General features: G+C 33.6%; 4 protein-coding genes and 1 long non-coding RNA gene across 11 annotated transcripts in view; 2 read left to right on the top strand and 3 right to left on the bottom strand.

Moving 5' to 3' along the window:
- Nucleotides 1-7,408: 7,408 nt before the first annotated feature.
- Nucleotides 7,409-136,581, bottom strand: PMS1 (PMS1 homolog 1, mismatch repair system component). Its single transcript, XM_074302871.1, is given in 16 exon segments — nt 7,409-7,690; nt 9,017-9,177; nt 13,223-13,353; nt 15,566-16,060; nt 28,359-29,257; nt 30,175-30,201; nt 30,203-30,319; nt 30,702-30,716; nt 30,718-30,792; nt 30,794-30,826; nt 48,287-48,403; nt 78,241-78,404; nt 103,280-103,382; nt 114,714-114,896; nt 116,735-116,883; nt 136,445-136,581. Coding segments are annotated over 15 exon segments (2,817 nt in total). The 5' UTR covers nt 116,867-116,883; nt 136,445-136,581; the 3' UTR covers nt 7,409-7,525.
- A 199-nt stretch (nt 136,582-136,780) lies between these two features.
- Nucleotides 136,781-148,662, top strand: ORMDL1 (ORMDL sphingolipid biosynthesis regulator 1). The gene is made up of 4 exons (XM_074302874.1): nt 136,781-136,945; nt 138,403-138,583; nt 141,857-142,008; nt 147,144-148,662. The coding sequence occupies exons 2-4, from the start codon at nt 138,410-138,412 to the stop codon at nt 147,277-147,279; spliced, it is 462 nt and encodes a 153-aa protein (XP_074158975.1). The 5' UTR covers nt 136,781-136,945; nt 138,403-138,409; the 3' UTR covers nt 147,280-148,662.
- A 2,938-nt stretch (nt 148,663-151,600) lies between these two features.
- LOC141562767 (uncharacterized) lies at nt 151,601-163,505 on the bottom strand. Its single transcript, XR_012488242.1, has 3 exons — nt 163,491-163,505; nt 157,175-157,619; nt 151,601-153,881 (listed from the first exon to the last, which is right to left on the bottom strand). It is a non-coding gene; the product is annotated as an uncharacterized LOC141562767 (long non-coding RNA).
- Nucleotides 157,459-185,330, top strand: OSGEPL1 (O-sialoglycoprotein endopeptidase like 1). Of its 2 annotated transcripts, XM_074302872.1 has the most exons (8): nt 157,459-157,636; nt 174,951-175,190; nt 176,852-177,239; nt 180,136-180,340; nt 180,441-180,589; nt 181,126-181,256; nt 182,986-183,057; nt 185,126-185,330. In XM_074302872.1, the coding sequence occupies exons 2-8, from the start codon at nt 174,970-174,972 to the stop codon at nt 185,196-185,198; spliced, it is 1,239 nt and encodes a 412-aa protein (XP_074158973.1). In that variant the 5' UTR covers nt 157,459-157,636; nt 174,951-174,969; the 3' UTR covers nt 185,199-185,330. The 2 variants fall into 2 exon arrangements, with proteins under 2 accessions (XP_074158973.1, XP_074158974.1); XM_074302873.1 differs by lacking the exon at nt 157,459-157,636 and having other exon boundaries at nt 175,068-175,190; nt 176,857-177,239.
- Nucleotides 185,331-193,002: 7,672 nt separating this feature from the next.
- ANKAR (ankyrin and armadillo repeat containing) overlaps nt 193,003-288,358 on the bottom strand; it is a 111,998-nt gene continuing 16,642 nt past the window's right edge. For 2 of the 6 annotated variants that reach the window (XM_074302876.1, XM_074302877.1), the window contains 22 exons: nt 284,040-284,477; nt 277,834-277,997; nt 276,003-276,103; nt 274,412-274,592; nt 268,998-269,217; nt 266,847-266,888; nt 260,367-260,568; nt 243,465-243,673; nt 240,889-240,993; nt 226,991-227,235; nt 225,847-226,015; nt 223,088-223,329; nt 222,561-222,714; nt 221,480-221,641; nt 213,827-213,933; nt 210,592-210,714; nt 204,581-204,739; nt 203,673-203,790; nt 202,862-202,971; nt 201,707-201,903; nt 199,563-199,609; nt 193,003-193,423 (listed from right to left, as the gene is read on the bottom strand). In XM_074302876.1, coding sequence (XP_074158977.1) covers nt 193,158-193,423; nt 199,563-199,609; nt 201,707-201,903; nt 202,862-202,971; nt 203,673-203,790; nt 204,581-204,739; nt 210,592-210,714; nt 213,827-213,933; nt 221,480-221,641; nt 222,561-222,714; nt 223,088-223,329; nt 225,847-226,015; nt 226,991-227,235; nt 240,889-240,993; nt 243,465-243,673; nt 260,367-260,568; nt 266,847-266,888; nt 268,998-269,217; nt 274,412-274,592; nt 276,003-276,103; nt 277,834-277,997; nt 284,040-284,477 — 3,761 coding nt within the window. In that variant the 3' untranslated portion in view covers nt 193,003-193,157. The remainder of the gene's footprint in view (nt 193,424-199,562; nt 199,610-201,706; nt 201,904-202,861; nt 202,972-203,672; nt 203,791-204,580; nt 204,740-210,591; nt 210,715-213,826; nt 213,934-221,479; nt 221,642-222,560; nt 222,715-223,087; nt 223,330-225,846; nt 226,016-226,990; nt 227,236-240,888; nt 240,994-243,464; nt 243,674-260,366; nt 260,569-266,846; nt 266,889-268,997; nt 269,218-274,411; nt 274,593-276,002; nt 276,104-277,833; nt 277,998-284,039; nt 284,478-288,358) is intronic. The other 4 variants (XM_074302880.1, XM_074302878.1, XM_074302879.1 and 1 more) reach the window with 4 other exon arrangements.

Consider the following 288,358-nt stretch of genomic DNA (forward strand, 5'->3'; position numbering starts at 1 on the left):
GTGTGTGCATGTGTGTTTTACCTCCACATTTCTTGTATGTGTTCTCTACTATACACTTAAACTCTAGGTTAGGCCCTAATCATCCTAATCTATTGCAATAGATTCCCATTATCTCCTTGTCTCAAGTCTTTCCTGGACCTTAATTTATCCTCCCAAAGGGTAGGTCTGACCATTTAATCACTTCACTATTCAATAAATATTTAATAGTCACTTCACTATTCAAAAAACTCTGATGGTGCCCTACAATGGTGTGCTGGTAAATGTTTACCAATTGGCTCTCCAGAAGGGAAACCAAAAAGTATGTATGGCACTTCTAGTATGACACTTCTGATTTCTGAGGTGTAAATGTTCACAATGAAAATTTAATGTTAAGCTTTAAAGAGTTGGCATCCTTACTGCCTCCTTGTAAACTCTTCTGTTTGGAATTAAATTTCTTCACAATCTGGCTGAACTTCCTCCTCATCCCAGATTTGTTATTATTTCTGTCTTTTTACCTTTATCCCTTGGAATTTCTCCTTTCCTTTAAGGCTCAACTGAAGGACCAACTTGATCCTGAAGCTACTTCTTCTCATATTCCATATTAACAAGGTGCCCTTATTTAGTATACAGCTATATATTTACATATTATTACTGTTATTAGAATGTCAGGTCCCTTTCCTCAGTTGTTAAATGGTCAAAGATATAAACAGCAATTTTTAGAAGAACTCAGTCATATAAAAAATGCCCTTAATACTGATTAGAGAAGTACAGATTAAAACAATTCAAATACCACCTCATACCTAATAGGACAGAATCGTCTAATATGACACAAAAGAAATATGACAAATGATACAGGGGAAATGGAAAAATCAGGACGCTAGTGCACTCTCAGTGGATAGTGCAGCCATTCTAGAGAGCAATTTAGTACTACATCCAAAGTGCTATAAAACTTTGCCTTTTCTGTAACTCAATAATACCACTACTTGGTCTACATTTCAAAGAGATTAAAGAAAAGTAAAAAATGATCTTTTTTGCACAAAAATACTTATGGCAGTTATTTTTATAGCACTAAAGAATTGGAAATTGAGGGGCTGCCTATCAATTGGGGAATGGCTTAATAAATTGTAGTATATGATTGTGAGGGAATATCATTGTGCTACAAGGAATAATGAGCATAATAGTTTAAATAAAAAAACTAGGAAGATATATATGAACTGATGCAAAATGAAGTGAGCAGAATCAGAATATTATACACAGTAACAGCAATATTGTAAGGATGATTAATTCTGAAAGACTTACTGTAATCAAGAAAATCACCTGAGACAGTTTCAAAAAACCCATGATCAAAAATGTTATCCACATTCATAGAGAACTGAAGAACAGATGAATATACATTGAAGCATACTTTTAATTTTTTTATTAATTTTTATAATTATAACATTTTCTTTGACAGTACATATGTATAGGTAGTTTTTTGGTTTTTTTTTTTTTTTTTTACAACATTATCCCTTGTACTCCCTTCTGTTCTGAGTTTTTCCCCTCCTTCCCTCCACCCCCTCCCCTAGATGGCAGGCATTCCTATACATATTAAATATCTTATAGTATATCTTAGGTATAGTATATATGTGCAGAACCAAATTTTGTTGTTGTTGTTGCAAAGGAAGGATTGTATTCGCAAGGTAAAAATAATCTGGGAAGAGAAACAAAACAAAACAAAAAAACAAACAAAAAAAAAACCAACAATGCTCCCAGTTTATACTCATTTCCCAGTGTCCCTTTTCTGGGTGTAGCTGATTCTGTCCATCATTGGTCAATTGGAATTGGATTAGCTCTTCTCTATGTTGAATTTATTCACTTCCATCAGAATACATCCTCATACAGTATCATTGTTGAAGTGTATAATGATCCCCTAGTTCTACTCGTTTCACTCAGCATCAGTTGATGTAAGTCTCTCCAAGCCTCTCTGTATTCCTCCAGTTGGTCATTTCTTACAGAACAATAATATACCATAATTTACCCAACCATTCTCCAATTGATGGACATCCATTCATTTTCCAGTTTCTAGCCCCTACAAAAAGGGCTGCCACAAACATTTTGGCACATACAGGTCCCTTTCCCTTCTTTAGTATTTCCTTGGGGGTATAAGCCCAGTAGTAGCACTGCTGGAAATAGTTTTAATTAAATTAAAAAGTTTTTGCACAAACAAAACTAATGCAAACAAGATTAGAAGGGAAGTAACAAATTGGGAAAAAAAATTTTTACAGTTAAAGATTCTGATAAAGGCCTCATCTCCAAAATATACAGAGAATTGACTTTAATTTATAAGAAATCAAGCCATTCTCCAATTGATATGAACAGACAATTTTCAGATGATGAAATTAAAACTATTTCCACTCATATGAAAGTGTTCCAAATCACTATTGATCAGAGAAATGCAAATTAAGACAACTCTGAGATACCACTACACACCTGTCAGATTGGCTAAGATGACAGGAACTAATAATGATGAATGTTGAAGGGGCTGTGGGAAAACTGGGACACTGATGCATTGTTGGTGGAGTTGTGAAAGAATCCAACCATTCTGGAGAGCAATCTGGAATTATGCCCAAAAACTTATCAAATTGTGCATACCCTTTGACCCTGCTGTGCTACTACTGGGCTTATATCCCAAGGAAATACCAAAGAAGGGAAAGGGACATGTATGTGCCAAAATGTTTGTGGCAGCCCTTTTTGTAGTGGCTAGAAACTGGAAAATGAATGGATGTCCATCAATTGGTGAATGGTTGGGTAAATTATGGTATATGAATGTTATGGAATATTATTGTTCTGTAAGAAATGACCAGCAGGATGAATACAGAGAGGCTTGGAGAGACTTACATCAACTGATGCTGAGTGAAATGAGCAGAACTAGGAGATCATTATACACTTCAACAATGATACTGTATGAGGATGTATTCTGATGGAAGAGGATATCTTCAACGTAGAGAAGAGCTAATCCAATTCCAGTTGATTAATGATGGACAGAATCAGCTACACCCAGAAAAGGAACACTGGGAAATGAATATAAACTGTGAGCATTTTTTTTGTTTTTGTTTTTCTTCCCAGATTATTTTTACCTTCCGAATACAATTCTTCCTTTGCAACAACAACAACAAAATTCGATTCTGCACATATATATTGTACCTAGGATATACTATAAAATATTTAATATGTATGGGAATGCCTACCATCTAGGGGAGGGGGTGGAGGGAAGGAGGGGAAAAATTTGGAACAGAAGGGAGTACAAGGTATAATGTTGTAAAAAAAAAAAAATTACCTATGCATATGTACTGTCAAAAAAAATGTTATAATTATAAAATTAATTTAAAAAATGTTTTTCATGATTTCACATTTATAATTGATATCAAGTTGCTTGCCTTTTAAAGGAAGGAGAAGGAATAGTACTGAGAAAGATATTTTTGTCATCAAAATATTAAAAATAAATATTAAAATGTTTGATTTGTAATTTGGAAATATTTAATGAAATAAAATATATATTTTAAAAGGTTATAAGACCCTTGAGGAAGATATGTTTCATTTTTTCCTTTATTTTCCATAGCACAAAGCTAAAATCATAGTAGAGATTAATAAGTACTTGAATTATTGCATAACTCTCATCATGTTATTCATTCCCCTGCTCAAAAACACTGATGATTCCACATTGACTTCTAAGTATAACCCAAAATTCTTAATAGCATTTTGGAGCATTTTATAATCTGGTAGAGACATTTATATACTTCTTTTCTTCAGCTAAATTAGATCACTCATCATTATGGAAAATATTTTATATTTTCTTGCCTCCATGTCTTTACTCATGCTGTGTCATACCTCTAGAACATTATTTTGCTTTTTCCCTACTTGTGACCTGATTTACTCATTAAGGCCTAGTTTAAACATTCTTTGTCCTGGAATGCTTCTCCATTCTCCCTTTCTAGAGGAATGAATTTCCTGCTGGCACTTAAAAAAAACAAACAAAAAAACTCTCAATTAACCATACTTGTATACCATGTATCTGTATTCATATCATATCATATCATCTACTATGTCATAGAAGGCTTAAAAGATAGGAGATAAGTCTTAGTTACTTCAGCAAAGTAGATATTCAATAAATATTAATTGAATCAAAATATAACAATTTAAATACTCTGATGTAGGGGCCTCCAAAAGCTACAGCCATTCAAAACCGTAATTCAGGAACCCTTTACAATATGTTCACTTTTACTACTGAGTCAGAGAACACAGTTAAAATAATATTTAACAAAATAGCCATAGTGTATATAGATAATGAATGAGGGATACACATGTAGGGAACATGTATGATCATGGTACAAATGTGGAGGGGCAACTCATCCTTCAGATGATGTAAAACAGCTGCTATCCTCTGGCTAATATCATCATGTGCTATTGGTATTTGCAACCTATATTATTTTGAATGCCCAAGTGGAGTAATGAGAATCCTGTGACAAATTCTTTTACAAACATTCCCTACATTCTTTTGTAAAAGTAGATCTTCATGTATTGAAGTAGTTGCAATGTATACCTGCATAGTGTCACTTTTCCGGTAGGACAACCACATTTGTGTAAATTAATATGTTAACAGGATGGCTTTTCTGAAGCAGGATTCTCTATTTTATGAATTTTCTCAACATATTTCTAACACTCCCACTCCATCTGTTTCCCATTATTCACCTCTTTCCATTTGATTCCAACTTGTTCTCCTCTCAGAAATCTGATACAAAATGAACAGTATTTTTATTTAATATCATATGAATGAAAATCACATTTAAAATACATAAAATGCTCCAGTATCTGAGAGTCAACTTTCTGACTTATATGAAAAAATTATAAAACACTGAAAAAAAATTTAATTAACTTGGTGAATATTCATTGCTTAAATTCGAGCCCTGCCAATACAGCAAAAAAGAATATTACCTAAAGTTGTTTATAAGATTTTCATGCCTTACCAAACTACCAAGGGTTAACTTTACACAGAGTTAGATAAAAAATTCATTAAGTGAAACAGAAGATCAGAAAACTGATTCTGTGGATGAGAGTATATGAATTTTTTTATGTCCAAGTACATATTCAATTTTTGTAAAAATACCAAATCTAAGAACCATTCTTACTATTTTTTTCAATTTCTTGTTAGTTGACAAAGGTCATGGCTAATTTTTCTAAAACTCTATTTAGAACTTTAACTTCTTTGATATATTTTGCTATTTTTCTAATCTTAATATTATTTTGTTTTCTTCCTGTAGTTCAGTTTTTAAAATTTTTATACACTGTCATTTGATGCATATATAGCAGCAATATGATTTCTTTATTCATGGCACTTTTAAGTATATTCTAATTTCCTTGCTTCTCTATTTTTAAGTAACCTTATTTTTATTATTGCCTTGTCTGAGATCATAGCTACTATCCTTGCTTTTATTGCACTAATAAGGCATAATTGTTTCTATATCTCTTATCCTAACTTTATAATGCCTTGTTTGCCATTTCTTTGTAAAACACATTGTTGTATTCTTTCTAATCTATTCGGCCATTCTCTGTGTAATGGCTAAGTTTATTTGACTCAATTATAATTTTTAAATGTGTTGTCTCCTTACATTTCCTTTTAAATATTATTCTGACTGGGATCTTTTACTTCTTTCTTTCTTTCTGGCTGCAAGCAGTGTTTTTTCTTTATCTAATCAGAAAACTGGATTTCTCTGTGACACTTGTAGGTGGTGTGTTCAATTTGGTTTCTTTCAAGAAGAATCTTTTAATTTTTACCTTGCCACAGGTTCTAATATTTCTTGAATTTTTTTTATGATTTCTTGAAATATTGTAGTTCAGTTCTTTTTTTCCCCTTTTGGTTTAGCTATGATTTTTAGTTATGATTATAAGTGAATGTAATGATTCCTAAATTCTTGTCTGGTTTTCCGGGTCAATTATTTTATATGTGTGTGTGTGTGTGTATGTGTATATGTCTATACTTGCAGACATATAGATAGACATAAAATTACTTGTCCTAAGTTTTCATTTCATGATACTGTTTTATTTCTTGTTGCTTTGCTGAATTATTGAATTGTTTGCTTTGTTCTGTTATTCTCTAGGGTGTCAACTACTTGGAGAAAGTTTTATACTTTTTGCTTTTTTTCTTTCCAAGTGTTTAATTTCATTTTTATCTCCTTTGGCTCTTCCTTTGTTTCTTCCATCACCCACTGGAGTCCTTGTGGCCAATTTATTTTTTTAGGTTTTCCTCCAGTTCCCCATTTATGTTGACAGCTTTAGTTCATGGATTAAGGCTTTGTGTCATAGATAGAAACTGCTTTCTCTCTCTCACACACACTGCTGGATGGAGTGATTGAGATCAAATGGGGTCTTCCATTGTAATTTTGGTATGGGATAGTGCTGTACTTGAATTAAATCCTATCTTCACTACACTCTAGATTATGAACTGGACCACAAGGCATTGTAATCAAGACCATTATAGTCTGCTTCTAAATCTAAACTAGTTAACATTGGTTCTAGGACCCAAGTTGTATTGATATTACTCTTTTCCTACCCAGATGTCTGCAATTTCAGGCCCATAGAATACCCCCACAAGACCATGCTGAGTTTAGGTTGGTCTCCTAATGGATACTCAGATTCCTGCAAGTTGTTCTGACTTGGCCTTTTTCTCTTGTGCTACCCCCAGCAGGGGGCCTCAACCCCTGAATGGGATCAGGGAAAGGACCTTTATTTCAGGTCCTCTTTTTCTTTGTGTTATCAATGATGGGACAGAAAAGTCCAGTGGTATTTTTCTTTCATTCTGTTGTTTCCTATAGAGCTCTTCATCATTACTAAGTAATAAATATGCCTCAAGCAATAAAGTTGGAGTTTGTAAAAGATGTTTTTGGACCTCTAGGGATTAGAACTATATCTATGTCTAACAGATACTGATTGAAATAGTGTGCAACTGAACAATGTAGATCAGTATATTTATAAAAGCTGTTTTTTTTTTCAATATGAAGTCTCTTGTAATTATATTTAGCACAGAAGACAAATATTTTAAAAGTTATTTTCATTATTGCATTGCAAAACAAATATATTATTTTATATACATAGTAAGGGAATATTCCTTACAGAGTAAATTATATAGAGAGGCTAAGAAATATTTACTAAATTTGTTGAATGGATGAAAAATAAATGATATGTAGAATTTTTAAAATTCCAACTATATATATATATGTGTGTGTTTGTATATATATATATATATATATATATATATATATATATATATATATATATATATATATATATATATATGTAAAAAAACCTTTCAACTTAATTAGACTTTTTATACATATGTGTAATTTATTTCAATTTACAAAATGGTAAATCTTAATTAAAAAAAAATCATTTGTAACATAAGACAATACAAAAATGCTTAATACGTGATTACAAAGTTTTAAAGGAAGAAAAATTCCTTAACTGAAAGGAAAAAAACAAAATATATTGCACCTTACTGAATAATTTGTAAGCATCACATAGTTTTTGGAAGATGTGTTAAGTGATGAAAAAATGGGCGACCATGAACACATCCCTTAATTTCATTTCCAAGTTGTTGCTTCATCCTATAGATAGTATCTTGTACATCCTCTTTTGATAAATATAAAGGTAGCTGTCGAGAAAGACGCACTGCTTCTCCCTATGAAAAAAAAGCCACAAAGTATCATTAGTTTTTTTTAAAGATATTCATAATTTTAGCAGATTTAGTGAAAAAAAGTTGGATACATTATAAGTATTTTATTTTTAATTATATTAAGATAATATTTTAGATGAAAAACACACTTTCAAAAATATTTTTATTTATATTTAATATATTATATTTGTATTTACATATATTGAATAATATATTAACAAATATATATATAAATATTTAATACTGCAATTACAAATTACTGCAAAGTAATATTTTTATTTTCTTTTTTTTAACCTACTTTCAGAGCAGGAGACTGGTTTTATCCTAATCTCACAACTGCTTAAGAACTTTCTTCCAGCATATTATATAACAAATTAAATCATCAAATTTCCATTTATTAAATAATATGAATTTTTAAAAAGAGATAAATATTGGGGATTAGCAAGTACACTTCATCCTGCCTACGGAACAAGTATTTAGTATAAGATGGATACATCAATTACTGACTCCATTCTGAGGAGTATTATTTATCAAAATGCCCAAAACATTTTATTAGGTGCCTTATCTATAAGAATGTTCTCCATAGGATGCTCATCAATTTGGAAAAGACTGAACAAGTTGTGGTATGTGATTGTTGTTGGCATACTATTATGCTGTAAGAAATTATAAAGAGAATGGCTTCAGAAAAACCTGGAAAGACTTATATGAACTGACACAAAGTGAAGTGATCAGAACCAGGAGAATACTGCACATAATACAACAATATTGTTTTGACATCCACTATGCATGATTTGGTTACTCTGATCACTGAAGATCCATAACAATTCAAAAGGTCTCATAATGAAAAATGTTATCCTTCTCCCAAGAGAGAATTGAAAAACTACTAAGAATAGACTGAAGCATATATTTTTTCCATTTTATTTTTTCTTTTTTTACAATATGGCTACTATGGAAATTTTTTTCCTCATGTGTGATGGATATCACATTGCCTGCCTTCTTAATGGATGGGGAGGAATGAGAGAGAATTGGAAATTAAAAATTTTTAAAGTGAATGTTTAAAAAGACATCATAGTTCTAGCCTCCCTTTCCCAAAGAAGAAAAGCTAATAATAATGATAAAATCATAAAAAAAAATAAAGAAAAGATTGTTCTCCATAATGAACCCAAGAATACCATGATAGTAAGTGTAGATGAATTATAAAAATATTCTAAAATAATGATTTTCTGCAACGTTTTTACATTCAATTAATAGACAAATGGCTTAATTTTCTAATTCAGAACAAAAAGTCTTAAGCCCTCTTAAAGTCTGCTAACAAATAAAATACTAGCATACCTCTAAATAATTTATTACTTTACGAGGTCTACATTCATAAACTTCCTTTGCATTTTTATTTAGCACTGCATTAAGGATTTCTTTTAAGTCCAATATTCCATAGAATGGGATACAATTAGCCATTCCTTCTATTTCCAGATGGTTTTCAGTAACTGAAGTTCCTGGAATAAAGAAAAAATAAATAAAATAAAATCTTACATCAATTTTGAATTACATTCCAGAACATGTCCATTAAAAACAAAATCAATGTTAAAACATTTAGTGGACTTTGATTAGAATTCAATTCGGAAAAAATATTTCGTTTTTCCCTTACTTAAAGACCATATAATTTCCCACAGGGACTCCACATTAAGAGTTGGTGCCCACTGACACTCCACATGTGCCTCAAGTAATGTAATTTCATCTAAGTTATTGCTGTTTTGCTGATTCTATTTGCTTAGAACATTTCTTTCTTTGGAGAGAAAATGAAGTCCCATGATATTTATTAAAATAAAAGTGACTTTAAGCATTTTACCAACTGCTATTCAAGTTTCTAACCAAGATTCTTTATATTTTCCTTCTTCATTCTCTCCCTTTGCAAATTCATCAACTGACATAGGTTCAGTTATCATCTCTAAAAAGGCAATTCCCAAATCCAAAAATTTATCTTAAAATACTCAGATGAATCTGTGACCTCACCAGATTATAACTCATTCACAGAAATCATCCATGTATGCACATCTTGTGTGATTTTTGCCTATGTCCTCTCATATATACACTATACAAGAGACCCCAACATGAAAAAAGCTTTCTTTACTTTCTCCTGATATAATAAGTATACTAATGGAGCACTGTCATCCTTTACTATATGACTGATTCATCTTCTTTTTGAATTAATTTATTTTCCAGATAACAATCTTTATTCCTGTTCTCCTTTAAAGTCCTTCTTTTTTACATGCTGAAACTTGAATATACCCATCATGTCCTCTCTATTGTTCTCCAAATGATATTTATTATCAATGTTTCAAACTACTGTATTTCATGTCTCAAAAATATGCACCACCAAAAGAATATTAATTAGATGAGTCTTTGTTTTTAAAAGAAGCTTTGGATCATTAAAACAGTTTTATAATTTCAAGTTGGCAATCCATCTCACTCTTCTCCTACTTAATTCTGGGCTCATCTCATTATCCATATATGGTATAGTCATAGATGGACCAATTTATGAGATGTACAGATTGTTCCCCCAAATGAATGCTATAAACTGATTAATACATGTTCTTCACCCATCTGGTTTTTCCTGATTGTCAAGCCAAACTATTTTGAATGGTTCCAGATCCCTTAAAAAAGATTCCACAGTATCTCTAACATTGGATGCTGATAATCAGCAGAATATCCACAGAAACATCTGGAGCACTTTACCATTCATTGAAAATTCTTCTTCACTTTGGATTCTATATTGGATGTCCTCCATGGAGTTGTGGACACCTTTGAAGAGCATAAATCTTTTACTTTATGTCTTACCTGATGTTTATAGTCAGAGTATTTGAACAAAATAATTTTTGTCATTATCATTTAAGAAATTGTGAATGATCTTGATGTCTTAATATGAGATATCTTGTTGATATTTTTAAGGTAGCATTTTGCTCTACCAAATCAAAGGCTTATAGGTGTGTGTGTGTGTGTGCATGTATGTATGCATTTAAAAAGCAATATATATAGTAGGACCTTGTAATAACTTTTCAGTCAATTGTGTAATGATAAAGATATGGTCCACTGTTACATCTTCCTCATCCTCCCTTTTCAAGTGATTTCCAAGTTCTGTATCAAATCCTTTTTGATTCTAACTCCACATCATCTTCCATGTCTGTCTCCTTTTTATTCACCTCACCTTAGTTAAGAATCCCATTACCTCTTGTCTGCATGACAAATGAAACTGGTCCTTTTCTGTCTTTAGAATCTCCCCAGATATTTCTAACATGAAGATCCATATATGCTATCCCACCTAAAAATATCAAATAACCTCATGCTGTCACTCATCTTTCCAGTCTTGTTCAAATTATTTTCTGGTCTGCACTCTTCTACTCCTAACAATTCTGTCTACAACTTACTCTCTATATAATGACATTTCATCTTCTGACAACCACAGATAAGATGCCATCTTCTGTAACAGATCATTACTCATATCCCCAGTTTTTAGTGCTACTATCTCCTTGAAATTAATTTATATATACCATACATTTAATAATACTTTAAATGCTATGTTCCCACAATAAAATATAAGTTTCTTCAGGGCCTGAACTATTTTGATTTTGAATCTCTAGCACCTAACACAGTAACCGCACATAAGTGCTTAATATTAATTGAATTGAACTAAAAGTTGCAATGGGAGCTATAAAGATGAAATAGTTTCTGCCCATGAGGAATTTAAACAAATAGAAAAATTAAGACTAGTACCAGAATAATTGTAATTGATATAAGAAATGCAAACAGATGAGAAACACAAAGGGCTATGAGAACACAAGAAAAAGATTGCTTCCATCTTTAGAATAAGGCAAACATTCATGAAGGAGAATGACATTGGGCCATTAATAATAGTTAAATAGTGACAGAAGGAAATGAGGATGTACAAGGAATTCTCCAAAAGGAGCTAACAACAAGAATGATAAAGAACTCAGAGAATGGTAGCCAGACCATATCATTTAAAATACAGGGAAAAAAGGAGCATAGAGAGGAATATGGGAGATAATTTTCTTAAGTGTTAATTATGCCTATCATTTTATATATTATTTGGAGGCAGGACAGTATATTAGCATGAACAGTGCCTCTGGACTCAGAGGAACTGGATTCAAATTCTTTTTTTGATTCCTTGAATAGGTTGATGTCTTTGAAGTTTTTTTTTTTTTTTTTGTTTGAAAGTTCTGCATTTAAGCTCCTCTGACCCTAAAATCATCTATAACAATTGGACTCTAGAGAACTATTCCCTTGGAAAACTGAATGAAAAAAAAATCAAAGAAATTGGCAGAATTTCTAATTGCTTGATTGTTTCGGTGGTTTTGGACACCAGTTATCTTTTTTCTAGAACTAAGCACAGGGTTCAAGTAATCTCTTTGATGGAAAATAAAAACTTATTTGGCAGCTGAAAAGGAAAAAAAAAATCTAACTTTGATAATATAAGAAATAAAGAAATCTGTTTCTGGGTGTTCTGGAACAAACAAGTTCCAGAAAAAGATTGAATCCACCATCAAGATCACATCGCTACTGAGTCTAAAAAGAGATGTTAGTTTAGAATGAAAGATAAAGAATCTAGTTTCAACAAAGGCTAAGACCAGTTTGAACAAATCCCCACTGAATAATTTAAACAAACCATATAGGAGAGAAAAAATAGGTCAGGGAAAGGATAGAATTTTAAAGAGTTCTGAACCACAGAACTGAAGGAGCAAAGCAGAAAACTGTAGGATAACCTTGAGTTACTACAGGGAGTACTGAAGGTCAAGAGCAAAAGCTCATTAAAGTATTTTCCTCATCCAGAAGAGAAAGCCCTTCAACAATTGCAAAAAAAAAAAAATGGCTGGAAAGCAATATACAGTATAGTCCAGAATCAGAGATGAGCTAAAGGATTCAACCTGGAGATAAGATTAGGAAAAATCTCTTAGAAGGGCTAAATATTTCATTATTCCAGAAAGAAGTACCAACCTAAATCCATTTAAGAATAAAAACTTCTTCATTATCCCCAAATAGGACTATGAAAAAGGAAAAGAATAAGGGGCCAGACGCTCAATAAATTGTGTAAGCCAATTTCGTTTCTGTGTTTGTAATGGCCAAACTGGGGATCTTAATCTCTTCATAAAAAGAAAAAAAGAAAAGAAAAGAAAGTATGTTTTCTTCCCCCATCATTAAGCAAAACAAACAGGGCAGTGTAAATGTTAAAAGGATGATAAAGAATAATATGAAACTATCTCATTTATTAAAACAGCATGAATACAAGACAAATTGTTTCAAATCAATTTCATAAGTAGGAATCAATAGTTCATAAGGCATATGACAGCTTTTATAAAATGCGACTAAGAAAAGTTCTTACATAGGTACTATTTATATGTTGAAAAGAAAATATGTCAAAATTATAGAAAGTAATTTAAGGAAATTAATAATTCAAAAAGGAGCTTACAAAAGAAAGCATTTTAATTTATTTTTCAAATTTAATAAATATTAAACATGTCATCACACCTGGTATCAATTTTATCCTGAATCCATTTGCTGTAAGACGTGGATCAGAGAAATATATTGAACCACTGAAGTCTTGGTCATCTGTTGTCATTTTATTTAAGACCTCTAAATATTGGGATCCATTGAAAAGACTGAAAAAGAAATCATGGTCTTTTAATTTATCAAATTATATATGGCAAAATTAAGAAACTTAAAACAAAATTAAGAAAATTAAGAAACAATTCTCCCACAATTCCCTTAGAAGATTGCTCAAGGTCCATTTTTAAAATATTCTTATAATGAATCACATTGTTAAAAAAAAAATCTTAACATTTATTAGATAATTATAATATGTACAAGGTATGATTTGGTGAAGGGGAAATTAACAATATCTCTTATTTATATAAAGAAGCAGTATGCCATAGTGAAGAAGTAATAGTTTTAAGGCTGAGTTCTGCTATTAGCTGCTATTATTTCAGACATTTCACTTTTCTAAGACAAAAGTTTCCTTGTCTAAAAAATGATGCTAATATTTACAACAACCTCATAGGGAAACAATATGTAAGCTATAGAATAATCTTAATAATTACTACTCACATTTATATAAGGTTTACAAAATACAACTATTTTCACAACATTCTTAAGTTGTTAGTATTAGTCTTTTGATTTTACAGGTAATAAAACAGGACCATAGAAATTAGATGATTTGTCCATATTACAGAGATAAAAATGATTAAGTCAAGGTTTGAACTTTTGTTTCCTGATGCTAGATCTAAGTGTTTCTTTTACTCTACTATGCTGCTCCTTAAGTATACAAAGTTACTAGATGGGTGAATTTTGCTAGTATGGGGCCTTGGTTATAACAAGTACTCAAAAATACAGGCCAAATTGAATTTTTCAGTCAGTAACATTTATCAAGGATTCAAAACACTGAAAAATTTTCCATAGGCACTACAAAGAACTAAAAAGGAATAAAAGCAGCTTATATCTACTATGCTGAAATAAAATTTGGAAGAATGCACAAAATGCTTTTCAAATCTTAATAACTCACATATAATGCTTTTAATGTATAATATTATATGCCACATAATATCACATATTAATATTTTACAAATCTGACATTCTGGGTTTTTTTTTTTTTTTTTTTTTAAGGATTCAGCAATACATTAATTATCAAGACACTTAAGATATCATCTTGCTTAACTTCCAATTTCTGGGCAGAGCTTTTAAAATCATTAAAATGAGATAGTATTCTTCTTATTCTTAACAACTTCTAGGGAAATAGATTCCATAATTTTTCTTAGTAACTTGTTCTAATATCTAATAACTCTAATAGTCAGAGACAACTTCCTGCATAATTTAGCGTGGAGGTCAGCAGGCTGTGGCACTTGTGCCAAGGATGGTCACGAGCTGAATTTGAGTGGTGTGGCCTGGATTGGCCCTCTGCAAAATTGTGAAGTAGCCAAAATTCATCTTTGGCACATACCCAATTGATGCCAATCTTGCTAGACTATATCACACAAGAGCTTCTTGGGATGGGGGGTGGGGAGAAAGGGCTGCTGATTTCTGTGTGACTACCATCCTATTATTCTCAGAAAAGGGTGCTCTAATACCAGCCTCCATATCCCCCTCAACTGAAGGAATAAATGAAGACCAAACCAAGATATGATTTAAAGAAGAGACATCATAGCCTGAAAGAAATATTTGGCTGTGATCAGGAGATATGTGCTGACCTAACTTTACATTGGTCACACTGACTGTTTGACCTTTAGAACATCACTTCACTTCTTTATGCTTTTATTTTATCCACTCCAAAAATGGAAATATCAGTAGCTATGTAATATTTCAAGCATTACTTTCAAAAACACATAAATATATAAATGATAAAGTCATTCTAGCTCTCATAAAAGAAACATGCATTACATAACAGAGACCTGTACTAGTGCTAGAAGATATAGATCATAAATAAGTCTTTTGTGTCATAGTGAGGTTTTTTCCATAAAAATTCAGTGGGATATGTCAAGACATCAGCCATTAGTCAATTCATGCTTACAAGAAAGCAATTGTCATTCTTCCCTTAAGATGCCCAAATTACTTCTTAATGGTGCTTTGGGCCATTGTAGCTTACAGTAAATATTACCCTAGTAGAGTCTCTTAATAATTGAGATGAATGAACTGGACGAATAAGTGTACTTTATAGAATGTTGTACAAATCCATCTCTGTAGATTTTTTAATTATTATAAATAATTTTTTTAAAGTTTAGAATTCAAGCTATTCTTTAATTACATATAACTTAAGTTTTAAAAATTCTAAATAACTATTAAAGAAATAAAATCTAGCATATTTTTATTTCTCCAACATACCTCTCTGTTAATATCACTGGATTCTCCAATGGCTCTGCAGGAAGTTTATGATTCTCAATTAGTCTTTTAAAAAGTAAAGCTTCTTCCACTCTGTATGGATTTAACAACATAATTTCTGTTTTGGAACCAATTACCCATGCATCAGGAAAACTTAAATGGTGAATCAGGCAAAGTTGTTCTTTATGCAGAAAGTCACCCTTCATATATTTGTCATACTTAAATTTTAAGGTTTTCATAGAAAAAGGAACCTGTACAATTTTTGTATTTTGTGTCTTATTTTTCCTTTTCTCACTTTGCAATTGAAAAAGTTCATCAAGCTTTGGCTGATTAGAAAATGAAGTTTTTAGCTTCTGTTTCTGTGACAGATTCTCTGCTGCTGTTAGTTTCAATCTTTTCCCATCATTATCTTTTGGTGTTCTTTGTAACTCCTGTTCAGTAGCTTTCTTGATTTGCTTATTGTAACGTTCTAGATCTTTAGCAGCTTTTTCTTCATATCTTAAAAAAAAAAAGGGGGGGGGAGGAAAAATGCAGCCAATAACAATATAATCAGTTACATTCTTAATTGATGGACTACATAGAAAATATAAAGAAATGACAAATAAAATGCAACGGAAGTAATTAATATTAATGAATTTGTTTTTGTGTGCAAAAACTACAATGTACCCTACTAACATTTAAGTTCTCTATTAGTGTTTTTAATTCCATAGAGTTAATTAAACAAATCAGAACTCAATACGTCTAGCATTCCTTTAGTTATTTCCTTAACAACAATAAAAATTAGTAAATACATTTTTCTAATGATAGTACTGTGTTTTCACTTTTTCTTTTGGAATCACTGAAACTAAATATTAAATATTAACATGGTAAATTTAAACTTCAGAATTTTAGCAAAAGCAAAATTTAAAGATGAAAGCTTTTTGGGGGAGGTGAGGAGACTGGGAATAGGTACTGGGAAGTTAAGTGACTTGGCCAAAGTCACATAGCTAGCATTTGTAAGAGGCAGGAATGTAATTCATATCTCCATGACTTCAAAGATAGATCTCTATATCAATTAGTGAGAGGGCAGTAGTTTTAATATACATTGAATAGTATTTCCAAGAATTTCATTAGTTTCTGTAGCTGTGTTCAATGTTTTCACTTGCTTGCTGTTTGCTTCTTTTGAGATTGCAAGTAACAAAATTATTGACTAAAAAGCAAGAGTTTCTAATTCTATTTATTTTGAATGATCCATAATAGCTCCTATTTTGGAATTATATTTTTATTTTAATGCTCTTTTAAGAATTTGTTAATTCATGAAGAGTTATGCTAGAATAAGGTAATGGGTTTGAATATTCACCAGTGACTGATCTTAGAAAAATCACTTTAACTCTATGAGTTCTCATTTTTCTCATTGTCAAAACACATATAAAATAATTACTTTTATTTTGCAGAGCTACTGGGAAAATACTTAATAATTTTTAAATATGAATGTGAATTATCATCACCTGTATGGGTATTCCTTCCATTGACACAAAAAAGTAACCTCTTTATATACCTTCTTAATTTGTGAATTCTACTTCTTACTTTAACAATTTAAGAAACATTTAATAAAGCACCTAACATGTGCAAAATATTACACTATAGAGAATAGCAAAGTTCACAAAGTTAAAGAGCATTGTTTCACTATAAATACAATGAAAAATTGTTTTGGGTTTTGAGGCATCTACTTCACATTTGAAAATTTTTGAATTCCCTTCTTTTACTTAAACAAGATCTAAACAGCAAAATAAAATCCACTTAATTTTCAATATAAAACATTTTAGTAACAATAGAAATAAGTAGTTTTAGTTGTTGGAACATTAAAATTCAGGATTTTTCCTGCATAGTGGAAAATTAGTTTAACAAAAAGGTCACCATTTGTCATTAATTATAATGTTCAAACTTTCACATATGGTATCAATCTTAAGTTTACTCAAGTAGTCAATTTAATTAGTTTCTTGGGATGAACAGTATGCCATGTCCAAGAAAATATTAAGTAAATGTTGAGATAAAAAACAGCTGCTACCTATGTAGTTAATGTGGTTAAGGGATTTATTAACCTGAATGGGAAAAGTTAATTCTTAATACTATTGAGGTTTTGATCTCAACAATAAGCAATCTATTATTCAAAGAACGTTTCTGGAATAAAGAAAACATTTAATTATATGACTTTGACTTACTAAGGTTTAGTAGAATCTAGTGTCTAAAATACCATATTAATAATAGAAACGAGTTTCTGATATGACTCCTCCAACTGAATCTCTAAATTGCCATTCATCTGACTGAAATTCCCAGTGGCAGAGAGAAGGCATTACCATCAAAGAGAATCAGGCAAGGCTTCTTACATAAGGTGGGCTTTTGGCTGGAATTTGAAGGAAGCCAGAGATTGCAGAAAATGGAGATAGGGAGGGAGAGAATTTCAGGAATAAGGGACAATCTAGGAAAATACATGAAGTTGGAAAATAGAGTGCCTTTGTTTGAGGAACAGTAAGGAGGTCAGTGTCATTGGAATAGAGAATACTTGGAGAGGAATAATGTTTAAGACCAAAAAGTGGGAATCCAGGTTATGAAGAGCACCAAATGCCAAGCAGAGGATTTTATATCTGGTCACAGAGATAAACCATTGAAATTTATCAAAGGGGGAGAAGGGGAAAGGTATGTATGACATGATCAGATTCAGGTTTTAGAAATATGACAACTGAATGGAAGATGGGCAGGAATGGGAAGAGATTTGAAACTGAAAAACAAAACAAAAGAGGCTGGTGGGTATGAAAGAAAAGAAAGGGGCATCTACGAGAAATGTTATATTTGGGATAATTGGCAACTGATTTTACCCGAGTAGCAGAAGTACGTATAGTAGTATCCTACATAGGAATATAAAGTAGGTAAATGGGAGGATTTTGGGGGAAAGGGAATGAGTTCACTTTTGGACATGTTGAGATTAAGATGTCAATGAGAAACCCAGTTAGAGATATCTCTATAAGCAGTTGGGGATATAACATTAAAGACCACAGAAAGAGAGGAGAATCTGCATAGAAATGCTAATTGAATGCATGAAAGCTAAAGAAATCATTGAATGAAATATTATAGAGGGAGAAGAAACATCCCTGGATACAGCCTTGGAGGACACATCCAGGGATAGTTATTCAGCAAAGGAAACTGAAAAGGAATAATCAGGTGGAAGGAGAAATAGGAGTAGACCCAGAGAAAACTAGAAAGAAAAGTATCAAGGTTGCTTTTACAATGTCAAAGTATTACTTTGATATGTAAAGTACTTCATCACTAAAAAGGGCATAGAAACCACTTCTGTATAAAGAAAAAAATAAAATGTTGAATTAATTGGTATAAGATTTAAAACTGCCTCTTCCACAGATGAATAGTTTAGTATTTGGGAGGATTAGGAAAAAAAAAGCTTTGGTTTAATAAAAATTGCTAAAAAAGATGTGTGTAAAGAAAGTTTTCACATGAGATTTTAGAAGTTTGGAACAGAAAATTGTGACACAAATATAAAGACTTAAATCATCTTTGTAAGGCTGTAAGATGATCTCTCAATTTACATATATACAAACATGTACACATGTATATTTACATCATATATATACAATACAAATATGTATACATACATACACACATATATACATGCTGGATAGTTTAAAGAGGATAGAGAAAGAGATTTTACTTTAAAAATGTATAAGCATGAAGAAATCTTATAAAATATAAAAGATTAAGATGGAGAGCAATTTTGAGAATTTTAAGAGAAGCATGGCTCAATTCACTGAAAATAACTTTTTTTAAACTCAAATAACTATTTGGAAGCTGAGGGATGATTAAATATAGACTGTTGATTTTGTAGAAAAAATGTAGCCAACTAATACCTCCTAAGTGAAAGGCTCCAGAAAAACTGGAGAGGCTAAAATGGTGAAGGGAAAAGAATAAAAGATTTGTCAGAAGAGGAAAGACTCAACAGGGTACTAAAATACAATTTTGTGTGAGATGTATGAAAAAATCAACAGCAAGAGAAATCAATTGACAAGAAAGCAGCATTTTTTCCCCCAAGGCAATAGAGGTTAGGTGACTTACCCAAGGTCACACAACTGGTATGTATCAAATCTCTGAAGGTAGATTTGACCTCAGATCTTCCTGACTCCAGAGTCAGTGCTTTAACTACTGTGGCACCTAGCTTTTATCTGCTATATCTTTATTGATTGAATAAAATTTTAATACCAGTTATTGTCTTTCACTCTATTACCCAGAATTTGAGAGAAGAGAAGGAAGTGTTGCTCATTGCTTTCCCCTCTGGTTTAAGAGGGAAAAGTTTTTACATCTGCTTTGCTATATATAGGAAGAGCTGATGAGAGCTAATAGAATGACTCAGGATCCTCCTGGTAAGTGGAGAGTTGGTAAGGCTGGCTGACCTAACCCAGAGAGACAAGCTGAGCTGTTCTGAATTCTGTTGTGACTGGATAGATAATGCAGCATTCCCATAAGTTTAAGTAGCTAGCTAGTCTTATCTGTACTGCCCAGAGATAACTAGTGTGATGATCTTTGCAGTTTTCTGGCTTAGAGGGAACTGCTAGCCAATTGAGTAGTATAACATTTTCAAATGATCTTCTAATGGTGAATGTATGTTGAAAGAGTCTGTAAATGTTATACTAGAAATAGAGGGAAGGAATAATATAGAACCTACTATGAACCACACACACTATACTAAACATACACATAAAAGAGACAAATATTAATGGATTTGATCCTCATCACAACTTGTTAGGTGGGTGCTATTATAATTACCCTTATTTTACAGTCGAAGGGTTTGAGGAAAATAGAAGGTAAGCAATTTGCCCCAGAGCTAGTAAGTATCTGAGGCTAGAAATCAGGTTTAAGTGTAAAAGAGAAGAGTTGTCTACTGAAGACCAGTAGATGAGCAGTTAACAAAATGACTTTTGTGTGTGTGATGTAAATATTTTGAATGAACCAATAACACAAAATCCTATAGTCCAGGCTTAAAAGTCAGCTTAAACACATAGGTTTTCTTTCCTCTAGCAGTTTTCTGTTATTTTTCCCTAAGACTGTATGTGCATGGTTACCCATAAATACTGGGCATAGCAATTACAAAATCTTTTAACTTACATTCACCATTGTAAGAGAGTGAAATCTAGGTTTAGATGTGAATTGTGACATATTTGTTATTTCTGCATTTGTTTAATATGAGCAGTACCTATGATTTTTATTTCTTTTGCTTTGTGCTAAGTAAATGATTATGTTTAAGATACCAAAGTATCACCATTGTGAGTAGCTGTTCTCTGTTAATGGAAGTATACTAGTGAGGATCAAAAGCTAAAATTGATAGGAGGGAGAATACCCCCTAAACAGAGCTGCCTCAGGACCTTGATATAATCTCATATGTAACTTCATGGTACTGGTACATGGAATGTAGATCTGTTTGTTTGTTTGTTTTTTAATTTCAATAATATCTTATTTTTCCAATTCACATGTACAGATAGCTTTCAACATTCATTTTTGAGTTCCAGTTTGTTTTTTTTTCTCCTCCCTCTCTTATTGCCTCATTCCCCAAGACAGCAAGAAATCTGATATAGGTACAATTATATGTGTGTGTGTGTGTGTGTGTGTGTGTGTGTGTGTGTGTGTGTGTGTACAACCAATTTAAACACACTTTCGTGTTAGCCATGGTAGAAAAGAAAAATCAGAACAAAAAGGAAAAACCACAAGAAAGAAAAAAACAAAACAAAAAGATGAAAATAGGATGTTTTGATCTGCCTTTAGTTTCCACAGTCCTTTCTCTGGAAGTAGATGACATTTTCCACCTAAGTAACTTAAAAGAGGAGGTTGGAGGAAACCAGCCTGCCCAAAGAGGTGTCGACATGTTTGAGTATGAGAACCTAGTATGGGGATATAGATACCCCAAACACAGAACCTTTGCTTCTCTACAGTAGGAAAGGCATTTCTATTTTGTTTCAGTCTTCAGAATTCTTTCAGGATGCAGGTAGGTAGGAACCAGTATAACCTAGATAATTTTATGTAAACTGCAAGAAAATTGTAGCAAAAATTCTGGAATCATTACCCCCTACCTTCTTCAGATATCCATTTAAAAACTTTCCCCTTATTTTCTATAGTAAGGTCTTTAGTTCCAAGTTGTGAATCATTTCTTCATGTTTCTATACATATCCTCCAAAATAAATTTAATTTTAATATAAAAGATGAAAATCAAAGTTACTACCTAGAGATTTTTCCCCTATTATTGCATACTTAGATGGAATATGAATACTCCCTACTTTAATGCAGATTATAACCTATTTGTGTCTTTTTATTCTTTGAAATTATTGTTGATATCTTCCTTTCCACAGGTGGGTAATTCTAATAATAACCATTTTAAAAAGTCCTAATTCTAGAGCTGCAGAAGGTGATGAAGCATTTTCTGAATCAAAAGGGAAAAACTGAGAAAATATCTAAGTTTCCTTTTGAAACAGATGAAACATTTGTCATTGTGGAGTTAAATTGTAGGGTTAAAACTGGCAATTATGCTATTCACAGCAGAATTCTTATGGTAGATTTATCACTTTATGGTGCAGTGGAGAATGCACTGAAGTAAGAAAAATCTGAGTTTAAATCAAGCCTTAGATATTTAATAGCTTTATGACCTTGAGCAAATCATTTAGCCTTGATTTCTTTAATTATGAAATGGATATAGTAATAGCATCTATCTCAAAAGGTTGTTTTGAGGATCAAATGAGATAATATTTTAAAAGGATACCAATGGTATCTTATGTAACAGTACATTCAAACTAAGACTTATTAAGTGATTCTTATATCAAGGCACTCTGCTAGGGATTGTGGGAAATACAATGACAGCTAAGACATATTGTTTGTCTTCAATGTACACAGATGAGAATATTTTAAATGAGGTAAAAAATAATGAGATTTTTTTTTTTTGTAATAAAAATATAAGAGATTCTTTCTGATTGGGGAAGTCAAAGCTGGCTTAATAGAGGAAATGGTACTAACTAAATTGAGGATAAGAATTTCAACAAAGTTAAAGAAGTGCTTTTCAGCTTTTGGGAAAAGAATATGGTGTACAGGTGGGGAGGGAAAAGGGATTATTTCAGTTAAGCTAAGCTCAGTTTGGCTGGAACAGAAAGCATATGAGAGGAGATAAGGATGGAAAAATAGAGTAAAGACAGATTGTGGAGAACTAAAAAACAAAACAAAACAAAAAAGCCCTGGCTGGCTTTTATTTGATAAGTAGAGGAGAATCAGAGACAACTTTTTTTGAGGGGAAAAATGAAAATTAGCAGGATTACTGACAGAAATGTAGAGAATAAATTGGAGAGGGTAAGACTGAAGGGTGTGTGTGTGTGTGTAAATGATATTCTGAGAAGGCTACTGCAATAGTCTAGGGGGTGGCAGTAGATAATTAGGGCCTGAATTAAAGACCTGGCATTGGAATATAAAGAAGGCTGAGTGACATTTCTTGTATAGTTCCAATCAAGAGAATCTGGCAACTGATAGAAGTCCGTAAAGTGAGAAGATAATAGAGAAGGAAAGAAAGACATCTAAACTCATTTTCAGTTTTTTAAACTTATCGATCCCTGGTGCTATCAACAGAAATAGAGAACTAGAGACAGATAAAGGGCAGTTTTTATTGTATTATTTTTTAAATAATGAGTTGGGCTTTCTGATGACAAGTTTGAGGTACAATAAGATACTAAAGGAAGTGTTCAAAAGTTAACTGGAAATGAAGAGAAGGGAGTAAGGGCTAAACATATAGAGACTTAAAGAGTCAGAATATGATGTGGTAGTTGTAGCTGTGGAAGTGGATGAGGATCCAGGGAAATGAAAAAAGGAAGTTCAACTATGCCTAACAGACTATAAAACTGTGCCTATCCTTTGATCCAGCAGTCTCACTATTGGGTGTGTATTCCAAAGAGATTATAAAAGTGGGAAAAGGATCCACATGTGCAAAAATATTTGTAGCAGATTGTTTTGTAATGGCAAGGAATTGGAAACTGAGTGGGTGCCCACCAGTTAGAGAATGGCTGAATAAGTTATATGAATGTTATGGAATATTATTGTTCTATAAGAAACAATCAACAAGATGATTTCAGAGAGGCCTATAGAGACTTAGATGAACTTATGCTAAGAGAAGTGAGCAGAACCCAAGAGAACATTGTAAACAGCAACAAACATTATGTGATGATCAACTGTGATGGCCTTGGTTCTTTTCAACAATGAGGTGATTCAAAGAGATTCCAAGACTTATGATGGAAAGTGCCGTCTGCAATCAGAGAGAGAGAATTATGAAGACTGAATATGGATCAAAACATAGTATTTTCACTTTTTGCGGTTGTTTTTTGCTTCCCCCCCCCCCTTTCTCATGTTTTTTTTTTCCCTTTTGATTTTATTTTTCTTATAAAACATGACAAATATGGAAATATATTTAGAAGAAACGCACATGTCTAATTACCTATATCTGGTTACTTGCTGTCTTGAGGGAGGAAAAAAAAATTTGGAACACAAGGTTTTGCAAAGGTGAATATTGAAAATTATCTTTGCATGCATTAGAAAAATAAAATTTAATAAAGTAAAAGAAAATTCAAGAATAAAATCTCAGGGGAACACTTAATGGAGGGGAAAGAAATATTAAAAAGAGTGACTGCAGTAAGGTAATCTTTCTATTCCATTTTAATCTCAGGTCACAGAGGCTGTTCCATATGTTAACTCTTTTCAAAGTTTTCAACATCATCCTCTCTGCCACCTTCTTACTTGAGGCCCTTGTCTAATACTTTATCGAAAAAAAGTTATTTGCCAGAACTCTTCTCCTTTCCTCCACTTCTGACAACTACTTCTCCTTATCTCAGAGGCCTTAAGCTTCCCCCTCCCCCTTTCTTCCAAGCTTTGTTAAAGAAGTAGATTTCCTAACCAAGTCAAACCCTCTACATGTACTTTTGAACCCCTCCCTTCCCTTCTTTTTTCAGCAAACTGCCCCTATTATTATCCCTTCTTATCACTCTAATCTTCCACTTCTACTCGTTCCTTTTCTGCTACTTTACAAACAATTTCAAGTCTTCTCATACTTAAAAATTCTTTACCAGATCCCATCGCTATTGTACTATATTCTACTTTCCTTTCTCAGCCTAACTCTTGGGAAAAAAAAAAAAAAAAAAGCCTACAACTAATGCTTCCACTTCCTCTCCCCTCACTCTTTTCTAATCCTCTGTAATCTCTCCTTATCAAATTTCTCTCAGCAGTTATAGATGATTTTTTTTAACTGGCAAAACTAATGGACCTTTTCTCATTTCCTCATCAATCTAATGAATCTTTTCTTACTTTTCATCCTTCTTGATCTTTTTGAAGCATTTGGTACTGTTGACTACATTCTCCTAGATATTCTCTGGAGTCTGGGTTTCTTTACCATTTCTTTTTTTAGATGACTGTTTTTTCTTTGTTAGCTCATCACTCAAGATATATCTTGAATGGGTGTACAGTAAGACTCTGTCCTGGGCCCTCTTTTTTTCTTTTTACATTCTCTCTCTTAGTGATCTCATAAGCTCCTGACATATGGAAAAAACAGAATTCTAATCACTCTCTTAAGCCCCAGTCACCAACAGTATATATGATATTTCAAATTATTTTGAAGGCATTTCAAAAAAAAAATCTCATTATCTTTTACAATTTATCCAAAACTATACCTCTTCCAAATCTCCTTATCATTGTCAAAGACATCACCATTCTTCCAGTTAGACATCACCATTCTTCCAGTTACCCAGGTTTACAACTTCAATGTCATCCTCAACTCCTCATTCTCAATCACTCCACATATGCCAGCAGTTGCCATATCTTGTTACTTCTACTCAGCATCATACATAGTTACCGCCCTAGTTCAGGCTCTCATCACCTCTCACCTGGACTATTGAAATAGTCTCTTAATTGATTTTTCTGTTTTAAGTCTATCTAACATTCCAATTTATCATCCACATAGTTATTTTAAGGCAGAGGACAGCCTAATTAAGTTACTACCTTGCTCTACTTTGTCTCCAGCAACAAATAAAACTCTTCTTGTATATTTAAAGTTGTTTACAACCTGCTCCCTTTCTACTTTTCAAGTCTTCTGGCACATGTACCTGTGCACATTTACATGTGTACACACACTCTCTCTCCCCCTTTCCTAACTGAGTCGATTAATTCAATAGTCTCATTTATGTAGGGGGGGAAAAAATTTCCTAGAAAGTAAAGTAAATTATAGACTATAAAACTATAGAGGATCCAAGTGAGTTTTCATGTTCTTTCTCTTTCCTTTCTATTCACCACTAATGTTACATTTAGGTGGCCCAATTTATTTATTATTTTTCTCAAAGCTAAAATCTTTAACTAAAAGGTTAACTTATGTCTTCTTGCTTTCTACCCCGTCTCTGGGATTAGGCTCACCTTGAATTAAAACTTTCAAGTTGAAATAGTGTTGGAACTTTCACCCTAAAACCCTATCATTCTTACTGGTGAATGTTTTACAGGACAGGCTACATCACACCCAGCTCTGGCCATACTTTGCTTTGCTTTCTAACCCTCTCTTACCTGCCATGTTACTGTCTCATGTATCCTTTGATCAACTCCTCCTCTCCTCCCAGCACATCTCCCTCATCTGGTCATTGCTAATAATAAGTATGTCAGTTTACTCCTCTGACAATCCCTACAACTTTCTAAACTACAACAGACCCCATCATGAACACCACACTTCTTTACTTCTGCCACCTGCCCCAATTAAAATGTAATCTCCTTTAGGGCAGGATTTGTGTTGTTTCTACTTTTTTATCCCTAGTGATTAGTATAGAGCATGAAACATAATAAATGTTACTTTATTCCATTTACTCACTTAGGCCTTAAAGCTCCTATTAATTCTTTGAAGACTTACAAAAAATTCCACTTCTTTCCAGTAAAACTAAAAATTCTGTGTTAGTTCATTATTTTCTAACTTACAAATTTTTAACTCTACAAAGAAAAACTCACACAATTCCTAATGGTACATGTATATAGACAAGGAGCGATTACTGCTGAGTTTATAAATTAGGGATCTACATAGTTCCATGGAAGAATTACATTAGTTGCATAAGTGTCTTCTGGTTGTTCATAAGAAAGAAAATACCTTGAAGCAACAAATTAAAACCTATTATATACAGAACCTGGACTTGCTTTAAGTGACTTTATCCCCACAAAGAGAATGATTAAATTCTGAAATGTTAAAGCACTATATCATAGCCTCAAAGAGAAAAAAAAATAACAAAAACTTTAAATTTTTCTCCCTACCTGGCTATTAAGCAGGAATAAATGTAGAAGGAGGAAGATGGAATGGAAAAAGGTTAGGTTAAAATTTTTATTATATAAGCCAAAAATGGAAAAGATGCACAATGGCTTTACAGAAAAACTTTTTTCTCTCACTTTGGTACTCTGTCCTGATCAAAACTAATTTCTAAGAAAAGTCAGCTTTTACTTTAGGCCAAAAATCTTTTCCATTACTGAGATGTCTTGGGACACTTGAACAAATGGATATACAATGCCTACAATATACAAGGATGAATGGGAAAGAATAAAAACTTAATATTGGATATCAGTGACTGCTACACACACACACACACACACACAAAGTATAATATAACAGAGTTCTTGATTCTATAAAGAAAAGTTTTTTTTTAAAATACTGAAATATAGAAATATAGAATGAGTAAAATAGTAACTCTGTCTTCTAATTCTAGGTTTAGGTTTTTTTAAATGAGAATTTTATTCATATTAAAATTTTAGGATGTGCTATGTGTATGTTTATATAATTATTTGCACAAGTGTATGTAGCCATGCACACACATGCACACACATATATATGTGTATATGCATGTGTATATACACACATATATATACATATAAAAATTTGTATACACATGCACCTTAAGTCACCAGGTTAGGAAAAAAATATTTCAAACATTTTATCTTAAAATATTTGACTATTTGTAAACATCTTGATATCAAAAAGGCAAAACAGAAGTTCTTGGGGTCTATAAACTTTTTAAAAAATATTCTGCTAACTACATTTCATTATAATCAATTTCCTTTTTTATCATGCATTTTATTTATGCATTTAAAAACATTCTGAGTATATAGACTTCACCAGACTGCCATGACACAGAAAAAGATTAAGCATTTCTTCCTAAATCAGTTAAGAACACCATGCTATTTTATTTTCTCAATATTTACTCTGCTCATCTAATTTTAAAACAGTGACATCTAAGCTTAGTTATATTGGGTAGCTACTATTCAGAGACTGATAAACAGTACTGTTGATTTATAATTTTAAAAGTTTCTAATTTTATAACATAAAATATAATTAAGCTAGAATTATACTACAATATGCAATTACATAGAATATTCAGATATTAACTCGAGTTGTCTAGATTAATGTCACATTTTAGTCTTATTGAAATAACATATCATCTAAGCAAAATAAACAATAAAGAAAGTGATTTTTTAAATTGAAAAGCAGAATGGAAAATCTCTAAAATCATACTTAAATCAGAAAACAGTAAGGCCCTGTACTAAATAAAAAATGAAAATTAGAAACAAAGTAATGCCAGAAAGGGATTCTAGACATGCCAGAAAATAATTTTCCATTTTCTTCTTTCATAAGTAATTAATATTTATTTTATTTTTTTCACCTAATGAGTCATATAGAATGGAAACAACTAAGCATTCTGATCACATGTAAGATCTGGAAACTTACTTCATTCTTTCCTCTTCACTCAATGTCTTCCACAGTTCTTCAATTTGTGCTGTCATATCCTCTACACAGGTCTTTGAATTTTCACTGAGAAATTTTGAACGCTGATCTTGAATAAAAAGAGCTCTTGCTGAAATGGGTTTCTTAATTATTCGGTTGCTTATTAAATCATAGGCTGTAAGCTGCCCATATTTATCATCTATCACATTTGATTTCTTTTTACTGGGGCTTTTACTGGGACTCTTCTGTTCAACATTTTGTTGATTACAATTTATATTTACATCAGATGTTAAATCTTTTGCTGGTGGCACACAAATTTTCACAGGTTCAATATTTTTTCCAAATGGATTTTTAAGTGCACTTCCCTTACTCCAATCATCCGCACAGATTTCAAAAGACCTTTCAGATACTGATGCTTCCTCATTTTTTTCCATCTCATTAATAGGTCTGTCTCCACTACCATTTGTAGAGTGAACGTGCTTTAGAGCATCTAGACTAAACATTTCACTATGTGGGTCTTGGTTATTCTTACATGAAGAAAAATTATTTATAAAGGTATCCTGACATGTATTTTTATTTACTTTATCAGTACTGCAATTTTCACTGTCAAAATCATGAGGATTATCATGAGAAGTTATCTGATGCTTTAAGCAGACCTCGGTGTTATTTCCTGATTCACAATTCTGCATTTCATGTTGGAATGAAAAAGTTGAAATATCAACATTTGAATAACTATTTCCAGATGATTCCATTTCATTAACATCCACATCTGTTAGTATTGTTCTGTTAACAGCCATGTCAACTGAGGAAACATCTGCTTTATTATATTCACGAGAATTTGTACTAGGTAGTGGTCCATACCATGATGTCAACACATTTTCAACAGCAATTAAAACAGATTCCTAAAAACAAAAGTCATCAAATGTTAGAAGAAATCATTTATAAAATAATTTAATAGTTGTGTAGGAAACATGACAAAAATAAAAGAACACCCATCTCTATATAAACTTGCAGCTATAGAATGATTTTCTAAGCCCCAATTTGATATTTAAAACTCAAAGAGTTTTATAATGTCTTACCTTTTAATCTATAAATAAGATGCATTTAGGCATCAAAAATTATAAAGTCAATATGGCTAACTATACAAAAATAAATTAATAGGTCAGTTTCACAGGTCATGTAGCCTAGTACTATGTTTGTGAAAATGACACTAAAGGATATTTTGTGTAAGGGTATTATTGCTCATCATGAAATCAACAGAAAGGGTGAAGAATTTAGCTTAGCAGTCATTCCTGAGGTTCCCTAATAATCTGTTATGAATCAATAAATTTATATATGTCTTCTTGAATCTATTTACATTTTTCAATCTATAGCATTTGGTCTTTGGAATGAGTTCCATAAATTTAATACTTCCTTTCATTTATACTAAAATTATCACTTTCAAACTTCAAAGAATACCTTCTTCCTTGTGTTATTTCTTTTTCCTCACCTTCTTCCCTCCTTTATCTTTTCTTACTTTCTATTTTCCCTCTCCTGATACAGAGTACAGGAAGGATTATAAGCAGAGGAAAAGAAGAGTTAAAGAAAGCTCTGTGAAATTATATCAAGAAGGAGGTTAAACTTAACTTCAATTTCTCTAAGTTCCAGGATATGGTGGGATAAGTCACTTTAGTCATACCTTTCAGAAATTTATAAACTTCAATTAAATTCTTCTTCCAAAACTTAACAAAAAAAAAAAATATATATATATATATTTATAGTTATACATATATATATGTATATATATACATATATATATATACACATGAAATTATGTTACCTTATTTTGTAATAATACTTGACTTTTTATCAGGAGTCAAATTTACATCCACATCTGCTGTAGGCACAACAATTTTCATGAAGAAGACTGGATAAGAACGAGTTGGCTCTTTTAGGCATTTCTCATTGTAGTAGTGTCGAATTAACTACAAATATATGTAGCAAATTTAAATTAGAGTTAACTGTAAAATAGGGTGACACCAATTTAAAAATAATGAGTATAGGACCACATTTATCAAAGAAATGAAGTGATGACACATAAAAACATAAAATTGATAAAATATTTCTATCCTAAAGTTCCTTTACAGACAGACTTTTGAATTGCTTACGAAAATTTAAACAAACAATGATGATCAAAGTCCAAAGCCCCAAAGTAATTAGGCTTCATGAATCAAAGGAGGTTTAAAAAAAAAAAAAATTCTAGTCCCCATAAAAATAAAGATTTAATCTGTTTGTAAATGTAAATATATCTACTTTTGATTCTTGTACCAGATTTTAAAAAATTTTCCAAAATGTGGTTACTTTTACCTTTAAGATGTCTTTTTTGATGTACTGGTCGATTATTTATAAAAATAAAACTCCTTTCTGGAGTTGAAAGATTTGTCAAGGAATGGTCAGAAATCAAGCTTTGGAAGAAATCCACTCAAATGGATCTAAAAATTTTAAGAAAAAAGTTAAATATTACTTTTGAAATAATTCATATATAATTTTGTTAATAAATATGGACTCTGAAATAGGAGAAGGTTCAGATTATGAACTGGATCTGTGATTTCCTCAATATAGATAGCTCCCAAGTGAAGAAGTTCTCTCTACAATTACAAGATGGCACTTCCACCCAAATTTCTAGTATTATATCGGGGGTTCTTGACTTTTTTGTATCATGGATTTTTTTTTTTTTTGGTACTTTGGTAAAGCCTTTCAATCATTTCTCAGAATGTTTTTTAAATGCATAAAAACACAAAGGATTACAAAGGAAAGAAATTATACTGAAAATACAGCTATCAAAAAAACATTTTTGACTATAGGTTAATTAATGATTTGCTAAATTCACCAAAAAATATAAATGTATTTGAAATAAGTGGTCTCTTTCCTCAATTTTTATTGTGTAAATAAATGAAAAAATATGTGGGTAGTTAACAATACATAATTTTTATATATACAAAAAATTACATATTATAAAAACTAGTTAACTATACATAGTTATACACGTATATAGTTATGTATACATATAATTCTATATATAATTGCATAGTTTTATATAACTATATATATAGTTAATTAATTATATACACAGACACACACTATCTTCCCAAGAAAACCAAAATATAACAACTTCATTTATGGTCTTAATTTCAATATTTTCATGACTAAGGGAATCTGACATAATAATGACAGAGATCAATATTATTTAATTTTTATGGTTTTTTTTCCCCCCTAATACCATTTCTTTCCATTACCATTTCTGTTCTCTTTGCCCTTTTTTCTCTTCTACTATATCCTTTTTGTTTCTGTTTTTACTGACAGAGGGGAGGAAAAGGAATGCTTGTAGCAAAATATTAAACATTATGTTAATAAAAATAAATGAATGAAAAAGCAGTCATTAGACTTGAAATCTGAAGACATTCTTTTCTTTTGGGTTTTTAGCTTAGTGTCTCTCTGTCTCTCTCTCTCTCTCTCTCTCTCTCTCTCTCTTTTTAAAGAGCAACTGGGATTAAGCTACTTGCCTAAAATCATACAGGTAGTATCAGATGTCTGAAGCTGGATTTGAACTCAGGTCCTCCTGACTCCAGGACCAGTGCTCTATCCATTGCAACCACATACCTGTCCGAAATACACTTTTTTTCTAAGATCTTCTTGGTCACAAAAATTTATAAAGTTAAAATCTCAAATAAAAAACATTTTTTCAATTATCATTCTTAAACAAAAATCTTTTATCTTCTTCAAATGCTTCCTTGTCACTCTTCCATTTATACACAGAAATGTAGGAATGTTTAGAAAAACAAAAATGCAAAGTTCATTTCCACATATGTCATGTCTCATTTTGAATTTTGAGGACTTATTTGCAAAATAATATTGTTAATAATGTTAATAATGTTAATTATCTGAGGTCAAATTTGAACTCAGGTCCTCCTGACTTCAAGGCTGGTGCTCTATCCACTGTACCTTCTAGCTGTCCCTTTCTTGGCACTCTTAATAAAAATAACCACTTGTTAATAACTTTACTAATAAGCTAGACATTTCATTTATACAGCTCATATTCATGTTTGCATTTTTGTTTTTAATACTTCCAGAACAGATATAGATTTGAAGTAAGGAGAGACTTTAGGAAAGGATAATCACAGAGGAAGATGAGGAACAAGAGGCATGGAAAAAGCCCTTTTTCTATTCATTCAGTTCAATTTAGTCCTTGGGCTGGCGAGGCTCTGATTTTAGATCTTAACTATTTCTTCCAATATTATCTTGCTAATTCTTCCACTCTGGTTATCTCTGGCAGCCCAATGATAATCCTATTCTCACATCTGATCAAACCTGCCTCTATGCTCCCCAATTAAGTTCCTTGAAGGCAGGGAAGCTTTACATTTTTTTGTATTCCCAAAGTACTAAGTGCTGGGTGACTGACTAATGGTCTCCCTCACCCATATGTTCCAACTAAAAAAAAATTAGCCTTCTTATATCTTTGCTTCCATTGTGATGGCAACCAACCTAATAACTTAACATGCATTAATGAAAGAAGACTTGGACAGAGAATATCTCCTTTCTCCAGGAACTTTCCTCCTCTCCTGTAACAAGTGAATTTTAACTTTGGCTTTTCAAAAATAATTTTCCGGAAATTAATTGTAAAATTTCTGATTAAACAGAAAAGTGGGTTAGCAAAGAAGTTGTTTTTGGATAGGCAGAAGGACCTTGGGGCACCTTACAAGATACACTGTGTGGGCTGCCACCTAAGTATAAGGTTGTCTTTGAGTGCATTACCCATTACTTCTTTTAGACCACTAAGTGCATTATTGTTGCTGTGCCAAATTTTACCAATTAGTGAAAATAAATAAATCCACATCATCCATTACAAATGATACTACTTAATTCATTGTAAAATTTCACAGTACTTATAAATGGTAGTTTAATTTATAAGGTAACATGAGATATCTCTAGCACCTGCTGAGCAGTGGGGTGAGGCCACTGGATCTTTGAAAGATTTACATGGTTTATGAATTTCCAAAAAAGATTCTGCCCCAGAAAAGATAACAAGCAAAAAAAAAAATATATTCCTAATGTTTTCATTTTCTTGCATTTATCCAATTAATTGAAAAAATATAATTTAATTATAAGCATAGGACAAATTTATATGGGCAAGGCTAATCTTAACATTATAATATTTAATTCATAATACTGAAGTTATATAAAAGGTAAAACCCTGGAAAATATATTAAAGCAATATTTATCTATAGAAAGAAAATTTCAAGGAATATGTATTTCTAATTAAAAAAAAGAATTTAGCACAAATTAGCTTGACTTATATAGGTTTTTTGCTGTGAGCAGGCTAAAGTGATCTTGCTGAATATGTTGAAAATTTAAACCAGAAATAATTCTAGCAGTATGATGCACATCAGGCTTGCAAACTGTATCTGTTTGTAAAAAGAATAGGAAATGCAGCAACTTTCAATTACACATGGAGGTATCTAAACAATAAAATGAAAATCAGGCGAGGTCACAGAGTAGAAACATCAGGTGAGAACAAAGACATAAAACAAAAATAAGTTATAGTTTGCTAGAGCCATAAAAGACAATGTCATTTTATTACATAGTTAGCAGAGAATAAATCAAATCAAACATCTTTATTACTTGGTATTTGTATTAACCATCTATGATCAGAATAACTCCTATTGTGCCCAAATATAAAGATAAATAATTGGATACCATTTTAAAATATTCGAGGTATTCAAGTCATTAGAATTCATGATAGGCAACAAAATTTGTGTAAAGACTTGGTAAAAATTACAGGACTCAGGAATTATTTTTAAAGACTAACAAATTAGAGTTACTAGACAATTGGAAAAGTTTAAATGTTCTGCCCATATTTGAAAGATTAATAAAAAACTCTTCCAATAAAGTCCTGGTTTACTGTCTCACCATTGTAATGAACTGATCGCTTCAGATTCCTGTGCTATGCTAGCATGCACACATTCTGGCAAAGGTAACTGAAGAACCTGACACTAAGTTTATAGAGGATCAGCAATTGGTTGGGACAGTTTTGTGATTAGAAAATTCCTGAAGCCTAGTTATAGAGGGATTGCAGTCTGTGTGGATAGAGGGAGTGCCCATACTGATAAATTTACACATAATGCAATATAAGTAATCTGTAAATTGTAGAGTAGTCAATCAGTTTAACCTGAAAAGGTAACCTGGGGAAAAAAATGTTTATGATATTTAAACTTTCTGGCAAGAGATAATAATTCTAAACCAGGCCACTTTAAAACCACAAACCTGGCAAATGATTATCCAGTCCTTGGTTAAAGAACCCCTTGAAAGGGCTTTTCTTGATGTGAAAATGTAATAAAATTATGACTTGTTAAGAACAAAAGTCACTCAGACACTAAGAAAATTCCCTATGATTCAATTACTGAAAATCTTTCCTTTCCTAAATTGTAATCTTTAAAATCAGCAAAAAGGGAAGAACATTTAATCCAGACTTCTCATTCCCACTTGATTGTGAAAACTTCCATAAAAGTAGCTCCTTCTGGTCAATTTATCCTGCAGGCAAAATAGATTTTTAAAAATATGCATCCACTGTTGCTGCTCCTAGGCTACAAGCTCACCCTGGTCACTCAAAGGATGACTCAAAGCAGGGTAGGATTTTTCAGGTCCAAGATCACTTGAGTAACTGGGCTAGAATGAGAGGAAATCTATGGTAATGGATCCTTTCCCTCTCTCCTGAACAACAGACTTTCAGTCCAGGAAACAAAATAAGGATGAGGCATAAGGATGCTCTGAATTCCTCTACCCTTTTATATGAGTATCTTTTCTTTTCCTTGGCTGAGAAAACATAAACCCATTTGATGTGAACTCTTACTCAATTCTCTTCATCTCAAAAATCCCTTGATATCATCTTTCCCACTCTCTTCATTTCACTTAGGTTCTGACAAAGAAGTGAAGCTTGCTGAGGCCAGTCCCTATGTATACATTCATTTTATCCCATTCTGTCTTTGGACTGTATTCTCAATTATCCCCTGTACCCAAATGTTTCTTCTTTATTGCCTTTAAACATGTTCAAATTTTCCCTCACTTTAAAAGACCTTCTCTTTACCCTAATATTCCTTCAACGTATCATCCTCTAATCTTTCTTAGGACAACTTCTTGAAAAAAGCTATCTATATTCCATGACTTCATGTTCTCTATTATTACTCATTGTTTAATCCTTTGCAACCTGCTTTATCTTAGAAATATGATCTTTACTAGAGAAATTTGTTGCAAAATTTTTTCTTTAATTTCTTGCTTTTCTTCTATTTTTAATTGTAATGGTTTTGTTTGTGCAAAAACTTTTTAATTTTATATAATAAAAATTATCCATCTACCTTATGTCAGATTTCCTATCTTTTGTTTGTCCATTGATCTAGGAGGCAATTTCTTCTATACTTTAATTCATTTTTGGTATCACTTTTTATTGTTTAAATAATGTACCCATTTGGAGTTTTGTCGTAGTTAAAAGAGAGAGAGAGAGAGAGAGAGAGATGTTAATCTATACCTAGTTTCTGCCCAGACTATTTTTCAGTTTTCCCAACAGTTTTTGTCAGAGTAAGTTCTTGCTTCAAAAGCTGAGATCTTTGGGTACATCTACAGTATTTGAGCTTAGTAGGTATACTTTGCTTCTGTATACTGTATACCCAGTCTGTTCTTCTAATCAATCTTCTTATTTCTTATCTACTATCAATTTTTTTAAACAATTGTGGCTTTGTTATTATATTTGAAACCTAGTCCTGCCAGGCCCCCTTCCTCCCATTTCCCCCCCCCCCCCACCAATTACCTTGATATTCTTGATCTTTTGTTCTTTCCATTGAATTTTGTTATTATTTTTTTTTCTAGATCTTCAAAGTAAGCCTTTGGTAGTTTAGAGGTATGCTTGAGATAACAATATCAGTTTTATTATATTGGCCTGACTTAATGTGAAACAGTATTTCTCTAATTATTTAGATATCTTCATTTATATAAAGAGTATTTTGTAACTATGTTTGTAATAGTTCCTCTGTGTGTTATTGGCAGAAAAAACTCTCAGATAGATTACATTATCATTAATTATTTTAAATGGGATTTATCTATCTATCTTGCTAGTCATACACATATTTTATGTGGATTTATTTAATATTCTATAACTTTGCTTAAATTATTAATTATTACAATTAGTTTTCTAGTTCAAATTCTAGGGTCCTCTAAGTAAATTATTATGCAATCAGCAAAAGGTGATAGTTTTGTTTCCTCTTTCTCTAAGCTTATTTCTTTGATATCCTTTCAAGTCTTATTATTTTATTTATCTGGTATATATTGCAGAAAGCTTGCAATGATCTTCAAAAAGATAAAAGAACATAAGCTTATAACTAAGAATATATTCCCCAGAAAACTGAATATAATCCTACAGGAGGGAAAATAAATCTTTAATGAAATAAAAGGGCTTCCAAGCATTTTGCAAATAAAAGAGCTGAGGTGAGTAGGAAATCTGACATTTTATAAACACGGGACCTGAGGAGAATCATAGAAAAGTAAACATGGGCATACAGTCATAAGGTATCAAACACTGCTAAATTGCTTAAACTGTTATAAAGGGAGAGTGTATAGATAGCCCCTCAGAACTATGTCATTAGAAGATGTCATAGAAGGAATTTAATTTCACAGAGTGGAAGTGAATCTGTTATATTTTTGATGTACTTAAAAGAAAAAGAATGTAAGAGATTAGGAAGAATACACTGAGAAAGGAAGGAGGGAAGAAAAAAAGTATATCACATATGTGAAGAATGCAAGTAGAAGGAGGGAGGATTGGGGGGAAGTGGGTGACACCTGCACCTAACTCTCATCTGAACTAGTCAAAAGAAGGTAAAAATACACATAAACATACCCCCACATCCGAATATAAAAATATATTTAATTTAAAGGGAAACAAATGGGAAAGGGATAAGAAGAAATAAGAAGAGGAAGGAATAAGAGAAAATGTAGATTAAGAAAGGCATTAGACAGAAGCAAAATGATCTTCTAGAGAAGGAAAGAAGAAAAAGTAAAAGAGACTAAAACATGATCCAAAAAAGGATAGAATGGATTAGAAACCAAAATTCAAACCAGAATCAAAAATATATTGCTTATTAGAAACATATTTGAAACTGAAAAATACACATAGAGTTAAAATAAGATGCTGGAGCAGAATCTATTTTGCTTCAATTGAAGTAAAAAAAGGAAAGGGTCACAATCATAATCACCAACAAAGCAACAACAAAAAGAGATCTAACTAAAAGAGATAAAAAGGGATATGAAATTTTGCTAAAAGGTTCCACTGACATACTAAACATATATATTCCAAATGGTACAGCATCTAAATTCTTAAAGGAAAGGTTAAAAAAAAAGAAAGTCCTAAATAGAATGTTTAAAAGTAAGATATGATTGACCTCTGGAGAATACTGAATCATAATAGAAAAGGATATGTCCAGCACCAAATATGAGTATTCCCCAACCTTAGGTGCAGGGACCTCTCTTCTGTGTTTGAAATCATCTACTCCAAAAGATTCAATTACCTTCTCCACGCAGATGATTCTCCCATTTATTTATCCAATCCTAAACTCTCTCCTAATCTCCAGTCTTGTTTCCATATAGCTATTAAATCTCTAATTGTATTTCTACTGATATCTTAAACTTAATATGTCATCTTTCTACTCAAAACCTCCATGCCTCCTAAATTCTTTATTAATTTTTAGGTTATCATCATATACCCAGTATCCTTGGCTTGAAACCTCGGTGTCATCCATAACTCCTTACTGTTTCTCTGTTTCCCTTATCTAATATCTTGTATTTGGCCACTTCTCTTCTTTGAGTACTACCACCCTCTGCAGGCCTTTAATATCAGGACTATTTCAGTAACCTGTTAATGGGAATCCCTGGCTCAAGTCTCTTCCCATTCTAGTCCATCCTTTACTTATTTATCAAACTGATCTTCCTAAAGTATAGGTCTGACAAATTCTAGTGATTCCTTATTTCCTCCAGAATCCAACATAAAACCTAATTTGGCTTTTAAAGCTCTTTATAACCATGTCCTTCTTTTCTGTTCCTATACAAGTCTTTCAATAGTGTACATTTTCACTGGCTATCCCCATGCCTGGAATTCATTCCCATATTGTCTCTACTTCCTGGCTTCCTTCAAGTCTCAGCTAAAATTTCATCTTTTGCAAGAAGCTTTTCCTGGTTCTCCTTAAAATATTAAGGAGTAAATAAGTACTTTCTTTTTGTCTTGTGTGAACATTTTTTTTTTTAAACATGCTGTCCCCATTAGGTTCTGAGCTCTTTGCCTGTATCTTTGCTTGTATCATCAATGTTTATCATAGTGCCTGGCACATAACAGATGTTTAATAAGTGCAAGTTGATGTAACTTGTTGGACAAAATTAAGGCAAGACGTTGCTGAGATATGATGTCTGGCAATAGAGAGCCACTTCTGAAAGAGCCCTGATCTTAAGAGGGAATCACTAATTTTTTCCTTTCATCTTTACTACAGGGTAACATGGAATAAATTTATTCTCTTTCATGTGATCCTGGGCAAAAGAGAAAAGTCAGCTATGAAGTTTAGAGAAAATACAATGGGGTGCTGGGTTTCAAGATGTAGTAAAGAGGCCCCAAGACCCCAGATGAAAGAGGAGGCCAGCAGAGTGCTACTTCTAAAAGGGGAAATTAAATATAAAGCCATCTCGAGCAGAAAGAACATTCAGGCTCTACAATAGTAGTGATATGAAATGTTTTGGTTACATGAGTTCTCTACACATATAACTCACTTCCATTTCACTCTATGGGTGTACCCACTTTTCCAAATATCTGTTTGAATATACCCTGGATTGATGTTGAGGAATGTTTTATAAATACTACTCTTAAAATATTCTTAAAATTTCCTATCTGGACTTTTCCATCATAACTCTTGATCCAGGTATATCTTCATCCCTCATCCCCACTTTTTGGATTCTTTTCATGTATTGTCTTATCTAATTAGATTATATGCTCCTTGAAGATAGGATCTGCCATTCTTTTTTGTATTTGAATCTCTAGCATTTAACACAGTGCCCGGCACATAGGAGGTACTGAATAAATGTTTAATGATTGGCTGGTTTCATCTTAATAAATGACTTTTTTTTTCAGATATGTCTTGGGTTACTAAAAGTACATGCCAGTGCATAAACTATAATTTTAGAAGTATGCACCTAAATCATAATTCCTCTAAGATTGGATCTCTACCCATTATGCTGCCATACTACTTATCAATGGAAAAATATTCAATGTATGTGAATCATCTACATCATTATATATCTAAATTCTTAAGGGAAAAGCTAATCACAATCTATGGGGAGAATCAAAAAACAGTAACCACTGGGGTCTGTTATGTGAATAATCTTTTAAATCTAGACACACAAAAAAGAATTTAATATGTACAATTTAAAAATAGGTATGAAGGACTTTGATGACTACTGAGTAGGAATTGTAAAGAGTATAATTATTTTTCAGCTTTGAATGGCAACTTTTCAAAAACTGAATGTGGTCTAGGAGCTCATATAAGGAACTCAACTAAAAACTATAAAGCAGAAATATAGTAAAATACAGTAACAATTACAATCAACAGGGATATTTGAAGGAAGAATTCAGGCTTAAATAGAGACCAAATAATATAATTTTGATAACAAATAAATCAAAAAGTATATTACAAACACAATAACAATTTTGTGACACCAAATTATATTAAGAAAATAAAGACTGATGTGATACATCAAAAGTAATACTTAGAGGAAAATGTATATCTCAAAACATATTAACAAAATGAAGAAAGAGACCAAAGAATTAAAAATAGAGATTAAAAACCTTAAGGAAATTACCCCTAAAAAAGAACAAAAAAAATTCTGAAAATCAAAGAAAAATATCCAAATCAAACACCAAAACAACTGATATAATTTTAACATTTTTCAATTTTTTTCAAAAAGATAAATTAAATGGGTATGGTATTAGCTGATTTGTCAAAATTTTTTAAGGAAAGGAAAATCATGAGATAAGGAAAAAATTGCAATAAGAAATTCACAATAAAAACAAAGTAAAGGAAATTATCATAAATTTCTTTATTCAGTTTTGTGTCAACAAAATGGATGAATAATGTTTATAGAACAATAAAACACATAGATCAACAAGACAATGGAACCTAAATGCCCAATTGTCAGAAACTGAAAAACAGAGGAATTCTATATGTTTCTAAGAAAAAAACCAGACTTAAACAAAAAATTTGATCTACATCCACAAGACTGAAGAGAAACAGAAAAAGGTACACAGAACCCTTGAGAACTGTAACTTTGTTGTGGGTATATAAAAAATACTCAAGGATAATTTGATTTTACTGATATAAAAGAAAAAAAGGGGGGTGTGGTAAAGGGAAGGAGGTCGGTTCAGAAAAAGGGGAAGGAGTGATAAAAAGAGGGAAACTACATCCCAGGAAGAGACATAGAAAATACACCATATCTGAGGGAACTTAGTGAGGGGGAGAATCATTGTGTGAATCTTACTCTCATCAGAAGAGGCTCAAAGAGTAAATAATTAACATATTTGTTTTTCAGAGAATTTTCTCTGACCTCATTAAAAGGGGGGAGAGGAAAAGGGGAAAGGAAAAGGAGAATAAGTGAAGGGACTTGGAGGGAGGGGGGAGGGATCCTAAAAAAAAAAAAAAAAAAAAGAGGGAGGGTTGCGCGTCACAAGGGGGGTTTGTAAATTAAATATCGGGGAGGGGGATCAGGGGGGTCAAGGGAAAAAAGTATAATCTGGGGATAATACGATGGCAGGAAATACAGAATTAGTAATTTTAACTGTAAATGTAAATGGGATGAACGATCCCATCAAACGGAGACGGATAGCAGATTGGATCAAAAAGCAGAACCCTACAATATGTTGTCTACAGGAAACACACTTAAAGCAGGGAGATACATACAGAGTAAAGGTAAAAGGTTGGAACAGAGCTTATTATGCTTCAGGTAAAGCCAAAAAAGCAGGGGTAGCTATCCTTATCTCAGATCAAGCAAAAGCAGAAGTAGATCTCGTTAAAAAAGATAAGGAAGGAAACTATATCCTGCTGAAAGGTAGCATAAATAATGAAGCCATATCAATACTAAACATATATGCACCAAGTGGTATAGCATCTAACTTTCTAAAGGAAAAGTTAAGAGAACTGCAAGAAGAAATAGACAGTAAAACTATAATAGTGGGAGATCTCAACCTAGCACTCTCAGATTTAGACAAATCAAACCACAAAACAAACAAGAAAGAAATTAAAAAAGTAAATAGAACATTAGAAAAACTAGGTATGATAGACCTTTGGAGAAAACTGAATGGCAATAGGAAGGGATATACTTTCTTCTCAGCAGTTCATGGATCCTATACAAAAATTGACCATATATTAGGACATAAAGATCTCAAAATTAAATGTAGGAAGGCAGAAATAATAAATGCCTTCTTCTCAGATCACAATGCAATAAAAGCTACATTCAGTAAAAAGTTAGGGGTAAATAGACCAAAAAGTAATTGGAAACTGAATAATCTCATCTTAAAGAATGACTGGGTGAAAGAGCAAATTATAGAAACAATTAACAATTTCACCCAAGATAATGATAATGATGAGACATCATATCAAAATCTTTGGGATGCAGCTAAAGCAGTAATAAGGGGAAATTTTATATCTTTAGAGGCTTATTTGAAGAAAATTGAGAAAGAGAAGATTAACGAATTGGGCTTACAACTTAAAAGGCTAGAAAAAGACCAAATTATAAACCCCCAACCAAAAATTAAACTCGAAATACAAAAATTAAAAGGAGAAATCAATAAAATTGAAAGTAAAAAAACTATTGAATTAATAAATAAAACCAAGAGTTGGTTTTATGAAAAAGCCAATAAAATAGATAAACCTTTGGTAAATTTGATCAAAAAAAAGAAAGAGGAAAATCAAATTGATAGTCTTACAAATGAAAAGGGGGATCTTTCCACCAATGAAGAGGAAATTAGAGAAATAATAAGGAGTTACTTTGCCCAACTTTATGCCAATAAATTTGATAACTTAAGTGAAATGGATGACTTTCTCCAAAAATATAGGCTCCCTAGATTAACAGAGGAGGAGATAAATTGCTTAAATAGTCCCATTTCAGAAAAAGAAATAGAACAAGCTATTAATCAACTCCCCAGGAAAAAATCCCCAGGGCCAGATGGATTCACATGTGAATTCTACCAAACATTTAAAGAACAATTAGCCCCAATGTTATATAAATTATTTGAAAAAATAGGGGATGAAGGAGTCCTACCAAACTCCTTTTATGACACAGACATGGTACTGATACCTAAACCTGGTAGATCGAAAACTGAGAAAGAAAATTATAGACCAATCTCCTTAATGAATATTGATGCTAAAATCTTAAATAAGATATTAGCAAAAAGACTTCAGAAAATCATCTCCAAGATAATACACTATGATCAAGTAGGATTTATTCCAGGAATGCAGGGCTGGTTTAATATTAGGAAAACTATTAATATAATTGACCATATTAATAATCAAATTAATAAGAACCATATGATCATCTCAATAGATGCAGAAAAAGCATTTGACAAAATCCAACATCCATTCCTACTAAAAACTCTTGAGAGTATAGGAATAAATGGATTATTCCTTAGAATAATCAGGAGTATATATTTAAGACCGTCAGTAAGCATAATATGCAATAGAAATAAACTGCAACCTTTCCCAGTAAGATCAGGAGTGAAACAAGGTTGCCCACTATCACCATTACTATTCAATATAGTACTAGAAACGCTAGCCTCGGCAATAAGAGCCGAGAAAGAGATTCAAGGAATTAGAGTAGGAAATGAGGAAATCAAACTATCACTTTTTGCAGATGACATGATGGTATACTTAGAGAACCCCAAAGACTCTGCTAAAAAACTACTAGAAATAATTCAAAATTTCAGCAAAGTGGCAGGATACAAAATAAATCCACATAAATCCTCGGCATTTTTATATATCACTAACAAAATGCAACAGCAAGAGATACAAAGAGAAATTCCATTCCAAACAAATGTTGAGAGTATAAAATATTTGGGAATCCATCTACCAAAGAAAAGTCAGGAATTATATGAGAAAAATTACAAAACACTTGCCACAAAAATAAAATCAGATTTAAATAATTGGAAAGACATTCAGTGCTCTTGGATAGGCCGAACGAATATAATTAAGATGACAATACTCCCCAAACTAATCTATTTATTTAGTGCTATACCAATCAGACTCCCAAGAAACTATTTTAATGACCTAGAAAAAATAACAACAAAATTCATATGGAAGAATAAAAGGTCAAGAATTGCAAGGGAACTAATGAAAAAAAACTCAGAGGAAGGTGGTCTAAGTGTACCTGATCTAAAGCTATATTATATAGCAGCAGTCACCAAAACCATTTGGTATTGGCTACGAAATAGACCGGTAGATCAGTGGAACAGATTAGATACAAAGGACAAAAAAGGGTACATCTATAGCAATCTAATCTTTGACAAACCCAAAGATTCCAACATTAGGGATAAAAATTCATTATTCGGAAAAAACTGTTGGGAAAACTGGAAATTAGTATGGCAGAAATTAGATATGGATCCACACTTAACACCATATACCAAGATAAGATCAAAATGGGTCCATGATTTAGGCATAAAGAGGGAGATAATAAATAGATTAGAGGAACAGAGGATAATCTACCTCTCAGACTTGTGGAGGAGGAAGGAATTTATGACCAGAGGAGAACTAGAGATCATTATTGATCACAAAATAGAAGATTTTGATTACATCAAACTAAAAAGTTTCTGTACAAATAATACTAATGCAAACAAGATTAGAAGGGAAGTAACAAATTGGGAAAATATTTTTAAAAACAAAGGTTCTGACAAAGGTCTCATTTCCAAAATATATAGAGAACTGACCCAAATTTATAAGAAACCGAACCATTCTCCAATTGATAAATGGTCAAAGGATATGAACAGACAATTCTCAGAGGAAGAAATTGAAACTATATCCACTCACATGAAAGAGTGTTCCAAATCACTACTGATCAGAGAAATGCAAATTAAGACCACTCTGAGATACCACTACACACCTGTCAGATTGGCTAAGATGACAGGAACAAATAATGACAAATGTTGGAGGGGATGTGGGGAAACTGGGACACTAATACATTGCTGGTGGAGTTGTGAAAGAATCCAGCCATTCTGGAGAGCAATTTGGAATTATGCCCAAAAAGTTATCAAACTGTGCATACCCTTTGACCCAGCAGCGCTACTTCTGGGATTATATCCCAAAGAAATACTAAAGAGCGGAAAGAGACATATATGTGCCAAAATGTTTGTGGCAGCTCTTTTTGTTGTAGCTAGAAACTGGAGGATGAATGGATGTCCATCAGTTGGAGAATGGTTGGGTAAATTGTGGTATATGAAGGTTATGGAATATTATTGCTCGGTAAGAAATGACCAGCAGGAGGAATATAGAGAGGCCTGGAGAGACTTAAATCAACTGATGCTGAGTGAAATGAGCAGAACCAGAAGATCACTGTACACTTCAACAACAATGCTGTATGAGGATGTATTCTGATGGAAGTGGAAATCTTCAACATAAAGAAGATCCAACTCACTTCCAGTTGATCAATGATGGACAGAGGTAGCTGCACCCAGAGAAGAAACACTGGGAGGGGAATGAAAATTGTTAGCACTAATATCTGTCTGCCCAGGTTGCATGTACCTTCGGATTCTAATGTTTATTGTGCAACAAGAAAGTGATATTCGCACACATGTATTGTACCTAGACTATATTGTAACACATGTAAAATGTATGGTATTGCCTGTCGTCGGGGGGAGGGAATAGAGGGAGGGGGGGTAAATTGGAAAAATGAATACAAGGGATAATATTATAAAATATATATATATATATATATATATATAATAAAAAAAATAAATAAATAAAATAAAACTATTTCTATGAAAAAAAAAAAAAAAAAAAAAAAAAAAAAGAGTATCCCTAAACTCAAATTTTTATAGAAGCAATATGTTATAATATAGTGCTGGAGAACAATAAAGGCATAGCATAATTCAGAGGTTAAATAATGGATATGAAATTAGAAAGACCTGGATTCAAACAATACTTCCCAAATTTACTAACTGTATGATATAAACTAGTCACCTGATCTCTGAGTGTCACTTTTCTTATCTGTAAAGTGGGAATAATAATAATAATGAGGAGGAGGAGGAGGAGGAGGAGGATGATAACTGCACCACCAAGTTCACAAGAATGTAATGGGGATAAAATCAAATAATGTATATAAAGCAATTGACAAACATTAGTGTTATATAAATGGTCAGTAAACAGAAATGCATACAAATAAATAAGCGACAGAATATGAGTTAGAAAAGTGATGAAGCTCAAAATAAAGATACAGACAAAATGCTGTAAGTAAAATAACTTCTCTTCTGAACAAATTCTTTTAAATATTTCAATGACTATTTTGGAGGTAGCACTATTAATTATAAGCCCCATACTCTACTCCATCATTCAATTGCAAAAACTGAAAAACCAAAATCCTTATAAAAAAACACAGTCAACATGCCTACTGACTGTGTTTGAAAATGTGTGTCTTTTTTAAACCTTGAATATGTCAGCCCTCCAGAGATTGGAAGCTTGCATCATTGTTAGACCTTTGGTATTGTGGCTGGTCACTACATTAATTAGAGTTCTCAAAACTTTCAAAATTATTCTTCCTTATAATTTTCTTATATAAAATGTTCTTCTGGATTGGGAGTAGAAAATATTAAGAAGAAGATGGTCAACAGTGTCAACCGATGCAGAAAGGTCATGGAAGATGAGACCTGGAAAAAGGCCATTCAGTGGATCTGGCAATTTAGGTCATTTGTGACCAAGGGATTGAGAAGTACATGGATAGTAAAGAAAAAAGAGGTAGAGATTATAGAACATTCTTTTTGCAAATGAAAAGATTAGAAAACAGTTTGAAGGGTTTGGGGAAATTTCTTGAGAACAGAGAAGATCCAAGTATGTTTATAGGTAAAAGAGGCGAGAGAGAAAAGGAGAAGAAAAAGGGAGGGAAAGAGAGACAGAGTAAAAGAAATGATGAGGTAGAAGATGTAAAGAGAAAATGGTTAAGAAAGTAAGGTATTAGAGAAAATGGTTAAGAAAGTAAGGTATTAGAGAAAATTTGAACAGAAGGAATTATATGCAAAAGTGAAAAAATTAGCCACAACAAGAAAGTAGTATATTTGATTCTTGGAAAACTGAAAGATATGTGCATTCTTCAATAGACAGAATAATTAAGTTTTTCAAATCTGGCTAAAAAACAACTTTCATATACTAAACCCTAACTTCATTATTTTTACAATATGTTGGCAACCCATTTCCTTGGTAAAAACTGCCCTAAATATTTAATAAAATATACTTATAAAATATATTTCTGTCTTATGGAAGAGATGAGGTTCTCAAAAATTATACTAGAAGAATAGAAGGTCATCCAGGATATAGTAAGTCAGAAGTCAGAAAACATTTGAATATATGATTAGTATATACAAGCAATGTAGGCAAATATATCACATAGAAGTCAAAGTTATAAAGAAAAGGTTCACATACACCAAAACATTCACTAAACAGCCAGAAAATCTACTAAAAGGCATCTCTTTCAAGGAAGCCAAAAACAGAAAGAAAGAAAATTCATAGTAACATGTTTCTGTAATTGAAGAAAATTCAAAGAAAACAAGTACATAAACATAAACTGGAAAATGCTAAACAAATTGAGCTTATATGTATGGAATGGATTTCAGAATGCCATAAAAAAAAGATAACTATGAGGGAGTCTTAGAAACATATAAGACTTATATGAATTTATATGAAATGAAGCAAATAAAAGCATACTAAGAGAATATATATGATTTTAATATTAATGATATAGCAAAAAAGGCTGCTATATTTTTTATTATAAGTGAGGACTCTGGACTATGAGAGAAGACTATGTATCACTAAATGATTATAATGTAAAAAATAAAGACATCAAAACTTTTTAATGAGAAAGAAGAAAGTACTGACAATCAGAGTTTTTAGATCATTTACAAGAAATGACATCATAGATGTATATACTCTTAACATATATATCTATCCAATTGCTACAGTACTGGAGAGACTTAAAATAATGACGCTGATGCTAAAAAATGTAACATATGTGACTGAAAAATAAAGTGGAATGGTTATTTATTGAGAATGAAAGATAATAAATGGAGAATCTAAGTGCTATATAGATACTACCTAACATCCAGAGGAAAATCTCTTTATGGACAAAATACACAAAATTAAGAGCAAAATACAACCAAACAACCAAGATATGATGACAGATTATTTTTTTATAGAAATTTAACAATGAAAAGCAAGAGACAGCAGAATGATTTGAATGGGGTAATAGAATAAATATGATTTTTTTTTTAAATGTGAAAGGAAATAATTGATGGAATGAAATCTCTGAGGAAACCTTGATCTTGTTCCATTCACAAGTGAATGGAGTATCCTTAACAATGAAAGTCCCTTCATTATACTTAAATTCTGTAAATATATTAAAAATATTAAACAACAGATATGAATAAAATACTTCACAGATACAAAATGTTTTATTTACAACATATTTCACCTCACCACAAATGGGAATAATACCAGGCTTACTCTCTACCTGTTTAGTTATATTGGGCATTATTTATGATTTTTTTATTCTGTTTTGTATAAATGGTAGAGGTGGTATAAAAAAAGAATTGAAGAACATTTAAAATTCCATCATCATTTCAATACCTGAGATACTTCAGAGTGATGCTGAAAGGCCTCCATACTACTCATCATACTAGTTCCCAGGACTGCCATCAAAGCTGTTTTGTGATCTGAAACTCTGTTTTTCTGCCAAATAATTACCTGAAACAAAATGGCAGAGTCAAATCTTGTAACACTGAATTTAGATTTATAAAGCTCAACACAACTATAATAAATATCACATTATGAACTCATATGAATATGTATTATTATATTAAAATTCCATCCTCAAATGATGCTTTCAACATCACCTAGAAGCTACAGTAATTCATTTCAGATTATCTTTTGAGGACTGGCTCCAAATAAAGTATCATTTTACTGAAGATGACCAGGAAACACACTATAACATTTCTATAAACAGATTAAGTGATATAAAAAACAGATTCTTTTCAGCTAATTAAAGTCCAAGTTTCATTCAAGTCAGTAATAGAATCAATGATGGATGTAGATAATAGCTTACAGGGAAAAGTGCTGCAAGATTTACACTTTGATGCCAACTATGTGGAGAAGTACATTAATAATGACAGACCTAATTATCTATCAATTTAAATATATATTTAAAAACCTGACTTTAAAATTTGTATTTTAATAGACACACTTATAAATTGTTGGTGGAGTTGTGAATTGGTCTAACTATTCTGGAGAACAATTTAGAATTATGTCCAAATATTAAGGACCATGCCAAGGTGAAGGGGCAAGTCAATTCTCCGAAAGCCTCCACAGCTGTGAATCATAAAGTCTGAAGGAGTGTCAAGCAACCTTTACTGACACAGGTGTTACTTGTGGATTGGGAATGAGATAAATTGGAGGCAGAGGGAAGAGGAGAGAAGTCAGAGAATAGCAACTGCCTCTCAGTCTCCTTGTATCATCATCATCCTCTCACATGAAGAGATCCATTCTACAGGTCTCAGTGAGAACTTCAGCAGCCACTGGCAGGTGGTTCCTATATCACAATATCCAAAGAATTATAAAATGGTGAATAGATTTTTTTTGACTCAGCAAAACCCATTACTACATCTGTATCAGAAAGAGATCAAAGAAAATGGGGAAAATCTATCTAAACAAAAATATCTATAACAGCTATTTTCTAGTGGAAACAACTGAAAATTGAGGGGAGACCCATCAGTTGACGAATAAACAAGTTGTACATAATTATGACAGAATATTTTTGTGCTATAAGAAATGATGAGTAGAATAGTTTCCAAAAAACTTGGAAGATTTAACTGAAGTGATAGAAAATGAAGTGAGCAGAACTAAGAGAATACTGTATGCAATATTGTACAGCAATATTTTAATAATGAGCAACCATAAAATACTTAGCTATCCTAATTAAGACAATAATCCAAGACAATTACAAAAGATACATGATAAAAAATGCTGTCCATCTCCAGAGGGAGAAGTGATGTATGAGTAGACAGAAGTATGCTTCTTTTTAACTTTATTTTTTTGGTGTGTGTGTGTGTGTGTTTTTCTTTTGTAGTATGGATAATTTTTTTTTTTGCATGACTTCACATGTGGAATCAATATATTGCTTACATTTTCAATGTTTGGGGAAGAGGCAGGAGTAAGAGAAAGAATTTAATACTCAAAATTTTAAAAAATGGATGTTAAACACTAGTATAATATACAATGAAAAAAATAAAAATATGTTAAAATTAAAATTATATTGTTGATTCCTTGGTTTTTTTAATCAGTCACTTTCTAGCCCAATACCTCCTTATGAATCCTCCTCTCTTCTGACAAAAATATAATTAAGCAAAAACATCCAATATAGAGAACAAGTCTAACAAGTGTACACAATATTCAATCAATCAACAAATATTTCATTAAGCATATCTTATGCATAAGCATAGTGCTAGGTGCTGAGGAGTCAGAAACAGAAAAGAAATCTTAAAAGGAACTTTCATTTTACTGGAGTGAGTTACAGGGAGGGAGGGTAGGAAGAAGAGAACAAGAACATAAATAAGCATATAGAGAATACACATACACGCACACATTTGGGAAGAAAGGACCCTAGCACTTGGGCAGAAACTGGAAAGACTTCATATAGAAAGTAGTGCTTGAACTGAGTTTTGAGGGAAGTATGGAATTCTACTAATCAGAATCCAAGAGAAAATCCATATGGTCTATTCTAACCAAATATGGAAAGGCTCATCATTAGTATGGCCCTAGTATGATGACTATTTTTAATCTTGGAAACCCAAAAGATCCATCAAATCATAGAACAACTTTGATTTGTAAAAGGAAAACTGCCCACTGACTAAATCACATGATTGATTATACAGTATTTTTGGTAGGGGAAATGGTTTTATTCATTGAGCATAATGACATAACAAATTCAAGACAAAAAATTTACTTCCCACATCTATCACTAGTTTCTTCAACTGAGATTCATGCTATCAAAGTCAACATTCTCTGTCCTTTGAGATTTTATTTATGTTTGGACTATATATGATTTTGGATTTCCTCAGAAGGCTCTGTCAATGATTAAATTAAAAGAGAAAACACTCAGAATCTTTTCAAACACCAAAGGAAAAGAGAATTCTAAGTGAAGAAGCTATTCAATTTTCATTTTCTTTCCCAGTGGCTTATGGTTTCCTGTTAGGTTCTTAGTAGGTGCTAAGTCTCCTATTCCTCCTTTGCCACTTTGGAAATTATCTTGCCGTCAAAAGCTCCTTTGGCTCCTCCCACAAAAATCCTCCACTTTCTTCTATTACCTCTTCTTTTACTAAATCCTTTTTGATGATCCCCATAACCTCTACAGCCCCACTCCATTTCATATTGATTTTTTTTTTCCTATTGATTTCCTTAGCATGATACATGATCCCTTAGCAATTTAGCATCTTCTATTACATTGGGAGTTCATAATACCAAACCTGTCAGATAAGCCAGTTTGACTATCCTTGCACTAGAAGAGCCACAAAATGATTATTTTACCATTTCTCCCATGGCATCATTCTAAACCTTTGAAAAAGTTTTAAATTACTGGCTTTGTGCTAGGTGCTGAGGAGTCAGAAACAGAAAAGAAATCTTAAAAGGAACTTTCATTTAACTGTCTTTTTTAAATTCCGATCTTACTGATCTACTCTCATTCTATTTTGCTGCCCCCCTCCCCCCCAAAAAAATCAAAATTTCTTTTGTGAGATCATCAGGGGAAAATTCTATGAATGCATTATCCTTTAGGTAAGCTTCAGTTGTTTGGGGGCATACTGACAGACATGTTTTCACATATAATTCCTGAAAATACTTCTGTTAAAAAATTCAGCACATAAGTGTTTTAGAAACGTTTAACTTCTTCTCTTTCTTTAGTGGCACTTCAAGCACAGTTATTCAGGACAATGCCTTTTTTTAAAATTTGCTGGCCCTTGACTCTTTTCTCTTCTGTAATTCAGACTGATGACCTGATCACCAAGATCTGTTCCTTGCTTCTCTTCTAAGATCTTGTCCACATCTGCTTTTGCTTTAAAGTCAATTTTGGTGATTCCTTTTGAGGTCCTATCCTTGATTCTAACTAATCTAATTTCAAAAGCATTTTCAAACATTTCCTTTAGTTCTTGTTAATTATATTCATAAGGCAAGTTTTTGACCAAGACGGTTTTTTGCATTTCAGTCTTTCTTGTTTTACTTTGATTTTTCAGTTTAATATCAGTCAAAATTTTAGAGCTATTGAGTTCCAGAATTTTTTCCAAATCTTTAGCAAATTCAAATTCCAAACAGCCAAACTTCTCTATAAATCAACTTAGATATTCACATTTGTAAGATCATTTATTTGCAAAGAAGGTACTATTACTAGTTTTTATTTCAAAAGAGCTTCTATAGAAGTTCAGATTTCTAGTAATGAAATTAAAAAGTGTAGATGGTTTAACTTTCAATTGCTGTTTCTTGGCATTAGGGACAATTTGTTCATTTCTTTTTTCATCTTTCCAATTTGATTCTTAGGTAGACATTCTCTTTTAGCCATGTAACATTTTTTGTTTCTTAAAAAAAAAAAAATAAATAAAAATAAACCAAATTATTGTATTGAAGTTTAGGTAAGTGACCCATTAAGATGGGAATAAGTTCATAAGTATACAGGTAATCTGTTTATCATACGAATTATCTAAATAATCGATCACCTGGATGATTAGTCCAAATGGATAGAGGTGGACCTTTCCTTCTTTCATTTCACTTCTGCATAGATATCTCTCATGAAGATGTTCACTTGGTTCAAGAGGAAGACCTTTTTCAACAAAGGGTTAGGCTTTGGGCAAAGGAATAAGAAACACTGTACTCACCCAATAGAATAAATATTCTGCTTTCTTGGAATGTTATTCTTTAAACCAGCAACTTTCTTTTAAAAAACTTTTAAAAGGTATATGAGCTTATAAAAAAAATTACCTCTATAAAAGAAAGCAGTTTCAAAGGTTTCTTTAGCTGATATTAATCAAATTACATCAGACTTATGAAATGGCTCTATTTAAAATGGTGCCACTACTAACTAAAAATGGCATAAAAGGATTCCAAGGCTGCAAATGAAATGTCAGGTGAGGAATAATGTGCTTGCCACATCATAATGATTTTTCATATAATAATTCATTCATACCAAAGAACACCTGATAAAACAAACAAAAATTTACAGGCATATAATACTTGTGGCACCAAAGGCATTGGCAATTTATTTAATTTCCATGGGAGATATATCCTTTTAAAATAAGAAATAGAGATACTATATTGGCAATAACTTATTATAATGCTCTCAAGCATAACTAATAGCATAAAAATATTAGAAATAGAGTAGCATTGGTCATTTTGGGTAATTATTACATCTACATTTTCTAAAAAATCAGTCTACCCTTTCCATAGATAATAAAACAAAATTAACATTCTTCATGATTTTTCTATAATATTCATGATTAGAATATTCCAAGTGATCACTTTTGCACTAGAATTTAATGTTAAACTGTAGTTTAACTAAGTTAATTCCTCTAATATAAACTGCTTCAGTGCTTAATTTTAAAATACAGGAATAAAATAATCCTACCAAACAAATGAATACTTAACAATTTTTTTCAATCAGTATAATGCTTATGACACAACTAATATAACCATCACAGTTTATTTTTGTTTATATTATTAGTGTGATGCCCCAGGTACAGATATAAATCTTAGCTGCTGATTAATGCAAGGATGTTATTACACTGCCTGATCTGCTGAATAGCTAGTATACATAACTGTAAAAAGATCACTCAGTAAATGGGTTTTGGAAAAGCTATGAAACATGAGAACTATTAAATGCAGACTTTAAAAAGTAGACACAGCTAGCAATTTGGGGGTATTATTCCACACTGGCAAATTATTGCATCAGATTAAGTCAGAAGTTTCCTGATATTATTTATATTTCAATTTGTAACAAATATTGAATATATTTGACAACTAGTTAACACTTATTTTATTACTCAGGTAATTTAACTTTAGAGTTTGGATACATTACTAAATAACAAAATTTGATACTTAACAATTAGATACCATGAAGGAACTGAATTTAATTTTCTTCAGGAAATATAAATTATTTAAGAGAAATAAAGGGGGTCAACAGCATAAGAGAAACAATCTTGCTTTCAAAAGCAAGTATATACATAGTGGGTTTCTTGCAATTTTTCACATCTATATATTTTTTGTACTTTGGTAGCAGGCTGAACTTGGGCTATAAATACTGCAACACATACCCCCATATGTTTTCTATCTAGGTCAAACAAACTTGGAGCATCTGGATGTGCCAAGTAAGAATCTGACTCTAGTCAGTATGATGACAGTGCAAAAACAACCCAATCAAAAATATATTATTACATGCAGACCATCTTAGGTTTGATTAGAGATAGCCAAATATATCTTCTCTCTATTCCTTATTTCATTGACAGACACTACAAAAAATAGAGTGGTCATGTAGCCATAGGCAGTATTTAATACTTAGATCATATATGTGTAAATTCTGATTATATATATCTTTGAATATCAAACCTGAAATCTATGATAAATGGGGAGAGAGATCCCAAACACTTGCTAATACAAATTTAATCAGAAAATGCCATATTAAGCTTGCCCAAGTGATACTGACTCATCAGCATGATATGCTTATTTGTCTATAATTCATTCAAAAACTTTTGTAAATTTTTGTTTCCTACACTCTTTGAATTTGCAGTTTACTGATTTTGGGGACCAGTGAAATGAATATAGCTTTTCTCAATTATCTATTCTCCAATTACTACTTGCCACTTAATGATAATAATTTCTTGCTCAAAAAATGAAAAGTATCAAGACAAGCCAAAATCATTGTTTTTCTGTACAAGACCTAAATACAAAATATTCTATGTAATGTATTGTGATATATTACAAATTATATGCTATAGATGTATTATTGAACATCAACTTTTACAATATGCTGTTTTACATATAGTAACATGTTAAATACCATAACAATTTAATGACTATAGCAACTTATTAAAGACCAATCTTTATAAGGGATGTACATAATAAAAGTATTTATGTCTCAAGTTTTTGCATTACAAATAACATAATGAATCCATTAATATCAATACAATTGTCATTATTAAAATAAAATAATGTTTTATTACTTTTACAATGTTACAAATAATGACAGGCATATTTTAGAAGTCTATAGATTTCAAAAATGTTTGCACAGTACATGCATTTTACTGAAACCCTATAGGATTCATTTTTCATTATTTACATAATCTATTCTTAAATATTTTTGGGAAAAGAAACTTCATTATCTTAGGTAGTATTTGTTATTTCACTGGATTATATAATTTCTCTTCTTGGAATAATCTGAGAATAGATTGTACTTGCACTCCCTATATATAATCTCCCTTCTGGAATAATTTGAAAATATAGACTGTACCTGCATATACTATATCAACAGATAAGATAGCAGAATAGATGAATGGAGTGGTAATTAGGTGATAAAACTTCATAAAAAAAAGTATTTGAGTAGAAAAATGATTGAAGAAAAAGAAATTGATTTATGAAACTATTTTATTCTAAGTCACTGTGAAATTAATGTAGCTGAGAATAAGATAGGAAAATTAATTTGCTAAAAATATTCACTTTTGAGTTCTCATTTTCTAAATAAATCATTCTACACAATACTGTCTATTGGTAGGGTTTTTGCATTCTAAGTTAAAAAATATATATATATCTTTTTTTTCAAATTTATTTTTTCTTGAGGGTTTTTTAGGGGGCGAGGAGAATTATGTTTTCACAACATGACTTTTATGGAAATGTTTTGAATAACTTTACACTTCTCAATGGGGTTGGGAGAAGAGAGGAAAGGAGAAAATCTGGAACTCAAAGTTTTAAGAAAAACATGTTAAACTATCATTAATATACACCTGAAGCTGTCTATACAGGTATGACAGGTATGACAGGTACAGGGGTTCTCAAACTATGGCCCTTGGGCCAGATGCGGCCGCTGAGGACGTTTATGCGGCCTGTGGCAAATGGGCATAGAGTATGACAGTGTGAGTTTTTGTTTTTACTATAATCTGGCCCTCCAACAGTCTGAGGGACAGTGAACTGGCCCCCTATTTAAAAAGTTTGAGGACCACTGAGGTAAAAAGTGCAAAAGTGCATAAAGGGAGCAACATGGAAGAAAGCACCTGAAAGAAAAGAGTGAAGAAGCAATGTTATGTTGTAGTAGTAGCTGTACCTAACAATAAACTTGTATAAAACAGAGAGGAGGCACTATAAATTTTTTAATTTTAAAAAATAATCCTATTGTTGCTTCACATTCTTACTATGTAAACATGCAAGTTGGGATTTTCAGATCAACTGCACCAATCTACAGAACATATTACTTAAATTTAAAACATCCTTTCCCTATTTATAAAAACAGCAGGCGGAAAGAAAGTTTATCCTGACAACCCAGTACTGTCATTCAAGAATTGCTCAACAGAATTTTATCAGTACTACAGCTACTGCTTAGAATAACTGATACATATTTTAGGATCAGGAGACCATTTGAAAAACATATTATATATGAGTAGATTAAATCTGTGCTTTCCAAACATGATAACCATCCTTTTAAGTAGCTTTTAAAATAGATAAAAGAATGTACTACTGTTATACATATATATATATATATATATATAGCCAAATTTCATCTCCATACACCTCTTTTTCCATCATAATGCCAACAACACCTCTTTCTCTAAAAGTCCTGAAAACTTGAATCCCTATTTTTTTTTTTCAAAATTTTGCTTTATTTCCTATCTGCTCCCTATTCTTAACTCACACATTATCAATTTTCAAATCACACTATTCTTACTACTAAAAGAATTCTTGAATCTGGTCACTTCCTTTTTATCTTAACTATTATCTTGCTAACTCAAATTATTAGTTTTATAATCTGCTTTTTTTTTAAAGCACTATCTACTGTGCCTCCAACAATTCACCTTAAATCTAGCCATCTAATTCATTTTTTGAAAATGTTACTTTTTATTGCCTCACCAAGACCCTTAAAACTTCAGAAATTCATCAATTATTTTCAAGATCAAGACTAAGCCTTTGATCTTGAGCTTCAAAATCCTTCATTAATTGGTAACCACCTTTAAGTGTGGTTCCTTCTTTTGCTACTTCTAATAAGATTTTAATAGGTCACCATATCTCAGTAAGAGACAAAGCTAACTTCATTCTATATACTTACTGGCTCAAATAAATTGAAGAAAAAAAAAAATCAAGCAATTTGACTTAGACTTTAAAAAAACAAAACACAACACCATTTTGCCAAGTCAAAATTTTTTCTGGCAAAGCACTTCAATAGAAAAACATGATCAAACAAGAAGTATTTATTAACAAGAAATTATTATGTGGACACTGCAAGCTCTAGGGACATAAGCTCTATATAGAGTAAATGATGTCAATATTAATTACAAATTGTTGTAGATAACATACAGACAGTTTGAATATTATTTCTCTAAGTATCCATACTCAAAGCCCTTGAATTTCCTTTCCAGAATTCTGCCATCTTCAACACCCTAAAAACATCAGTAAGTAATTTTTATTGGCTCTTTGCACAAAGCCAAGTCTATTATAGCTCTCCTGTGCCTTTTAGTACCATTGCCTCTACCTTTATTCAAAACCGTATCCCCTCAGATCTAGACTGTTATTATTATCTTCTGATTGGTTTTTCTACCACCTATCCTGTACACTCCTATTAGCTTAATCTTCCTAAAACACCCTCTATGAGGATGCAATTTGGTTCTTCACAAACCTTTAAGGATTCCCCAGTGCCCACAGACAATAGTTCAATCTCTAGGCTAGCATTCAGGATCCACCACAATATAGACTCCTTCTGCCTAATTTTCTCACTTGTCTCATCCTAAACCTACAATCTCATTGTCAACTGGGCCCTTGAACACTCTTTATATTCTCCTGACTTGATAAAAAATTAGAAAGTAGAAAGGTACTTTAATCTTATCCAGCCTCTTTTTGCTCACAATTCCCTCACTTTTTATGCTCCCCTCTCTCTACTTTTCCAAATCTTATCCTTCCTTCAAAATACAACAAAAATTCTGCATCCTTCAAAAAGTCTTTCCCCACCATCTCTGTTTGAAATGACACTGCTGTCTTCTGAAATACTAGAAGATATACTGTCTGAGCAACTCGTTTGTCGATTAGTCTTGTAATACCTTGTGATTACTCTGCTATTAATGTAATGAAAATATCTTGTTCTTTAACTTTGCACATGTTTTATGTTTTGCTTCACCCAGTAAATTGCAAACTCCTTGAATGTAGGGACTGCATCTTATGCTTTATATCTTCCATACTTTTGATATGTCTTTTAGCTCTTATGCCAAAACACCTCCCATATTTCCTAATTAGATTTTATATTTAGATTTCTATGCAAGAACTACGAAAGTCATTAAAGTCTGAAATTCTTATGGTGTTAAAGGGGTTGATATACTTAAGATATAAATTATGAGTCCACTTCTATAATTTCATAATTATATAATTTGAAAGCTTGAAGGTCATTTAAACCTTTTCATTTTGCAAAGAAAATGAGGCCTATACAAATTGAAAGTGACTGATCAAGGTCACATAGTTTGTGTACAAAAAGTTGAAAACTTGGGTTAAAAACTGCTTTTATTTGTCTCTGTTGCTTTCAACTGGCCTGTGTTAAAGGGAATGAAATTCAAATTTTGATGCTAAATAATAACAATAATAATAGTAGTAACTGACATTTTTATAGTGTTTTAAAATTTGCAAAGGACCATAAATGTATATTATCTCATTTGAGCATTACAACCACTTTATGACAGTAGATATAACAGGTATATCCCTAATTTACAGAAAGGGAAATTGAGGCTCAAAGAGAGTTAGTAACTTAGTCACATAGCTAATTAAGAGTCAAAGGTGGGATAAGAAAGTATTTCTTCCTGATTACAAGTCCTGCACTTAATCTATTATACCAGATATTATGACAGGATGCTTTTCTTGATAAAGTTTACGAATAATAAGTCCCTTTACTGGTGTAGTATGATTCTTCATGATGGATTGAGATGTTTATAATATGATTACAAACCAGGAGGATAGAAGCACTGCTTTTGTTGAGTGGTTTTCAAAATATTGTATGTAGGGGGCAGCTAGATGGTACAGTGGATAGAATGCCAGCCCTGAATTCAAATCTGGCCTCAGACACTTAACACTTCCTAGCTGTTTACACAGCACTTAACCAAAGGCCTCAGCAAAACAAACAAACAAAAAACTCCCCACAAAAAATAAGGTATGGTAAAGGAGCTGAGATTGTTATCAGTTTGAACTTCTTGAAGATTGTAAAGATAAAATTGAATCTTGGCAAAAGCTTCAAAATCACAGGTAGGTCTTCCCTGGCTTACTCTATTAAAGACATTTAATTCAAGGAAGAGAAGATACCTGAACAACAAAAATGTAATGATAATGATAATTTCTTCTAAAAATAAACCAAATAAAAGACTGCCAAAAGGATAGAATATCAAAAGAAGACTTTATAACTAACATGCAGCACAAAAATGAGGATGATAACAATAGCTGACATTAATATATATAAGACTTTACAACTTATAAAGCACTTCACAAAAACATTACTTCAACTGAGTATTACAACAATCTGTTGATGTAGATAAAGCATTATTTATTCCATTTTATAGAAGAGGAAACTGAGGCTCAGAAAGGTTAAGTGACTTGACACAAGGTCACAAAAAAGGAAACAAGTTCTCTGATTCCAATTCTCTCACTATAATATGCTATACTTTCAGATTCAAACCCTATTCCAGGAGAAGTATAAGAGAAAGCAGCTCAGCTCTGCTTTATTTGGTGTTTGGTAACAAGATGAAATATAAATTGTTTAACCTTAACATGAATTACACTTACTTTTACATTCTTCCAATAATGCAGTTAAATGTGTTGCATAAACTTGTATCTCTTAATTTTTCAACACCACCAAATACATATATGAAAAGTAAAAGAAATTATTAAAAGAAATTGGAAAAAAAACATTTTTAACTTTAAAATAATCATTATTAAAGATGGAGAAAAGAAGAGGACATAGGGCAGTGCCTTGTATATAGCAGGTATATATATATATATATATATATATATATATATATATATATATATATATATATATATATATATATATATATATATATATATATATATATATATATATATATATATATATATATATATATATATATATATATATATATATGTCTACTGAACTGAATTGTATGACCTACAATCATCCAAAAAACACTTTAAAATGGTCTAAAATTTATGCACACAACACAGGATTCACTCTCTTTTGTAATATTTTAGAGGTTCCCAGAAGAATGATTCCAAATCAAGATCTCAAAGTATTCCCCTGTATACTTAAATAACAAGAAATAAAATCAAATTCATTTTAAAACACACATACACACACACACACACACACACACACACACACACACACACACACACACACACACACAAATGTACCTTCAAAAAAAGAAATGAAAGGGTTATCACAAAACCAAAAAAGGAAAGGATATAGCATTTTGAAAAGATTAAGGGTTACTATTTAAAATATAAAATTTCATTTTTTCAAAATGCACCTGTCCTCAAAAATATAGCTTACAATTTTTAAAAAAGTAATTCTTCTGGAAAATTTTTCATGGCATATGAAATGGTTAAAATGCTGAACTAGGTTTGGCTATAACTGAGAAACATGAGAAACAACTAATTCTTAGAAATAGCCATCTTTACATAGTAAAAGTATATATAGCAGTATCCTACAGGTGTTTTAATCATAATATCTAAAGCTAAAATCACTCGCACTGATTAATTAGAAGTAGTTAACTATGGACCGGCTTTAATACTTCTCTAAATAATGTCTACTTTAAATAAACTTATTGAATCCACTTGAAAATAATTTCCCTTTGGCTGTCTCATTATTCAATATGCTTTCAAGGAACATGGTGATGAAAGAAGAAAAATACCTCTTTCTAACATAACCATACTGGCAAGAGGATCAACATTATCAGTATTCAAAGAATGTCTTGGCAGGATAAACCTTCATAAAAAGAAGGAACACTATCTAATCCAAGTCGTCAAAATAGCAATAGTACTTCTCATATTATGTGGAGTATAAATGTTCATTACCAGTGCAGGAAAAAAAAAAAAAGTTGAAAATAATGGAAAGACATGAATATGTCATTTAAAAAATTTTAATTTAGAAAAAATTCTTTAGACAAATTCTTTTAAGAATGTTAAAATTCTATTTTTTAAAGAAGAAAAAGGTTAAAAATAGCAAGCTATTTTTGACTCAATATTCATGTTTAATTAAAATATTAATTCTTATTTTGAAGATGATATCAAAAGTAATCCCCCTTAGGGGGAAAAAAAAAAAAAAAGCTTGAGGATAGATAGCTTTTATGAATTGTGTGCCTTTCCTCCTCAAATTACTTCTAAAATTTAATGTTACCAACTTAACAATTAAACTTCAACCAATTTTCTTTTCAAACTATACTGGCCTTTGGTCACAGTCACTTACAAAGTACTTTTATGTAAACTGTTATTCTAAATATGTCATCTAGTCTTTGGACTTTATTTTGCCTGAAACAAATGTCAGTGACATCATGTGATCTGGTCAACATATGGCAGAGGTAAGCCTATGTTCTCAAAGATTACAGCAACACAATACAAAAGCTAAACAGTTCTGCTACATTAGAGAAAATCTTCAAGTATAATTTCAGTAACAAAGCGTATTTCCTTTTTAAGGATCTGCTTGAATGAATTCTCTTGACAGTGGCAGTCTACAAAACAAAAATACAAAATAAACTTCAATCTTATGCCTTCCCTTTTTAATTTCTGAAGTGATAGTTGAAAAGTGATGAAGAAGAGACAAGAACTAAAAACCATAACTTTTAGAACATTCATGATTATTCTAAGAACTCAATTTGGAAGCTTTTTCCAATGATCAACAAAAGAAGTTGCTACTGAAGGCACAGGAAAAAAAAAAAGTTTCTGTTCTATATAAATGAAACTAAAAAACAAAAGGAAAGTATAGTTAAATGCTGACATGTTTACTTTGAAAAGGTTATTAAAGGAGATGATGGATGGAGTGGGCTTCCCATACATCCAAAGTAATGAAATGCAATATTCACCTAGAATTGTCAGGGCTCATGATAACCATTTTCAAAAAGGACAAAAGAAAACGATAGTTTATTTGCCAACATTTAATAAAGAGAAAGAAGAGATAGAGAATTCTTATGAAGAATTTGATAAGACCTTCCAAGTTAAATGACCATATTACTTCATAGTTTGTTATTTCAATGTAAAGATTAAGATAGGGAAAAATGATTATAAAAAATTGATTTGGTAAGATGTAGTTAAGAAGCAAAAATGAGAAAAGCCAAACACTTAATGACCATACAGAAGTCTCAAACCTATAAATATCACGAGTATTTTCTTCAAGAAGAAAATCATGATGAGCAAGACACAGCAAACATCAAATTAACATAATAAAAATTAAATTAATTTTAAGACAGTAAAAACCTGGTTACCAAAAAAGTTATTTTTGAATTAGAAATCTACATACATTTAGATCATAAACTTGTTTAATCAGAGATTAAAATCAAAAATTTTAGCAGAATAACAATGACAAAATAGAGCAGGCAAATAAGGCAACTCTAATTTAATTAATAATTTTATTAAATAATCTTATTAAAAACATCTAATTAGATAAGGTCTTGATGCTTCCAAATAGGAAACAGATAACATAATAATAATTATTTTCTAAGAAAGTTTAATTGATATAAAATAAATCAATTGCTCCAAGAAAACAAAAAGCCTAGAAACTCTTAACTAGTATAAATGTGAATAATCTTTTAAAAAGCAGGAAATAGCAGGTAAGAGTAATAATTTAGAATACTTCACACATGAAATCTGATGGAGGATGAGAAATATTATGAAGTGACCACTTCATAAAATATTGGGAAGAAGTAGGATAAAAAGAATTATAACAAAAGCTTGATGTGACATAACCAAACTCAATCATTTTGAGGATTTTTAACTATGAAACTAGATAGAAGACAACAGACAAAATTGGAATAGATTCATAAAGATTTTGAGAGTAAATTTTACCCTCAAAGATCTTGAAATCACTAATTTTGGATTCAAAAATTATAATCTTCAATATCCTGTTTGAAAAAACAAAACATCACTAATGAAAAAAAAGAGGAAAAATAGTTGAACCAAGATGTTTGAAAGTAAAGAAACTGATTCTCAAGATATCTGAAAGATTACTAAATACTTCAAAAAAAATCATAGACTTCATTATTACTTTTTAAAAAAGATAATTGAGAAGATATAAGTAATTAAAAATTTAAGAATATTTTCCCTCTCTTACAAAATCTTTATGAGAATAACATACACAAGTATCAAACACATCCTTGATGAAAATATAAGAAGGGAACATCATACATCTTTATAGTCACACAATGTTCTTTCTATTTGTTGAATAGAAGAAAGCATTTAATTTGGTAGAGCAAAATATTGCCAGAACACTGTCCTCCAAAAAGGGGTCTATTGTTGTTCTTCAGTTATTTCAGTCATGTCTGACTTTTTGTGACCTTATTTGGGGTTGTCTTGGAAAAGATATTGAAGTGGTTTGCCAATTCCTTTTCCAGATCATTTTATAGATGAGTAAAGAAACTAAGGTAAACAGGTGACTTGCCCAGAGTCATACAGCTAGTGTTTGAGGTTAGATTTGAACTAATGAAGATGAGTCTTTCTGACTCCAAGAATGGCACCTCTATACAATGTGTCCACTGTCTACTATAACACTCATCAAAACTTTAAAATTCCTTGAAAGATTTAATTTATATTGCTTTTTTCCCAGGGGCTTTCTAATTATTAATATTAACTGAGGCATTAAAAAAATTGTTTGCCATTTGAAGGATGTTCATGAGAAAACAAATTGAAAACATTTATTACAGAGAGTGAAGTCCTTCAAATTCTCCAGTTTGAAGATGACATGGACTGACTGCATTAAATCTTTGAATACTTCAGTTTCCTAAATGTGACTCATAATCACTCAAAAGCAACTACCTAATTATCCATGTAAAAATATCAAGTGAATGAGTAAAAGACAATCATAGATCTCAGAGTTTGAAAGGACCTAAAAGAGAAAATGGTAAAGATCAATATCAAAAAGGAAAGGTTAGAATAAAAATGTAAAAAAAGACCTTCAAAAACTGGAGACATGAAAAAGATCAGATACAAAAAGCTAAAGATGCTGGAGATACCTGTGTATGTTATTCTCATAAAGATTTTGTAAGAGAGGGAAAATATTCTTAAATTTTTAATTATTTACATCTTCTCAATTACCTTTTTTTAAAAAGTAATAATAAAGTCTATGATTTTTTTTGAAGTATTTAGTAATCTTTCAGATATCTTGAGAATCAGTTTCTTTACTTTCAAACATCTTGGTTCAACTATTTTTCCTCTTTTTTTTCATTAGTGATGTTTGCTTGCATACAAGCAAATTGTATGATTAAAAAAAAAAACTATAAGCTTCTAAAAACTGCGTAGTATAAAATATTATCTTAATCAGTTTGTCTAGAAAGGCAGAATTTGTTTTATTAGTCCAGTCCAAATACTCTCCCCCCAAAAAAACCTTATTACAACAAATTCAACTTGTGGTAACTATCTGCAAAAAAGATTACCTATTACTTAAGCCTAAATGCCTAAATGGATTATCAGTGTCCAAGTCAGATGAGTCAAAATATCAGAAGTCATTCTACTTAGCAATGTAAAAGTAAATTTCCCTGTTTGGATACATGCCATATCCAAGACCTCTGAGATTCTGTGCTTCTTCCCATTAGCAGCATGGAAGATAGCATGTCAAGAGATTTTAGATCTGGAATTAAGAGTATATAACTTCAAATCCTGTGTGACACTCAAGAAACTATTTCATCCCTCTAGGACTATTTTCTTAAAATGAGAGGTTTAGAAGAGATAACTACAAAATCCTCTTCCAATTCCAAATCTGGAAATCTAAAATACATCAAATATTTTACTTCTCTTTCCTTTACTAGCCCTTTTCTCATCCCCCAAAATAAATATAACATAACCAAGGCATGCAGTTCCTACATTCTTTTATCTACTTCTACTTTCATTACCTACTCCTTCCATACTTGTTTCTCTTTTTCAAGCCCTTCCTTCTTGGTCCTAATTGGAGGTCATCTTGAACTTTTATTAAAGTATTAAAAAAAAAAAATCTGTTAATTTCTTGATAGATACAAATTGTATTTATGCCACCATGCTTGAATAAAAGACAATAAATCACTGCAGGAGGAGGGGGGCAGGGGAGTCCGCCAATGAAGAGGGATGCTACCTACTGAGGCAGCCCCTTCCACTGCAAAATTTCTCTAATTGTTAGAAGAATTTTTTCCAAATCTAATCCTTTCTTCATGATAGCTTTCAACTATTTCAACTATAAGGGCATCTTCTTAATTTTCTATGTTTTTCAACTGATACTGAGTTCTTTCACCATTTTGGTAATCCTTTCTCTTAAATCTATTCCATTGGAACAAAAGGTTTTGCAATTGTCAATGCTGAAAAATCACCCATGCATAAATCTTGCAAATGAAAAGCTGTAATAATAATAATAAAAAGAAACAAAACAAAACAAAACAAAAAAAGATCCCAACAACACTGTTCCACTTAGTAATGCCATTCCCTGAAAGTGGATAAAATTACTCTAAAAAGTTTGTCAACAGTTGTGTACAGAGGGATTATCAAAAACCTCTTTATTCCTAGGAGCTATGTTTCTCTTAATATAGCCCAAAATCATATTTGTTTTTCTTATAGTGAAATGGCAAGCCCAGTACAATTCAAATGTTTCTTAATTAAACTACTGCCTAATAATTTTGTACTTTGAAGTTGATTTTTTTTTTTTTTAATTCAAATGTAAAACTAGATTATCCCTGTCATTCAGGTCAATTTTCAAGCCTGCCAGTATTTTTTAAATTCTGATTCTATTATTCAACGTAATATATAGTATTCTTCCAGGCTTTTTGTCCTCTAAAAAGTTGTTCAGTATGCCATTAATACCTTTATCTAAATTATGGATGAAAACATTATATAATATAGGAAGCACAGGTTTTTGGGACATTTCCTGGGGTATCTCCTTATAAGCTGACAAAGAAAATGAAAGACCACTTTTGTGTTCAGCCATTTAATGAATTCCCAAACCATCTTATTATAATAAGGTCTACTGTCTTGCCCACACTGCTACATTTGTTCCAAAAGAATAGTCAAAATGTACCAGATAAGTACTTATAATAGATAATTTCCCAGAAATATTGAGGCAAAAAAATGTATCTTCCTCTCAAGAAATTCCCATTCTAATGAGGAATTGGGTAAATAACTAGGTAGATTTAAGGACTACACTGAGAATTCTGGCCAAGAAGTCTGAAAAGCTTGAGTCTCTTTGGACCTGGCCACATCCACCCGGAGTGACTCAGCAGCTATCAATCTTAGAACACAGACTCAACGCAGCCATTGCTGTCCTGCTAGTGCTTCGCTGCTGTCCCCTACAGTCTGTAGAGGAAGCTAGGTAACACCATCCAGCCCCTCCCCAAAAGCAGACCATTTGTTTTTCTTGTTAGTTTGTTTTCTTTGATTCTTCTTTGACAGAATGAACAAAAAATTAAAGCGCATTCTAACTATTGATAGCTTCTATATGGATAGAGAACAAGCTTTAAACCCTGAGGAGACTAAAAACAGATTCTCCCCAGATGAATCTACAAAGTGGGAAATCATCTGGTCCTCAGCACACAAGACTCTCATAGAAGAAATCAAAAAGGCTCTCACAAGACAGCTAGAAGAAAAATGGGAAAAGGAAAAGGAAGCTTGGCAAGAGTGTCTGGATAAATCATCCCACTCATTTAAAAATAAGAGTGGATAAAGAAATCAAATCCTTGAAAAGCAGAATTAGTGAGTTGGAAAAAGAAAATAGCTCTCTAAAAAAAAAAAATTCCATAAAACAAAACAACTCACTTAAAAACTCAATTGCACAATTAGAAGAAGATATTAAAGTGAGTGAAGAAAATACTTCATTGAAAATCAGAATCGAACAAATGGAAATGAATGACTTGAGGAGAGAGCAAGAATCAGTCAAGGAAAACCAAAAAAGTGAAACAATGGAAAAAAATGTTAAATGCCTTCATGAGAAAACAACAGACCTGGAAAATAGATCCAGGAGAGACAATCTGAGAATTATTTGACTCCCTGAAAAATATGATGAAAAAAGAAGAGCCTGGACACTATTTTCCAGGAATTTGTCAAAGAGAACTACCTAGATATCTTAGAAACAGAGGGTAAAATAGAAACTGAAAAAATTCATCGATCACCTACTGAAAGGGATCCTAAAATCAAAACACTAAGAAATATAGTGGCCAAATTTCAGAACCATCAGACAAAGGAAACAAGCTGCTAGAAAAAATCAATTCAAATATGGAGGAGCCACAATAAGGATTATGCAGTATCTAGCAGCGTCCATATTAAAGGATCGAAGGGCTTAGAACATGATATTCTGAAAGGCTAAGGAACTTGGTATGCAACCAAAAATAACTTACCCAGCAAAAATGAGCTTCTTTTTCCAGGGAAGAAGATGGACATTCAAAGAAATAAGTAAATTTCATCTATTCTTGATGAAAAAACTGGATCTAAATAAAAAGTTTGATCTACAAATACAGAACTCAAGAGAAACCTAAAAGGGTAAAAAGAAAATTTGGGAAATATATTTGTGCTATAAAGATATATAAAGAATACATGTATATGTATTGTTCTAGAAACTAGAGATGGAAAGGAAATTGTACCTAGAAAAGGATAAAGTGGGGGTACTACATCTCACGAAGAGGCAATGGAAACCTATTATATATGAGAGAAAGAATGGAGGGGATGAACATAGTGTGTATCGTATTGCCATCAGAATTGGCTTAAAGAGAAAAATATTAGAAATATTTGATTTATAGTGAAACTTCTCCCACCTCATTGAAGAGTAGGAGGGGAAAAGTGAAAAGGGAAGGAGAAAGCTAAATGGAAGGGAATACAGAAATTGTGAGGAAAAGGGATAAGATAGGGAGAGGAACTCTAAGGTGAGGGGAGGAATATTAAAAAGGGAGGGCTATGAGAAGCAAATGGTGATCATAAGTTTAATACTGTGATGGGGATAAGGGAGAAGGAAAGGAGAAAAGCATAAGCAGGTGTTAACAAGGTGGCAAGTAATACAGAATTGGTCCTTTTAACTATAAATGTGAAGGGAGTAAACACCCCCATAAAGAGGAAGCGATTAGCAGACTGGATTAAAAGCTAGAATCCTACAATATGTTATTTGCAGGAAGCACACCTAAAATAGGGTGATGCTTACAGAAGTAAAGGTAAAAGATTGGAGCAGAATCTACTATGTTTCAGGTGAAATGAAAAAAAGCAGGAGTAGCCATCCTCATCTCAGATCAAGCAAAAACAAAAACTGATCTAATTAGAGAGATAAAGAAGGGCACTATATCATGCTAAAGGATAGCATAGATAATGAAGCAATATCAGTATTAAACATATATGTACCAAGTGGTGTAGCACTTAAATTCTTTTTTTAAATTAATTTTATAATTATAATTTTTTTTGAAAGTACATATGCATGAGTAATTTTTTTTTTAACAACATTATCCCTTGTATTAATTTTTCCAAATTTTCCCCTCCTTCCCTCTACTCCCTCCCCTAGATGACAGGCAATCCCATACATATTAAATGTGTTACAGTATAACCTAGATGCAATATATGTGTGTAAATCCAATTTTCTTGTTGCATGGTAAGAGTTGGATTCCAAAGGTAAAGGTAACCTGGGTAGAAAGACAGTAGTGCAAATAGTTTACATTCACCCAGTGTTCCTTCTCAGGGTGTAGCTGTTTCTGTCCATCATTGATCAACTGTAAGTGAATTGGATCTTCTCCATGTTGAAAATATCCACTTCCATCAGAATATATCTTCATACAGTATTGTTGATGAAGTGTATAGTGATCTGCTGGTTCTGCTCATTTCATTCAGCAACAGTTCATGCAAGTTTCTCCAAACCTCTCTGTATTCATCCTGCTGGTCATTTCTTACAGAGCAATAATATTCCATAACATTCATATACTATAATTTACCCAACCATTCTCCAATTGAGGGACATCTATTCAATTTCCAGTTTCTAGGAATTACAAAAAGGGCTGCCACAACCATTTTGGCACATACAGGTCATTTTCCCTTCTTTAGTATTTCCTTGGGATATAAGCCCAGTAGTACCACTACTAGATCAAAGGATATGGACAGTTTGATAACTTTTTGGGCATGGCTCCAAATTGCTCTCCAGAATGGCGGGATTCTTTCACAACTCCACCAACAATGCATCAGTGTCCCAATTTTCCCACATCCCCTCCAAAGCATTTAAATTCTTAAAAGAGAAATTAAGAAAGCTGAAAAAAGAAATAGACAGCAAAACTATAATAGTGGGAGATCTCAACCTTGCACTCTCAGAATGAGATAAATCAAACCAAAAATAAATAAGAAAGAAGTCAAAGAGGTAAATAGAATATAAGAAAAATTAGAAATGATAGCTCTTTGGAGAAAACTAAATGGAGACAGAAAGGAGTACACTTTCTTCTCAACAGTTTATGGAACTTATACAAAAATTGACCACATATTAGGACATTAAAAACCTCAAACTCAAATGCAATAAGGCAGAAATACTAAAAGCATCCTTTTCAGATCACGATGCAATGAAAATTACATTCAATAAAAAGCCAGGGGAAAATAGACCAAAAAGCAATTGGAAACTAAATAATCTCATACTAAAGAACAATTGAGGGAAACAATAAATCATAGACTTCACCCAAAAAAATGACAATAATGAGACATCATACCAAAATGTGTGGGATGCAGTAATAAGGGGAAATTTTATATCTCTAGAGGCCTACTTGCATAAAATAGAAAAAGAGAAGATTAATGAGTTGTGCTTGCAACTAAAAATGCTAGAAAAAGAACAAATTAAAAACCTCCAGTCAAACACACTAAACTTAAAATTCTAAAAATAAAAGGAGAGGTCAATAAAATTGAAAAAAAAAAAAAAAACTTTTGAATTAATTAATAAAACTAAAAGTTGGTTCTATGAAAACACCAACAAAATAGATAAACCCTTAGTAAATCTGATTAAAAAAGGGAAAGAGGAAAAGCAAATTGTTAGTCTTAAAAATGAAAAGGGAGAACTCGCCACTAATGAAGAGGAAATTAGAGCAGTAATTAGGAGTTACTTTGCCCAACTTCATGCCAATAAATTCGATAACTTAAATGAAATGGAAGAATACCTTCAAAAATATAGCTTGCCCAGATTAACAGAGGAAGAAGTAAGTAGTCTAAATACTCCCATTTCAGAAAAAGAAATAGAACAACCTATTAACCAACTCCCTAAGAAAAAATCCCCAAGGCCAGATGGATTTACATGTGAATTCTACCAAACATTTAAAGAACAATTAACTCCAATGCTATATAAACTGTTTGAAAAAATAGGGATTGAAGGAGTCCTACCAAATTCCTTTTTTGACATAGACATGGTACTGATACCTAAACCAAGTAGGTTGAAAACAGAAAAAGAAAATTATAGACCAATCTCCCCTAATAAATATTGATGCTAAAATCTTAAATAAAATATTAGCAAAAAGATTACAGAAAATTATCCCCAAGGATTTATACCAGGAATGCAGGGCTGGTTCAATATTAGGAAAACTATTAGCATAATTGACGATATCAATAAACAAATTAACAAAAACCATATGATCATCTCAATAGATGCAGAAAAAGCATTTGATAAAATCCAACATCCATTCCTAATAAAAACACTAGAAAAGAGGAATAAATGGACTTTTCCTTAAAAATAGTCAGAAGCATATATTTAAAACCGTCAGTAAACATCATATGTAATGGGGAAAAACTGGAACCTTTCTTAGTAAGATCAGGAGTGAAACAAGGTTGCCCACTATCACAATTATTATTCAATATTGTATTAGAAACCCTAGCCTCAGCAATAAGAGTCGAGAAGGAGATTAAAGGAATTAGAGTAGGTAATGAGGACACTAAACTATCACTCTTTGCAGATGATATGATGGTATATTTAGAGAACCCCAGAGATTCCAAAAAAAGCTATTAGAAATAATTCATAATTTTAGCAAAGTTGCAGGATACAAAATAGATACAAAATAAATCCACATAAAGCCTCAGCATTTTTATACATCACTAACAAAATGCAACAGCAAGAAATACAAAGAGAAATTCCATTCAAAATAACTGTTGATAGCATAAAATATTTGGGACTATATCTACCCAAGGAAAGTCAGGAATTATATGAGCAAAAATATAAAACACTTTCCACACAAATAAAATCAGATTTAAATGATTGGAAAAATATTAAGTGCTCTTGGATAGGCTGAGGGAATATAATAAAAAACCTAATCTGTTTATTTAGTGCCATGCCAATCAGACTCCCAAGAAACTATTTTAATGACCTAGAAAAAACAACAACAAAATTCATATTGAAGAACAAAAGATCGAGAAATTCAAGGGAAGTAATGAAAAAAAAAAATCTAATGAAGGTAGTCTAGCTGTACCTGATCTAAAGCAGCAGTTACCAAAACCATTTGATACTGGCTAAGAAATAGATTAGTTGATCAATGGAATAGGTTAGGTCCATAAGACATAATAATAACTATAGCAATGTAGTGTTTGGCAAAACCAAAGGTCCTAAATTTTGAGATAAGAATTTATTATTTGACAAAAACTGTAAATTAATATGGCTTTAGAAATTACATATGGACCTACACTTAACACCATATACCAAGATAAGATCAAAATGCATTCATGATTTAGGCATAAGGAATGAGATCATAAATATATTAGAGGAACATAGGATAGTTTACCCCTCAGACTTATGGAGGTGGAAGGAATTTGTGACCAAAGAAGAACTAGAGATTATTATTGATCACAAAATAAAAAAAAATTTGATTACATCAAATTAAAAAGCCTTTGTACAAACAAAACTAATGCAAACAAAATTAGAAGGGAAGCAACAAACTGGGAAAACATTTTTACAGTTAAAGGTTCTGATAAAAGCTTCATTTCCAAAATATATAGAGAATTTACTTTAATTTATAAGAAATCAAGCCATTCTCCAATTGATAAGTGGTCAAAGGATATGAATAGGCAATTTTGAGATGATGAAATTGAAACTTTTTCCACTCATATGAAAGTGTTCCAAATCACTATTGATCAGAGAAATACAAATTAAAATAACTCTGAGATACCACTACACACCTATCAGATTGACTAACATGACAGGAAAAAATAATGATGAAAGTTGGAGGGGATGGGGGAAAACTGGGACATTGATGCATTGTTGTGGAGTTGTGAACGAATACAACCATTCTGGAGAGCAATCTGAAATTATGTCCAGTTATCAAAGTGTGCATACCATTTGATCCAGCAGTGCTACTACTGGGCTTATAACCCAAAGAAATACTAAAGAAGGGAAAGGGACCTGTATGTGCCAAAATGTTTGTGGCAGCCCTTTTTGTAGTGATTAGAAAGTGAAAAATGAATCCATGCTCATCAATTGGAGAACACTTGGGTAAATTGTGGTATATGAATGTTATGGAATATTATTGTTCTGTAAGAAATGACCAGCAGGATGAATACAGAGAGGCTTGGAGAGACTTACATGAACTGATGTTAAGTGAAATGAGCAGAACCAGTAGATCATTATACACTTCAACAATGATACTATATGAGGATATATTCTGATGGAAGTGGCTACCTTCGACAAAGAGAAGATCTAATTCAATTCCAACTGATCAATGATGGACAGAATCAACCATATCCAGGAAAGGAACACTGGGAAATGAGTGTAAACTGTTTGCACTTTTGCTTTTCTTCCCAGGTTATTTTTACTTTCTAAATCCAATTCTCCCTGTGCAACAAGAGAACTGTTTGGTTCTGCACAGATATTGTATGTAGGACATACTATAATATAATTAACATGTATAAAACAGCTTGCCATCTAGGGGAGGTGGTGAAGGGAGGGAAGGGCACAAAAACACAATGAGGAGAAAAATACTGAAAAGTAGAACTGGCCAAATGGAAAAAGATACATAAAAATGCACTGAGGAGAGCTCATTAAAACATAGAATTAGTCAAATGGAAAACGAGGCACAAAAGTTCACAAAAGGAAATAATTTCTAAAAAGTTAGAACTGGGCAAGTGGAAGCTAATGATTTTATGAAACAACAAGAAACAAACAAAATCAAAAGAATGAAAAAATAGAAGAAAATGTGAAATATCTCTTGGAAAAACAAATGACTTGGAAAATAGATTAAGAGGAAATAATTTAAGAATTATTGAACTATCTGAAAGTCAAGATAAAAAAAGAGACAATTATCAAGAAAAACTACCCTGATATTCTAGACAGAAGGCAAAACAGAAATTGAAAGAATCTCATCTCCTAAAAGACATCCCCAAATGAGAATTCTAAGAAATATTATAGTCAAATTTAAGAACTCCCAAATCAAGAAGAAAAAACTGCAAGCACGCAAAAAGAAATTCAAATATCATGGAGCCACAATCAGGATAGCACAAGATTTACCAGCTTCTACATTAAAGGATCAAAGGCTTTAGAATATGATATTCTGGAGGAGAAAAGAACTAGCATTACAACCAAGAATCACATACCCAGCAAAACTGAGTAAAATCCTTCAGAGTTAAAAAATGGATATTCAATGTAATTCAATGTAATGTTATTACATTATTTTTAGAAGACTAACAGAATTTTCAACAAAAAAGAATATTATATTCTCTGAGCACTGCATTTAGTATGTCATTTTATCATTATCATTTACTTTTCCAAAGTTAATAACTATTTCTATAATTTATTCTTTGATTTTTTTCATTATTTAAGATTTCATTGTTAAGTCTCCATTTGGGTATATATATTTATAGTAGTCCCTGAATCAATTTCTGTTCCTATTGCATTATGAATGTAAAGGATATATGTACAAAGACCATTATGATCTTTGTACATTTCTTTGTAATAATCTCTGTGTTTTAGCATACTGCAGAGAAATATGCATATTCTTTTGCTATCCCATTTAGAAGACACCAGAAATCTTTTACGTCTAGTTTCTCTAACAATTTGGCCATTTCCATATATTTTTTTAAATCTTTCTAATAGAATTATCCAAAACTGAAAGAGAAATGTTGGAAATCTTCTGTCACTATTGTGTTTCTATATCTTCTTGAAGTTCAAGTATGATTTCTTTATGAATTTGAATACTAAGACACTTGAAGCATACAAGTTTATTCCTGATATTGGTTTGTGGTTTATGGTTTCTTTAAGCATAATAAAATTTCCTTGTTTATACTTTTTAAAAAATGTTTGTTTTTGCTTTATCTGATAGTATAATAGTAATTCCTACTTTTAAAAAATTCATTCACTTGATGCAAGGCAAATTTTTCCCACTGCCCTTAGTTTCATTTTAAATATGTCTTTTTATTTTAAACATGTTTCTTGTAAAAAAAAAAAAAAAAAAAAAAAAAAGTATGCAGCATTTTGTTTTCTTATCCAGCCAGATATTCTTTCTTGTTTTATTGGATTGTTTAATCCATTAACAATTAAAGTTATGAGTTAAAATTTATATTTTTCTCCCCTGAAATTTGTTCTTTTTTTTAAAAGTTATAATTCTTCTCCTCTTTTGTTGTAAACACAGTATTATGTTCCTTCAGTTATTTTAATTTTTTTTTAAGGCAGCTCTGTTAATACTAGCTCTCTTTCTCTCACCTCTGATCCCTTCTTCTCATTTGTATCCCATTATATTTTATTAGTTTCTCTCTCCTGTTTTTATCTAGTTATACATTAATTCCTTTTCATTTTCTTCTCAGTGAAATAGGTTCCCCATCAGCTAGTTTTATTCATTAGTTCGTTTCACTTCATATTTTTGTTACCTTTAAAAAACAAAAGATTTTTCACTCTTTTCATTACCTATCTTTGTTTAAACTCTCATTCTCTGATTCACAATCCCTATAATCATCTGGTCTCCTCTCTTTTCTCTGTATTCTTCATACGACCAATCTTTTCAAGGAATACATTCTAGGTTCTTCCTTCTACACACTTTTTGCCACAGTCTTAAAAGGCTTACCACATGGATTTCCTTTTTCCTTTGTGCTTCACTCTGAAAACAATGTTAATTATTGCAGCTATTAATTCATAGTACATCACACTACCCTCACATGGGCTAAAATCCTCTTGCCCCCAAGCGTTCCAAATCTCCTGTCTCAGCACAAAAAGACATTCTAAGGTACAAAATTCCCTGGACTTCATCCAGCATAATGTTCTTATCTCCCTTGACTCACAGAAATATTCATTAGTGGAACCCCTTTCTCTACAAAGTAAAGACCCTTTCTTTTCTTCCCCTTTTCAATATTTCACCCTTCCTCCTCACTCATTCTTGTAGGCTCTTTTCTTTATGAGATAACAGCAGTCATCTTGCCTTCATTGCTAGTTTTAGATTTGATCCCAGTTTATCACTCACTGTTCTTTACTCCCTTTCTCTTCTCTTCCTCTTTCATGTACTCTCATGTTGCAATGTTGTCCCACAAAAGCAGCATTCTCAAGTAGGCAGGGTGTTGTCAGGTTCTACCCATAATGCCCTCTGTCTGCCTCATCACTGCTAGATTTACAAGATTTCCACCTTCAACCCCTGTCAATTTATATACTTAGAAAGAAGTTTCTTACTGGTCTTTCTGGTGTCACTATGTTTTTATTGCTCCTCCTTCTTCTAGTAGATGTGAAATAGTCTTGAGGTATTCAAATGCCCTTTCCTTTATATTTGAAGATCTTTCTCTTGATGTTTTGCAGAATTTGTTTCTAAATTGAATTGTCATATTAACTATCTTTTTTTCCTAGAAATAATTTGTGAGTTCTTTCTATTGGAATTTAATGTTTTGTGTTCAGAAGTCCTAAGCAGTCTCTTTTATTATTTCCTTCATTATGGTATTAATTTTTTTTTTCCTCTTGTCTTCTTTTGGGAGATCTATGATCCTAACTAGAGTCATATGTTTTGCTTACAATGAGCATATCTTCTTTTTGTGTTCTTGTTTGTTTCTCTTCATACAGATCATCTTTCACCTCTGGGTATTTGCATTCTCTATTATTCTCTCTTATGTTTCTTTAGTAAATCTTGCCATTAAATATTCTTTTTTTCTAATTATTTTTGCTGTAGCGTATACAACTTTGCTCCCATGATTCTAATTTCCCTTTTAAATCACGTAGGAATAATGTGTTACAGTTCTGTCTTCATAAGTCCTCAGCCTCATCGAATGTTAGATCATTTTCCTTCATTCATGGATGCCTGAAATGGTTTATTACATCTGGAGATCATAATTCCTTCTATTATTATTATTTTTTCTATTGATTTATCTGTTTATATTAGAAGTCTTTACAATTCCTTCTCTTAGAACTTTAGGTACTTCCAGATCCCTCTTTAATTTCCTAATCACACTCTTTCTGACTCTTTCTCTTCTAATTATGATTTCTTTGTATTTCAAAGCATTTCATCCTCTTCCCACATGGGGTAATTCTTGTTTCAACAGCCTAAGTCTTTGTCCCAACCAACTTTTAGGTTATCAGAATTGGTACCATGCTCTTTTCCCTTAGGTTTGGTGGAATGCTTCACAATCCCCTCAAAATATGGTGTTCTGTCCTGATGATTTGTCCCAATCCCTTTAGATCTCTGTCTTAGCACCAACAGTTCAGATCTTGCTTACTCCAGTTCAGAGCTTTATAGCACTGATGCATTCAGGTTTTAGCACTCAACAGGCTTTTTACTCCTGCAAGGCTGTGGCCAATCTCCCTATTGAGACCTGAAAAACTCCCACAGCCTAGAGCTGGATGAGTCTCTATAGCAAAGAAAGAGGGAAGAAAGGAACAGAGTTCAGGGATGAGATTGACATAAGCCTTTATCATGATCTGCAAGTAGAGTGCTGGCACAGGAAGAAGAGAAAGGGTACAGAATGAATACAGAGTCAGGAAGTCTGAATTCCTAGGTTTTTTTGTTTACATTTTCTTTTGGATTCTAGGTATTTCAGACTATGAAAACAGCTTTATCTTTGGTATATAACTTTTGTTTTGGAAAGGTTTGAGAGGCCATAAGGATTAGAATAAATGTCTTGCTGATCACAAAACCAAACTGCAATAGCTCCTGATTCAAGTTTCTTCTTTCTCCAAACTACCCTCCATTCAGCTGATAAAATTATTTTTTTAATGTACTCATTTGACTATGTCACTCTCCCACTCAATAAATTCTAGTGGCTTTCTCATATTTTTAGGTCTCATACTTTGTTTTGTCTTTTAAATCTTTCACAATCTGGCCCCAACCTATCTTTCTAGTCTTATTATATATTACTCTAATTAACAAATTCTATGATTTAACAAAATAGGCCTTATCTTTGCTCCTCATACATAGAAGTACATGTCCTTTCAATCTTACGATGTATTCTCTCCTCACATCTATCTCATAGACAACTTTCTTCAATACTGAGTTCAAGTGATACATGAAGTATTTCCTGATTCCTTAGCTATTTATGCACCCTTTTTCAATTATTTTGTATATACTTTCATATATACTATATATATATCTCCTCTGATATAATCTAAACTTTCCAAGTGCAGGATCTGTTTCATTTTTGTCTTTGGATCCCTAGTACCAAGCACAGTGCCTAGAACATGTTAGAAGCTTAATAAATATTTTAAAATTGATCAGCTTTTATATGTTGGGAGGGAGGTGAGAAAAAATGTGGATCACAACATAGTATTTTCACCTTTAGTGTTGCTATTTGCTTGCTTGCTTTTATTTTTCTTTCATTTTTTTCCCCTTTTTGACCTGATTTTTCTTATGCAGCAGGATAAATGTGAAATTATGTTTAGAAGAATCGCACATATTTAACCTATACTGGATTGCTTGCTGTCTGGGGAGAGGAAGGTGAGGAGGGAAGGGGAAAAATTTGAAACAAAGTTTATCAAGAATAAATGGTGAAAATTATCATTGTATTATGAAAAATAAAAAGCTATTATTATAAAAAAAGCCCCGTAAGCTGTGCTCTTTTTTCCTCTCATATCCCCTGCAGAGAGTAAACATAATTTTTTAAAATTGTGCTATTGCTTTTTCTAAGGAATAATCTCTACAAATGAAACTTGGGCATGAAGGATGAATTATCTTGTCCCCCCTCTCAAAAATCACATTTCATAAGTTATTTTTACAAAAAAAAAAAAAAAGTCTTACCTTGTTATGTGTAAAAATAATCCTTAATTCAGGTTTGAGAACACCATAGGCTATAAGAAGGTCTTGGATTTTTTTCAATTCATCCTTACATCTTTTAGCTGTCGAGTAAAATTGTTTTCTTACAGGAAGATTCTTAAATAGTTTCAATGCAGTTACAGTTGTACCTATAAGCAAAATATAATAAATATCAACTCCCCCAAAACAGTGTTAGCAAAAGGCAAATTTTAATTGCATTCCAATGAAGAAACAATTTCACAGATTAATTTACCTGAAAAATTCTCTTAAGTCAGCTCTCTAGAGAGTTAAATCTAAATGAATCTAAATGAAATTCTAAATATCAAAAAGAAGAAATCATAAAAACAAATAATTATTGAGTCAATCATAATGGTGAAATCATATGCCAAAATTTCTGAGATGAAATCTGAAAAAAAGTTTTATCCCTAAGAACAAACACTATCAAAATAAAAAGAGAGGAATATTCAATAAAAAATAATTAGAATGGCAAGAAATAAACCCAAAATAATAATAATTTTAAAAAAGCAAACATCTTAATAATCAGTGAAAACCCTAAAAAACTGAAACACAAAACTAAAAGCTACTTCTTTGAAAAGACTAGCAAAATTAACAAATATTTAGCCAACCTTATTAAAGATAAAATAAAATAAAATAAATGAAACACAAAGTAAAATCGCAATTGAACCAGCAGAAATAAAAAGAATTACAGGAAACCATATGTATCCCTCCCTCAAATCTGAACAGTAGAGAAATATACCAAAAAACTACAAATAACAAAATACCAAGTTCTGTTAAAAAAACAAAAACAAAAACAAAACAACAATCTGAGGAATGGTGATAGAGCCAGTTGCTAAGGAATGAAGAAAACAAACAAAAAACCCCACAAACATCCTGTTCCTAATATATACAAGAAAATTCCATCACACTTTCCCAATAAATATAGAAGTAAATTAAGGACATATCTTCCCCTCCCCATTATTATTTTATATAATCAAGAAATGCTATTAATAGCACAAAGCTAAGAGAATAAATGAAGACAAAACAATCCCTTTTTGTTGGTACAATATTTTACTTAGAAAATCCTAAGGAATCAGCAGAAAAACTAATTGAGACAAGACCTTTAGCAAGTTATAGTATACAAAATAAAGCACAGAAATTCACAGAATTATTATGTAATAGCATGTTTAAAAGGCAATAATAAAAAGGAAGTCCCATTCAACATAACCATAAAATTAATAAAATATTTGAGTTGATTTACCAAAACATACTCAATACTGTTAAGCATCACTGTGAAAACTGTCTCCTTCAACATGTTTATCAAATGGTCTTTATGTTTTAGATTCTTGTATCCATTTGGGGTTTGTTATGGTATATGTTATAAGATACTGCTCAGATTGCTTTCCAGTTTTTTTTTTTTTTTTTCAAGCAGGACAGTGGCTCTCAAGTGTTTGGTCTTAGGTCCCCTTTACACTTAAAATTTTTCTTTAGTATTTTATTTTTCCTCAGTTAAGTAAAAACAATATCTAACATTCGTTTTTAAAACTTTTGAGTTCCAAATTCTCTCATTTCCTCCCTTCCTATCTGCCTGAGAAGGCAAGAAATTTAATATAGATTATATATGTATAGTCATGCAAAATATTTCCAAAACAGTCACATTGTGAAAGAAAACAAAAATCCCAAACCAACCCATCAAGAAAATTAAAATTAATATGAGCTAATGCAAAGTGAAATATACTATATACAAAGTAACAGTAATATTGTAAGATGATCAGCTGCGAATGATTTAGTTATTCTCATTAATATAATGATTCAAAACAACTCTTCAAGGATTTATGATGAAAAATGTTATTCATACCTAAAGAACTGATGGTGTATGAATACAAATTGAAACATAATTTTTAAACTTTATTTTTCTTGAGGTTTTAGTTTTATATGTATACACAGAAGACCCTATGTACAAAAGTATTTATAGCAGCTCTTTTTTGGGGCCAAAGAATTGGAAACTGAGGGAATGCCTGTTAAGATTCTTACAAGGTGCTAAGTCACTGGAATGGATATAATTATCTAATTCAGTATGATTGATCTGACTCTACAAGGAGATGTTATCGGTCAGAACTTGAAACACGGTACTAAGTGGAACTGAGGAAACAATGATTAAATTTAATTTACCACTGATTGAATCCTATAACAAATAATGGTTTCCTAGTGATGAAATGATTTTGGTGTGTGCTCAGTGGGCAACATATAAGCAAGAGGCTCTCAGGGCCAACGATGACTTTGGGAAAACTTCTCAGGAGATTCAGAGTCAGATTCATTCCCACTTCAACCTTCATGCTGGCTGGAGACACTCAGAGAAAGCTCTCAGGAATCAGAGAGAGATATAGGCCTCTAAGAAAGCTTACAGGGCCCAGGAAAAGATTCACGATTTTTTTTTTTTTAAACTTTCAATCTGGCTTCATTTTTTTTTAATTAATTTTTATAATCATAACATTTTCTTTGACAGTACATATGCATAGGTAATTTTTTTTTTTTTTACAACATTATCCCTTGTACTCCCTTCTCTTCCAAGTTCTCTTCCCTCCTTCCCTCCACCCAATCCCCTAGATGGCAGGCATTGCCATACATATTAAATATCTTATAGTACATCCTAGGTACAATATATATGTGCAGAACAGAATTTTGTTGTTGTTGTTGTTGTTGCAAAGGAAGGATTGTATTCAGAAGGTAAAAATAACCTGGGGAGAGAAACAAAACAAAACAAACAAACAAAAAAACAATGCTCTCAGTTTATACTCATTTCCCAGTGTTCCACTGATCAATTGGAATTAGATTAGCTCTTCTCTATGTTGAAGATATCCACTTCCATCAGAATACAACCTCATACAGTATCATTGTTGAAGTGTATAATGATCTCTATTTCTGCTCTTTTCACTCAGCATCAGTTGATATAAGTCTTTCCAAGCCCCGCTGTATTCCTCCTGTTGGTCATTTCTTACAGAACAATAATATTCCATAACATTCATATACCATAATTTACCCAACCATTCTCCAATTGACGGACATCCATTCATCTTCCAGCTTCTAGCCACTATGAAAAGGGCTGTCACAAACATTTTGGCACATACAGGTCCCTTTCCCTTCTTTAGTATTTCCTTGGGATATAAGCCCAGTAGTAGCACTGCTGGATCAAAGGGTATGCACAGTTTGATAACTTTTTGGGCATAATTCCAGATTGCTCTCCAGAATGGTTGGATTCTTTCACAACTCCACCAACAATGCATCAGGGTCCCAGTTTTCCCACAGCCCCTCCAACATTCATCATTATTTGTTCCTGTCATCTTAGCCAATCTGACCAGGTGTGTAATGATATCTCAGAGTTGTCTAAATTTGCATTTCTCTGATCAATAGAGATTTGGAAAACTCTTTCATGAGTGGAAATAGTTTTAATTTCATCATCTGAAAATTGTCTGTTCATATCCTTTGACCATTTATCAATTGGAGAATGGCTTGATTTCTTACAAATTAAAGTCAATTCTCTGTATATTTTGGAGATGAGGCCTTTATCAGAATCTTTAACTGTAAAAATGTTTTCCCAATTTGTTACTTCCCTTCTAATCTTGTTTGCATTAGTTTTGTTTGTGCAGAAACTTTTTAATTTGGTGTAATCAGAATTTTCTATTTTGTGATCAATAATGGTCTCTAGTTATCCCTTGGACACAAACTCCTTCCTCCTCCACAAGTCTGAGAGGTAAACCATCCCATGTTCCTCCAATTTATTTATGATTTTGTTCTTCATGCCTAAATCTTGGACCCATTTTGATCTTATCTTAGTATGTGGTGTTAAATGTGGGTCCATGCCTCGTTTCTGCCACACTAATTTCCAGTTTTCCCAGCAGTTTTTGTCAAATAATGAATTCTTATCCCAAAAGTTGGGATTTGTGGGTTTGTCAAACACTAGATTGCTATTTTTATTCACTATCTTGCCCTGTGAACATAACCTATTCCACTGATCAACTAGTCTATTTCTTAGCCAATACCAAATGGTTTTGGTGACTGTTGCTTTATAATACAATTCTAGATCAGGTACAGCTAGACCACCTTCATTTAATTTTTTTTTTTCATTACTTCCCTTGAAATTCTCAACCTTTTGTTGTTCCATATGAATTCTGTTGTTATTTTTTCTAGGTCATTAAAATAGTTTCTTGGGAGTCTGATTAGTATATCACTAAATAAATAGATTAGTTTAGGGAGTATTGTCATCTTGATTATATTCCCTCTCCCTATCCAAGAGCACTCAATGTCTTTCCAATTATTTAAATCTGACTTTATTTTTGTGGCAAGTGTTTTGTAATTTTGCTCATATAATTCCTGACTTTCCTTTGGTAGATATATTTCCAAATATTTTATGCTATCGACCGTTATTCTGAATGGAATTTCTCTTTGTATCTCTTGCTCTTGGATTGTGTTGGTAATGTATAAAAATGCTGAGGATTTATGTGGATTTATTTTGTATCCTGCAACTTTGCTAAAATTCTGAATTATTTCTAATAGCTTTTTAGCAGAGTCTTTGGGGTTCTCTAAGTATACCATCATGTCATCTGCAAAGAGTGATAGTTTGATTTCCTCATTTCCTACTCTACTTCCTTGAATCTCTTTCTTGGCTCTTATTGCCGAGGCTAGAGCTTCTAGTACTATATTGAATAGTAATGGTGATAGTGGGCAACCTTGTTTCACTCCTGATCTTACAGGGAAAGGTTCTAGTTTATCACCATTACATATGATGTTTACTGAAGGTTTTAAATATATGCTCGTTATTAAGAAATAGTCCATTTATTCCTATACTCTCAAGCGTTTTTAGTAGGAATGAATGTTGGATTTTATGAAATGCTTTTTCTGCATCTATTGAGATGATTATATGGTTTTTATTAATTTGATTATTAATATGGTCAATTACACTAAGAGTTTTCCTAATATTAAACCACCTCTGCATTCCTCGTATAAATTCCACTTGGTCATAGTGTATTATCCTGGGGATGATTTTTCTGAGTCTTTTTGCTAATATCTTATTTAAGATTTTAGCATCAATGTTCATTAAGGAAATTGGTCTATAATTTTCTTTCTCAGTTTTCAATCTACCTGGTGTAGGTATCAGTACCATATCTGTGTCATAAAAGGAATTTGGTAGGACTCCTTCAATCCCTATTTTTTCAAATAGTTTATATAGCATTGGAGTTAATTGTTCTTTAAATATTTGGTAGAATTCACATGTAAATCCATCTGGTCCTGGGGATTTTTTCTTAGGAAGTTGGTTAATAGCTTGTTCTATTTCTTTTTCTAAGATGGGACTATTTAGACTACTTACTTCTTCCTCTGTTAATCTGGGCAAGCTATATTTTTGAAGGTATTCTTCCATTTCATTTAAGTTATCGAATTTATTGGCATAAAGTTGAGCAAAGTAGCTCCTAACTATTCTAACTTCCTCTTCATTAGTGGTGAGTTCAAGACTAACAATTTGCTTTTTCTCTTTCCTTTTTTTAATCAGGTTTACTAAGGGTTTGTCTATTTTGTTGGTTTTTTCATAGAACTGACTCTTAGTTTTATTAATTAATTCAATAGTTTTTTACTTTCAATTTTATTAATCTCACCTTTTATTTTTTGAATTTCAAGTTTTGTGTTTGTCTGGGGGTTTTTAATTTGTTCCTTTTCTAGCAATTTTAGTTGTAAGCCCAATTTGTTGGCCCTCTCTTTCTCTATTTTATTCAAGTAGGCCTGGAGAGATATAAAACTTCCCCTTATCAATGCTTTGGCTGTATCCCACACATTTTGGTATGATGTCTCATTATTGTCATTTTCTTGGGTGAAGTTATTAATTATGTTTATGATTTGCTGTTTTACCCAATCATTCTTTAGTATAAGATTATTGAGTTTCCAATTATTTTTTGGTCTATTTTCCCCTGGCTTTTTATTAAATGTAATTTTGATTGCATTGTGGTCTGAAAAGGATGCATTTACTATTTCTGCCTTACTGCATTTGAATTTGAGGTTTTTATGCCCTAGCATATGATCAATTTTTGTATAGGTTCCATGAACTGCTGAGAAGAAAGTATACTCCTTTCTGTCTCTATTTAGCTTTCGCCAAAGATCTATCATATCAAACTTTTCTAGTATTCTATTTACCTCTTTGACTTCTTTCTTATTTATTTTGTGGTTTGATTTATCTAATTCTGAGAGTGCAAGGTTGAGAATTCCCACTATTATAGTTTTGCTGTCTATTTCTTCTTGCAGCTCTCTTAATTTCTCTTTTAAGAATTTAGATGCTGCACCACTTGGTTCATATATGTTTAATACTGATACTGCTTCATTGTTGATGCTACCCTTTAGCAGGATATAATGCCTTTCCTTATCTCTTTTAATTAGACCAATTTTTGTTTTTGCTTGATCTGAGATGAGGATGGCTACCCCTGCTTTTTTGGCTTTGCCTGAAGCATAGTAGATTCTGCTCCACCCTTTTACTTTTAGTTTGAATGTATCACCCTGTTTCAGGTGTGTTTCCTGTAAACAACATATAGTAGGATTCTGACTTTTAATCCAGTCTGCTAACTGCTTCCTCTTTATGAGGCAGTTTGCCCCATTCACATTTATGGTTAGAATGACTAATTCTATATTGCTTGCTATCCTATTAACCCCTGCTTATGCTTTTCCCCTTTCCTTCCCTCTTACCCCCCTACCCAGTATTCAACTTGTGAACACCACTTGCTTTTCACAGCCCTCCCTTTTTAGGATCCCTCCCCCACCTTAAAGTTCCTCCCCTTATTTTACCTCTTTTCCTCACAATTTCTGTTTTCCCTTCCCCTTAGTTTACTCCTTCCCACCCACTTTTCAATGAAGTGGAAGAAGTTTCACCATAAATCGAGTATGTCTATTTATACACACTATGTTCATCTCCCTCCTTTCTTTCTCTCAGATATAATAGGTTACATTTGCCTTTTCATGAGATGTAGCACCACCACTTTACACTTTTATATGATATAATTTCCTTTCCACCTCTAGTTTCTAAGACAAATTATACATATGTTCTTTACATATTTTTATGGCAGAAGTATAGTTCTCAAGATTTCTTTTTACCTTTTTAGAAATCTCTTGAGTTCTGTATTTGAAGATCAAACATTTTATGTAGATCTGGTTTTTCCATCAAGAATAGATGGAATTCATTTATTTCGTTAAATGTCTATCTTCTTCTCTGGAAAACGATGCTCATTTTTGCTGGGTAAGTTATTCTTGGCTGCATACCAAGTTCCTTAGCCTTTGGGAATGTCATGTTCCAGGCCCTTCGTTCTTTTAATGTGGACGCTGCTAGATCCTGGGTTATCCTTATAGTGGCTCCTCCATATCTGAATTGCTTTTTTCTAGCAGCTTCCAGTAATTTTTCCTTTGTCTGATGGTTCTTGAACTTGGCCACTATATTTCTTGGTGTTTTGATTTTAGGGTCCCTTTCAGTAGGTGATCGATGAATTCTTTCAATGTCTATTTTGCCCTCTGTTTCCAAAATGTCTGAGCAGTTCTCTTTGATGATTTCCTTGAAAATAGTGTCCAAGCTCTTTTTTTCCTCACATTTTTCAGGGAGTCTGATTTTTCTCAAATTGTCTCTCCTGGATCTGTTTTCCAGGTCTGTTGTCTTTCTAATAAGCTATCTTTTCAATTGTTTTATTTCTCTGGTTTTACTTGACTACCTCTTGGTTTCTCCTTGAGTCATTCATTTCTACTTGTTGGAGTCTAATTTTCAATGATGTATTTTCTTCACTCACTTTTTTTTTTAATATCTTTTTGTAATTGTCCAATTGTGTTTTTAAGTGAGTTTTCATCTTCTATGGAATTTTTTTCCATTTTATCCATTTTATTTTTTAGAGAGCTGATTTCTTTATCTAGATCACTAATCCTGTTTTCCTTGGAGTTGTTTGCCTTTTCTAATTCACTAATTTTATTTCTCAATGATTTGATCTCTTTATCCACTCTGGATAACTTCTCCAGCCTCTCTTTCCAAGCTTCCCTTTCCTTTTCCCATTTCTCTTCTAGCTCTCTTGTGAGAGCCTTTTTGATTTCCTCTATGAGATTCTTTTGTATTGAGGAGCAGATCATATCCCCCTTAGGGGATTCCTCTGGGGACAGTCTGTTTTTAGTCTCCACAGTATTTGAAGTCTGCTCTCTCTCCATACAGAAGGTATCAATGGTTATAGCCCTTTTGAATTTTTTGTTCATTTTATCAGAGCAAATCGAAGAAAACAAATTGACAAGAGAAACAATTGGTCTGTTTTGGGGGGGAGAGGGATGGGGTTGGATGTTGTTAATGGGCTTCCTTGGTAGGGCAGCAGAGAGCCACTAATAGAACAGCAATGGCTGCGCTGAATCTGCGTTCTGAGGCTCTGAGAATGTGCTGAGTCTCTCCAAGTGGGGGTTGGGGATAGCTGAGTTCTGAGAGACGCTAGCTTTCCGGGGTTTTAATCTTCATCTCTGGTGTTTACACCCTCTCTGCTGTTCCTGGCTTGCTGCCAAGACGGAAATATCCACACTGGGGTAAAAGTCTTTTTGCAGAAACAGCAGAGATCGTATCCCTCCCCCCTCTGGTCTGTGCTGTGTGAGCTGTCTGTCTCGATCTGGCTGCCTGCCTGCAGTCTGCACCCAGTCTGTTCAACCCTCCCCCGAGCAAACACAGACCTTCTGTGGCACATTTCAAGGATGTCGTCTCTTGGTGATTATTTGTTGGTTTCTTTTCTGGTCAAGCATTAACTCTGAGGCTTGTCATGAAGTAAGTCCTGAGAGAAAACATGGAGTTCAAGCATCTGTCTGCCTCCATGTCGCCATCTTGGCCAGAAGTCCCCAAGATTCACGATTTTGAAAGACACAATAAAGGATCTGGATTTTAACTCCTGGCTACATTTTGGTATCATTGAACTGAACTGAAAGGAAGGCTGCCTCCAGAAGCTCTCCAAGAAATCTGCTCCAAGAGAACAATTATATTTTAGAGTAACGGAACATTACAGATGCCCATCACTTGGATAATAGATTAAAAAAACCCAAAAACAGTGTATGTGATTATGATGAAATACTTTTTATGGTATAAGAAATGATGGAAGTAAAGTTTTTTTCTTTTTTAATATGCTTCAATTTGTATTTGGACACCATCAGTTCTTTCTCTGCCTTATGTATAGTCCTTCAGAGTTGTCCTGGATCATTGCTGAGAATAGCTAAGTTATTCATAACTAAAATCATTTTACAATATTGCTGTTACTTTATCACAATACATTTCACTTTGCAACTCATGGAAGTCTCCCTAGCAAAGAACCATTCAAAGAACTTTTGTTTGTTGATTGATATTGGAATTGGTATTAGAAATACCAATAAAATATTATTATGAAATTAGTTTGAGATCAATTACTCAAAGAGTTGATGTCCTATGGTTTGTTGAATGTTAAACTGTTATATAAGATTCCTCCTGGATCTTATGTTCTATTGATGAACTTTTACTTTTAAACAATAACAGATAAGTGTCTTGATACCTATTGCCCTATACATTTAGAAATAATACTTCTAGATCTTCTTCCAACTTAAGAGAAAAAACAATATTTCTTCTGGGATTCTTGACCACTTATTTCTCCAAATGGATTTTTTTAAAAAGTTTTTGTCTAGTGCCATAAAGTGCTATAGAAGTATGATTGATATGGCATTTATTCTATAGATTAATTAATGAAATTTTATCATTGTTTATTATAACAGCATAGGCTAACATGAGCAAGCAATTACTTTCCAATACATTAATCTATCTTTATTTCTACAGTAATTTATAATCACATTCATATAATTTTCTGTTAGGTATATTCCTAGATATAATATACATGCTGAAGTTATTCTTAATTGTCTTCTTTTTTCTCTCTTCCTTCTCAGGATTATATAGAAAAGTTGAGAATTTCTATGGGTTTACTTTATATCTTGGTACTTAGCTAAAATTAATTTCAATTTTTGATTGCATCTCTAGGATTCCTTAAGTAAATCAATGTAGCACCTTAAAAAAGTATGTTTTTTCTTTGATATTAATCTTCCCTTAGAATCTTTTTTGGAGGAGAGGATCATATTATCATTTCCAGAATTATATTAAGTGGTAGCAATATTTTATCTCAAATATTTTTGAAAAGGGATCTAGCATTTTCCCAACCTAGATAATGCTAGCTCTTAATTTTAAACAAATATTATTTACCAGAGAAAAGTCTATTTTATCCTACTTTTAAAAATATTTCAAAAATACAAATGGGTGTTATATTTTATTGAAAGCTGTTTTCTACATTGACTATCATACAATTTTTATTGGTTTTGTTATTAAAAGGGTTTATATGATTCTTTACTAATTCTGGATCAATCTTACATTCCTGATATGTATCCCATCTGATTAGAGCATATATAATTTTAATATATTATTGCCTCTACTATTATTTTATTCAATATTTTAAATTAATATTCATTAGTGATATTGTTCTGAAAATTTCTTCCTGACATTTTATGTCCTTGGTGTAATATTCTGGTTTGCTTTCTGGAGGTCTTTGGACCAGCCTTCGTTTCAGCTGAGTAATCACCACAAGAATAGCCAGTTGATAAAGTATACAGTCTGTCTCCTTTCCTGGCACTCGACTAGCTTTCTGGAGGTCCTCTGGAATGTGTCTTGGTTTCTGTGGAGAAAGCAGAAGAGCCACCACGATAGTCTCTGTCTTGAAATCTGTCTCAGTCCGAGAACTTGTGCTTCAACTTCCCAGATCTATTGGAGTACTCAAGATCTGACTCTTACCTCTTAAATACTCTATTATAATTAAATCCTCTGTTTTAAAAGTATAAGCCAATCATTATATCAGTAGGGAACCATTATTTGTTGTAAGGTTAAATCAATCATACTGAACTAGAGAACTATTAATCACCATGCTAAACTAGATAACTATTGTCTTATCAATTCCACTGAGTTAACACCTTGTAAGAATCCTTTTTTCAAATGCACTTCTCCAGAATTCTGGCCCATTACACTTGGTATAGGCATTAGGAACATACTTGTTTTACTAAAGGTGGAAATAGACTTTCTATATATAATTTTTCAAATAATTTATATGACAATAAATTAAATTTTCATGGAACGGTTGTTTGAAGTTACTTATAATTTGATCCAAACCAGAGTATTTTTTTCTTCCTTTACGAGTTCTATTTCTTTTACTGTGAATGGATTATTCAAATTCTCTACTTCCAGTTCTGTTAATAAGGATATTTAAAAAAGATATATCCTTTTATGTCAGTTATGTTTTGGGGGGCACATACCTGGATCAAATAGTTTCTAACAATTTTCTGTTCATGTGCTATGAACTTACTTTTTTTTTTCTTAAGTATGAAAGTTTGGTTGTCTTCTTTAAAAATTTTTGTCTAGTACATTAATTTTCTAGTGTTTCTGGTTTCATTCATCTAGTATTTTTACTATTATTCTTCAATTCAACTTTTTGTTTACTCTCTCTCTCTTTTTTTTTAAATTTCCCCAAAGTTTACTGGAAAGAACCTTAGAATTCAAGTTCCTGATTCTATTACTGGTGCAATCAAAGGAAGCTAGGTGGTTCAATAAACAGCTCTAGAGAAAATCTGAATTAACATTCTGCCTCAAACAATTACTAGATTCGTGACACTGAATAATTCACTAATCTTCCATACCTCAGTTTTTCCCTCTATAAAAAGATTAATAATAGTCCTGCTTCCCAGAATTGCTATGAGGTTCCAATATGATGAGAAAACATATAAAGTGTTTTGCAAACCTTAAAGCACTATATCAATACTAGTTATTTCTGTGGTTTCATCAGTGAAATATTCCTGCTCTGAGATCACAGATTACACTCCTTGAAAGGGACTGTTGGAAGATGACTTTGACTGACAAACCTACAAGTTTGCCAAAGTGTAGTATTATTTATTTTGGAAATCAGAAATCTACAAATCAGGGCTTAACTTATCATTTTGCTTACTGTTTAAACTAAGAAAATGATAGAGAAAATGATAATAATTCAGATTAACTTAAAAGTATGTCTTTTATTTTTGAAGAGCTGATTATTAAACATTGATAAATATACTCCTGCCTACATATTTTCTCCAGAGTCAGAGAATATGATTTGAAATCTTCTCCTCTAAAGCTTATTATATATATGATTTTGGACAAGTCACTGACATTCCTGGGCGTCTTTCATCCTGTGAAGGGACTGTACTTCTGATGACCCTTCTATCTCTCAATCAAGAATTTTAGAATAAGACTCATCTTAGTACAAATTGTTGTCTGTGCTTTTCTATGAATCTAGCAAAGAACAATTAGCCAATGTTCCTAGGAACATCCTCTTTTAAAAAATATTTTTTAAGAAAAAGAGCAATGTGGACAACATTCACAAAATTAGTAGTGATGTAATATATAGAAAACTAACCTAAGAATATGGAAGACCTGGGTTCAAGTCATGTCTCTGATACTTGGGATTTAGGTAATTTTTGTCAGGTGACTTAACCATTCATGTCCCCAGACAAACTTCTAAGAGTAAAATGCAGAACAATTTCCTTTCCAGAACTTCTCTCCACTGGTAATCCACTACATTCCCAAGCACCTCTCAAACCAATTAAGTTGTAATTGGGAAATAACTGATGAAATATAAATATGATAAAACTTAGATAACATTAATGTATGGTTACCTAAGTCAATATGTAACACCCTTCCTTTCCCCCTAAGATCCTTATGTACAATTTGGTAGCCCTGGTTTCCATCTGAATCTGGCACCACTTTGCTACACCAATAAAACTACAGATTTTGTACCTGCATTTGTGGGCTACACAAAAAATAAAGATTGGGATAGCACTCAGGCTATTAATGTCACTTTTCTGTTTTGCTATATGGTTGATTACTCTCCTTTTGGGGTCATACATTTCTTGTTGTTATAACCCCATTTGGTTACTGGAGTGATTCACCATTTTCTTCTCCAGAAGGTAAGGAAATTGAGGCAAACAAAGTTAGGTGACTTGCCCAGGTTCACATTTCCTAACTCCAGACTTAGCACTATCTCCACTGCACCACATAGCTTCTCAAAGATTTTCAGAGTTTGATGTTATTCATAATCCTTAACATGCAAATAGCACAACCAGCTGATTATATTTGAATGTATGTGTATGTAGAAAATATATATAGTGGTACAATGATATGTACATGGTACAGAAATTGCCTCAGAGTCAAGAAGACTATTGCCAATTTTCTGGGTGTGAGGTAAAAGTTCAGGATTGTTTTATTTCACATTTCTCTTATTAATGGTGATCTGAATAAGTCTTCCTTATGGTTAAGTTTGAAATTTATCTTTTGAAAGGTCTGTCTGCTGCCTTTGACCACTTATTTAACAGTTACTATTGAATACTGTGTATTAGTGCCTTATATACTTTGACTATTAGACCTTTATCAGAGATAACTACAATAAAACTTTCGGGGACAGCTAGGTGGCGCAGTGGATAGAGTACCAGCCTTGAATTCAGGAAGACCTGAGTTCAAATCTGGTCTCAGACACTTAACACTTCCTAGCTGTGTGACCCTGAGCAAGCCACTTAACCCCAGCCTCAGGGAAAAAAAAAAAAAAGAAAAAAAAAAGGGAAGAAACAAATGGCTATAATAAAACTTTCCCAATCAAGTTTCCCTTCTTATTATAGCTACACTGATTTTGTTCTGAAAAGGGTTTTTTGTAATATTCTTATTTAAAATGTAATATTCTCTTGTTGGGGTTTCCTTGGGGTCTCTGGAGGAAGCCTTAGTTTCAGTTCAGTAATCACCAGTGCAGCCAAGGATTAAAGTCCAAATCCTTTATTGTCTCTTTCCAAGTCTTGTGTTCTTTCCTGGGGCTCAGTTAACTTTCTTAGAGGCCTTGTGTAGTCTTGGTTCCGAGAGCTTGAGCTCTGGCTTCTGAATCTCCCCGATTGAATCCTGGTTGAGGCTCATAGCTTATATATGCTCTCTTAAAGGTGTGAATCTTGTAGAACTCTATAAGTACATGTACTGAACTAGAGAACTGTTAAATACCATGCTAAATAATCATTGTCTCTATCAATTCCACTGACTTAGCACCTTGTTTCAATCTTTTGTTTCAAGTTCAGAGTTCTGGCCCATAGCATCTCCTGCTTTCTTTTGTTTTTAGAACATAGAAGTTCATGAGCTCCCTGATTTCTCAAGGAGGTGAGAACCTCAAAAAAGGAGGTGATCATGCCTTCCCTGATTGCTCAAAAAAGGAGTGAAAACACCATAAAAGGAGGTGATCATGTCCTTCATGAGGAGATGAAAACACGCAAAGGAAATGGGAAATCAAATCAGATTAGTGGGTTTCTGAAGAGGCTCCCTTTGAAACAGGTATACATAAATCCATCAATATGGGAGGTATTACACATAATTATATAAATTACATAAGGACATAGTAACATAACACAGGCTAGTAGTGATGTAACAAATTACATGAATCAACATGAGGATTTATACATGTCCATAAGTCCTAGAAATATCCCAAAAGGAATTTATTGTCCATTACTTCATGTGTCAGGAATTCAATAATTCCTGCAAGCTTTGAAGTCCTGTAATAGTCTCATCTTGTGTTCCCTAACAAATCCAATGGTTTTTGCAGATTTTGTCCTTAGGTCTTCTCCTTTGTTTCGAGTTTTTTCTCATTTTCTGTCTCTCTCCAGGTGCTTGATATCACCCCTATTTCCTTCTCCATCTGTAGCAAACCCTCTCTTCCAGGTAGTTAACCTATCTAGTCCCTTTTATTTACCACTTTCTAGATTTTTCCTCATTACCTGGCAATTACATTGCAGCTGCTTGCACTGGACACTGCCCTTTTGTTGAGTTAAAAAAGCCTGTATTTTCCCCAATTGTAATCCTTTTCTCCCATCTGATTGCTTTTTGGCTGATAGATCATATAATCCCTTGCTGACATGTGATTGCTCTTCCGCTGATAAATCACATTAGAGTCCTGAACTTCTAAAGATTCTCTGGGTGTAAACTCAGCTGCCATCATGCCCCGTTTTTGGTTTGTTATCTTGGAGCTGGGCCCCACCTCTCATTTCCCTGGGTCAATCTACATTTTGAGGCCCAGTGGAAGACTTTGTGGCATTTTGGAAATGGGGTTTTGGGTTTTATTCTCTCACCCTGTCTTCTCACTCTATCTCTTTGCCTACCCTGAGCTCTCAATTTTTCCACAATGAAAACATCGATGAGTTTCTCTAGAAGTCCCTTGCCAAGAGGGACTTTGTCTTCCCATGTTCATCGTAGTCTGGGCATTATAAGCACTTGTGCCCACTGTGGCACAGAGTCTTATAATCTCTTCTAAAAAGAACATCTTTTGTGTCATCCCCATATAATTAGCAAACATCATTAGCATTTTCCTTAGCCAGTTGTCTCATCATAACTCTTGTAGATGCATTTTCTCCAATGGTTCTTGTGACAGCTGTAATCAAACGTCCCACAAAATCAGCAAAGGGTTCACTGGAACCTTCCTCTATTTTTGTGAAGGCTTCCCCCTCGATCTTTTTCTGGGAGGATACCTGAAGCTTTTATAACAGCAGTAATAATTTGCTCATACACTCCTATGGGGTGATTAATTTGTGCTGAATTCTCTGCATACTGATCTTCACCTGCTATTTGGTCAAAATTGATTTGTACATTAACTCCAGTTTGCATATTGTATTGGGCTTAAATCCTACATAATTCATGATACTCCAAAAGCCACAACAAGTTTTGTCCAAGTTCTAAACATGTCCTTGCTATGGATTTCCAATCACTGGGGTTTAAGATTTCATAATCCAAACTATCTAGTAGCATCTTAACATAAGATGATGTAGCCCCATAAAGAGTGCAATCCTTTTTCAAATCCTTAATTTTTTTCCAGATCAAAAGGAGTGTATCTTCTCCTTTTTTGCCCTGAAGAGTCAAGCTCTTCAATCACAGGGTATGCATTTATTAAATCAGATATATCCTGTTTGCCTTAAACAATGTCTTTTATAATCTTGTCATAGGTGGTGCTGACTGTGTCATTGCCTCTCCCCCTCTTCCTTCTTCCTTCACCCATGAAGGGTTAATTGAGGGAAGTAGGTCAGAGGATGGGAAATACTCCTGCTGTTAAGTGCCACATTCACATTTGTACTTAATTCCATTTTTATCTGATTCTTCATCCTTTTCACCTAATTTATTTTGCTCCTCCTCCTGCTCTTTCTTCTTTTTCCTTATTCTATAACTTATATAATTTCCTAAAGCCAGTTGTATTAAATTGTATGAATTAAGTGTGTCTTTGGAAATTGAGTCAGGTCCATTATCATTGTAGTATTGACATAGTTGCTCTCCTACTAATCTCCACTCCTCTAGATCCAATTCTTTTTCTTTAGAGAACCAAGGAGATGTGCACTATACTATTTCTAAAAGTTCAATGATCTGCTCCCAAGTTACAATCAAACAAGTGTGACAATGCTCTCTACACATTTTCCTTGAATTGGAAAAGAAGGCTGATTTCAATGGAATCAGCATCATATCTGTCCCACGTTCAGATGCCAAAATGTAATATTCTTTTCTAAAATGTAATCTTCTCTCGAAGCAGGTTTCTTGGGGGGCTTCTGGGGGCAACCTTCCTTTCGGTTCAGTAACAACCCCAAATGCAGCCAGGTGTTAAAGTCCAAATGCTTTATTGCCTCTTTCCAAATTTTGTCTCCTTTCCTGGGGCCCAGTTAGCTTTCTTAGAGGCCTATCCTTTTCCTTGGTTCCGAAAGCTTAAAATCCTGCTGCCTTCTTTGGCTTCTGCATCTCCCTGACTGAATCCTGGTGGAGGCTCATAGCTTATATATTCTCTCTTAAAATTGTGAATCTTGTAGAACTCTAGTAAGTACTAAGTACATGTACTGAACTAGAGAACTGTTAAATACCATGCTAAATATGTCTCTATCAATTCCACTGACTTAGCACCTTATTTCAATCTTTTGTTTCAAGTTCAGAGTTCTGGCCCATAACAGGTTTTCAATTTAAAGCAATCAAAACTGTTTTTATCTTTGTGATCTCCTGATCTCCCTTGTATTATTAAAAAATATTCCCCCCAAGATGTAGTTGAGAAAAGGTTCTTTTTTTTTTTTTTTTTCCCTTTTGGCTAGGCAATTGGGATTAAGTGACTTGCCCAATGTTATACAATTAGTAAGTAGCAAGTATCTAAGGCTGAATTTGAACTCAGATCCTCCTGACTCTAAGACTTGCTTTACCCACTTGGGGACCTATGCAGGACACAAAAGTCAAGGCAAGGGCACTTCAGGGATGCTTGTGCCTCCAACCCAGCCAATCTTCGAGACTGTACAAATCCCAAAGGCCTTCCCATCTCAGGTTCTCTCACACAATGTAGAGGGCTGCAGATAGTGGGGGAACTCTAGGTAAGGTATAAGACCCTTCAGGCCAGAGGGAACCAGCTAACAATGTCTGGTTCAGCTCCCTAGCTCCCCTAAGGGCTCTCAGCTTTCCTGAAAAGTCAGAGGAGATGTGACCATCTATGTTCTATTTGAAGCAAGGGATACTTACAGTAAAGAGGAATTTACATATCAATAGCATGGTGCTTATAGTTAGCACATGCTCACTGTACTTTAGTGATGTAATAATACTAAGATATTTAAGGGCTGAGAGGACTTGAAATAAATAGATTCTATCTTTGCCAGCCTCGAAGGTCTCTTGCCTTTTTCACTCCTCTAGTAAGACCAAGGATTCGGGCTAGTCTCCAGATCCTCCAGAGAACTAGTCCAGATGGTATATTTTGGCATCCTAGCATGGGGACTCTAGAAAGTACACTACAGTCTAAAATAAAGCAGAATGTGTAAATCAAGGAACAGGGTACTGAAAAAATGGGTGACTGAAAGTGGACAGAACAGGAGAGCTGTCTCATTGTCTGAATGGCCTTCAGGGGGGACCAAGTAACTTCTAGTGAGTGACAAACAGCTTACTTTAGCTGCTATATTTCTAACTGGATTGTCTACTGAAGACTCAATTTTTAAAAATAGAATTTTTTAAAATAAAATTTTATAAAATTTTTTACAAAATTTCTATAAACCCACACAATGATAGTTTTCTCAATTCAAAATTTTCTCATCCTATATAGCTAATTCCAACTCTTAGTGGTGTGAAGGAGAATCTTGCATTATCACCTTCTAGTAAAGCTTCTCCTGTTTTCCCACTGCAGATTATATTAACTTTGTATTGTTTTATCTTTTTTAAACTTAGCCTTACAATGCCCATGTTGTTTGGTGGGTTTTTTTTTTTTTATTATATAAAGTAGAGTTATATTTTTGCCAAATATACACCTATGATAAAATTGCATGGCTTAGACTTTTTTAATATGAGTTAAACTCATTTTTCATAATAAAAAACCATTCTTGCAAATGATTAATAAATAAAATTTGATCATAGAAAAAATTTTTGGATATATACAATTTTTTTGGGGGGGGGGCCTGAAGCAATTGGGGTTAAGTGACTTGCCTAGGGTCACACAGCTAGGCTGTGTCCAGGACCAGATTTGAACTAGGTCCTACTGACTTCAGGGCTGGTGCTCCCAGATATATAATTTTTTTTTTTTTTGTTAATACTTTATATAAAAAGTTGGATCCATATCCATTAGTAATATCAATTCATATTTCCTTTTTTTAAATTCATCTCTAGTTTGGTTATAGAAAACATATTTATCTGATAAAAACAAGTCAGTAGAATCACATGTTTTCTAAATTTAAAGAAAATAACTTCTGTTATTCCATACTGAGACTTACTTCTATAGAAATAGGTGTTAATTGCTCTTTTATGATATGATAAATTTGTCTGAAAATATAGCTGTAGTTTTTTCCATTAATAGTTTTTTAATGACTTCCTCAATATTACTTTCTGAGATTAGGCTAAGAGCTCTATTTTATGTTCTATCAATCTGGGTATTTTACAAACATATATGATAATTATCTGTATGCTTTAAATTCTTTTTAGCATATGATTGCATATGGAAGGTTTTAGCAATAGTTTTGTTACCTTAATTAGTGGCAATTTTATCTTATTTTTTTTTTAATCTGGATCTCTTTTTTATAAGTTAAATGTTTATTGATTTTGATATCATCTTCAAAAACCCAACTTTTAATTTTATTATTTTTATAATGTTTGTATTTCATCTATTCTCTAAATTGTATATTCGCTTTATTAAACCTTTGTTTTTTAAATTTTGATAATGTATTTTCAGAGGTATAACTTACCTTCATCTTCCAAATTATTTTTTTACATAGCTGTTAATTGTAATTAATTTGCAAAGGTAGAATCTACCCCCTTTCCCATTTCAATCTTAATTAGGTCAAAGAGTCTTAATCACTCATAGGATTTAGACTAAGTGTTAAAAGGCCTTTCAACTGGAATGACATTTCCCCAAGAATTGTTTTTGGATAGGTTATACAAATTTAACTATGTCTCAGAAATCATCTATAAATTATTAAATAAATTTAGAAGGGATTAGACTCCAAAAATTAGAGAAAATGTGGTTACCTAACATGCCTTTAAGGAGGAACCACTTGAGGGAAGAGAAAAGAAGGTCGGACATAAATTGGGTTTTGGCCAAGTCTTGATTCTTCCTTTCCTACTTTGATCAAAAGAATCTTTCGTGAATTCTTAAGGAATCATAATTATTTTGGACTTCCTATTTTCCTATCAGTGTCTAATGTCATTCCTGGATCAGTGATAAATACTCTGAAAGCCAAGTACATAAGTGTCACTCAACAGACTGTTAGCTTCCCTTTGATTATCTTTTTGGTCCATCCCTTTTGCCTGCTTTGTTACTTGTATTTAAAAGTATAGGGGTAGCTAGGTGGTGAAATAGATAGAGCACCAGCCCTGAAGTCAGGAGGACCTGAGTTCAAATTTGGCCTCAGACACTTAACACTTTCTAGCTGTGTGACCCTAAGCAAGTCACTTAACCCCAATTGCCTCAGGAGAAAAAAAAAGAAAAAGAAAAGCATAAACTAGGTATGCCCTTTCTATTGCCATATTTCAGTCACGCCATGGTATGGAATTTCCTTCTCTATCTCTAGTTTATTGGATAACTCATATTTTATACTTTTTTGTATAACTATAAGGGCCATAAATATCATTACTTTATTTCTTTCTTGATAATGAAACTTCCTGGGTCTCTCCATTACTATTAATTCTCTTGAGTCATACACTGTATTCATTTACCTATCTGAGATATAGATGACTCTTATTCCTCTCCATTTTCATTTTAAGATTACTTGATCAGAAATGCAAATCTTCAAATATGTCATTTCCAATCTTCAATAACTGCACTTCAATAACTTCCAAGGTATATAAGTTCAGATTCCATTCTCTGATTTAAAAACACCAAATTCCACAGTAAAACCTGAGAGGGGGGAACCTGAGAGAACAATGATAATCCTGGATAATATCATCTCCCCTACAACAAGACTATTTTCAATTAGTCTTTTACCTTTTCTAATTTGAAAACTATATTTTTTAAAGTGCTTAGCAAAGTGCCTGGCACAAAGTAGGTGCTATATATATTTATACCCTTCCTTTCCTTTTTCCTTCCACCATCATATTCTTATGCTACCCTTGTTTGTAATTAGAAATAGTGACAAAGCTACCTGTTTCCCTAAGGTTCTTAGTTTCTTATCCTAGACTTTATAACCTAAACAGATTAGTACTAATGTTCTCACTTTCCAGGTTATCAAATCAAAAATTACCCCCTAATTTAGAGTATATGACAAAATAAGAAAGAAAAATCCACAGATTTTTTTTCTTCTCCATTAGTTAAAAATAAATCTCTAAGGTTACAGTGGAACTTACTCAAAAATGTATTTTTATATATGAACTACATATCATTTACTATATTTTGATACCAGTGATTTGACTACATGCTTCAGCATAGATTTTAACTCATCTGAGACTTCTTAGCCTATGTAAATCTTATCAGTGTCTTTTTCATAAATCCTCCACAGGGTCATAGTGATGGAAGGTTTCTTTTTCTGATACTTTGCATATTTTTTGGATATTAGTACAGCACTAAGATTATCTATTTCACCATGTCTACTTCCTTTTCCAATGTCCTCAATAATGTCTATTACAGTCATGAAAATTCACTAGACCTTAGTAATTAAATAGGATCCATCCATAAAAAGGTTGATCCTTTAAAAAGGAGTAAGTTGATGCTTCCAAATTCAGAGGTCACCATCTACTATCATATTTTATAAGAGAATTCTTACCATTTAACTGCTCAACTCTGACTTCAGTATATTCTAGAGACTGTAATTAAATTAGTCCTTGCTATGTATAGCCAAATAGGCTATATAATTAATAAGGTAACTATTTATTATCATACTGTAAAAAGGTATGACTATTAGCATATCAGGAATGTTTTTAAATGTTCACAGAAAGCCTCTGTTCCTAAATTAAGCTAAAAAGATCTTTCAATACATGCTCATTTGCACTGCAGGGATTTAAAAAGAACATGATGCTCTACTTTAAATAACAGGGTAGGGAAATGAAATGTCTCAAGTAAAGTACCTTAAGTGTGTTACTTTCACAATCTGAGTTCTCACTGATACAGCAATAAGAGTTAAGAAAGTTCATCTACAAGGATAAGTCCATAAAGGTAGCTTTAAAATACTGACAACCTGATTCAAGGAGATTAACTGAAGTAGTGATAAAAGCAGGAAATTTGGGGGGGGGGGGGGGAGAAATTAAGTGAGTTTTTTTGGTAAATGGGTTTTAAAAGTTTAAGAGAATATTATTGGTTTCTATTTAAAAAGTGAATTGTCGATAAATTCAAATGTGGATTAAATATCTAAAGACATTAAATGACATTTGTGTAATATATGTGCTAAATGCATATATCAAATTCTTTGAGGTTTTGTTATTTCTCTTCAACAGCATAATCTTCAACAACATAATTTTTATCTTTAAAAATAAGAGTTAAATCCATTGGTATTCCTGAAAGTGACTTGTAAAAGGTTTTGAAATTTACTTTAGAGAAAGGTAGCTTCATTGTATTTTTATCTTTTTGTCTGTTTTCTTTCTTCTGTTTTTTCCCCCTTTTGGTCTGATGTTTCTTATATAATATGACAAAGATGGAAATATATTTAAAAGGACTGTTTTATATTTAACCTATATCAGATTGCTTGCTGTTTTGGGGGAAAGGGAAATTAAGGAGGGCGGGAGAAAAATTTAGAATACAAGGTCTTGTAAGAAAGAATGTTGAATACTATCTTTACATGTATTTGAAAAATAAAAAGACTATTAAATATTGAAAAGAAAATGATAGCTTTAGTGCACCATAGCCTAAGTCATCATTTGTATCTATAGCTAGCTTTCTATAAGCATCTTCTAATCTGATGTCAAAATAATGCTAAAATAGAAAAATTTCTTCCACTAAAAATATTAACCTACAGGAACCTTAAAGGCACAGGTATAAATTGGGATGGTAGCACTAGTTTTATCTTACACTGAAAATATTTAAATGGAGGCTGAATGACAGCTGCTGAAATGTGAGTCTGTGATTCAATCACTCAAATAAATATCATAGCTAAGGCTATATAAACACACAAAAAAACTTCTGCAAGTGTTTGCAAATTTCTATAATATATCTTCAAAACAGAAACTGAAATTTGCAAGAGCATTAGTTTTTGTTTCCCCATTCAATCAATTATTTGGAGGAAAAAAGTGAGTCACAAGAATTAATAGTTTTATACCAATCTTTTAATGTATATTGCTTAAGAAAACAGGACTACATTAAAGAATTAAAAAGCACATAAATGACTAAGGAGTTGTCCCCACACTTGATCACAACCATACCTGCCTCACATTTGCTAATGGGGGCAAATAAAGAAGGGCAAAGAGAAGGAAGAGAAAAATCAACCAGCAAAAGGGCAAAGATCAGGTGGACTCAATGCTTAAGGTTTGTTATTTCACAGTTCCCATGGAGATGAACACAGAGAGGCATGAGAAGTATGAGTGATGCAGAACCATCAGCCATCCAGATTAGGCTGCCTACTACAAAGATAAAAATAAATACATTTAAGTTTTATAAGGTAACTGGATTAGTGCAAGGCACTCTACTGGAGTCTCCTCTGGAAAGCCACTTAAACTTTTCCTAATAGTTTCCTAATTTGACCTCCCAAGAACTGGAGATAAGGACCCTTTTGCTCAAAATAACCCTTCTTTTAATTCTTGATGTTTGAAACAAGGTAAAGATCCACATTTTACACATTAGTAAAGAATTTAACAAACTTGCTATTTCTTAGAATTTAAAATTAGTATTACAATATGCATGTTGAATAGTTTTTAGAATTTAACTCATTTTTGTAAGATAAAAAAAACCACACATGATTTTTGATTGTCTGGGCGACTGATTTTTCCTTCATTTGTCCAGTCAAGACGCAAATATACCAATAAAGGAATGGTTACCAATATATAATCTGAGGATTTTAAAGATACAAACAATGCTTTCCTCTAATAGCACTTTTCTTAGCCTGTCATCAAAAAATATTTAGAAACAATGGTACAATGAAAAGAAGCAAAATTTCAGCTGGGAAAATTATAAAATATGGGAAGCTAATCTTTGGGAAAATAATCCTAACTACTTTATATTTAAAGGCAGGAAGAATTTAGAAAAATATGCTAATTTGAAAAACAAGAAACTGTAAAATTACAAGACAATTTGGAAGAGAAAAGGGAAAACATTCCACTTCAAATAAAAAATTTCTTGGACTACAAATTTAATTAGCAGAAATATACATTTTAAGTACTAACATTTAAGTACTAACACATAGATACACTTATTATGACCTATTTTATACTATAGTTACATACATATATGTTGAATTTCCTTATTAAATTGTAAATGTTATGCAGATAAAGGATGTTTAATAATCTTTATATATTCTCCAATGTCTTTAACAACACTTTCTATATAGTAGTCACTTTAAAAATAATCAGTTAAAGTGAAAATAATTTGGAAAAAAAGGAGAAAAGATTAAAGAATGTATATGAAAATCCGGTTAAGCAATTTTATTCTTACAAATGACAGTACAACATTTATAAAAGGGGTATATAAATAGGCAAGATATCACTTATAATTAAAAATAAATGAGCAGATGTGTAAAGCACAAAAAAATTGGATTACTAATACCTAAAAAATTTTGTTGGTTTTTTTTTCCCCTGAGAGGCAACTGGGATTAAATGACTTGCCCAGGGTCACACAGCTTATTAAGTATTAAGTGTCTGAGGTCAAATTTGAACCTGGATCCTCCAGGTTCCAGGACAGGTGCTTTTCTCTATTGCACATCTAGCTACTCTTACTATCACTAAAAATATCTCTCACCTGTGTTCTCAAGACTTTTCCTTAGAGGCTTCTCTCAGGTGCTATGAAATGTTTTACTATTCCCTAGCTCTTGGAGCTCTCTCCTCCTGAAATAACTACATACATTTCTAGATACGTTTTCTTCCCCTAAAAGAATGTAAATTCCTTCAGAGGAGGAACTGTTTCTTTTTTGCCTTTAAATTGCCTTGTACAGCTCTTTATATAGATAGAGTTGGCATGCAAAATGAGTTTTGTTGAAAATTTGTTGAATGAGTGAATTTCATCTGTAACACTTTGATAATCAGTCATCTATTTTTACTTTTATTGCTTTTACATAATATATTGTCATAAATCAAGAGCATGCTACTTTAATTTTCTCTTGCCCTATTCCCCTCATACAATTACAAACATTTCTTATGTGGCTGGTCAGGATCTGGGCTGAGAATTAGTCTTTAAGCAACTAGCCTTAGTAGTTTCAACTAAATGTTCAGAAGAAACAAAAATGGATGTACAACTTATACAAAAAGTTTTGAAATCTGCCGAATGAGATATAGAAAAAAAGAAAAAGTGAAAAGAGCATTGCAAAATTTCTTTCTTACCTTGTCCAAGATGTGAAGGCTTTTGGGAAACTATATGACCACTGTTATCTAAAGTATACTGGGTACTGAAGTTGTCAGCAGCTGTCTTTGTTGTAATTAAAACCTAAAATAAAAAATTCAAATAAAATGATTTTTTAAATATATAAAGTAGGCCCATAAACTAACTTAGATTTCAAATTATTCTTACTTGTAACTACTTAAATCAGACATTTTAACTTCTGTGACAACTTTCATTATTCACAAAATCAGATAAAATTAGGATGGAAAAATAAAAATGTTTTATGCTGAAAATTACTTACAGTGAGTTTTGTAGATTATATTTTCATTGTGACATAAACAGAAAGCTGTGTTTGGAATTATTATTTACCTAAGTTTTGTTCCTGAAAAAAATTTTTGTTTGTAAAATATTTTTTAAACATAAAGTTTGCTTCTAAATAGAATCGCATTAATACTTTTATAACTGAGAAGTCAACTTTTTTCCCATTTGCAGTTTATATACAAAGTAAATTTTTATATATTATATTTATACATATATATTAAATGTAATGTAAAGTTTGCTTCTAAATAGAATCACATTAATACTTTTATAACTGAGAAGTCAACTTTTTTCCATTTGCAATTTATATACAAAGTAAGTTTTTAAAAAACAAGCTATATGTATACATACACAAAATTTTCTAGTACATGTCGAACCACATGCTCCTTTGCATACGAGAGATAAAAATTTTTATACTCAAGATAACTTTGCATAAATACCATATATAAATAAGGTCAAGGGAAAAAAAAACCAAACTATAGAAACTGTCTTTTTCAAAATGAAAAGGATTACTAAATTGCAACTTCTGGCCATGAAAATATAACTCTGAATTTAGCAGAGGCCATATGATAATTTCCAATATCAACTTTTTCTTCACTGTCTCCTTTAGACAAACTGAAAGGGAAAAAAATGATCAAATGTAACAGGGAATCTTGAGGGAAGATGAGTTAAGGGGTGGAAATTCCAGTTCCTAACATGTCAACTTCATCAATCAGTGATGTTAGCTTTCTTACTATTCTTAACACATAATATTACTTATCATCAGGCAGTATTATATACCCAAACTATATAACTACCTGCCTCAATATTTAAGCAACTCTTCAAGCTCTTTCTCAAACTACTTTCTAGTATCTCAAAAATCATAAACAAAAGTCTTCCTAAAATTAACTAAAATTGTACTTAATACAATTCAAATACCTACTAACAAATTCCCCTTCCCAAAAAGAATAGATTGGTTCTTATAATTTCATGGAGGCATTTTTTTTTTCTTCCAAATGAATTATCCTATGATTGTACCTTTAAAAGGAGCCTTGTATTTATATACTCTCTTTCCCAAAATGCCAAGGTCAACTGAATTCTATTTCTATTCTCCAAAGAGCTAGCCACCTGACACAAGTTGGTGTCATAAGCAAAGGATGGCCTGGAACTGAGTTCTAGTACTAACTCTGCCAGTGGCTGGCTGGATGGTCCTGAATAAGTGATTACACTATCATCTGTAAGAGAAGAGTGATGATAAGATGAAGATGATGCTAATACTTTGTAAGGTTACATAGTGTCTTTGGTTTAATAAGTTCAAAGCATTTTATAGATCTTAACTCATTCACCCCTTAAACACACTAGCAGATGGCAAATATTTTCCAGTCTAGATGGCATGAAATAAGAAAAAGTAAAGTGGGTTCTCTATCATTTCAAATGAATTAATGTAGCAACAAATAATGGAACCTAATATCTTATTCTTCAAAATACAAAAAAAAAAAATTAAATTAAATTAAAATTTGTTCAGTGTCATCAGAATTGAAATATATGGAAAATAATCTGTGACTCACAGTCATAGATAATAGACATGCACAGACCTATTTTATAATTATAAATTACTATTACATTAAATATTATAAATTTCAAGAATACAAAGTTCAAATTAACTACTTAAAAAAAAAAAAGTTTACACATCACCTTTTAAGAAATGATCAAGGAAAACTGCCCTGATATTTTAGAACCAGAGGACATAATAGGGAAAGAAGCACTTCCTGAAAGAGAACCCAAAAGAAAAACTTAGGAATATTATAGCCAAATTCCAGAACTCCCAAATCAATGAGAAAATGCTGCAAGCAATCAAAAAGAAAAAATTTAAATATCATGAAGCTACAGTTAGGCTAATACAAGATTTATTATTAATAACTCCTACATTAAAGGAGCACAGGGCTTAGAATATGATATTCTGGAGGGGAAAGGAGCTAGCATTACAACCAAGAATCACCTACCTGGCAAAAGGGAAAAAAGATGAATATTCAATGAAAGAGGATTTTGAAGCATTTCTGATGAAAAGTTCAGAGTTGAAGAGAAAATTTGATTTGCAAATACAAGAATCAAGAGGACCATAAAGAGAAGAGCAGGAAAGAGATATCATAAGGGATTCAATAAGGTTAAACTATTTATATTCCTACATGGGAAGATAATTGTTATTCATCACTTATTTTCAAAGAGGACCCAATGACATACCAGATTAATGTTTCGACTTATGTATGAATTGGATTTAAATGAGGCAGAGCAGTCTTCAGCCTCACTCTTTTTAAGAGTTACTGAAGTCGATGAATGTTGGAGGGGATGTGGGGAAACTGGGACACTAATACATTGCTGGTGGAGTTGCGAAAGAATCCAGCCATTCTGGAGAGCAATCTGGAACCATGCCCAAAAAGTTATCAAACTGTGCATACCCTTTGACCCAGCAGCGCTACTACTGGGATTATACCCCAAAGAAATACTAAAGAGCGGAAAGAGACATATATGTGCCAAAATGTTTGTGGCAGCTCTTTTTGTTGTAGCTAGAAACTGGAAGATGAATGGATGTCCATCAGTTGGAGAATGGTTGGGTAAATTGTGGCATATGAAGGTTATGGAATATTATTGCTCTGTAAGAAATGACCAGCAGGAGGAATACAGAGAGGCCTGGAGAGACTTAAACCAACTGATGCTGAGTGAAATGAGCAGAACCAGAAGATCACTGTACACTTCAACAACAATACTGTATGAGGATGTATTCTGATGGAAGTGGAAATCTTCAACATAAAGAAGATCCAACTCACTTCCAGTTGATCAATGATGGACAGAAATAACTACACCCAGAGAAGAAACACTGGGAAGTGAATGTAAATTGTTAGCACTAATATTTGTCTGCCCAGGTTGCATGTACCTTCGGATTCTAATGTTTATTGTGCAACAAGAAAATTATATTTACACACATGTATTGTACCTAGACTATATTGTAACATATGTAAAATGTATGGGATTGCCTGTCATCGGGGGGAGGGAATAGAGGGAGGGGGGGATAATTTGGAAAAATGAATACAAGGGATAATATTATAAAATATATATATAATAATAAAAAATTTTAAAAAAATGTAAAAAAAAAAAAAAAAAAAGAGTTACTGAAGTCAAGTTATCAAACTGTGCATAGCCTCTGACCCAGCAGTGTTACTACTGGGCTTATATCTCAAAGAGATCTTAAAGAAGGGAAAGAGACCTGTATGTGGCAGCTCTCTTTGTAGTGGCCAGAAATGGAAACTGATTGGATGCCCATCAATTGGAGAATGGCTGAATAAATTGTGGTATATGAATATTATGGAATATTATTGTTCTATAAAAAATGACCAACAGGATGATTTCAGAAAGGTCTGGAGAGACTTACATAAACTGATGCTGAGTGAAATGAGCAGGGCCAAGAGATCATTATATACTCCAACTACAATATTATATGATGATCAATTCTGATGGATGTGGCCATTTTCAACAATGAGATAAACCAAATCAGTTCCAACAGAGCAGTAATGAACAACAAGCTACACCCTGCGAAAGAACTCTGGGAGATGACTATGAACCATTACATAGAATTCCCAATACCTCTATTTTTGTCCGCCTGCATTTTGGATTTCCTTCACAGGCTAATTGTACACTATTTCAAAATCTGATTCTTTTTGTACAGCAAAATAACTGTTTGGACATGTACACATATATTGTATTTAATTTATACTTTAACATATTTAATATGTATTGGTCAACCTGCCATCTGGGGGAGAGGGTGGGGGAAAGGAGGAGAAAAATTGGAACAAAAGGTTTGGCAATTGTCAATGTTGTAAAATTACCCATGCATATATCTGGTAAATAAAAACTATTAAAAAAAAAAGTTATTGAAGTCCAGTTGAAAACAAGATGATTACAATAACTTAGTATGCAGTGAATGGTGGAAGAGAGAGCTTGAATCTTATTCTCATCAGAACTGGTTCAAAAAGTGAATAGCAGACATACTCAGTTGGCTATAGAAACCTATCTTATCTTACAGAAAAATAGGAGAAGAATGGGGATAATGGAAAAGAGGGGGCCTGATAGAAGGACAGATGGATTGGGGAAAGCAGTAGTCAAAAAGAAAGAAAAAGTAAAAGGGTGGGGGGGAGAGGAAAAGGAGGAGAAAGAGAGAGGGAGAGGATAAATTAGGGAGGGGAAAGAGAAGTAAGATGGAGGGAAATACACAGTAATCATAATTGTGAAAAAAATTATATCAAATTTTATCAAATATTTATATCAAATATTATAAAAAAATGATAAAGTTCTCATTGTTCAAATATATAGAGTTTAGGAAGATTTGTAAAAAAGAACCGTTCCTCAATTGATAAATAGTCAATGGAAATGAACAGGCAAAAAAAGTAATCAAAGATATTTACAGTCACGGAAAAAAATGTTCTGAAACACTACTGATTAGAGAAATGCTAAAGAAAATAACTCTGAGGAACAAAATACTTATCAGACTGGCTAATATGACAGAAAAGGAAAATGACAAATATTGGAGGGGATGGAAGAAAACTAAAAAACTAATAGTGAAGTAATAAGCTGATTCTGAAGAGCAATTTGGAACTTTATTCAAAAGGCATCATAGCCACATATACTCTTTTACCAAACAATACTATTACTATATATCCCAAAGAAAAAAATTTTAATGGGAAAAGACTTATTATATATGCAAAAATATTTATAGCAGTCCTTTTTGTGATCTCAAAAAATTGGACTGAAGGCATGCTCATCAATTGGGAACTGGCTGAATAAATTGTGGTATATGATTGTGATGGAGTACTTTGGTGCTATAAGAAATGACAAGTACGATACACTCAGAACAATCTAGAAAAATAGACATGAACTGATGATGTACAGTGAAATAAGTAGAAAAGGAACATCGCACACAGTAAAGCAATATTGTGAGATGATCAATTGTAAATGATATAACTATTTTTGCAATACAATGATCCAAGACAATTCTAAAGGACTTATGATGAAAAAATGTCATCTACCTCCAGAGAAAGAATTGGAGTCTGAATGCAGATCAAAGCATACTTTTTTTTATACTTTATTTTTCTTGGAACTTTTTGTCTGTGTTTTCTTTCACAACATGACTAATATGTTTTGTGTGATTGCACATGTATCATCTATATCAAACTGTCTTCTCAGTGAAAGTGGGCAGTAAAAATAATTTAAAAGAGAGAAGTTAAAAAGTAAATGTTTAAAATTATGTTCATGTTAATTGGATAAAAATAAAATTCGCCCTACCTCCTCTTCCAGGCTTTTTAGCTACCTTGCTCATTTTTTTTGCTGTAGTTCAGTGATGTCTGATTCTACAGCACCACATGGACCAAAGCATGGCAATATTGTCCTTGGATTTTTCTTGGCCAAAATACTAGAATGAGTTGCCATTCACTGCTTCAGTGGATCAAGGCAAATAGAAATTAAGTGACTTGCTCACAGTCACAAAACAAGCCTTCCTGACTCCAAGTCCAGCATTCTAATTACTGAGCCACCTGCCTCTGTATCACCTTCCAAATGTTCAAACCAATGTACCTTTCAGTATTTTCTTAACTCCTGTGTTTGTATTTCAACATTTGTATTCAACTTTGTTGTTTTCATCAGGAATGTGATTAGAATGTCCTCTAAGAACTCACTAAGGTTCACCTTTTTCCTCCCTAAAGGGTTTTCTCCTTTAAGTTTTATTGAGTAAGTTATTTTGAACTTTTGTCTTTTGTCCTTTCAAATATCTATATCATTTGTTCATTCTCCTCTACTTGATGAAGATAACAGCAGAAGTCTTAATTAATTCCAACTAAGGTTGTTAAGTACTTGAACTTGTTTCAGCCTGCTTGCAGTATTTCTTTGATCTGGAAGCTCTGGATTTTACATATGATGTTTATGGGAGTTTTCTTTTGAGGCTTCTTTGAGGAGGTAACTTGAGGATTCTTTCTATTTTCTTCTGTTTTAAATTTTATTATGTCTGTAATGTTTTCTTCTTTCAAAATTTCTTGAAATATAGTATTTAGAATTTTGTAGTAACTCTTTCCTTGACCTGTTTCTAGAATAATTGTTTGTGAAAAGAGATATATATTCTTCCTTTTCTTTTTTTTAATTTCTCTTTTGTTTTTATTCTATTATTTCTGTTGCTTCAAAAACTCACTGCTTTGTCCTTGGTCTACCTTAATTTTCAGAAGTCATTTATTTTGGGAAAGTTTTGCACCAAGAATAAAGCTTGCTATTCTTTCCAATTCTTTCTTTTAGAGGTCTCATTTACTTCATAACATCCCTTTTTTTTTTAAATCCCTTTTATCTTTTCCAGGAATTTTAGGAGGACTTGTTCTTAAGTCATATTTTTATCTAAGATTCAGTGTGCAATTGCTATGATGTTTTTTCTTCTTAGTTCATGTCCTAGGTCTATAAAACTTTTATTGTCAGTGTGTTCTCCTTACTCATATTATTTTTTGTATATACCCTGGCTTTGATCTAATAACTCTTAGATATAACATGGCAGCCGCCACCTTTATGATGATAGGTGGGTGTATGTGTGTATATATATGTCTCCAAACTATATTATTTCTGCCGGTCTTCATATTCACCTCTATTAGAGACAGAGATTTCAACCTTGCCTTGAATCTTGTAGCTAGAGCATTGAGCTCTTCAAGGTCTGGTTAGTGTACTGAAAAACTTTCAGAGCCCTTGAAGGTACAGATTCATCACTACCTTCTTGATATGTAATTTACCACTTACATAGTTCTTGCTACTAGGTTCTGAACAATGCTAGTATTTGATTGCCCAGGGGCTTCTTTTCTGAAGCTCTCAGGAGTTACTGCTCCTAAGGACCTTCCTCATTTAGAGGTGTAATTATTTGTGGATGGTTAACAAAATTAGAGATTCTAGGAGTCTATATTCTGACTCCTGGTATATGAAGGTCAGAGTTTCTTCACTATAGATTTCTACAGTAAGAAATCAAGTTCTCTTATTCCTAGTATAGAATGCTGCTATAAGCTCCCAATTCCACTAAAGTTTTTTAAAAGCCTCCACGTGGGCAGCTAGATGCCACTGGATAGAATGCCAGCCCTGAAGGCAGGAGGACTTGAGTTCAAATCTAGATTCAGACACTTAATACTTCCTAGCTAATATGACCCTGGGCAAGACACTTAACCCACATGGCTCAGCAAAAAAAAAAAAAAAGAAAAGAAAAAGAAAAAGCTTCCACATTCTGTTTTTTCCTCCAGCACCTCTAAGAAGACCCACACCCTATTGTCTTTAATCTTTAGGGTGTTGCCCCATGCCAGCATAGGTTGGATGAATATAGTACAGTTTTTTCCCCCCAATTTCTTAATTATTATTTGATCTGATACTCTTTTTTTAAGTCTTGCTGACTATGCTTAGTATCTGGACTATTCTGTTACTTCTGCCATCTTGATTCGAAGTTTCCTTCTGGACCTTCCATCTGACTTGCAGCTTGTTTTTTGTTGTTACTGTTCAGTTGTGTTCAACTCTTAGTGACCCTATTTGAAGTTTTCTTGGCAGAAATAATGGAGTGTTTGTCAGTATACACTCAGTATACACATGAGGAAACTAAAACAAACAAAGTTAAATGACTTGCCCAAGGTTACACTGTTAGTGAGTGTAGGAGACCAGACTTAAACTTATGAGAATATAAGTCTTCCTGATTCCAAACCTAGTACTCTAATCATTGTGCTATCTAGCTGCCATATAATGAGTGATGTCATTTCCTTTTCCAGCTCATTTTACAGACAAGAAAATCGAGACAAACAAGGTTAAGTGACTTACCCAGTTAGTAAGTGTCTGAGGCCAGATTTCAACTCAGGAAGATGAGTCTTCCTGATTGCAGGCCCAATCCTCTATCCACTTGTGCCACCTAGTTACCCAGCTAACACCTCCTAAATCCATTGTCTCCCCAATCAAAATGTAAGCTTCCAATGAGTAGTCTGTCTTATTTTCCTATTTTCAATGCCTTGCATGTAAGTATTTAATTTATGCTTTTTCATTCAAAAGCAAGAATGTTAACTGACTTACAGTGCTTATAATGAACAATCATTTACCAAACATATACTGTTTCATATACTGTGGTAAACTAGAAGTATGAAGAAACAAGTGAGTGCAAATTTAGCCTCACACACTGATTAGCTGTGTGAGCCTGAGCAAATTACTTAAGTTCTATGTGCATTACTTTCCTCAACTGTAAAATGGAGCTAACAATGGTACTTACTTCCCAGGTTGTTACGAGAATAAAATGAGACAATATTTGTAAAGCACTTAACATAGGGTCTAGTACCTATTACAGACTTAATAAATGCTTGTTCCCTTCTCATCATCCTGTGACATAGACACAAGGATGGTATATATCCTTGAACAGGTCAAACTTTTCTTATTCCATTTTTTTTCTTTGTCAATGGTCATGAACATTCTTCAAAAAAAGATTCATGTACTATCTTGTTATAGCAAGCATTCAACAAATGTGTTAACTGATGAAGCAGCAACTGTTTTTCTGAAAAGGTTGATTCTGAATATCAAGGCTATAAATTGGATAATTTTGATTATATTAAATTAAAAAGGGTTGGGGGGGGAAATCAATGTATCTAAGATTAGAAAGAAAACAGAAAACTGGGGGAAAATATTTATATTCAAGAATTTTGATCAAGGCTTCATTTATTTACTATTGGGATTATATCCCAAAGAGATCTTAAAGAAAGGAGAGGGACCCACATGGGCAAAAATGTTTGTGGCAGTCCTTTTTGTAGTTACTAGAAACTAGAAACTGAATGGATGCCCATCAGTTGGAGAATGGCTGAATAAATTGTGGTATATGAATGTTATGGAATATTATTATTCTGTAAGAAATGACCAGAGAGGCCTGGAGAGATATAATCCCAGTAGTAACACTGCTGGGTCAAAGTTTGATAACTTTTTGAGCATAGTTCCAAATTGCTCTCCAGAATGATAGATTCATTCACATTTCCAACAACAATGTATTAGAGTTCCAGTTTTCCCACATCTCCTCCAACATTCGTCATTATCTTTTTCTGTCATCTTAACCAATCTGAGAGGTATGTAGTAATACCTCGGAGTTGTCTTAATTTGCCTTTCTCTGATCAATAGTGATTTAGAGTGCCTTTTCATATGACTAGAAATAGTTTCAATTTCTTCATCTGAAAATTATCTGTTCATATCCTTTGACCATGTATCAGTTGGAAAACCATCAAGGCTTCATTTCTAAAAAATATACAGAATTGACTCAAATTTATAATACAAGCCATCCTCCAGTTGCTACATATGAACACAATTTTCAGATGAAGAAATTAAAGCCATTTCTAGTCATTAAAAATTGATCTAAATCACTGTTGATTAGAAATGCACATTAAAACAACTCTAAGATACTACTACACACCTCTCAGATTGGCTAAGATGACAGGAAAAGATGAAAAATTCTGGAAGAGATGTGGGAAAACTGGGACACTCATACACTGTTGGTGGAATTGTGAACTGATCCAACAATTCTGGAGAGAACTTGAAACTATGCTCAAAGAGCTATTAAGCTGTGAGTATTCTTTGATCTAGCAGGGTTTATACTGGATCTATATCCCAAAGAAATCATAAAAAAGGGGAAAGGACCCACATGTGCAAAAATGTTTGCAGCTGCCCGTTTTGTAATGGCAAGTAATTGGAAACTGAATGTTATGTCCATCAGTTAATGAATGACTAAGTTATGGTATATGAATGTAATGCAATACTATTCTATAAGAAATAATCAGCAAAATGATTTCAGAGAGACTTACATGAATTGACACTAAGTGAAGTGAATAAAAACCAAGAGAACATTGTACACAGCAACAAGCAGATTATGTGAGGATCAATTCTGATGGACTTGGCTCTTTTCAACAATGATGTGATTTGGGTCAATTCAAAAGACTTGTGAGGGAGAGAGCCATCTGCATCCAGAGAAAAGACTATGGGGATTAGATGTAGATCACAATATAGTATTTTCACCTTTGTTGTGATGATTTGCTTTTTTTTCTTTCTCATTTTTTTTCCTTTTTGATCTAATTTTTTTTGTACAGCATGATAAATATGGAAATATGTTTAGAAGAATTGCACGTGTTTACTCTATATTGGATTACATGCTGTCCACCAAGGAGGAGGGTGGGAGGAAGGGAGGGACAAAAATTTGGAACATCAGGTTTCACAAGGATGAATGTTGAACACTATCTTTGCATGTATTTTGAAAATTAAAAAAAACTATTATTAAAAATAAATATCAAGGCTGTTATTTTATTAGTAATAGATACTTTCTTACAGACAATAATAAAATAAATTAGGATAAGACAACATGGTACAATACAAAGTTCTTTGTAATGCCTAAAAATTTTTAGGAAAGAAAATGTTACAGAATCTTATAACATTCCACAATATTTCAACTAATTTAATAACACATTATGCAAGCCAAAATTATTCATAAGGAAATACCAGTTATCTTTTGTTAAAATAATCAATGGATAAAGGTTTTCTCTCATTTCTTAATTCTGAAGAGTAAGCTTACTTTAACTATTCATATTTCAAATTTACTGAGTGTATAAAAATGCAAATGAAAAGTAATTAAACTTAGAATCTTACAGGCTTAAACTAAAAAAGAAAGACAGTTATTGTAAGCAGTAAACTTATACAGAAATTACATCCATTACTTTGTACTCCTAAAGTAAAAACTAAACAAACAAACAAAACACACACACACACACACACACACACACACACACACACAAACAAAGGCAAGTATAGTGCTGCCATCTAGCAAACAAATTTATTAATTACTCCGTGGCAGCTCTGAAAAGTGAACACAGACTTAACTGGATATCAAACAAACAAAAAAGAATTGTTTTTTTCCTAACAATTGTCAATACTAAACCCAAAGGTAAAAGATTATTTGTCAATTTTAAACAAGTGAGGGAAAAAAGGGAGAGATGGGAAGAATCAGGTTCACAACTAAGAAATATACATTCCAGAATATAAAGGATCACAGAAAAATATTAACAAAATTTTTTATCTTACCTCAGCTATACAACAAATTGACCCCAAGGCTTCCCCACGAAAACCATAAGTTGTCAAGTTTTCAAGATCTTCATGACTGTTTATTTTTGAAGTATAGTGCTTTACTGCCATCACAGGTGCATCAACAGCTTTGATCCCATCACCATTGTCTCGAACTTCTATTTTATCAAATCCATAATTTTCCTACAAAGGATAAAAAGTTATGAAAAACTATTTAGCTAATTACTTAGCTTTGAATGCAACAAGCACAACAATATAACTGAAATGTGTTACATTTTTAGAGGTTAAGTGTGGGGAAATCAAATAACAAATTTCTGTTTTTCAGGTATAACCAGAAGGGTTATAAATTATACTAAAGAAAATGTTTTCTGAATCATAATATACCATATGATAATTGCTAATACTTTAATTTTCTATACACAATTTATTTTGTATTCAGTACAATTCTGATAATTATCTTCCCTTCAAAGTACCTTTTTTGGAAATTATTATCATGGTTTAAAGTTTTAAAAGTTTTCCATAAAGCAAAATCAAAATTATAGGTTTATTTTATCTGTTTGGCTTTTGTAAATGTTTGTTACTTTATAAATAAATTTCCTTTTCTTTCTTAATTTAGAGGGAGGACAGACTCTTAAAATGATCAAGCAAGTGGTATCCTAAAAAATCTGTAAAATGTTGTTTCTTGGTCTGGAAGTATAATCTTTGACGACGATAGTTGGGGTAGCTGCTGGCACAGTGAATGGATCATGTGGATTTAGGAAGACCTGAGTTCAAATATTATCTCACATATTAGCTGTGGCCCTGGTTAAGTCACTTAACCTATCTGCCTTTGTATTCCTGTAAAATAGGGATAATAATAGAGCCTATCCCTTTGGGTTATTGTGAGGATCAAAGGAAATAAAAACTGAGATGCTTAGCATGGCATCTGGCACACAGTAAGTGCTATGTAAATATTGATTATTCTTATGATTATAATTAGTTATGAAGTCTGAACCCTACAAAAGGAAGTATCTGAGAACTGTACCACACTGATACTGCTGATCCTTTTATCATAAAGCACTGGGGGGAAGCAATCCTGAAGACAATGCCCACTGCTCTAAAGATTGTGGGAGAACTACAGAGAATGGGGGATATGGAATAATGTATTCCAAAGTCCAGAGAGATAGGTTAGGTGAAGAAATGGATAGTCCTACAGCCAGGAAGTCTCCTCTCTCTCAGTTCAATTTTGGTCTCAGATGCTTACTAGCTTTGTAACTCTGGCAAAGTCACTTAACCCTGTTTGCCCATTTTATCATCTATAAAATGAGCTATGATTAACGAAGAGTCAGACACAAGTGAAACAAATGAAAAACAACAAAATCCTAAAGCACCCCAATTTGATTTGCTAGGACAGCTGGGGGAGAACGTAAAAGAGATTTCATCAGGAAAGACCCAAATAAATATAATGGATCCTCCAATCAGAAAAGATCAATTACAATTTAATAAGATTACAGGACATGAATTTATCCCAAGGATGTTTACTAAAAAGGCACACATGAGACATGGCATCTTGTTGAAAAGAAACAGGGAACTCTTTTAATTGGTTTCCAATGATCAGAAATAGTATTTAGAGTGACTGGAGACTGGAGTATCTAAAGCAGGGGTTCTCAAACTCCAGCCTGTGGGCCAGAGGTGGCCTGCCTGGTTATGGCAAATGGGCTGAGGGGCAGAGACAGAGTGTGAGTTTTGTTTTTACTATAGTCTGACCCTCCAACAGTCTGAAGGACAGTGAACTGGCCCCCTATTTAAAAAGTTTGAGGACCATTGAAAAGAGATGAATTTTAGTTAGAATAGGCACCCTCTTCTGTGAGTTTTGAAACTCTTCAGCTAAATTAGTGCTGAATGTGAAATAATTCAAGTCTTCCTTACTACCTTAAACAAAACAGATTTTTGTGTGCAAATAATAATCCATTAACATGAAAAAAAATGTCTTAATTGCTTTGGTCTTTTACTGGCTTATTTTTATTGTTAAGAAAACTTACCAGCTTAACATCTATATTTGTGGCACCAGCATCCAGTGAATTTTCTATTAGCTCTTTTACAACACTGATCACAGAAGTGATCACTTGAGAACTTGAAAGGAGCCGAACAGTAGCAGCAGGCAACTGCTTCATTCTTCTTAAAAATGTAACTATTTGGGGAAAACATAAGAAATAGTAAGATGAAAACACATCATAAAAAAGTGAGTTTCAAAAGCAGGTCCAACTTCTTTTTTGGGTTTTTTAAATTTTTATGTCTTGAACTCATGAAGTCTAAAGCCCAAAACTTAAGAACCAGACTTGTAAGGGTCAGGTCATGTACAAGTGCAAATAGAAGTGAACAAGCTTTGCCTGAGATCCAAGGAAGTGATTTCTGTGAGTAAACAGGGCCTCATGGTGGGAACTCTGGCCACATTGAGATCGCATCATTAACGAGAGGCATCTCCTTCTCTGATTGGCTGTGTGTGTGACTTCACAGACCCTATTTAAGCTGTGGGAAGTAGGTCCTCTTTGGCCTGGTGTTCAGTGAGAGTCAGCAGGAGATCAGCTAGGCAGCATGTGAACATGTGAATAAAAGGTCTTGAGCTTGCACATGGCTGTTCTCAAGAGCTCTACCGTGAATCTAAACCATCATTTCTATGAGATCTCTGAAGACCTCAGACAGAAGTAAGCTTGGTAAGCACTGCAAAAGCCGTGACTGGAGATTTCTCTGAGGGCCTGGGAATTAGGAGAGATTGGCAATAGTGAATGCTGAGTGGAACAAGGGTATTCGCAAATGTAGTGAATGCCTTGAATTAACATTCACACAGACTAACCTGCTCCTTTGACCCTCCACAAAATAATTACTGTTTTCATTTTCTTGTTTATAGTATCACAATTTCCTTTGGTATTCAATTATCTTTTATTCTTCCTTCTTCCCAGGTTTCCTCTTCATATCCAATTAGCTTTCTCCCATATCTCAAAAAGTGTTAGTTTTGAAGATTCTGAATTTACATCTTTCATGCTTCCTATTCCTACTGCTATCCTAACACATAACATACCATAACACTTTCCAAGGACTCACCTAGTTGACAACATAAGCTTCCCAACAGATCTCCTTGTTTCCACTCTCTCCTTCCTCTTATCTGTATTACACATCACCACAAAAGTAATCTTATAAAGCTTTCCTCAATCTAGTCTCAGCCTAAATTCTTACTATTCACTCCTTATCCTTCATACTAATCAAGCCAAATTCTTAGTTCTAAGCAAACAATCTTATTATTGTTGTTCAGACTTCTTTGATAATCTTCCCATCTTCATATCAATACAGTCTCCAGGGTGGGTGTTGTTTTTTGTCAAAAACTGTCATTTCCTTTTTCAATGAATTAAGGCAAACATAAGTTAAGTGACTTGCATAGGGTCATACAACTGGTAAAGTATCTGAGTCTGAATTTGAACTCAGATCTTCCTAAGCCCAAGTTGCTCTGCTTCCTCTAAACAATCTTATTACTCCCTATTATGCGTTGAAATATAGCTTGTGAAATCTCCTTCTATCATTTCCTACTATGAATGTCCTACCAAAGTATCTTAAATCTTTCCTCTTAGATGTGAATGATTTATCTCCTCCCTTCTATAGCATGTATCCTCTATATCATTTTTTTTTTTTTTTGGTACACGCCATTTATTTCCCCAAATGGACTATAGGTTCAATGAGACTAGTGACATAGCTCCATATATAAACACACTTATGCACACGCATGCACACACACACACACACACACACACACACACACACACACACCATCACTACCACCAAGCACAGTACTTTGCCCTTAAGTTTTTAAATCCAGGGACTTGCAGCCAAGATGGCGGCGTGGAGGCAGACAGCTGCTTGAGCTCCGTGTTTACTCTCAGAACTTACTTCATGACAAGCCTCAGAGTTAATGCTTGACCAGAAAAGAAATCCACAAATAATCACCAAGAGATGACATCCTTGAAATTCGCCAGAGAAGGTCTGTGTTTGCTCGGGGGAGAGTCAAACAGACTGGGCTCAGACTGAGGGCAGGTAGCAAGATCAAGACACACAGCTCACACAGCACAGACCAGAGAGGGGAGGGGTACGATCTCTGCTGTTTCTGCAAAAAGACTCTTACCCCAGTGTGGATATTCTGTCTTGGCAGCAAGCCAGGAGCAGCAGAGAGGGTGTAAACACCAGAGGTGAAGATTAAAACCCCGGAAAGCTAGCATCTCTCTTCTCTCGGAACCGGCCGCCCCCAACCCCCTTGGAGTGACTCAGCCTGTTCTCAGAGCCTCAGAGCGCCATAGCTGTTCTGTTAGTGGCTCTCTGCTGCCCTTCCAAGGAAGCCCATTAACACCATCCAGCCCCATCCCCCCCAAACAGACCAATTGTTTCTCTTATCAATGTTTTCTTTCATTCTGCTCTTGACAAAATGAACAAAAAATTCAAAAGGGCTCTAACCATTGATAACTTCTGTATGGAGAGAGAGTAGACTTCAAATATTGAGGAGACTAAAAACAGACTGTCCCCAGAGGAATCCCCTAAGGGGGATATGAGCTGCTCCTCAATACAAAAGAACCTCATAGAGGAAATCAAAAAGGCTCTCACAAGAGAGCTAGAAGAGAAATGGGAAAAGGAAAGGGAAGCTTGGAAAGAGAGGCTGGAGAAGTTATCCAGAGTGGATAAAGAGATCAAATCATTGAGAAATAAAATTAGTGAATTAGAAAAGGCAAACAACTCCAAGGAAAACAGGATTAGTGAATTGGAAAATATAAATAACTCCAAGGAAAACAAGATTAGTGAGCTGGAAAAGGTAAACAACTCCAAGGAAAACAAGATTAGTGAGCTGGATAAAGAAATCAGCTCTCTAAAAAATAAAATGGAAAAAAAATCCATAGAAGAAAACAACTCACTTAAAAACACAATTGGACAATTACAAAAAGATATTAAAAAAGTGAGTGAGGAAAATACATCATGGAAAATTAGACTGGAACAAGTAGAAATGAATGACTCAAGGAGAAACCAAGAGGTAGTCAAGCAAAACTACAGAAAGGAAACAATTGAAAAGTATGTCAAGTACCTTATTAGAAAGATAACAGACCGGACTTCCGGCCAAGATGGCGGCGTGGAGGCAGACAGCTGCTTGAGCTCCTCGTTTTCTCTCAGAACTTACTTCATGACAAGCCTCTGACTTAATGCTTGACCCCGAAAGAAATCCACAAATTATCACCAAGAGAAGACATCCTTGAAAGTCGCCAGAAAAGGTCTGTGTTTGTTCGGGGGAGGGTCAATCGGACTGGGCGCAGACTGAGGGCAGACAGCCAGAGCAAGACAGGCAGCTCACACAGCTCAGACCAGAGGGGGAGGGGTGTGATCTCTGCCGTTTCTGTGAAAGGGCTTTTGCCCCAGTGTGAATGCTCCGTCTTGGCAGCAAGCCAGGAGCGGTGGAGAGGGTGTAAACACCGGAGGTGAAGATTAAAACCCCAGAAAGCCAGCGTCTCTCAGAGCCCGGCCACCCCCAACCCCCACCTGGACTGACTCGGTGCGTTCTCAGAGCCTCAGAGCGCAGACTCAATACAGTCATTGCTGTTCTGTTAGTGGCTCTCTGCTGCCCTACCCCCAGTCTGTAGAGGAAGCCCATTAATACCATCCAGCCCCATCCCCCGCAAAACAGACCAATTGTTTCTCTTGTCAGTTTGTTTTCTTTGATTCCTATTCTGACAAAATGAACAAAAAATTCAAAAGGGCTCTAACCATTGACAGCTTCTGTGTGGAGAGGGAGCAGACTTCAAATGCTGAGGAGACTAGGAACAGACTGTCCCCAGATGTATCCCCTGGGAGGGATATAAGCTGCTCCTCAATACAAAAGAACCTCATAGAGGAAATCAAAAAGGCTCTCACAAGAGAGCTGGAAGAGAAATGGGAAAAGGAAAGGGAAGCTTGGCAAGAGAGCCTGGAAAAGTCATCCCATGCATTCAAAGACAGAATGGATAAAGAAATCAAATCATTGAGAAACAAGATTAGTGAGCTGGAAAAGGTAAACAACTCCAAGGAAAACAGGATTAGTGAGCTGGAAAAAGAAATCAGCTCTCTAAAAAATAAAATGGATAAAATGGAAAAAAATTCCATAGAAGATAAAAACTCAATTGGACAATTACAAAGAGATATAAAAAAAGTGAGTGAAGAAAATACATCATTGAAAATTAGGCTGGAACAAGTAGAAATGAATGACTCAAGGAGAAACCAAGAGGGAGTCAAGCAAAACCAGAGAAATGAAACAATTGAAAAGACTGTCAAGTACCTTACCAGAAAGACAACAGACCTGGAAAACAGATCCAGGAGAGACAATTTGAGAATAATCGGACTCCCTGAAAAATGGGAGGAAAAAAAGAGCTTGGACACCATTTTCGAGGAAATTATCAAAGAGAACTGCCCAGACGTTTTGGAAACAGAGGGTAAAATAGACATTGAGAAAATTCATCGATCACCTACTGAAAGGGACCCTAAAATCAAAACGCCAAGAAATATAGTGGCCAAGTTCAAGAACCATCAGACAAAGGAAAAGATATTGGAAGCTGCTAGAAAAAAACAATTCAGATATAGAGGATCCACAATAAGGATAACACAGGATCTAGCAGCGTCCACATTAAAAGAACGCAGGGCCTGGAACATGATATTCCGAAAGGCTAAGGAACTTGGTATGCAGCCAAGAATAACTTACCCAGCAAGAATGAGCATCGTTTTCCAGGGAAGAAGATGGACATTTAACGAAATAAATGAATTCCATCTATTTTTGATGAAAAAACCAGACCTACATAAAAGGTTTGATCTTCAAATACAGAACTCAAGAGACTTCTAAAAAAGGTAAAAAGAAATCTTGAGAACTATACTTCTGTCAAAAAAATATGTAAAGAACATATGTACAATTTGTCTTAGAAACTAGAGGTGGAAAGGAGATTATATCATAAAAAAGTATAAAGTGGTGGTACTACATCTCATGAAGAGGCAAAGGTAACCTATTATATCTGAGAGAAAGAAAGGAGGGAGATGAACATAGCGTGTATCAATAGACATATTCGATTTATGGTGAAACTTCTTCCACTTCATTGAAAAGTGAAAGGGAAGGAGTAAGCTAAGGGGAAGGGAATACAGTAATTTCGAGGAAAAGGGGTAAAATAAGGGGAGGATCTTTAAGGTGGGGGAGGGATCCTAAAAAGGGAGGGCTGTGAAAAGCAAGTGGTGTTTACCAGTTTAATACTGGATAGGAGGGTAAAAGGGAAGGAAAGGGGAAAAGCATAAGCAGGGGTTAATAGGATGGCAAGCAATATAGAATTAGTCCTTCTAACCATAAATGTGAATGGGGCAAACTGCCTCATAAAGAGGAAGCAGTTAGCAGACTGGATTAAAAGTCAGAATCCTACTATATGTTGTTTACAGGAAACACACCTGAAACAGGATGAGACATTCAAACTAAAAGTAAAAGGGTGGAGCAGAATCTATTATGCTTCAGGCAAAACCAAAAAAGCAGGAGTAGCCATCCTCATCTCAGATCAAGCAAAAACAAAAATTGATTTAATTAAAAGAGATAAGGAAGGGCATTATATCCTGCTAAAGGGAAGCATCAATAGTGAAGCAATATCAATATTAAACATGTATGCACCAAGTGGTGCAGCATCTAAATTCTTAAAAGAGAAATTAAGAGAGCTGCAAGAGGAAATAGATAGCAAAACTATAATAGCGGGAGATCTCAACCTTGCACTCTCAGAATTAGATAAATCAAACCACAAAATAAATAAGAAAGAAGTCAAAGAGGTAAATAGAATACTAGAAAAGTTTGATATGATAGATCTTTGGCGAAAGCTAAATGGAGACAGAAAGGAATATACTTTCTTCTCAGCAGTTCATGGAACCTATACAAAAATTGATCATATACTAGGGCATAAAAACCTCAAAATCAAATGCAGTAAGGCAGAAATAGTAAATGCATCCTTTTCAGACCATAATGCAATCAAAATAACATTTAATAAAAAGCCAGGGGAAAATAGACCAAAAAATAATTGGAAACTAAATAATCTTATACTAAAGAATGATTGGGTAAAACAGCAAATCATAGACATAATTAATAACTTCACCCAAGAAAATGACAATAATGAGACATCATACCAAAATGTGTGGGATACAGCCAAAGCAGTAATTAGGGGAAGTTTTATATCTCTACAGGCCTACTTGCATAAAATAGAGAAAGAGAGGGCCAACGAATTGGGTTTACAACTAAAATTGCTAGAAAAGGAACAAATTAAAAACCCCCAGACAAACACAAAACTTGAAATTCAAAAAATAAAAGGTGAGATTAATAAAATTGAAAGTAAAAAAACTATTGAATTAATTAATAAAACTAAGAGTTGGTTTTATGAAAAAACCAACAAAATAGACAAACCCTTAGTAAACCTGATTAAAAAAAGGAAAGAGAAAAAGCAAATTGATAGTCTTGAAAATGAAAAGGGTGAACTCACCACTAATGAAGAGGAAATTAGAACAATACTTAGGAGCTACTTTGCTCAACTTTATGCCGATAAATTCGATAACTTAAATGAAATGGAAGAATACCTTCAAAAATATAGCTTGCCCAGATTAACAGAGGAAGAAGTAACTAGTCTAAATAGTCCCATCTCAGAAAAAGAAATAGACCAAGCTATTAACCAACTTCCTAAGAAAAAGTCCCCAGGACCAGATGGATTTACAGGTGAATTCTACCAAACATTTAAAGAACAACTAACTCCAATGCTATGTAAACTATTTGAAAAAATAGGGATTGAAGGAGTCCTACCAAATTCCTTCTATGACACAGACATGGTACTGATACCTAAACCAGGTAGATCGAAAACTGAGAAAGAAAACTATAGACCAATTTCCTTAATGAATATTGATGCTAAAATCTTAAATAAGATATTAGCAAATAGACTTCAGAAAATCATCCCCAGGATAATACACTATGACCAAGTGGGATTTATACCAGGAATGCAGGGCTGGTTTAATATTAGGAAAACTATTAGTATAATTGACCATATTAATAATCAAATTAATAAAAACCATATGATCATCTCAATAGATGCAGAAAAGGCATTTGATAAAATCCAACATCCATTCCTACTAAAAACGCTTGAGAGTATAGGAATAAATGGACTATTCCTTAAAATAATAAGGAGCATATATTTAAAACCTTCAGTAAACATCATATGTAATGGTGATAAACTAGAACCTTTCCCTGTAAGATCAGGAGTGAAACAAGGTTGCCCACTATCACCATTACTATTCAATATAGTACTAGAAACTCTAGCCTTGGCAATAAGAGCCGAGAAAGAGATCCAAGGAATCAGAGTAGGAAATGAAGAAATCAAATTGTCACTTTTCGCAGATGACATGATGGTATACTTAGAGAACCCCAAAGACTCTGCTAAAAAGCTATTAGAAATAATTCAGAATTTTAGCAAAGTCGCAGGATACAAAATAAATCCACATAAATCCTCAGGATTTTTATACATTACCAACACAATCCAACAGCAAGAGATACAAAGAGAAATTCCATTCAAAATAACAGTCGATAGTATCAAATATTTGGGAATATATCTACCAAAGGAGAGTCAGGAATTATATGAGCAAAATTACAAAACACTTGCCACAAAAATAAAGTCAGATTTAAATAATTGGAAAGACATTCAATGTTCTTGGATAGGCCGAGCGAATATAATAAAGATGACAATACTCCCCAAACTAATCTATTTATTTAGTGCTATACCAATCAGACTCCCAAGAAACTATTTTAATGACCTAGAAAAAATAACAACAAAATTCATATGGAAGAATAAATGTTCGAGAATTGCAAGGGAACTAATGAAAAAAAAGTCAGAGGAAGGTGGTCTAAGTGTACCTGATTTAAAGCTATATTATAAAGCAACAGTCACCAAAACCATTTGGTATTGGCTAAGAAATAGACTAGTTGATCAGTGGCATAGGTTAGGTTCACAGGGCAAGATAGTGAATAAAAATAGCAATCTAATCTTTGACAAACGCAAAGATCCCAAATTTTGGGATAAGAATTCATTATTTGACAAAAACTGCTGGGAAAACTGGAAATTAGTATGGCAGAAACTAGGCATGGACCCACATTTAACACCACATACTAAGATTAGATCAAAATGGGTCCAAGATTTAGGCATAAAGAACGAAATCATAAATAAATTGGAGGAACATGGGATGGTTTACCTCTCAGACTTGTGGAGGAGGAAGGAGTTTGTGTCCAAGGGAGAACTAGAGACCATTATTGATCACAAAATAGAACATTTTGATTACACCAAATTAAAAAGTTTCTGCACAAACAACACTAATGCAAACAAGATTAGAAGGGAAGTAACAAATTGGGAAAAAATTTTTACAGTTAAAGGTTCTGATAAAGGCCTCATCTCCAAAATATACAGAGAATTGACTTTAATTTATAAGAAATCAAGCCATTCTCCAATTGATAAATGGTCAAAGGATATGAACAGACAATTTTCAGATGATGAAATTAAAACTATTTCCACTCATATGAAAGAGTGTTCCAAATCACTATTGATCAGAGAAATGCAAATTAAGACAACTCTGAGGTATCATTACACACCTGTCAGATTGGCTAAGATGACAGGAACAAATAACGATGAATGTTGGAGGGGCTGTGGGAAAACTGGGACACTGATGCATTGTTGGTGGAGTTGTGAAAGAATCCAACCATTCTGGAGAGCAATCTGGAATTATGCCCAAAAAGTTATCAAAATGTGCATACCCTTTGACCCAGCCATACTACTACTGGGCTTATACCCCAAGGAACTACTAGAGAAGGGAAAGGGTCCTGTATGTGCCAAAATGTTTGTGGCAGCCCTTTTCATAGTGGCTAGAAGCTGGAAGATGAATGGATGTCCATCAATTGGAGAATGGTTGGGTAAACTATGGTATATGAATGTTATGGAATATTATTGTTCTATAAGAAATGACCAACAGGAGAAATACAAAGAGGCTTGGAGAGACTTACATCAACTGATGCTGAGTGAAACGAGCAGAACCAGAAGATCATTATACACTTCAACAATGATACTGTACGAGGATGTATGCTGATGGAAGTGGATTTCTTCAACATAGAGAAGAGCTAATCCAATTCCAATTGATTAATGATGGACAGAACCAGCTACATCCAGAAAAGGAACACTGGGAAATGAATGTAAACTGTTATTTTTACCTTCTGAATCCAATTCTTCCTGTGCAACAAAAATTTCGGTTCTACACACATATATTGTATCTAGAATATACTGTAATATATTTAACATATATAAGACTGCTTGCCATCTGGGGGAGGGGGTTGGGGGAGGAAGGGAAAAAATCTGAATAGAAGTAAGTGCAAGGGATAATGTTGTAAAAAATTACCCATGCATATGTACTGTCAAAAAAATGTTATAATTATAAAATAAAATAAAAAATTAAAAAAAAAAAAAAAAAAAAAAAAAAGCTAGTCTGAGCCCCAGGCAAGGAAACTAGATTGTGAATGAGATAATAAAGGATTTGTACTTTAAAAAAAAAAAAAAAAAAAAAAAAAAAAAAGAAAGATAACAGACCTGGAAAACAGATCCAGGAGAGACAATTTGAGAATAATCGGACTCCCTGAAAAATGTGAGGAAAAAAAGAGCTTGGACACTATTTTGAAGGAAATTATCAAAGAGAACTGCCCAGATGTTTTGTAAACAGAGGATAAAATAGACATTGAAAAAATTCATCAATCACCTACTGAAAGGGACCCTAAAATCAAAACACCAAGAAATATAGTGGCCAAGTTCAAGAACCATCAGACAATGAAAAAAATACTGGAAGCTGCTAGAAAAAATCAATTCAGATATGGAGGAGCCACAATAAGGATAACCCAGGATCTAGCAGCGTCCACATTAAAAGAACGAAGGGCCTGGAAAATGATATTCCGAAACTCTAAGGAACTTTCTATGCAGCCAAGAATAACTTACCCAGCAAAAATGAGCATCGTTTTCCAGAGAAGAAGATGGACATTTAACGAAATAAATGAATTCCATCTATTCTTGATGAAAAAACCAGACCTACATAAAATGTTTGATCTTCAAATACAGAACTCAAGAGATTTCTAAAAAGGTAAAAAGAAATCTTGAGAACTATATTTCTGCTATAAAGATATGTAAAGAACACATGTATAATTTGTCTTAGAAACTAGAGGTGGAAAGGAAATTATATCATAAAAAAGTGTAAAGTGGTGGTACTACATCTCATGAAGAGGCAAGGGTAACCTATTATATATGAGACAAAGAAAGGAGGGAGATGAACATAGTGTGTATCAATAGACATACTCGATTTATGGTGAAACTTCTTCCACTTCATTGAAAAGTAAGAGGGAAGGAGTAAGCTAAGGGGAAGGGAAAACAGAAATTGTGAGGAAAAGGGGTAAAATAAGGGGAGGAATTTTAAGGTGGGGGAGGGATCCTAAAAAGGGAGGGCTGTGAAAAGCAAGTGGTGTTCACAAGTTGAATACTGGGTAGGGGGGTAAGAGGGAAGGAAAAGGGAAAAGCATAAGCAGGGGTTAATAGGATGGCAAGCAATATAGAATTAGTCATTCTAACCATAAATGTGCATAGGGCAAACTGCCTCACAAAGAGGAAGCAGTTAGCAGACTGGATTAAAAGTCAGAATCCTACTATATGTTGTTTACAGGAAACACACCTGAAACAGGGTGATACATTCAAACTAAAAGTAAAAGGGTGGAGCAGAATCTACTATGCTTCAGGCAAAGCCAAAAAAGCAGGAGAAGCCATCCTCATCTCAGATCAAGCAAAAACAAAAATTGATCTAATTAAAAGAGATAAGGAAAGGCATTATATCCTGCTAAAGGGTAGCATCAACAATGAAGCAGTATCAGTACTAAACATATATAAACCAAGTGGTGCAGCATCTAAATTCTTAAAAGAGAAATTAAGAGAGCTGCAAGAAGAAATAGATAGCAAAACTATAATAGTGAGAGATCTCAACCTTGCACTCTCAGAATTAGATAAATCAAACCACAAAATAAATAAGAAAGAAGTCAAAGAGGTAAATATAATACTAGAAAAGTTTGATATGATAGATCTTTGGCGAAAGCTAAATAGAGACAAAAAGGAGTATACTTCTCAGCAGTTCATGGAACCTATACAAAAACTGATCATATATTAAGGCATAAAACCCTCAAAATCAAATGCAGTAAGGCAGAAATAGTAAATGCATCCTTTTCAGACCACAATGCAATCAAAATTACATTTAATAAAAAGCCAGGGGAAAACAGACCAAAAAATAATTGGAAACTAAATAATCTTACACTAAAGAATGATTGGGTAAAAGAGCAAATCATAGACATAATTAATAATTTCACCCAAGAAAATGACAAGAATGAAACATCATACCAAAATGTGTGGTAGTAATAAGGGGAAGTTTTATATCTCTACAGGCCTACTTGCATAAAATAGAGAAAGAGAGAGCCACCGGTTAATTGAGCTTACAACTAAAATTGCTAGAAAGGAACAAATTAAAAACCCCCAGACAAAGACAAAACTTGAAATTCAAAAAATAAAAGGTGAGATTAATAAAATTGAAAGTAAAAAAACTATTGAATTAATTAATAAAACTAAGAGTTGGTTCTATGAAAAAACCAACATAGACAAACCCTTAGTAAACCTGATTAAAAAAAGGAAAGAGAAAAAGCAAATTGTTAGTCTTGAAAATGAAAAGGGTGAAAGAATGAAGAGGAAATTAGAACAATAGTTAGGAGCTACTTTGCTCAACTTTATGCCAATAAATTCGATAAATGAAATGGAACAATACCTTCAAAAATATAGCTTGCCCAGATTAACAGAGGAAGAAGTAGTCTAAATAGTCCCATCTCAGAAAAAGAAATAGAACAACCTATTAACCAACTCCCTAAGAAAAAGTCCCCAGGACCAGATGGATTTACATGTGAATTCTACCAAACATTTAAAGAACAACTAACTCCAGTGCTATGTAAACTATTTGAAAAAATAAGGATTGAAGGAGTCCTACCAAATTCCTTCTATGACACAGATGTGGTACTGATACCTAAACCAGGTAGATCGAAAACTGAGAAAGAAAACTATAGACCAATTTCCTTAATGAATATTGATGCTAAAATCTTAAATAAGATATTAGCAAATAGATTTCAGAAAATCATCCCCAGGATAATACACTATGACCAAGTGGGATTTATACCAGGAATGCAGGGCTGGTTCAATATTAGGAAAACTATTAGCATTATCAACTATATCAATAACCAAATTAACAAAAACCATATGATCATCTCAAAAGATGCAGAAAAAGCATTTGATAAAATCCAACATTCATTCCTACTAAAAACGCTTGAGAGTATAGGAATAAATGGACTATTTCTTAATAACGAGCATATATTTAAAACCTTCAGTAAACATCATATGTAATGGCGATAAACTGGAACCTTTCCTTGTAAGATCAGGAGTGAAACAAGGTTGCCCACTATCACCATTACTATTCAATATAGTACTAGAAGCTCTAGCCTCGGCAATAAGAGCCAAGAAAGAGATTCAAGGAAGTAGAGTAGGAAATGAGGAAATCAAACTATCACTCTTTGCAGATGACATGATGGTATACTTAGAGAACCCCAAAGACTCTGCTAAAAAGCTATTAGAAATAATTCAGAATTTTAGCAAAGTTGCAGGATACAAAATAAATCCACATAAATCCTCAGCATTTTTATACATTACCAACACAATCCAACAGCAAGAGATACAAAGAGAAATTCCATTCAGAATAACGGTCGATAGCATAAAATATTTGGAAATATATCTACCAAAGGAAAGTCAGGAATTATATGGGCAAAATTACAAAACACTTGCCACAAAAATAAAGTCAGATTTAAATAATTGGAAAGACACTCAGTGCTCTTGGATAGGCCGAACGAATATAATTAAGATGACAATACTCCCTAAACTAATCTATTTATTTAGTGCTATACCAATCAGACTTCCAAGAAACTATTTTAATGACCTAGAAAAAATAACAACACAATTCATATGGAACAACAGAAGGTCGAGAATTTCAAGGGAAGTAATGAAAAAAAAAAAAAAATTAAGTGAAGGTGGTCTAGCTGTACCTGATCTAGAACTGTATTATAAAGCAACAGTCACCAAAACTATTTGGTATTGGCTAAGAAATAGACTAGTTGATCAGTGGAATACGTCAGGTTCACAGGGCAAGATAGTGAATAAACATAGCAATCTAGTGTTTGACAAACCCAAAGATCCCAAATTTTGGGATAAGAATTCATTATTTGACAAAAACTGCTGGGAAAACTGGATATTAGTATGGCAGAAACTAGGCATGGACCCACATTTAACACCACATACTAAGATTAGAACAAAATGGGTCCAAGATTTAGGCATGAAGAACGAAATCATAAATAAATTGAAGGAACATGGGATAGTCTACCTCTCAGACTTGTGGAGGAGGAAGGAATTTGTGTCCAAGGGAGAACTAGAGACTATTATTGATCACAAAATAGAAAATTTTGATTACACCAAATTAAAAAGTTTCTGCACAAACAAAACTAATGCAAACAAGATTCGAAGGGAAGTAACAAATTGGGAAAACATTTTTACAGTTAAAGGTTCTGATAAAGGCCTCATCTCCAAAATACACAGAGAATTGACTTTAATTTATAAGAAATCAAGCCATTCTCCAATTGATAAATGGTCAAAGGATATGAACAGACAATTTTCAGATGATGAAATTAAAACTATTTCCACTCATATGAAAGAGTGTTCCAAATCACTATTGATCAGAGAAATGCAAATTTAGACAACTCTGAGATATCATTACACACCTGTCAGATTGGCTAAGATGACAGGAACAAATAACGATGAATGTTGGAGGCCTCAGCTGTGGGAAAACTGGGACACTGATGCATTGTTGGTGGAGTTGTGAAAGAATCCAACCATTCTGGAGAGCAATCTGGAATTATGCCCAAAAAGTTATCAAAATGTGCATACCCTTTGATCCAGCAGTGCTACTACTGGGCTTATATCCCAAGGAAATACTAAAGAAGGGAAAGGGACCTGTATGTGCCAAAATGTTTGTGGCAGCCCTTTTCATAGTGGCTAGAAGCTGGAAGTTGAATGGATGTCCATCAATTGGAGAATGGTTGGGTAAATTATGGTATATGAATGTTATGGAATATTATTGTTCTGTAAGAAATGACCAACAGGAGGAATACAGAGAGGCTTGGAGAGACTTACATCAACTGATGCTAAGTGAAACGAGCAGAACCAGAAGATCATTATACACTTCAACAATGATACTGTACAAGGATGTATTCTGATGGAAGTGGATATCTTCAACATGAGAAGAGCTAATCCAATTCCAATTGATCAGTGATAAACAGAATCAGCTACATCCAGAAAAGGAACATTGGGAAATGAGTGTAAACTGTTATTTTTACCTTCTGAATCCAATTCTTCCTGTGCAACAAGAAATTCGGTTCTACACACATATATTGTATCTAGAATATATTATAATATATTTAACATGTATAAGACTGCCTGCCATCTAGGGGAGGGGGTTGGGAGAAGAAGGGAAAAAATCTGAACAGAAGTAAGTGCAAGGGATAATGTTGTAAAAAGTTACCCATGCATATGTACTGTCAAAAAAAAGTTATAATTATAAAATAAAATTAAAATTAAAAAAAAAATTTTTTTAAGTCCAGAAGGAGCAGAGTTCAAATCTGTTCTCAGACACTTAATACTTCCTAGCTCTGTGACCCTGGGCAAATCACTTAACCCCAGCCCCAGGGCGGGAAGTTTTTAAATCCATATTTTTTGAGCGACTTAAAACTGTTTGTTCATTGTTTTGTTCTTTCCTTTTCCAAAGAGGGTAATGATATTGCAAAATGATGTTTTGATTCATGCATAAATTGAATTTAAGGAAGGGTTGCACAAAGTTGCCAGCCTCATTCTCTCTTCCAGAGTCACTGAAGTCCAGTGGCAATACAAGAGTCAGGCAACAAGTGATAACCAAAGACACACTGGAAGGCCTTGGTGTTTTCATTTTTTGATCAAACTTTAAGGGCTCAAGTGTCTGTATCACTTGCCTTCATGGCCACTGAAACAAATTGTTCTCATTTGCCTATTCTAAGGAGGATATCTTCAAATGGTTTGGATAGAAAACCTCCTAACTCACCACTGGATTTGTGGCTGGTCTATTATCCTAAACCATCTCCCAAGGCAATTTTACTGGCTGTGCCCATTATGATGCTCCAGCTTCTTGAAGCTATGGGAGAGTTGAGTGCTGGGGGGACACCAAAAGTGGATGAGTAGTCTTAACAAGGGCTCAGCAAGCCCTCATACTAGAAGTACTAATCCTCCTTGAACATCTTGATGCTTTTATCAAGTATCAAGTATAGAAATAGTAAACCACTGAAGTTTATGTAGTAGGGAATTTCATGACTATCCTTGTGCTTAAAGAAAATCATTCTGGCACATATGTAGAAATTGATTTGTGAGAATACTTGATGCAAGGAGATCAATCAAGAGGATTGAAATAGTCTAGATGAGAGATGACAAAGAGTTGACCAGGTGAAGGGAGAGAAATGTGCAAACACAAGAGATACTGTAGGAAAAAAAAAATCACTATAACTTGTGAGGGAATGTGAAGACTTGAAGACTGATACGAGATTATGAATCTGGGTGACTAGAAGGAAGTAATATCCTTAATAGAATCAAGAATAGTTTTACTGGAAAGATAATAAGTTTGTTTTGGACATCTGAGTTTGAGATGACTATGGGGGATCCAGATTTAAATGTCCACAAGCAACTAGTGATATGGAATTGGAGCCTGAGCAAGAGACCTGATATTTGGATTTGGGAGTCATTTGCACAGAGATAATTCATGTAAGTTAGATACAGTTGAACAGACTAAGGAAAGAGAAAAGTACAAAGTTGCAAAATAATACACAACCACAGAGAAGAGTATAGTAATCAATGATGATTCTGCAAAAGAGACTGAGAAGGAACGGTCAGGCAAAAAGAAGGTGAATTAAAAAAGAATAATGAAGTCCCTTCTTGTTGGACCTCAATTTTCTATATTATATTATTATAATATAGAGAAGACAATTTCAGTGCAATCAGTTTTCTTAGAGGAATATAACTTAATAGGATATTTTGTGTTACATCAATGAAAAAGTCAATTTTATTCAAGTTTGTTACTTGTACAAGTTTCACACGAGTACTAGTGTGAAGATAATTTCTGTTTGTACTGTTTTGTCCTGTGGTACAAACATGTTTTCTTAAAAATGCTTTATTTGATATGTATTGTTCTGCAATTCAAGTACCTCCCAAGTATTTTAACCTAGGCGTTTAAAGCCTCTACCTGCAAGGGTGTTGTTACTCAAGTTTCTATGCCTTTATTCAACCTTTTTGTGAGCTTTGTCTCTTCAAGTCATGTATCTCCAACTACTTGCTCAACTTGGATGCTGTCCTGAGACTCAGCACCCCTTAGCACCTACCCTCCTCGACCTAGATCTTCTTAGGCAGGGCCAACTCTTATGTCCCTCCCTCCCTCCCTTTTCAGACTGAAGCAGCTCTGGAAAATGATTTTCATCCCTTCCCTCAAAAGAATTTGGGTCCCAACTGCTTGAGGAGGAAATGATATAGTCACCCGGCCTTGGGAGTGATTTAATTAAAAAGCATGTATTTCTATCTGACCAGGATGGTATGGCCAGAAATATTGCTGATTGTCAGATAACAGTCTGTTGGTCAGTGATCATAGAGTTTCTGAAACGAGTGAGCAACAATAATGAAGTGCTTTAAGTTAACTAGGTGCAGAACAAAATTGAGTGCCTGCCATTTGACCTAGTGATGTTTCAGGCTTAAAAACACACCTTCGGAAGATCCTCCCCACCATCTCTGCACAGAGAACTATAGAGGTGCAATCATCATACAAAGTCAGAACCAGACAACTCCAACTCTCAGCATAAAATTAGCATATCAGTAATATCAAACACCTGCTTTCTCTAAGTTTTCCCTAAAAATTTACCTTCATGCTCTTGATTCTTTGCTAACTTCTTTAGCCTGCTTTAATTGGCATTACAATTAATAATAAGTTTTGTCCCTTGACTTGCAGATGGGATCTGAAAAGTCTTTTGAGATACCTTGCAACACTAGTCTGGAATCTCAGTATTTTCAGGTCCCCCTTGAATCCCAACAGTATCTAAGGATGGTTTTGAACTCAGATTCTTGAAGTCAGATCTTCTTGACTCACTGTGAGAGATGCTACCTCTAAAGCCTTTATTTTCCTCATCTAAAGTATCTGGGTTACTTTTTTTTTTTTTTTTTCAAACATTTCTTTCCCTATTGCATTTATCTACCTCTATATTTTAATTCAATATATTTTTCAATCTTGGAAATATCCTCATCCTCATCTCCACTTGAAAACTCTTCTTTTAAAACCCAACTTAAAAACACCACCTTCTTTAACTGTTTCCCAGGAACACTCCAACTAGAAGTGGTCTCTCCCTTTCTGTACAAGTCTTATATCATTAATTTATATTACTAATTGATTCTTAGATCACACTTCTTCCTAGTAAATTTCTATCTTAGGGAATTAAGTGGTGCCACTGATAAGCATGTTGTGCTTATAGTCAAGAAGACTTGCATTCAAATCAAGAAAGTTAACTTCTATTTACCTGAGTTTCCTCTTCTATATACTGAGAATTCCATCTTTCTGAGAGGGTCATTGTGAGGAAAGTTCTTTGCATGGTGTCTGACAGAAAGTAGGCCCAACATAAATGCTAATTCCCCCTCCTCTTGTTATTCTCTATGGGTCCTTTTGACTCCAAATCCAGAATCCTTTCTATTGCAATTGCATCATATCCTGGTCTTCATCATTTCACAGTGAGGGAAGAGTTGACAGAGAGCAAGAATTAAGAGAAAAATACTGAAATTTAAATGAGAACTTAAAAAAAAAAAAATATGGCTGGGGGAAAAAATTTTCTCCATAAAAGAAACAATTTGGATTCCTATAAAAATTCTAGAGCAATCAAAATAGCCATTATCGTGAAGAAGTATTTCCATTTCTATATTCAATTTCTACCCCCTGCCCCAACATATAATACAATGATTTTCCTTTCTTAGTTCTGATATCATCCCATTTTTCAAAAACTTACAATAGCTTCCCACTACCTACAGAATAAAATCTAAATTTCTCAATCTGGCTCTTTATCACTTAACCAAGGAGTATTTTTTTTTAATAGATGGCTGCTATATGCTAGGTATTATGAGCACTGGAGATACAAACAGAAAGGTAAAACAATCTCTGATCTCAACAAGTTTAAGTTTGTTTTCCAAACTCACCACAATTTAATCTGTATATAGTACTTTAGACAAAATAAATTATTCCTTATTCCCTACAGTCACTATCCTGCTTCCATGTCATTTATTTATGCTGGCTTTTTTACTTAGAAAATTCTTATAATATATACATTTTCACTTACTGGACTATTTCTTCAACTTTGATACCATAAATACTATCTGTAACTCTAAGAAGTCACTTAAACTCCATTGCTTCAGTTTCCTCATCTGCAAAATGGGGGTTATAAAGGCAGCTACCTCCCAGGGTTTTTAAAGATCAATTGAAATGACTGCAAAGTACTTGGCACGCCATTGCCATTGTTATTGCCTCCTCTAAACCCCAACTTTCTTTTGGAATGCAGTTTCCCAAAAAGGTAATATTAGAACACTCTTACTATCATCTTTCCCTGAATATCTAAAAATGCCTTATAGTAAGCACACTCTTAAATTAGTATGTTAAAATAAATCGTCTTTTGCTAAATGTACGGTTTTCTATCTCTAAAATAACATAAGTTGGCAGAGGAATAGGATCTTTTTTATACGAAGTTTTTGTTTTAAACCCAAACTGGGAAGTTTAAAGTTTACTCAAAATTAAAGTTTAGTTTACTCAAATAGGAATACCTTTCTCAGTATACCAGTCAATACGGTTCAACAATAACACAAGATCATTAATTTGGATAAGGATGGGTCCCTTAAAAATCATTCAGTCCCAACACCTAAGGACATGGTTTAATACAAGACAAAAGTGACCAAAATTCTGGACACGTATTTGAATATGTGTGTGTGTGTGTGTGTGTGTGTGTGTGTATAGCGCCGTGTACCGTGCTTTGATACTTGGGCCAAAATAGCACACACTTAAAAAACAAGGTGAGCATGGTTGTGGACTAGGTCTCCGGCCAGGGTCGGATACATTGTAGCTTCTCAGCCAGTAGACTAAGTGGGGACAAAAACCGAAGAATGAAAAGCATCATTTCTACAGAGGAAAAAAAAAACCTCCTAAAAAACCCCATAAGCTCAAAGTTTCCTTGACCATGTTTTCCCAAGTTCTGGGCACGCACACACACATGCACATACTTATAATATACGCGAGTACATACTCATACATACATACATTTGTGCACGCCTGTATACACACAAACACGCACACGCGGCGCACACAAACGGGGCCCCTAGGCTTCAGGGCTTTCCGGAGCTTACGGATGCAGAGGTCTCACTCTCATTACAAGCCCCCCATGTGCGCGCTTACTCACTTACTAGAGACATTAGAAGAAAGAAGCCCAGCACCGAGAAGAAAATAAAAATGCCCGTTAATCACATGATACTTTCCCTTCTGAGTAAAGGTTACAAACCAGTGGCGGCAAACTCTTACTTCCTCCCTTCCTCCAGATCTGTCTCCGCCTCTTCTGGGACCGCCCCCACCCCTGCCCTCAGCCGTCCATCCAATCACTTAGCCTCGAGAGGCGGTGCAGACCTCCAGGTAGTCCAAGAATCTTAGAGGCGGATGAGAAGCCGTGGGCTTCTAGCCCCGCCTTCAGAGCGCCCAGTTAGGATCTGATTGGCGAGCCTTCCTGTCACTCAGTCCGCCGCGGCATTCCGCTCGTAAGGCTTCCGCTAGCGACGTTTTCGCCGTAGAAAAGAGCTCGGCTCTGGTTCCAGCAACCTGCCGGTGTCGGGCAAGGGCGGGAGTGCTTCCTCGAGCATTGGGAACATCGAGTGCCGCTCTCCGTCCTTCTTCCGCTTGGTGCCCGTTTTGAGGTAAGTTCTAGTGGGAGGAGTTGGGCAGGGGAGCTCTATATTGGCCCCGGAGCCCTACCGTCGCCTTGACTATCTCGAGCCACGTCTCCGTGCTGGCCCCAGGACACCGACGGTGTAGCAGCCTGGGGGAGAAAAGGATCCGCCCTGGACCCGACTGCCCTGGCTCTCGCGGTCCCTCCCCCACACCTTAACCCCCTAATTTCCGCGGGGATTTGTGCTATAGGGCCGGTTCTAAGAAACTCTCCAGAGCCCCGCGTGTGCCAAGTCGTTTTATGGCAGCTGGGGCCAGCAGCGGAGACTGGGAGGGAAGGGGAGGTTCCGACCCTTGACCTTTAATCGTTTCCCCTGTATAGCCTTCTGGTGACCTGACCAGTGTGGGAAATGTCTTTTGACGTTATGGGAAGGCCATCTCTTAGTGGTAGGACTGAAAAGTTATTACTTTTTTTTCCCCTGCAGATTTTGTATTTGGGTAAGGCAAGGTAATGCACAATTTTCAATGATTTGAGTTGCAGGGAATTAACTTAGGACGTTTCTAACACACTTTTAGCTTTAAAAGTGTCCAGAAGACCACTTAAATTTGTTGTAGAGGATTATATTCCCTTTAAGGTTCGTTTTCACTTTGAGATTCTGTGTTTCAATACTGTGACTGATTTCCCAAAGCCGTGGGATAATGGAAATTATGTCAAACACAGACGGTTTCTTTTTAAACTGACCCTGCTCAGCTTTTTTTCTTTCCATTTTTGAACTTCTAAAAGACTATTCAGGATATAAATGAGGTATTTCTCTTAACAGTAGTAACATTGAAGGGTTGCTCTTTTTTTAAAGCAGGCCTTCTGAGAAAGGGGATAATTTATTCCTTTATTCCTCTCCCGTGAAAGAAAAAAAAGATTTTTTTTTTTTTGGCCATATTAACTATTTAGAGGCGCAAAATATTTGTGGGATGCCAAAACTTATGCTTTTCAAATAAATTTGACTTTACTAAGGAAACTAAGAAAAAAATTTCCCTCCCTGTCTTTTGAAGTTTTTAATGAAACTTTTATATTTTAAAAAGTGCTATTTAGCACTGGTTTTTCAAGACTTAAGACATTTTGAAAAGTATAATTTGTCCAGTGTTACTTCCTCTCAACAGTATAGCTATTTTAAAAACACATCCTCATTTGTTCCATCTGGAAAATTCATCCACATTTTCTATTGTGGATTGTCATATAAGAAATCTTTGGGAGTAAGCTTTTAGAAGGATTTGAATTTGGAAGCTTAAATTTGACAAAGATACTCTACAGAAATTATCAGTGTCTGCTTATGCTAGATATTTTCTCTATTTCCCCTCTACTTTGAAACAACTAGGAGATTAATTGCAGTGAACAAGTCTTTCTTGGTGTTTCAATAGGGTTATTTTAAAGAATCTATTCATCTTTTCAGTGATAACAACTTTGTTTGATTTCATTGCTTCCCTACAGAGTTAAAATGAATGTTGGAGTTGCTCACAGTGAAGTAAATCCAAATACTAGGGTAATGAACAGTCGTGGGATGTGGCTGACATATGCACTAGGAGTTGGTTTGCTTCATATTGTCTTGCTGAGCATTCCCTTCTTCAGTGTTCCAGTTGCTTGGACCTTAACAAATATTATACATAATCTGGTAAGAACTTTGCCTTATTATAAAATACTTTGCAAAATTAAGGAAATAGTTCTATCAGGAAGTAAAAACAAAAGTAAAGTTTAAAGTAATCAGGAAATTTGAAAAGATTTTTATTTTGTAAATTATACTTTGTAAGAAATTCGTATAGAGAATTAAGTATTAAAATTTAAGAATGAGCTAGAACAATATAATTCCAAAATATGTTTTATAAATTCTTTATAAAAATGAAATTTAGCACATATTTTAAACTGTTGCATAATCTTTCATAAATGAAAGACCATTGGCAGATGTTATTTTTCCAGTAATAGTAAAAGATTTGTGTTAATCCCTTTATATACACTGTAACCCAGTCTCTCTTGCAACCAGCAGTTCTCATTTGTAATGTGGCTAATTAGGACTGAACACAGTTTGGCGGGGCAAGGAGGCAAAGTTAACTAGATTTGCATGGGACTCCAGCCTATATGATTTTAGCCTTATAATCTGACTCTGACATAGTGATCCTAAAGCCAGCCAATGTATAGATTAAAGTCTACTTCTAAAGAAATTATACACAGTTTGACCAAATAAAATATCTTAAAATATTTAAATATTGTATTCTAAACCAGAGTGCACTCAATTTCTTAGACATAAGAGAACTGGCACTAATTTTTTACCTCTTTTTTTTTTTCTTTTTAGTTCATACCATACACTGCAAATTTCCAGTAATTATTTTCTTTTTATTCAGTGTCAAGCTTACTATTACAATCATTAGTACAAATGGAATTAACTTAGCTCAAAGTTTAAATCTAGTCAATTTTTCTTGAACCCAATACAATGTGCATCACTTTCTGCCTTTTGTTCCTTTAATACTAAGTCTCTTGTAGAGTACACATGTCCTATTTACTTTTAAGTGATTATAGAGGCATTAGATTAATAATGTAGTTAATATAAATACTCTTAAAGACTTACATTAACAAAGCACTGTTATGCTTATATGCATAATATAAAATTTTAGGCACAGCTATGTGCCTTTGTGCATGTCTTTAAAAATTGCAGCCAAAAAGGGGTTTGAAAAGTTAAATGTAGCAGAGGGCCTCCAGACAAAGTATATATATCACTCATTGTAGGACAGCTCTTGTTTTTTTGCCATTTTCTTCAAGACCACACCCACTTACCACTTTTAAAATGACTCATGAAGTTGTTCCTTTGGTCTCAGCTGGACATCAAGTCCCATTAAATTTGCTTAATCAGCATAAGCAAAGAAAGATTGGGAATATTGCTTTTTGAGAGTAAAGACTATTAGGTTAAGTTCTTTAGCATATATGCTGACACCTGTTTTTAAAAGTGTGTGTATTTACACACACTTACCTCAAACTGAAGTTTTTAAAAAAAAATTTCTCAAATAAATGGATAGCTTCTCTATTAAAGTCCTTGTACCAATGAATTTGCACATATTTATAAGCAGACTTGATATACTTGAAGCAAGAAACTTTTACTCTGTTCTAGCTTCTCAATCATTTCATTTTTTAAATGGCTATAAACCATAAGAATGAACTACTTGGTAGAGTTAGAAGTCAAGGATCAATTGTAATATATTTATGTAAAAAATACTTTAAAAGCATTATGTAATTGTGAACTATAATTAGATCAACATAATCGCTATATAGTATGAGATCCAGATATTATTTTAAGCATAGTAAATCATATTTTTGCAAAAACTAATTTATAATTACATTCCCTCCCCCAACAATCTTGATTGCTCAAGTTTTGGGTAGGGAAAACGTGATACTGTGAAGAGAAAACTAGCATATTACCTTGGACTATTTATTTTTGTTTTAGAGGACAGCATTCTTTTTTTTTTTTTTTAATTAATTTTATAATTATAACTTTTTTTTTTTTGACAGTACATATGCATAGGTAATTTTTTTTTTTTTTTTTTTTTAATAACATTATCCCTTCTACTCCCTTCTGTTCCGAATTTTTCCCCTCCTTCCCTCCACCCCTCCCCTAGATGGCAGGCATTCCCTTACATATTAAATATCTTATAGTATATCCTAGGTACAATATATATGTGCAGAACCGAATTTTGTTGTTGAATTCGGAAGGTAAAAATAATCTGGGAAGAAAAACAAAGAAAAATGCTCACAGTTTACACTCATTTCCCAGTGTTCCTTTTCTGGGTGTAGCTGATGCTATCATTGATCAATTGGAATTGGATTAGCTCTTCTCTATGTTGAAGATATCCAATTCCATCAGAATACATCCTCATACAGTATCATTGTTGAAGTGTATAATGATCTCCTAGTTCTGCTCCTTTCACTCAGCATCAGTTGATGTAAGTCTCTCCAAGCCTCTCTGTATTCTAGAGGACAGCATTCTAACATAGCCTAAAAGAAATCTTTGTTAAGAAGCATTTGTTTTGGTTTTTCACTGGAGATTTGTGTGTGTAATTTTTTTTTTTTTTTTTAAAGAATAAATGTGACCTAAAAACAATTCCAAAGGAATCATTATGAAAAATGCTATCCACCCCCAGACAAAATAACTAATGGAGTCTGAATACAAATTGAAACATACTATTTTTCATTTTATATATTTTTGTTTTGTTTTTTCATTTGGATCTGTCTTTTACAATATGACTACTAAGATAAGCTGTGCTGCATGATTGAAAATGTATCATCTATAAATTGCTTACTGTCTCAAGGAGGGGGAAGGTGAGAAAGTGTAAGAGAAAATTTGGATTTTAGAATTTGTTTTTTAAAAAAGTTTAAAATTGTCTTTTTATGTAACTAGGGGAAAAATAAAATATTTTTTAAAAAATGAATAAAATTGGCTCAGCATAACAGTATCATTGGTTCTGATCTGGTACTTTGTTGGAAAGCCAGTGGCTAAAAATGAATCCTTGCATTTCTAACTACCTGCATACCGAATGTGGAAGAGATTAGAAATTCTCTGTATTCTATTGTAAGCTTCAATATTTTAATATAAAATATAAGCTTCATGGGCTTACTTTTTTGTCTTATATCTTCTGTCAGGTCTGACATAGACTCATGGTAAATTTTTGTTGATAATGGCTCAACAACAGAAGAGGAAAAAGGTAGTGTTTTTTTCTTGCTACTATTTTTGCAGCACTTAAGTTTTATCATCAGACTGACCTATTGACGTTCCAATAATAATGAAAGTTTAAAATTCAAGTTGTTAATACAAAGGCATGCATACTGACTCTTTTTGCATTCTTTCATGCCTATAAATACAAATGTTAAGTTCCTTTTTGGTGATATACTCTTTATTTTCTAGGGAATGTATGTATTTTTACATGCAGTAAAAGGAACACCTTTTGAAACCCCTGATCAGGGTAAAGCCAGGCTGCTAACTCACTGGGAACAACTGGACTATGGAGTTCAATTTACTTCTTCACGGAAGTTCTTCACAATTTCTCCAATAATTCTGTGAGTAGAAATAACTCACTTTAGAAAAACTTGAAGAGGGAACAATTATTTTTAATTTTTTTTTTTTTTGAACCACTGCAGGTATGGGAATGTTGTAAGAATCTTTATGTTAGCAGGCAGGTGGTAATACTATTCTCTAAGCAACAAGCACTGAGAGAACCAAGCTCTGGAAGGGACATGAGAAAAGTCTAAAACAGATTCTCTTCCTTTGTAGAAGAGAGGGGTCAGAACAAATAGATTTGAAATATATGAATGTAAGACAGTGGGACTATCCCACATCCTGCCTCCCACTAATCTTCCTAAAACATTTGTTTGCTTGTGTCAACCTCTGATTAGAAACTAGGCAGTGTCTTGAGCACAAATTCATTTTTTGAGTTAGCTTGACATTTAAGGTCCTCCAGAATTGACTTATCTTTTACCTTGAGATGCTACTGTTCTTTTCCACAAAATATCTGCTCCAACAAATTGGTGTACTTGGCATTCTTTTACCATGTTTTCTCTATTCCATTTTTCCCCCCTTATGCCATTCATCCTGTGTAAAATTCAACCAGCATCAATTTTTTTTTTTTTTTTTTTTTTTTTTTTTTTTGAGCACCTATCTTCTTCAGGACATTGTGCTATTCTCTTTGGGATATCAGAGGTATAAGATATGGTGCTTGCCTTCAGGAAGTGGGGATAGGAAAGTAGGAACATAAAATAATCTAATTTTTTCATGTTTACAGAGTATTTTCTTCATTAAGACTCTCAGTATATTAATCCTTTCCACAAATGGATGTTATAGTCATTTGTGATATTACTCAGAAGTGAATGAAGTTGCCAGACAGCTAGTAAAAGTTAGAAAAGATATTTGTAATTCAGACCTTCTTATGTCAAATCTGATATTCCTTCTAATATGATCTGTTTTCACATTTTCTCATATACATGTACAGGCATACCTTATTTGATTGACTATATTGCACACTTTCCATTTTTTATACTTTGAAGATTTGTGGCAACCTTATTACATTAAGCAGATCTAGTGGTGCCATTTCTCCAACAGCATGTGTGCACATCATGTCTCTTACATTTTTGGTATTTCCCTAAATAGCTCATCCTTTACATCATTATTCTCCCTGTTTTGGTAGAATGTAAACATTGATCTTTGATATTACTATTGTAATTGTTTTGGGACATCATGAACTGCTCCCATCTAAGACGGCAAATTTAATCAATTAGTCTACTTCATGAACAGGCTGTTCCCATTTCTTTCCCTTTTCTTAGGCCTCCCTACTCCTTGAGACAAAAGTATTGAAATTAGGTCAGTTAATCCTACAATGGCCCCTTAAGCATTCAAGTGAGAGGAAGAATCAATGATGTGGCAAGCATTATTATTGTTTTACTTTAAGAAATTGGCCACAGCTATTTCAGCCTTTAGTAGTCACTACCCTGCTTACAGCAGCCATCAAGATTGAGGCAAAACCCTCTACCAGCAAGAAGATTACAATTCAGTGAAGATTCAGGTGATAATTAGCATTTTCTAATAATTGTTTTTTATTTAAGATATGTATTTGGCTTTTATTAGACATACTGTATAAACAACTTCTATATACAGTGGGAAACCAAAATATTTCTGTGGCTTTATTGCAATATTTACTTTATTGTGATATTTGATTATTGTGTTGGTTTGGAACTGAACCTAAATATCTCACAGATATGTCTGCACAAGTGTGAGAGATAAAAAAGAAAGCTTTAGGGGAGCTCAAAGGAAGGAGAAGGGAGGGTGAGTTCTTTCCAATGTATGTAAAAATCTGCTCTCTTGAAAGCTTCACCTTTGGTAGCCACATAGGTGATAGAGTAAATTGAATTTAGCCTCCTGCTTAATATGTTTAATAGCCTGGTGATGCCAGGCAAGTTGCTTAACCTTTCTATATGTTGGTTTCTTCATCTGTAAAAATGAGGAGATTGCACTCTGGCTTCTAAGGTTCCTCTCAGTGCTAAAGCTCTGATCCTATGAGTTCCTCGTTCAATGGTTACTTCTCTTTTGAACTATTATTATTATACCTGTCTGTATCATTCAATAACGAGCACTAGCTTTTTCATACTTGATATTTTTGATCTCATCAATTTGGTTTTCTATTTTTTGAACCTTTGCTACATTATGAGTTTTGTATTATATCTTTTCTCCCCAACTTGATAAGTCCTTTAAAGCAATAAATTTTATGTCCTCTTTCCCTAATACTAGATGATTTATTACTAAGTGGCATGATATGTGTGTGGCCTTTAAAAGTGAAATCAGAATAAGATAGATAATTGTGAGTTAGATTGTGAATTAAATAAGTTGAGGGCAAGTCTTCATTTAGATGACAGAACTTGAACTTAGAACAAAAAAATAGTCGGGTTTTGAAGAGTAGATAGGAAAACATCATTGTTTGTAGGAAAATTTTCATTTTATATAGCTCCTTTTCTACCTAATATATTCAGTGCTTTGTATAAAAAGAAAATTGTCACTTTTAGTCTTCTCTGATACTTTCTTTTAAGGAGTTAATGACCTTAATGTTATATGGATACATTCAACAATAAGGCAACTAATATGTACTTATGTTCTAATAACACCAAACAGCTCTTTCCCCCCCCCCCCCATAACCCCTGCATTTAAAAAAGTGCTATAAGTGTTAATTTAAATCTATTATATATTACAAATATTATAATGCTTTACATTCTTCAATCATTTTCTCGATGCAGAAACCAGAAGGTCAAGGAAATTGAGAATGCCCAAAGTATTATAGCTGGAAGTATTAAAATGGATTTAAATTGCAGAATGAGCAAAGGTGTACTTAAAAAGGTTTAACAACAAGCTTTCTAGAAAAGTGTGTGTGTGGGTGTGTGTACACACAGACATAAGGTGTTGCAAATTGTACTGATATAAAGAATGTGTAGTTTCTGACTTAGGTAGTCTTTTTTACAAATTTTGTATAGCCATTTGATTTCTGAATACTTTCATTGATTTTTCCAAACTCTATAGACAATTTAAGGTTGTAGTTCAACTATATTATAGCACAAGAATTTACATTCCAATCCACAGTTTTCCCAAAAAATTTATTGCTTTTATATCTGACATGTGGTCTACTATTAAACCATTTCTCAGTCTTATAAATTATATTCATTAACCCTAAGTTTTTTGCAGCTTTAACACTCCTGATTGCAGTAATGCTATGTGTTTCCCTTTAGCTTTTTGTATAGTTACAGGAATCAGAACACTATATAATTCTACATTGTTATTTACAAAAGCCCCAAAATTATATAAATCAATTTCATATTATGAATTTTCATTGCTATAGGTTTGTTTTTTTTTAATGACCTATCTATACCCATGGTGAAATTAGTTCTTCTTAGGGACAGCTGTAACTGATAAATGAAAATGTTTTCACTGTTCTTCTCTGATAAAATATGTAAGTTTGTGGGTTGAATTCTATTATTTTATTAAATGAAATGTTGTGAAATTTATATGATCCAAACAGATATTTAACTTAAGATTAGTGTTTTTCAGTACCAATCTTTACATTTCCCCCAAAGTTCTTACAGTGTTAATTTTTGCACTTTTCTGAAAGTTAATTGAATTTCACTGGAATACAGTTGAAAATAATGAAAATGCTTTAAGACTATCAGTCATTAAAGCAGGATCCTACATGATAGTCTCTTTATCAAACCAGAATAAGAACAGAAATATGCATATGTAATCCAGCAGTTGTAACTTGTAACCCACATGCTATTTATTTCCAGTACCAGTTCTGAGCTGCTAATTTCAGCTTCAAGCTTGAAAGCTTGGTCTGATTTTTTTTTTATTAGATTTGTGACAAGTAGAATATGTTTTAAGTGATTAATTTGTTTTATTGAAGATATTGAGTCATCAAGGGGTAAGTACAATTGATAATTTACAGTGTTACATGGTAAATTTTAAGAAAATTTTTGCTTTTTTAAACTTCCTTTCCAGCATTATATTAACACCAGAACAAAATGTGATTATAAATTTGCTTTAAATATTTATTATTGGAACCATAATTATTTAATGTGTAGACTGTAACATTGAAAATAAACTGCTGTTGTAAGCTACCTTAAACAACAAATGGGGCAAACTAGGTGGTGCAGTGGATAGAACACCAGCCCTGAAGTCAAGAGGACCTGAGTTCAAATGTGATCTCAAACACTTAATACTTTCTACCTGTGTGACCCTGGGTACTTAACCCCAACTGCCTCAGCAAAATACAAAATATATTATTATTATTATTATCTTTCTAGTAGGTGAACGAACTATGCACTGGAGATAAATCCTTTTCTTAGAAATTATAAATGCTTCATCAATCATGATACAGATTTTTGACATTATCTTCTTTAAAAATCTTTACCTCACTTTCTTTTGTGATGTGTTCTACTGTTCTTGTTGCATTTTAACACATATATATATATATGTAAATGTTTACATCAATTAATTGTTTATTTTCTTTCATCCAGACATTTCTAAAAATATATTGTGGATATAGCAAACTGAGTAATTACTTAGTTATAGTTTTGTACCTGTATACTTAACTACTTTCATGACTATCTTATAAAGCAGAATTTAAGAGTGAGGGCAAGTGGGTTAAAGAGAATATTAATTTTTTGTTTACCTCTCTGCCTTCTCCAATAGATTAGAAATTATCTGTTCACACAAGAAACTACCTTCCCAATTATAATCACAAAAGAACAGAACATTTTATTCTCTGCCTTCTTTGTGTCAGAACATTTTACAGCTAGTTAGATTTCATTCTAATATTATCTAGTAGTAGGTTGTATTAATTTCACAAAAATCAAGGTTTGATATTTGAATCCAAATGTTAAATTTAAGCAAAATAGTTGGAATTTATAAGTGTTTAATATTTTTCCTTTTTAACTGGTTATGAACCTGTTAGACTATACCACTAGACTTCATATGGGAACATTTTTTCATCTAAGTTAATTCATCAAATATTGTCTTTTGTTTTACTTTTTCCTCCCTTGCTTTATATATGTAACTGCATTAACTACTTTTAAAAACTTTCTTTTAATGAACTTTTCCTCTATTTTGCTTACTTGTAAATGACAACTTTTTTAAAAAACCCATACCGATTTTGTTTCCACAGATATTTTCTGGCAAGTTTCTACACCAAGTATGATCCTACACACTTCATCTTAAACACAGCTTCTCTCCTGAGTGTGCTAATTCCCAAAATGCCACAACTGCACGGTGTTCGGATCTTTGGAATTAATAAGTATTAAGCTGAAAATGTGAAACTGAACCATTCTGACCAAAACTTTGTGGCTACTGCTTTTTCTATAAAGAAGGAATAGGTAGCATGCTATGCTGTTTACATTGTAATGTGCAATGGGAAGTTTTTACATTCAAGGTCTAATACTTATTTGTATGCTATTTGGAAAAGCAGATTTTTATGACATGCCTCTTAAGTATTTAACAGGTCTGCTAAATTTTTGCAGACGTTTTCCAGGACAGCAGGGCAGGCCCTGCTCACAAATGATTGATAGTATAGTACGGTGAGAGCAGAAAAGTTCTGTACAAATACAGGAGTCTTGAGGATAGGAGTAGCTTAGTTTATAATGAAAGGACATTATGTAGAAAGAGTTACTAATTGTAAAAGTCAGGTTGAAGTACATTTATATGTGGAGCAGAATCATCCTGTACAAAAGTGAAATGCCCTATTCCTAAGATAGCCAGCTCTCTTTTATTTTACTTATTTGCTCTTTATTTTTGCTGGCTTATGATTCTGTCTCTAGACCTGGTCAGTTCTGGATGTATCAGAAGATGATGTGCTTTCAACCTTATAAATAGGGTGTCAGTATGGCTTACTGCAGCTTTCTAGTGAATCTTAAGACATTAATTTTAGGCAAAGCAAAGTTCTGCTGGAATTTTTGTTTTTTAAAGGGCTGCTAATCATTTTTGGAGGAAAAAAACGATTCCAGGCAGTCTGAAACATAATGTGTAATTCTTTGATTATTTAATTGAACCATTTAATGGTTCACTCTCTATCTGGAGAGTGATAGTTAAATTTTAAATAGACAGCTTAGAATATAAGGAAATTGTCTAGTAAAAAAAATAACTTTCTCCAGCCATGGTACAAAATAAGCTACTAAACACTGGGTGTGGTTTTTTTGTTTTTTTTTTTTTTTTTCCTAGTAGCTTTTCAGTTCCTTTCCTCCCTCTCCAGTTTGCCTATTAGTTTTCAAGGTGGGTATCAATTTTAAGTGGTCAAGGAAGTGAACTTAAAAGTTATTTTAAGCCAGTCACTAGACCATTCTTATTGATATACATAATTCCTTATTGTGGTAAGGAATTCTTCAAAACTTTGTTAGTGATAATTAGCTATAGCAAACATCAGAAAATAAATTATTTAAAAATTTAGCATTCCAAACTTCAATCATTTTTTTGGAAAATAAATGAAAATTAAAGTAGTTTTACATTACTTAAAAATCACTCTATCCTAAAAATGCCATACTATCTTTAAATTGTCTCGGGGAGATCATTGTTTTGCATCTTCAGTATGGAAATCTGTTATGTAATTGACTTTGTATGTTTTTTGTTATTTTCCCACATTTTGAAACACTAAGAAAAATGGGTGTTTTACTTTAATAAATATTATTTTTTAATGGATGTAAGATTATTTCAACAGATGTAAAAATTGTCAACTTTTCCTAAAAATAATACTTATGGTGGTCTTTCCTATTTTATTTTAAATCAGTTTTATAACTTTAAGTCACACAATTAAAATCAGATTCTTTTTGATCCTCCTTAGGGAGTTTCTTTGAAAAAGTATGCCTAAGAAATTTTCCTTACCCATCTTCATAGATTTTGTGTACCATAGGGTCAGACTCTTCTCGGTTTATCCCTGTGGTTACTTAGTCATTTTTTCTGTGTGTGTGTACATAGTGAACTTTATGTACATTAGACAGTAAAGATACTTCATTTCCTTTCATATCATAACTATAAATTTTTAAATGTTGCCTTTCTTATGTTTCTACACAGTTTTTATATTCTAGAAAAGCAGATTAAAAGGGCATATCTATTTTGAACATGATCTAAAACAGCTGAAATTTTTGTTGTTTGTAACATTTTTAATACTGCAGCCTACAATAAGTGTTAGGATAGGTCTGACATATTAGTAGGAGCTCTAAAGACAACTGTCTGTCCTTTTCAAATGACACAGGATAAAATTCCTCCCTTTCCCAATCCTTTTATTATTGACCTGTTCTATCAATTCTTAATAATCCTCTTCATTAATCACTCTTCTCTGTTTATCCCTGTGGTTACTTTGTCATTTTTTCTGTGTGTATATACATAGTGAACTTTATGTACATTATCCAACTCTAGGGCCTGGTTTCAAAAAAATAAATTGGTAGTTATATATGTCCACAATAATCTAACAAAATATCAGTGTGCTACTGTGACTTTCTTCCACACCAAACAACGGGGCTATCTTCTTTGTTTCTTTCCTCCCCTTCTCCTCCTTCCCACCCACCACAAGTACCCCACAAGGTACTCAACATCATCATTCACAGAACCATTCATGAAATAGCTGGTTTCAAAATCTTAGCCAGTATAAATTGTTAACCATTTACTTTCTTACCCTTTGTTTCTCCATCTCTGTTTTCACTAGAGTACTTGACTGGCGGGATTTGATTGATGTTGACACATGGAAGTCATTCACCTTTAACTAGTGTTTCCTCATCTGAAAAATTATATTTTTATTTATCTAGCTTACAGAATTGTTGTGGAGGGTGCCTTATGAACTTTAATAACTTTTTTTTTTTTTTATCTTTTCTGCGACATAAGATTCTTACTGGTGACATGAGTGGAAACTAATTACTTGTCAGGAAATGGTGTATAGTAGAGGAGATAAAGGCCTGGAATTAGGGTTCTAGTCAAACCTAGTTGTATGACCACAAATGAAGTTCTAAATTTCTGGATGAATTATATTATCTGTTGAATGTAAGTATTAGACAGATCCTTTCTCACTGTTAATGTGGACCAATATTTAAATGAAGGCATTATTTTCAAGTTTTGTATCCATGAGTTACCCCAGTTTCTCATGGGTAAAATGTAAAAACTGAAATTCTCACATTTTTCTTGTGAAATGTCAGGAATTTAATAAAAGTCAGAGGAACTTTAAAGATGTCCTAATTTTATACTTGAGGGAAGCCAAGGCTGAGAAAGGTGATACAATTTGCCTGAAATCACAGTTAAGTAGAAGTGCCTCAGTTAGAACTCGAAAATAAGCTGATTATGAAAAGTTTGATTGATTGAAAAGTACAATTCATCCATCAGTTAGTTTTTCACAAGCATTTCATTTCTGGAAATAGCACTTATAAAAAATGAAATGATAGATAATAATGAATTGGATATCTATTGATAAACTATAGTCAAAACAGTTTTAGGCGTATGTGTCCTTCATCTGTACCAATACAGAGTAGCAGCAGCAAGGATAACTTAAAGTCACTTAAAGTTATCTAAAGTAAAGTATGTCACTCAAAATATTTAGTAATGTGCTCTGAAATGATTTGTATTAGCTACATTGTTTGCAAATCAATTTTGGGTGTGGATTTATTTACTATGTCATTCACAACATTTTTTTTTAAACTTTATTTAATATTTTTTCTCCAGTTACATGCAACAACGATTTTAATTTTTTATTTTGATGTTAAATTGTCTTCCCCTCCCCTTCCCCACCACTAGAAGCAAGCAAATTGACATAGATTATACACATGTAGTCATGCAAAACACATTTTCACATGTCATTCTGTGAAAAAATAGACAAAAACAAAAAGTATCTTATCTAAAGTCAAGATTTACTAGTTCTTTCTCTAAAGATGGATAACACCTTTTATCTTAAGTCCTACACAATTTTCTTGAATCATTGATTTAATGGCAATAGCTAAGTTATTCATAGTAGTTAACCATATAATATTGCTGTTACTAATTATTATTGACCTTGTTGTGGTATTTGCTTGGTCAAAGAATATGCATGATAGCCAAAAAGCTATATATTCCAAATTGCTTTCTAAAATGGTTAATTCACTATAAGACTTTAGTTTGTACTTTTAATGTTTTAATTTTCCAACACCTCCAACATTTGTCGTTTTCCTTTTCTGTAATGTTTGTCAATCTGAGAGGTGTAAGGTAATAACTCAGTTTTAAATTGAATTTCTCTGGCTAATAGTGTTTCAACATTTTTTTCACAGAAGTAGAGTTTTGATTATTTTGTCTGAAAAACTGGCTTGTTCTCATCCTTTAACCATTTATCAATTGATGAATACATGTATAAATTTGATTCAGTTTTTTGTTTGAGAAGTCCTTATCAGAGGAACTTAATGTAAAAAAAATTTTTTTCAAGGAATGATTATCAACTATGAATTCCCTCCATCCTATTTTTCCAGTTTATCCAACTCTTCCCATTTCCTTCTGTCCATTCTCATGTTTTACTTTGGACTTTTACCACCCTCAAACTGCCCTCCCCCCCACCCTCAAACTGCCCTCCCCCCACCCCCACCCCATTTCTGTGATCCCTTCCCTTCCTACTTTCCTATATAGTAAGATAAACTTATACATCCAACTAAGTATGTATGTTATTCTCTCTTTGAGCCAATTCCACTAAGAGTAAGGTTCATGTCCCCCTTCCCTACTTACAATCTTTTTCCCTTCTACTGTAAAATCTCTTTCAGGCTCTTTGAGAAAATTTAGCCCATTCTACTAATGCATGTTCCCTTCTCCCAGTGCTTTTTTTTTTTTTTTAATCCCTTAATGTAGGGTTGTGGTTTTTTTTTTTGTTTGTTTGTTTTTTGAGATAATTATACTATCACATTCAACTCACACCTCTATTTTATATATATATATATTCCTTCTAACTGCCCTAATAATGAATTATAAATATTATTTTCCCATGTAATATATACAGTTTAATCTTATTGAATCCCCTAATTTTTTTTCCTTTTTTATGCTTTTTTTTTGCATCTTGTATTTGAAAGTCAAATTTTTTATTCAGCTATTTTCATCAGGATTGCTTTAAAGTACTCAATTTCACTAAATGTCCATAGTTAGTTTTGCTGGGTAGGTGATTCTTGGTTGTAATCCTATTGTTTTTGCCCTTTATCATATTCCAAGTGCTCTTATCCTTTAATGTAGAAATTATTAAATTTTGTGTTATCCTGACTATGGCTTCAGGATATCTTTATTTGTTTGTTTGTTTTTTTTTGTTTTGTTTTTGGCTGCTTGCAGCATTTTCTCCTTGATGTGGAATTTGGCTATAATAATTCTTGAAGTATTTATTTTGGGATCTCTTAGAAGCTGATAGTAAATTTCTAATTCTAGAATATCAGGGTAGTTGTTCTTGATAATTTGTTTTAAAATGATGTTGTCTTTTTTTTTTTTTTTTCTTTTTTCTTTTTTCTTTTTTTTTTTTTTTTTTTTTTTTTTTTTTTTTTTTTTGAGCCTGACTTTCAGGTAATCCAGCAATTCTTAAATTTTTTTTCTCCCGGATATAAATCCAGGTCAGATGTTTCTCCAATGAGATATTTCACATTTTCTCCTATTTTTTTCATTCTTTTGATTTTGTTTGATTATTTCTTGATGTCTCATGAAGTCATTAGCTTCCACTTGCCCAATTCTAACTTTTAAGGAATTATTTTCTTCAGTGAGCTTTTGCACCTCCTTTTCCATTTGACCAATTCTACTTTTTAAGGAGTTTTTCTCTTCAGCGAATTTTTGAATATCCTTTTCCATTTGGCCAATTCTGCTTTCCAAGGCATTCTTCTCTTCAATGGATTTTTGTGCCTCTTTTGCCATTTGACCTATTCTTGTTTTTAAGGTGTTATTTTCTTCAGTATTTTTTTGTGTCTCCCTTACTAAGTTGTTGACTCTCTTCTCATGGTTTTCTTGCATCACTCTCATTTCTCTTCCCAATTTTTCCTCAACTTCTCTTACTTGATTTTTAAAATCCTTTCTGAGTTCTTCCATGGCCTGAGACCAAGTCACACTTTTCTTTGAGGCTTTGGATGCAGGAATTTTCACTTTGTTGTCTTCTTCCAAGTGTGTGTTTTGATCTTCCTTGTCACCATGATAACTTTCTGTGGTCAGATTTTTCTTCTGTTGTTTGCTCATTTTTTTTTTTTAACTTAACTATACTAAAGTGGAGCTCTACTTTCCAAGTGAAAGAGTCACTGTCCCAAGCTTCAGTGTTTTTGTGCAGCTGTTTTTCAGAAATAATTTAGGGGATGTGAATTTTTGGCTTTTCCAAGGTGAAATGATCTAGCGAGAGATGTATTTACTACTTTCCTATACTGTACACTGATTTGTAAGCAATCACAAGAACTCTTTTCAACCCTGAAATTGATCAGTGTTGCAGCTCCCCTGTGATTGCAAGTTCTACTGTGCTATTGCTGCTCCTCACCCTGGGACTTAAGAGCTAGGATTGCAACCTAAATCCAAAAAAAGTAGTGCGACAGAGACCTAAATCTAGTGTCAGCCAAGTTTCCTATAAGTCTCCTTCCAATCCTTTTACTGTCTATGGGTTGAGAAGTCTGGAAACCTCCACTGGTGTCACTGATTCAGTTGCCCCAAGGCCTGCTCCTGGTTTGCTGGGGCTGGTTTTGCTCTGGCACACAGCCTGCACTGCACCGCACTGTACTCCTTTTTCACTTTTCCTGCAAATTTTCTAAGTTGTCATAGGCTGGGAAATTGTTTCACTGTCTTTTTGTACTGCTGCTGTAGAATTTGTTTATGGTAATTATTTAAAGGTATTTGAAGGAATGTAGAGGAAAGCTCAGGCGAGTCTCTGCCTTTACTCCACTATCTCGATGACACTTCATTCAACACACTGTAAACAGAATAATGAAGTCACATTTAGAAAACCTGGTCCATGAGAAAATGAGATGGCAAACTTCCCTATTCTGTTTTCTTGTTCAGAAAATATGCTAGAAATGATGTTTGTACTCATACATTTTTAGGGCTGGAAAGAATCTTAAGATAATCCAGACCTTTCCCCTAATTTTATAGGTACAAAGGGCCTAGAAAATAAATCAACTGCAATGTCTCCCTAGGTTGAAAACTTTGAGTTAGAAAGAAATCTTTAATGTTAGGATATCTTAAGTTTCAGAGGCTGAATGTTGATATATATATATATATATATGTTGAGATATATATATATATATGTTGATATAGATATATATGTTGATATATAGATATGTTGATATAGATATATATGTTGATATATATATAGAGATATATATGTTGATATATATATATATATACATGTTGATATATATATATGTTGATATATATATATACATGTTGATATATATATATATATGTGTTGATATATATATATATATATATATATATGTTGATATATATATAGAGTACTCTTGCCTGAAGTGACAGATTGGCCTAGCTAATTTCTAAGGGCCCTTCGCAACACTGATTCTGTGAATTGCAGGTAGAAAAGTATATAAGCTAGATAACTGCAAAGTTGTGTCAAAAATTTGAAATTAAATCTTATAAGATTTGGATCTGGAATGTTAAAAATAATTTAATCCAGTCCCCTTATTTTAAAGATGAGGAAACTGAGAACCAGAGAAGTTAAGAATGTAAGGTGGTAAGATTAAAAGCAAATTCAAGTATTCTAAACCCAGATCTTCTGGCTACAAATCCAGCATTTATTACAATATGCCATATACACACAAGTTACCTAATAAGTACCTTATGCACTTAATAGTTACCTAACAAAATTCTCCCCAAGAGAATGAGGCACAGAGATGGGAAGAAATGTTAAGAATCTTGTATTAATAAAATGCTTAACTCTTTCTGAATGTTAAAACTACTCATTCATATCACACTAGTAAACATATTTAGAATGGTAAACAATTACTTAAAAGTCACTTTAAGCACCATGTACCAATAACAATGAATACAAATGGTATGGCAGGAACATTTACAAATATTTATTGAAACTTCCTGATCTAGATGCTTTCCAGTAACTATTTTAAGTACACTGGACTTAACATCTTGAAAGTCTACTACTCTCCATTTATCCTTGTAGCATTCATATGAGCATAAAGTGACTACATTAAATAAGATATTCTGATTTTATAATGAAAAGTGAAAACAAAAATTATTTAATTTGGCCTAATGCTTAAGGAAAAACAAAGAAAATAATACCTATGCTAGTCTGGAACACTTTACTAACCTGATACAAATTTAGTTTCTTGTAAAACATTAAAATGATTGAAATATAATTTATAATACATTCTTTTATTTTGCTAACAAATCTAAGTAAGCAATGGCAGTAAAAATTAAGCTATGTAAGCATTTTCTTTGTTGGACAAGATCATTTATTAAAGTGATGATATTCATGGTAAGCATTAATGAACCTGCATCCCTTCTGAAAGTGTGCAGTTACTTTTGTCAAGGATAGGAGATATAACTTTGACTCCCAAATCCTTAAACCCTTCACTTATCACCCCCCTGAAAAAAAAATAGTGTATTCTATAATTCAGTCAAAAAATAATCTAGGTTTTGTTCTGTTGGAGCAACAGTTAACTTTAGCATATAACAACAATGTTGATCCTGCATGTCTGAATTGAAAAAGTGTGAAACATCATACGGTGAAAACAGCTATTATCTGAAGGTAATATATTCTTGGTATTTAACGTATTTTCTTTTGTATCCCAATATGGGAATTTCAGTTAATACAGTTTCATTCTTTTGGAAATGTGGAAAATAAGTTAATTTTCTAAGGGAATAGGATCACAAAAAAGATCTTTTTCACAAAAAAGTATCTTTTTCATTAACGATTGCATTGAATTTGAAATAACTAGTAAACCTAGTGCTTGTAGTTTTGATCAGCAGTAGAGATAAAATAATAAGCAATCAGTCTGCAATTTTTATGCCATTCACATTTAAGCAAAGCAAAAAGAGATTAGCAAGTATCCAGTCAGATAAATTACTCTGGATTCTAGAGAAATTCTCCAGATCCACAGATGACTTTGCTTGGAAAAAAAATATGAACACCTGCTGTGTACTTTCAAAAACCACTGCCCACAGGTCTTTTTGTTGAATAGAATAATAGTACTATTAATAGAACTGTGGGCAAAAATTAGGTAGTACTAGTTCTAAGGAGACATTCTATTAAAATAAATGAAGTCTAGTCAAGGCAATAATCTTGTACATAACTGAAATAAAGGATTGCCAGCCAATGCTGAGGACTAGAGATTTTGGAATTATCAAAATAAAGCATGCAAAATTGAGAACATTGGTTTCTTGAAAAAGGAGAAAACATTTAAGGGTAAAGAGCCATGGAAATACCCAGAATTGAAGAGGCAGCAAGGCCAGCATAGTTCGGCATCATACATCAGTAAAGGAGATTGCTGTCAAATGCTGCTTAGAAATTCAGGCTTATCTACATCCTAAGATGGAATTAGGAATTGTGTATTTTCACCTTTTTTTTGTTTGCTTTTTGTTTTCTTATTTTTTTTCCCTTTTGATCTTATTTTTCTTGTGAAGCATAATTGGAAATAGGAACAGAAGAATTGCACATTGGGAAAGAGGTGGGGAAAGGGAGGGAGGGGGAAAAAATTGAACAAGGTTTTGCAAGGGTGAATGTTGAAAACCAGAAAATGGGGAGGGCCAGAAAATGGTGGGTGCTCTTTGTCCTCAAACATGGTTTTGCTGTCCTGGGTAGTTTAAATAGGAGAAGGGAGAGCACTACAGATTTTGGGAAAAGGGAGGAAATGGAGGCGATGATATCTCAAGAGGCTTATCAACAAAATAAAATTAGAAAGAGCATCAGATCTAAACGATAAAGTCTATGGAAAGAAGGCTTATAGCCTGGAAGCTAAGAGAGGTCGAAAATGGTCCTGAGAGCCCTAAAAACAACGGGTAGGAAGGGGGTCGGACCACGAGAAAAGGGCAACTTCTTCCCCGGAACCGTTAGACACAAGAATATTTAATCTACATTAGATCTTCCCTTCTTCCCCCACTTAGAAAATCAACTAAAGCAAAGCCCCTGGTTTTGTAAATAGCAAGTCTACAGAGCAGTTTTCCCCATCCCCGCAGTGAGAGGAAGCCTCCATCCTTTGGTCCATCCCTTCCCCTCCCCCGCCTTGTACTTACCCACAGACTGCGGCAGAGAAGGGCGAGTCCCCCTGGAGGCACTATTTCCAGGCTAGATGTAAGAGATACCGAGACCCCAGGTTCTCGTTTTTTCACTTGGAAATGCCTTTCCAAGCCTGTAGCCCGTCTGCGGTCCTGCAGACAAAGGTTTGATAGCGTCACTATCCCCACCTAAAACTGAGCATCAGATGGCTCAGCGCCTCCGTTATTCTCCTAGCTCCGCAGTCAGCTCTCTAGCCTCTAGCCTCCCAGCGCTGTTTGTTCACGTGACCCTCCTTCAGCTTGATTACATCATCTTCGTACAAAGCTTACAGACCCGGGCGTATCTTCTGCTGCATGCGCATGCGCAGACTGAACTAGTTTTTTTTTGTTTTTTTTGTTTTTTCCTTCGGAAAAGATCGGCTGTGGTGGAGGAAGGTCGGAAGGAGCTGTTCGCACCGCCCTTCTGGAAAAAAAAAAAAAGTAAGTGGAGCACACTGTTGTCCCTGCAACGTTAGGCTTCTCGGTCAGTTCCTGGCCCTTATAACTCAAGCTAAAGTTATGTTCCTGCGACAGCAAACCTAGGGTCCTTTGGCACGTGACCGCGTGGGGATGGGAGAGGCTTTGCGCCGGAAATCTGACAATTCTGTCCCTCCCACCTGCCACTCAAAATAAAGAAAAAAACAAAAAAACCCTAATGCGGCCTTGCTATAGCTTCCACTGAATGCTGACAAGTTCACTGTTTTCTCCAATCTATTGTGATTTGTTTTATATTTTTATATTGAAACGCTAGGGTTTTTCAAAGGAATATCCTTAGTGTAATATGAATAAAAAAATCTATTTTAGATTTGACCCAGTTCAAGGTGTGAACTTTGTAATTTGTAAAAAGAAAAAAAATCTGAAAACATTGAATTGTTTGAGGAACACAGATATCATTTGAAATCTTCTGAATTTAAAGCTCATCATTTGAATCTATAAATAGGTAACCTGGTATGGTATGGGGATTGAACATTAGGCTTGGAGTCAGGAAAACGTTTAAATTCCTTCTTCTGACATAATACTGTCTGTAACTCTTGGCGAATCACTTAAATTCCCAGGCAATTGCATAACTGAGTAGGGAAGATTTTGATAAAGTAGGACAAGTTCCTTACAGGTGCTCCTTGTATCAAGGAAATCAAGTCTGGGCAAGTCTCCCTTTCACCTCACCCCACCCTCCAAAAATTTTGTTAAAACAGCCTCTTTGTCAGAAGTTTCCTCCTGGCATAAAAATCTCAGGCACATATAAATATATGAACTCCACTAAAGGTACTTCCTTTATAAGCACTCAGACTTAAAATATAAATCAGCTTTATTTATTAGTAAAGGATCCTGAAAAGATTCACTTACATATCCTTAGAATTAAGACCCCCATCTTTCTTATCTCCATAGTGCCAATGCTCTCTTAGGGACTTGAACTAGGTAAGTTATGGAACTGTCCTAGGTATCTCCCCAGACAGGGCAGAGGTCAGATTTTTACTCCCTTCACAGTGATGATCATTGCTACATTGCCTTTTTCCCATCTTCCCATCGGTGCTCCTCCTTGGTACCTCACTGTTAACTGTTCTGCTATGGAGACACAAATGTTATCAGGCACATAATCTACTACACTATTTAGATACCTTTGGATGACTTAAAGTGGTTAGAATTATCTCTTTCCTTTGAGATATTAATTTCCATAGGTAGTATTTGTCTTTGATGTTACCAGTGATGGAGCAGCATTCAAGAAGCAGAAAAGCCTTTAAATTCACTCCCTCTCCCCATCTGTGCAAATGGATTGCTTTAAATAATTAATCCTAGCAGTATTTTGCCTGATTTGGATCTTAACCACTATGTTTCAGTTTGGACCATCTAGTGATCCTGTTGTATATTGATTAATTGTGCCTTTGTGATTCTCCAACTCGTTTTGTCATATGTTTTCAGTGTTGTTTTTTAACTTGTCATTCATATCATGTCCTCTAATTCAGGATTCTATTTTGAATCTTCATCTCTTTTTCTATGTTGTGATGTAATCCATTCTCATCATTTTTATTCAGATAACTGACAGATCTAGCTGTCTCCTTTCCTTTTGTCCCAAATGTTACCTATTGCATATTTCTAAATGGATATCTTTAAACATAACATATGCAAAACAACTCATTTTTCCCCAACATTCTCCTGTCTTCCATACTTTCATCTGGTTGTCAAGGATACCACCATCCTTCAAGTGTTACAGTTTTTTTCAGTCTTATTTTAATTTTCCTTAAGCACAGATTTGATCATGTCACTCCCTCCCAAATAACTTTAAATAAACTCCTTATTGCCTCTAGGTTATACCATGAATTCCTTTTTTTGCCTTTTAAGGCTCTTCAGAATCTGAATCTAATCTGTTTTTCTATTGTTATTGTACATTACTCCTCTGATTATACTGTGATTCAGCCAGACTAGTCACCTCTTTGTTCTTTCCATATGGCATTGTCATCTCCAAAGCTTTGCACTAGATAGCCACCATTCCTGGAATGCAGAAGCCTTTCTTCAAAAAAAGTTCACTTTCTTTCATATTAAATACCACCTTCGTGAACCATTTCTTATCCTTGTAACAGTTATTGCCTCCCCCATATTACTTTGTATTTATTTTGTTTCTATATGTATATATTGCTTTCTTCAATTAATTGTATGCTATTTGAAGGCAGGAATGATTTAATTTTTTGGCTTTGTAATGTAGTACATAAGGATCCTTTGTTTCCTTAGTCTGCTTATAGTAGTTATTTTATAAATGCCTGTTGATTTGTACAAAGGTACATAGGTCCCAATTCCTTAGTTTTTCCATACTCCTGCCCTCCTGTTTTCTTCAAAATCCAACTGTTAGTTTCCTGTGAGCAACAAGTGGTAGCAATGAATATCTTGGTGACAGTTCTTAACATTTTTTAGAGCTAACTAGTTTTTTTATCTTCTTGATGTGGAGTGACTCTCCCCCTTCCCTAATTTGTTTTTTCCACAGGGATATCAAAATTTCAAAGAAGAATTTTTCTCAGTTGGAATTCTGGAGAGGAAACTTAAGGATTATACTGTTACATTCCTGCTTTCTGTGATCATTTGGGCTGAAGCCATGAAGTCACGACTCTGTCAACAGATTTCTTAGTAGAATATAAATTGGTCATAGGTCTCAAGATCTTTCCCATCATCTGAAACTCCAAAGTGCAGAGTAAGCGTTCGCTCTGCTGCTTTTCCAAATATAGCACATATAAAGTTGTAAAATCATTGCCAGTGGCCTTACAGGCACATAATAAAAATGCACTATCTTAATTGGCCTCAGGCTTATTTCTTAGGCTTGGGTGACTCAGATAATGGCTTCAGTCACTTAATAAAGTTATACCATAGTTCCATGTTTCTTAAATCTTGCAAGATCAAATGTCCCCTTTAATAACTTGTTCATAAAATTTCAGCCTTAATATGAATAAATCCTGGCTTTGAAGCTTTACACCAAGAATGCTTCCCCTATAATATTTTAGCCACTATAGATGCCATCTGGTTACTGGCTGCAAAGACCTATATATAAAGCAGGTCATATCATTCACAAGTAGAATGTTGCTGATTCCATTTCAGAGACAAGAAATCTGCATAAAAGCTCCAAAAGTTCATTAATTTTTAAATGTCTTAGATTAGTGGTCTTTTATCTTTTTTGATTGTCCCATCAGTAAATTTTTTTTTTACCATATCCTAATATGTATATTTTTATAAATTATATCCCTAGATATAGAGCTCTATAGAGATAGATATACATGTGCACATTATGGACATTATAAATGTACACAAAATAGAAATATTATAAAGATGAGAAAAGATTAAGTGAACAATACTTTTAAATATTTGTTTTATTTACAAAAGCTAGAGAATATTGGCTAAGCATTAATACTTAGAAAGTATTTTCTCTTCCATGTCAATGTATTTTATTTTTATTTTATTTTTTTTTTTCCCTGAGGCTGGGGTTAAGTGACTTGCCCAGGGCCACACAGCTAGGAAGTGTTAAGTGTCTGAGACCAGATTTGAACTCTGGTCCTCCTGAATTCAGGGCTGGTGCTCTATCCACTGCACCACCTAGCTGCCCCGTATTTTCTCTTCCCAGGCCAGCATAACTACCTGGGTCTATGCAAAACCCTTCTTGTCCTTACCCATCTTGGAATGACCATCATTAAGGCAGTGCAAGAAAACAGGGTCCCCCTCTCCTTATTTACCCTAGCTTGTGGGGCTGCAGCCCATGTACCTTTGCAATCTTAAGGAAATGAGGATAGTACACCCAAACTAAAACCCTAGAAAAGTCGCGTGCCTCTGGGTTAGCAGGAATGCTGGTTACTCTTGCAGCCTGGAGTCCCCAGGAATTGAGTTATATGTGAATCCCTGGCTATGTGACATATCAAATATTCTTTGAAATATCTATGGATATATCTATTGGCTATAAAAAAGGAGAGGAGTAAAGGCAGTTAGTTGCTGCAAATATGATTAAAAAAATGTTTATTTCCAAATAGTTGTATTATTTTTAAATTTTTTTTCAATTAACATGTCTGTTTTCTCTACTTCCCGTCTACCTATGAGGAGAAAAATCCTTTTAACAACAAATTACAACAGTGGCCATATCCAAAAATTAAGTCTCATTGAAGCCTGATTCTATTACCTCTATCTCAGGAAATAGAAAGCATACTTTATCATCAATCCTAGAATTATGGTTAGCCATTGAGTTCTCAGGTGTTTTGAAGTTATTTGTCTTTATAAATTATTCCCATGGTTCCTCTCACTTTGCATTAGTTCACACACATTATTCAAGTTTTCTCTGAAATTTTCATTTTCATCATTTTTGGCAGTCTTATTTCATCATTCATATATATGAATTTTTTCATTTATTCCATAACTGATGGGTGCCTCCTAGTTTCCAGTTTTTGACCACCATCAAAAGCTGTTAATATTTTTGTACATATAAGATTGTTTTTTTTTTTTTTCTCATTCTTTGATCTTTTTCAGGTTTAGATATAGTATTGGTATTGCTGGGTCAGAGGTTATTCATGGTTTGTAGCTTTGTGAACATTGTTGCAAATTGCTTTCCAGAAGAGCTGAATCATTTCACAATACCACCAACGGGCTTTAATATGCCTGTTTTATAAAAAGCAGCTTGCCTGTCTCCTTCACTTCTCTCCCTAAAAACCAAGGACTTTGATTTATCTTGAGTCTGGCTGACCCTGAGGCCCTCTAGGGAGCTAGCCTGTACTTTACAAACAACAAAATTATGTAAGCAAAATTGTCCAATTTGTTTTCTGTGATCCTCTCTATCCTTTGGTCATGTTATTCCCTTATCCATAGATCTAGAAGACTATTTCTTCCTTGCTCCTCTAATTTTTTTTTTTAATATCTAAGTCATGTATCCATTTGGAATTTATCTTGTGGCCTACTGAAAAATGTTGGTCTGTATTTAATTCTCGTATTTTCTCTTTGCTCTCCAGTGGATTGTCCTGGTTTGAAGTTTTACCCATTTTGCTCTAGATACACTATTTTTTTGATATTATAAAATCTGTTTTCCACCAGATCTAGACTATTCTCTTGGCCTATGATCACAAGATAACAAGTAATAAGTAGCAGAGCAAGTATTTGAACATTGGCCCTCTCATAACAAATCCATTACTCTTTCCTCTGTATAAAACTGAGGACTTTCAAACCAAGAATTACTAAGCTTTAACAGTTAATTACCTTCTTTCACCTTGGAAGATCTTTTATAGCTATATATATACACTGGTAAATGTTTAATAATAGTATTTCCAAAGAGGTTGGGGAGAATATGAGCAGGACACTCTAATAAGTTTAATCTGCATTATTGATAGTTTATCAGGTACAAATAAAACAGCAAATCAATATTGCCCTGATTCATATTGGTTACCAATTTCTATAGGTAAAAATTCTCTCATTTTAAAATTTTAGAATTGGCTTTCATAACTGGTTAAGCTGAGTCCAGTATTCCTCTTTTATTCTATTGCACCATTATAATTTCAACTTTTGCCACTCCCTCAATAGTGGTTTACTTGTAGCTCAATTCTTTGAGCATTATATTCCTTCTTTATGGCCAATGTCTCAATTTAAAGACCTTCATCTCTGTTCATACTAGATAATCAAGATTAGCTTAACAGTTCCGTATTTTCTTTTTCTACTAATGTCCTTTACAAAACAGTTTCAGATTCTTTAACATAGTTTCCTTGGTTTGAGGCTTTAATATAGTGCTTACTTCTTTTGTCAATTTACCCATACTTTGGAACTCATCTTGGTCCCTGATGCATCGTACCTTTGAGATAGAAGTCGCCTCATCTAATCCACATAGGGCCAGGCTTGGCCTGAGGACGTGGAATTCTAGCAGCCTCGGAATTCCCAGAGAAGCGGAACCTTTGAAGTAGGGACCGTGGTTTCTGGGCAGACACTTCCAGTTTGAGTGCAGGGGCTTTTCACATCAGCTGCTGATATCCACGTCCCATGGGACGCATTGGCTGGGCTTTGTGTCGCTTTTACTGTTCAGTCTTAAACCTCAGGGAAGTCGCTAGGACACACAGCGGGGTCCTTCACTGGGCAACCCTCACAGCGCAGCCGTATCACCTCTGAGGCATTTCCGGGGAGGGGGGAGGGAAACTCTCTCCCAGAGCTCTCTCCTAGCTCAGGCACAGGAGCCGCTGCATCCATCTGGTCTAGGAGGAAATAAGTAAATAAATAAACTTCTTACCCCAAGGGCAGACCCCAAAAGATTTTTAACAATGAGTAAAAAGCTGAAGAGAACTATTGATTCCTTCTACACAAAGAGCGGGTATCCAACCCCAAGGAAGTTAACAGCAAAATTAAATGCAGGAAGGCAGAAATAATAAATGCCTTCTTCTCAGATCACAATGCAATAAAAACTACATTCAATAAGAAGTTAGGGGTAAATAGGCCAAAAAGTAATTGGAAACAATAATATCATCTTAAAGAATGACTGGGTGAAACAGCAAATTATAGAAACAATTAATAATTTCACCCAAGATAATGACAATGATGAGACATCATACCAAAATCTGTGGGATGCAGCTAAAGTGGTAATAAGGGGAAATTTTATATCTTTAGAGGCTTATTTGAACAAAATAGAGAAAGAGAAGATTAATGAATTGGGCCTGAAACTTAAAAAGCTAGAAAAAGACCAAATTAAAAACCCCCAACCAAATATTAAACTTGAAATACTAAAATTAAAAAGAAATCAATAATATTGAAAGTAAAAAAAAAAAAACTATTGAATTAATAAATAAAACCAAGAGTTGGTTTTATGAAAAAACCAATAAAATAGATAAGCCTTTGGTAAATCTGATCAGAAAAAGGAAAGAGGAAAATCATAAATGAAAAGGGGGAAAATTAGAAATTTTGAATGAAGAGGAAATTAGAGAAATAATAAGGAGTTACTTTGCCCAACTTTATACCAATAAATTTGATAACTTAAGTGAAATGGATGACTACCTCCAAAAATAGAGGCTTCCTAGATTAACAGAGGAGGAAATAAATTGCTTAAATAGTCCCATTTCAGAAAAAGAAATAGAACAAGCTATTAATCACTTCCCCAGGAAAAAATCCCCAGGACCAGATGGATTTACATGTGAATTCTACCAAACATTTAAAGAACAACTAGCCCCAATGTTATATAAACTGTTTTTAAAAATAGGGGATGAAGGAGTCCTACCAAACTCCTTTTATAACACAGACATGGTACTGATACCTAAACCAGGTAGATCGAAAACTGAGAAAGAAAACTATAGACCAATTTCCTTAATTAATATTGATGCTAAAATCTTAAATAAGATATTAGCAAAAAGACTTCAGAAAATCATCCCCAGGATAATACACTATGATCAAGTAGGATTTATACCAGGAATGCAGGGCTAGTTTAATATTAGGAAAATTATTAGTATAATTGACTATATCAATAAACAAATTAACAAAAACCATATGATCATCTCAATAGATGCAGAAAAAGCATTTGACAAAATCCAACATCCATTCCTACTAAAAATGCTTGAGAGTATAGGAATAAATGGACTATTCCTTAGAATAATCAGGAGCATATATTTACGACTGTCAATAAGCATAATATGCAATGGAGATAAACTGGAACCTTTCCCAGTAAGATCAGGAGTGAAACAAGGTTGCCTACTATCACCATTACTGTTTAATATTATATTAGAAATGTTAGCCTCGGCAATAAGAGTCAAGAAAGAGATTAAAGGAATAAGAGTAGGTAATGAGGAAATCAAACTGTCACTCTTTGCAGATTATATGATGGTATACTTAGAAAACCCCAGAGATTCTAATAAAAAGTTATTAGAAATAATTCACAACTTTAGCAAAGTTGCTGAATACAAAATAAATCCATATAAATCCTCAGCATTTTTATACATCACCAACAAAATGCAACAGCAAGAGATACAAAGAGAAATTCCATTCCAAACAAATGTTGAGAGTATAAAATATTTGGGAATCCATCTACTAAAGAAAAGTCAGGAATTATATGAGCAAAATTACGAAACACTTGCCACAAAAATAAAGTCAGATTTAAATAAGTGGAAAGACATCCAGTGCTCGTGGATAGGCCGAGCAAATATAATAAAGATGACAGTACTCCCCAAATTATTTATTTAGTGCTATACCAATCAGACTCCCAAGAAACTATTTTAGTGACCTAGAAAAAAATAACAACAAATAAAAGGTCGAGAATTTCAAGGGAATTGATGAAAAAAAAGTCAGATGAAGGTGGTCTAGGTATGCCTGATCTAAAACTATATTATATAGCAGCAGTCACCAAAACCATTTGGTATTGGCTAAGAAATAGACCAGTTGATCAGTGGAACAGATTAGGTACAAAGGACAAAAAAGGGTACAACTATAGCAATCTAGTGTTTGATAAATCCAAAGATACCAACATTAGGGATAAAAATGCATTATTTGAAAAAAACTGTTGGGAAAACTGGAAATTAGTATACCAGAAATTAGATATGGAACCACACTTAACACCATACACCAAGATAAGATCAAAATGGGTCCATGATTTAGGCATAAAGAATGAAATCATAAATAGATTAGAGGAACAGAGGATAGTCTACCTCTCAGACCTGTGGAGGAGGAAGGAATTTATGACTAGAGAAGAACTAGAGATCATTATTGATCACAAAATAGAAGATTTTGATTACATCAAACTAAAAAGTTTCTGTACAAACAATACTAATTCAAACAAGATTAGAAGGGAAGTAACAAATTGGGAAAACATTTTTACAGTTAAAGGTTCTGATAAAGGCCTCATCTCCAAAATACACAGAGAATTGATCCTAATTTATAAGAAATCAAACCATTCTCCAATTGATAAATGGTCAAAGGATATGTACAGACAATTCTCAGATAATGAAATTGAAACTATATCCACTCATATGAAAGAGTGTTCCAAATCACCACTGATCAGAGAAATGCAAATTAAGACAACTCTGAGATATCACTACACACCTGTCAGATTGGCTAAGATGACAGGAACAAATAATGATGAATGTTGGAGGGGATGTGGGAAAACTGGGACACTAATACATTGTTAGTGGAGTTGTAAAAGAATCCAGCCATTTTGAAGAGCAATCTGGAACTATGCCCAAAAAGTTATCAAGCTGTGCATACCCTTTGATCCAGCATTGCTGCTATTGGGCTTATATCCTAAGGAAATACTAAAGAGGGAAAGGGACCTGTGTGTGCCAAAATGTTTGTAGCACCTCTTTTCGTAGTGGCTAGAAATTGGAAGATGAATGGATGTCCATCAATTGGAGAATGGTTGGGTAAATTATGGTATATGAAGGCTATGGAATATTATTGCTCTGTAAGAAATTACCAGCAGGATGAACTCAGAAAGGCTTGGAGAGACTTGCACGAACTGATGCTGAGTGAAATGAGCAGAACCAGAAGATCACTATACACTTCAACAATACTGTATGAAAATGTATTCTGATGGAAGTGGATATCTTCAATATAAAGAAGATCCAACTCACTTCCAGCTGATCAATGATGGACAGAAACAACTACACCCAGAGAAGGAACACTGGGAATTGAATGTAAAATATTAGCACTAGTGTCTAACTACACAGGTTACTTATACCTTCAGAATCCAATTCTTAATGTGCAACAAGAAAATTGGATTTACACACATATATTATATCTAGGTTATACTGTAACACATGTAAAATATATGAGATTGCCTGTCATCTAGGGGAGGGAGTAGAGAGAAGGAGGGGAAAATCTGGAAAAATGAATACAAGGGATAATGTTATAAAAAAATTACTCATGCATATATACTGTCAAAAAATGTATAATTATAAAATTAATTTTTAAAAAAAAGGAAGGAAAAAAAAGAGAGAGAGAGAGAGAGAAGTTGCCTTTTCTATACTGGAGTATTTCAAGGACAGTCTATTTCACAGTCAAAAGTAATTACTTATAAAAATCATTCTCCAGTTGATAAGTGGTCCAAGGATATGAACAGACAGTTTTCCAATGAAGTTTTTTTTTTTGTTTTGTTTTGTTTTGTTTTGTTTTGTTTTGTTTTTTTTTTTTTTTTTGCTAAGGCAATTGGGGTTAAGTGACTTGCCCAAGATCACACAGCCAGGAAGTGCTAAGTGTCTGAGGTCAGATTTGAACTCAGGTCCTCCTGACTTCAGGGCTGGTGCTCTATCCACTGCAACACCTGGCTGCCCCTCGATGAAGAAATTAAAGCTATTTATACTTATATGAAAAACTGCTCTAAATACTATTGATTATTATTGACAATGAAAATTAAGACAACTATGAGGTACCATTTCACACATCTCAGATTGGCTAAGTTAAAAGGAAGAGATAGTGATAAAAGTTAGGGGTGATGTGGGAAACTTAGGACACTAATTCTACCATAGTAGAATTGTGAAATGAGCCAATCATGATAGAGAACAAGTTGGAACTGTGCCCAAAGGGCTATCAAACTGTGCATATCCTTTGATATAGCAGTATCATTGCTGGGTTTGCATCCCAAAGAATGGAAAATGCCTGCAGCCAGAGAGAAAACTATGGAGATTGAATGTGGATCAAAGCATCGTATTTTTACCTTTTTGTTTGTTTGCTTGTTTGCTTTTTCTTTCTCATGTTTCCCCCACATACATACTTTTGGTCTGATTTTCCTTGCAAAACATGACAAATATGGATATATGTTTAAAAGAATTGTACATGACTAACATATAAAAGATTGCTTGCTGCATCAGGGAAGGGGGATGGATAAGGGAGGGAAAAAGAAAAATTTAGAACACAAAATCTTACAAAAATAAATTTTGAAAAGTATCTTTATATATATTTGGAAAAATGAAATACTATTGAGGAAAAATGAAATACTATTGAGGAAAAAGAGAATAGCTTTATATAGGGTATATAGAATAGGGTAATGTCCTCCATTCCTTCCTACAGTAGACTTCTGTTAATATAAGCATAATCTCAGAGTCAGTTATGCTGGCATCAGTGTGTAACAGAGTTTTACTTAGATCAGGAAACTGTGTTAGTTAATCAGATTTTTTTTAATATTGTCATTGAAATTAACTGACTTCTCCAGAGTCACACAGCTGGTATTTTTAAGTGTCTGAGGCCAGATTTGATATCAAGGCTTCCTGACTCCAGGCTGGTATTCTAACCACCTCTACTTAATCAGCTCGAAGGCTTTACTGTATTTCTTGTACTATTTGTTTCTTTCTTTTTTTTTAAAATTTCTCTTTCTTTTTATTATATGCATGGGTAATTTTACAGCATTGACAACGGCCAAACCTTTTGTTCCAATTTTTCCCCTCCTTCCCCCAACCCCTTCCCCCAGATGGCAGGTTGACCAAAACATGTTAAATATGTTAAAGTATAAATTAAATACAATATATGTATACATGTCCAAACAGTTATTTTGCTGTACAAAAAGAATCGGACTTTGAAATAGTGTACAATTAGCCTATGAAGGAAATAAAAAATTCAGCTGAACAAAAATAGAGGGATTGGGAATTCTATGTAGTGGTTCATAGTCATTTCCCAGAGTTCTTTCACTGGGTGTAGCTGGTTCAACTCATTACTGCTCTATTGGATCTGATTTGGTTCATCTCATTGTTGAAGATGGCCATGTCCTTCAGAATTGATCATCATATAGTATTGTAATTGAAGTATATAATGATCTTCTTGTCCTGCTCATTTCACTCAGCATCAGTTCATGTAAGTCTTTCCAGGCCTTTCTGAATCATTTTGTTGGTCATTTCTTACAGAACAATAATATTCCATAATATTCATATACACAATTTATTCAGCCATTCTCCAATTGATGGGCATCCACTCAGTTTCCAGTTTCTAGCCACTACAAAGAGGGCTGCCACAAAATTCTTGCACATACAGGTCTCTTTTCCTTCTTTAACATCTCTTTGGGATATAAACCCAGTGTATTATTAGTTTCTAGAAAGCTCCGAAAGATCCATTCTAGGTCACTTTTTCAGGATGCAGTTTGCTATTTCTGAGCTTTATGTTCTGCTAAAGATTCCTTCCAACAATATATTTACAATTAAGATGAATAATGAGCTCTGAATTAGTAGCATCATTTTTCACACTCAAGCAGTAACCTTGGGATCTCAAAAGTACTGTTGGTTCGTGTTAATTTTTGGATGTGACCAGATAAATGGTGTTGCTTTCTTTTGTACATGGATGTTGAACAGAGGCTTGAAAACAAGGCATTTGTCAAATGACAGCTTTAAACTAATCGCCCCACCCATTCTCATATTTTGAATAATTTTGTATACTTCTAATATCACCTTCCTCCCCAAATTAAATCACCCACTTTATCAATACCTCTAAGTAGTTTGTACCACCTTCCACTTTTCCATGAGTCTGAAAAGGGAAAGGGACCCATGAATCTCTTTACTCTAGCACAATTGGATCTCTGTTGTCACTATCACACTGTGTAAAATAGGCTCCAGGAAGAGGGGGAAATGTGAAAGATAAAAGGAGGGAGAATTTAAATTCAATTCTGCCAATGAAGAAATTGCAACCATTTCTAGTCACATTGATGGGGGTTGAGGTCCCTTTAAGATTTCCTTTCTGATTTCTCAGCCCCTATGGCTGACCTTTGATTCACAAATCCTGGTCAAAAAGCACTCAAAAGAGTGCTTATTCAAAAGAATATCTGGGCCCAGCCCCCACCGGATCTGAGCTGGCTTGGGTTTTTCAGCCCCAACTATCTCTGCTCAGGTTTCCCCAACCCCCTACAAACAGTTTCTTCCTTATCTGAAAAGCCCCACCAAGAACTTTGGGCATCTCCTACAAGCCCCTTTTAGGTAGAAAAGAGCCAAGCTGGAGCTTTCTCTTTGCAGGAGCCCTTCCTTCCAAACATGTCCTTCCAGCCATGTAAGGGTTCCTGCCCGCCCTGGTGTCTTCCTACCTTTAACTTTACTTCCAAATTTCTACAATAAACCTTTTTTTTTTTTTTTTTTTTTTTTAATCAATCTAGGTTTTCGGGCCTGTAAATTCATTTACAGGGACACTGTGCTGTAATGGGACTATCTTTGCCCGACCAAAACGGGGTTCATCCTTTCCTATCTCTCATCAAAATGAAAAGGTGCTCTACAATACTATTGATCAGAGAAATGCAAATTAAGACCACTCTGAGATACTACCACACACTTCTCAGATTGGCTAGGATGACAGGAAAAGATAATGAGGAATGTTGGAGGAATATGAGAAAACTGGGACACTAATAGATTGTTGGTGGAATTGTGAACAGATTCAACCATTCTGGAGAGCAGTTTGGAACTATGCTCAGAGTACTATCAAACTGTGCATACCTTTTGATCCAGCAGTGTTTCTACTGGGCTTGTATCCCAAAGAGATCATTAAGGAGGGAAAGGGACCTGTATATGCCAAAATGTTTGTGGCAGCCCTTTTTGTAGTGGCAAGGAACTGGAAAATGAGTGGATGCCCATCAATTGGAGTATGGCTGAATAAGTTATGGTATATGAATATTATGGAATATTATTCTATAAGAAATGATATGCAGGATGATTCCAGAGAGACATGGAGAGATTTATATGAACTAATGCAAAGTGAAGTGAGTAGAACCAGGAGATCATTGAACATGGCAACAGCAAGATTATAAAATGATCAATGTCCCCTTTCAACAATGAGGTGATTCAGGCCAGTTCCAATGCTCTTGTGATGAAGAAAGACATCTACACCCAGAGAGAGGACTGTGGGAACTGAATGTGGATCACAACTTAGTATTTTCTTTTTGTTGTTATTTGCTTGCATTTTTTTTCTTTCTCATTTTTCCCTTTTGATCTGATTTTTCTTGTGTAGCATGATAATTGTGGAAATATGTATAGAAGAATTGCACATATTTAACATATATTGGATTGTTTTCTAGGGAAGGAAGTAGGAAAAGAGAAAAAAATTGGAACACAAAATTGGAATGTTGAAAACTTTCTTTGCATATATTTTGAAAATAAAAAGCTATTGTTAAAAAAAAAATAAAGTGTCACATAAAAAACAAACAAACAAACCAGAAACCCCCCCAAAAAAAATTCATCCTTGCAAAACCTTGTGTTCCAGATTTTTTTTTCCCTCCCTTCCTCCTTCCCCTCTCCCCTAGACAGTAAGTAATCCAATTTGGGGTAAAAATGTGCAGTTCTTCTAAACATTTCCACATTTATTATATTGCACAAGAAAAATCAGATCAAAAGCGGGAAAAAAATGAGCAAGCAAACAACAATAAAGAAGGTGAAAATACTATATTGTGATCCACATTCAGCCCCATAGTCCTCTCACTAATATAGATAGCTCTCTCCATCACAAGTCTATTGGAATTGACTTGAATCACCTCATTGTTGAAAAGATTGAAGTCCATCACAATTAACACATAATCTTGTTATTGCTGTGTACAATGTTCTCTTGGTTCTTCTCACCTCACTTAGCATCAGTTCATGTAAGTCTCTCCAGGCCTTTCTGAAATCATCCTGCTGCTCATTTCTTATAGAACAATAATTTTACATAACATTCTTAAACCATAACTTATTCAGCTATTCTCCAACTGATGGCATCCCCTTAGTTTCCAGTTTCTTACCACTACAAAAAGGGGTACTGCAAATATTTTTGCACATGTGGGTTCTTTTTTCTCTCTTTTTATGATTTCTTTGGGAAATAGGCCCAATTAGAGATGCTCCTGGATCAAAGGGTAGGCACATTTTGATAGTCTTTGGGCATAGTTCCAAGTTGCTCTCCAGAATGGTTGGAACAGTTCACAACTCCACTAACAATGTATTAATGTCCCAGTTTTCTCACATCCCTTCCAATATTTATTATTATCTTTTCCTATCATCTTAGCCAATCTGAGAGGTGTGTCACTTCTTTTCAATCTCTCACTGTCTGCTGACACATTCTCTACTGCCTTCCTTTCCTACTATCAACTAATATCTCTTCTGATCTTGAAAAAGCCATCCATATTTAACATGTATTGGACTACCTGCCAGCTACAGGAGGGGGTGGGGGGAAGGAAGGGAAAATTTGGAACCAAAGGTTTTGCATGGATCAATGTTGGAAAAATTACCCATGCATGTGCTTTGCAAATCAATTAATTAATTAATTTGAAAGAAAAAGAAAAAAAAGAAAAAGCCATCCATGATAGGTGTCTTCACTTTCTCTCCTCTCACTCTCTTTTTAACCCCCTCCTACCTTATTTCACTGAAATTGCTCTCCAAAGTTATTGATTACCTCTTAGTTGCAAATCCAGGGGGCTTTTCTCAATCCTTATTCATCTTGACCCTTTTGCATCCTTTGACATAATTGATCATTCTTTCCTTCTTCATGCTTTTTTCTCTTGAGGTTTTCAGTATATCATTCTCTTCTCCCACTCATCCTTTAATTCCACTGCTGTCCCTTTATTGTTTTCTATTTCTCCTGCTAGGACTTATGGACATCTATAATTCCTCATGGTGATTCATATTGTTTGTTACATCGCTACTAGCCTGTTATATTCATATGTGTTCATTAATATATAATATAAATTACTTTATATTACATACTATATTTATATATTATAATATATAATTATATAATATATAATATTAATAATATAATATTTATGATATAACAATATAAATATATTATGTATTTATATTAATTGATAATATATAATGCAAATTATTAAAATTATATGGTATAAATTAATGTATAAGATTAATAATTTAATATTAATATCTCCCATGCTGATGGATTTATGTATAATTGTTTCAAGTAAAACAAAAAAAAAGCAGGAGATGTAGAGGGCTGCAGGTAGTGGGGGAACTCTGGATAAGATATAAGACCCTTTAGCCCAGAGGAAACCTGCTGACAATATCTGGTTTGGCTCCCCATTTTCCTTATTTTCCACACCTTTTCCTGAGAAGTCAAGGAGGGCATGACCACCTGTGTTCTACTTGAAGGGATAATCACAGCAGGGTGTTTACTCAGTGTGATTGATGAGATAATGGTTCTCTAGTTCACATATACTTAGTGTGATATGGTGATGTAATGGTTCTACAGTTGGCACATGCTCAGTGTGCTGTAGTGATGTAATTGTTTTAAGATATTTAAGGGCTGAAAGGACTGAAGAGGAGAGAGTGTGTGCTAGAGCTAAATCTCAGACTCAAAGACTCAGACACAGACACAGAGAAGACTTAAGACTCCAGAATCCATTCTTGACCATCCTCGACCATCCTCATGTGGCTCTCCTGCCTTATCACTTCTTCATTAAGACCAAGGCCCATCCAGAGCTCCTCCAGAAAGCTAGACCGGGCATTACACATAACTTGTTTTGCAAATGTTTGGTTGCCTTTCTCTACCTCCCAGTTTAACATAGTGCCTTTCACATGGCAGGCACTTAATAATTATTATTACTCTCTTCAGTCCTGTTTTACTGTTCCCTGCTGTTAAGCTTTTTTAGCAGATGGTGATGGTTATGTCAGCCCTATGGAGCCGCCTTTAATAATTAGTCGACCGAGCACTTACATTAAAGAAGTGACTTCTTAGTTTCAGAATGCCTCTGGCTTCAAAGACTCAGCATTCTTTTGTTTTATATGTGATTCCTAATGTCCCTCCCTCCTCCTTTCAGGAGCTCTTCTGCTCTTCAGGTCAGCTCAGCCTCTTGTCTATTCTCTTTAAGCTCATGTTAGTATTTCTCACAGAACTTAGGGGGATTCTAAGAGATCCTCTTCTTATTATTTATTTTTGTCTCATCTTTCTCTCTGGCAGCAGGGCCAAGTTGTATAGAGTACGTTCGCTGCTTCTCCAAGATTTCCCCAAAGGGTCAGCCTCTAGTTTCTAGGGCACATAGTTGTCAGGAAGAGGAGAAATCCCTCACAAAACAAATATACTATGATACTTGAAGTTTTTTTTGATGTTAAGCATTTCATCATGAAGTGAATGGTTTGATGGGTCTTGTTTATAAAATTACTACTATAAAATCCTGTATTCTGTTTGTATTCCTGTTCCTCCTCAAATAGCTAAGTTCTATTTATGTGGTATTTTTAAAAATAAATTGCTGCTAGTTTTTAATGAGCTTTGCTATAATTTAAAATTGAAGAAGAATGCAAATAATTTCCAAGCCTTTCATTATTGTATTAAACTTCTGAGTCTTATGCCTTGGCTATACATAAAATTCACATCTTAAAACATGCTTTTCCATGTGGTTCTTTTCTAGGTGTATTTATAGATTCGACATGTGGACACTAAATAAGATACTGGGAGTTCCTTGTAGATTGGCCAAATGGCAAATACATGGATTTTTTAAAAAATTTACTTTTCATCCTGGAAAACAGTTACTTCATAAACTTGTATTAGGAATTGAAACCAGTTGCGATGATACAGCAGCTGCTGTGGTGGATGAAACTGGGAATATCCTAGGAGAAGCAATACATTCCCAAACTAAAGTTCACTTAAAGTAAGTAGCCATTATCATAATTGCTTTACTGCTAAAAAAGAAATTAATGAAAATAATCCTTTTGTATTTGTTATGATTAATTTTTATTAGACTTAATAATTAAACACTTTTGCCTGTATTAATGATAACATCTGAGCTTCCCAGTAGTCCTGAGAAGTAGTGATAAGAAAGTTAAGATATAGAGAAATGAAGGGACTTGGCCAGTCAAGGCCACCCAATAAGTAGAAATAGGACTCAAGATCAGGTTTCTGACCCATGTCTAATACTTTTCAAAGCTAAGTTTCTCTTAACACTATTTGATATTTATAATGGCCCAGTTAGTCCCAAAGAGGGGATGAGAAAATAAATCATCTTTTGAGAATCCTTTCTCCACCTTTTAAAATTGTCATCATTTTTTTCAAGTCTACGTAGATCCTACCTTCTTTCTCCATTAAGAACTTCTTTCTTGAAGCCTTCCTTTTCTTTATAAGCCCACAATGATTTTCCCATTATCTGAGATCTTATGTGTCCCTTTTTATGTCCCTTAATCCTATACTGCCTTGCATTATTATAAAGTTAATCAGCAGAAAGCAAAAGGAGCTTATTAAATGAAATAGTGAATGAGGAAGTTTACATCCTTGACTAATCTTTCCACTGTTAGTAAGGTTTCTTATTTGTTAGTTTAATAGTATTTACAAATCTACTTTCTTGTCTCCTTCAAGAGAAGGAGAAAGCCAGAATCATTGATTTCAGGATCTGTTTGAACTATTCAGCTCCAATTTCAAGAACAAGTCAACAAGTATCAATAAGTATTTATTATGTGCTTAGTGCTAGGAATACAAATAAAAAGATAATCCCTTCCCTCAAGGAGTTTTCATTTTAACTGGGGAAGACAACATATAAAAGTGAACTGAAATAGAAGGGATATGTAGGGGCATGGTGGCAAAAATGAGGAGATGAGGAACAGAGCTAGGAGAGAAATGGAAGGTGAAAGGCTCAGAAAATTTCTCAAAGTAGAGTTTCTGAAAGAGGAGGCTTCAAAGGGTAAAAAAGCAATTGAGGCCTATTGTGTATGGGAGGATGTATATGTATATATATATATATATATATATATATATATATATATATATATATATATATATATATTTTTTTTTTTTTTTTTTTTTTGCCTACTCCTGATTTAACTCTCCTATTTCATTTGGATAACATATATCCATCTATATCTATCATCTATGAGTTTCATCATACTAGACCTCAGTTATACCTCTGAGCTCAAATTTTCATTAAGATGTATTTCTTTTTACCTATTGACTAAACTTAGATATCTGTGTGGATATTTTGAAACATGAATTTTGCTAATAGCCCTCTGGATTTTGTTTCTTGTAAACTTCTAGGTATCTCAGTAACTGTTTTCTTCATTGAAGCTTATTAGATAAATATAGGCAACTTTCTCCCTCAGGCATCATTTTTATTTTAAAGTCCTTTTGCAAGAAATCAGACAAATGCACTTTTGGTGTCCACCTTTAGTGAGATTTTTTTTTCTAAAAAAAAAAAAAAGCTAGTTTGAAAAATATTCTTTTAAAATTATTCTTGTACTAGGACAGAAGGGTTTGATAAATGCAGACTTTCAATTATGAAGTCTTATAATTTGATGATAAACTCATGACCATTTTTTCTTTCAGAACAGGTGGGATTATTCCTTCAGTAGCACAGCAGCTTCACAGAGAAAATATTGAAAAAATAGTGAAAGAAACTCTTTCTGCCAGTGGAATAGCCCCAAATGAACTCTCAGCAATTGCAACCACTGTAAAACCAGGACTTGCTTTAAGCTTGGGAGTAGGCTTGGAGTATAGCTTGCAACTGGTAAATCAGTACAAGAAGCCTTTCATTCCTATTCATCACATGGAAGCACATGCACTAACTATTAGAATAACCAATAAAGTTGATTTTCCTTTCTTAGTTCTCTTGGTCTCTGGTGGTCACTGTTTACTGGCCATAGTTCAAGGTGTTTCAGATTTTCTTCTACTTGGAAAATCATTAGATATAGCACCGGGTGACATGCTTGACAAGGTAAGAGTTAAGAATTCATGTCTTTTTGTTTGGGGGACAGCTAGGTAGTACAGTGGAGTGTGCCAGGCATTAAGAGACATAATAGCTTTGTGACCATTGGCAAGACACTTAATATCTGTTTTGCTCAGTTTCCTCATCTGTAAAATGGGGATAATGATAGGACATAACTGCCAGAGTCTTTGTGAGGATCACAAAATAATAATTGTAAAGTGCTTAGGACAACTCCTGACATTTAGTAAAATCTATATAAATGTTAGCTATTATTACTCTGTATTTATGTGTGTGTGTGTGTGTGTGTGTTTCCAGTGTAGCATAAAGCAAGTATTTAATAAATGTGTGGCAGATGACCATAAGTGACCACTGAATTTCAATAGCCAACAATTTCAGTTATGTAGAGTAACTCCACTGTTGCCATTCAATTCAATATTTTTAATAACCATAAATAGGTAGACTAGCTTATAAAGACTTTATGAACAGTGTAATCAAAATGGAAATTGAGTATAGTATGGAATTTTGTAGCATGCTGAAATATTTTTTAGTATGGTTTCTATAAATCTAAACAGACCTGTATTCATATGTTTTTATGTATCATTATAGTTTTAAAGAACTTTTAAAACTTCTGAGATGAATTTACTTGAAAATTTCAAAAAGATTTCAAAATTATCCTTAGTAGGCTTTATTCCTAAAAACCTCTAATTGGTGGTTGCAGAGATTTATTTCCTTCTGTCTGATTATTAAAGTAAATATCATAAATCATAGATTGGGAGGTGAAAGGAATTTCAGAGGCCATGAACATCTACCACCTCCCATTTTGCAGGTGAAGAATCCAAAGCTCAGAAAGTGATTTGTGTAAGGTCACATAGACAAGAAATAGCAAACCTAGGAGTTGAACCCAAGTTCTTTTAGTCTTTTGAATTCTACCAGGCCCAAATCTTCACTCTCCTTAAAAAATAAAACTGTTTCATTTAATCCTACTATCCCTCATGCTCTCATTCTATAGCTCCTTTCTTCTCTAGTCAGAGTTCTAGGGGAAAAAAAAACTACTGGTATTCTCTTGGCAGTTTGGCACTTTGCATTCTAGTTTCTCAAATCACCAGCCAACTGAACTTGTTAATGATATCAACTGATAAATACAATGCTCTTTTCTTAGTCCTTATCCTTGTTAACCTCTTCAGTTTTTGACAGTTATTGATTATTGTTTTCTGCTGGTAACTTTTGATCATTACCAACTTCCATCTCCATTCAATACTCCTAGAAAGGAGCATTTATTGACTGCTCAGCTTCACAGCTCTGTGCATCCCAAGAATTTCCCTTCCTTGGCCGCTTCCTATCAGGAGATTAAGCTCCTTGAAGGAAAAACTGTCTCACTTTGTCAGCACTAGCATATTATTTGGTACAGAATAAGCATTTAATAAATACATCCATGGTTAATTACTTGTCTAACCATCCCTCAGTCTTATTTGTTGGATTATTATTGATGTTCTGGCCCTTAAAAATGGGAATCCATAAAGATTCTTCTCTAGACCCTGATATCTTCTCTATCTTACTAAATTCTGTGAGTTTTGTTCTCATTGCTTTATAGATGTGGTGCAGTGACAAAGGCCTTGGTTATAGGGTCAGAGAAGTTCAAATTCTGCTTTTGATATTACTACCTACATGACCTTTGTGCTAAAGATGACTTCTCAAGACTTCCATCTAGGTGATTCAGTACATGGAGTACCGAGTTCAAATCTAGATTCAGGAACTTATTTACTACCCATGTGATCTTGGACAGGTCATTTGACCTCTCTAGGTGTCCTCAGCTGTAAAATAGGAATAATAATAGCACCTCCCTTTTAAGGTTGTTATGAGAATCCAATGAGATATTTGGATATCTCAAAATATCCAAAATCTGGCACAATAGTAGGTACTTAATTAAATGCTTATTTCCTTCCTTTCTTTTCCCTGCTCACTCTTGGATACAAAACAAACTCCTCAGCTAAACATCTAAAGTCATGTATAATCTGCTTCCATTGTTCCCTTTTGGATTTATTTCACCATATGAAATACTTCACATTTCATTCTTTCCCTTCTCTTCTTTTTTCTAGGCTGTCCTTCATGTCTTTTCCTTTATCTCACATAGTCCCTTTTTTAATTTAAGACTAAGCTAGGGTGACACCATATCTTCCATGATGCCTATTAATTATTTATATTTTCAAGTTATAATGCATATACTCTTTTCTTTCTTTGTCATATCTTCCCAGGAGAAATGAATGTCTAGTATATGTGTATATTTTCAGGGCCAAGTATAATACTTTGAACTGAACTGGATACAATCTAATGTCACAGTGTTGGATTTGAAGTTGAGAAAATCTAGGTTCAGATTTATATCTCGCATGATTTAGCTACCTACCCCTGGATAAGATAGTTAACCTCTCTATGTCTGTTTAGTTAGTCTGTTAGTTATATGAAATAGAGATAAAAAATATCCATAATACTAGCCTTACAGGGTTGTTGGAAGACTCGAATAAAATTGTGTGTGTGTGTGTGTGTGTGTGTGTGTGTGTGTAACGTTTTGTAAAGTTCAAATGTAGAAGGAGGGCAGTGAATATGAGGAATTTATTTTCTTTAAAATATATATTTTAAAAGTTATATGTTTACTATATACAGTTACTATATATTATTTACAGGATAAAATAAAGTTTACTAGCAGCTCCTATCAATATAACAAGTCAGCCCACTGCTATGAATTGTAGTTTTAGTGGCTACTAGCTACAATCTTACTTTTAAAAGCATTATATTTTCATAATATAGTATCCATTAACAGAATTTGAGAGGGTTTGTTTTGCATTTAGCTTAAAAAAATGTGAGCCAGTTAAAATACTGTCTTACAAAACTTTTTTTTTTTCTTTCCTAGGTAGCAAGAAGACTTTCTTTAATAAAGCACCCAGCGTATTCCACCATGAGTGGTGGCAAGGCTATAGAAGATTTAGCCAAACAAGGAAATAGATTACATTTTGATTTTCGGCATCCCCTGCATTTCTGTAGAAATTGTGATTTTTCTTTTTCTGGACTTCAGACTGCTGTTGACAGAATAATAACACAAAAGGAAAAAGAGGAAGGTATATACATACATATATATATGTACATTTAACAAACTTTAATGTATAATAAACCATCATGAAATAAACATTTAAAAATCACTAAAACTTATTTTTACAGGTATTGAGAAGGGACAAATCTTGTCCTGTGCTGCTGATATTGCTGCTGCAGTACAGCACACAGTAGCTAGCCACATTGCTAAACGAACACATCGTGCTATTTTATTTTGTCAACAGAGAGGTATCCTAACTCCTTCTAATGCAGTGTTGGTAAGTGTTTTTAACTTTTATTATAAACATTATTGGTAACACCTTGTTTTGGTATGTAACTAAGAACCAGATTCTCTTGCATACATGTGAAGAAAAAAAGGTACATGGTTATGTACATGATAAGTACATGGTTATGTGAAGTGGAGGAGAAACAATAGCATGTCCTGTCTGCAAAAATATTGCAGTCTTATTGGGCTTTAACACAAGCTGAATAGCCCCCAGACATCCTTAATTATTGTGAAATATTATGAAATATTCTAGGAATTGAAGGTGATTTAAGAAACTTTTGGAACAGTATAAAGAAAACTAAGCCTATTTTCCTAACAAGGTATTGCTACAAGTGATTGATAAGTATTTTTGATGTATATAAATTAATGTGTACATTATAACAAGGGAAATAACTATTAGCATCAAAATTTTCTCATGGTACTCTTATTCATAGCACATGTAATACCTTCACATAAAACAGTTTGAAAAATGCTGGTTCACATTTTTATTTTTGTGGAGATTAATTTCAGTCTTTTAAATTCCTTCAGGTTGTATCCGGAGGTGTTGCAAGTAATTTATATATTCGAAAAACTTTGGAAATTGTAACAAAAGCAACAAATTGTATTTTATTATGTCCTCCTCTCAAACTTTGTACAGATAATGGAATTATGATTGCATGGTGAGCAAAACAACATATATTTTTATGTTAGCTTTAATTTTAGTTCTGTGGAAATGTTATGTCTAATAGTAAGCTGACAAGAGGGAATATTCTGTAGTAGAGAAATTCTAAAATGATAGATTTAGAATTGGAAGGAACATTATAGACCTAATGTTCTAATTCTACTTATATTACAGATGAAGTGGCCCTAATCCTTGCCAAGACAAATGCATCTATCAGAACAAGAGATGCATCCTCTCTTTTTCTGTAAATTGTGTCCCTCAGACTTTCCTACTACCTCACTTAATCTCTCCCTGCTTCCCTAGTGCCTATAAACACGTCTCAAAAAACTCACAATTGATCTTTCCATTCCTGCTGTTATCTCGTCTTCTGCTCTTTGTGACCAAAGTCTTAAAAAATACCATCTATAATAGGTGCTTTTATTTTTTCTTCTCTCCCCTTTTCTTGACTATCTGACCTCATAATTCAAATAAAACTCCTCTCTCCAAAGTTACCAAGGATCTCTTGGTTGTAGGATCTATTACTTTCTCTCAGTCCTCATCTTTCCTGACTTTTGCAGCCTTTGCAATGTCAAACACCCTCTTCTCCTTGATGCTCTCTTCTAGGTTTTCACACAACTCTCCTGGTTGTCTGAGGAATAAACTCATTCCTCAGTCTCCTGTGAGGAAACTTAATGTCATGTCCACTACATGTTCCACAGGACTCTGTCCTGTTTCTCTTCCCTTCTCCCTTCATTTGGCAATTTCATCTGCTCCTATGTATTTAACTGTCATCTGATGTTTCTCAAATCTACTTATCAGCCCTGACCTCTAAGCTCCAGATTTATTCTCCAGCTGGATAGCCAGTAAACATTTTAAGTACAACATGTCAAGAACTGTTTTCATTTTCCTTTCCCCTAAAATTCCCCCCATCTTCCAAACTTCCATATCACTGTCCAGGGCATCATCATCCCCCAGTCCCCCAAACGTGCAAGCTAGTTATCATCTTCAGCACTTCACCATCTGTCACCCTCAACTCCTTACTATTTGTCACACCTCCCCATATCAAACCTGGTTCCAAAGCCTGTCGACTTCTCAAATCAGCATCTCTCAAACCCCCTGTCCCCTTCTCTCCTCTGACATTGCTACCACCCAATGGTATTCTGTTGCAATCCACTCTTTACTTATGGCCATTTCTGCAGATTCCTCAGCTTCCCTGGCTTCCTTCAAGTTCCAGCTAACATCCCAACTTCTACAGGAAACCTTTCCCCATCCCTCTTACTTCTTTAGCCTTCCCTCTATTAGATATCTCTTATTTATTCTGTATGTAGTTTGTTTGTAAATATTCGTGCATATATGCTCATTGTCTCCTCCATTAGGATGTAAACTCCTTGAGGGTAGAGACTATTTTTATTTTTATTTTTATTCCCAGAGCCTATTTCAGTGCCTGATATATAGAAGGCATTTAATAAATGCTTATTAAGTGAATCTGGAAAGATTAAACCAATTATAATACAGTAAGAGACAGAGTCAGGATTCACAATCAGAAAAATCTGGATTCCAGTTCTATATTGGGCATAGATGAGCTTTAAGACCATGGATAAGCAAGTTAACTTCTTTGTGGCCCCTACAAAAACTGTAAGGAAATTTCTAGACAAGCATTTCACCCAGTGATGAATTCACATTTCTAGAACACAAATCTTTCTTTAAATCTTTGAAATATTTATTTTATTTCTACATATCTTCTTTAGGAATGGTATTGAGAAATTGTGTGCAGGATTGGGCATATTACACAACACAGAAGGTATTCGATATGAACCAAAGTAAGTGGCACAATTCCTATTTCTTCTTCAAGCTATCTTTTAAATGTCACTGCACTAATTTAAACTTCTTGTGATCTCAAGTTTTCTTTGAAGTCCTATTAATAATTAATATTACTTTAAATATTCAGGAAAGCAACACATAATTCCTTTTGTTAGCTTCCAAATGAAGGTGGCACCCTTCTAAAAAGCACTTAACTATGACTGTCTAAGAAGTCATCATAAAAGTTGAAAGAGATTATGGGTTTTATGACAAGGATTATGACAGAGTTCATGTATTAGAGTCAGGGTAATAATTCTTGACTGTTTAAAGATTTATTAATGATAATATAATTTAGGCCTGTTGTGAACAGGTGGCCTTGATCGGCTGCAGCTAAAATGACTGTAACAACAAGTAATTTGGTAAAGTCAGATATGCTGGCAGCCCAACCCAATAACTAAACTCCTTAGTCCACTGGTATCCACCCAAGACAATACTTGGGCATGCTAAACTATGGAAAGGGAACATTGCTTTCTTTTTAGAATAAAAGTAATCCCAAGCTTAGGTTACTTTGAGTTTGTTATGCACATTCTGGGCAAGAGACTACACGCTTCCTGAGAAAGCGTGTAGCGGTTTCAAGTACCACCAACGAGCAGAAATAGTCCTTCAAAACTGGTTTCACAAACAAGTTCTGTCTTCGCAACACATCCTTCATCCCACCTGCCCTAAACTGTTGGACATTTTGAATAGATGTCCAGCACACTTTACCCAGTTTAGAGTCATTCCCTAGAACAAATACAGTGGCATATATAACAAGTTGTTTATTAGCAGCTACTCCCTCCATTCATGCTCTCTAGTTCTAATATACTTGAATAGTAAGAGAGAGGCTACAAGCTCTTCACAGGGTTGTTGTAGTTAAAATACTTTGTAACTCTAAAGCACAATATAAAAGTGACTTATCGTTATCAATGATCACAAGTTGACATTTATAATAAGCAGCTGGTGGTAAGATGCATCGTGTTAGAAGAACTGTATTCAAATGCAGCTTTAAACACTATGTAACCTTGGGCAAATAAATTAACTTGTTTGCTTCAGTTTCCTCAGTTGTAAAATAGGGATGTTATTATAGTATCTACCTCCCAAGATTGTTGTGAGAATTTAATGAGATATTTGTAAATTGCTTAGCACAGTGTTTGATATATATAATATGTGGGCTACATATAGATATAATATATGTGGCACTGTATAAGTACTAGGTACAATTGTTACTATTGTAACAGGAATATGCAAAGTATTCTTGTTTCTCTGATTTTTTCACTCTTCTGATCAAGTATATGTTTTAGTTGAGGGTTTTTTTCCTGTCACTCTGAATGCCCCCATATTCAGTTTCCTTAACTAAGAACTCATTTGACTATATATTACAGACAGTTTATTCTTTCTCTTTTCTATGTAAATTAGTTATTTCCATAAAAGATTACTTTAGGAAAGTAATATGTCTGTTCAAGTACCAGAAATTACTATGGATGTTAAGAAAGATACTCTGTATAGATTGTGTTCTGCCATATCCTATAAACTGAGATTGTATTTGTTTGTTTTAGGACCTAGTCTCCTGATTCATTTTAAATGTAGGATAAAGTTTTGTCCCTAACTCATGTAATATGACTGCTTGCTTTTTTTAATACCAGGGCTTGGATCTAATCCAAGCTTTATTTTAGGAAACCTGGAACATTCCACCCACATTACAGATCCAGGAATCAAAGCCTTTGGCCCTGAATCCAAGTTTAGAGCTCATTCTTAGATAGCAGGAATGAGACTATAATGAACTAAAATAGAAAAAATGCTTCTTGGAGTCATTTCTGAAGACCTCCAGATCTGTTACTAGCAGGATTCAAAGGGCCAGCAATGAAAAATGTACTTTCCTCCTTCTCACCCCACCCCCCAAAGAAAAAAAACTTCTGCTTATGTTTTTATTGTTCTGGGTTCATTAGTATAGATTCTTCCTTTACTCTAGTACAAATATCAACCTAATCTGTATGAATCTCTGAACTTATCAAAGTTAAATTGTAATACATTGCATTTTTTATTATACAGATGTCCTCTTGGAGTTGATATATCAAAACAAGTTCAAGAAGCTGCCATAAAAGTACCAAGTTTGAAGATTTGATCCTTGATTGATTTTCCTTAAGAAAAAATTTTTAAAGGTATTGACTCAATGTTAGTACCAGATCTTGGATTTTTACGTGCTATATCTGAGAAGATGTAAAATTGTAAATATCCATTAAAGCTTTTTAAAAGGTATTTTCATATTTCCCTTGTTATGCTCCTGTGTTTGACAGGTCAATTAGGACTTTAAGGGGCCAAAATTTTGATAATGAAAAAGAAAACAAGTTGTAAATACAACTAGACAGACAATAGCCTAATATAGAAAACAAAAAGTTTCTTTCCCTTATTATATGAAAACACCTAGGAGACTTCCGGTCAAGATGGCGGCGTGGAGGCAGACAGCTGCTTGACCTCCGCATTTTCTCTCAAAACTTACTTCATGACAAGCCTTGAAGTTAATGCTTGACCAGAAAAAAAAAACACACAAATAATCACCAACAGAAGACATCCTTGAAATTCGCTAAAGAAGGTCTGTGTTTCCTCGGGGGAGGGGATAAACAGACTGGGCTCTGATTGAGGGCAGGCAGCCATACAGCTCAGACCAGAGGGGAGGAGGGGTGCGATCTCTTCCGTTTCTGCGAAAAGACTTTTGCCCCAGTGTGGATGTTGTGTCTGGGCAGCAAGTGGAGAGCATGTAAACAGGTGAGGTAAAGAATAAAACTCCCGGAAAGCTACCATCTCTCAGGACCCGCCACCCCCATCCCCACCTAGAGTGACTCAGCGCATTCTTAGAGCCTCACAGTGCAGACACAGCACAGCCATCACTGTCCTGTTAGTACCTCACTACAGTCTCCCTCAGTTTGTAGAGGAAGCCCAGTAACACCATCCAGCCCCATCCCCCAGCAGAAACAGACCAATTGTTTCTCTTGTCAATTTGTTTTCTTCTATTCCTGCTCTGACAAAATGAACAAAAAATTCAAAAGGGCTCTAACCATTGACAGCTTCTGTATGGAGAGTGAGCAGACTTCAAATACTGAGGAGACTAAAAACAGACTGTATCCAGAGGAATCCCCTAAGAAAGATATGATGTGCCCCTCAATACAAAAGAATCTCATAGAGGAAATCAAAAAACTCTCACAAGAGAGCTAGAAGAGAAATGGGAAAAGAAAAGGGAAGCTTGGCAAGAGAGCCTGGAGAAGTCATTCCACGCATTTAAAGACAGAGTGGATAAAGAAAACAAATCATTGAGAAGTAAAATTAGTGAATTAGAAAAGGTAAACAACTCCAAGGAAAACAGTGAGCTGGAAAAAGAAAACAGCTCTCTAAAAAATAAAATGGATAAAATGGAAAAAAATTGCATAGAAGATAAAAACTCAATTGGACAATTACAAAAAGACATAAAAAAAGTGAGTGAAGAAAACACATCATTGAAAATTAGACTCAAACAAGTAGAAATGAATTATTAAACATTAATAGAACGAAGGGCCTGGAATATGATATTCCAAAAGGCTAAGGAACTTGGTATGCAGCCAAGAATAACTTACCCACCAAAAATGAGCATCCTTTTCCAGGAAAGAAGATGGACATTTAACAAAATAAATGAATTCCATCTATTCTTGATGAAAAAAACAGATCTACACAAAATGTTTGATCTTCAAATCCAGAATTTCTAAAAAATCCGGATTTCTAAAAAGGTACAAAGAAACTTTGAGAACTATATTTCTGCCATAAAGATATGTAAAGAACACATGTATAATTTCTCCTAGACACTAGAGGTGGAAAGGAAATTATATCATAAAAAAGGGTAAAGTGGTGGTACTACATCTCATGAAGAGGCAAAGGTAACCTATTATATCTGAGAGAAAGAAAGGAGGGGGATGAACATAGTGTGTATCAATAGACATATTCGATTTATGGTGAAACTTGTTCCACTTCCTTGAAAAGTGAGAGGGAAGGAGTAAACTAAGGGGAAGGGAATACAGAAATTGTGAGGAAAAGGGGTAAAATAGGGGGAAGAACTTTAAGGTGGGGGAGGCATACTAAAAAGGGAAGGCTTTGAAAAGCAAGTAGTGTTCACAAGTTTAATACTAGGTAGTGGGGTAAGAGGGAAGGAAAGGAGAAAAGCATAAGCAGGGCTTAACAAGATGGCAAGCAATATAGAATTAGTCATTCTAACCATAAATGTGAATGGGGTAAACTCCCTCATAAAGAGGAAGCAGTTAGCAGACTGGATTAAAAGCCAGAATCCTACTATATGTTGTTTATAGGAAACACACCTGAAACAGGGTGATACATTCAAAATAAAAGTAAAAGAGTGGAGCAGAATCTACTATGCTTCAGGTGAAGCCAAAAAAGCAGGGGTAGCCATCCTCATCTCAGATCAAGCAAAAACAAAAATTGATCTAATTAAAAGAGATAAGGAAGGGCATTATATCCTGCTAAAGGGTAGTATCGATAATAAAGCAGTATCAATATTAAACATATACGGACCAAGTGGTACAACATCTAAATTCTTAAAAGAGAAATTAAGAGAGCTGCAAAAAGAAATAGACAGCAAAACTATAATAGTGGGAGATCTCAACCTTGCAATCTCAGAATTAGATAAATCAAACCACAAAATAAATAAGAAAGAAGTCAAAGAGGTAAATAGAATACTAGAAAAGTTATGATAAAGTTATGATAATAAATAATAAAGAAAATGAATAATAATAGTTATGATGATAAATAAGAAAATAAAATAAATAATAAAGAAAAATAAGTATATTTATTTTTATTATTTATTATATTTATTATTTTAAAATAATATAAATAAATAAAAAAGAAAAAGAAAATAAATAATAATAGAGTTATGATAATAAATAAGAAAGAAGTCAAAGAGGTAAATAAGAATACTAGAAAAGTTATGATAAAGTTATTATAAAAAAAATATGATAGATCTTTGGCGAAAGCTAAAGGGAGACAGAAAGGAGTACACTTTCTTCTCAGCAGTTCATGGAACCTATACAAAAATTGATCATATACTAGGACATAAAAACCTCAAAATCAAATGTAGTAAGGCAGAAATAGTAAATGCATCCTTTTCAGACCACAATGCAATGAAAATTACATTTAATAAGTAGACAGGAGAAAATAGACCAAAAAATAATTGGAAACTAAATAATCTTATACTAAAGAATGATTGGGTAAAACAGCAAATCATAGACATAATTAATAACTTCACCCAAGGAAATAACAATAATGAGACATCATACCAAAATGTGTGCGATACAGCCAAAGCAGTAATAAGGGGAAGTTTTATATCTCTAGAGGCCTACTTGCATAAAATAGAGAAAGAGAGGGTCAAGGAATTGGGCTTACAACTAAAATTGCTAGAAAAGGAACAAATTGAAAACCCCCAAACACGAAACTTGAAATTATAAAAATTAAAGGTGAGATTAATAAAATTGAAAGTAAAAAAACTATTGAATTAATTAATAAAACTAAGAGTTGGTTCTATGAAAAAACCAACAAAAGAGACAAACCCTTAGTAAATCTGATTAAAAAGAGGAAAAGCAAATTGATAGTCTTAAAAATGAAAAGGGAGAACTCACCACTAATGAAGAGGAAATTAGAACAATAGTTAGGAGCTACTTTGCTCAACTTTATGCCAATAAATTCGATAACTTAAATGAAATGGAAGAATACCTTCAAAAATATAGCTTGCCCAGATTAACAGAGGAAGAAGTAAGTAGCCTAAATAGTCCCATTTCAGAAAAAGAAATAGAACAACCTATTAACCAACTCCCTAAGGAAAAATCCCCAGGACCAGATAGATGGATTTACAAGTGAATTCTACCAAACATTTAAAGAAGAACTAACTCCAATGCTATATAAACTATTTGAAAAAATAGGGATTGAAGGTGTCCTACCAAATTCCTTTTATGACACAGACATGGTACTGATACCTAAACCAGGTAGATTGAAAACTGAGAAGGAAAACTGTAGACCAATTTCCTTAATGAATATTGATGCTAAAATCTTAAATAAGATATTAGCAAAAAGACTTCAGAAAATCATCCCCAGAATATTAAACTCTGATCAAGTAGGATTTATACCAGGAATGCAGGGCTGGTTTAATATTAGGAAAACTATTAGTATAATTGACCATATTAATAATCAAATTAGTAAAAACCATATGATCATCTCAATAGATGCAGAAAAAGCATTTGATAAAATCCAACATTCATTCCTACTAAAAACGCTTGAGAGTATAGGAATAAATGGACTATTCCTTAAAATAATAAGGAGCATATATTTAAAACCGCCAGTAAACATCATATGTAATGGCGATAAACTGGAACCTTTCCCTGTAAGATCAGGAATGAAACAAGGTTGCCCACTATCACCATTACTATTCAATATAGTACTAGAAACTCTAGCCTCGGCAATAAGAGCCGAGAAAGAGATTCAAGGAAGTAGAGTAGGAAATGAGGAAATCAAACTATCACTCTTTGCAGATGACATGATGGTATACTTAGAGAACCCCAAAGACTCTGCTAAAAAGCTATTAGAAATAATTCAGAACTTTACCAAAGTTGCAGATACAAAATAAATCCACATAAATCCTCAGCATTTTTATACATTACCAACACAATCCAACAGCAAGAGATACAAAGAGAAATTCCATTTAAAATAATTGTTGATAGTATAAAATATTTGGGAATATATCTACCAAAGGAAAATCAGGAATTATATGAGCAAAATTACAAAATACTTGCCACAAAAATAAAGTCAGATTTAAATAATTGGAAAGACATTGAGTGCTCTTGGATAGGGAGAGGGAATATAATCAAGATGACAATACTCCCTAAACTAACCTATTTATTTAGTGCTATACCAATCAGACTCCCAAGAAACTATTTTAATGACCTAGAAAAAATAACAACAAAATTCATATGGAAGAACAAAAGATCGAGAATTTCAAGGGAAGTAATGGAAAAAAAAATTAAATGGAAGTGGTCTAGCTGTACCTGATCTAGAACTATATTATAAAGGAACAGTCACCAAAACCATTTGGTATTGGCTGAGAAATAGACTAGTTGATCAGTGGAATATGTCAGGTTCACAGGGCAAGATAGTGAATAAAAATAGCAATCTAGTGTTTGACAAACCCAAAGATCCCAACTTTTGGGATAAAAATTCATTATTTGACAAAACCTGCTGGGAAAACTGGAAATTAATATGGTAAACCTAGGCATGGACCCACCTTTAACACCACATACTAAGATAAGATAAAAATGGGTCCAAAATTTAGGCATAAAGAACGAGATCATAAATAAATTAGAGGAACATAGGATAGTTGACCTCTCAGACTTGTGGAGGAGGAAGGAATTTGTGTCCAAAGGAGAACTAGAGATCATTATTGATCACAAAATAGAAAATTTTGATTACATCAAATTAAAAAGTTTTTGCACAAACAAAACTAATGCAAACAAGATTAGAAGGGAAGTAACAAATTGGGAAAACATTTTTTACAGTTAAAGGTTCTGATAAAGGCCTCATCTCCAAAATATACAGAGAATTGACTTTAATTTATAAGAAATCAAGCCATTCTCCAATTGAAAAATGGTCAAAGGATATAAACAGACAATTTTCAGATCATGAAATTAAAACTATTTCCACTCATGTGAAAGAGTGTTCCACATCACTATTGATCAGAGAAAGGCAAATTAAGATAACTCTGAGATACCACTACACCTGTCAGATTGGCTAAGATGACAGGAACAAATAACGATGAATGTTGGAGGGGCTGTGGGATAACTGGGACACTGATGCATTGTTGGTGGAGTTGTAAAAGAATCCAACCATTCTGGAAAGCAATCTGGAATTATGCCCAAAAAGTTGTCAAAATGTGCATACCCTTTGATCCAGCAGTGCTACTACTGGGCTTATATCCCAAAGAACTACTAAAAAAGGGAAAGGGACCTGTATGTGCCAAAATGTTTGTGGCAGCCCTTTTTGTAGTAGCTAGATACTGAAAAATGAATGGATGCCCATCAATTGGAGAATGGTTGGGTAAATTATGGTATATGAAAATATGGTATATGGTTATGGAATATTATTGTTCTGTAAAAAATGACCAACAGGAGGAATACAGAGAGGCTTGGAGAGACTTACATCAATTGATGCTGAGTGAAACTAGCAGAACTAGGAGATCATTATACACTTCAACAATGATACTGTATGAGGATATATTCTGATAGAAGTGGATATCTTCAACAAAGAGAAGAGCTAATCCAATTCCAATTGATCAATGATGTACAGAATCAGCTACACCCAGAAAAGGAACACTGGGAAATGAGTGTAAACTGTGAGCATTTTTTTGTTTTTCTTTCCAGATTATTTTTATTTTCCAAATACAATTCTTCCTTTGCAACAACAACAAAATTCCATTCTGCACATATATATTGTACCTAGGATATACTATAAGATATTTAATATGTATGGGAATGCCTGCCATCTAGGGGAGGGGGTGGAGGGAAGGAGGGGAAAAATTCAGAACAGAAGGGAGTACAAGGGATCATGTAAAAAAAAAATTACCTATGCATATGTACTGTCAAAAAAAATGTTATAAAATTAATTTAAAAAAAAAAAGAAAAGAAAACACCAAACACCTAAAAGTTACAGAGTACATGTGTAGATCTCTTAGGGCATTGGAAAGGGTAATCCCAAATAAGATAACACAGTGAACCTGCCATAGGTAATAGAGGCACAGATAAAAGAAGCTATCCTATAATAAGATACATGTAGTGGTGATGGTAGGCCTAAACTTTGTTAAATGTTCTTCTCCCAATGCTCAAGAAAAGTACTTTCACAAGATTAAGTGCTTTACCGTATTCCAACCACTAAGGATACAGATAGTTTTTGCTCTTGGATAACTCATAATCTAATAGAAATAACAATTTATAAGAGGATCCAGTTGCAAGTCTCTTAAAAATACTGGATGGAAATATTCATTGGTCCTCAGGAGGCAGCAGCAAAGCAAATGCTAAGGACTTTAAGAGCTAGAATCTTCTTTACCAGGTTTTTAATAGGTCCCTTTGCTGGGTCAGGTCTTTATAAGACATTGCTCCCTTAGACAGTGGCTGTGGGGCCAGACTGGAAGCTAGGCTGGGAGGTGCCATTATTCTCAGGGCCCTTGTGCTCAGAATGTTAAGGCCTATCTCTACCAGGGTCTGAGTGGAGGTGATGGTTGCCGTAGTGGTAGTAGTTTGATATTCCTGGCACAGCACCTGCTTATAACTTCATTAGGGAATGTTGCTACTTTCCTAGAAAGTACCAAAATCCAATTTATTTACTACTACATGAAAGGTTACAAATCTGACATTTTGTGTGATCAGATAAAAGTAAGTGAACTAAAAGTGTGGTTCAGTCTTTAGGCCTGAAATTTTAAACAGTGCCTGGTACATGGTAGGTGCTTAATAAAAACTTGTGGATTGGTTGCTTGATTGGATACAAATTAAGTAGAGGAAACTGTGACAGGGTTATAAAAACTAGTATTCTAAGCTCTAGCCCATAAGGAGCAGTGACTGGATAAAGAGATCTATTTTTATGTAACTATAAATTATATATATGCCACAAATGTGCTTGGAAGGCACTTTCCTCTCATCACAGCTTTAGATCTATTCAGCACCATCATCATACATGCTTCCTTTGTCTCCCATGCAGCACCCATTCAGGGGCATGAGATAATCAGGTTCCTTTCTTGTCTTTGGTCTTTATTTGAAGGGTGAGGGACATTTTGGGAATTATAACCTAAAAGAGGAGGATCAGTTTGTTCCAGCCAGTCCTCTTTTTCCTCAAATACACACTTTATGACATAAATATTCATTTGTTTCTATTGTCCATCATGAAACTTTATTAGAGTGTGGTTATTCTCATTTACTACAGAAAGTTTTATTCACTAAACCAATTTTTCACTATCAGTGTTTGGAAATTCCTGTTTTTAAAGTGCTAGCAGGCTCTCTAGCTAAGAATGTTTTCATGTTGAAGTGGTTTGAGCATTTTCTTGAGTGTCACTGGGAACTTTCTTCTGTTTATTCTCCTTGAGTTGATTCAAAGCCATTATTCTTGGCCTTGAGACTTCTATAATATCTGGTGAAGCTGAAGTTGAAAAAGAAAACATTCTACGAGAAGTAGTATACCTTGTTGCTTTCAGTCTTCCTATTAAGTTGCTTGTACGAGGTATTATAAGCAAAGAGTCTTTAGGCTGAATTCTAGCTTTTGCTTTTCTTCTGTGTTCTTTACCTAGAAATGATAGCGAACCAGAATTACAATTATTATTCTCAGATTTTTGTCACATTAATGAGTTATTTTCCTAAAATTAAGTAAAAAATGAATGACTTAAGGAGAAACCAAGAAGTAGTCAAGCAAAACCAGAAAAATGAAACAATTGAAAAGAATGTCAAGTACTTATTGGAAAGACAACAGACCTGGAAAACAGATCCAGGAGAGACAATTTGAGAATAATTGGACTCCCTGAAAAATGTGAGGAAAAAAAGAGCCTGGACACTATTTTCCAGGAAATTATCAAAGAGAACTGCCCAGATGTTTTAGAAACAGAGGGTAAAATAGACATTGAAAAAGTTCATCAATCACCTACTGAAAGGGACTCTAAAATCAAAACACCAAGAAATATAGTGGCCAAGTGTAAGAACTATCAGACGAAGGAAAAAATATTGGAAGCTGCTAGAAAAAAGCAATTCAGATATTGAGGAGCCACAATAAGGATAACCCAGGATCTAGCAGCGTCCATATTAAAGGAACAAAGGGCCTGGAATATGATATTCCAAAAGGCTAAGGAACTTGGTATGCAGCCAAGAATAACTTACCCAGCAAAAATGAGCATCCTTTTCCAGGGAAGAAGATGGACATTTAACAAAATAAATGAATTCCATCTATTCTCAATGAAAAAAACCAGATCTACACAAAATGTTTGATCTTCAAATACAGAATTCAAGACATTTCTAAAAAGGTAAAAAGAAATCTTGAGAAATATATTTCTGCCATAAAGATATGTAAAGAACACATGTATAATTTGTCCTGGAAACCAGAGGTGGAAAGGAAATTATATCATAAAAAAGGGTAAAGTGGTGGTACTATATCTCATGAAGAGGCAAAGGTAACCATTATATCTGAAAGAAACAAAGGAGGGGGATGAACATAGTGTGTATCAATAGACATATTCGATTTATGGTGAAACTTCTTCCACTTCATTGAAAAGTGGGTGGGAAAGAGTAAGCTAAGGGGAAGGGAATACAGAAATTGTGAGGAAAAGGGGTAAAATAGGGGGAGGAACTTTAAGGTGGGGGAGGGATACTAAAAAGGGAAGGCTGTGAAAAGCAAGTGGTGCTCACAAGTTTAATACTGGGGAGGGGGGTAAGAGGGAAGGAAAGGAGAAAAGCATAAGCAGGGCTTAACAGGATGGCAAGCAATATAGAATTTGTCATTCTAACCATAAATGTGAATAGGATAAACTCTCTCATAAAGAGGAAGCAGTTAGCAGACTGAATTAAAAGCCAGAATCCTACTATATGTTGTTTACAGGAAACACACCTGAAACAGGGTGATACATTCAGAATAAAAGTAAAAGGGAGCAGAATCTACTATGCTTCAGGTGAAGCCAAAAAAGCAGGGGTAGCCATCCTCATCTCAGATCAAGCAAAAACAAAAATTGATCTAATTAAAAGAGATAAGGAAAGGCATTATATCCTGCTAAAGGGTAGCATCAACAATGAAGCAGTATCAGTATTAAATATATATGCACCAAGTGGTGCAGCATCTAAATACTTAAAAGAGAAATTAAGAGAGCTGCAAGAAGAAATAGCAAAACTATAATAGTGGGAAATCTCAACCTTGCAATCTCAGAATTAGATAAATCAAAGCACAAAATAAATAAGAAAGAAGTCATAGAGGTAAATAGAATACTAGGAAAGTTTGATATGATTGATAGATCTTTGGCGAAAGCTAAATGGAGACAGAAAGGAGTATACTTTCTTCTCAGCAGTTCATGGAACCTATACAAAAATTGATCATATCCTAGGGCATAAAAACCTCAAAATCAAATGCAGTAAGGCAGAAATAGTAAATGCATCCTTTTCAGACCACAATGCAATCAAAATTACATTCAATAAAAAGTCAGGGGTAAGTAGACCAAAAAATAATTGGAAACTAAATAATCTCATACTAAAAAATGATTGGGTAAAACAGCAAATCATAAACATAACTTCACCCAAGAAAATGACAATAATGAGACATCATACCAAAATGTGTGGGTTACAGCAAAAGCAGTAATAAGGGGAAGTTTTATATCTCTAGAGGCCTACTTGCATAAAATAGAGAAAGAGAAGGTCAAGGAATTGGGCTTACAACTAAAATTGCTAAAAAGGAACAAATTGAAAACCCCCAAACACGAAACTTGAAATTATAAAAATTAAAGGTGAGATTAATAAAATTGAAAGTAAAAAAACTATTGAATTAATTAATAAAACTAAGAGTTGGTTCTATGAAAAAACCAACAAAAGAGACAAACCCTTAGTAAATCTGATTAAAAAGAGGAAAAGCAAATTGATAGTCTTAAAAATGAAAAGGGAGAACTCACCACTAATGAAGAGGAAATTAGAACAATAGTTAGGAGCTACTTTGCTCAACTTTATGCCAATAAATTCGATAACTTAAATGAAATGGAAGAATACCTTCAAAAATATAGCTTGCCCAGATTAACAGAGGAAGAAGTAAGTAGCCTAAATAGTCCCATTTCAGAAAAAGAAATAGAACAACCTATTAACCAACTCCCTAAGGAAAAATCCCCAGGACCAGATAGATGGATTTACAAGTGAATTCTACCAAACATTTAAAGAAGAACTAACTCCAATGCTATATAAACTATTTGAAAAAATAGGGATTGAAGGTGTCCTACCAAATTCCTTTTATGACACAGACATGGTACTGATATCTAAACCAGGTAGATTGAAAACTGAGAAAGAAAACTGTAGACCAATTTCCTTAATGAATATTGATGCTAAAATCTTAAATAAGATATTAGCAAAAAGACTTCAGAAAATCATCCCTAGAATATTAAACTCTGATCAAGTAGGATTTATACCAGGAATGCAGGGCTGGTTTAATATTAGGAAAACTATTAGTATAATTGACCATATTAATAATCAAATTAGTAAAAACCATATGATCATCTCAATAGATGCAGAAAAAGCATTTGATAAAATCCAACATTCATTCCTACTAAAAACGCTTGAGAGTATAGGAATAAATGGACTATTCCTTAAAATAATAAGGAGCATATATTTAAAACCGCCAGTAAACATCATATGTAATGGCGATAAACTGGAACCTTTCCCTGTAAGATCAGGAATGAAACAAGGTTGCCCACTATCACCATTACTATTCAATATAGTACTAGAAACTCTAGCCTCGGCAATAAGAGCCGAGAAAGAGATTCAAGGAAGTAGAGTAGGAAATGAGGAAATCAAACTATCACTCTTTGCAGATGACATGATGGTATACTTAGAGAACCCCAAAGATTCTGCTAAAAAGCTATTAGAAATAATTCAGAATTTTAGCAAAGTTGCAGGATACAAAATAAATCCACATAAATCCTCAGCATTTTTATACATTACCAACACAATCCAACAGCAAGAGATACAAAGAGAAATTCCATTTAAAATAATTGTTGATAGTATAAAATATTTGGGAATATATCTACCAAAGGAAAATCAGGAATTATATGAGCAAAATTACAAAATACTTGCCACAAAAATAAAGTCAGATTTAAATAATTGGAAAGACATTGAGTGCTCTTGGATAGGGAGAGGGAATATAATCAAGATGACAATACTCCCTAAACTAACCTATTTATTTAGTGCTATACCAATCCGACTCCCAAGAAACTATTTTAATGACCTAGAAAAAATAACAACAAAATTCATATGGAAGAAGAAAAGATCAAGAATTTCAAGGGAAGTAATGGAAAAAAAATTAAATGGAAGTGGTCTAGCTGTACCTGATCTAGAACTATATTATAAAGGAACAGTCACCAAAACCATTTGGTATTGGCTGAGAAATAGACTAGTTGATCAGTGGAATATGTCAGGTTCACAGGGCAAGATAGTGAATAAAAATAGCAATCTAGTGTTTGACAAACCCAAAGATCCCAACTTTTGGGATAAAAATTCATTATTTGACAAAACCTGCTGGGAAAACTGGAAATTAATATGGTAAACCTAGGCATGGACCCACCTTTAACACCACATACTAAGATAAGATCAAAATGGGTCCAAAATTTAGGCATAAAGAACGAGATCATAAATAAATTAGAGGAACATATGATAGTTGACCTCTCAGACTTGTGGAGGAGGAAGGAATTTGTGTCCAAAGGAGAACTAGAGATCATTATTGATCACAAAATAGAAAATTTTGATTACATCAAATTAAGAAGCTTTTGTACAAAAAAAATTAATGAAAACAAGATTAGAAGGGAAGTAACAAATTGGGAAAACATTTTTACAGTTAAAGCTTCTGATAAAGGCCTCATTTCCAAAATATACAGAAAATTGACCTTAATTCATAAGAAATCAAGCCATTCTCCAATTGAAAAATGGTCAAAGGATATGAACAGACAATTTTCAGATGATGAAATTGAAACTATTTCCACTCATATGAAAGTGTTCCAAATCACTATTGATCAGAGAAATTCAAATTAAGACAATTCTGATATATCACTACACACCTGTCAGATTGGCTAAGATGACAGGAACAAATAATGATGAATGTTGGAGGGGCTGTGGGATAACTGGGACACTGATGCATTGTTGGTGGAATTGTGAAAGAATCCAACCATTCTGGAGAGCAATCTGGAATTATGCCCAAAAAGTTATCAAAATGTGCATACCCTTTGCTCCAGCAGTGCTACTACTGGGCTTATATCCCAAGGAAATATGAAAGAAGGGAAAGGGACCTGTATGTGCCAAAATGTTTGTAGCAGCCCTTTTTGTAGTGGCTAGAAACTGGAAAATGAACGGATGCCCATCAATTGGAGAATGGTTGGGTAAATTATGGTATATGAATGCTATGAAATATTATTGTTCTGTAAGAAATGACCAACAAAATGAATACAGAAAGGCTTGGAGAGATTTACATCAACTGTCGCTGAGTGAAATGAGCAGAACTAGGGGATCATTATACACTTCAACAATGATACTGTATGAGGATGTATTCTGATGGAAGTAGATATCTTCAACATAGAGAACAGCTAATCCAATTCCAATTGATCAATAATGGACAGAATCAGCTACACCCAGAGAAGGAATACTGGGAAATGAGTATAAACTGTGAGCATTTTTTTGTTTTTGTTTTTCTTTCCAGATTATTTTTACTTTCCGAATACAATTCTTCCTTTGCAACAACAATAACAAAATTCGGTTCTGCACATATATATTGTACCTAGGATATACTATAAGATATTTAATATGTATGGGAATGCCTGCCATCTAGGGGAGGGGGTGGAGGGAAGGAGGGGAAAAATTTGCAACAGAAGGGAGTACAAGGGATAATGTAAAAAAAAAAAAAAATTACCTATGCATATGTACTGTCAAAAAATGTTATATTTATAAAATTAATTTTTAAAAAAGTACAGGTTAGAGAAAATGATAGCAAGTTACGTGATAGCATAATAATATGGCAATATAGTAATGAGTCTGAATTTTGCCTGTAAATTTGCAAGTTCTCTCATTGTTTTATTAACCCTTTTCTTACAAGTCCAAAGAAAGCATATTTACAAGTGAAATTGCTGTGGAATAAAATCATTAACTAAATTGTGATGAGTATGAGAATTTTAAGTCTTCCATGAAAGAGGAGTTGACAGAGCTTCATTTTAGGCAGAAGGAATACATTTGAAACTCAGATGGGAAAAGAGAATTTTGGAAGGAAGCTTTGGGTTTACCTAGTCCAACTTTTCTAAAAAAGAAAAGTAAATCTCAGATAAAAGTGATTTGCCCAAATCCACATAGCTAGTTAGTAGCAGACTCATGACTAGTACTTAGGTCTCCTGACTGGTTTAGTGATTATTCTTCTGTATTATGCTTCCTCATATGGAATAGAAAATTATCACATTGATTCTCCCCCCCACTGTCCCAGGCCCTTCCCTCCCTCAAAAAAATTCATTAGTGTTCTAACATCACATCAATCTCCCTAGTCAAAATTTTTATATATTAGTAGTACCTTAGGGACAAATCATACTTTCATACCAACCACACATTTGACTTAAGTGGGGAAAACAAAGAGTGAGATAGTTTTTAATGCCTTTGTGGCCACAAAGAGAATAATTAATATACTTTTAACTAGCCAAATTTCATCAGAAGAAAAACATTACCTTTTTTAAAGACAGGCTTTACAGATGGGCCTCCATTTATCTCTAGACTGAAAAGGAAATAAGAAAAAGTTGGAACATATTTTTATTAAGTGCTTATTTTGTTTTGAACACTGAGAATAGAAATACTGGGGCAGTTGCTGCCCTCAAAGAATTTATATTCTAAAAGAGGAAATCAACATATAAATGGGAGCGATAGCCAGGGAATGTCTGGGAAGTCTCAGGAATGGTGAGTTGATCATAGAACCACTGTAAAAACTTATGCTATATATAATTTTGGGTGTTTTTAAGATCACTTATACTCCACATGCAGTAATATTTTAATTCAGACTTTCAGATTTAACTTGCTTTCGACACTGCTGAGTTATACAATGGCATATACATGGCACCTCTCCATTGCCCATTTGTTGCACCTAATTCTCGGAGATATTAAGTTGTTTTCTTACTAGTTGAGATAGAGGAATAATCTATCTGTGAGCTTTTAAAACTCGAGTTGGGAAAGAGTTTCAGAATAGAGCCAGAGCCACCAGATAAGTCATTAGGAAGGTCCCCACTTCCATACCTCCTGCCCTCTCCAATTCCAACTCCAACTGGTCCTATACTGTTCTATTTACATTTCCAGAGAAACTAAAGCTAGAGAGTCTTTGTTACTAAGATTAAGTATTTTAAAATAAGGGATATAGTACCTCAGGTCTTAACATAGTGCCTGGCACTTTGTAAGCTCTTAATAAATGTTGTTTGGTTAGTTGATTGATCCTATAGGGGAGGAAATTATGAACTTATGAAAATATAAAGAAAATGTAGTAGAACTTGAGGAATCTACTTCTATCCATGTAACATTAAACACTATATATAGGGACATATGTGGAGCAATTCATCCATACCCCATCAGGTGAGAAACTTCTGGGATTTCTGATGGAAAGAAAGAAAACAGTACAGGGGAAGGTAATACCTTAAAATTTATCCATGAAAACATAATTTAAGCTTTTATAATATGAATTTTAACCACCCAGAAATGAATGCCATTTTTAGTATTTCTATGGAACTCATGACTCCTTAAATGCTATGTATTACATAATAGTTTTTCATAGAACTGTTAGTGGAATTTAATGGCATATGCCTAGCAATAATAATCTTGTACAGTAAATTGTGTTTAGCATTTCATCATCCAAAAATCTCTATTAAGTAATACTAATTCACTAATTCATTAAAATTCATATTTATAATGATACACCCTAAAGGCACTTAAATATCCAGAATTTACCTCTGAATCAAAGAAAAAAGTTAAATTTTTAAAAATTAATTTTAGGATTCAGTGTTGTATTCTTATTTTGGGAAAATGATGATCCTTCTATGGTACATGTAATTCTGCATTAATTAGAATATTTGATTATCTATGACACCAAATTCCCTCTTTGTATCATATTTTACAGTTAAAAACCTTTTGCTAACATTAGCGATGGTGTAAAATATATTGTATATTTTACTATATAGTGTAAATCTATCTTGGACTCCAATCCAAAGGATTAGAAGAAAAAATATATGAAGTGTATCAAATAAAATAATATCTTGAAGTTTTAAAGAGTTATGATAAAGAGTTTATCATAAAAGAAAAAAAAGGACCACATTATATTTCACTTCATCTACCACCACCTGATCTGGCTTGGTCCTTTTCTAGTCTTTGGAATTGGAGTCCAATTGGCCTACCTCTGGAATAACTCTTTGCCCCTGCTTGGAGGTATTCAATTAGGCTTGATGGCCACTTGTTACATCTATGGTAGAGGGGTTTCTTGTTCACATATGGGTCAGAGATCTAGATTTACTCTAGATTGACTCAAGAATGGACATAAAGCTCCTGTATCTTATTTGTTAATAATATAACTTTCTAGGAATCCTCTGGACTTATAAAGTAGTCAAATTTACTCCTCTTTTTCTAGGTCTTCTGACCTCGATCAAAACTGAGCCAGCCTCCCAAGGTAGTCTTTCAGGTTCACCTCCCTGTCTTTGTGAATATCAGAAATATTTCTGAATTTCTGATTTTCATTGAACATCTTGAAATCTTTTTGAGTCACCTAAGTAAATCTAACTCAAAAAAGAAGCTACCTAAATATAACTTTATTACATAATTTCATATAAATGCATGGTACCTTATAGAAGGCAGCCCAACTTTTTTTTGCATTTGAAATTCCTTTACAAAATCTGGGTTGATACTTGCATCTTTGCTGATGTTATTCATTAAAAGAAGGAACTGATTAGGCTTATTTCTGCATTCCTTTAACAAGACTCGGTAAGCATTTGCATTGTAAGTTAAGTAGCCCAGAGCACAAGCACAAGATATACGGACCTAAACAAAACAGAGACATTTCTTTCTAGGTTGCTGATTTCCTTTTCCTTTTTCCTTTTTTTTTTTTAATTAAATTTTAAATTTTCTGTGTCCCTCATCAAATATTTAATGAAATTAACCAGTATTTTTTTTAATGGAAGATGTGTGTTTCCCTGAAACAGAATTATAACAGAATGATTTCTCTTTCAACTACCTTATATTTGACACTGACACTTATAGAGCAGCCACACAGGCTGATAGAGAGGGCAATATGTTTCATACATTGCAGTAGTACTTACAGTTATTTCCCAATGGTCAGGAGAAGTAGTATATAGGGATATTTAGTTTAGAAGGTCATAGAAGAGGATCTAGTTATTGTCTTTAAAAACCTGCCATGTTAAGTATGAAGCAGGACTTAGCATATATGTTTCAGAACTGGCAGAGGAGTTCATTCCAGCCTGATCAAATGATGTATTTCTAGCTGAGTCTCTATTACTCTTACTCACAAGAGGGTAGTGGGGGAACACACATAGCAGGAAACCAGTATCACTCATAACACTAGTAGCCAATCTCCAGTTCTATTAGGTTTATGCTACTTATTTGGGCTTACAGTCATCCAAATCAAATAAATCAATTTACTTATGCCTTACGTGTGACTGCTAAAAATGACTGAATTTTTTGTCAGATTTTTTTTCTAATAAGAATTAAAGAATGACCAATTTCTTTATAATCAATTCTATTAATTCCAAAGTTGTGCTTTGATTTAAGAATTAAGGTAATGACTGCTAAATTCTAGGTGGCAATATAAATGATCATGGATGATAGGAATAAAATATGAGAAGTAAACAGCATTAAAAAAAATCTTACCAAAGTTTATGGCTTATGAACCAAAATTATGAAGCTACTAATAGGGACATGAGAAGAGGAAAAATTATAGCTTCCTTATATTACTAAAGCAGGGTAAAGTTTTCTATTTTACCTCTTCTTTTTCTGAGTACAAATGGTAGCAAAGCCTTTGAATTGTCTTTAGTGTAGTAAAGCCTCCTGTAATACCAGCTCTGCAATGAGTCAAGCTAGCTATCAAATTTCCTATAAATCAAGTAGATAAAATTGTTACACAAAAAAATCTGAAAAGTTATCACTTTTTGCATAAATAAAATGTTTAAAAATATAAATGTTTAATAAAGTAGTATAAATGAAATTCTTTGAAATTTTTTTTTACTTTCAGCTAGACAGGACTGAAGAAAGCTTTGTGGCCATGGAATAAACTATTAAATGTGACCAGATGATTCGAACATGTTTATTGTTATAAATGGGTCTTGGTGCAAATCTGTCCACCACAACAAAAAACTCAAAGTGCTTGTTTTCCTAATGATGGAGCGTACTTTGGAGAGTGGGGGAACCACACAATTCTGTATTCTAGGAAAATAATTGAAATGCAATAATAGAATTGGTTTTATTTGTTGTTTGTGTTTTTCCAGAATTGTTCTAGTGCTAGAAGTGTCCCCAAGGCTCCCCTCACAGGTCAGTCAGTCAGTCAGTCATTAAATATTTATTAGGTACCTACTATGTGCTAGGCATTGTGATAAGTTCTGGGTATACAAAAAACAAACAAAAAAAGACAGTCCCAACTCTGTAGAAACTCCCAGTTCTATAGAGGAGACTGGTTCATAGGAACCTAAGCCCCAAACCATTGTTCAGAGACTAATTTATTATCACTTGGGTTATTAATACTTAATATTCTGAAATAGTGAAAATAATTTTGCATATTACTTTTAGTAATTCCTTACCTGTTAAGACCAGAGTAGCTGTCCTACATGAATACAGAAGTTCAACTAAAATAGTAATACCTCTTGCAGACAAAGTAATATGATCCACATCTACAATAACATCGGCTAACACAATTACCTGGAAATAAAAGCAAGATCATCAGATTTGTTCTCTGGATTAGAAACCATAGGAAACACTTGAACTAAAAACCTTTCTTCATTTAGACTTTGTTTTCTCCTACCAGGTAGGAAAGTGTAAGGAAACAATTGGGAGGTTGCAGTAACTAGGTCCTCTGTTCATCTTGGGGACACTACTACCTAAACAATGACCTTTAAGAGTAAATCTCTCCCTTCTCACAGTACATTATGTGGAATTTGGAAAGGAAATAATAGAAACAGTTATGGTGGCTACAGTTATTTTTCAAAGGCAGGAATAAAAGATAAAGAGAAAAAATGTATAGGTGTAGATAGTTAGCAAGTCATAGAAGAGTAAGGGCTATGTGGGTAATGATTAATCTAAATTGACAAGTCTCCAGTAAAACTGGGGGGAAATATTACATATGAAATAGATAATAGCATCAATGATTGCACTGAGTACTTGGGATGAAATTATGTGATATTTCATGATATATATATATATATATATTATGTATATATAATTGATGCATTTTTATCTTTTTTTTTCTTAGGATATTTATTGGTTTTGTATTAACATCATGCACATATTGAATAATTTTTAACTATGTTCATTTTGCTGCTACTCTATAATTCTACCTATTAGAACATGGAGTTTTGGAAGAAAACAAAGGGTAATGGACAAGACAGATACAAATTTTACCTATCAAAATTTTGGGACAAGCTTTTCAAATTCTTTGTAATGTTGTGCTAAATGTATTTACTGATTTGGTATCTATAATCTACTTTTATACCTGAAATGCTGCCATTGCCCTTTCAGTCTCAATATCTGATTTCAGAAAAGGTTCAAAAATAGATATTGTAATTGCTCCACTTTCCAGTATTAGATATTGTTGATAGCGATTATTAAATGCAAAAAGCGTTATTGCATAGCCTGCTCTTAAGCAAATATCCTAGAAATAAGAAAAACATTGTCTTAGGTCATTATTTTATCATATCTACAATTTAGTGAGGTAGTAAAATATATAGCATTTAATTCATAAACTAGATACTAAACTAGACTAGGGATAGAGATTGGCTGGATTTAGGATTTCATTGATATGCAGAACTCCTGTCTGAAGAAATTCCTTCTATCAATATAGTTCATCATCTTCTCCTCTGCAATTTAGAGCCTTAGAGAGTTCCCTAGAGTGCTGAGTGCTGAGTGCGTGTGACTTGACCAGGGACATAGAATCAGTGTGTATCAGACGTAAGACTTGAATACATGTTTTCTTGGCTCTTAAGATAGCTCTCTGTCAATTACAATGTCCTGCAAAGTTAGACAGGTTGCTATCTACATTGGTACAGGACATTTCCATACCAGAATCCTTTTATGTTAATGAAACCCAGTAGGTATAGAAATAATATAAAAGGTAAGATTTAGTAATAGCAAAAGACTTTGTGATCCCATTGAAATTCTTCATTTCAGCATTCAATATTCATTTTAGCATTATTTCACAGAAGCCCAAAGTTGGCAGGAACATCACAGCACATCTCTTCCAAAATCTTTTCTATTTATGATCTAGAATTCCCTCTATGCCAACCATCGCTTAAAGACTTCCAAGAAGAGGCAACCCACCACCTTTCATGTCTTCCCTTTTTACTTTTGACTTTGTCTGTTAGTAGAGTGCCATAATAGGTTCCTTTAAAATGTTTATTATTGGTTTATTGATTCTTTTCCTGATTTTAAGCTTATAAGATATACCCTTCCCTGGTCATACACCAGTCATTAAGTCTCACCAGTCTCAGCAATTATTTGTAAGATCAAATTTACCTCCTTGATTTAGGATCTCTAGTTCCTCTGGCCTATTTACCCTACTTTGTGTATCTGCACATATAAATCTGAGGCCAGGAGTTCTACTACTGATTCTTCTTTTCAATATTCTCTCCTGTGAACTTAATTTTCTTTTGTATTTCTTCTAACATTGAAACTTACTTTTGACAGAAATGCATAGCATCCCACTCCCTCTTTTAAGTTTAAATTCCTTTTGATTTGATTTTCAAGTCTCTAGATAAATAATTTATCACTAGTTCTTAACAGTTGCATTCCAACACTAGCCAAGATATTTTTGAGCTATAGTTTAGAAATACAAACCTAGTCTGGTCCCAGATACCAGTTTAACCAGTTGTTCACTTAAAATCTGCCTCTATTCTGACTCCCTGCACTTCCTATGTAGAGCAGTGTTGAGACCACTATTTGTGCTAAGGTCTTCAATTTCTTTCCCAAGATTTCATAATCTTAAGATTTATCTGAGATACAAACCTGGGACTTGAGAGGGGCAGAAAAAAAATTGCCTTTTTTTTGGTCTCAACTTGTGATTTTATTGATGTCTTTAACTCTTAATGCAGAAACTACCAACAGTGCTGATAATAACAATAATAACAGCTAGTAGATACGTAGCATTTTAAGGTTTGTAAAGTCCTTTACAAATGTTATCTCATTTAATCCTCTCAGCAACCCTAGAAAATACTTTTGTTATCCCGATTTTATAAGGAAAGAAACTGAGTCTTAGTGTTTGACAGGCCTGGTGTCACACAGCTAGTCAATAAGATTTGCTTCAGGTGAGATTTGAAATCAGGTCTTCTGAATTCCAGGTAATCTACTATAACACCTATCTGCCATTGAAAAAAGATTTATTAATTCTTTTTAAACTTAAAGTATTTGACAATTTCCTGAAGCAATTGAAAATTTAAGGGACTAGCTAATAGCTATAGTTAGTTTGTAATTGTAATGGAAAACTCAGGTTTTCTGACTACAAGGCCAGTTCTGAAACACCAAGTTTGAGAGTTTAGGAATGCAGCAAAAACAAAGTTTGTGAGCATTAGAAAATTCTAAAATCTAAACTTCTGGTGAGAGAAAAGGAAATTTCCATGTAGTTCTGGCTTCTGGGAGTGGCCCCCCAAATCTCAAAAGAACAGCAAGGATTAAAGCCACAAAGCATAAGGAGAAAAGATCTGGTCATTGCTCTCTGCTCTCATGTCTAGTGGCTTTTTGCAATCCTTGTTTTCCTGGCCTTCTCTGCAGGCTTCAACGTTGCTGATAAACCCCTCCTCCTTGATATATTCCCTCTAAAGTTTTCCAGACAAACTCTCTTGGTTTTTCTCCTACATATCTGACCATTGTTCTGTCTCGTTTGTTAGATCCTCATCCAGATCCTCTGACCTCAAGTATCCTTCAGTGTTGTGTTCTGGGCCTTCTTGACTTTCCCTCTACTTCACTTGGAGATCTTACCACTTTGTCATGGATTTAATTAACATCTTTATGCTGATAATTCTCAAATCTGTTTACTAGCCCTAGACTCTCTACTGACTTCTGGTCTCCCATCTCCAGCTACCTTTCAGAGTTCTAGAATTAAGACATCCAATAGATACCTTAAATTATATCCAATATAGAGTTCATTATTTTTTTTTCCTAAACCCTCCTTCTTCCATTACTGTTGAGTGTAATAATCACATCCAATTCTTCAGGCTCATAGTTTAGGAGAAGCCATCCTTGATTCCTCACCTCCACTGTCCTCACCTTTATTCAACCTGTTGCTTAGTCCTCTTGATTTTACCTTTGCAGCATTTCTCTAATATGCCCCCTATTCTCTTCTGACACTGGCACCACTCTAGTACAAGTCTTTGTTCATTATCTCATCGGCCGGCCTTGAGTCTCCTCCTATTTCATTCCATCCTTCATTTAGCCATTAAAAGGATATTCCCAAAGTATAAGTCATATCATACACACTCCCACTCAATTTCAGGGGCTCCCTTCTGTCTCTAGGATCAAAATTAAAATGCTGTGTTTAGCATTCATAGCTCTTCATAAGCTTGCTCCCCACTTACCTTTTCAGTCTTCTTACATCCTACTCCTTGACACATACTCTTTGTTCGATCAAGTGATTCCAAGCCTCCTGATTGTTTCATGAACAAGGCATTCTGTGTCCCAGTTGCTAGCATTCTCTCAGGCTGTCATTGCTGGAATACTCTCCCTTTTCAATTCTACTTACTTACTTTCCTGGCTTCCTTTAAATTAAATAAAAACCCTATCTTTTATTGTAAGCCTTTCTCAATTAATCCTAATGCCATCCCTTTGATAATTGTTTCTTATTTATCTTGAACATATAGTTTGTATATAATTGTTTACTTTTCTCTATTACCTTGTAAACTCTTTTCTGGCAAGGATATCTTTTTGCCTCTCTTTGAATCCCCAAGGCTTAGAATATAATAGGCATTTTATAAATTGTTATTGATTTATTGCTATGTTTGCAATTTATTTGGACATTCCTTCACTCCTTTCCAGGCTCTGCTTCTGACTCTACAGACTTTCCCTACTGTGCCATAGCCACCTTCTTACGCTAGAAGTTCACTGTGTTCCTGTGATTTAATTGATTAGTTCTGTTAAGCCCTGAATAAAAAATTATGGCCACCCCCCCCTTCCCTTCCTTGCTATTAGGACTGGGAGAATTGAGTTAGGAAAAACCTTAAAGCTCTGACTACCCTTTACATATCATTGAGTAATAAACTCCAGATGCTTTATGTCAATCCTTGCTAGGATAATTCTCCCTCCTTTTGAGTACTGCCTCTGGCCTGGCTGTCTCCTGAACCCTATCCTGTCAGGATTAATTCCTTTTCTGGAATTATAGCTTGTCTAACTTCCTGGTGTCCTTGCCCCTCTTATATGCTTTTGTTAAACCCTAGATAGCTAAAACCCTATATAAGTTCCCTGTCTCAGTTCCTCTAGGCTGAATGCTTTGGACAAGAGTCCCATGAGGCCGGCTAGCCTAAATTCTCCACGTTGAAAGATTAAAAATCAATCTCTTGTTTGCCTCAGTTTCTCTGGTATTACTTCCATTTTAAGCAATGTGCCAAGCCTAGTTCTGTTTACTCCTTTCTGCTCCTAATTCTCTAGATTTCCTCTACCAAACTCCACAAACAGGTACTTTTTTTTTCTCTTTTTCCCCTCACACCCTTCACCCTTTTCATGTTGCTTTTATTTGTATCTTTTCCCTTTAAAAAGTAAGTTTCTTGAGGGCAAGGACTCTACTTTTGCTTATATTTATATTTCCAGGATTTAACATAGTGCCTGATACATAATAAGTGCTTAATAAATTCTTATTGAATTGTTGATTTTTTTATTAATTAGGCCATGTTTACTTTGTAAACCCACAACCAGGACAAAACCTGATATTCAGAAACTATTTCAGAGTCCCTGTGATCTCCAGACTTACCCTGGAGGTAGGAAGAATCTGACTATTCTCAGTCTGAATCTGGGAAATGTATATGTGTATGTGATTTATATGAAAAGAATTATTGCATTACTATATATAATTTAGGGTAAAAAACAAACTCCCAAGGAACCTTTGGGAGAAAAGAAACTGAGAAAAAATATGTCATCAGAGAAACCCATTATCTTAATGAATGTGTTTCTAATAACTTTAGCTTGGTTTCCTTAATGGAGGTTTCCCCACACTGAAGAATAATGCAAATGTACTTATGTGTATTTTTATGAGGTATTATGGCATAGTGAGCATCAACCTTGGAGTGAGGAATACCAGAATCCTATGGAACCATGATGACTGTGGGATGCTGAGCTTGACCTTGGTCTAAGTCTTGAAGTTACAAGATAGTTACAGGCCTACATTGGTAGAATTTCCTTACTGGGAGTTCCTTTCCCCAAAGAAATCATGCATTCAAATGAAAATCAAAATAGAAAATGATTATCCAATTTCTTCCTTCCCACAACAAAATCTCCCCCAAACAAATCAGGCATAGATAACTATCTTGCTGCCTAGCAACACTAGGATAAATCAATTCCAGAATATCTGGTACTGTGGTATATAGCAAAGATTTGCCAAAGTAAATCATTCAATGAGAATTTTACTTTTAATTTTTATTTTGCCCCTTTTCCAAATTTCAAGGGAGCTAAAATTGAAGCCAGACTAACATATAAAGACTTTTATAATATCCTCCACTAAAAAACCCATTTTTAATGCCTCATCTAACAGAGGTGATCCTAAGATCATAAAAATTGTGTCAGTAAATTCTAGCAGGTCCCCTGAAGCTGGGAAGATTTCAAGTCTCCTGACAAGCATCTCTTGAACAGCCTAGCCAAGGTCAGTCACCAAATATTGGCCATCAAGTCATCAATGTGAATCAGTTTTGGGAACCCTAGCAACTCAGAAAATATCCTGCTAAAATGTAGAGGAGTAGTAAATAAGTCTCACCAAGGAAGTTGACAATGATTATAAATTGAAACTACCCACAATTGACATTCAAGTTCTGATTAACTTAATTCCAGTTTATTTGATGGGTTTAGGATTTGGAAAGAGATGGAAAGGTGGCCTTAAGTTTATTAAAGAAACTTTCATGATAATTTCATGTTATGAATATCCATTGGGAATTATATTTGCATCAGAGGATTAGCACTGGAATTTTAAGGTCCTTTCTGTGTAACTCTGAACAAGTTGTTTAGCCTCCCTGTTTCTCCATCTTATCATCTGTGAAATGGAAACAGCAATACCTGTACTGATTAACTTTGAAAATTATTATGAGAAAGCATTGTATACCTTAAAAGTACTTTATAAATGAATTACTATTTAAATTTTTCAAGGAACTAAGGATGAGAACTTAGGAAACCTAGATTGTAACCCTTCTAGAACTTAATGATAAAATGAGGGGATTGCATTATATTACCTCTAAGTAACCCTTCAATTCTAATAGTGTATTTTATCGGGCTATTATGTAGAATAAACATTTTATAACAATAGCATATTTCAAGTACCTTATCTGGTGAATGAAGAAGATAAAGGACATCATCATACTTAAAACCTTCTTTTTCTTGTAATATATCTTGCAATTTGTCATTCTTCAGGACAATACAAGCCAAAGCACATGCTACTTCCACCTGAATTTGTTGTTTAAAAAAAAAAATTCCATGTCCTATTTACTAAAAATTTATTCAAAGAATTAAGTGAATTAAGATGCCTGTTGTCATAATGAAATAATATTATCTAGATTATCCTAAAGATCTAGGTAAATATCATCCTCCTCATCATCATCAATCAGGAGACTGCATAGTAGATGGAGCACTGGGCCTGAAGTCAGTAAGAAGTTCAAATCTGGCTTCTATCACTTACTAAGCTATGTGACCCTGAGGCAAAACAAACTATTTCAATTTCTTCATCTCCAAAATGGGGATAATAATAGTATTTACCTCACAGGATTGCTGTTTTGAGATATATAATATAAATGAGATAGATAATAATTGTAAAGCTCTTGGAATATGGTAAGCACTATATAAATGTTAGCTACTATTATTGTCCTATTTATTCAAAATATAATATCTACTATTTCATTTTCTAAGCAATAAATTCAAGAGTAATTTCTTAAAATTCTTGGAAGGGATGGTTCTTAAAGTCTTACTTGACTTGAAAAAGACAATTAAAATGATAGCACACTTCTATATAACATTACACTACAACCCTGTGAGTCCAGTGCTATTATTCATGTCATAAACAAGGAAATGGAGTCTTGAAAGGTTTTGATTTGTTCAAGATTGTACAGTTAGTAAATATATAAGGCAGATTAAACCAAGTTCAGAACTCTATGCATTGCACTTAATCTCCTCTTTAAAAAAGATGGTTGTATGTATTGGACCTGCCATCTAGGGAGGGGGTGAGGGGAAAGAGGGGAAAATTTGGAACAGAAGATTTTGCAAGGGTCAATGTTGAAAAAATTACCCATGCATATATTTTGTAAATAAAAAGATATTTTAAAAAATGATTGAGTAGAGATTTTCCTTTCCCTTTCTCTTGAGCCCCTATACAATGCCAATAGATTTATTTTTTTTTAATTCCATTAGATTGTGCACAAGTGAAACAAAAACACAAATATCTTACCTCATAAGCTGGGGGAGGGGGGACAGGAAGCACATGCAAATTAGTATTTGTTCAAGCAGATAGTTAGAACTATTTTACATCTTCCCAGACAACTTTCTGAGGGACTCAGAAACTCTTTTGGAATATATTATCTGGCAGTTACAGTGATCAGATTCTTAGTTCTGGAAGGGCATCTGTCCGTTTAGGGAGAGAACTGAGAATGATATAGAGATAAAAGTTTTCTCCCTTCTATAGGTACAAATTAAGGAAGTGTCATAATTAATGAATATATGAGCTCCTAAGCTAGAATCAATCTAACACCAAATTAGAGTATTTTCACTGGAAGATAGGGACAAATCAATATATAGTATCGTTAGGCTGTATTTCTTTTCAAGATTTTGCATCTTAAATCTGTACTGTACTAGTATGCCTGAATTGCATTCAAAATGAATCATTTGCAGAGTATTTATTTTTAATTGTAACTGTTTAGTTTGTCCCCTTTTTGGCAAAAACAAAATGAAAATGGCTAATTCTACATCACTAAAATAAATTTGTATGTAGATAAGTGTAGTTTGATTAATATTTCTTGTGAAATAAGAATCTTCACATCAAAAATGAGAAAATATTTTTCTTAAACATTTTTCATGTCCTTATGGAGTTTTGCATATGCTTTGAAATTTCATTTTAGAACTAAAATTAATAGAAGTATACATAACATGGTTTTTATATATGTGTGTGGATGTACACATACTCGTGTGTGTGTGTATGTGTACCTCTGTCAAATGATGGCCTTCTCTAGTGCAGGCTGGGGATGGAGATAATTTAGAACTTAAAATCTAACAAAAATAAATTTTTAAAAAGTTTCATTTTAAAATTATGACATCTTAAACCTATGCTTTATTGGTATGTCTGCATTGCATCCAAAATAAATTATTTACAAAATATTTATTTTTTTTGTTAAAGCTTTTTATTTTCAAGACATCTGCATAGATAGTTTTTCAACATTAACCCTTGCAAAACCTTATGTTCCAATTTCCCCCCCTTCTCCCTACCCACTCCCCTAGATGGCAAGTAATCCAATACATGTTAAACATGGTAAAAATATAAAATATTTATTTTTAACATAACTGTTTTCCCTCCCTTTTGGTAAAAAACAAAAAAAATTGCTAGTTCTACATCACTAAAATGTGCAGCATAATATTTCCTTTGAAGTAATAGTTTCTAATTGTAAAGAAGAAAATATTTTTCTTGTACATTTTTCATGTTCTTTTAGGGTTTTTGCATGTGCTTTGAAAAAAAGTAAAATCTAAATAATTTACTAATTAATATAGCAAAATTATAAGAAAATGACAATCTTATAAAGTTTCCTAGATCAACTCTCATCTACCTCACTAAAACATGGTTTCATAGAGTATAATTATACCCTCTCTTATACAAGTACAGTTTATCAAAGTGAAACTGTACCATATTTCCTCACAATTCCTCTCAACCTCCATCATTTTCTCACTTCACCTGTAGTTTTAGGAAAAGATTTTGCCCCCTTTGTTTAATTTTTCCTCGAATAAAATTGTTCATAGCAAAAGTCTTGATTTTTTTTAAAAAGATTTTCCATTTGAAGAGCTTTTGAAGTAGTATTTGAAGAGCTACACTATATTAAAGATTATTTGATGAAAGTAAATGGAAAAGTCAACTCTGTACAGTTCTTTAACCACTTATACCACTTCTTCAGGTGTTTCACTCTGAAGGGCACACTAGATATTGCTAGCTATGGCAATCCAGGAAGCAGAAAATAATGTTGCATATCAGCCAGAATTTGCCATTGTCACTACATAAGCCTTACCTTCCTTCTTATTTTCATTTTTTTGTAGTAAAAAGAAGTGCAAAACAAAGAGTGAAATTTATGAGTAAATACAGTATTTCTGATCATGTCTAAAAATATTTTTCAAGTAAATCATATTTTAATAAAATTTAATCTAGTAGAAGCATTATTTAATGTACATAATCAGACCCTCTGAAGCATCATTAATTAATTTGTTGAATTTTAAAATTTTATAGACAAACAAAAATAGATTCTCAGAAGATTCTATTCCAGATGTTTTTACACATCAGAAGAAAATGTTTAAAATGCTTTTTACAAACCTTAATCTTCATAGATGGATGATTTCTTAGGAGCTGAATAAGTATGGGGAAGGCTTGTTCATCTACAATGTATTGCTGACTATTAGCATTGCTTGTATGGGCTACACCTGTAAAAGTGCACATGTTAAAAGATAGTCTGTTCTCTTTGATGCAAAAAAAACACCCCAAAACACTAAAAAGAAACTAAAATCCTGGCTAAAATTGGTAGATGATGGTAGATAATTTCAGTTGGCTTCATTATGAACAGATAATCTCTATACAAAAGGAATTGCCAAAACATCATTAATTTGATGTATTTCTGTGAAAGCCATTTTACTTGATCAGACAGACAAGACAAAAAGAAAGAAAGAAGGAAGGAAGGAAGGAAGGAAGGAAGGAAGGAAGGAAGGAAGGAAGGAAGGAAGGAAGGAAGGAAGGAAGGAAGGAAGGAAGGAAGGAAGGAAGGAAGGAAGGAAGGAAGGAAGGAAGGAAGGAAGGAAGGAAGGAAGAAAGAAAGAAAGGAAGGAAGAAAGGAAGGAAGAAAGAAAGAAAGAAAGAAAGAAAGAAAGAAAGAAAGAAAGAAAGAAAGAAAGAAAGAAAGAAAGAAAGAAAGAAAGAAAGAAAGAAAGAAAGAAAGAAAGAAAGAAAGAAAGAAAGAAAGAAAGAAAGAAAGAAAGAAAGAAAGAAAGAAAGAAAGAAAGAAAGAAAGAAAGAAAGAAAGAAAAAGAAAGAAAGAAAGAAAGAAAGAAAGGACAACAAAAACATTAAAGAAAACAAAAGGGGGAAAATAAAACTTGTATTGAAGAATCATAGAATTTGAGAATTAGAAGTAATCTCTGAGATCACTAGTCCAAATGAAATATAAAGGAACCCACACTCTTAACATACCTGAAAAGTGTTAATCCAGCCTCTGAAGGACCTTCAAGGATGAGGCACCTGTGTTTTTCTCCAATCCTCTGAAAAAAGAGCTATCCTGAAAGCTATAGTACTGAAAATCCATTTAAGATCTTCTTTTTAATCTTTATTCCCTGCTCTTAACTCTCCCATTTTTTTCTTTCCACATTGTTACCCCTCATCTCCATCCTAGCCTCCATTTTTATGTACTAGTCACTCTCCCTTCATTGTTTAGTTCTCTATTCCATGGTCCTAGTCTCCTCAAAGAATGCAAATTCTTTAACAAACTTTATCTTTATGAAAGGCTGGTTCACTTTTCGGACATGCTTCCACTAAAATAATGAAATTCTAACCATTCATCCCAAAATAATAGCACTCTATGATAGTAAGCCAAATGGAAGCAATTCTCTTTACTAACCCATATGTTTGAAGAATTTTTAAACAGTGAACAATTAGCAAGAAAAAAAAATTCATGCTTATAAAAGCTGACAAAGTCAGATCAACAACAGTGAATTACTATATCTACTGTAATATGCAAAGCAATTTGCTAGTCACTGGCAAAAGTCACAAACTTTAAAATAGTTAATGAATTTTATTGAATAATTATTACTCTGCACACATATTTTTTCTTGGTCTTTACTATTATATACATTTTTACATGGTGAATATAAAAATGGTAGATTTGTTATAGACATATATCTTCCAAGAATTAAATCCTGACTAAGAGGCCACCAAAACTACACAGAGAAACATTCAGATGGTAATAGTTATAGTATATATCGATACATTAGGTTCCTTCCTATTTTTTCTGAAGAATATATGTCAGAATATGCATCAATGCTTTGATAAGTCTGTGATCTTACCTATCTGGTATTTCATCTTCTGAAACATGACCTCTTATTCTGTGTGATTCTTTCCTATATAATCAAACCAATGTACTTTCCTGTGAGTCTTTTTCCATTTCGTGAGTACCAGTGGAGCATTCAGCATATCCACTTCTTACCCCTTACTCTCATTATATAAGTTGTCCTTTTCCTTTTTCGATCATACATTTCCTTGAGATATCCCCATTCTCTAAGTCACTTCGCTAATACACTTCATCTTCCCCCCCCCCCCCCCCTGAGGCTGGGGTTAAGTGACTTGCCCAGGATCACACAGCTAGGAAGTGTTAAGTGTCTGAGACTAGATTTGAATTCAGGTCCTCCTGAAATCAAGGCTGGTGCTCTATCCACTGAGCCACCTAGCTGGCCCTAATACACTTCATCTTAAAAATAAGTTTCTATCTTCCTGTGCCCACTACACATTGCCCTCCTTTTTTTAACCAACAATTATGATTCCTTAAATGGACTTTCAAGGAGATATGAGGCTCAAGTGAGATAATGAATATAAAGCATTTTGCAAATCTTAAAGCACTATCTAAATCATCCTTATTATCATTATTATTACTATTATTATTAGACTCCAGTCAGCCAGCTTCCAGTCTGATGATGACTTTTTTCCCCGGACTTTCTCTTGTGGTCCTGCTAAGCTTAAGCAATTATTTATAGAGCAATTCAAAGAAATACTAGTAAACATTTAGCAGCTCTGTTGCTGGAGGGGGAAGGGGGCTGTATACACACAAACTTTTAAGTTTGATTTGTATTATTAACATTCTTAAATTTAAACAATCTAAATAATAAATTAAACTTTGATATTTAGTAATTGCCAATTTCTAAAGTGTTACACTGAAAATTTAACAATCAGCTAAGGAGGTTGGAGCTGACACCAACACACTCAATACATACATTACTGGGAAAATTGTTGGAAAGATGGGTCTTTGCATCAGGAAGAAGCTTGAAATCCTTTGGTTTTTTTCTCTCTAGAATGACTCCTGTGTATTCTTTTTTTTTTTTTTTTTTTTTTTTTTTGATATTTAAAACCATAAATCTCTATTATGAACAACTTGCTTTTTTTAAAGCATATAAGTTTAATATGTTATTTTCAAAGTCCTGTTTGTCTGTATTTCCCTCTGAACTTCCATCTTTTCTCTTCTGTGTACTTTTTAAGATGATTCAACAATCCTCTTTTATTTATTTATTTATTTTGGCAATGCTGTCACTAGTTGATTTACTTCTACCACAAATAAAAAGGGAAAAACAGAATTATGGAAACAAACATAGTCAAAACAAGTCTAAATATTTGCATATATTCAAAACTAAATGTATCCTTTTGCATATTGGTCCATCACAGCAGCAGCCTTTATCATGATTAGAATTCTTAATCTTTCCAAGTTTTTTTTTTAAACATAATATTGTTTCTATGTAAATTGATTTCCTAGTTCTGCTCCCTTCAATCTGTATCCTTTTATACAAAATTTCCCACACTTCTCTGAAACCATTTCTTTTGTCATTTCTTACAATTAAAATTCCATTATCATGATTTTTTCAATCATTTCCTAACTGATGTTCCGAGTATTTTGCTACAACAAAAATAGCTATTATAAGTTATTTGAACATGTATATAATTTTCTACTTTCTTTTGATCTCTGGACTATGAATTTGTTGATGCTGTGTCAAAGGGAATACAGAGTTTGGTAAAATTTGAGACATAGTTCTAAAATGCTTTTGAGAATATTTAACAACTTTATAAATAATGCACCAATTTGTCATTTTGCAGGTCTTCCAATTTCTTTTTTGTTGTTGTTATTGTCTGTGCCACTATGATAAATTATGAAGTAGAATCTCAGAGTTGTATAAACTTGAATTTATCTTATTAATATTGATTTTTTAAATATAGTCTGATAGCTTGGATTTCTTGCTTAAAAAATTGTTGTCCACATTTGTCGACCTATTAGGCTATAATTCTTATATATTTTTATCAGCTCCTTACAGATATTGGAAGTGCAACCTTTATCAGATAAACTTGCTACAAAGTTTTCCCTAGATAACTGATTGCTTTCTAATTTTATCTGCATTGATTTGTATGTACAAAATTTTAAAAAATTTACATACTCAAAACTGGCCATTTTCTCTTATATAAGTGGTCCTCTCCATGATTTTTTAACTTATGAGCTCTTTTCATAGCAATAATTGTAAAAGATATTTCCTTCTTTGTTCCCCTAATTTGTTTAAAATGTGGCCTTTTATGTCTAGGTCATGTATCTAATTTTTCTTTTGAATTTTTTTGGGGGGAGGCTAGTGGGATAAGTAACTTTCCCAGGGTCACACACCTAGAAAGTATCTCAAGTTCTCCTGGACCACTATGCCACCTAGCTCCCCCATGTGTCTATTTGAAAGTTGTATTGTTATATGGTATGAAATGTTGGTCTAAACCAAATTTCTGCCAAACTATATATTGTCTAGTTTTTCTAGGTTTTTTTTTCCCCCTTTTGTTTTGTTTAATTGTTTTTTAATACTGTGTCTCTATTTCAGCAATTGCAATGCTTGGGTTTATCAACACAATGCCTATACCTTTACCCTATACCTTAATTATAATGTGAAGCTTTGCAGTAAGTTATATTACTGCCAAAAGCTGCAGTTGTTTCCTTATCTTAAACATACATTTCTCTCCTGTTCCCTCTACCCTTTTTGCCACAATTAACATTAAGTTCCTAATATAGTAAAAAATGTGTCATTGGCTAGTATTCTTTGTCTCTGGGTACATTTCCGTATTTAGAATGGAAGTCTGGACTCCCCCTGTCAATGGGAGAAAAGGTCAAAAAGGGGTGGGGGCTTCTGCATTAGGGTCTATATAATCCTGTGTTTATAGCTTATGCTTTGCACTTTCCTACTGAGGACAACTTGCCCTTTCTCCCCTTTTCTTACCAGATCTTAATAAATCCTTTTTGCTTTTTACCTTGAAAACCTCAGATTTTAATTTGGGTAAGGATCATTGTCTCACAGATCCAGCAAGCCACCCTTTGTAATAAAGAATAAAATGGAGTGAGGGAGGAGGATAGAAACCCTTCAGCAAAAATTGCCAATATATCAACCATTTATAATGGTTTGTGCAATTTGTCATATCTATAGTCCCTTATTTCTGTAAAGAATGGAGGAAGGTACATTTTCTTCAATCTTCTCTAGACTTGAACTTGGTTATTGTAATTGTATGACATTTGGTTTTTGTTTGTTTGTTTGTTTGGTAATTCTTGCATTAATGCAATTTAGTTAGTTAGAGTTAACTCCCCAACTCAATTAACTCCAATTACTCCCTATCAATCACAATCAATGATCAAATAAAAGAAATTCCATGTTTGGCGTTGCAAGTCCTTCATGTCAATAGTTTTTCTCTATTTTTTCAGTCTTCTTATGCCTAAACACGCATGCACGCATGCGCACGCACTTGCGTGCGCACGCGTGCACACACATACACACACACACACACACACACACACACAAACTCTTCAATGCAGTGACACTGAATTCCATGAGCAAGACACTCCATCTCTCAGTCCTGAGAACTTTTTCTGGCTGACATCCATTCCTAGAATGCTATCCCTCCTTTTCTCTGCCTCCTGGCTTACCTGGGTTCCTTCAAGTTCCAAGTAAAATCCCACCTTCCTTAGGAAAACCTCCTTAATGCTTCTTAATTCTAGTACTTTTATTCTGCAAATACTTTCCTATTTATACTGTAGATAACTTGTTTGTACAAATTTGTTCTCTTGTTGTCTCCTCCATTAGATTGTGAGTTATTTGAGGACAAGGGCTATTTTTTGCTTTTCTTTGTATCCCCAGTACTTTGAGATTCTTTGGCATATAATAGGCAATTAATAAGTGACTGATTTATATTGTTGTAGACTTTGTATCTATTATTTTCTCCATTTTACATCCTTTATTCTGCATTAATTCATATGAATCTTCCAATAAGCCAATCTCTTTTAAATAATTATTTATCTTACCACAGTAGTCCATAATGTTCTGTCTTGATGCATGTAGCATATTATTGTTTGCTAAACAATACAATGTATGTATAAAGTATCTGTCTTCCATTTTAAATTCTATGTAAGATAAATCTCCATGATAGTAACAAATATTATTGTCAAGCATGGTATTTTGCGTATGTATTAAGATCATATGAAATTCCTTGATAAATGCAATCAGATATAGTTCTATTCAGTGATCTCAGATTATTTACTTCAAGCGAGATATAAACCAAAGGATATATACATCACTAGTAAATAAAAATGGATATAACAATCTTTGTTTCCAATATAGCATTCTCCCTTCTTGTCTTAAGAGAGCCCTAATAACAAGAAGAAATATATATATGATTTTGAAGGTTCAATCTTCTTGCCTGTTTATGTGCATTTCCAAATGGGCAAAGAGTCATATTGACTGGGCCCATTTTGCTAGAGAATTGCTTGACTGACAACTTAGAAACTCTCCCAATTCTTAGTGACTAAACCAGAATTTTTCCATGAGCTCAGAAGCTGACAAATAGAAAAGGGATACTAATAGGAAGCCATTTAGTTTATTAGTAGAATCATTGTAACTTCACCCTCTCCAAACTCAGTATGACTGTAATCCAAGCTGAAGTTCCTAAACAGATCTCAAATGATTTGGCAACATGAGAATATGAGATATACATTTTCCATCTCCTTGTAAATTTATAAAATGATTTTCTCTGAAGGTTCTGAAAGTTTTGCTCTTTCTTAGTAGAGCATACATTTGAATTACTTTTTTATTTATCACACTACATGTCACTACTAGCATATTTACTGTAATAACCTATTTAGCCATATATCTAGGATATCAAGTATGTCTCATACTTTAAGCATAATAAGAAGCCAGAAAAAGATTGAGAGGGCCTTTGCCCTGTAGAGAGCCAGAACTCTGGAGAAGAATACTTGAAACAAGGTGTTAACTCAGTGGAATTGATGAGATGATTCTCTAGTTCACACATAATCAGTATGCTGTAATGATGTAATTACAATAAGGTATATAAGAGCTGAGAATGACTTAAAATGAGACATTCCATCCTTGACCATCCTCTGAGTCCCCTGCCTTCATCACTTCTCCACTAAGACCTAGGGCCCGGGCTGATCCTGAGGTCCTCCAAAGAGCTACCCTGGGCATTACATTACTCCATTGTATTAGGCCTCTAGCACTATCACATTATGGTTTACCCTAAAATTTGTCACCTTGCCTCACATACTCATGTTTTCATGTCACACTTAAATAAAGAGTCCTCTCCTTGGTCTTCCTCCCTGGCCCAGCGTTATTAATAACAATATGCTACTGACTTACGCCTATGCCCTTCAATAAATGACATGTTTGATGCCATCCACCAAAGCCTAGTAAAGGATAAAGGTAAAAGAATAAAGTAGTAGTAATAAATTATCTGTTTTCCAATCTTTACTTTGTTTCAACATCATTAAGCAGTGTTCATTGAATGCTCCAGGAAGAAATTACAAAACATGGAAAAGGAGCTTATAACTTTACAAACTATTTGTAAGAGAACATGCAGCTACAGTTATACTTTGATATAAAGGGACCACATAGAGAAGTCCACAAATTGAATTTAAAATAGGAATTTTGTGTTCTACACTGGAACAATTTCTCTCATTTTAAAGTGTGCATCATTGAGAAAATGGAATGCTAAGCACAATCAAATTCAGGTGCCTTTAGCACTTCAGTGACTGGAGATACATGAAAGTCAGTTTTTGACATTATTTTTGGAGATGCAGGAGATTATTAGTCTACTTAAGACTTAAGATGACCAAGTATTATAGAAATGAATATAACCTTTTGTTAATGTCTATTAGAAATTCTATATCATTAAGAAATATAAGATTGTACAAACCAATACATATGGTTCCCACGGCTCTGATAACACTCAAAAGTGTACCCTCAGCTATTTTGCTGATTCTCAGTAGTCGAACCAAAGGTGCAATACCATTTCCTTCACATATTTGGTTTTGGTGCAATTTACTGTCCTTACTGAGAGCTATGACTGCTTCACCTCCTTGCAGAACAAAGGAAAAGAAACGTCTTTTAAGTACTGGAAATATTTTGTGAATTTACATTTTTTTAAAAAATGATACATCATTGTATCATGTAGTTAACCATAGATTCTCAAAGGTTTTTTTTGCCAGCAGAGCACAGTCAACAAACATTTATTAAGCTTTTTCCATGTGCTAAGACAGCATTTTATATTTGATCCAGGTGGTAATAGGGAGTTTATTTAGTAGCGGGGGTGACATTGTCATACTTGTACTTTAGGAAAACCACTTTAGCAGCTGGATGGAAGATAGATCGGAGTGCAGAAATATGGCAGGAAGAACAATGGGTGTCTGCACTAGGCAGCTTCTATGTGAGTGGAAAGCAGTGGTCATTTAGAAGAGATGTTGTAGAGGTAGAAAACAACAGGACTTGGGAACAGATTGAATATGTGAAACAAGTATGTAAGTGAAGTTGACACCAGGTGAGTAGGAGACTGGAGGTGCCCTCAACAGTAATAGGAAGAAAGGAGAATTTAGGGTGGGATGTAGTAGGGGAAAAAATAAGTTTAATTTTGGATTCACTGAATTTAGACAGCTCAAGATGACCAAAAGTCAATTGCTGATCAGAAAATGGAGCTAAGAGAGTTTTAGATCTGAGTTTATAAATCTGGTAATTATCAGAGAGATGATAATTGAATCCATAGGAAGTCAAAAGATCACCAAGCCTTGAGAAAGCTTCATGTTAGACCTAGGCAACAAACTGCATCTTTTAGTTTAGTTAGTTAAACTTCAGAGAGACTGGAATATTCTTTTAGTCCAGCAAATTGTTAACCCATTCACTAAGTAATGGAAGGATTGTGATTTAAATTGGTATAGAGCATTCACCCTAATGAAATGAATGCTAATCCAATGAAACGTACCTCTCCTCCCAAAGTTACTTACCGACATACTGCATTTTAGCTGATGGTGACAAAAGCATGTTTATTATGAAATTGTATCCAATCTGTTCTGCCATAAATTTCTGTTGTTTCAGAGTTTGCCCTGCCAAGGACCACAATGCTGTAGCCCCTTGTTCCTTAACATGTAGCTGAAATGCCTGAAAATGGGGAATGGGGGAAGAAGAGGAGGGAATATTTTTATTTATTTATTAAACAAGGCCTTATTTAGTAGCCCATGTTGTATATACCATTGTACCAGCTATTTATTCATATAAATCTTCACATGCTTATCAGTATTCATTATTTTCTTGTTTCTTATGACAAAATAATATTCCATTATATTTATATAACATAACTTGTTTAGCCATTTCCCAACTGATAAACTCTACTTTGTTTCTGGTAGAGTGCATAATTTATAAAATATAAAATATAAAAATATTTACTCTATAAGCTTACAATCCATATTAAATTATGAAAATTTAAAAATTGAATAGTTTTCTACATAAATTAAAAAGTAATAAAATTATTTACCTTTAAGAGTTTTAAAAGATATCTAGTTAATGATCTTTCTAAAAATCCTCTTTGAATAGTTGCATTATGACTTGCCAGTGATTCTACAGCCATAGCTCCTTCCACTTGAACACTAATTTGTTTTCCTTTAAAAAGTGCTACAAGAGGAGGGATTGCACCTTCCTTGGCTATAGCATCCTGCATATCTGTGTTTCCACGAGCAATTTCAGCAATCGCAGCTGAAGATACAGCCTGCAACACATCTTTAAAGGAACAAAGGAGCTCATCAAAAAAAAATATATATGTATATATAGCACTTCTTCTTTGAATGTATTTAAATGTATTATCATCTTTGGATATATTTTAACATGCGTTGAATTATAAATAGGTATTTGCCTACAGACACAGATCTATTCAATTCAATTAAATTCAAATAAGCACATACTACATGCAAGGCATTGTGCCATATGTTAAAGATAAAATGACAGAAATGAAAAGTAATCCTTCCCTTACATTCTATTAAGATTACATTTAATAGTTTACATGTAAACTGATAACTCAAATATAAGAATATCAGAAAAGGGAGAATACATTGTCTGGAAAATCTTCCCATTCAAGGATGGCACCAGAGCTGAGCCTTGAAATAAAGGATTCTCAAAGGAGAAAGGAAAGTCAGATCAGTGCCTTGAAAGTATAAGATGGAACACTGAAAATGGGGAAAAGCAAATTGGCTACTTTGACTGAAACTTAGAAAAGAAATAATGTGAAGCATTATGGGAAAGTAGGCTGTAGCCAATTTATTCAAGGCTTTCTATTGCCACACCAGGTAATTTGTATTTTATTCTTAAGGCAATAGAGAGATGTAGCTCAGGGCAGCGAAAATAGGACTGGGTCTAGAGGCAGAGAAGAATTCAAATTCTTGCTCTGTTACTGCTTTTGTGTCCTTGGACTAGTCAATTAATCTTAGCTTTGATTTTCTCCTTTATAACTGAAAAGAGTAGAACTACACAGCTTCTAAATTCCCATCCAGGTCCAAATTTATTATCCCATGTACGTTGTTAAATATGAAAATGTGTGGTGTTTTAGGAAATTTATTCTGTCAGCTTGATATAAGGATAATTTAGAAAGTGATTAGTGGCCTAGAGATCAATAATTGGCTATCGTTCTAGTTTATATGAGAAGTTCTGAAAACCTAAATAAGGATAGTGGTCCAGTGAGAGAAGAGAGTAGATATAGGAGACATTATGGAAGTAGACTGGCATATACCATTATATCAGGGATCTGTTCATATAGATCTTCACATGCTTCTCTGTATTCATTATTTTCAGAGTAAATAATCAGTTAATTATATTTGTGTAACACAACTAGTTACCAAATAGGCATCTGTGTTGCTTTCAGTAGAATGTACAATTTGTAAAAAAAATATATATATATTCTATAAACTCATTTACATTCTTCATTGTTACCAAAATTAAACGTTGAAATTTTTAAAAATAAAGTGCTAAAGTATACAATTATTTCCTTCAAGAGATATCCACTTAATAGAAATTCTTTCTGTGGAGCAGCATTATACAAGAGTTGGTGAGAACTGGGATGAGGGAAAGGGAAGGATTGTCAAATAAGATAATTAGAAGGATGGTTAAGTTACCATCAGATACAGAAGTTTGGACAAGGGGAAGGTTTAGAAGGGAAAATTATAAATTCTATTTTGTACATGTTGAGTTTGAAATATAGCCAGGTAGAAATGTTTAGCAGGAAATTGGTGACAGTGGACCTACAGTTTAGGAGACTGATAAGGGTTGGATTATGTAGATTTCAGTGTCATTTTCAAAGAGATGATTAATTTTATATAGTATTGATTTTATAATATCATTATTCTATATCTGTTTAAGTCAGTTCAACTTTCTCTTTGAGTTAGTTTAAAGTCACAATTAAAAGTTATCTCTCATATTGGTAACTCCTGAGATACTTCTAGGATATGTGGTTTTTTTTTTTCTCTTTAGGCCCCAAAAGTTAACTTGGTGCTATTCCCAAAAATATATCATCTGTTCTTAGGGGACAGATTAGGGGAGTTTTTATCTTTTCCACGGAAATAGACTGTCTGGCAGTTTTTATTTCCTACCAAAGATTACAGAATGCAGATGGATCCCATGAAACAATTAACATTCCTTAATTGTCAGAGAGATTACTAGCCCCATGTGGGTCTAGCCCACTTTCTTTGATGTAACCAATCATGTTGTCCCCAGCCCTATATGCCGTGTATCCTGTAATCAATCACAATATTTCTCAGCTCCTAGCTCAGTTCTTTGTCCTCTTGTATTTACATCAGAATGTTTGGTCCTTGAGAGAGGCCACAGACCCAATTATTGATTACTGCTGGCCTAACAAAGTAATCATGCTTAGAACCTTGTCTCTCAGGTCACGTTAATTTTCAAATGAAACAAAAAAAGGTATCCTCACTATGAAAAGTACTATAATAAAGGTATAAGCATATATTATATGACTAATGCCCAAATATACCACCAGGATTTTGAAAACCTTCAAAGAACCCTGTGGCTTGGGCCTCCTCTCTGCTGGGATGGTTAAGAATGTTGTCACCAGATTTATCCTACAAATTCTGCAGCTATAGAGACCCAGGTGTGTATTTTAAGGTAATCAGACATTCCAGACATTCCATTACAAGGCAAATCCTAGATATCTGCCAGTGGAAGACAAGTAGTCCTAAGTTAGAATCAAAACATAGTATCTGGTCACTTCATTGCACAGAAATAAAAACTCACCTGATTCTGAACTCAGAAAGGAAACAAGATATGGGATGCCTTTGTTTTCTTTCACAGCTTTCTGATTTTCTGTATGTCCTACACATAGTACCCTCATACAGTTCATTACATTCACCAGGAGCTTCTCTTCTTCTGACTTCAAGAGACTTATCAGAGCAACCATTCCATTCTAAAACAAATGAAAAAAAAAAAAAAAAAAAAAGGCCCATGGTTACTAATTATATTTTAGCTGTAAATTTTTCATTTGGAATTATATTTATATTTTTTCATATTGTTTATTGACTAATTAATTATATGTACAGACCTGCTAACCAGAGAATGAAATGTATTATTTTTTATATATAGAAATGGCATGTTTTATATATAGATAGGCATATCTACATTCTGGAGAATGTTGATTTGCAGGCAATCTTTATTCAGTTATAAGAAAAGGTCACACTTTGGCTTAATGGCTCTTCAAAAAGGGAAGCAAAAATATAGAAGGCATCATGGCATATTGGAAAGAATATGCATGAAAACAGTCAGAAAAGACCTGGGTTCAAATCCTGTTTACTAACTTTGTGAGCACACTTCCTCTGACCCCTAATTTCCAGTCTTAAAATGAGGATGATAATAAATATAGCAGGCTTATTGTCATATTCAAGTGAGAAGTATGAATAACATTTGGCAAACCTTCAAACTCGGTAGCTAATATTATGAAAGAGCAACAGAATGAAGTACTATGTTTACAATTATCTGCCAGTGGAGATGCTGGCTCAGTTATAATAACTGCAACTAAATTGTCTCTGCAATGCAAAACATCATGAATTCAATCCACTTTTTTTAAATTGAGTGACCTGACTTGATTTGAATAATTACAAAATATGGATGAACCAAAAAATGACAAACTTTTCAAGGAAACATCTCTCCAACATCATAAACTACTGTAAGGTGCTGACCTGCAGTTCGTAAAGGTGTCTCATCCATGAGTGACCTTTCCCAGTGAAACCCCAGATCTATTCCCTGTCCCATAATAATCCCATATCACCTGAATTTATTCTCCACCCTCTTGTCTACAATAAAGCAGACCCCCGGTCACAGCCCTCTGGAATTCATCTTCCAGAAATACAATCAATTTACATTTGATATCAGAAAGTAAACTTACATATTTGGCAATTATATCCTTGTTGTTATCAAGTTGAGCAACATCATAGAGAATAACTGCACAGCGTGATTGCAGCTCAGGCTCATCCAAAAGCAGCAAGTTGATGAGCACTGGAATGCCTCCCGCCTCTACTAATGCTTTGCAAACAGACGTGTGGGTAGAGATGTTGCTCAGCAACCCTGTGGTTTTACATTTCAATTGCATTTTGTGACTTTTTAGCAGCTGGATCAAGACAGAAATGGTTCCTGGGACGAGTCAGAAATGAGATAATTATATGTAAAGCACTTTGCAAAACTTGAAAGGCTATGTAAATATGAATTATTGTTATGGAGAAATCAAGATAAAATTCAAATTATTTCTAGGAATTCAAAGTACATGTTCCTGGAATTATAATTTAAACCATGTACATCAGCATTGCAACATAAAGAAAATAAATATAGGCTATTAGAGTTGATATTAAGCTAATTTGTAACCCATAGCACAATAATATCTCCAGGTTTTTCTGATATAGAAATATGTTTAGAAGAATTGCACATGCTGTCTTATGGAGTGGCTAGGGAGAGAGGGAGAAAAATTTAAAACATAAGATTTTATAAAGGTGAATGTTGAAAACTATCTTTGTGTGAATTTGGAAAAACAAAATACTATTAAAATTTTTTTTTTTTTAAATCTCATTCAGCCATCACTGACAGGGAATTTGCAGTTCTACATAAAGGAATTTTTCAGATAATTGACTTGTACCTCCTTATACACCAAAACTTCCCCCTGAGGCAATTTAGGTAAAGTGACTTGCCCAGTGTTACACCGCTAGAAAGTGTTAAGTGTCTTGAAATCACATTTGAATCAATTCCTCCTGACTTCAGAGCTGGTGCTCTACGTACTGCACCATCTAGCTGCCACTAAACTTTTTCTTGATAGAAGTCCTACTAAGATATATTGCATACTTCTGCTTTTTAGAACTAAATATATTGATCATAATATTTTTGAGGACTCACTGTCATTATTGCAAATATAGCTATTTCATGTTGTTGTATAAGTAATATTGTTATGCTCTCAGAAACTGCTAAAGAGTACAAACCTGACTGATTGCCCCTCTATAGAATGGACCCAGGCTTCTTAGAAAAACTAGATTTTAAACTGTATTACTATCACTGCCATACAAGTGCTTTGGAGAATAATGTCTTTGTATGCAAATTTCTGTACATCCATACCAAGTAGTTTGCTTAAAATGAGGATACAGGCCAAAGAAGAACTAGAAAATATTATGAAATGCAAAATGGATAATTTTGATTTTATTAAATTAAAAAAGTTTTGTACAAACAAAATCAATCCAGCCAATATTAGAAAGGAAGCAGAAAACTGGAGGGTGGGGGGTGGAATTTTACATCCAAAGATTCTGATAAAGACTTCATTTATAAAATATGTAAAGAATTGACTCAAATTTATAAGAATACAAGGCATTCTCCCACTGATAAATTGTTAAAGGAGATGAACAGGCCATTTTTAGATGAAGAAACTAAAGCCATTTCTAGTCATATATAAAAAAAAAATTCCAAATCTCTAACGATTAGAGAAATGCAAATTAAGATAACTCTAAGGTACCACTTCACATCTCTCAGATTGGCGAAGATGACAGGTAAAGATAATGATAAATGTTAGAGAGAATGTGGGAAAACTGGGACACTAATGTATTGGTGGAGTTGTGAACTGATCCAATCATTCTGGAGAGCAATTTGGAACTATGCCCAAAGGGTTATCAAACTGTGTATATTCTTTGATCCAGCAATGTCTCATCTGGGTCTGTATCTCAAAGAGATCGTAAAAAAGGGAAAAGAATTCACATGTAAAAAATTTTGTAGCAGCCCTTTTTGTAGTGGCAAAGAACTGGAAACTGAATAGAAACTTGTTAGTTGAAAAATGGCTGAATAAATTCCATAATTTATGTAATACATGAATATGAATGCTGTGGAATATTATTCTATAAAAAACAATCAGCAGTATGATTTCAGAAAGACCCAGAGAGACTTACATGAAATGATACTAAATAAAGTTAGTAGAATCACTTGTTCACAGTAACAAGAAGATTAGATGATGACCAACTCTGATGGACTTGGCTTTTTTCAACATTGAGGTGATTCAGGTCAATTCCAATAGAGCTGTGATGGAGAGAGCCATCTACATTAGACAGAGCACTATGGAGACTGAATGTGGATCACATCATAATATTTTTACCTTTGTTGTTATTGTTATTTGCTTGCTTTTTCCCTTTCTCATTTTCCCCTCATTTTGATCTGACTTTTCTTATGCAGCATGTTTGGCATGATATATTTAGAAGAATTGCAGATGTTTTACCTATACTGAATTATTTGTTGTCTAGGGAAGGAGGGAAGGGAAGAAGGGAAAGAGGAAAATATGGAACACAAAGTTTGCAAGGGTAAATGTTGAAAACTGTCTTTGTATTTTGAAAAATAAAAAGCTATTATAAAAAAAGAAATTAAAAATAATGAGGATAGAGACTAAATAGATTTTCCCCAAATATCAACAGGCATGTTCCAATCAAAAATTGGTGTGAACTTTTCTATCTATACTGGATCCCCAACTCTAGTATCTCGTCTAGATTTTTATTTTTTCCTATCTCCTCACCCCAGTTATTGGACAATGTTCTACTTCTGTCCAACATAAAGTATGACTCTCTAGACAAGAATTCTTATCTAGAATAGCATTACTCTTCTTTGCCCATTCTCTTGTTTGCAGTCCTAAATTGATGATCTCTTGATATTTCTTTTGCTACATGCCTCTTCTTAGTGACGTTATCTGGTGCCTGGTCTTGACTTCATTTACCAACTCCTGCAGCTCTTTGTGATAGGTAACCATTTGTCTAGAAGTTGGACTAAATGACCCCTGAGGTCCCTTCCAACTCTCATATTCTGAGATTCAATGCTGACATGCTAAATAATTCTGCATCTGCTTTTGATAATTTTGTGTCTCCTTGTCTCACTGTCTTGTAAATTGTCATTTTCTACTGCTTTTATTATGCCTTCCACTAACTGTGTTTATCTCTCCAATCCAGTTTTTTTTTTTCTGATCAGCTAGGGAGTCAGGCTATCCCAGAATGTTAAGTGCTTGAAAGTATCTTAGAGACCATCTCATCCAAGACTCTCATTTTCTAAGGGAAGAAAATGAAACCTACAAAAAACAGTGATTTACTTAAACAACAGAATAACAAAATCATTTGAAGTAGAAAGGATTTCTAAGAGTCATATAAGTTCCAACTCCTTCATTGTATAGAGGAATTTAGGAAAATTATGCCCAGAGTGGTAAAATGTTTTGCCCAACATTTGTTAGAATTGTGTGTAATGTTAGGATACTGATTTAAATGAAAGAATTATGTGTTAGACTTTGCAGACTTCTCCTTTAGAGAAGAGATGAAGCTGGGAAAGATAAACTGACTATAGAATGAGACTCTTTATAACAAATACTTTGGTGACACAGATATGTTCTCCTGGTTCTCACTTCACTTTGTATCAATTCATGTAAGCTTTTCCAGGTTTTCCTGAAATCTTCCTGCTTTTCATTTCTTATACTACCATAATATTCCATTATAAAAATATACCATAACATGTTCAACCATTCCCCAGCTGATGGACATCAATTTCTAGTTCTTTGCCAACATTAAAAAAAGCTGTTACAAATATTTTTTATACAAAAGTCATTTTTATTTCTTTATTTAAAAAAATCTCATTGGATTTACATATGTTTTTACCATGTTTAACATATATTGGATTACTTGCCATCTAGGAGAGGGAGTAAGGGGAAGGGAGAGAAATTGGAACACAAGATTTTGCAAGGATCAAGGGTGAAAAATTATTCTTGCATATGTTTTGAAAATAAAAAGCTTCAATTAAAAAAAAATCTCTATGGGAGTTCTGGAAGCAGAGCCAAGGGTCTGGAAGACAGGAAGCTACTTGAGTTTTCCCAGTCTCCCTTGAAAACCATATGAAATCAAACTTAGAGAGTCTGATAGAATGAAATCATTCCTCAGCTCAAAATATATGAGAAGGACTTCAAGAAAGGTCAATCTCATAGCCCAGCTCAGACAGTCTGGGAAAGCCAGTGAGAGAGGCCTTAATCACAGCAAGATCAGTAACTCAGATCCTCTGGATTGCCTCAGTAGCAGAGAAACAACTCCTTAAAATTTTCAATTGGCCTATTGCAAAAAAAAAAAAAAATCCTCTGAAGAAATCAATTTTTAAAAATGCCATTGGCCAAATGCAAAAAAAAAAAATCAACTGAAAAAAACAAAAGCTAACTGAAGAAAATCATACATTAAAAACTGGAACCAGGCAAATGGCAGCTAATGACTCTATGAGACATCAAAAATCAGTCAAACAAACAAAAAGAATGAGAATATGGAAGAAAACATAAAATACCTAATTGGAAAAATAGTTGCCCTGGAAAAATAGGTCCATGAGAGACAATTTTAAAATTATTGTTTACCTGAAGGCCACAACCCCCAAAAAAAGAGCCTGCATAACATTCTTCAAGAGATCTAATGATCTCTTTCCTTAATAGGAAAACTGTCCTGATATACTAAAACCAGAAAAATGGTCTTTGAAAGAATCCATCAATTCAATCCAAAAAGAGATCCCTCAAGGAAAACCTCAAGAAACACTATTGCAAAGCTCCAGAACTACCTTCTTAAGAAAAAAAAAATACATACATACATATATATATAGATATATAGATATATAGATATATAGATATATAGATATATATATCTATATATCTATATAAATATATATATATAAATATATATATATATATATATATATAAAACACAAGAAGGGAAGGGGACAGGGCATTGTTTAATTTCATCACTTTTGATTCAAAGAGGGAATAATTCAGTTTTGAGTATAGAACTTTATTTTACCACATAAGGAGGTAGGAGAAGAAAAATGGGAAAAAAGGGGCTGGAATGAAGGAAGGGCAAAAATACTAGGAAAAAGGGGTAAGAAAAGATAGAAAGGAAGTCTGGTTAAGAGCAGGGTGAGTTAAAAACAAAACACTACTAAGGAGGGAAAGGGATAGAGAGAGAGCAAAAATATATACAAGAAATAATATAGCATGGAGGGAAATACAAAGTTGGTAATCATAACTCTGAATGTGAATGGGATGAACTCTCTCATAAAATGGAAGCAGATAGCAGAGTGGATTAAAAAGCACAGTCCTATAATATGTTATTTACAAGAAACACATTTAAAACAGAGAAATACGTATAGAATAAGGATAAAAGGCTGGAGCAGAATTTTTTATACTTCAATTGAAACAAAAAAAGCAGGAGTAGCAATTCTCATCTCAGATAAAGCAGAAGCAAAAATAAATGTAATTTTAAAAGATAAAGAAACTACATTTCCTTCAAGGATACTATATACAATGAATTAATATCAATACTAAATGTATATTCTCAAAGCATCCAGATTCTCAAAGAAGTTAAGCCAGTTAGAGGAAGAAATAGCAAAACTTTACTAGTAGGGAATCTCAACATCCCCTTCTCAGAATTAGATAAATCTAACTACAAAATTAACAAGAAAGAAACTAAGGAGGTTAACAGAATCTTAGAAAACTTAGATATGGTAGATCTCTGGAGAAAGGAATATACCTTTTTAAAAAAATTAATAGCTTTTCACTTTCAAAATACATGCAAAAACTTATATTCACTCCTGCAAAACCTGTATTCCAAATCTTTCTTCCTCCCTTCCCTTTCAACCTCTTCCCCTGGACAGCAAGCAATCCAATATAGGTTAAACATATATATTTCCACATTTATCATGCTGTACAGGAAAAATAAGGAAAAGAAAATGTGACATGAAAAAAAAGAAGGAAACAAAAAAGGTGAAAAGGAAAATAAAATGAGAAAAAAAAAGCAAGCAAACAAAAAATGTGAAAATGCTATGCCATGATCCATATTCAGTCCCCACAGTCCTCTTTTGGGATGCAGATGGTTTTCTCCACTACAAGTCCATTGGAATTGAATCACCTCTTTATTGAAAACAGTCAAGTCCTTCAGAATTGATCATCACATAATTTTGTTGTTGCTGGGTACAGTGTTCTCTTGATTCTACTCACTTCACTTAGTTTCAATTCATGTAAGTCCTTCCAGGCCTCTCTGAAATCATCCTGCTGATCATTTTTTGTACAACAATAATATTCCATAACATTCATATACCCTACCTTATTCAGCCATTTTCCAACTTATGAGCATCCACTCAATATATAATTTCTTGCCACTTCAAAAAGGGTTGCTACAAACATTTTGGCACATGTGGGTCCTTTTCCCTTTTTTATGATCTCTTTGGGATACAGACAAGTAATGGGACTACTGGATCAAAGGGCATTCACAGTTTTATAGCCCTTTGAAAGGACATAGTTCCAGGTTGTCCTCCATTATGATTGGATCATTTTACAATTTCAATAACAATGCATTAGTATCCTAGTTTTCCCATATCCCCTTCAACATGTATCATTATCTTTTCCTGTCATCTTAGCCAATCTGAGAGGTGTGAAGTGGTACCTCAAGAGTTGTCTTAATTTGCATTTCTCTAATCAATAGTGATTTAGAGCATTTTTTCACATGATTAGAAATGATTTTAATTTCATCTGAAAATTGTCTGTTCATATCCTTTGACCACTTATCAATTGGAGAATGAATATATCTCCTCAGTAGTATATGGCACCTACACAAAAACTGACAATATATTTGGACATCAAAACCTCACAATCAAATGCAGAAAGACAGAAATAGTAAATGCTTCCTTTTCAGATCATAATGCAATAAAAATTACATTCAGTAAAGGGCCAAAGATAGACTAAAAACAATTGGAAATTAAATATTCTAATTTTAAAGAATGAGTGGGTCAAACAACAAATCATAGAAACAATAATTTCATCCAAGAGAATGACAATAATGAGACAACATACCAAACCTAGGAGATGCAGCCAAAGCAGTTCTTAGATGAGATTTTATATCTCTAAATAATTACATGAATAAAATAGAGAAAGAGAAGATCAATGAATTGGGCATGCAACTAAAAAAAGCTAGAGCAAGAAACATACTTTAAAATATCTCTTTGGGATACAGACCTAGTAGTATTGGTATTGCTGGACCAAAGGGAATGCATGGTATAGCCTTTTGGGTATAGTTCCAAATTGCTCTCCAGAATCAGTTCACTATCCAACTGATTTTTGGGTCAATCCACAATTCCATCAACAGTGGTCTCTTAATTGTCTCTCCCACCAACACTTATCATTTTCTTTTTTTGTCATTTGATAGGTCTAAGGTGATACTTCAGAATTTTTAAAATTTACATTCTCTTAATTACTAGGGATTTAGAGCATTTTTCATATAGGTATAGATAGCATCAATTTTCTTTTGTCTGAAAGCTGTCTGTTTATATCCTTTGACCATTTATCATTTGGGACATGACTTGTATACTTATAAATTTGACTCAGTTCCCTATATATTTGACAAAAAAGGCCTTTATCAAAGATACTTGTAAAAAATTTGCCTCCCCCCATTTTCTGCTTTCAAAAGTTGTAATTCTTGTAAAATATTTCCTTAAATTGAGTCAAAATTAACTTTTCTGTGACTTCTACCCTTTGATTCTTGTTCTATACTCTGGGTTAAAACAAAACAAATCCAGTTTCTCTTCCATCAAATATCTGAAGACACTTAAGTGGCTCTCAGAACAAGATACAATACTGTGCATATGGTCTAATCAGAACAGACTACACTGGGACTTTTTTTTTCTTTCTGGAGAATTGTTGCCTAATGTAGCCAAGGATAGTATCAACTGTTTTGGTTGCCATATAGTTCTATTTATTTATATTGATGTTTGCAGTCTTATAAAATCCACTGATTTTTCTTTTATCACTCAAACTATTTTCTAACTAAGACTCCCCAATCTATACTTGTGAAATTGATTTTTAAAACCTTGTGGAACTGTGTATTTATCTCCACTAAATTTCATCTTAAGTAAATTTAGCCCATCCTATCAAGAATTTTTTAGGATCACACCTATGTCATTCATTGTCATTTATATTTACAATTTCATATCACATCCAAATCTATCTAGTATGACATCCATTAATTCAATAAGTCCTCTATTAAAATGTATAGCATAGGATCAAGAACAGATTTCTGTAGCATACTACTAGACATCTTCCAACAAATAACATTAATGATTATTCTATGGGATTAGGCATTGAATCAGTTCTGAATCTATTTGTACTTTTAAATAGCTTTTATCTGAATCAAATCTGAATCTTACTAGCTATTTTTAAGTAGCTTTCCTTGCTTCTTCTACTCAAGGATAGATTGAGAGCCATTTATCAAAAGATTTCTTGAAATCTGGGTATGTTATGTATGTATTTTCTCCCTCATGTGCCAGTTTAGTAATACTGTCAAAAAAGAATATGAAATCAGTCTGGCATGACTTGATCTTCATATAAGCACTCTGATTCTCAATGACCATTATTTCCTTTTCTCATTATGCACAGTTCTTTCATGATCAATTCTAGAATTTTACTAGAAATTGAAGTCAAATTCATTTGCCTGTGTTTATAGATTTCACCTTCTTCGTTAAAAAAAAAAAATTAGAACATTTTCTCTTTTTTTCTTCGGTAGGATCTCCCATTTTTCATGACCTTTTGCAGATCAACAAAAGTTGCTCAGTAATCATTTATATTTCCTTTATTTTTTCATATTCTAATATGTACTTTTGAGGGCTTATTGATTTTAGCTTTTTTGAATGCCTTTGAATGCTTTCTTCCCTTCCCCTCATTCAACTTGGCTCATAACTCTCTCTTGTTATCTATTTTTAATCAACCCTTTCATCTCACTCAAGAAGCCTTATCTCTTACCTCATCTTCTTTCTGCCCCAATATAAATTAAAAGATAAGCCACAACTCATTCTGTGGTTTCTTGGTACTAAGAATATCCTCAGAAATATCTATTCTTTCATATCCCTCCTCTATTATTTATTCTTGCTTTCCCTTTCTATATGTCTTTTTTAAAGATCTCTAACAATTCAGTGAATTTTCTATGAATGCAACATTAGTTCCTTTAGCTCTCTATTTTCTTTGTCAAAATTTTTTCTCTATGTCTTCAAAATTTCATTTTTGAGTGCTTCATTTTCTTCCTGAGTTCATGTACACAGCAGAATTTTATTCCATGAGTTCCTTTTGTACTTTCTCTGAATTCTTGGGGAAAAAATGCTTTTCCAGAACTGAAGATTCATGTCAGAAGAAACTCACTTGGTTCTCAAATGGCCAAGGGTCAGATTCAACATGTGTGTAGATAATTGAAACCCCCACTAATACAATATCATCAATTACTGTCAGGTTTGGTTCTCAATTTGTACATCCTAGTCTTTATGTCCAAAGATCTGAAATATACTTCCATGGAAATATTTTCTATATTTCCCTCCAAAAAATGCTTTCCACAGTGCTTTCTCTTTTCAGTTCCTGGGTTTTCATTCATATGCATGTATTTTCTTCATATATGATTCTACTTTACTACCATCAACTTAACCATACCCTTTAAAATATATATATCTATCCTTTCCTTTTGAATAACATATATCTCTCCAAGGCCATTATCCAGTCATAAGTCCTTGTCAATATATCTTCATGATATGTATTAGTTTAAAATTTATCTATTTCTTTTTCTATCCTTCTTAGTTGTATTTAGAAATAAACAGTGGTCCCCTTCTAAGATATTGTCTTGTGGATTATTTGTCTTTTCTTCTGCAACTTTACCCTTTATGTTATACCTGATATTCTCTATGATATCACATTTTGCAGATATTTTTGAAGTTTTTTGTTATCTTCCATTTTGACTTTTAGACCCTATGAATTAGGTTAGAAAGAATTCGAGTAAGTATGCATTTTACTGATCCTTGCTAGTGTATGCCATCATGACCAAGAAGCCATCTTTCCCATATTTTAAGTCCCTATTCAGAAATCTAAATCCTGTTGACTTACTTCTTGTTGCCCTCCCCTCCAAATATTTCTAGCTTCCTGTTTTCTGAATACTTGATCTCAACAGAGTTGTGACCCCTGGATAAGTAGAACATTGCTGTACTAAAGTATTCAAGATGTATTGTATTCAAAATCACTGAGATGAGAATTTTCAAGGTGAAATATTTATTTGTAGGGTCAGTATTATATTATTTCCAAAATGACCCTTTTCCAATATAAATTTATTTTAAATCTCTTATTTGTCTATAATAGTGATAAATGAAACTTTTTTATTTAATCCATACATTTCCCCCCCTTTTATGTAACTTCTTAAATAAATTTTATGTTGCCTCAAAACTCAAAAGTAATTATAGGCATTTTACAGTAATACGTTTTTCTGACTACTAAAAAGGCAAAAATATACCACATATTTAGCATGTAGGTAATATACAATTTTAACTATGCTAGACCCAAAGTTAAATATGGACCTGCTTCAGTAATGTAGTTAAGTTTGGGTCTATCTAGGTTGGTCTATCCAGAGCCATCTTGAGAATTTTGGTCCACTTTGGAAGTGAGACCAGGGATTTATAAGACAAATCAAACCAAGTTTTCCAAGCCAAATACAAAAGAACTTTTTGACTTTCAGAGCAACTAATTCTCCTTTTCCCCTTCAGGAGTTCTCTCTGTTTGTTGCTACAATAAGTAGTCATTGATGACCTCCAGTGAGGGAGAGTCATATTACCTCCTCCCAAGGCACTCCATTCCACTGTCAGGCAGTTTTAATCATTAAGAAGTTCTTGCACAGCAATGTTCTGACTCCAGTCTTCCAGAACAAGCCTATCCTTATTGTTTTAAGAGTTTTAAGAGTGGAAGTGATTTTTCTCCAATGCTAACAAGTTGAGCTCCCCAACCTGGCATGACCCCCACTGTTAGCCACCATTGATTAATGCCCCATTTAAATTTGTCAGTTAGCTTTTAAAAAGAAATAATTATTGTGAAGCTACAATAGTTAGTAACTATTTCTTTCTAAAATTCTTTCATATACCACCTCAGACTCTGAGAAGAATGGGCTTAAAATCAATACAATTTCAAATACCATTCATTACACCAGGTTCATTTCTCAGTGTGGAACAGTTTTAGGATGATAAGTCTGCATCTGCTACTGCTAGACTGAATCAAGCCAATTGTTCAGGACTTTGCTCCTCACTGTCTAATGTCTGACAAACGCCAGCATGTGTATCAATCAGCTCCTGGAATTCTGGTGACTCACCTCACTGACCTTTCAGAGCTCATAAGATCATAGCCATCTATAATGCCTTTTACCTAAAAACATGAAACAATAAGCACAATGGAGACAGAAACCATAGCAGAACTATGCATTCCTGGTTTCATATTTTCATATTTTACAGATGAGAGATGGCCCTAGGTCTCTCACTCGCTCAGAGGAATTTTGTAGCTAATTCTCTTCTGTTAGGGCCAGCCAGACTGGGAAAAAAACAAAACAAAACAAAACAAAACAAAAAAAACAAAACAAAAAAAAAAAAAAACAAAAAAACTAGAATTCAACATTTTGTCCTGGCTATCAATTGGCCTTTGATTTTATTCTTCTTCAGGCCCACAGCTAATCAGCAGTCCATCTCCTGATCCTGTCCTTGTTACAGAATATCTGCACAAGTTCCAAAATGGAGAACTTTCATCATTTCATTAATTCACTTTCATTAATTATACAATGGGGCTCTAGCAGCAGACTTCATCTTCCAAATGAGTTGTCTAACCTCCCACACATTGTCCTCTGTTCATTATTTTAAAATCAAACCTAAATCTTTCTCTTCCTGCTGCTTCCTCCAGTTATTCCTACTTCAGCTCTTTAGGCCAAATAGATGAGGTTTAACTCCTCTTTTTCATGACATTTGTCTCTACACTTAAAGACTATTCTCATTTTCCTTATAAGTGTACTCTTCTCCAGCTAAACCTATTTAATTCCTTGAATCAATCTTTATATGTCCTTTATCATTCTGTGATGCCTACTTCTATGTGCCCTTCAGCTTATCAATACTCTTCCTTAATGCAATATTCTGAATTGAATGCAATATTCCAGATATGATCTGTCTAGCACAAAATACAATGAGACTATCAACCTTTGTTTTGGATATTATATCTTTCTTAAGGTAGCCTAAGACCACTGTTTATAATCTACTAAAACCTCAAATTATTTTCATATAGTTTACCCCTATCTTATCCCTGTGAAATTGGTTCTTTAAGTGCATGACTTTATATCTATCTATATAAAATTTATCTTCAATCCCTAATTTTAGTCTTTTTGATATTTTTGTATTCCTGGCTCATCCAATGTCTTAGCTATTCCTTCAAGTTTCAAATCTTCTACAGACCTAGTCCCTTGAATAAGCTATTGTTTAAAATGTTGAACAACCCCAAGAATAGATCCTTGACATATATCACTGGAGACCTCCCAACAAGTTGACAACCACCAATTAATAACAGTTCATTGAGTCTGGAAATTTAACAAGTTCCAAATTCATTTAACAGTACTTTTGGCTAGCCTATACCATTCCATCTTGTATGCCTCTTTGTCAGTGGTGCAAAAATTGTCTAGTGATTGGAAATGTTCAAAAGGAGGCTGGATATTAATAGAAGTAGTTCCTCTATTAGACCGCTAGGTGGTATAATGATTAGAGCACCAGGCTTGGAATCAGGAAGACCTGAATTCAAATTCAACCTCAGATACTTGTTTACTGTGTGACACCTGAGCAAGTCATTTAATCTGTTTATTTTCTCACTTGTAAAATGGGAATAATAATAATAATAATAATAGCAGTTAACCTCCTGGCATAATGAAGATCAAATGAAATAATAATTCTAAATCACTTAGCATAGTATTTGGTCTATAGTAAGTGCTGTACAAATATTATACAGTTAAGATAGATGGAAAATTACAATTCTCTTCCCAAAGTAAGACTTTATGCTAATAAGTAAGCCAGAAATAGAACATCAACATGTTGGTATAGGTATTGTGAGAAATGCCAGAAAATTAGGTTTCCACAGTATTGCAAGCTTTGAGGTAGTGTGGGATAGTAGGTACCACTGACCAAGATGTTTTCAGAGAGTGAGAAGTTAAGGAAGGTTCCACAGAACAATTAAGTGATCAATTGAAGTCTTGAATAAACAAGGAAGTGGGGGGGCTAGGAAGGCTCAGATATATTCAGCCCCAAATTAAATCCCTGCTTAATAGGCTAATTGAATATTAAACAACACATCCTGTAGGAGGAGTTTTATGCCACTTTTGAACATAGGATATATGATGAAGGGGGAAACATAGTTTGAACATATTAAGAGGAAACATGTAGTGGGAGTATCAGAAAGACTGTAACCCAGATGAAACAGACTAATCCGTTCTCTAAAGGAAAGAGCTACGCTACACTAGCAAGTATAAAGGTTCCCCCATTTCTATGCTCATTGTTCCCTCTTCCAGAAGAGGAATGGAGCCCGCTGCTGGACAGAAATGTTAAGATGATTCCTTAAGATTCTTCTTTAATAATTTTTCCATGATATCTGACTTTCAGTGTCGAGTGTATTTCTAACTCTATACAAAAAATATTTGTTGCATTTAAATAAATTAGGTAAAAGCCAATTTTATGTGTTAAAAAAAGTTGAGTTCCATAGAAATGGAATTATTATAATTCTATGAGATTACACTTTATCCAAGGTGAAAAGAAGATGAATTTTAGTTAAATATTCCCTTATTATGTGACCAAATAACTAGGCAACAATGAAGCTATCAACCTAGCTATAAAGTGGCACTATATAAATCAGTAAACAGGTCAATAAGTAAAAATGAAATTATCTGTTTCTTTTCACATTACCTGCATCTAAAATACACTTCCAATAGTTTTCATTTGCTAAGCAAATTACTTCCAAGGACATGACGGCCATCATCTTCCGTTTATAACTTTCAGACTGCAACATTTCTGATGGAAGTTCAATAGAAAAATGTAAAATATGATTTTCTAAGATACAATTATATAATTAAATTTTTCTCTACACAAACAAAATGAAGTAGAAATGGAAGGGTGTCAAAATCATCAAATCCAAAAATCAATAAAGTTTTTACCTGTGCATGGTCTGTACAAGTGATAGATTAAGTTAGAATAATATGGTTTCTGATTTCTAAGGTCTAAGTTATTTAATCATCGAAAAAGAGAGGAGGAAGTAGCTTTACTATTGAAGAAATTACCATCCTCTTTGGCCTACATCATCTACAGTTATTTTCCAAATGACTCCAGTTTATAAGAATGCTGATTACTTCTCTAATTTGCTTGTTAAAATACAGTTCAAGGAACAGTCCAAACTATGTTATTGTCAATGAATATTTGTTCACTCTGCTTGGGATTTGTTGTTTATTGTTAATAAGATACTTTTTATGCCCTTGAGAAACTCATAATCCAAAAATGAAAATAACATGCAACAATATGTGCTTCTAATCAGTTCTTAAAGCAAGAGAAAATTGCATTTCTCTTTCCTTCCTCTATCCTCACCAATCTTCACCTTCATTCTTCTTTGATAATTCATGTGTGATTCCTCTAAAACCATCTGATGTCACTAAAACCTACATTTCTAAACTTAAATAAATTCCTAGACCTAAATTAAAAACCCAATTTCTCTTGGAAGTCATCCCTAATTCCATCACTCACAAACCCTTTAAATACTGTTGGTCACACTTAATAAGGGATAGAAGGTCTTTTAGACAATTGTGAAAGTATGACCATTCTCTATTCCTTCTGGTTACAATTCCCTAGTATCCCTTCCAGACCTAAATATATTATCCTATGTTGGTGGACATTGGCAAGCATCTCAAATTGAATATATGTAAATTGCAACTCTTTATAATTCTCCCTCAAATCATTCTTCTTACAAATATCCCTTTTTATATTAGGAGACCACCCTACTCCCAGAAAACCCAAGTTTGCAACTTCAAGCAACTTTGACATTTATCTCTCCTTTGATCTCCATAAAATAGTTGCCAAATCATATCAAACATATCTCCACAATTCTTATATCTTCTCCCTTTCTCCACTCTGATGACTAATACCTCAATTCAGTTATTCATCAACTAGACTTTTGCAATTATTTTCTAATTGGTCTCCCACATTCCAGTCTCTATTCTCTGTAACCCATTTCCACATAGCTTCCAAACTGATATCACTAAAACAGTTATACATATTTCATTCTTCTATTAAAAAAAAAGTGATTTCCTCATTTTGAGATTAAAATGTAAAGTCTTTATGTAAAGCCCTCCACAATCTGATTCTCATCTACCTTCCCAGTCTTATTTAATAATATTCCTCTTCTTGAATACTCCATTCTAATTATATTTCCTATATGCTATAATTCATTTCCTTTCTCTTTATCTTTGCACAGATTGTCCTTCTCCTGAACTTCCTCCTTCCCTCTGACTCAGAATCGAAGCACAATTCACTTGTCACCTCCAAGGTGAGGCTTTTTTCTGAATATCCTAGCTATTAAGACTACATTTTTTGAAATAACATTGTTTTATCTCATACACACTTCATTTATATATACTTACCTATGTATAGATCCTATGTTATCTTCACTAAGTATGATATTATAATGATGTCTGTAAAGCCAGAGACTGTTTTGTCAATGTTTCATAGTGACAAACATGATACAATACAAAGTGCAAGTGCTTAATAAATGTGGAATTTAATTAAATTGTGAATTGTGAATAAGAAACAAACAAAAAACAATTATGTTGCATTTTGGCTCAGTTTTTAAAGTTTTATTTTGCTAAAAGGCTATTTTAAAAATAACACATTTATTTTGCATCCACAATCTTCAGTAAGGCTCTGTACTCCAGGAGATACAGGGATATATTTTCAATGTATATTAAAACCTTTCCCTAATGTTTATGTGAACAAAGGATACAAACAGTTCTCAAAACTATTGACAACTATATGAAACGTTGTTCTAAATCACTAATAACTAGAGAATTGCAAGTCAAGATAACTCTGAGTTGTCCCCTTACATCTGACAAACTACCAAAAATTGCCAAAAATGGGAATTATCAATAAGAAAGGGACTGTAGGAAATAGGCACATAAATGTTTGAACTATGAATTGTTCATACTGGAAAACAACTTGCAATCATTCTAAGAAAGTGGCTAAAATGTCCATAGGCTTTGACCCAGGCATAGTACCTTCAAGTATGTACCCATGTACCATGTAAATGGTTAAAAAGATATATAAATATATGTGTAACATATATACATGCACATAGAGAAAAATGAAAGTAATATAAAAACAAAATATTAATTTTTTAATGTTAAATAACTTCATTATGGACCTTACTTCAGAATGAATGCTAATTATTAAAGTGCATAACAATTTCGAAATTTATTTGAAAAGAAAATATGTCTACTTACCTACCAAGGTATTCCATGCTGGGAGTTCAGGGATATTTAACTCGATAATATACTTCAAAACTTCTGTGTGAAAGTTTAGCACTGACAAATGAATTATATTATTTCCTTTGCTGTCTGTTTTGTTCCAATTAGCCCCATGAGAAAACAGAAAATGGAGAGTGTCTAATGCTCCGGATGTGGCTGCAAGTAATAATGGGGTACACGGATTTCTGAAAAACATAGCAACACCCTGTAATACCATGGCATAATAGGTTATAGAATGTTAATCAAGTTTGTTTTTTTTAATTTATCTATCTGATTCAAAGTGATATTTATATAAAATGCAAGTAATAAAAATGTTAGTTCAAATAATTTTAGATACTATTATAGTACTGTGTGTTCATCACAAAGCCTGAACCCAATCACTCTGACTTTCTCAAGAAATCCTGTCAACAAAGAAATCTCCCTTAGTCTGCTATTAATATGTTTTGACTACAAACTTGTTCCTTATTTTTACCTTTCTTATCTCTACTCTTAATTACCCTAATCTCTCACTCAGTCCAGTTCCACTTCACCCCTGATTCTATTTTCCTTAAATTTGCCTCTCAATCACTGCTGGTGCCTTATAGAAAGCCTATTCTATTGGAAAGTGCTTTAGTTCTGAGTCCACCTTATCCCCTACATCTGTCTCCTCTACCAATATCATGTCACTAACTGACTTCTTCTATGGAGACTTAACCTTTTTTTTTTGTCCCATAAATCAGTGCTATAGATTGTTCTCTTTGGATCACCAAGCTCAATTTTACTCCACTAAGAATCTCTATCATCCTTCTTTTCCTCATTTGAAGCCTATATCAATTATTCCACATTCTCTAAATTCTGTCCTACTGTTATCATACACTCCCCTCTATGACCCTCTTCAATAACTTTAAGACCTAAATTAAGGTGTTTATTTATATTCTGTTTCATCTCTTATTGTGCTCAGCAAATTATTTGTATTCACATTAACGATTTGACATCTTTGTAGTTTCTTGACCTCCTTGATTTTATTTGTAGTTCCCCACATCAAAAACATACCAGCAAGACCATGCCCTTGGCCTCAATGTTTAATCCCTTATATCTCCAAATGTGATAATTCCCCTTCTCTATCACAGGATCTTGATTGAAAGCTCTCCAACTTGCCAAGATTCATTTAACTAAGCTTTTTATAGTCACCTTTGACCTCCAATTATTTAACCTTTCCTGTTTAACCTATTTCCTAGCCTATTAATTATATCTAGTCATGACTACAGGTAACTATATTATGGTCAGCAATTTCAACACGGATTTCAATACATTAAACTTTCTTAACCCCATCCCCTTAAATTCCTGCAATATCCCAGTGCCAAACCCTGTATTTCACCTCCGGTTCATTTTTGTCATATTTATTTCTAGGAACACAGCTGTGTTTATATATAAAGTCAAGTCAATATCCAAGCTTAACCTACTATAAAGTCATGGTATCTATTGTGAACTGGGCTCTTACTATTGCTCTATAATCTTATATCCATTTCTTGTTGGTTATTTTATAGATTATTCACAATTTTCTCCATTTTATTCATCCAACTAATTATTTTTTAGTATGTAAATAGTACTATACTAAGTGTTGTGACATATCTACACATTTATTCATACACACTTTTATGCACACATATGTGTGTAAGGTTTAAACATGGCCCCATTCTGAATACCTTTAAAATCTCTTAAAGGAGATAATATATACACAATTTGTTATTTTGATTAATTTATTATTTAAATTATAGCACTATGTAAGCACTATTTTTTCCTTCTGTTTAACCTGTCTTAACTTCTTCAAATAATTAGATATTGCCTATCCATAACTCTCCATTTGTCCACTATTATCTGTCTCAATCCTGAACCAAACTTGCTATTCTCTTCCCACTCCTATTCATTTCATCTCTATTCTACTATTCATTCTATACCTGTCTCTCCCAGGAAATGACAGTTTAAAAGCAGAAGAAATAATTTCTGATTAGTGATCATTATGATCTTCTGAAGACGTATTTGAACTGGATCTTAGCACTGATTTAGCAGTGAATATACTTTGTTTCTACTCTATTGAAATCTTCTGATTCATCTTACCTCAGCATCTTTGTTCTGTACAGAAGTTTCTAATATTTAGAAACAAGGTAGAGGGAATGTCATGAGCTAACTCATGGTATGGGAATGCTTGAACAATATACAGGAATGGTTATTAAGTTTTCCCTCTGAATTAGGTTTTGTTTTTTGTTTATTTGTTTTACACCTTCTACTAACTACTACTAAACTACTAACAACAACAACCAAAATATATATATATATATATATATATATATTTATATATATCAATCATTTGGCCCTGCCATTCTAATGAGCTATATATAATCTGATTCTGTCCTTTTCACTGCCACATTTATCAAATACTCAGTTTATTTCTGCTTGCTCTACTGTCTCCCATTCCTATTATTTAATCTCATTTTCATTGTGATCATTGGTGATCACTTTTTTTCATTTTCCCCTCTACTAAAGTCTTTGCAGCACTGAATGTTGTTAACTGTGTTCTACTTCTAGAAATTCTTTGCTTTCTTCATATTAGATTGGTTGTTTCAGTTAGCTTTATCACAACTGCAATGGTTTCCTCACTGGCTCTTCCTATTGCTCATGCCCTTCAAGGCAAAAGCCTTTAAATGTAGGAATTTCCTAAGAATCAGTTTGCCTTCTACTTTTTAGTCATTACATTCTCTTTCTTGGAGATTTTATTCACTCATCACATAGTTTCAATGAACAAACTTTTACAAATGCTTAAGACTTAAATCTGTGTTGTTAGACCTGATCTCTCACTCAAGTTTTATTTCTGCATTTTTGATTACCTGTTGATCCTTTCCACCTGGATATGTTACTATCACTTCACATTTAAAAATCTCTAAAACAAAATGCATCACTTTTCCATCAAAATTGGCTCTTGACTTTTTTTTTTTTTTACTAATCCTCCCAGTTACCCAAGCTGAAAATTTTTGAGTCATGTCCCTTGAGCATGGCCATGCTGAACAAGAATATAAAGATGGAAATATTACAAAAATGAATTTATAGATTCAGTATAGTAACAATCAAAATACTAATAGGATGCTCATAGAAGCAAATAAGAGGTGATTAAGTTTAAGAAACAACTAGAAAATAATTATCTAAGGGGTTTGTACTACCAGATCTCAAATATTATATAGAAGTAATTATTAAAAGTATCTTGTACTAGATGAAAAATGGAAATGGGGTCAATTGAATCAAATGATTAATTCAGAAGCAGAATCAAACATGCAACAGACTTGAGTTGAATAAATCCCAAACCATAAAACAATATTTAATAAAGCTTCTTTTATAGCATTATAATTAAAAGTAAAATTAGATCTTTATCTCACACTCTGTAGTGAAATAAATTCCAAGTGAAACAGTGATCTATTCTTCTAATTAGAAAAAAAAATTAGAATATGGTGTGATGTACCTATTACCATTATGGAAAGGAGGAAAATTATTTATTCAACAAATAGAAGACATTGTAGGAGTCAAAATAGATGGATGTGGTTATGTTAAAATAAATTTTTAATAATAAAACATTGTAGTCTGAATTTAAAAATTAAAAATATTTGTTGTATACATTTCTGACTTTAAAAAGAAACTTGATAATATTTCTAACAAAATGACACAAGTTTTGAATAGAATTTATTTCTTAGTGAATGGATATGAACAGGCACTTCATGAAAGAAGAATCACAAATTACTTTAAATCACCTGAAAGTTTATTCACACTCTTTAGTTATCAGAAAAATGTGAATGTAAACAACCCTGAAATGCTATTTTGCATCAAGCAATTTGGTAAAGACACTTAAAAATTCTAAAATTCATTATCTATAGAAATATTAAAATTAGGCATAAAAGTATGCAATTAATAATGGAAATGTGGATTGATGCAATCTTTTTGTAAAGCAATGATAGAACATACTAAAAGACAGAGAATTGTTAAGGACTATGATTTTAAAATATTGAAAGCAAAATAAATGTAATTGTTAAAGAACATTCATGCCAACTGTGTTTATAATGGCAAACTATGGGAAACATCCTATGAAGCAGTCACTGGAGAAATGCTGAAGAAATTCTAACATACTTACATGTTGGAATTTAAGCTATTATAAATGAAAAAATATAGTTAATACAAAGAAATTTGTGAAAACATGAGAAGAACTAGAATAATATACATGATGACCATAAATATATATATATATCAAGATAATAATAATATATGAGACAATACACAAAAGAAAAAGAGAAAAGGTTATGGGAGCAAACTTTTTTCTTAAACATGTTTTTCTTAAAGATATTGTGTATGCCATATACCTTTCTGAACATGTTTTCTTGAAGTTACTGTGTATGACATATATAAATTACAAATAAGAGATTTATATTTTTATTACATTTTTAATTGTTGAACATGTGAATATTATTTTTTATTGATAATAATTTCAGGATGGAAAAATAAAATTTAGACATCTCTTTTTTTTCCCTTATCTATTCTATCCTTAATCCCTAAATCTGATTTCTTTGGAATATCCCTACCTCTCTCTTACCACTGTGACCATCCTGGCTCATGGCTGAGTTTTTGTGTAGCCTTCTAACTCATAATCTTGACTCCGGTTGCTCCTTACTCCAATCCATCCTGCACATGGTGCCCTAGTAATTTTAAAGCATCTCTTTTATAATTTGACTCTCATTTGGAAGCCCTCAATGGCATCCAGTTGCCTGCTGGTAGGGGCAACTTTACATTCAACCTTTTCAACTTTTTTTTTCCCTCTCTTTAGCTGAATACTTTGCATCTTTAAAATCCAACTCAAAACCCTCTTCCTCCAAAATGCATTTCCTGACAACTCCAACCTACACAGATCTCTCTCCCTTTCTGAATCACATTTGGGAAATCACTCTTATGAGTACATACCCAGCCTTCTCCAAGAATGAGTTTGATGAAAACATGAAATAAAACAAAATCATTCTGTGGTTAATTCCATAAGGAAAATGTTATAAATGGAATTGTAGGCAAATTAAGAGTTCTGGATTTGGGGTCAGAAAATGTAGATTCAAATCTTGCATCTAATACTCATAATATGTATGATTTTGGGCAAATCATTTCATTTCCTGTAGTCTTATTTTTTTATGAGGTGGATTAAACACTTTTTTGAGATCCTTTCAAAATCCAGAGGTATTACCCTATTTGTGACCATTTAATTAGAACCTCAGATAATAATCTGAGCAACATTATTATATGAGTTTTTTAAAACAATATCATATTAGGATTTATAATCAATGACATTTCTTTAAAATGAAATGGCTTCTGATTATATTATGTAGAATATACCTTTCTTTTGTTACTTAACTAATTTATGTACCCTAACAAGTTCTTTGGAAGGCATCTTTCCAATGTACACAAGACACTGAGAGCAGCTCTCAGCAAACTTTGATTTACTATTCTGTCTATATAAATATTTTGGCCTATACTATGTACATAATGAATCTCTCTAAAGTTGAAGTATGTGATCACCATTCTTTTTTTGTTTTTTATGTAGCATATGATAGTAGCTAGAATAGAGCTTGGAGTCAAGAGACTTGGGTTTGAAGCTTTTAGACACTTATGAGCTATGTGATCAAGTCATTAACCTTTCAAAGTGTCAGTTTCCTCTTTCGTAAAATAGAGATCATAACACCTACCTCTCAAGATTTTGAAGAAAGCCCTTTAAAGTAAAAAATAAATAGATTTAATAAGGACTTATTCTTTTAGAGAAGTATTTCTCATATTGAAAATTTGAAAATTATACAGTATATTAGAATTTTAATTTTTTCCCCACTTTAGTTAGAAGAAATTGAAGATAGTTAAGTACAGTGGATAGAGTTCTGGTCCTGGAGTCAGGAGGGCCTGAGTTCAAATTTGAACTAAGATACTTCTTTGCTGTATAATTTTGGCAAAGTCACTAAACTTATTTGCCTCAATTTCCACATCTGTAAAATATTCTGGAGAAGGAAATAATAAACCATTCCATTATCTTTGCCAAGAAAACCTCAAATGTGGTCATGAAAATTCAGATGTTACTAATATACAAAATAAAAACAAAAAAGAAACAATAGTTACATCTTACATTTTTTTCTTCTGCTTAAACAATCTTATTGGCATTATCACTTTAAACATCCTAAAAATCCTTCAATAGTTCCCCTATCGGCTATAAAATAAAGTCTAAACAATTTTTCAGTCCATGATCTGGTCCATCTTGGATGATATAGGCTACTGAATAGTTTCCCCTGTAGTCTCGCTGTTTTATGTCTGTCCTCATTCCAATCCCCCCTCCACAAAATTGCCAAAACATTGTTTGTTTGTTTTTTTTCTAAAGCATAGGTCTAACCATATCACCTCCACTATTCAACAAATTCCAGTGGTTCTTTATTGATTGACATATAACTTTTCTGTTTGACATTTAAGGCTCCTTCCTACCTTTACAATTTTTCTATAATATTCTTTCCTTCTTACACTGTGTTCTACACATAACTAGCCATCACACATGATGCTACATTTTCCATCTCCATGCCTTTGAAAAAACCTTAGAATTCATTCCCTCCTCATCTCTACTTATTGGAATCTCCAGTTTCCTTCAAGATTTCAATCACCACCATCTTCTTGAAGATATTCTGGTCCCCCAAAGTTGTAAATCTACACATATTCATTTGTGTACATGGTTTTTCCTCCATTAGGTTACCTTATGGGTAGGGACTGTTTCACTTTTGTCATTTTATTGCCTGTGAATAGAAAAGTGCCTGGTATTGAAAATGCTTAATAAATGTTTGTAGATTGAGCTTTCCCTAAATCCATTTTTCCACTGAGAGAATATTGATTTTTAAAAGATGGGTTGAATTTTGACAAAATGATAGGGTGTAGAGGGCTGAAACTCTGAAAAGGTGTACTTGAATCTAGGTCAGAGGGTGCTTATAGTTAAATACCTACTCAGTGTGAGATAATGGTTCTCTATGGTGATGTAATGGTTGCATGTGCTCAGTGTGTTGTAATGATGTAATCATATTGCGGTATTTAGAGACTACTGAGATATCCCCTGGAGAGGTGCAATCTGTCCCTGTCCTATAGATCCTTTGCCTCCAGGCACAGTAGGCTTGACTATTTCACTTTCTGAGAGTGCTTACAAAACAGTGTCTATCCATAGACTAATGTGGGAAACTGGGGAATGTGTAGATAATATCCCAGTACAGGTAGACAATGTGTGAGTTATCACCCAGAAGAAGTAGTAGCCTCAGGTTTACTGATAGAGATTCCTAATAGGCAATCTGGTAATATTTTCCCAGATTTTTCCCAGCAACAGAATCCAGGAATGTTTTGGACTGCAGCAGTTATAGCTGACTGATCTATGCTCACTATCTATATAAATGGCATACCATTAGAAGGATTGGTAGACACAGGTGCAGATCATACAGTCATTAGAGATGCCAACTGGCCCAGTCACTGGCCAAAGATTAAGGCAGACACCTACGTGTCTGGTGTAGGAGGATCAATAGCAGCTGAAGTTAGTGCTACCCCTTTGAGGTGGATATTTGAAAATGAAATGAGTTTTTACCCTTTTGTAGTTGAAAAGATCCCTATCAATCTGTGGGGAAGAGACATTTGACAACAATAGGATTACAAATGAGTACTTTGGTTTTTTAGGCAGGGCTGCTGTTGAAAGCCTGCCAACACTTTCACCTGTTCCTATACAATAAAAAACTGATACACCAGTGTGGATAGAACAGTGGCCCTTAGCAAGTGATAAAATTCAGGTCTTATTAAATATAGTACAGGAATAACTTGACCAAGGACATTTACAACCTTCTCTAAGTCCTTGAAATTCCCCAGTATTTGTTGTAAAAAAGAAATCTGGAAAATGGAGGATGTTAACTGATCTAAGAAGAGTAAATGAACAGATGGAAACTATGGGAACTCTTCAGCTTGGACTTCCATCTCCTACTCAATTGCCTAGAGAATGACCTCTTTAGGTTATAGTCATTAAGGATTGTTTCTATTCTATCCCTCTAGATAACAAGGATATGAATAGATTGGCCTTTTCAGTGCCCAGCATTAACTTAGCTGAGCCTTATAAAAGAAATGAATGAACAGCTTTGCCACAGGGAAGGAAAACAGCCCTACTATGTGTCAAATGTATGTTGTAGCTGCTTTTACTCCAGTAAGAAAAGCATTTCCAAAAGTAATGTTATTACATTATATGGATGATATCTTGGGGTGTGTACCTGAGGAGCAAACATTAGAAGCATGTTTACAAAAGACCATAGAAACACTGAGGAACTACAAATTTCATATAGCTCCAAGAAAAATTCAAAGTCATGCTCCTTTTCAATATTTAGGATATGAAGTATCCTAAGGTGCTTACAGTATAAGAGTTTTAAGAACAGATAAGTTGAACATCTTAAATGACTTTCAGAAATTGATAGGAGATATTCAATGTATACGTCCAGTGTTAGGCTTGACTACCTAATCATTGCAACCATTGTATGACATTGTAAGGGGAGAGAGTGCTTTAAACTCACCATGCCAGCTTACAAAAGAAGCTCAAGAGGCTTTGAGAGAAGTTGAACTGGCTTTATCCAATGTGGTTAAAAGAGTTATTCAAAAAGCTTTGGAAATATCATTTTTTGCTAAAAAAGAGGTACCCACAGCAGTCCTTCATCAAGGAGACGGTGTAAGAGAGTGGATGAACCTCCCAGCACAAACAGAACAAAGCCTTACTCTTTACCCAGTGCTTATGGCTAGAATTTTATTAAAGGCCATTAAGGGAGCAGTCTTATCTGGGATAAGACCTGACAAGATATACACCTTTTATACCAATGCACAAATTAATGCATGCTGTGAAACAGCTTGCCTTCCTTTTCATGCTCCTACACTCCCTCCAGGGAAGAACCCTTGTGGTTTGAGACCTAATGAAATTTGGCAAATGGATGTGTGACCCATTATAAATCTTTTGGTCGTCTGTCTTTTATCCATGTTGTAGTAGACACCTTTTCAGGATTCACTTTTGCAATACCAGCAGCAAAAGAGACAGCCTGAGTGGTCACTGAATTCCTTATACAAGCTTTTACAATTATAGGTGTGCCACAAGCAATAAAAACAGACAATGGATCTGTATATACTTCTAAACATTTTACACACTTTTGTGCACAGTATAAGATTTTACACACCACTGGCATACCTTTTAATCCTCAAGGACAGGCAATAGTAAAAAAGAGAAACAGAGACATCAAGATACTCCTCCAAAAACAAAAGAAAGGGGGAGCCACAGGTAACTTTACAAAACTTCTAAATTTAGCTCTCTTTATTATTAATTTTTAAATTTTCGATAAAGATGCACTAGCTCCGACAGACAGGTTTTATTACCCACTGGAAGGACAGTGTCCAGTGCGAGCAGTTCCACTATTTTTTGATAATCGCCCAGTGATGTGGAGAGACCCAGAAAGTAGTGAATGGAAGGGATCAGATATGTTAACTGCTTGGGGGAGAGGATTTGTTTGTATCTCTACAGATGGAGAAGAAATCAGATGGGTGCTGACGAGCCATATTCGCCTTGTCCACTGGAGAAAGATGGAGTAGACCCTTGAAACAAAGGAGAAAACCGAAGAAACATCGGATGGTTCCATCACTGACTGTGCCCACCACTGAAAGAGCCTGGAAGTTATGGCAACTGACTCATGGACATTAAAAATTGTTGATAAGACTGATGCAGGACTCCAATACCAGCAGGAATCACTGGATTCCCTGACACATGAAGTGACGGAAAATAGATTGGTTTTGGACTATCTCTTGGCTGCTGAAGGAGGTGTATGTGTGATTGTTATTTTCATACCCTCCTTCTAAGACTTATGGACATGTATAATTCCTCATGTTTATTCATGTTGTTTGTTACATCACTATTAGCCTGTGTTATATTACTATGTGCTTAGTGTAATGCCTCCCATACTGATGAATAGCTGTTTCAAGTAAGACCCTTAAGCTTAGAGGAAACCTGCTAACATCTGGTTTGACTCCCTATTTCCCTTTGGTGTTTTCATCTCCTTAGAAGTCAGGATGGGCGTGACCACTTGTGTTCTAAAACAAAAGAAAGCATGAGATGTGGAAGGCTGGAACTCTGAAAAGGTGTACTTAAATCTAGGTCAGCATGGTGCTTATAGCTAAACACCTACTCAGTGTGAGATAATGGTTCTCTATGGTGATGTAAATGTTGCATATGCTCAGAGTATTGTAGTGATGTAATTGTACTAAGGTATGTAAGGGATTCTCAGACATAGAAGACTCAGCCACAGACACAAGAGAAGACGCCAGACTCCATATTTCAGACTCCAGACTTCGTTTTTGACCAGCTTCAAGGTGAACTCCTACCTCCTTCACTTCTCCACTAAGACCAAGGACTTGGGCTGATCCCGAGGTCCTCCAGAGAGCTAGTCTGGACATTACAGTAGGGTAGAAATCCAATTCTTCAATACCTCCTTTGCCACAAAATAATAATATTCAAACATGAATGAATGAATGAGTGCATATAAATGATCTAGTAAGAAGGAGGATAAGAAAAAAAGGGGAGCAACTATAATCTCAAAAGAAAATAGCCTGTCAGAAATATAAAAGGAAAAGACAAGGAAATAAACAAGCAGCAGAAAAAAAATAACCTTCTAACACAACAAATATTATGGAGTAAGAGGTTCTGAAGAAAAATCATAAGAGAAAAATGAAATAATTTTCAAAATAGCTAAAGAAAGGAAGCAGGACTTAGCATGTTCAATCAAATTAAATAATGAACACTGAAAAATTCTGGAGCGTCTAATATCAGTAAGATTAAGGAAAATAAAGTTCTGTTTTCTGAAATAAGAGAGATATCAGCAAAAATGGAATAAGATAAAATAATAAAGTTTCCAATATGAACATTGGAATATATCAACAAAGAAATGTAATAAATAGGAACAAAATTCTCAGACTAAAAGTATGCCAAGTCTGTTTCCTTTCTTTGGATATTTTGAAAATTATTTCATTTTTCTCTTCATGATGTAAGTTGGTGGTGATTCAACTAGATAAAAGATTGAAAATTTTATAAGCAATGATGATGTGATGTGGAGGCAGAAATCAAAGCCATTTCTAAGATTTAATTGTTATACTAAATATAAATAAAAATATAATTACTATCTTAAGGAAACTGCTTGAGATAATTTCCCACAACTTTTGACATATTAATAAATATGTGCAGAGAGAGGGAAAAATCAGTTTCAGTTCATTTAACACACTGTCATCATGCTACAAATTTTCACTGATAACAAAAAGAGTTTCCAAATAGCTAAAAAGCAAAGCAATCACCTATCAAGATACCATGTTCAGATTTTAAGGATAATTCACCCTTCACAAGAAAACAGAAAAAGCTACAAGTTGATTTAAAGAAAGTCAAGAGAAATTGTGCTTCACCCTAAAATCATCTATCTAGCTAACTTTGTAATAAGATATGCAAGTTAGCTAGGTGGCCCATGCTGGACTCGGAAGCAGGAAGATTAATCTTTCTAATTTCTAAGTTCACATCCTGCTTCAGACACTCACTGTATGACCCTGACCAAGTCATTTAACCCTGTTTCAGTTTTCTCATCTGTAAAATCATCTGGAGAAGGAAATGATAAATGATTCCAGTATCTTTGCCAAGAAAACCTCAAATGGGGTCACAAAGAGCCTGACATAACTGAATGGATTGAACAACAATACAATGAATAAATGTACATTTTGAATTCCTTACACCTTATCTAAGAATTTTTACAAGTCAAAGAAAACCTAACCAAGGCCTTGAATATATAAATCAGTCCAAGAATAAACCTCCAGTCAATTCTCATAGAGAATGTTATACTGAGGGAAATAAAAAAATGAAAACAAAAAAGACATCAGATAAAACTTTGAATCATTAAATCAAAAGAAACTAAATCTATGTAAAAGCTATAAATGGCAAATAAAATAATGACAAAAATGCAACAAAACCTAAAAATGTCCCAAGGAAGAAGGAAAAGCATTGAGAGGATAATATGAATTTTAATCAGAATCAACAAAAATCCAGAGAAATTGTTATAATCTGAAGCTGTGTCAAGTGATGGAAGGAATTAGTATATCCATGATTATAATTTATTCTATACATTGTTGTGGATGTATAATATAGTATTTTATAATATTCTTAATTGCATTTAATTCTTGATTTATTAAATAAAATTTAATGCTTGATTTATTAAATAAAAGTGAGGTAAATATATTAGGTACATAAACTGAAAGGATCTGAATTATGTTCAATGTTTGTCACATAGTAGTACACTGAGCTACTCCTATGCTTAATATTCAAATATATATCAAAGGAGAACATCAAGGCAACAGTAAGTTTAATTCATTTGATAAAATGCCCAAATAGAAGGTCATTTTTGACCAATAGATAAAGTTTACAAATGGAAGTAGAAATGGAAAAGAGACCAATAAAGTATCAAAAATATAAACATTTATGTACTTAGTTTTTAAAAGAAAAAGAAGGTTCAAGAAAAGGAAATAATTTAATTGGGAGGCCTGCAAATACTGAATAATCAAAGTGGAAAAGAGGAGATTGGGTGGCTTTAAAATAGTTGTCCTATTTAGGAAAGGCAAAGAAGAGGTATTATAATTTAAAAGGAAAAAGGAGTTTGGGAATATGGCTGTCATTTTTGTAAGAAGTGAGACATTAATTATATCTATATGGTAGTAAAAGTAAATGTCTAATATTGGACTAATTTAAGGAACATAATATAGATTTTAAAAGAGAAAATTACAACAGCAAAATAGAGGGGGAAAATAACAATTATAATTTTAAATGTCAGTGGATTGAATTCACCTATATAATATATAGTATGAAAAAAAAGACAAGTTACAACATCATGCTCCCTAATAGAAAAATATTTGAGGCAAGAAGACACAACCTTAAAATTATAATTTGGAAGGTTTATTATTTATTTGTTATTATTGTTATATATTAGTTTACTCCAACATATCAACAATAGGAATCATGATTCTATTAAAAAAATAACTGTAAAGTAGAAAGTGTTAAATATGGTTTATCAAAGTAACTATATCATGATGAAAGGAAAAAAAATCGATAGCAGGAGAATATCATTATTAGGTAATATATGCATGAAATGATATTACAACTACATTTTAAAGGAAAATTAAACTGAATTACAAAAAAACTGAGAGAAAAAAAATAGCAGAAGATATTACCATCCCATTTTCAATATAGGATAAATCAAAGAGATAAATAAATAAGTTACAAAATTGAATAAAATGATGAAACATATTTTGAGATGACATTAATAAAATTGAATAGATTTATTAGATATTTTTAAATTTAAATATGCATAGTTCATTTACAAAAAACTAATACTACCGGCCATTAATAACATAATCAAATGCATAAAAGCAATTGTTTTAAATGCTACTATTACAGATCAATATTTAATTAGAAGAACAATCAGTAAGGAAAATATAATCAAGACACCTGACTAAAGAAAAGTCCAAAATAATTCTTATGAATAATTTAATCAAAGATCAAATTATAGAAATAACAAGAAATTATATCAAAAATGACAACAATAATGCAACATAGAAAAACTTATAGATTGGAATGTTGCTAAAGCAGTTCTCAAATCTAAATTTATTTCACTGAATATATTTAGGTACTATGGCACTGGGCTTGGAATAAGGAAGACCTGAGTTTGAATCCAGCCTCATACAAGTATTAGCTTTGTAACCCTGGATAAATCACTTAACCTCCCTCTGCTCTTTTTCTCAATTATAAAATAGGGATAATAGCAGCTAACTTCCAGGTTGTGAGGATCAAACAAATTATTTTAAAGTATACAGTGCAGTATCTAGAACATGATAGGCAAATGCTACTTATTATTTTGTATTATTATCATCATATATTAAAAAGAAAAAGAAAACAACTTATGTAATCACAATTATGGTTCTATGATGTATATGATTTTAAGAAATTAGAAAGTCAACACATATATCCAAAATAAACATAATAATAAAATTCACAATAATAAAATGAGAAATTAGTAGAATTAAAAGTGAATAACTGAATTAATAAATAACTTATGTAAAACACTTTGCAAACATTGAAGTGTTTTGTAAATGTTAGCTATTATTAAATTCAGGGCATAATTTTTCAAAAGATAGATAAACTGAATTAATAATTGCTAAATTTGCAAAACAAACTGTGGAAAATCATAATGCCAAAATAAAAAATTAGAAGAGGAAAGCCACAATAAATACCAAGGAAATAAAATCATAGAATATAACAATTTTCATTTTACAATAGAATTAAGATTATACACTGATAAAAAATGATCTAAAGAAACGAATTTTAGAAAAAGAAATTGAAAATACCATTAATAAGGTATTTATTTATTTTTAATTTGGCATTAATAAGCTGCTGAATTTTAAAAAACATCAGGCCAGATGGATTCACAAGTCAATTCAAACTAACATTTAGAGAACAAATAATGCCAGTTATATAAATTCATGCATTTAAAAAAAATCCTTATGATCAAGTGGTATTTATATTTTAATATAAAGTAGAGAGGAAGGAAAGATGGAAAAAATTTAAAAGCATTAGTAAATTGAAGTATATTTGCATCTGATCTATGTGTATGCTATATTGCAATTTTATTTAGAAAATCTTGAAAAATGAACAAAAACATTAATTGAAATAATAGACAAGAAAAAAATTTAGGATATGATAAACTCACAAAAGTTGCCAGCATTTTTACATTTCACTAATAAAAAAGAAGGAAAAACTGTTATTTAAAATAATGACAATGTGTATTAAATATTTGAGAATTAATCTATCAGGATGTATACAGAAAATTATTATTATTATTAACTAGCACCTATATAATACCTAGTATGTGCCAGGAATTGTGTTAAGCACTTTACAAATATTAGATTTTCACTTAAAAAATCTAGATGAAGAAAAGATCATTTTATCTTTCACAATTGTGAAGAGGAGATAGTCTTAACAATATGACTCAAGAAATTATGGCATTAAATAGATTCATTTAATTATATAAAAAGATAAAGCTTTTAAAAAAAACCAATGCAAGTGGAATAGGAGGGAAAAAATTTGGAAAAAAAATTACATCATACATTTCCAATATATCTCACATCCAAAATCAATATAAACTGACACAAGTTTATCAGATTAAGAGCCATTCTTCTTCAAGTGATATGTCAAAAATATAAGAAGCAGCTCTCAAAATAAAAAACAGGCAAAAATTACACACAGAAAAGTTCAAAATCTATAAAGGTCAAAGAAATGTAAATTAAGACAGTTATCAGCTTCCACTTAATCCCCATCAAATTGGCTATGTCAAGCTATTAATACATCAATGGTAGAACTGTGACTTTCTCCATTTTTTTAGAAAGCAGTATAGAATTATATAGTGTTACAAAAATTTAAACGTCCCTCTGACCCATTTGATCCCCCCACTGACATAGGAGAAAAGTTTTATCCATATTAAAAATAATTTTAGAAGCACTATTTAAAATAGAAAAAAAAAACTAAAACTAAAAAACATGGGAACAAACTATATAGCAGTTAAGTAGGGAAAGTTATGGCACATATATATATATATATATATATATATATATATATATATATGTACATATATATATATATATATATAAAGATAATCTTGAACCATAAAAATAAGGAACATGAAAAATTCAAAGAAATATGGGAAAGGGGCAGCTAGTTGGCCCAGTGGATAGAGCACTGGCCTTGAAGTCAGGAGGACCTGAATTCAAATTTGATCTCAGATACTTAACACTTACTGGCTGTGTGACCCTGGGCAAGTCACTTAACCCAAATTGCCTCAGCAAAAATAATAATAATAAATATGTAGAATACTATAAACTAAAATAAATGAATTAATGAATGTATACAATATTTTAAAATGTATTATTCATCCACTTGACTTTTCCTGTGTGGATTACTAAACTGCTCTCTCTTGAGTTTCCACATAACTTGCTAAAGTTCCCTCTATATGTGGTATGAGTCATTATTATGTCCTCTGAAAACAGGGGCATCCATTACATAGTATTTAAAGGACTGTTATCTAGAAAAAGGATTAGACTTATTCTATGTAGTTCCAAAGATAGAACTGAGGGAAAATGCTGGGGCACATTAAGATTTTGGTTAAAAAACAACAACAACAACAACAACAAAACTTTCTAATTAAACTGTCTAAATATGGAATAACCTGTATCATTGTGTTCAAGAAGAAGTGGAAGGATCAGCTTTAGAAACATTACATAAGAAATTTCTTCCTTTTTTGGGAGCCAGGACTAGCTCTAAGGTCTTTTCTACGTCTGAAATTCTATGATAATATAATCTTTATTTTTATAATATATTTTTATTTTTTCAAACACATGCAAAGATAGTTTTCAACATTCACCTTTGCAAAACCTTGTGTTCTAAATTTTTCTCCCTCCCTTTCCTCACCCTCTTCCTTAATCAACAAGTAATCTAATATAGGTTAAACATGTGTGATTCTTCTAAGCATATTTCCATGATGATGTAGTCTTTAACATAAAAAAATTTAATTTATAATTCAAAATATAACTTAATCAAGTGGAAAAGTTCAGGAAGTCAATTTACCATAATATTATACTATATTGATTAATGGTTAGCCTAGAGAACTTCTCTAAATTGTCTCCCCACTTAAGATTCCACGATTCTTGGACAAAACTGCCTTAATGACTTACTCAGCTATTGTTTCAGCTTCTAGCAAACTAGGATCCTTTCTACAGAGAACAACGATGATGCAAATATTGTCATAGAAAGCAGCCACATGTATAGGCAGCCATCCTCTTCTTTCACATAGGGTATAATCTGCTTTGTGACCCAGGAGACAGATAGTTGCTTCTAATGAGCCAGCTTGAGCTGCAAGGTGCAGGGGTGTTGGACCTAAAATAAGTGAACAATAGGGTTAGAGGAACAGCTGATATTTATAATAATGTATTTCTCCATAATAATATATTGATAACACATAATTACACAATGCTTCAATGCTTATAAAATGTTTCTAAATATACATTAATGCATTTGATGCTTCCAATAGCCTTATGAGAAAAATTCGTAGCTACTGCTATCCCTATTTTATAAAAAAGAAAACTGAGAGCAGTTAAATGACTTGTCCATTAGTAAATAAGTATTAAGAGGCAGAATATGAATTTTTTTCTTAATTCCAGGTCATTCATTCCACTAAATCATTCTGGAACCTAAGATTTCAAAAAAAAGTTATGTTTTGTTTTGCACACCAAAGTACCCTTAAGTTCATGTCATGATGCAACATACTTTCAACAAGTGGGATTTATTTAAATCTTATAAGTATTAATTAGTAAATAAAAAGCAGTGTGATTTGAGATCTGTTCAACTACATAGGTAGTTCAAAAGGCAATATTAAAAATTTCCTGGAAAATAAATCACTGAATAATTTTATGTAACAGAATTGTATTAGGGTCTAGTTTGTATTTTTATTTAAAAATATTATGGATCATTTTATACCCCAAACAGAATGCTGTGTATATGTATGTATTAATCATTGCATCTTCTATCCCCCCTGTCTCCAACAATATGAAAATAATTTCTTGTATTGGATTTAGAAATTCTATATGTGTTATTTATTTTATTTTGGAAGATAAGAATGAAAGATGAATAATGACAAAGTAGAAGAAATTATGTTGAAAATAAAAAGAATTTGATGGTTTTGTATCTTATTTAAATATCTAATTTGATGGTTTTGTATCTTATTCAAATATCTAATTTTGTTCAAGTATGATGTTCTGAAACAATGTAGTTTTTTTTAATGACTCAAAACAAAACTCATTTCTCAGTTAGTGAGAAATGTTTAATCAATAAATTTTACCTTGTGTATATAAAACCACTGCTAACTGGAGAAGAAGAGAAAAGGAAAGCTATTTCATTTGTCTATTTAGGTAGCAGGAGAACAAATTAATTGGGCATTTATGAGAATTTTTTTTCTTTACTAGTTTCACTTTTTTAATGTTCCTTATGGCAAGAGGGAGAAGTAAAAGAAAACAAGGAAAAAAGATATATGAAAAACTATTTTTCCTACTTGGCAGTTTCTTCTACTAATAGAGAAAAAGAGAGGGAGAAACTGGAACAGGAGTCATTAAGAGTACAAACAAATGAATAGGGAAGTAATAGAAAAGTCTTTCACATTTTGTAAGCCTAAAGGTTGGTGATAAATGAGTATCGCTCAAAATTAGGTTATACAGGATGAATCATGTACTAATTTAGTGCTGTACTCACCAAACCTGGGCTTCATCTTGAAGACTTCTCAAAAATAATTATTTTGTTTCTCCCAAGGTCCTCCTTATGAAAGTCAGAATTCCCTCCCAGGCTTACCTAGTTCCCATGACTCATAGTACCAGCAAAGGGCAAAGTCCATTTGCTTCCTTTCCTCCTTTTCTTTACACCTTTGTCCTTGGGTTCCAGCAAATCCTGTGATTTACTTGCTAAAGCAAGCTCTTTTTCTCCTTTAGTATTCTGTCCCTCAGCTGCTGCCATTTCTTTATGGCGCATCATTGCACTGGTCTCACTGAGACTTTGAAACTCCATTATCATGCTATACAACTGCTGCCTTTGTTACCTCTCTAGCTGCTGTCCCATTTATTACTTTCTAATTCAAGAAGTGTTATAACACTTATCATATGAAAACCAGTCCCCAAATAAGTCTAAAATAGGTTAATACATCTCTGGCTCTTTCGTTTGTTGAGTCCCCAGCCCTTCCTAGATGGTACATAGAAGGGTTCCTTCAATGGCTGGAAATACCTCTTACTCGAACCATCTCAATAGTTTTTATGGCCTTTGTTCTCTCGTTTCTACATGAGTTAGAATGACTGACTTCTCAGCTCTTCTCTAGTCTGTAGTACAGGCAGAAAACCCCCTTAACACAAAATTAGAATTTCCTGCTGAGACTTTATAGCTGATGAAAACTACTGGTTTCCTTCCTATTTGAGTTCCTAATTCTCAACCTCAGCACTAGGTGTGGCTAGAACCAAACTGTACAAATTAACTGAAGATCTCAGCACCATCAGTGCTGCTGGAACACCAAAGGCTTATGCATCCAATAGTCATAAAAATGAATATTCTACTCAAGCATTCTAATATGACTGGTTAGAATAAGCATGAAGGATCTCTTCTCCTTTAGTTTTCAAGACACTGAACTTTTTGTATTCTCCTCCTGTTCATTTGGATCTTTTTTTCTGTCTCTTTTACTGAATTCTTATGATAGAATTAGCTTTGGAGTCTTGAGGATGTAAATTTGAATTCTGGCTCAGTCTCTTACCTCTTGTTTGACTTTGAGGGTCTGACTTTGTTTTCCTATCTGCAAAATGAAGGAGTTGAGTGAGTCCAACCCTCATCTATTCTTGAACTACATTCTATTCTTATCCTCCTCTTTTCTCTATGTCCATTTTCTTCCCTGTGTATATACTGATACTGATCCCGTCTTCTGTGTTCAATTATCACTTTTTTTAGCTCTTTATTTTATTTTATTTTTTTCTGAGGCTGGGGTTAAGTGACTTGCCCAGGGTCACACAGCTAGGAAGTGTTAAGTGTCTGAGACCTGATTTGAACTCCGGTCCTCCTGAATTCAGGGCTGGTGCTCTATCCATTGCACCACCTAGCTGCCCCCATTAGCTCTTTATTTTTAACATATGTACATGTATAATTTTCAACACACCCTTGAAAAACCTTATGTTCCAATTTTTTCTCCCTCCCTTCCCTTAGACAGCAAATAATCCAATAGATGTTAAACATGTACAATTCTTCTACACAAAAAAAAAAAAAATCAGAAAGAAAACAAAAAGCAAGCAAACACAACAAAAATGGTGAAAATACTATGTTGTGATCCACATTCAGTCTTCTTTCTGGATACAGATGGTTTTCTTCATCACAAATCTATTAGAATTGGCCTGAAGCACCTCATTGTTGAAAAGAGCCAAGTCCATCACAGTTGATCATCACATAATCTTCTTGTTGCCATGTGCAATATTCCCTTGGTTCTACTCTGTTTAGTGTCAATTCATTTAAGTCTCTCCAGGCCTCTCTGAAATCATTCTGCTAATTGTTTCTTATAGAATAGTATTCTATTGCATTCATATAACATAACTTAGTCATTCACCAACTATTGGACACACATTCAGTTTCTAGTTCCTTGCCGTCACAAAAAGGGCAGCTACAAACATTTTTGCACATGTGGGTCCTTTCCCCTTTTCTATGATTTCTGTGGGATATAGATCCAGTATAAACCTTGCTGGATCAAAGAATATGCACAGTTTAATAGCATTTTGGGCACAGTTCCAAGTGCTCTCCAGAATTGTTCGATCCATTCATAACTTCATCAATAATGTATGAGTGTCCCACTTTTCCCACATCCTCTCCAACATTTATTATTATCTTTTCCTGGCATCTTAGCCAATCTGAGAGGTGTGTTATTACTGTTTTTTTAAAAAAGAATATTCTTTATATTTCCAAGCCTCATCTGAGCTTTGGTTCTATATTTACAATAGTCTATATACATTTTCAGTTGGATTTCGGTTGGATTACCTGCTGTCATCTCTAACTCAACAGGTCTAAAACTAATCTTTCCCCCTACAAACTAGGAAGATAATATGGAATAGATATACTGGATCCAAATCATGGAGAATCCTAAATGTCAAGCACAGGAGTTTAAACTTCATTTTGAAAGCAAAGAGGACTCACTGGTGTTTTTGAATCAAAGAGCAATATATTAACAACAGTATTTTAGTATTTTAGGAAAATAAGTCTAGAAGTCTAGAAGTTTTTTGTGAGGTGGGTGAAAGAAGAGACATTGATTACGTTAGGAAGTTGTTGCAGTAGTGAAGCTTGAAGAGGTGAACAGCTTTAATGGAAAGAAAGATATCTAATCATTCACTCCTTTATTCACCAAACATTTATTAAATACCTACTATGTGCCAGATGCTGTGTTAAGCACTAGATATACAAAAGGGAAGTCTCTAACTTCAAGTATCTTACTTTCTACCAAGGGTATGAATGGCAAAACCATTTTTAGAAAAAACTAAGACAATGACTATTCAAACCCAGTACATTCCCTGAAGTGCTATTCAAGTCCTATATACATTCTCCCCTGGGCCTTTCCTAACAATTTCAATGCACAATCATGTTCCTCTTCCCTGTCTATGACATCTTCAGCCATTCTGACATTTAATCATAGACTGCATTGCAAATATAATTTATGTTCTCTCCAATCCCACTTTAATTATTTATCTTATCATTACCTGCTTGGATAATTTTTCCCCTGTACTTCCAGTCTTTCATATTGCTGTCAGAATAATCTTCCTAATGTAAAAGTTTGTCCTTTTCATTCTCTACTCAGAAACTTTCACTGGCTCTCCACTGGGTAGCAAATAAAATGTAAACTTCACAACCTCCTAGAAAAGGCCTTCCCAACTCTGGATCCAAATTACCTTTGTGACTATTTTCCCTTTCTTATGTTCCATATTCTAGCCAAAACTGGACTACTCACTGGACTGTTCTTCTCTTTCCCACATCTGTGGGTTTCTCTAATACATTTCTCATATCTAAAATGATTTTTCCTATTTATATGAATTGATGCTAAGTGAAGTGAGCAGAACCAGAAGAACATTGTACACAGGAACGCAAGATGATATGATGATTAACTATGAGAGACCTAGCTTCTCAGTGACATAGTGATCAAAGACAATTCCAATTGATTTGAGATAAAAAATGACATCCACATCCAGAAAGAGTACTATGAAGACTGAATTTTAGATTGAAGCATACTATTTTCACTTTAGTGTATGTGTTTGTTTTTTCTTTGTGTGTGTTTTTTCTATTTTGTTTTGATTTTTCTTTCACTATAGGACTAATATGGAAATATGTTTAAAATTGTTGTACATATATAACCTATATGAGATTGCTATCTTGGGAAAGGAGAGATGATAGGGGGAGAAGGAAGAAAAAAAATTGGAACTCAAAATTTTACAAAAATGAATGTTGAAAATTATCTTTACATGTAATTGGAAAAACAAAATATTGTTAAATTTTTTTAAAAAGTTAACAGTAATTTTTTTAAATGGTCTATCCTTACATTTCTGCCTACTCACATCCTTTCCTGCATTCAAGGACTGACTCAGATGATACATCCTCTATTAAATGTTCCTTTAGCCTTCCTGACTCTTATATCCCTTTGTTTGGACTTTTTACCTTGTACTTGTCTTAATACAACTGATAATGTAGTTATTTTTATGTTTATCTTTTATCTCCCTCTCTAGTTTGTTAGCTCCCTTTTGTTGAGTTTCATCTTTGTATTTCCTAGCACACAACACATTACATGATACATAAGTGGCTTAATAAATGTTTGCTGAATTGAACTGAATTTCTACTTAACTGTTTTTTGAGAGTATTATGTTATCTTCAATTAGACTGTAATCTCCTAGAGAATAAAGATTGTCTGTTACCTTTCTAAAGTTTCTCTTTCAGGGTTTACCACAAAGCCATGTACATAATATCCATTACTCAGTGATATTTAATGAAAAATAATAGTTGAGGGTCTAAAGAAAGATCCTTAATTGTAGCTTAAGAAGTCTTAGGCCTTGCTAACTTTGAAAGCATTCATCTTTGGAACAATGACATTTGTTTATTTCATTACATAATATAATAAATAGAACCAGATGGAATCAGGAAGATATAATTTTCAGTCTTAGCTCAGATATTTATCATCTATCTGTGCCTCAGTTTCCTCATTTGTAAAATGAGAGTTAGGACTAGATGACTTTTAAGGTCCCTTCCAATCTAAATCTAAAATGATATGAGATATATTTTATATAATTAAGAAAGTGGTAATGCTTTATCTCATCTCAGTCTGTTCAGACCATATATAATTCTTAAATTTTGGGTCAATTTTTGGAGAGAGGAAAAAAAAACTCTTTGGGAAATAAAAATGAGAAATTAGAAGCATTAAATGTCACAATTTGGGGAAAAATAGAAAAGCAAGTACTTTATAATCTTTACAAAGGACCATTACGATGACTTCTAGTTTTTATAGATCATTTTGTAGATAAAATATTCACATAGTAATAAAAGGAATAAACTTTTAAAGCATATATACACTTCAAAAAGCAAATTTTATTAATATTTCACTTATGTCTTACCATTCTTTTCCTTTTTCACATCTGATTTGGCAGAATCTTTTCCTAAAAATGAATAAACAAAAAGGAAGGTTAACTACCACTTTGCATTTAGTTAATTTATTTGCAACATAAAATTTATACTTTAAAAAAAAAGTTGCCTGTGGATGGATGTGCTTATATGAACAAAAGCAGAACTGTGATGATAGCCTGAGAATTTTGTAGTGTATCAAATAACCCTGGGAAGGAAGCAGATTACAATGGAAGCTGACAGTGGAAGCTTTCAGAGAAAACAATTAAGAACAGGAGCCCTAATCCATTTCATACCAGAAACATTGAAAGTATAGCTAATATTCTTAGTAGAGATCCTATTATTTGTCCTCTTAAAGGAAATCCCTAGCCATCCCTGTATTAAATAGTAATAGCTTTTAGGTTTTCAAACTGCCTTAGAGTAGCTCATTTAATCCTGACAACCTGTGATGTATGTAGGTACTCTTATTATCCCTATTCTAAAGATGAGGAACCTGACACTGAGAAGGTATATGACTTGCCCAGGACCACACACCTAATGTCTAGGGCAAGAGCTGAATCTCTATGTTCCTGACTAGTTTCCATATGTGGGGAAGGGATGTGCTGTAAGAGTAGATTGTTAAATTTCCATGTAAATAGCTCAGAAATAGGACTACAAATTAAAGCCCAATTTATTATTTTGTGGATAATCTAGATTTAAGTTTTAATAATACTGAATAAACTTTTAATGTGTATATGCATTTTTTTTCTGGAGAGCCTAGTAGTTAAACATTCACCAGCACAGCCCCCTCTTTCTCTATAAACAGTATTTGAACTTAACAAAAGTGTAGTTGAAAAGTTAAGGAATGAAATCACCAGATTGTAAGGCTGCTGATTAGAGGCTAATAATAAAAATAATGACAGTAATAATAATAATAATAACTGTCAGTTATATAACATTTTTAAGATTTGTAAAGTGCTTTATGTTCATTATTTCATTTGAGACTTCCTAGTTTAGAGTATTGGGTAGAGTTCCCTAATTGGGCAGAAGAAGTAGTCTAAGAAGAAAAACGGAAAGTAAAAATTTAAGTGGAAATATCCAGAAATTGAAGCAAAGGTCAAGAAGATAGAGAGCACAAGAATGTAACATAAAAGGCTCTGAGCTTCTAATAGGTGGAGGTGAAGAAGGGTCACATCCAGACATGGGAATCATGATATAAGGAAATGTTATGTCATGTCTGAGCAGCAATAAGAAGTTAAATTTGGCAGGACTATAGAGTATTTAAAGAGGAAAAGTGCACAGTAAGTATGAAAAGTAGGCTGGAGCCAGATAATGAAGAAGGCCAAACAGAGTTCTAATATTATCTTAGAGGTAACAGGCATCAAATGTAAGCTCCTCTATTTGAAATTATTATATATTACATTTCTTTATACATTCTGTAGTGCAGCCAAATTTACCTTCTTTTTGTTCTTTACATACGCCACTTCATCTCCTGATCTGATGAATTTGCCTGGAATACATTTCTCTCTTACTCACTCTTTGAGTCTTTCCTTCCAGGAAGAGCTCTTAGAATCCCTCCTTTCCTTCAGAACTCAGCTTTAAGTACCACCTTCTACATGAAATTGCTCTTGACTCTCCATGTCCCAAATCACTTTTTATTTATTCTGAATATACTTTGTTTTTATCTACAAATGCACATATTACCTCTCTTAGGTAAAATGGGAGATCCTCAAGGGCAAGAACTATTTCACTTTTGTCTTTGTAACCCCAGTGCCTAGCACAGTGCCTGCTTCACAGTAGGTGTTTAATAAATGCTTGTTGGCTATATCAAATTACTTGCTGGCTGGGAGAAGGGGAAGGGAAGGAAGGAGGGAGAAAAATTTGAAACACAAAGTTTTGCAAGGGTGAATATTTAAAAAGTGTCTTTGTATGTATTTTGAAAAATAAATAGCTATTATTATAAAATAAATTCTTGTTAATTAATCAACTGAACTAAGAAGAATTTAAGTATTAATCAGGAATCTTCAAAGTCATTTATGTTATTATCAGATTTAAATGACTTTTGAAAGAATCAATGCAAACATGATTTGCGGCTCAGAAGTTTTCTTAATGTAAAAGAAAAAATAAAGACACAATGTAGTTTTAGTTTTAAAGCATACTGGTACCTGTATTGCTCATCATAAATCTTCTCTGGTTAACATTCACATTAGCATTACACAGCAGGCATATAATTGACACTCTGTTGTGCAGAGCAGCATAATGAAGATTAGAATAACCCAATTCATCTATTATATTGATAGTGGAAGATGAGGTTTTTCTACAGAATGTATGGAAGACTGAAGTTAATCCTCTTTCAACAGCACACCTCATACCATAAGGCAAACTCTAAAATCATATAAATGTATCAGAATTAGTTTTCTTCATTTTTATCAAAAAGAACAAATAATATTTTTGTATTATAACATTATTAGGATTTAAACATAACTTTAACAATAATAATAATAGTTAACACTTATATGATGCTTATGAATGTACTGTGCTAAGTGCTTTACAATTATTACAGTAAGCTGGGAGATAGGTGCTGTTATTATCATTTCCATTTAATATATGAGGAAACTGAGGTACACATGATTAAGTGGTTTTTTCCAGCATCACACAACTACTAAATGTCTAAGGTCAAATTTGAACTCAAGATTTTCTAACTTAGGAACTCCACACCCAGTGTAGTGCTCTGCCACCTAAATTTCCACTTTTAAAGAAGGATATAATCTTCTTAGTTATACTAAATCTAATTTAGGCTAATTAAGGCAATAAATAAAAGTTGTGTAGTCCAACTAACATAAATATGAAACCTCTTGGAAACCATTGTAGCAACTCTTTATTTATAGAAAGATAATTGGGAGGAAGAAGGGACTCCAAAACTCTGAAAATCCTTGAAAGAGAAAATCTCCTTCAAGGCAGAGTCCCTCACCGAGGGACAGTTTCACCCCTTGTTATCTGGATGGGGTCGGCTCAGTCCTGAAACTCACTTAATTCAAATTCTCGCTCAAACTGAAACCCAGCAAGGAGCCAACTTGGGACTCCATCCATAGAGTCCCTTCAGCTAAATCTCTCAAACTAAAATCCTCTCTTTGCAAGGTTCCAAACATGCCATGCTATGCCATGGTTGGGATGCCAAGGGCCTCTGTCCCCTGGAATACTCTTTCCAGTGCCATCCTCTCTTTACCCTCACCTATTTCCCTAACCAGACTTTATCTTTCTGTCAGGATTTCTAACCTTACTTCCAATTCCTATAATAAACCTTTTATCATTCTAGGTTTTTGAGTCTGTAAATTCTTTTACAGAGAACCTCTGTGCCAGAGGGAGTCCCCAAAACTCTTTATCTTTATGCCAAATCCCAAGCGGTAGCAGGGGAGCCAAAGCTTTCCATTTGGTTCCCTGAACCCCGAACCTGCCACTAGACCTTATCATTTAACTCCCTGACCTCCAGAAACCCTAATTTCATGTTGGTTCCCTAAATCTAAGCCTCATCAGTATGATATGATGGATTGACCACTGGCCTAAGTATCAAGATAATTGTGTTCTAGTTGCAACCACTAACATGCTATGAGAACTCAGACAAATCATACTCTTTTTGGACCTAAATTTCCACATTTGTAAACAAAGGAATTAGGATAATGAATCTGTAAAGTTATATTTTAGCTGTAAAATGTGACCCAAGGGGGAGGGAATAGAGGGAGGGGGGGTAATTTGGAAAAATGAATACAAGGGATAATATTATAAAATATATATATATATATAATAAAAAAAAATGTGACCCAAGTCCAATCACTTAATATCTGTCAACATCTGTTTTCTTATCTGAAAAATAAAGATAATAACATTTATCTCACAGAGGAATTTGAAGATCAAGTGAAATAATATATTTAGAGAATCTTGTAACTCTTTAATCCCTATGAGTGCTATTATTTTCTCAAGTCTTTTTTGTTAAACACACACACACACACACACACATACACACACACACACACACACACACACACACACACACACACACACACCTGTGAAAGTAGTAGCCTCCTTACCTGAAGAAATTTTGAAATGTGGCAGTTACTATCATTGTGAAAAATTTTAAATTCAATCCCATCCAAAAGTCAGACAATGGACTAAAAACGCTAAGATTCCTTCCTTATTTTTTAGGAATGTGCACAATAAAAGAACCTAATCTTGAAATAAGTAGATATATAGCACAATTGACTATTTTCTTCATTAGGTCTCTTTTGCTCTCTTTACTTGTCTGACCACATGCAAACAGTTGCCAAGTCCTTAGAAATACTTTTAAATTAAAATAATAATTCACACCCACATTTCTGTGTGTGTCCTTATGTCAATGCTACACTGGATTAGTACTCCTTCCAATGATTCTAATCACAACTTATCAGAGAATTCCTGTCCATGCTTTTTGTGAGGCAGTCAGAGTTAAATGACTTGCCCAGTCACATAGCTAAGTGTGAAGTATCCAGGACTAGTGCTCTATCCACTGTGCTACCTAGCTGCCCCTGTATGTGTTCTTTCATAAATCATACCATCAAGGAAACTGAACTGTTGAGTCAAATAGCCTCCTCCAGATGTTAAAAACCATCACCTTAAAAACTTTATCTCTTCTATTCTCTTCTGCCACAAAAAAAAGGTGATCTTATTCTTTTCTAAAGCTAACCTACCTATATCTTTGCTTTTTTCCACCCACTTCCCTTTATTTTTCCAATAATTTCTCTCTTCCACTTTTAGTCTTGATATACTACTAGCTTCTTCCATTCCTTTATATATGTTCATATAGGGCCCATTCTCATCCCTCATAATTGTCTATTAATTCATCTCATAGATACAAAACACACAATATAGGACAAAAATCCCTAAGACAATGTTAACCTATTTGCCGAACCTAAAAAGCAAGTACTAAAGTCCTGGAGACTGGCTCATCAGAGTTAAGTCAGAAATAGGCCATGAACAAACGATGACTTTAGCTTAAAGAGCCTTTGCTCACAGTGAATTCACTCAACTTCTTGTGATCTCTTTTTTTTTTTCCTCTGAGGCAATTAGGGTTAAGTGACTTGCCCAGGGTCACACAGCAGGAAGTATTAAGTGTCTGAGGTCAGATTTGAACTCAGGTTGTCCTGATTTCAAGGCTGGTGCTCTATCCACTGCGCCACCTAGCTGCTCCAACTTCTTGCAATCTCACAACTATGTTATACCTTTTCTTTCTAGAGTCACTGACTTCCTTATTGACATATTCCTTGACTTTTGAGTTTTTACCTTCCTTCACCTTTTAAACATATTTTATACTTTGATATTAATTCAACTTCACCTATATATTTTAATATCTTACTAGTTTTCATATGTTTAATCTTTTCTCTCTCATACTACTGCTGAAGTGATACTATTGTAAAAATCTAATGCCCATCACTTCTCTACTCATTCCTTTTATGGGCCAGAACTCTGAAACAAGAATTCTTACAAGGTGTTAAGTCAGTAGAATTGATAAGACAATGGTTATCTAGTTTAGCATAGTGATTAATAATTCTCTAAGTTCAGTATGATTGATTTAATCTTACCACAGATAATGGTTTCCTAGTAATATAATGATTAGTTTATATTCAGTGTAGAACATATAAGCAGGGCCTAAGAGCCAGAGAAGACAAATGGACTGGAGGTGGGAGCTCAAGCTCTTGGAGTCAAGAAGAGACAGATTCATTCCATTGCTGGAGGCTGAAGGCTGGGGACTCAAGAGTCAGATTCATTCATTCCATCTTCATCAGCCTCGTGGTGTCTAGCCTGTCCTCCTGCTTCCCCCCACTAAGACCAAGCCTGTCTGAAAGGCCTCTAAGAAAGCTAGTCTGAGCCCCAGGCAAAGAAAATAAATTGTGAAGGAGATAATAAAGGATTTAGACTTTAACACCTGGCTATTCTTTTGGTGATTACTTGTCTGTGGAGGCTGCTCTAAGACCTTCATAAAACCAAACAAGAACATTACACATTCCCATTATAGCTTGTAGAATTCTTAGCAATCATTATCTTGGCATTAAAGATCCTCAAAAATCAGATTTTTTTTTCCTTACTTTGTCACACACATTGCAATATTTCAGCCAGACACATTATGTACACTTCCCTAATCTCCATCTGTTCTTTTTTGCCTTTGTATAGGTCAACATCTTTCTGTTTGTTTAAATTCTTCCCTTATTTCAGCTATAACTTCATCCTCTAAACTTTTCTTGATGCCTCTCACTATAAATGATCTCTTTTTATCTCAATTCTTTCATCCCACTGGGACTAGACCTCTCTTATGCATTAGACATGGTGCAACTTGTATATAGTTTTTTTGTGTATTTGTATAAGCTTCTTGGGGTCAGGGACTATATTTCATCTATATATCTAGACACTAGAAAAATGTGTCAAATATAATAAGTACGTATTAAATATCAAGGGTACCACCATCTTCTCTGGCCCCAGCCCTGCAATTAAGAGTTATTTCTTGTCTCCTTACTGTCATACATCTCTGTGAACAATCTGTTGAATTCACTTTGGCAACATTTCCCCAATACGTTCCCTTCTCTCTTCCAATCCTGCCACCATTTAGTACAGGTCCTCATTTTTCCATGTCTGGACTATTGCAATAGCTGGTGGTTGTTCTGCCTGCCACAACTTCAGTTCTTCCTCCATTCAGCCACCAAAATTATTTTTCTAAAGTGCTGATTTGACCATGTTGTTCCCTACTCTACAATTCCAGTGGCTTCCTCTCACCTCCAAGATGTAATGCAAAATGGTCTGTCGTTCAAATTCTTTCATAGCCTAACTTCCCTCCTCCATGCCCCATGCACACATATACATCTTTTCAATCTTTTTACACCTTACACTCTACTCCCCATGTCCTTCTTGATCTATTGTCAGTGGCCTCCTGGTTGTGCTGAAATAAAACACTAGGGAAATTTCTCTGGCTGTCTCCCAAGCACAAAATGCTCTCTCACTTCATCTCTGTCTCCTGGCTTCCCTTAAGTCCCAAATAAAAATCTCATTTTCGTAATCACTCTTAAGTCTAGTACTTTCTTTCTGTTGATTATTTCCCATTTATCTTCTATGTAACTTATTTGCACATAGCTGTTTGTGCATCATCCCCATTAGATTGTGACCTCCTTGAGGTCATGGATTGTCTTTTGTCTTTCTCAACATGTATAAGGTGCTTAATAACTGTGGGAATGTTTTTTAATTGAAATACCCATGTTATACAAACAGGTCTGACCAAGCAAAGTAGATAGGTCTTATACCAGATATAATACAGCTGAGAGCAATTCTCAATTGAGTTCAATTCAGTAAAGGGTAACTTGTTCTATTTTATCAATTTATAATGCTAAAGGCTTCTTACCTACTAAAATTTATTTCAGTTTAATAGTGAAGGTCAATATAATTTTATTCAGATCTCTAAAGAGATATTTTTTCTCTAAGACACATAGTTTTATATGATATTTAGCTCCTTAAACAAAATTCCTGTTTATAGAAACCAATTTGTAATAACTAAATGAGATACCTTGCATTTCATAGCTTTTTTGAAGCCAAATTTTTTCTTGAATTGCTCATGTAATTGAATGTCTGACAGTGGAAGTCTTTTAGGTCTAAGGTTGTTGACAATTTCATTTATGGCTCCCCACCACTGAGTCTTATATAACTGCTGGTAGAAAGTTTCAAGTTCAAAATAGATTATATAGTAGCTGTTAAAAAAAAAAGTATAGAATAAGAAACACATTTTCTAACATCTAAGTGATTGTTTCACTTGATTTTATAATTTTGTGCAAACTATCTGATTACAATTATTTTTTAAACTTTAGCTAGTAAATACCAATAACATATAGACAAATAACTGAAGCATAATGGTTCTTTTATCAAAAATTTACACATCTGCTCACATATTATGTTTTGTCCTTTCAAAGTAAAGAACATATACCTCAACAAATTTATATTTGTGTTCTTTTTCCCTTGATCATATTATAAAATCTCTTTCTTATGCTCTTTTTACCCCTACTGTTTATTTTCATCTGTGAGCTAGCATAAATCTATTTGTCAATCCAAGTGCAGTAATATGTTACAATACTTGAATTTAGGCCAGTTACATAGCATTAACAAACCCTTAGCACCTAAAGTAATCCAAAATTTAAATTAATTTAAAATCAGCAAATATAGTTTTAGGGACAAAAATATTGGGGGAAATTTTAATTAAAAATTATAATGAGAAGCTGCACTTTTAAAAAATAAATATTTGAATAGCTATGGATTTTTCAATAAGTTCTGTAGTCAAGAATTTATATTATAAATATTTGGAATGCATTATTGAATCATTCCATAAGAGACTGTTTAATTTGGTATATTCTTGAAATATTTATTCTTCTGAATTTTAGCAGTGGAACATTTGGACACCAGGAAAGGGAACATAAACTCTTTGTTATAGGATTAATTTTTTGAAGAAAGTCTATTATTATACTCTAACAAGCAGGCCTCAGTCCTTGTTTTAAAAAATACTTCTGATTTATGAAAAAACAAAACAGGATGGAGGAAGGAGGGAAAAAATGAGATGGGATGTGAAGAAAAGCTTAAGTATAAATAATGAATTTAGGGATCTTACAGATCAAGCCTAAGGAATTGAATAGTAGACACTATCCTAAGAGGCATCTGACCTTTGTGCCTGTGGCTTAAAAGGTCTGGGACAAATGTGATACCCATTCAGTATCCCTGGGACTGACACAGACCTGGAATAGTCAAAATACAATAGATTTCCTGAACAATAATATGTGGGTAAGCTGTTGCCTTTTGACACCATTTTGGTTCAGAAATATTACTATGTTTATTTTTACCACTGAGACCTAATTACTAGAGAAAGAAAATCATTTTGAGCTCCTGGAAGATGATATGCTTCTAAATATGCCAAACTTTGAAAAACATATTTTTCCAGGAATGCTACCTCTCTTGTTACATACAGTTTCTACATTTTCCCTCTGAGGTGCCCTTACAACATTGTGTAACGCAGTTATCTCAGCACCATTTTCTAAATCCCCCTTCATTCTATTGCTTTGTGTGGAAATGGAGCAATCTGTGACTGTTGGGAATATATTTCGAATATTGCTTACCTTTTCCCATTATATTCCATGACTGGTATGGGGTAGAATTCTTTGTATCCTAAATCTGAAAATGATTGGGAAGCATAATCTTGCAATTTTTCATAAATCTCCTAAAAGATAAGAGTTGCTATGTTACTAAATACATATCTTCAAACCTACAGAAACAAATCTTCCAAGACTTCTTTTTGGTAACAATTTTGAAAAAATTTTCAAATGACTAAAGCATTGTCAAAGTTACACAACATTTCACCTCAAAAGTAGATGATAATATTTATTTAGTGAAGGGGGGAAATAAAAGGATAAAAAGATACATTGAAAAGAAGAAAGAATAATCATATAAATATAATTGACAGCTGTCATTTCAATTAAAAAAATATTTAATCCTAAGGCAGCTAGGTGGCAAAGTGGATAGAGCACCAGCCCTGAAGTCAGGAGGACCAGAGTTCAAATTTGACCACTGCCTAGCTGTGTGCCCCTGGGCAAGTCACTTAATCTCAAATTGCCTCAGAAAAAAAAAAATAGCTCTAAAGCAGTTTTATTTACAAGTTACAGTAAGAATCCTGAAGTGCCTAACTTAGTTGTTATGCCTACTATCCATGGAATGAATTTCTTACAAATTCATAACATAAGAAGGAAGTTCAATTTTTAAAAATCTTCAGCATAATAAAATTGATATAAAGAACACAGTAGAAAAAACATCTCCATTACATTAAAATATACATTATTCATAGCTATTTTCATTTTTAATTAGAGGATCACAGAGTTGTTTAATGTCTCCTATTTTCTTACCTTTCACATATTTTAAAAAACATGTACTGTGGTTTCATCAACCCAACCAAAGAACTTTGATAATGAATGGCTGTTAACATTTTTTCAGACTTTCTAAAAAAAGTAATTATGTAGACTGAGCAAGGTTATATTTAAATTAATATGATTATCTTTTTTGATTTTGTTATAGTTCCAATCACAACTAAGTTAGCACACTTGCTTTATTTGGATTCTATTATCTCAGTCCTTACATGCTTTATGAGGAATTATGAAACTGAAAAAAGCAACCGGTCCATTTTAACTCAGAAGAAATCTGTGCATGAAATGACATGCAATGAGCACATTCAAGAGTTGGATCTTCAGAAAAGAAGGGAAGATATCAAATAAATGGCACAATCATGGATGATATTATCTTCCCCAAAAAAAGGAAATCAAAAGAATGTAACTGTGAAGAAAAGCTTAAGTATAAATAATGAATTTAGGGATCTTACAGATCAAGCCTAAGGAATTGAATAGTAGACACTATCCTAAGAGGCTTTCTCATCTTTATAAAACATAATCTACACACATATTAAGGCAGTCTTTGATGAAAATATGAAAACAGCACAGATATGTTTCGATGTATAATATATTTTATAACCAGCCTCATTGTCACAATTACTAAATTGATCAAAAAAATGGAAATATAAGATTTCACTAGCTGATTTTTTAAAACATTTGATTCAGTATTGCAAACTGTAACTCTAAAGGCTCCCTCCAACATCATGTCTATGTATATGTATATACAGAGTCATATGGTATTTATCTTAGGAGATTGTTACTATATACTAGAAGAATGTTCAAATCATAGGCATTAAATAAATTATGTATTAAGCAAAATTCCATGCCATGGACATGTGTGCACAGTGTACAATACAATTACAGATCAGTGAGGAAATAATCTTACAGCATTAAAGAACTTTTTTCTGTTTCCATAGCACTACCCCTTTCTGTCTGACAGTAGAGAGAACAAAGCTGAACAAATTATGAGCATGGCCTTATACTATATCAGGAAAAGCAAATCTTAATAAACCTGAAAGGCTTCTGTAATGTCCTCAACTGGAGGTGTTCCAATATCAAATTCAACTCCTCCATGGACATGAAAATATTGATTCGCTGCATAATGAAAATGCTGGCACTTAAAATTCGGTCCATATATAAATGGTGGCAATTCACGTTCTGTCTTGACTTTGTCATCTTCAAAAGCAAAAACACAATTTAAAAAGAAAACATATAAATAAATATATTTTTGAAGGTTCAGAATGGGAGAGGATCAGATTTTCCTTCTCAGGTATAAAAGAGACACTAATACCTTTTATCCAAAAGCCATTTCTGGAGGGATTCTGCTGATTTTTACCACTTTGCTATCTTTTGAAAAACCTTACATATGAATACAATGTATATAAAGCACCCAACAAATAGGGTTGCTGTGAACCCTATGAAGTGATCATAAATGATGTGTCTATTTTCAGTACTCTCAAATCATTCTTTTTTTTTTTTAATTGGGGATTCAGATAAAAAAAAAAGTTTAAAAGTTGAAGAACAAATCATTTACTGGGAATATGGATTCATCATTTGTCAGTATGGATCACTTAGTTACAGTGCATCCAAAGACCCTCATTCCGAAAATGTTTCCCTGAACCAGCCCATCCAGGCCGATTCTACCTTCTTCCTCAGTTTAAAATGTAGATTAAGGGGTTACGCAGCCAAATAGGAATCCTTTCTCCACAAAACCACAGGAAAAGTATAATTATTCCAATCTCTCTATGTCACTAAGCTTCAAGTAGGAAGAATAGGACTTATGTATTTATCATAAAAGAAGTTATTTCTCACCATTCATTACCTTCTATCCATTCAAATCATTAATTTCTAATGATCCTTGTTGTAATGACTCCTGTATCTCTCTTCATTTCCCACTTTTAAGGCTCAAGTTCATTTCATATCTGAACTCCTGCAATAACACTCTTTCTTTGTCTAATTTAATCTAACTTCATTCCTGCCTGAACAATAGCCACTATATTTTCTCAGATATTTTCTGAAACTTCTAAGGAAGACCCAAGTTCAAATCCCACCTCACCCACATACTAGAAATGTCACCCTGAGCAAGTCATTGAACTCTTATGTGTAAAATGGAGCTAATCAATAGCACCTAATGTCCAGAGTTATGGGAATCAAATGAGAAAACACATTTATGGCACTTTGCAAACCTTAAAAGTGCAGCATAAATACTAGCTATTATTGACTATTATTATTAATTCATTATGCCATATTTTATATCTTCATAGAACTTTTTGGATAATCTTATATAGTTTTAATTCACCATGAACTCTTGAAAGCAGGGAATGTTTATAATAATAAAAATTAATGTTTACAAGATTCATAAGTGTTTTACATACATTATCTTACTTAAACTTCACATAAAAACCCTGTGAGCCTGACATTACAAGTATTATTAATATGTTATGTTTAGTTTTATTTTTTTCTTACAGATGAGGGAAATAATGCTCAGGGAGGTTAAAAGTGATTTGCATATGGCAATCAGGTAAGGACTGGAGGTCACACTTGAACTCTAGTCTTCCTGTTTCTACGTCCAGCACTCTTTTACTATGACATGTGACTGACATACTTTCTTTGCATCCCTCAGTATATCCAATATAATACATTGCACATACTCAGCAGTTAATAAGTATTTGTGATTAACTGATCAGTAAGAATGGTTGTACATTGGTAACATTCAACTTAATATTTATTAATAACTTGCTTCATGCAAATCTATTATATTAGACAGTATGTGATATTGTTATTATGCTTCACATTCAAAGAGGATCAAAATAATATCACTATGGCAGGGTCGGTGAACAGTCCAATTGTGGCTGATCAGACCAATATAAACTCAGTTGCTTCTATTGCAGATTAGATGCAAAAAACCCATATGAACATTTGGGATGGAGATGGCTCTAAGTTTGTGAACTGCCTGATTTTTTTGAGTATTGCATTTACTTTGCTTATACTATTCATCCCTTTCTTTGATGAAGACACATCATGCTGGGCAAATCTGTGCCAGTGTCTTTCATGTCCACAATCGATTCCAAAATTCTTGAAATTATTCTTGTATTTCTTCTTCTGGGAGTCTCTGTAAAGTAAGACTTTTAGGCATTCCAACAATGTGGCCAATTCCAAATGTGGCCAACCCATTGCAGATGCTCTCTTTGCAGTAGAGTTTGAATGCTTGGCAGGCCAGCTTAACAATGGGCCTCAGTGTCTGTAGCTTACTTTGCCAAGTGATCTTCAGAATTTCCCCAAGATAATTCAAATTGAAGTAATTCAGTTTCTCGTGGTAGTGCTGGTACACTGTACATATTTCACAGGCATTCAGCAATGAGGTCAGCAAAATGACTCTGGCCTTTCAGTTTGGTGGGCAGCCTATTAACTCTTCTCTCCCACACTTTCCTTTAAAGCCTCCCAAACACTGAACTCTGCCCTGTCAATAGGTGTGTCAACCTTGTCATGTTTGTGTACTTTCCTGGAAAGCATGCTTCAAAAGTCAGTGAACTTGCCCAAAGCATTAAAGATTTCTCCATTTGCTATAACTGATAGTTTCAAATATAACGTGGTGCTGGCTAGCACAAGGGGCAGTGAATCAATTCATCCTCTGTTGCATCTCAGACTCAGAAGAAGCTGCACTGAATGTACAATCATTTGCAAAGGTCATGCACCAATTCTCCCTCTATTCTAGTCTTGGCTTGTGGCCTTTTTAAGTTAAATAATTTACCATCAATGTGGTAACATCCACTGGTCACTAAGAAAGCTCAAAAGCATTCCATTATCCAGAATCTGTGCAAACAATGCCATCATGGAATTGGTATGCAGTATGGAAAAACTTCTCTGGGTAACCAGTTTTTGCTATGGTCTTCCATGAGCCCTCATGACTGACAGTATCAAAAAAAAAAAGTGGCCTTGGTCAGATTGGCAAATGTTGTACACAAACCTCTGTTCTGCTCCTGGCATTTCTCCTGGAGTTGTTGGGCAACAAACACCATGCTGAATGTCCCTTCACTTTTTCTGAAGCCACATCTCAGGTAGATGACCATCTTCTAGGTGAAGGATCGGTTTCTTACAGAAGACGCTGGCAAGCCTCTTGCCAACAATGACCAAGAGACTCTCCCATGATTGTCACAGGACAACCTACTGCTTTTCCTTTATAAAGATGGAAAATGAAGGCATCTTTGAACTCCTAGGGTATAATTTCCTCTTTCCATATAACCTGGAAGATTTTAGTCAGCTTTTCTATGTGCAGTGAACCTCCTGCTTTGTATATCTTTGCTGAAATGAAATCAGCACCAAGCATTTTGCTACACAAGAGGTATTTAAAACCTCATCTTTAGTTGGAAGTTTGACTAGAGAGGGATTAACTTCAAATTTAGGTATATAATTAAGGACTATGCCTAGGTGAAAGGGCAGGTCAATTCTCTGAGAGCCTCCGAAGTTGTGGATCATGACACTTGAGGGTGTTGCAGGGCAGCATTTGCTGCCACAGGTGTTGCTTGTGGATTGGGAATGAGATAAATTGGAGGCAGAGGGAAGAGATGAAAGAGAACAGTAACTGCCTCTCAGTTTCCTTGTATCATCATCATCTGCTCACAAGAAGAGATGATAATTCCAGGTACTGGTGTCTGGATTCTAGAAACCAGAAGAGCAGCAGATAACATGTAGTCAATGGTTTCAGCATTGATTGATGACAATCATGCCCTCATTACTGATCAGTTTGTTCCGTCTATGCTAAATAGTTGATATGCACCATAGGTCTTTGACCCATAAATAGTCTTCAGGGCATCATAGAAGCACTTTTGCTTGTTACTATCAACATAAAACTAAATTTCATCTGGCTTCTTACTGAGCCAAGAATCCTGCATTTCTCTAAGCTTTGCTTGCCGTTTACTTTTAATAGCATTAAGTGCTGCTTTCTTAGAAATAGATGAACTATCGTTCATTTTTTGTTTGGCAGCTTCTGAATTTCCCCATCATTTTCTTTTTTCTTTTCCTGAGGCAATTGGGGTTAAGTTACTTGCTCAGGGTCACACAGCTAGGAAGTATTAAGGGTCTGAGACCCATTTGAACTCTGGTCCTCCTGACTTCAGGGCTGGCTATCCACTGAGCCACCTAGCTGCCTCTCCCCATCGTGTGTGTGTGTGTGTGTGTGTGTGTGTGTGTGTGTGTGTGTGTGTGTGTGTTCATGTTTCCCTCCAAGTTAGCAATAAACTGTTCCAAATTGGAGAACCACATTTTTCTGTCTTCAGATAGTCATCTTGCTTTGGGGCTGATGCTTTTGTTGAATGTGGATGTTTAGCTTGGAGAGGCTAAATCTTTACTCTTTGTGGCACACATGGCCTTTGTCATTCTTATATACTGTCTGTTACATAGTCTATTAAATGCCAAAGTTTGTTTCAAGAGTGCATCCACCATTTATTGCATTTAGACAAATGGAAGACAGTGTTGGTGACGAGGTCATGAAAAGCCTCTAGTAGTAACAGACAGTTGCTTTTGCTATTTTCCATTCTATTCCTCCCTGCCATTTCCAATAGTCTCTTCTCTGATTTTGCCTGTCCTCATACTGTTGTGTATCCACAATCATGACATTAGAGAAATAATGCCATGACACATAAGTGAATTGGATTTTAGTGAGGGAGGGCTGTGCAAAGTCACTACCAATTTGCTACCACTTTCGGTCTTTGAGATGGAAAAGAGTTGGAAATATGCTCTATTTCTAATTTTAACTCTATTTTATTACTACTATGTAGACATTCAGGTGGGATTGGAAAAACATTTAAGATAAATAACTATTGTGTTTGGAGATGGTGAAGAAAACCTACCTGGATGGCATTGAGGTTTCCAGTTAGACAATAATGGGAAATAATATTTAGAGGTTTAAATAGAATTGCTGAAAGCCTTAAACACCAGGTTGGCAAACTGGTATGTATAAGGTAAGAAGAGTCAGGACCAAGGGGCAACAAAATCATAAGAAGCATCTTTCAATGAGGAATGATTATTTACAAAGCAATTTGCAATATAAAATGCAAAGTAAAATTTGTAAACTTTCACCCCTGAATCTTTTGCCTTTATATTAATCTTCTGCAGACAAATAAGATTTTATCAAGTAAATAAGTTTTTCTCACAATGTCCATCTCCTTTACTATTTTCTTATTTTGAGGGAACTGAGGGTGAATAGATGAGGAGGGTAAAGGGGGAAGGCTGGCATCAAGAAGATCTAAATTCAAATCCAACCTCAGACATTTAATAACTGTGAAAGCTGGGCAAGTTATTTAACCTCTCTCTCTCTCTCTCTCTCTCTCTCTCTCTCTCTCTCTCTCTCTCTCTCTCTCTCTCTCTCTCTCTCTCTCTCTCTCTCTCTCTCTCTCTCTGCCTCAATATAAAATGGGCAAAATAATAGAACCTACCTCCAGGGTTGTCGTGAGGATCAAATGGGATAATATTTGTAAAGTATAGCACGGTGCCTGGCATATCGGTGGTACTTTAAACTTATTCCCTCTCCTTGCCCCTCTTATGGTCTTTTGTCCATTTATTTCTTTTCCCCTTCTGTTCTTTTGCCAAGTTCCCATCCTAAGCTTCAGGCAGCAACTGAAGCAGAAGAGATGGGAAGTAGGCATTCAAGGTTGGAGGAGACAGTTAAAATAAAGATCCTAGAGAGGAAAACTATTTTCATTTTCTTAGTCTCACTACAAACTTTATCACAATGGACCTAATTTCCCAGTAAGGATACATCAATTGTTATAAGAAGCCAGGTTACTAAATTTTTTTTTAACTTGTTACTTTCTATATTATGGAATGCTAGCCTTTGCACTCAGGGATCAGTTAATTAATAAACATTTATTAGGATCAGAAGTGAGAGTCAGAAGGGGAAACATCTATCAGGAAGAAAAGGCATTTTTGCATGATTATCTTGCTTCCCTTTATGTGGAAACATCTCTAGACAAGACACCAGTGAGAAAGAATGATGGATTTGCCTAGTACTCCCAAGTAAAATATGAAATCTCTTTAAATAGTGTAAACTGATTTTCTTCCTTCTTTCCTATCTTTTACTTATATCTCAATATGCTAGCATTTGGGATATATTCTCAGAACCCACACTTAGAAAGAACTACAAGTCCTAAACTTGGAAAAATATACAATTTTTTTTAAGTGAAAAAAAGAAGTTGGCCTTCTGATGATAACTAGTCTTACCTGAAAATGATGGAAGCAGGGAACTTAAGTTTGGAACTTTCATCTTCTTTTTTAAGCTAAGCAAGAAAGGAATCATAAAGCATATTAATTTTAGATATGCCATATTTTGCCGCATTTCAGTTTTCTTCTCAAAATGTTTTTCTATAAGTTTTTTATGAAGAGCTAATCTTTGCTGAATTCTCTGATAGGTACAAATATCAAGATACTCTTCAGTATATCTTACTGCATTAGTAAGCCAATAGGCTGTTTCAAATAGAAAGACATTTTCATATTGCTGAACCAGTGTGTTGCTAAATGTCAGCTTTAGTTTTATATTTTCAACATATTTCATAAATATTGATTTTTCTTCAGGGCTATTAGGATCATAGGTTGGGTCTTCGTTCATATCTTCATCATATATTCCATCAAAATCTGGATCCTTTGTGAGATCAACGAGACCTTCAGAGCAAAAAAAGGAAATTTTCACATAGTGAAAAATTCATGTTATGCCATTTCCCCCAAATTGATAATCATCTTTTGTAGAGTAAAATTGTATCTGTCAATTAACTCCTAAAAATATACCTTCTAGAATCTCACTTTTTAAAATTAATTGCTATTTTTTTATGTAGGTCTCCATTGGCACAAAATAAGAGACAAAAAGTGCAGATTAAGGAAATTCTAGAGCTTGCCAGCTTCATCAAAATTGTTTCTAAAAATAGATGAAAGTGTTTATGTAGGCTTGCCAGGAGGCAAACAATGAAATCTTTGTATTCCTTTGAGTGACTGTTATTGTTATGGCTTTTGAGCTGATGTAAATACAAACAGAGCTGTAACTAGAAATTTTTCTACCTCGGGCAAAAATGTTTAAGGGTGGGGGTGGTAGCCTTGGAGGCAGGATGAGCAGTTGGCCTTCTTCCAGTAGACTGGAGGCAGCAGACAATTGGAAAGAGACCAGAAGCATTAAGATCCTTAAAGGGTGGCAGTCCCAACCATGTGGGCTAGGAGCCAGACTACTTCCTCTCCCAGCACTCCCCTATCCCAGGTTGGCTGTGGGAGCAGTTATGTCATGGTGATGAGGTTTAGGTATTGGGATTCCCTTCTGTCAGGGAACCAAATGAGGAGGTCTAGATTTAAGGGACTAAAATGAGATTAAGGTTTCTGGTGGTCAGGGAGTTAAATGATGAGGTCTAGTGGTAGGTTTGGGGTTCAGGGAACCAAATGGAGAGGTTTGGCTCCCTCACACCCCCTTGGGATTTGGTGCAAGGGTAGAGAGTTTTGGGGAACCTCCTTCTGGAGGCACAGAGATTCTCTGTTGAGGAATTTACAAACTTGAAAAAGCTAGATTGATAAAAGAAATTTATTTAGGCATTGGGAAGTCAGCCTAAGTAAAGTTTCTAGTAGAGAAATCCTAACAGAGAGGTGTAAAGTCCCTTAGGGAAATAGGTGAGGATAAAAAGAGGATAGCACTGGAAGAGAATATCATTCCAGTGGGCAGAGGCTTCCTTGGCATAGCATAGTATAACCTAGCATGGCATGGCATGGCATGGCAGGAACTTTGCAAAGAAATGAGTTTTCAATTGCCGTTTTTATAAGGAAGTCTTTGGCTAAATCTTTGGCTACATTCCAAGGCCTGCTTCCCCCTCCCCAAGAGGCTGGTGGGTAGAGTTGGAATTGAATAGAAAATCTTCAATTGAATAAGGTTGTTATCTCCAACTCTGAACTCAACCAGCCCCACCCAGACAATAGAATGAAGCTGTTTGTCATTGGGCAGGGTCCCCACCCTGGCAGGATTCGAGTAGAATTTGTCCTTCAAGGAGTTTTAATTGTTTTGGGGTCCCTTCTTTAATGGAGTGTTGGTAAAGTTCAGCTGATGACCCCAAATGAGTTTCATGGGTTGTTGTCACAGAGAAGTTTCCACCCCCATAGAAGAAATGTATCCCTTTTTTCTGGATATAGGAACAACTGATGTGATGTGCACTCTGGTACATTAGAATATTTTTGTCAAAAATGCCACCAATTCCACGAATATTACCTCAAGACAGGGACTCTCTTCATTTTCCTTGAGAGAACAAGATACTTATATCTATATCTATATAATTTCTATATATAATTCCCCTCTCTCTCTCCATATGTGTGTGTATATATATATGACCTTTGAGCAAATTCTGGGGCAGGGTTGGTAATAGTTTAGGGGAGAGCTCCCAGCACTCTTGCAGTGACTTCCTAAGAGCAGTTTTGTCCTTCAGATGAACTGTTTGCCTTTTAGTGGAACAGAATCCTTATCCTGAAGAAAAATTACTATACTTATCATTTGTGATTTCCTTCTCCTTAATGGAAACTATTAGCTCATCCCAATAAACTTCTACCCAGAATAAGACAATAGTTGTTTGAACTCTGATAAGAAGAAACTAAATGCTTATTGCAGTTAGGATTTTCTCTGGGAAGTATTAAGCCCAACCCCATATTTGGAGTGCTTCTGGAAATTTAGAGGACCACTTCTTCCATGTCTCCTAAAGTATTATATGTGTTTGGTCACTGATCTAATTAGCTTGCACACTGGCATATTTTCTTGTCAGGGGAGTGATTGGGAAATATATAGCTTGCCCATTTCAATTGCTCACTAACAATTCAATAGAACCCTTCAATGACTCTTTTTGATAAACCCAAATCTGACATTTGTTGTCTTCAAATACAAGATTCCTGACTGAGATCGCAACTCTGCACATCAGAAAACAGCCCTAATACTTGCTATTCATTACGCTGTGATGGGTCTAGTCGAGAATAATTAGAAGAAGGGAATGCAAACTCCATTACTGCTGAAGGTTAACAAGGATATGGATGTCTGGGCAGGCTATAGAGGCTTATAAATACTTTTCACTGAAGGAACCAAATTCAGTAGGATAAACAACTTCCATAAGAGAAAAACAGCCTGAAAATCCATTCGATGGCCAGAAACCATCCACTTGGAAACAAGTGATCTCAATTATTCATATGACAACAAAGCCCCAGATTTGAATCATGATGGGGGGGAAGGGTATTTGACAAGATACCTCTGGGATAATTCAGTATTCAGCGGAATAGGGTTAGGATCTGGGATTTCACTGGCATAGGCCACTCCCAGATGACAAGACTCTCTTTAATTAGATGAATGGTTATATAGAATGGCACTTTTGTGGAGAAGTCATTTCCATTCATTTATCATCGCAAGGATACAGTGAGAGTTTTTTTTTTTTTTTTTTTTTTTAAGAAATGGTTTTTATTTATTTATTTATTTTTTGGTTTGCTTGTTTTGTTTTAAAGAAATTAGTTTACATCACTACAAATTAGTGTCTAAGCCTTAGACTTTAAGGAATGCATACCACTAGAACGGTTCAGTTTAGAAAATCATCTATAGATTTCCCAAGGTGGAACTCAGAACACAGTGCTCACTAGGGGGAGCTGAGATCTTTCTTTCTAGAAGTATAAACACTATCACATTTGAAATCTAGAAATTCTGCCTTTTATTCTAAAACATAAAACTAAAGAACTGCTCAGAGTTCTAATAGTATGCATTCGTTAGGCACCCATTTGTAGAAACTAGCTCCTTTTTTTAAAAGCTCTTTCATTGTCTCAGAGTGATGAATGAATGGAAACATCTCTTTTCCATTAAGAAGCCCTTCTGTATAGGAAGGACTTCTGTATAGTCATTCCTCTTGTTAAAGGGAATCTCCTCATCTAGTGTAATGCTGGGGAAACTGAGACAAGATAGAGATTCTAGAATTTTAATATTTTATTGGAGAGTTTATTGGAGAGGGAGACTTGCCTCTCAAAGAATCCAGAAACAAGTGAAAAATTCCCTGGATTCTTATAGGGCTTCAGTGATCAGTGGAATAAAGGGGGGGGGGGGTTAGAACTCTGGTGAGAGGGAATTTCCAGGAACAGACCACACTTCGGTTCTTATGGGTTGGGGGTGAGGACCATAAATTCTGATAACTTAGGAGGACATTGGAGCCAGGATGTCTAAAATAGAAGATATGCTTACTTATCTCTTAAAAACCTATCTACAATTTATGGCTCTATGGAATGCTAATAATGGTCAGGAGTCCCAGCCCTAATTTATATCAGTTCTAATGGTAAGGAAGGGGGCTTGCCAATGTCAGGGAAAATTAAGTAGAACAATTTAGGGAAACTGAGGCAGAATAATTAAAAGAAACAGTGGCATAACACTAAGAATGCCCTGTACGAGTGAAAGCCCAATTCCAATCCCTATCTCCCTGAATACTGAATTGACAGTCCTTGAACCAACTATATATACTTAGTATATCACATTGATTCTGCCAGTGTCAATCTAATAATAGGGT

Source organism: Sminthopsis crassicaudata, chromosome 3, assembly GCF_048593235.1.
Source record: "Sminthopsis crassicaudata isolate SCR6 chromosome 3, ASM4859323v1, whole genome shotgun sequence".
In the NCBI taxonomy this organism is placed as follows: Eukaryota; Metazoa; Chordata; class Mammalia; order Dasyuromorphia; family Dasyuridae; genus Sminthopsis; species Sminthopsis crassicaudata.

What these genes read in the sequence shown, in the direction of transcription:
- ORMDL1 (XM_074302874.1), top strand. Translation starts at nt 138,410, where the DNA reads ATGAATGTTGGAGTTGCTCACAGTGAAGTAAATCCAAATACTAGGGTA. An exon ending in CAAATATTATACATAATCTG is followed by an intron (nt 138,584 to 141,856) that starts GTAAGAACTTTG and finishes TTTATTTTCTAG; the next exon opens with GGAATGTATGTATTTTTACA. An exon ending in ACAATTTCTCCAATAATTCT is followed by an intron (nt 142,009 to 147,143) that starts GTGAGTAGAAAT and finishes TTGTTTCCACAG; the next exon opens with ATATTTTCTGGCAAGTTTCT.
- OSGEPL1 (XM_074302872.1), top strand. Translation starts at nt 174,970, where the DNA reads ATGTGGACACTAAATAAGATACTGGGAGTTCCTTGTAGATTGGCCAAA. An exon ending in CAAACTAAAGTTCACTTAAA is followed by an intron (nt 175,191 to 176,851) that starts GTAAGTAGCCAT and finishes TTTTTCTTTCAG; the next exon opens with AACAGGTGGGATTATTCCTT. An exon ending in CTCCTTCTAATGCAGTGTTG is followed by an intron (nt 180,590 to 181,125) that starts GTAAGTGTTTTT and finishes AAATTCCTTCAG; the next exon opens with GTTGTATCCGGAGGTGTTGC.